At 42.3% G+C, this 288,358-nt stretch overlaps 1 protein-coding gene across 2 annotated transcripts; it reads left to right on the forward strand.

Annotated features, from left to right (window-relative positions):
- Positions 1-29,743: 29,743 nt before the first annotated feature.
- LOC126189533 (ribosomal protein S6 kinase beta-1) lies at positions 29,744-216,808 on the forward strand. Of its 2 annotated transcripts, XR_007538040.1 has the most exons (13): positions 29,744-30,008; positions 30,140-30,180; positions 83,103-83,361; positions 107,252-107,385; positions 130,760-130,822; positions 138,324-138,452; positions 140,529-140,619; positions 141,009-141,125; positions 157,061-157,192; positions 174,254-174,361; positions 198,185-198,408; positions 207,013-207,125; positions 216,740-216,808. XR_007538040.1 is itself a non-coding variant. In XM_049930950.1 (12 exons), exons 1-12 carry the CDS (start codon positions 29,934-29,936, stop codon positions 207,016-207,018), a joined length of 1,377 nt encoding a protein of 458 aa, XP_049786907.1. In that variant the 5' UTR covers positions 29,744-29,933; the 3' UTR covers positions 207,019-212,203. The 2 variants fall into 2 exon arrangements, 1 of the variants encoding a protein (XP_049786907.1); XM_049930950.1 differs by lacking the exon at positions 216,740-216,808 and having other exon boundaries at positions 198,185-198,406; positions 207,013-212,203.
- The last annotated feature ends 71,550 nt before the right edge of the window (positions 216,809-288,358 follow it).

A 288,358-nucleotide genomic window follows, 5' to 3' on the forward strand; every position in this document is an offset into this window, starting at 1 on the left:
AAAATACAGGCCTAAAAATAATAATGCTACATAAAATAATTGTGTATTACTGTGTGCTGTACATCATTTGATGTAGATTTGCAGTTACAGTTGGTGGCTGGAGACATGAAGGTCACCAGGTTCTTTTTCCGACATCACTGTGACCGGAAAAAGATCCTGCAAGAAAGGACCAATGACGACTGAAGAGAATCATTCAACGTGGCAGAAATGGAACCCCCTCCGCAAATAGTTGCTGACTTCAAAAGGCCATCAATAAATGCAAACGTGGTGAACCATTCAATGAACCATCAACAATATGGGGCTTTCAGAGCTGAAGGCCCACTGGTGTACCCTCGATGACAGCACGACACGAAGCTTTAAGCCGTGCTTGGACCCCGTCAACACAGGCACTGGACTGTTTGATGGACTGGAAACTTGTTGTCTAGTCAGATGTATCTCATTTCAAAATATATTGAGCGGATGAGCGTATATGGGTAAGGAGACAACCTCATGAATCCATGGACCCCGCATGTCAGCAGGGGACTGTTCAAGCCGGAGGAGCTATGCAATGGTGTGGGGCATGTGCAGTTGGGTGATATGGGGCCTATGATACGTCTAGATATGACTGACAGGTGACACATATGTAAGCATCCTGTCTGATCACCTGCATCCATTCATGTCCATTATGCATTCTGATGGACCTGGGCAATTCCAGCAGGACAATGTGACACACCACATGTCCAGAATTGCTACAGAGTAGCTCCAGGAACACTGAGTTTTAACACTTCTGCTGCCCACTCAACTCCACAGACAGGAACATTATTGAACACATCAGGATGCCTTGCAACGTGCTGTTCAGAAAAGAACTCCAGCCCCTTGTATGCTTACAGATTTATGGACAGCCCCTGCAGCATTCATGGTGTCAATTCCCTTTAGCACTTCCTTGAGACATTAGTACAGTCCATGCCACGTCGTACTGTGGCGCGTGGCTCTTCATTGTGTGTGTGTGTGTGTGTGTGTGTGTGTGTGTGTGGTGTGTGTGTGTGTGTGTGTGTCTATATAATAGAGGGAAACATTCTACGTGGGAAAAATATAACTAAAAACAAAGATGATGTAACTTACCCAACGAAAGTGTTGGTATGTTGATAGAGACACTAACAAACACAACACACACACACAAAAATTCAAGCTTTCGCAACCAACGGTTGCTTCATCAAGAAAGAGGGAAGGAGAGGGAAAAGACGAAAGGATGTGGGTTTTAAGGGAGATGGTAAGGAGTCATTCCAATCACGGGAGCAAAAAGACTTACCTTAGGGGGAAAAAAGGGACAGGTATACACTCGCGAGCGTGCCCCCCCCCCCCCCCCCCCCCCCCCCCCCCCACCCCCCCCCCCCCCCCCACCCACACATCCATCCGCACATATACTGGGCTTGTGATTGGAATGACTCCTTACCCTCTCCCTTAAAACCCACATCCTTTCGTCTTTCCCTCTCCTTCTCTCTTTCCTGATGAAGCAACCGTTGGTTGCGAAAGCTTGAATTTTGTGTGTGTGTTTGTTAGTGTCTCTATCAACATACCAATGCTTTCATTTGGTAAGTTACATCATCTTTGTTTTAGAGTCTGCAGAGCAGTATGGCATGGCTGTAGTTTTCCTCTCATTGCCAAGTTCCGTGATCATGGGACTTGGTAACTAGAGAAATCTATGTACACTAATCAGCCACAACATTGTGACCACTGACCTATTATTGATATAAACCCATCCATGTTATAGCATTGTCACTTGGTGAGGAATGACTGCCAATCAGACACACACTTGGAGCATGTAGTTACAGATTGTGGTGGCCCGGAGGCTTGGACGAGTATTTCAGAATCTGCACGACTTGTCAGGTGTCCAAGGAGTGCAGTGGTGGTTGTCTTCAAGACATGGTGAAACCAAAGGAAAACCTTGTCCCCCCCCCCCCCCCCCCTCCCATTACAGATGTCTGATGTCGTAGGCTGGGCAGACAGGTAGGACAGGACAGTCTAAAGATGGGTCACCACAGCTAATGGCCTGTGTATGTGCCAATGTTAACACCACAGCATTGGTAGGTACGACTGAAATAGGATGTGACCACTGGTGCTGGATACTGGTGCAGTGGCAGAGCACTGACTGGTCTGATGAATCCCGATACCTTCTTCATCATGCCGAAGGGAGGGCAGGGTGCAAATCCATCTTCCATGGGAGGCAGATCCTTGACACTTGTACTGCAGGAGAGAGACAAGCTGGCAAGAAAATTCACATGGGTACCAATGGGTCCAGTGGAGCTCGTGCAAGGCACTATGATGGCCAAGGAGTGTCACACACTGGTTCAGACTACATGCATCACTTCGTGACGATCATGTTTCCAGATGGCAGTGACATTTTTCACCAAGATGATGCACCATGTCACAAGGACAGGAGTGTGATGGAGTGGTTCGAGGAACACAGTCGCGGGTTCCATAGATCAGAAACCGGTTCAACACATCTGGGATGTGACTGATTGAAGAATCAGAGCTCATTGCCTCCATCCCCAGAATTTACAGGAATTAGGCGACTTGTGTGTGCAAATGTGGTGCCAGTTCTCTCCAGCAACCTACCAAGGCCTCATTGCTTCCATGCCACAATGCGTCGTCGCTGTTATTCATGCCAAAGGTGGACATACCGTCTATTACATTGGTGGTCATAATGTTCTGCCTGATCAGTGTATAACACAGAACCAAATTTGACTGAGAACCATAAGGACGGTCCATTTTTGTTATTAGTTGGTTGTATGAAGTTACTGTTGATCGGAAGTTAAACTGAATTTATTGGAATAATAAATCCAGTTTGTGAGCCTACCAGTGCCTGTTAGTATATAATAGCAGCCACTTCACAGTGTAAGTATGGTGGTAGGTGGGTTCCCTCCAAAACGACTAATATCACTCAAAGAGGAGGAATCCTCGCATTTGGCGACTGTGGATTTGTGAACCTAAGAACGTTAAAGAAGATGAAATGTGACAGAGATAAAGTACACACACATGTATGACGTTTCACAGAAGTAAGACGGCGAAATAACCATGCATGCAAACAATATCTGTTGACAAGTATGTGGGGAGAGGGGGGGGGGGGGGGGGGGGGGGGGGGGGAACTGGGTAAAAATACATGCTACTAATCTGCAAAGTTCAATTAGATTGCACTGAAATGTTAAAAATGGACACTGATAGAGTGATACAGTTTGTGCCAAAGGAATATCAATATTTACCAGTGAAAACTATATTTTTTCATCATTCAAGAACAATTTAATGGTAGTAACAAGAATCAATGTGTTGCCTCACGTAGAAATAACTGGGAACAAGTTTCATTCGTACACAATACCATACGTTGTAGTTGGTTTACATCTCTGGATTGCTGAATACGAGTCAAGCAATACCTCCGTACATTTCCAGCATGCCAATTTAGAGCTATGAAGAGTCATTGGATACACATACATCAGTTGTCCACTTCAGCATGCAGCATCACAGCCACACAGTAGCAGAAGTGGGCAAACATTCCAGCCCTCCAAATTGATACCTACGAGCAAGCCCAACATGTTGTTTAAGGGTGTACATAAGCATCTACCTTTTCAGCTATAAATATCCAGTGCATCAGAAACAAGCTATGTTTATTTGTTTGCATACTGATACATATATCGCATAGAACGAATTTAGTGTAAACTAGCAATCAGTGCATACCACCTCAGTTCTCCGAAGGTCCTTTAAAGTCAAGGACCATACCAAATTCATTCAATAGTATAGCAATAACTTTGTGTCGATGTACCAAATAGTTAAGACGTGAATTCAACAACCATGGCTCTCACAGGGAGATCATCAACAGCCAAAGTGTTGTTACATACATTTGCACAACAGATCAATGTAAAATTTTTCACAGAGGTAATGGCATGGCCATCAAATAACAGATCAGATGAATAACAATTTTACCCAATTACATTCAAGGTTGAACAAAATGGATACCAGATGCAACATGTGGAATTAAATATCAATAATCTTATGACACAGGTCAATGGTAGAATGGAAATTAGAATCTATCTAGGGTTCAAACTCAAACAAGCAGAAGAAATAAGACGTACAGTAGGAGATATTACATGACAAGGAAAACAGTCCGTTACAACACAGAACCTCTTTTAATACAACCCCAAACATGATAATTAAACAGCTTCAAACAGTAGAAACCAGGTTACTATGGACTAAAACAAACATGCAAAACTTGACAAACATATTGAAACAATATCATTCTTAATTAACGAAACTGACATTTGTTACACTGGACTACTGTAATGAGCACAGAGAAAGTAATTACATTCACAGGCAAATAATACCACACACACACACACACACACACGCAAGCGCATGCACACAACCAGAGTCTCTGGCTACTGGGGCTAGAATGTGCGCAGCAGCACATCATAGGAGAGAGAATTGGATGGTGGTGGTAAGGAGGAGGCTGGGATGGGGATGGATAGGCACGGTAGAGGTGAGGGACAGTAAAGTGCTGCTTGTGGGAGGTGTACAGGGACGAGGTGGAGAGAGGGCAGGTGAGGTATACGCAGTTGGGGAGGGTGAGGGGAGGGGTAGGGTGGAGCGAGGTATGGGAAAATGTGAGAAATAAAAAGACAGGATGTGTTGGAACAGAGGTCTGTATAGTATTGGAATGGAACAGTGAAGGGTCTAGATGGGTAAGGACACTGACTAACGAAGGTTGAGGCCAGGTGGGTAACAGGGAGGTCCAGTTGTTTCTTGGCCACAGTTTGTCTGTGGCCATTCATGCAAACAGACAGGTTGTTGGTTGTCATGCCCATGAAGAATGCAGCACAGTGGCTGCAGCTTAGCTGGTAGTTCACGTGTCTGGTTTCACAGGTAGCCCTGCCTTTGATGGGATAGGTGATGCTTGTGACCAGATTGGAGTGGGTGGTGGTGGGAGGATGTATGTGACATGTCTTGCATCTAGGGATAAGAGCTGTGAGGCAAGGGGTTGGGAGCAGGGCTTGTGTAGGATTGACAAGAATATAGTGTAGATTCGGTGAGTGGTGGAATACCCCTTGTGGGAGGGGGTGGAAGGATAATAGGTAAGACATTCCTCATTTCAGGATGTGATGAGAGATAGTTGAAACCCTGATGGAGAATGTGATTGAGTTCTCCAGTCCTGGGTGGTACTGAGTCACAAGGGGAATGCTCCTCTGTGGCCGCATGGTGGAAGTTTGGGAGGTGATGGATGACTGGAAAGGTAAGGCAAGGGAGATCTGTTTTGTACAGGGCTGGAAGGGTAATTACGGACTGTGAAGGCTACAGTTAAATCTTCAGCCCCATCCCAGAATCTCTCCCCGGAGTCCATCTCTCCCCTCACCACCACACTCTGCACTCCTATCTTCTACGTGCTTCCCTAAGTTCCATAAACACAATCACCCAGGACACACCATTGTGGCCGCTTACTGTGCCCCTATTGAGAGAACCTCTGCTTTCACACACCAAAACATTCAGCATATTATCCACAACCTACCCTCCTACATAAAAGATAACTATTTCCTCCACCGACTCTCAACAGTTCCTGTTCCTTTACCACATGGTGCCCTGTTCGTCACTATTGATGGCACTTCCCTTTATATTAACATCGCTAAAGCCCAGTCCCTTAACAATGTTGAACACTACCATCCACCATGCCAAACAGATTCCAAACTGACAACCTCCTTCCTAGTCACCATGACCAATTATATTCTCACTCACAATTACATTTCCTTTGAAGGCATTACCTATAAACAAATTGGAAGTACAGCTATAGGCACCCACATGGCATCATTCTATGCCAACCAATTCATGGGCCATCCAGAGGAATCCTCTCTAATCACCAGAATCCCAAACACCTCACCTGGTTCCGATTCAGTGATGACGTCCTTATGGAATGGATTGAGTGTGAGGACACCCTGTCAACATTCCCCCAGAATCTCTAACACTTCCTGCCCCCATCAGAATCTCGTAACACTTCCTGCCCCATCAGAATCTCTTAACACTTCCTGCCCCATCAGAATCTCTTAACACTTCCTGCCCCATCAGAATCTCTTAACACTTCCTGCCCCATCAGAATCTCGTAACACTTCCTGCCCCATCAGAATCTCGTAACACTTCCTGCCCCATCAGAATCTCGTAACACTTCCTGCCCCATCAGAATCTCGTAACACTTCCTGCCCCATCAGAATCTCGTAACACTTCCTGCCCCATCAGAATCTCGTAACACTTCCTGCCCCATCAGAATCTCGTAACACTTCCTGCCCCATCAGAATCTCGTAACACTTCCTGCCCCATCAGAATCTCGTAACACTTCCTGCCCCATCAGAATCTCGTAACACTTCCTGCCCCATCAGAATCTCGTAACACTTCCTGCCCCATCAGAATCTCGTAACACTTCCTGCCCCATCAGAATCTCGTAACACTTCCTGCCCCATCAGAATCTCGTAACACTTCCTGCCCCATCAGAATCTCGTAACACTTCCTGCCCCATCAGAATCTCGTAACACTTCCTGCCCCATCAGAATCTCGTAACACTTCCTGCCCCATCAGAATCTCTTAACACTTCCTGCCCCATCAGAATCTCTTAACACTTCCTGCCCCATCAGAATCTCTTAACACTTCCTGCCCCATCAGAATCTCTTAACACTTCCTGCCCCATCAGAATCTCTTAACACTTCCTGCCCCATCAGAATCTCGTAACACTTCCTGCCCCATCAGAATTTCGTAACACTTCCTGCCCCATCAGAATCTCTTAACACTTTCTGTCCCATCAAAATCTCTTAACACTTTCTGCCCCATTGACTTCACCAGGTCTTACTCAACCCAACAAGCCACCTTCCTCGACATTGACCTCCCCTTCAAAGATGGCTACATCAATACTTCTGTCCACAGAAAACCTACCAAACACAGTCAATACCTCTACTTCGACAGCTGCCAGCAGTTTCATACCAAGGAGTGCCTACCATACAAACTAGCCACTCATGGCCATTGCATCTGTAGTGACGACTGGTCCCTCTTGAAATATACCAGGGGTCTCACTGAAGCCTTCACAGTCTGCAATTATCCTCCCAACCTTGTACAAAAACAGATCTCACTTGCCTCATCTCTTCCGTCACCCAACACCTCCCAAACTCCCACAATCCGGCCACAAAGGAGCATTTCCCTCATGATTCAGTACCACCCAGGACTAGAGCAACATTTTCCACCAGTGTTTCAATTATCTCTCATCATGCTTTGAAATGATGAATGTCCTATCTACTATCCTTCCCGCCCCTCCCACAGTGTTATTCTGCCACTCACCGAACCTATGCAATATTCTTGTCCATCCTTATACAACTGCTGCTCCCAACCCCTTGCCACACGGCTCATATCCCTGTGACAGACCTAGATGCAAGATCTGTGCCGTACATCCTACCACCTACTCCTAATCCAGTCATAGGCATCACCTATTTCATCAAAGGCAGGGCTAACTGTGAAACCAGTCATTTGAACTACAAGCTAAGCTGCAACCAATGTGCTGCATTTGACATGGGCATGACAACCAACAAGCTGTCTATCCACATGAATGCCCATTTACAAAGTGTGGCGAAGATACAGCTGGACCATATTGTTGCTGAGCCCACTGCCAAACATGACATCCTTTAGACCGCTACCAGCTTTTCTGAATTGTGTACTTGGGAACTCTCCCTGCAATGTATCCTCACGTTCCCCAAACTCTCCTGGCCTCAACCTTCGTTAGTCATTGTCCTTACCTATCTACCTCCTTCCCTGTTGCTATTCCAGCACTACATAGCCCTCTATTCCACCAACACACTCAGTCTTTTTATTTCTCTCCTTTTCCACAACCCCCCCCCCCACCCTTGCCCATCACTTAACCTCCTGAAAGCACCTAACTACCCTACCCTCTCTCCACCTCGTCTTTATGCACTCTCACAAGTAGCACTTTACCATCCTCCTCCCCTACCCTGCTATCCCTCTCCTCCCTGGCCTCCTCCTTAGTTCCCTCAACCAGTTGCCTCTCCCATCATGCGCTGTGCATTGCTGCTCGCAGTATGGCCTCAGCAGCCAGAGACTGTGGTCATGTGTATGATAGAGAGAGAGAGAGAGAGAGAGAGAGAGAGAGAGAGAGAGAGAGAGAGAGAGAAAGAGTGTGTGTGTGTGTGTGTGTGGGGGGGGGGGGGGAGGGGGGGTCCATTTTTGACAAAGGCCTTGTTGGCCGAAAGCTCATTTTGTGACAGTATTTTTGTTGTGCCTATCTGCGACTCAGCAAAAAAAAAAAAAAAAGGCTCTGAGCACTATGGGACTTAACATCTAAGGTCATCAGTTCCCTAGAACTTCGAACCACTTAAACCTAACTAACCTAAGGACACCAAACACATCCATGCCCTAGGCAGGATTCGAACCTGCGACCGTAGCAGTCATGCGGTTCCAGACTGAAGTGCCTAGAACCGCTCGGCCACACAGACTGGCTGCGACAGCATCTCTGCTATATGGTGAACAGCAACTATCCTTTTCATAATATTGATACACATTCTTTGTTATTTCTCAAGGCACTTCAAGGCATGTTACCCAGAACATGGTAGGACCACAAGAAGATTAAATTCGTAGTGAAGCATTTATGAGGAATCACAGTATAATGGGGTATGCTGAGGGTAGATGATTTCAAGCCTTTTTTTTGTGTTAAAGCAAATTCAAACCTAAATACTGGATTGAAGAAGCACAAAACAAATTTTAAATGTAATTATTGAGGTCAAAATTGTATAATAGCAACATATGGAAGGGATACAGAGATTTTGTTGGATGTAAACTAAGTGAAGTCAAAATACCTCAATGATCCTAATTGTGAGGAGCCCTTATTAGAAGTTATTATAAGCTAGCTACTGTGTAGGGTACAAGATAAGTTATTAGCAAAAGACTGGACAACAGTTAAGAGCCTTTTAGAAATTTGGAACAGCTGCATACAACAGAAACACAATCAGGAACAGTAGCCAAGTCCAAGCTAATAAGTCAATTAATGGGACAAAGAGAACAGAGAAACAAATCTAACAGCAAAATTAACAACAGACTGAGATGTATGTGGAGAGATGGTAATTAAAGTACTCCTGAAAGAGATCAGGACACTAGTATTTCATAACAACATGCAGAGGGAAAACTGAAAAATGTCAGAAGAGATGCTCAATGACCTGAAGCTTGGTTTTCAAGTTACATATGCTGTGTGTTCCACAGAGGTGGCGCTGGTCTCACTGGGGAGGGCTGTTTAAAAAATGGGCATATTAACAACAGCCTCATAATATATTTAGTCTCTTACGACACTTGTTACGAAGAATCTTGTCATTGAAACTTCCTGGCAGATTAAAACTGTGTGCCCGACCGAGACTCGAACTCGGGACCTTTGCCTTTCGCGGGCAAGTGCTCTACCATCTGAGCTACCGAAGCACGACTCACGCCCGGTACTCACAGCTTTACTTCTGCCAGTACCTCGTCTCCTACCTTCCAAACTTTACAGAAGCTCTCCTGTGAAACTTGCAGGACTAGCACTCCTGAAAGAAAGGATATTGCGGAGACATGGCTTAGCCACAGCCTGGGGGATGTTTCCAGAATGAGATTTTCACTCTGCAGCGGAGTGTGCGCTGATATGATTCTGGAAATCTTGTCATTATTTGACAACAATAGCAGCATTCATATACACAATACTAACAACAAAAATAGTCACCACTATTTAGAGCTTAACCTTACGACAAAAAGAAGTTGGTAAACAATGAAGGTTTTACACAAACTAAAATCATTTCTATGTGACAACACTTTCTAACATTTTCTGCTTCACAGAGGAATTTCTGAGAAAATAGGCTGTCATGTGGTTGAGTCAAATTAATAATATTTTGTTGTACATTAAAATTAAATAGCATGTAGTTATGTTTTAGCAGAGAAAATATACTTTACTTGAGAAGGTACTGGCATGTTTCACATCATGGCAAGTTGCTGTGAATACGATCCAAAGAACATCCAACTACCATAGACGTAATTTGCCACAATTAACAGAGTTTCTGTGTACAGTTATTCCGGCTTTTTACACAAATGTACAAGATACAGAGCATGAAACTATGTTTTTAACTAAATGTGACATTAAAGCAATTGTTTAAGATCGACTTCCCAGAACAGGACTGCCTCAGGTTGTATATTCCAGCCTGAACATGGATACTAAATTAAATCTGATAAAGCCATGCAGTAACTGACAGGAAGTTCTGTCTTGATATAAAACACATTCAATTAAAATGTCAGAAATTAGAATGCCACGAACAGCACATACTGATGGGCTCTTAGAAGGTTGGTCAGCTGCATGTCTCAGACTGTTTTCATGATATACATTATGATGTGGAACATGTCTTGGCGACTTTTTGATGTGTATGGAAAAGTTACCTGCAGAAAGCACAGATAATTTGCAGATGAAAATCTGCACATGGATGTCAGAACAAGCACCCATACAGGAGATTTCCTGGCTCATGCTGACAATGTCTGGCAGATACTTACAAGGAATAGTATGTCAGATTTGCCAAGTAGTGCTGCCAGCCAAGCTGGGAGAAAGTACGGTGTTCCAAAAGTTACGCTAGGAATTTATACGTTTGTAATTAACTTCTCACTGAGAATTCCTGTATGGCACAGGAGTCATTAAGGGGAAAGAACTTTAATTTGCATTTGAAAAACAATGTTGTTGTCTGAAGTGCAGACTTCCATTGCTGATGCCGACACTCAAGGTGGTAACTGTTTCTTTGAGGTTTTGTTCATGACCCAAGGCAATTTTTTTCCCCTACATTTTGTCTATTGGTGCTAGAGACATTCTCAAGGCTATAGGAATATCTAGTTGACCCACTGCTGTTCACACTTTAAAAAGACAAATGTAATCAAAAATTTTACTCACTCAGCTCGCCAAAACAGCTAAAGTGTTATTGGTAACAACATAACAGTCATCGAAATGTAATGTTATCAATCAAAAAATTACTGAAAATTACGTAGTTACTGCTGCCCCAACACTAGTTCGATATAAAAGTTCCTGCTATTTATTTCATACAATACCATGGCTGATAATGTGCCTAATTTTAAGATGTTTCTCACCCTCTTCATCAATGTAATTAATGATACTGTGACTGTCATGGGACCCTAGGCCTCTACACTACTATATGTGCATGTAGTTTGCCTAATTACAATTCCACATTATTGCATAGTATGGAGATATTTGTTGTAACAAATCTTTCTCCTTTAGTGTTGACACTCAAGCATATTTAAGAATACTAATATCAAACAAACTTACATAATAAGCCACACAAAGAATCCTACAAACTCAAGCAGTTTATATTACAGTTTTTAAGGTCCTACACAATAATGGATACTGAATATATTGTTTGGGCTTTCTGAACACTTCTGTAGTTTCTAGTGGATGATGGGCCACTATCATGTCCTTATCAATGCTGCCTTTATTGTCCGCTTCTTGTGCTCTATGTCAAAATTTACTCCTTGCGATGGTATCTATTTTCCTCTTTTTAGAATATGGCCTTTCACACACTGTCATACACAGCTATAAAAGACTGCACATGGTGCTATTTATTTTTTATTCATTTATTCATTTATTTCATGTTCTGTAGGTCCAGGTAGTGACCAAATTGCAAGGATAAGGAATGTGTCAAATTGTACCTGGGCAATTCCATGTCAAATCAACAAGTGCTACAACCTGACCCTCTCAGATTTTTTTGAAATTAAGTATGCATATATTACTCATAAATCATGACACAAACAAATTTTTTCACATTTTTCTGATGAAAAGTTACCGAGTAATGGACCTTCAAAAATTGAAAAGATGACAAATTTTTGACGCGTGGAACAATGTTGTTTTCTTTACAACTCTTGTTCTAATTAAGCTAGAACAATCAAATTTACTTCATTGGAAAGCTCTTTTAAAGAGCTTTTATATGATACCAAACATTAGTTTAATATATATACACAAATTGTTAAATTAAATAACATTGTTGAATTTATTGAATTTTGAAAAACTGTATTTTTAAAATTCTCAAAAAAAAATATATTTGAAAGATACACTTTACATCAACATATTCTGAAAGTTTCAACTTGGGATGAGCATGGGATCATTATAAAAAACAATTTTACGTTAAGGGTGGTGCTTTAAAAATTCGTAAAAACTAATTTATTTTAGATATTAGGCCTGCTTCTCACCAGCTGTATGTTGTTGTAAAATGTGGAAATTAAAAATAACTTATAATTGACAAAAGAACATTTGTTTTATGCTTCTGTAATTAATAAATACAAAATGAAAACTTAAAATAAATAAATAAACACAGAAAGATGAATACCTGAGATCAGACCTAAATTCAGTTAGTAGTTACTATTATTTACAAATAGGCATCCTATTAGTGCACTTCTTCATGCTTCGAACTAATCAGTCTGTTGCACATCAACATTTCTGCACTGGATAACACATATGTTCGCCCTGTAGCAGTTTGAGGGTTCACAATTGCCACTAATTCACTACTGCTTATGGAAAGAATGTCTGGATGACTTGGAAATGTAAAAGATGGTGACGGTCCATGTGGATGTAAGAAACTAACTGTGATTTCATCCTTCTCCTGATTTTTTCAAGTACACAGGTTAACCACCAGTGTCCATTATAATCACAAGCAACATATCCTTTTATGTCTTTGAACGGTATTGAATCACTGTCAGAAACTGTCACCAGTTCAATTTTACTATCATAAGAGTTTGAATACACTTTTGTTATTATTTTGTCCTTGCTAAAAGGAATAAAAGTGTGAAGTTTTTGTGTCCCTACAATTTTGCATTATTTCTCAAATCTCTCCATAAGTTTCATTTCTTCATTTTTGTGATCTTCTTTAGTAGCATACTTGAAGTTCATTCCTTCTATGTTATCCTTGGCAAACATATAAAGTTGTTTTGGTGTCATTATTTGATCACTGTATGACCGTTGCAGACTTGCTCAAGCTGCAAGTCGTTTAACTGTTCCACCAACACCATCACTAGCTCCCTTCCCATGCGACGTGGCTGAAAAATGCCATTCAGCTTCAGTTTGGAAATCTTCTTCATGATGGCACAGGTTGATAAAGTTCTTCCTATTTTTATAATGAGCTGCTGCTCCAGCAGAGAAATAATATATTTTTATTGGTTTTCTACCGAATTTAACAGTCAGGAAGTCCATCAAGTACGATTGGAATAAATGCACAGCAAGAGTGTCATGTGTTAGGCATTCTGATATGATTACAAGACTTGTGTGCTCGAGTTTGTTCCCACACTTGTAATAAGCAACAATGGGATGAATCGTTGCTTGCATGTTTGTCCAGTGATAGCCTTGAACTTCATCCTGGATGACAAAGAAGTAATTCTCAGAAAAGTCACAGATCGCTAAGACCTCGCCTTCTTTAAGTTCATTTCTCAGTCTCTGTTGGAAGGTTGATTGTTGACTAGCAACAAATTAATGTCATGTAAGCGATTTTAATTTATCAAAAAAACAATAAATAAAGTTGTCAGATGATTTTATGATTGCTTCTAGAGATGTGTGATCAACGGAAACCCATAGCTGATAAGTTATATTATCAATATCATTAGTATTCAACCAATCTTGTAAATGTGTCTTAAATGTTTCTGGGCCAGGGCAGAATTTACATTCACCAAAATGACAAGCAGGTAATGACGAATTACATACAACTCTTGCAATGCAGTGTTTGTAAATTTTTATTGGATTATCTTCATCCTTCCTCAGCTGAGGAATGTTACATCCAGTCAGCATGAGTTTGAAGTTTTGATGGGTAGTACACACACAGACACTATGTGTACCACTACTTTCAGCTAAAACACCATTTTTGGGATGTAGGTCTGCAAACTTTGAAAATCCAATGTGGAGCTCTGGATGGTTGTCTTTAAAGTTCGCGTAAATTTCTTTCAAATTACTTAAAACTAGCTGTTTTTGTTCTTTGCAGTTTTTCTACGTTATCTCTCACAAGCACAAAATCTTTTTTCCCAGGCATTGCCCTGCTTATCTCAACAGAACAATAAAAGTTTCTAACAAAATCAGCAGTTGTTTGATCCAGAGTCTTGCCAGGTTTTGGGTTTGGTGAAGACAAAATTCCCTTGGCCTTCACCAAATCTTTTACTCTTTGAGCCACATAATTTGTTACATTAAATTCATCTCGAAGCTTCTTAACACTCCAGCTTTTAGGTAAAATGGTAAGAATGTCCATCTGTTTACTTTGAGATGTACATGTACGAAATTTATCTTTTAGCTGACTGATCATCTCAGATTCTGCATGATCATGTACCTCTTCTCTTTCGGAAGGAAACAATAATACCTTCGTTTGAATTGTTGAAATTAATTTAATTAGTTTTTCCTTAGGATATTTTGCGTCACACAGTCGTTTCTTCTTAATTGGCGATTCACCAACGGACTGCAAAGAAGCATTCAGCCTTTCTAAGGCGTCACTTGCTGCAATGTCTTGTACGTCACTATCACATAAAACCTTTTCAGTTTCTTGTTTCACCACAGAATACAGTACGTAGCACAAATTTCTACTCGTGCAATTTTTTTGTCACACACTTTTTGATTTAAAGTTAAGAAAGGTTTTCTTGCTATCATCCAGGCCGTAAGTTTTTCTTGTGGTTATTGTGGCCCTCTTCATTAAATGGATTACAGCACAAAGCTGAAATTTTAGGCATTTTATATTTCTCAAGTGAACAAACTAATTTTAAAAAATGTTTTTGAAGTTGAATCCCCAGATTTCTATATTCAGTACTACACAATATTACTCCTCTATTCTTTCACTTCCTGTAAAACAATATTTCATTATGTTAATAGTATGCAAACATTAACTGGCTGTAGGCATACAAACTTACAGACTCTTGTGAGGTTTGTACAAAAGTACCTTTAAGCTAGATTCAAAACACATTTCAGAGTTAATCACATAATTTCACTACAGCTATCTCACAACAAAAGAATGTGTGGGTCACTTTCAACAATAGGTGAAAATTGCTGACAATATTAACCAGAGATAAAATACTGAATAGATTGCAGATAGCAACACCAAAGAATCATTTTATATATAATCTTTAAAATGAGAGATAGCTTCATTTTTTCTTTTTTTTCCCCCATGATTTTACAGCTATTAATAAATAGTTAGCATTAAAGTTTAATAAGCAGTTATTCGTTTCAAATGTACAATTTGTGGACCATGTAACAAAGTCTAACACTGTAATATTTTCATGTGTAGCAAACATAAAATTGCTTTTGATAGTGATCCCATGCTCATCCCAAGTTGAAACTTTCAGAATATGTAGATGTAAAGTGTACCTTTCACATATATTTTTTTGAGAATTTTAAAAATACAGTTTTTCAAAATTTGATAATTTCAACAATGTTGTTTTTATAAACAATGTGTGTGTGTGTGTGTGTGTGTGTGTGTGTGTGTGTGTGTGTGTGTGTGTGTGTGTGTGTGTGTGTGTGTTTGGTATCATATAAAAGCTCTTTAAAAGAGCTTCCCAATGAAGTACATTTTATTGTTCTAGCTTAATTAGAACACAAGTTATGAAGGAAACAACATTGTTCCGCGAGTCAAAAATTTGTCATTTTTTCAATTTTTGAAAGTCCATTACTCGGTAACTTTTTATCAGAAAAATGTGAAAAAATTAATTTGTGGTACTATTTATGAATACTATAGGCATACTTAATTTCATTTAAATCCAAGAGGGTAAGGTTGAAAACGTGGTTTCATTTGTTGATTTGACGTGGAATGACCCACCTAGTTTAGATGTAACTTAAGTAATTACAATACAAGATACAATGTAAATGAAATATCAAGTTAAGAACATATAATCAATTAATAGAAAGTTGTGTTATGCTGAGGAACAATCAGAAATACACGCAGTAAGCAAAGTTAAGCTAAGAATTACAACCAACAAATAAATACATGAATACAAAAAACAAAATTTTTGATTGTCTCTGATAGTGCTCAAAATAAGTATTCGTAAAACATGAATTTTAACATTGTGTAGCCCTGTCAGCAACTGTAATAACTGAACATGTCACACTGTGATAACTGAACATGTCACACGTCAGCCTTGCAAATGGAAACCAAGCTTTACCCAGGTTTCAGCCAAAATAATTCGGCCTTCTTCAGAAGCAAATGACACAAAAATACTGCATGCCAAAGTTTCGCCATGTCATGTATAAAACTGTAGCATCATAGTAGCTAGTCATAAACTACATTACTTGGGCTGAAGAGAACAGCAGGCCCCACTGTGCGGACGAGGTCCGTTGGTCGCGAGAGCTGTCACTCACTTCTGAAGAAGGCCAAATTATTTTGGCTGAAACCTAGGTAAAGCTTGGCTTCTATTTGCAACCGAGGCTGACATGTTACATGTTCTGTTATTTAGAACTTTTTAGTACAAAAGTGTTGCATATTTGCCTCTATTTCAAAATTAAATGTTTTGGTGTCATAAGTGAACTTGTGTAACTTGTCAGCTTGCGACATTTTATGTGAATTGGTGTAACTGGTCAGCATGTGACAACATTTAAGCACAAATTAAATAATTACACTCCTGGAAATGGAAAAAAGAACACATTGACACCGGTGTGTCAGACCCACCATACTTGCTCCGGACACTGCGAGAGGGCTGTACAAGCAATGATCACACGCACGGCACAGCGGACACACCAGGAACCGCGGTGTTGGCTGTCGAATGGCGCTAGGTGCGCAGCATTTGTGCACCGCCGCCGTCAGTGTCAGCCAGTTTACCGTGGCATACGGAGCTCCATCGCAGTCTTTAACACTGGTAGCATGCCGCAACAGCGTGGACGTGAACCGTATGTCCGGTTGACGGACTCTGAGCGAGGGCGTATAGTGGGCATGCGGGAGGCCGGGTGGACGTACCGCCGAATTGCTCAACACGTGGGGCGTGAGGTCTCCACAGTACATCGATGTTGTCACCAGTGGTCAGTGGAAGGTGCACGTGCCCATTGACCTGGGACCGGACCGCAGCGACGCACGAATGCACGCCAAGATCGTAGGATCCTACGCAGTGCCGTAGGGGACCGCACCGCCACTTCCCAGCAAATTAGGGACACTGTTGCTCCTGGGGTATCGGCGAGGACCATTCGCAACCGTCTCCATGAAGCTGGGCTACGGTCCCGCACACCGTTAGGCCGTCTTCCGCTCACGCCCCAACATCGTGCAGCCCACCTCTAGTGGTGTCGTGACAGGCGTGAATGGAGGGACGAATGGAGACGTGTCGTCTTCAGCGATGAGAGTCGCTTCTGCCTTGGTGCCAATGATGGTCGTATGCGTGTTTGGCGCCGTGCAGGTGAGCGCCACAATCAGGACTGCATACGACCGAGGCACACAGGGCCAACACCCGGCATCATGGTGTGGGGAGCGATCTCCTACACTGGCCGTACACCACTGGTGATCGTCGAGGGGACACTGAATAGTGCACGGTACATCCAAACCGTCATCGAACCCATCGTTATACCATTCCTAGACCGACAAGGGAACTTGCTGTTCCAACAGGACAATGCACGTCCGCATGTATCCCGTGCCAACCAACGTGCTCTAGAAGGTGTAAGTCAACTACCCTGGCCAGCAAGATCTCCGGATCTGTCCCCCATTGAGCATGTTTGGGACTGGATGAAGCATCGTCTCACGCGGTCTGCATGTCCAGCACGAACGCTGGTCCAACTGAGGCGCCAGGTGGAAATGGCATGGCAAGCCGTTCCACAGGACTACATCCAGCATCTCTACGATCGTCTCCATGGGAGAATAGCAGCCTGCATTGCTGCGAAAGGTGGATATACACTGTACTAGTGCCGACATTGTGCATGCTCTGTTGCCTGTGTCTATGTGCCTGTGGTTCCGTCAGTGTGATCATGTGATGTATCTGACCCCAGGAATGTGTCAATAAAGTTTCCCCTTCCTGGGACAATGAATTCACGGTGTTCTTATTTCAATTTCCAGGAGTGTAATAATATTTAAATAGACTCTGCTCATGCCATTAAGGTACACCACACAAATGATTCATGCAACATATCAATAATAACCAAAACCCATTGTGGAAGTACAGCTGGTCACCTACAAGTTGACAATTTTACTGGTGGTGCCAGAAGCAGAGAAATTCAGCACTAGCTGAAAGATATTCATTTGCTCTTAGTGCTGCCAACTTTAAACTAGTATTAGATGCAAAGTATTACTGTACTCAGCCTTCCCCCTCACCAATCCTCTCCCATCAACAGTTCTAATGCACATGCAAGGCATGCCTCCTGCCTTTCCCAACAGCCATGGTATGAATCACCAACTTATCATGGACAAGATTTAGTGTTCTAGAAATAACTATACAATGTAACAGTGGCACATATGAATTCCTAAAGGATTCAAAGTGTGAAATTCTTCAACAAGCTGATCTTGTGTACAATAAACTGGATTATATTGTATCCAAAAACAAATTACTGCATAAGTGTAGTAAGCCGTCCCACAAAAGCTCCTGATGTCTAATCCGTCCTGCATTACTTGCATGTTATGTAAGTACTATTGGCCTGTTTTACCTACAGGGGCTGATGAGCATGGCTGGAACAAGTCAAGATGAACAGAGGAGGGGATAGACAGAGTGAGGGGACAGGAGGAAATGGACAGAGAGGGGATAGGAGGAAATGGACAGAGAGGGGAGAGGAGGGGGAGGTGCATGAGGCATATGTAAGTTGTAGAACAGTAGAGGGCAGATGGAAAAGGAAGAAGAGGAAATGGAGATAGAGGGTGTGGACAAGGATATGGTTAGAGGGAGGAATACAGTTAAGAGACAGAGTGTCGAAGAAATTGGTAGAGAGACGGTATGGAGGAGATGAAGAGACAGAGAGTGGAGTGGAGGGTATAAACATATAGAGGTGGGAGGACAAGGTGGACAGGGAAAGGGAGGAAGCTGTGGACACAGATAAGGAGGCGAGGAGGTGTGTTCAATGTATGTGTCAAATGCATAAGTGGACAAAACACCAGGAAAAATGATAGTTATAGAACACATACAGTTCTACTGTGTTCAACCAGAAAATACAGAAGAGTATCAGTAACTGAAGTTACATCTACATCTACATCTACATCTATACTCCGCGAGCCACCTTACGGTGTGTGGCGGAGGGTACTTATTGTACCACTATCTGATCCCCCCTTCCCTGTTCCATTCACGAATTGTGCGTGGGAAGAACGACTGCTTGTAAGTCTCCGTATTTGCTCTAATTTCTCGGATCTTTTCGTTGTGATCATTACGCGAGATATATGTGGGCGGTAGTAATATGTTGCCCATCTCTTCCCGGAATGTGCTCTCTCGTAATTTCGATAATAAACCTCTCCGTATTGCGTAACGCCTTTCTTGAAGTGTCCGCCACTGGAGCTTGTTCAGCATCTCCGTAACGCTCTCGCGCTGACTAAATGTCCCCATGACGAATCGCGCTGCTTTTCGCTGGATCATGTCTATCTCTTCTATTAATCCAACCTGGTAAGGGTCCCATACTGATGAGCAATACTCAAGAATCGGACGAACAAGCGTTTTGTAAGCTACTTCTTTCGTCGATGAGTCACATTTTCTTAGAATTCTTCCTATGAATCTCAACCTGGCGCCTGCTTTTCCCACTATTTGTTTTATGTGATCATTCCACTTCAGATCGCTCCGGATAGTAACTCCTAAGTATTTTACGGTCGTTACCGCTTCCAATGATTTACCACCTATGGCATAATCGTACTGGAATGGATTTCTGCCCCTATGTATGCGCATTATATTACATTTATCTACGTTTAGGGAAAGCTGCCAGCTGTCGCACCATGCATTAATCCTCTGCAGGTCTTCCTGGAGTACGTACGAGTCTTCTGATGTTGCTACTTTCTTGTAGACAACCGTGTCATCTGCAAATAGCCTCACGGAGCTACCGATGTTGTCAACTAAGTCATTTATGTATATTGTAAACAATAAAGGTCCTATCACGCTTCCTTGCGGTACTCCCGAAATTACCTCTACATCTGCAGATTTTGAACCGTTAAGAATGACATGTTGTGTTCTTTCTTCTAGGAAATCCTGAATCCAATCACAAACCTGGTCCGATATTCCGTAAGCTCGTATTTTTTTCATTAAACGTAAGTGTGGAACCGTATCAAATGCCTTCCTGAAGTCCAGGAATACGGCATCAATCTGCTCGCCAGTGTCTACGGCACTGTGAATTTCTTGGGCAAATAGGGCGAGCTGAGTTTCACATGATCTCTGTTTGCGGAATCCATGTTGGTTATGATGAAGGAGATTTGTATTATCTAAGAACGTCATAATACGAGAACACAAAACATGTTCCATTATTCTACAACAGATTGACGTAAGCGAAATAGGCCTATAATTATTCGCATCTGATTTATGACCCTTCTTGAAAATGGGAACGACCTGCGCTTTCTTCCAGTCGCTAGGTACTTTACGTTCTTCCAGCGATCTACGATAAATTGCTGATAGAAAGGGGGCAAGTTCTTTAGCATAATCACTGTAGAATCTTAAGGGTATCTCGTCTGGTCCGGATGCTTTTCCGCTACTAAGTGATAGCAGTTGTTTTTCAATTCCGATATCGTTTATTTCAATATTTTCCATTTTGGCGTCCGTGCGACGGCTGAAGTCAGGGACCGTGTTACGATTTTCCGCAGTGAAACAGTTTCGGAACACTGAATTCAGTATTTCTGCCTTTCTTCGGTCGTCCTCTGTTTCGGTGCCATCGTGGTCAACGAGTGACTGAATAGGGGATTTAGATCCGCTTACCGATTTTACATATGACCAAAACTTTTTAGGGTTCTTGTTTAGATTGTTTGCCAATGTTTTATGTTCGAATTCGTTGAATGCTTCTCTCATTGCTCTCTTTACGCTCTTTTTCGCTTCGTTCAGCTTTTCCTTATCAGCTATGATTCGACTACTCTTAAACCTATGATGAAGCTTTCTTTGTTTCCGTAGTACCTTTCGTACATGATTGTTATACCACGGTGGATCTTTCCCCTCGCTTTGGACCTTAGTCGGTACGAACTTATCTAAGGCGTACTGGACGATGTTTCTGAATTTTTTCCATTTTTGTTCCACATCCTCTTCCTCAGAAATGAACGTTTGATGGTGGTCACTGAGATATTCTGCGATTTGTGCCCTATCACTCTTGTTAACCAAATATATTTTCCTTCCTTTCTTGGCATTTCTTATTACACTTGTAGTCATTGATGCAACCACTGACTTATGATCACTGATACCCTCTTCTACATTCACGGAGTCGAAAAGTTCCGGTCTATTTGTTGCTATGAGGTCTAAAACGTTAGCTTCACGAGTTGGTTCTCTAACTATCTGCTCGAAGTAATTCTCGGACAAGGCAGTCAGGATAATGTCACAAGAGTCTCTGTCCCTGGCTCCAGTTCTGATTGTGTGACTATCCCATTCTATACCTGGTAGATTGAAGTCTCCCCCTATTACAATAGTATGATCACGAAACTTCTTCACGACGTTCTGCAGGTTCTCTCTGAGGCGCTCAACTACTACGGTTGCTGATGCAGGTGGTCTATAGAAGCATCCGACTATCATATCTGACCCACCTTTGATACTTAGCTTAACCCAGATTATTTCACATTCGCATTCGCTAATAACTTCACTGGATATTATTGAATTCTTTACTGCTATAAATACTCCTCCACCATTGGCGTTTATCCTATCCTTGCGGTATATATTCCATTCTGTGTCTAGGATTTCGTTACTGTTCACTTCCGGTTTTAACCAACTTTCCGTTCCTAATACTATATGCGCACTATTTCCTTCAATAAGAGATACTAATTCAGGAACCTTGCCCTGGATACTCCTGCAGTTTACCAATATTACGTTAACTTTTCCTGTTTTTGGTCTCTGAGGACGGACGTTCTTTATCAACGATGATAATGTCCTCTCTGGTAAGCCGTCAGGTATTTTATCGTTTCGCCCAAGGGGGGGTCCCTCTAACCTAAAAAACCCCCGTGTGCACGCCACACGTACTCTGCTACCCTAGTAGCTGCTTCCGGTGTGTAGTGCACGCCTGACCTGTCTAGGGGGGCCCTACAGTTCTCCACCCAATAACGGAGGTCGATGAATTTGCAACCATTATAGTCGCAGAGTCGTCTGAGCCTCTGGTTTAGACCCTCCACACGGCTCCAAACCAGAGGACCGCGATCGACTCTGGGCACTATGCTGCAGATATTAAGCTCAGCTTGCACTCCGCGTGCGATGCTGGTTGTCTTCACCAAATCAGCCAGCCGCCGGAAGGAACCAAGGATGGCCTCGGAACCCAAGCGGCAGGCGTCATTCGTTCCAACATGTGCTACTATCTGCAGCCGGTCACACCCAGTGCGTTCAATAGCTGCCGGAAGGGCCTCCTCCACATTACGGACGAGACCCCCCGGCAAGCACACCGAGTGCACACTGGCATTCTTCCCCGACCTACCCGCTATTTTCCTGAGGGGCTCCATAACCCGCCTAACGTTGGAGCTCCCTATAACTAATAGGCCCGCCCTCTGTGACTGTCGGGACCTTGCCGGAGAATCGGCCACTGGCCCAACAGGCGAGGCATCCTGTGGTGGCTCGGAAACGATGTCATCACCACTAGGAAGCACCCCGTACCTGTTGGAAAGGGGTAAGGCAGCTGCCACGCGGCCAGATCCCACCTTCGCCTTTCGGCCAGGCACGCGAGAGCCCACCACTGTCCGCCATTCACCCTGGAGTGATGGCTGACCGGTAAGATGCTCACTGCCGGAAGACGCAGCGACATCAGGGGTTCCATGTGATTCCAAGGCCACCGAAGTAGGCATAGGTCTCACCACAGTTGCCCCAACGCCACTACGAGCCGACGCCTGCGCCTCGAGCTCGATGAGCCTAACAGACAAAGCCTCCACCTGCCCCCGAAGAGTGGCCAATTCTCCTTGCGTCCGCTCACAACAACCACAGTCCCTACACATGACTATGTTTACCCTACCCTATACGGTGACAAATTCCCAAGATAATCTTCTGATGAGCTACTCTGATAATCAAGAAACACTCACTGAAATACGAGACGCGAAAACTACGCTAGGTTTTCCCAGAAAAACTATTTAAAAGCTAAGCGCAGCAAATAAGTACAAAAACGCTTTATACAAACAGTACTGGGCTGCTGCTGGTGCTCTCGCTCTCGCTGTCACAAGACAACTGCTGATTCAAGTGACTAGTGGCTAACGGCCGCGAAACAAACAAATGACGGTTTTAGGGCGCTTTCTGTTCTAAACGATCAAGAAAACACTAAGAAATCTAACACGAAAACTACGTAAAGTTTTATCAAGAACTGTTAGTTACTATGCAGAGCAGATAAACACAAATAGAATCCCTTCCTTAGTGGAAGGTCGTAAACAAAATGCAAAATAAACGCTTTATACAAACAGTACTGGGCTGCTGCTGGTGCTCTCGCTCTCGCCTTATGCCTTATGATGTAGTTCTTATAGCTAGTTCTCTTAATATTATGTGGTTATGAATTTAAAGGGGCTACACATCAATCTACATTCATAGCCCACAAGCCACCGTATGGTTCATGGCGGAAATACAATATATCACTGCTAGTAATTTCCTTTCCTGTTACATTCACAAATAAATCAAGGGAAAAACGTCAGTCTAAGCCCTAACTTTCTGCATCATATCTTTGTGGCCCTTATGCAGAATGCACATTAGCAGTAGTAGAATAATTTTGCAGTTTGCCTCTCATGCTGGTGGCATAGTCCATATCAATTCAGGCAGGCTAGGAAAAAATCTTACCTTCATAGTCTCAGATGTTATTGAATTTGACATACATTAAAATGAAGGACTAAGTAAGGAACACGTATTTTTTTGTTTTCTCCAAAAATATTTCTGCTCCGAGATACAGCCCTCGAAAGATGACACTCTGCATACCATTTTGAAGAATATAATTTTGGAAACATTTTTAAAATGCTGTATCGCTGGATCAGTTCTAGATTTTTGTTGGTTTTTTTATACTTGAAAAATAATTGCTTTATTATTACAAAGAACTCCTCCCTTTGGAATTATCTACCAAAGTTCTTTTATTATAGTGTACGAACTTTTTTATAATTTATGGAAATTATTTTTCAAAAATTCCAATCCCCAAAATTTTTATTCTTTTTCTGTTGATTAGTACCATAGTTCTACATTTCCTGAAAAGGAGAGCTTCCAATTTTAGGCTAAACAGGTTTTATAAACAACTGAAATTTTTGCCATACATAAAACCTGTTTTATTACAACATTATTACATAACAGGGTCATAAAAATCAAAACCTAGCCTAATTTACCACAACTTTAGTTTTGAAAGATGAGTAAGAAACTCATTTTTCAAGCATTTTACACTGCCCCAAAAGGGTCATTCCATGTCAAGTGGCCTAAGGGTCCCCACTTGACCATCTCCAATTCCTATGAAATTTTTATAGGATGTACGTATAGACCTTACATCAAGCACTGCCAAATTACAGCTTCATAAGTAGTATGGTGGGGCCATTAGCCACCTTTTTGTAAAGGCTCATTTTTTGACACTGCGACTGAAATGAATAAATGATCAACTTTGTTTTACCATTGTTCAGGATCTAAGAGACCTGTTGTGCTGAAACTTTGTGATCCTGTTCAACTTTTTGGCTACAACAGCTTAGTTGTAGTACAAAAGGTCAAACTATGGTAAATTCATCATAGTGTGCTATGAAAGCGGGTCATAAATCTTGTCATACCAAATTTTGACTATACTTTATGCCTTGTACCTACTGAAAGAATAACTTTCTGAAGCTGATACTTTAGTTATCTGCAACCTGTCACCATGTCAAAAAGCTCTGCACATGGCACCCAGATTGCTCAAATAATAACTGAGTTATCGAAGTTCAAAGTGTGCTCAAAATTTAATTAGTCACTTTTGGCTCACTTCCAAAAGGTCACATCGCAAAAGGGATCACTCAAATTTGATTTTTCTCAGCACCATTGAAAAGAGCTCACCTTGTTTGATCAGAAAAAGTTTTTTATTTTGGAGACTTTGCATTTACGAACATATAAACTTACATTTTCATTACATTACATTTCTTGACATTGCAACTTAAATGTATAAATGATCAACTTTGATTTACCATTACTCAGGACCTAAGAGACCTGTCATGTGCTCCAGTAAGTTCTTCAAAGTTACGACGCAAAGTTCAAAATTCGCACAGTTCACACACAGACAGACATCTCTATGTGGGTGTGGAATTGCCCACTTAGGTCATAGTGCATAAAATTTTGATCTTCCAATATGTGAAGTTGTGTAGTTGCTCTTAAAAACTGCAAAAGTTTCTTTAATACTACGCATCCCGTACCTCTTCACTTTCACTTTCACATGGTGGGGCCATTAGCTACCTTTCTGTAAAGGCTCATTTTTTGACACTGCGACTGAAATGAATAAATGATCAACTTTGTTTTACCATTGTTCAGGATCTAAGAGACCTGTCGTGCTGAAACTTTGTGATCCTGTTCAACTTTTTGGCTACAACAGCTTAGTTGTAGTACAAAAGGTCAAACTATGGTGAATTTATCATAGTGTGCTATGAAAGTGGCTCATAAATCTTGTCATACCAAATTTTGACTATACTGTTAAAGTTATAGTGTCTTTTTTGTTGGCGAGAAAAGTCCCATTTACCTTCCAGATAAAATGACTCCACTAGAACTTTAGCTGCTTCTACAGGATGAGCACAACAGGGATCTGGTCTTCCAAAGACTCCTTTAACAGACTTCACATTTCTTGATTTGTCTACCATGTACTTTGATACTGATGGAACGTGGTTTGAAATTGTTTTCTTTGAAAATGTCTCTGGGTGTATTCATCCATAGCTTTGGTAATTTCTCTACGCTTTCTTGATGCACAGAGCTTATGACTCCGCTTAAAGGTCTAACACCTACCTCTGTAGCTGACCCTGATCCAGGGTATTTATTTCCTCTATTGATGCAAAATTGCATCATCTGTATCATGGGAGGCTTCACCTTGTTCAGATTCTATCACTGTTGTTATTCAGCCAAAACATTTAAAACACAAAAAGTCGTCACTGGAAACATCTTCACTTTGAAACAGAGTCTTCAAATGAGAACACTTATTCCCAACCTGAACAATGTCTGTTGTTTGTCTTATATATCCCTCTTTTATGGATATGCAAATAGTCTGCACACTTCACTCTTGTGTGGCCCCAGTCAGAAGACATTTCAAACAGTCCTTTTTACAAAACACACTGCAACTGTGTCAACTGGTAAACTCATCATGAAAACACAGAACTCACTGGATGGTCTCAGATTTCTTATAAGTCGCCTCAGTAAACAAATTAACACTGAACAACTATAATACATAAATCTGCAATGAACAACAATGGCAAAGAAACTGACAAACTACAACAAAGTGTAAGAAATATCTGCAACAATGTTAGAGAAAAGAAACAACTGCAACAAAGAAAGTGATAAGAAACAACAGCAACAAAGAAAGTGATAAGAAACAACTGCAACAAAGAAAGTGATAAGAAACAACTGCAACAAAGAAAGTGATAAGAAACAACTGCAACAAAGAAAGTGATAAGAAACAACTGCAACAAAGAAAGTGATAAGAAACAACTGCAACAAAGAAAGTGATAAGAGGCAACTGCAACAAAGACAATAGATATAAACACTGAAACAAAGAAATTAGTAAGAAACAACTTCAGTGAAGAGAGACATTACTCTTGAAAGTTAAAAAATGATTTTTTAAAATACAGTCTGTCCAACTAAAGTGGAAGCTCTCCTTTGTAGAGAATATAGTACTACATGGCACTAATCAACAGAAAAAAATCTAAGTTTTCTGGACTGGCATTTTTGAAAAGAAAATTATCTGTAAATTATAAAAAAAATTTTAAAGGTGACAGTAAAACAACTTTAATAGATATGGCCAAGCCAAGGGCACTATTGTAATCATAAAGCAATTACCTCTTTTTTTTTTTTTTTTTAAAAAAACCCTCTCTTAACAAAATATCTAGAACTGTTACAGAGATACAGCATTTTAAAATTTTTTCCGAAATTCACTTCTTCAAAATGGCATTCACAGTGTCATCTTTGGAAGCCTGTATCTCGAGGCAGGGATTTCTCTTGGGGGAAAAAAAAAAAAAAGATCATCGTCTCCTTTCCAGGGATTCCCATTTGACGTCATGAGGTGTCCCCGTAATACTTGTGCACTGATCGAACTTACCGGTAACAGTTGAACAGGATTCAAGAATGGGTTGCACTAGCATCCTACACACCGCCTGCTTTATGGATGAGCTACACTTTCCCAAAATTCTCCCAATAAAATGAATTTGAGCATTTGCCTTCTTTCTAGCAACCTGATGTGCTCATTCCATCTTTGTTATCCATCCTTCACTGATCTGGAATTCAATTAAAATGTTGTTTAACAAGAAAAGGAGAATGGTTAGCTACAGGATCTTCGACATTGTCAACAGTGTTGAAATCTGCAAGAGAGCAACTTTGGTCAGAAGTGAGATAAAACCCAGGCAGCTGGTCAGCTAGAGGAAATGGATGCCAGTGCACAAGTGGAAACATCTAGAGGCTTCCTGCCGGAGATATCTGTGGTGCAAGTGCATTGTCTGCCTCCACTCTCACTGAAGGATATACCAAGTGATACCATTAAATTCAGTATGACTAAAAAAAAAAAAAATGATTTGGATGGACCAGAGGGCTTATTAACTTTAACGGTTAGGTAAATACTATACGTACACAAAAACATACAATTTTGTGGCAGTGTAGGGGGAGAAAGCAGTTGGAGACCTCTCAGGGCACATGTCACAATGAGATACACTCCCTCCAAGTACCTAACCCAACAATGAACGCCAAGGCGTACAAAATTTTGTAATATAATCTGCTTCCCCTCACAAAAAGTATGATTTCTTTACCTGTTATCCCATTATCTGCAAGTATCTGGGGTAAAGAGGTAGGCAGGTTCATGGCTTGTCTTAGATTAGCCAGCAGGGCACACACTGTGAGAATAGTGTTATTTTGAAATGACTACCACAACTGCATTTGGGGGGGTTTCTTGGTGCAAAAGGAACTTTTAGGAAAGGCTGTTAGGACTGATGCATATCCATCTGTTCCCTATTTGTGAACAGTCTCCTCTGAATTGGATCTGTAAATTTTTCCATGTTTTAGTTTAAAAAAAAAGTCATGTTTTAAGTTTTTTAAGTATCTGAAGTTCTCTCTCAGACATGATACTTTTACTGCAGCACCTTCTGCTGATATAGTGTTCTTGTAGCATATTAATAGTGTTAATACACAAGAAAAATTGTCTCATTATGAAAGAAATGAGAATTGAAAGACCTAGTACAGTATCAATATACTGCTACTTCTAGTATATGTATAAAATTTTGTCCTAGAGAAAAAGAGGGAAGATGACCAGATACAAAGCTGCTCGCTGTGGATATCTGTCAGTTTAAGAAGACAGGTTTAGTTCCCATTTTGCTAGTGTTCGTAGTGTCTTCTTGATTTGTCACTGTATTCATACGCAAATTATTATATCTGTGATTTTTCATCAAATATGGTTGTCAGCAAATTTCAATATATTTTTCGTGCATGTTGGGACACTACGCCTGTATTTTTCAGTGACAAACTAAAATTGCCTTTCTTCGTCTTGGTGGCACTTTTCATGCCGGGGTGCGATATACTGGCCACCACAAACACATATACCCACAACGAAAAGTTAAAGTGAAAAGGCAGTTTCAGATAAGCAGTACCCGAAAGTGAAAAGGCAGTTTCAGATAACAAGTACTATTCTAGTACGGGGCTTTTTTTTTTTTTTTTTTTTTTTGTTACAGTTGGTTTATCTTGTTCAAATCGTAGGCTACAGTAAATGAATTTTCGTTTATAACGCAAAATCTAAGTACTGTAAATTATACGTTAATCAGGAGGATCCAAATTTTACTGTAGAACAGACCCATGTCAATTTAACCATGCATATGTGGAAGTTAATGTTTATCAAACAGTACTAACCATTCGAAGCACTTCTTTAAATTGAGGTGAACCATTCTTGAATCGGTAAGCTGCATCCCTGCCCCTGGCTTTGAATTCGCAGTAGCTACTAGGGCTCTTCAAGAAGCTTGTCATTTTCGATACGTTAGAAATCAGTGACACAACACAGATTTTGATTTACTAAACTCTCACATACTACGCGCCTCCAAAATCACAACATATCCAATGTTTGTATTCAAAAATATCACACTCGACGTCAATAAACATCTTTGGCTTCGTCCCCTCTTTCTATTCGAAACATATGTGGTTAAATCATAAATTAAATCAATATACATCTTCCGATAGAGAAAAAAAACACAATATTTTATACCTTTATATTTAAGACATGCAATTTTCATGGTATGTCCTGCTACATTTCTATACTTCCACAGTTTACCTCTCTTCCGTACGACGTATTTGGTCTTTTCACTGTTAATACCGAATTATATATATTGTAATGTAGATGTTACACCAAAATAAAAAAGCACACAGTGTGTTGGAAGTAATATTCATGTCGGCCAGAAAAAAACTGATAGATATGCCAAGTCAGGGTACGAAGTTTTCAATTTATCGATATTTGTAGTTCTAACACAGACATATGGTCCAAAGGAGTGCAGCCGCTTGTGTTCATCCTCAAGTCTCACGTTTTCAGGTGCACACAGTTTTTGGTATACAATTCACTTGCGACACTGTGTTGACGCTGGTTCTGTACCGTATACTGAAACATATTGAGTTTGATGCTTTCGCCGAATTGTCAAGAAGTATCAATGTAACTTTTAGAAACGATGGCTGGAGTGTTTGATATAGAGCTACATGAAGAAGATGTTGAACAAGACTCTGAAGATGATATAACGATAGAGGTAAACTTATTCTTGCGTATGATTCGCGTGCTGTAAAGGTGTTTCGTAGGGACAAATAGTATTTTATAGTCAGGTTTCGTACCAAGGTTAAACCTCTGCATTGTGTAAGTGACGGAATTTTTTATTTTCAGGGCCCATATGATCCACATCTGAATATAAATGACATCACAGAGTAAGTACTATATCATCGTACCGGCAGAAATGTTTTGCACGTTAACTGTTTTTTAAAAGAAATGCAGAAACACTGTCAGCACCTACCTTCTTGGACAGCTGTGTCAAAGAGAATATTATGATTTATTTGTATACTGTATGTCATTGCATTGGTAGATTATTCCGTGTGCTAGTTAATTACTGAGTGGTTAGTTCTTTGTTTCCTTGCGTGGAGATAACGTAGTGTTTGAGTGGACTTGATAGCTCTCCTCCTGACAGTTTGTTAGCTCGAAACAATAGAAGTTAATGGATTTGACTGTTGACAATGCCAAAGAACTAATACTGCCAAATGTAGCATATGAGCTGTAAATCTTTCGCTGACAGGAACACAATTTTCATGTGATGTGTGAGAAAATAATTTGTCTTTGGAAACAGATAAAACTAAGTATAGTTTTGGGAGCTGCAGGCAAGTGTGTTGTGAATGTTTGGTGTTTGTTATGTTGGCTGTCATGAAACCTATTTTGTGACACTGACTGGCAGCTTAAATGAATAGGCATCCTTAGTACAGCATTAAATATTGCAAGTATCCATAGATCGTCAGCGGGCACTTGTGTAAAGTAGTTACATTTTTTTTTGCACTCCAATATCAAAGTCACAGTGGAGATCTTACCACCTCAGCAGTGACTATCCATGTCTTGCTCACTTGCATACTCACCATACAGCAATTTCTTAATGATCTGATTTATCAGATTCTGTTTTCATGCAAGAAAAGCAGTTATTAATCCAAATTCACTTTGACAATTCTGGGTGCAGATTTGTAAATGTAAATAAGGCACTTACTCAGTTGGCGGCGAAACAAAATTTTGTGAGCTACCTCTACCTCCAGTAAACTCTACATTTCCAAGGAGACTGGCTGCATGGTGCTCTTTCCATTTCACCAAAAGGAATCCATTGTCCTGTGTTGCTCTGCATTGGTCATACCAGCTTGAGACGTCCTGATTGTGCAAGCAAAATTGACACTCGGTGGGAGTGGCTGTAAATGGGAAATGCTGTTGCAGTTGCTCCCAACAGCCACTGCACCGGATGTCAACATTATTTGCGCGTACAATAGTTTTACCTTGTTTATTGAACCACCCCCATATTTTGATTGCAGAACCTTACAGACAGTAGTTCACATCCTGGTGGAACACCCTAGCCTTCTGGCTCTCCATGGTTCTAGGGTCTTAGGTTTCAATATTGGCAGATGATGTATGGACAGGTAAACTGGTTCTTAGTCTCCTCCAAGAATGTTGTTTTCATTTCCAGATGTAATATATTTTAAACTCTCTTTGGGGTTGGATGGTTAGTGTTGAGTTGTCTCCCACTGCATGCTGGGCCTGGGCCCCCTTTGACCCTATCTCCTCTGCCAGCCACCTGCTCCAGTGAAGACCAGACCTTAAGGTTTCCTTAACCTTGGTACTATCTGTTTGCAAAAGAATAGATGAACAGATTTTTATACTTTCACTGAAGAGTTTTTAATACTTCAACCTTTAACAGCTCATGGTGGGGACAGCTGACAAAGGGACACGTCCACCATATGCTGAACCCTGGGAAACACTACTGCATCCGCCCACGTATTGCCTGATCGTTTCTCTCACCTTATTTTACTATTGTCACTCCTACGAATGTCAAGTGTTTTAAACATTCTCATTTTTACTCTTATCAATTTCGCAGCTAGAAGGCATTATTTATTCCGTTATTGTCGTAACCTTTAATTAGGTTGGTGCAGATCATTTTTGGGTGAAGTGTTTATCATCACAGATGAGCCATGGAAGTAGTCATCTGCTCTCTGACCTGCGAACTGCCTTGACCCAGAACTGTTACTCTCTTTAAATTACTCGTTTCGCCTCCCTAGTTCCAGACTTAATCTGAAATCCTCCCTTTGCTGATTGTGTTGTCAGTTGTTCTGCAGTTGCATCTAGCGAATCAGAGAAAAAACTGCAAAGTCATCTGTAAAAGCCAGCTTCTTACCCTATTTTGAGAAGAGTTATTTAGTCAATTGAATCATAAGCCTGTTTCAAATTTATGGAGGTCACTACAAATATCTTACCAGGTACGAGGTGGAAGGGGAAATCACATGGATGGAAAAGTTTAAATATCTAGGAAAGTGGATAAATACCCCTGAGAAAGACCCCTTTGCATCACAGATAAAATGAATGGAAATTGCATATCAATTGACCAAAATTGCCTAAAAGGAGAAATAAAATCTGTTAATGCCAGATACATTACTGCCCAACAATAGAACAGGCGACCAGTATGTTGCAGAATGCTTTTTTCTGTGGCCTTGCTGACTGTTAGAGGGCTATAGGATTGAGTAGTAGGATCTTCCATTACATTCTCAAAAAGAAAACCAAGAAAGCATGGTCCTCCAATGCAGAAAAAGCTCTACATGAAGTGAGGGTAATGCTGGGTGCATCCATAAATGCATTCTGCACAAGAAGAAACCATTAGTTACAGGATGATTGTCTCAGCAGATAGTGTAGGATAGATGGAGCGAATGTAACATTACCAAATCTGGATACTGGAGACAAAGCAGCTCTCCTTGGCCACTGTTTAAGTGTGGGTTCAGGACAACCTTCTCTTTTTATTGTTGGCTGTGCAACAAGCTCTCCTACAAAGCCACCATTGAACTTGCCTCTTTTTTTTTTTTTTTTTTTTTTTTTTTTTTTTTTTTTTTTTTTTTTTTTTTTTTTTTTTTTAAATATGAATGTCGTACAATACTATTTGATGGCATGATATACTCAAACAGCTGCATCAGTGGAGATTCTATAGTCAGTGGCCTATAATTATGATCCGTCCCATCACGTCAGTTTTTATGTACTGAGATGGTGAAGTTCTGTTTGAAATATTTCATTGGAAATATGGTGTCCCTTGAATTATTTTAAGTGTAACTCTCTTTACCATTGCCATCAGTAGTACAATGTCCTTAGTAGAGTCCAGTCTAATTTTCTTTAATGTGTTAGTATGGCCGACTGATAAAGGTGTTTTTTTTTTTTTTTTTTTACATATTAGCAGCCAGCCATACATCCCTGTGTCAACATTTCAGCCCTCTTCTTATGTTTTTTGAGGTTTAGTATTCTTACAACATGACCAGACTTACAGTAGGGCCTATTGATAGATAGTGTGTATGTTGGGATGGGTGAAAGAGATTTTAAGATTTTTTTTATACTTCTTAGTACATTTCTCTAACTGTTCAGGAAAGTGTTGTGGACCCCTGCGGGTTCGGGAATTAGAATAGGCCTGTGGTATTTCTGTCTGTCGTAAGAGGCAACTAAAAGGAGTCTCAAACGTTTCAGCCTATATGTGATGGGCCTATCTTGGGTTTGACCTCCATATTTCCAAATTCTTCCGAAGAGTGAGCAATTTGGGGAAGGGCACCTAACATGGTGCGTTATGTCCATCATGCATTGAGATCTGTAGCCAGCTTTCTCATCCTTGCATTACTGTCCCGGTCGTTCTCCATCTCTTGGGCGAGGATGCATTCCTGAGTGCGATTTCCACCATGCACTGTGCAGTGTTGCTTTTTGCGGAGACGACGGCCATGGAATTCCTTGCACCTAATATCCAGCACAGTAGCCAGTCCGTTGTGATGGGGCCGCCATGTACCCTGTTGGTTATAGCCCCCTGACAACACAGGGATCGCACTGCTGATGCCTGCGGGGTGAACACCCCACGTATGCCGAGGAGTAGATGCCTATCTCCCTGGGGCATCGGGACTCCCAGCAATGGCCATCCTGCCAGGTGGCCTTTGCTGAGGCTGGGTGGCGCCCGAGGCTGGGTGGCGCCCGTGGGGAGGGCCCTTGGTCGAAGTGGGTGGCATCAGGGCAGATAACACGCAATGAAGCATGGTTCATCATCTCTTGCTGGTGGCCAGCCGCTAGCAGTCTCTAAGTGTTCTCGGGTTCAATTCAACAATCAGAAATACGATCCTAAATTGTTCCCCTCCCTGGCCACACCGTGGCTCAGAATGGCAGTGACACTTATTTGCCCCGGTTCCTAGTTTGTGTGAGAGCTGATGGGGAGTCTTTCATGTCAACAAAGCCTCAGTTCTTCGTAGAGCATTTAGAGGACAGGTTTGAGGAGGTGAAGGGCGTGTCCAAACTGCACTCTGGGTCAGTATTGATAAAAACAGCATCCTCTGCCCAGTCACAAAGGTTACTTGCTTGTGACAAGTTAGGGGATGTTTCAGTTACCATCACACCCCATAAGAGTTTAAATATGGTCAGGGGTATTATTTTCCATAGGGACCTACTTTTGCAGTCTGGTGAAGAGCTGCGCACCAATTTAGAGTGTTGAGGTGTTCATTTTGTCTGGTGTGTTCATCAGGGTCCAAAGGATAATCAGATTGTTACCGGTGCCTTCATCTTGGCCTTCAAGGGTGATATATTACTGGAGAAGGTCAGGGTGATGGTCTGCCGCTGCGATGTCAAGCCCTATATAGCTCCCCCAATGCGGTGCTTGTAAGTGCTGGAAGTTCAGCCATATGTCTTCCCGCTGTACTTCCAGCCTCACATGTCGAGATTGCGGACGCCCATGACATCCCAATACTCCATGTGCCCCGCCTCCCATCTGTGTCAACTGCAGAAAGAAACATTCACCTTGCACGCCAGACTGCAGGATCTTGCAGAAAGAGTGGAAAATCATGGAATACAAGACCCTGGACCGAGTGACCTATACTGAGGCTAAGAGGAAATATGAATGACTCCTTCCTGTGCACATGACTTCCTCATATGCTGCCGCTACGACAACCGTGAAAGCTTCAGCAAATTCCAGTCACCTCTCAGAAGCAAGCCATACAACTCCACATGCCCCCTTGCCCATGGGGGTCACTAACCGTCCTGTTGCTCCTGCACCACAAGCCACAGGAGCAACCCCTCCCTCCCTCCCCCCCCCCCCCCCACTCCCATCGGGCACGTCCGTCCCCACTTCTAAGCCGGAGAAGCGTCCAACTTCTTTGTCTCCTCTCACTCACAAGGGGTCCGTTGGGTCCCTCCCTTCCAAGGTTTCCACAAGTGGGAAGGATGACGCTCGGCAGTGGCATAAGTGCCCACAAGCAGCTGGTCGTAGGGCTTCGCGATCCTCCTCCATTCCGGAGACTGAATTGGTGAAGCCTTCCCAGCCAGTGAAACCCATGGAGCAACAAGAAAAGTCCAAGAAGACCTTTAAGACGAAGGAACTTGCGGTGGCACCCACCCCACCGCAACCTACAAGCTCTGTGCTGAGGACCTAGATCTGGCTGGACTCTGACACAATGGATGTCACATGCACAGGTACTCAATCGGTGGCAGCAGGTGACCTAGCGGCATAATCTGCCTCCTCAGTCCTTTCACGCCTGTCTCAGCCATGGACATTGTCATCCTCCAGTGGAACTGCAGCGGTTTTTTCCACCATCTTGCTGAGCTCTGACAACTTCTCAGCCTTCACCCTTTCCTCTGCATTGCTCTTCAGGAAACTTGGTTTCTGGCGATGCGAACCTCTGCCCTCCGTGGCTACCGGGGTTATTATAAGAACCGGGCAGCTTATGAGAGATTATCTGTTGGCGTCTGCATCTACGTCCTTCACTCCCTTTACAGCGAGTCTGTCCCTCTACAAACACCTTTAGAGGCTGTTGCTGTTTTGGTGTGGATGCCTCAGGTTGTTACTTCCTGCAGTCTCTATCTTCCACTGGATGGTGATATCCTGGCTGCGCTGATAGCCCAATTGCCGCCACCTTTTCTGTTACTGGGAGACTTCAGTGCCCATAACCCTCTGTGAGGTGGATCAGTGGCAACAGGCCGAGGCAGCAGTGTTGAGCAAGTATTGGCACAGCTCGACCTTTGTCTTTTAAATAATGGTGCCTTCACACATTTCAGTGTGGCGCATGGCACGTATTCAGCCATTGACCTTTCGAGCTGCAGCCCTAGCCTATTACCAACTGTCCAATGGAGTGTGCATGACGACTTCTGCGGTAGTGACCACTTTTGGATATTTCTGTCACTGCCACAGCGTCACTCTTCTGGGTGCGCCTGCAGATGGGCTATGAATAAGGCAGCCTGGGACTTGTTCACCTCCATTGCCACTATTGAGCCTCGTTCCAATGACGCCATTGATGTGGTGGTTCACTTGGTCACCACCAGCATCGTTACTGCCGCAGAATCTGCCATTCCCTGTTCTTGTGGGTCCCCTCAGCAGAGGACTGTGCCTTGGTGATCGCCAGAGATCGCTGAGGTGATTAAAGATTGCAGGTGGGCACTCCAGGGTTACAAGTGGCATCCCTCATTGGAACATCTCATCGCCTTTAAACGGCTCAGTGTGCAAGCCCGCCGCCTCATTCGCCAACGCAAGCAGGAGTGCTGGGAAAAGAATGTCTCCACCATTGGCCTCTATACCTCTCCATCGCAGGTTTGGGCCAAGATTAAGCGACTGTATGGCTATCAGACCCCTGTCAGCGTACCTGCCCTTTCACTGAATGGGGCAATCTGTACTGACTCAGACAAAATTGCAAACCGCTTAGCGGAGCACTTTACTCAGAATTCCGCTTCAGCGAATTACCAACTGGCCTTTCGCTCCCTGAAAGAGCGGTTGGAATGTCGGAGCCTTTCATATCACACGTGCCACCCTGAATCGTACAATGGGAATTCCAAAGTGCCCAAGCTGATTGCCCTGATACAGCTCCCAGCCAGATCACATCCACTGTCAGATGCTCAAACACCTCTCGGTGGACTGCCAGCGACGCCTCCTAGATCTTTTCAACCTTATCTGGTTTGAGGGTGAGTTCCCGTCGCAATGGTGGGAAAGTGTCGTAATCCCCATGTTGAGACCTGGCAAGAACCCATTCGAGGTGGACAGCTACTGCCCCATTAGCGTCACTAATGTTCTTTGCAAGCTACTCGAACGCGTGGTGAGCCGGAGGTTGAGTTGGCTACTTGAGTCTCGGGGCCTTATGGCTCCGTCTCAGGGTGGGTTCCGTAAGGGCCGCTCTGCCGCCAATAATCTGGTGTGCCTGGAGTCTGCCATCCGTATGGCCTTTGTCCGCCGTCAGCATCTGGTCACTGCCTTTTTTGACATGCGGAAGGCGTACGATACGACATGGTGACATCACATCCTCTCTACGCTTCATGGTTGGGATCTTCGGGGTCTGCTCCCAATTTTCATACAAAATTTTCCCAATTTTCGTACAAAATTTTCTGTCGCTTCATTCCTTCCATGTGCAAGTTGCGGCCTCCCATAGTTCCTCCCGAGTTCAGGAGAATGGGGTACCGCAAGGATCTGTCTTGAGTGTCTGCCTCTTTTTGATTGCAATTAATGGGCTTGCTGCGGCGGTGGGAACATTGGTCTCATCCTCCTTGTATGCTGACGACTTCTGCCTATACCAGGTGTACCGGTATGAAATGAGCATTTATTTGTGAAAACGAAACACTAATTTTGAATTGAAAAGTAAAAACATTTTATTAAAAGTACTGACCATTGCTTTCTATACATTTTGACCACCTTTCTGGCAATTTGTGGACACCACGCCGATAGAAATGTTCGTCTTTTGAAGCAAACCACACACACCCAATTTTTGACTTCTTTGTAGTAATTGAAGTGTTCCTCAGCCAATGCGTGTACCATTGATGAAAACAAATGGTAATCGGAAGGGGCCAAGTCTGGTGAATACGGCGGGTGGGCTAGCAGCTCCCAGCCAAGTGTTTTAATTGTATCCTGAACCAGTTTTGCTTTGTGTGCAGGTGCATTGTCGTGTAAAAAAAATTACTTTGCCATGTCTTCTGGCAAATTCTGGTCTTTTTTCGATCAATGCATAGTTGAAATTGATCATTTGTTGTCCGTAGCGGTTAGTATTCAGTTTCATCGGGTTTTAGAAGCTCATGATACACTGTACCTTTCTGATCCCACGAAACACAGAGCATTTTCTTCTTGCTGAATCGATCTGGTTATGCAGTCGATGTTGATGGTTGTCCCGGATTAACAAATGATTTTTCCTGTTTAGGATTCTTAAAATAAATCCCTTTTTAATCGCCAGTAACAATTCAATGCAAAATTGATTTTATTTCATGTCTTTGAAGCAAAATTTGACAAATGGTTTTTCGGTTTTCCATCTGCCTTTCATTCAGTTCATGTGGCACCCATTTTCCACACTTTTGGATCTTTCCCATAGCTTTCAAACTGTCAGAAATTGTTTGTTGTGCAACATTTAGCATTGCTGCCATTTGTTTCTGACTCAAAGTATCATCTTCTTCCAATATTGCTTGCAATTTGGCGTCTTCGAACCTTTTTTCATTCCTTAGATCAAAATCATTATTTCTGAACTTTTGAAACCATCTTTTGCATGTTGCTTCCGATAGAGCATGATCACCATATGCCTCGACAAGCATTCGATCCGACTGCAGCACTTTTTTTCAAATGAAAACAAAAAATTAATGCTTTCCGCAAATCTTCACTTTCTGGTACAAAATTCGACATTGTTAACACGATGAAAACATATGATATTGTTTGTTCCATGACTTGATGTATATTAAATATCTTTGACAGATGTCATACCAACCAAACAAAAAAAATTAAGGCTGGTTCACAACAAATATACCCTATCGACACATCTGTATCTTAACGCTCATTTCATACCAGTACACCTGGTACTATAGCTCCACTGGCATTGCAGCTGCTGAACGGCAGCTGCAGGGCGCTATCCAAAAGGCGCGGTCTTGGGCTGTAGCGCATGGCTTCCAGTTTTCGGCTGCCAAGACCTGCGTTACGCATTTCTGCCGGCGACGCACTGTTCACCCTTGGCCATGGCTTTATCTTGACGGCAAACCTCTTGCTGTGTTGGAGACACATCGGTTTTTGGAATTGGTTTTTGACATCCGGTTGACTTGGCTGCCTCATATTCGGCAGCTTAAACAAATGTGCTGGCATCATCTTAACGCTCTTCGCTGCTTGAATCACACCAGCTGGGGTGCCGATCGGTCTACCCTTCTACGGCTGTACCAGGCGTTAATTCAGTCCCATCTAGATTATAGGAGCCTGGCTTATGATTCGGCATCCCCTTCTGCATTGTGGTTGCTGGACCCCATCCTTCACAGCGGGATCCGCTCGTCTCTGGCGCTTTCCAGACAAGCCCTGTCAACAGCACCTTTGTGGAGGCAAGTGTCCCTCCATTGCAGTTCCGGCACCAGTAATTACTGGCCACTTTTGCTACACACGTTTGTAGCTTGCCTGGGCATCCCAATTACCGTCTCCTGTTCCCTCAGTCGGTCGTCCATCTTCCGGAACGGTGGCCCTGGTCAGGGTGTACATTCGCGGTTCACGTCAGAGCTCTTCTCGCTGGGCTTGAGGTTTTCCGTTTTCCGCCTCTTTTCCGGGCTCCTTCGCATATATCCCCGTGGTGTGTGCCCCGCTCGTGCCTTCGGCTCGATTTGGCACAGGGCCCAAAGGACTCAGTCCCTCCTGAGACCCTCCGCCGCCACTTTCTTTCAATCCTTGCCACGTTTCAAGGCTCTGACGTTGTCTATACTGACAGTTCAATGGTTGCTGGTCGTGTCGGTTATGCTCTTACTCTAGGGAATAATTATGAACAACACTCATTGCCAGTTGGCTCCAGTGTTTTCACTGCTCAGCTAGTCGCCATCTCTCGTCCCCTAGAATATATCTGCTCCTGCTCAGGTGAGTCCTTCATTATCTATAATAACTCCCTGAATGGTTTACAAGCTATCGACCAGTGTTTCCCTCGCTCTCGTCTGGTGATGGCTATCCAGGAATCCCTCCATACTCTTGCCCGTTGCGGCCGCTCTGTGGTCTTTGTGTGGACCTTGGGTCATGTTGGCATTCCAGGTAATGAACGTGTTGACATGCTGGCCAAACAGGCTGTCGGTGCACCAGCCTTGGAGATTAACCTTTTGGATAGTGACCTCAGGTCAGTTTTGCGGCAGGAGGTACTTCGCACCTGGGGTGTAGAATGGCATGCCTTGCCTTCACCCAACAAACTTTGGGGCCATCAAGGCGGCTACCGGTTGGTGGCACTCCTCCTTGTGGGTCTTTTGCAAGGACTCTGTTGTCCTCTGCCGGCTGCACATTGGCCACACCTGGATAACGCACAGCTATTTATTGTGCTGTGAGGAATCACCTTTGTCGCTGTGGGTCAGCTTTGACTGTGGTCCACATCTTGTTGGACTGCCCGCTTTTAACTCTGCTCAGGCAGACGTTTGCACTGCCTGATACGCTTCTTGCTCTTTTATGAGATGACGTTGCGATGGCAGATTTAGTTTTGAGATTTATTCGTGCAGGGGGATTTTATCGCTTGATCTAAGTGTTTGTCCTTTTTTTTTATGTTGGGTCTGGCCTTTGACCTACGATTTTAGCCTGGGGTTTTTAGTGCGTTTCTTGTTGGTTGGCTTTTCCTTTCTTTTTGTTTCTATGGTTGGCCAACCACTGTCACACTCGGTGTGATTTTAATTCCTTTTGTCTGGGCTCGCTCTGTGTCTTTTTTGTCCTGTGTCGTCTCGTCATCTCCATTGTCTGTTTTTATTTCTTGTGGGGGTTTCAAGTTCATGGAAAAAGGAACTGATGGCCCTACTAGTCTGGTCCCTTCAATCCCACTAACCAACCAAAGTGTTGTGGGAATCATGTCTTTCAAAATTCCAACCCCCCCCCCCCCCCCCCCCACACACACACACACACACACACACACAATATGTGTACACTTCATTAAAAACCCCCTGCGGGTCCGGGGATTAGAATAGGCCCGAGGTATTCCTGCCTGTCGTAAGAGGCGACTAAAAGGAGTCCATCCCCCTCACGGGGGTAGTTAGCACCTGCGTCCGGAGACGGACGGTTCCACGACCTATAATTGTGGTCTTTCTGGTTTTTCACTTCTCGTTTCTTCCTTCCTTTTGTTGGTTCCTTTCTTTGCTCTTCTCCACCTCACTGTCTTCCTTACTCTTTCCCTTGACTTCTCCTTGCCTTCTCATTGCCTTCTTCTCCTTGCCTTCTCATTGCCTTCTTCTCCTTGCCTTCTCTGGTCTCCGCCTCGGCGTTTGAGACAGTCTGTCCTCTTTCTCCCTCTCTCTCTTCTTTTTCCTCTTCTTCCTTCCTCCCTGTGCATGCCTGAAGGCCGACCCACGCGTTCGCACGCGTAGCCGGTGACGGGGTAACGCGTAATTCCCCGCCCTGGGTAGACATGTAAGGCACGCGCGTACCCCCTGGTAAAGGCCAGGCCCGGGGAGGGGTGATTGCCTGAGCTGATACCTTCTGACCATGCTGATTGGTCCCTCCGTCTGTTTCTCGGGAGGTGTGACCTGAGGTGTAAACATTCACCTAAGGCGGGAGTGCCCTCTGAGATGGTCCCCACAAGGAAGGAGCGCGCCATCGGAGACGCTGGCAATCGTGGGGGATTCCTCCGCAATGGATTCCACTCCATCTCTCTCGACTTCTGCCCAAAAACGGAAACGTGACCAGCCACCAGTGACAAAAGTACTACCGCCTGCCCCACAGTTCCTCGTCGTTTCTCGATCTGAGGACGGAAAGGATTTTTCCTCTGTCAACCTTTTCGTTATCCAGAAGGGCGTAGATGCCATAGCCGGATCTGTCAAATCTTGTACCAGGTTGCGTAACGGTACCTTATTACTAGAAACTGAGAGTGCCTTTAAGGCACAAAAACTGCTTCGGGCCACACTCCTGTATACGTTCCCTGTCCGGGTGGAGGCCCACCGAACTTTGAATTCGTCTTGTGGTGTAGTCTATACTAGCTCCCTCGACGGATTGACTGACGAGGAGATTCAATCTTTCCTCGCTGAGCAGGGCGTGGCGGCTGTCCATAGGGTCATGAAAAAGGTCAACAATGACCTTGTACCGACCCGGACACTTTTCTTGACCTTCGATAGTGTTAAGCTGCCATCGCGCATCAAGGTGGGCTACGAGGTTATTTCTGTTCGCCCCTATGTCCCGACACCTACGCGCTGCTACCAGTGTCAGTGTTTCAATCACACTCGACAGTCTTGTTCCAATGCGGCTAAATGTGTCACTTGTGGCAGGGATGCCCATGAGCGTGACTGTCCACCTCCGTCTCCTCGTTGTGTGAACTGTCAGGGTGACCATGCCGCATCCTCCCGCGACTGTCCTGTCTATAAGGAAGAACGCTGTATCCAAGAAATTCGGGTCAAAGAGAAAGTGTCCACCTCGGCTGCTCGCAAGCTATTGGCTAGTAGGAAGCCCGCGCTGCTCCCAGCGGGAAAATACAGTACTGTCCTCGCCTCTCCTCGGACTACCAGGGAGGTAGCAACCCAGACATGCGATCTGACCTTCAGCACCACAGTCGTCCGTTCGGCCAGTGCCAAGATCGCGTGGTCACGTCTCCTCTTCCTCCCATCACCCCACAGACACCAGCCCCTTCATCAGCTTCTGCTAAGACGAAGACCCCGAAGTCAGATGCACGGGCCTTCAAGAAGGAACCATCCCGTGCAGACTTCCTACGTACCTCGACCTCCCAGCCTTCGACCGGTACTTCCACCAAACGTCCTTCCAAAAAGGCTCATAGGAAGCACAGTTCTCCTTCTCCGCCACGGCGCATTTCTTCTCCTGCGCCACCCAGCGGTTGCCGCCCCAGGCCGTCATCCGTTTCGCCTGGCCGCACCGCTGGTAGCCGTACATCTGGCCGTTCACCGGCGGAGGAAGCTCCCCCTCCCGGCCATCCTCCCGAGATGGCCGATGAACCTATAGACCCAATGGACGATGACTGTCCGTCTACTGATAGCGGCGGCAGTGCTCGCTCGAAGCCAGGCCCTCAGCGGCCTTCGAGGTGACCCCTTCTTTCATCTTCCTTTTCTTACGATGGCACTTATTCACTGGAATATTCGCGGCATTCGCTCCAACCGAGAGGACTTGAAGTTGCTGCTCCGCTTGCACCGTCCGCTCGTCGTAGCCCTCCAGGAAACGAAGCTACGCCCATGCGATCAAATTGCCTTGGCACACTACACCTCTGTGCGTTTTGACCTACCCCCTGTGGTAGGTATCCCAGCTCATGGAGGGGTTATGTTGCTGGTCCGGGATGAAATTTACTACGATCCCATCACGTTGCACACCGGCCTGCAGGCAGTTGCCATCCGCATTACTCTCCCCACTTTTACGTTTTCCTTTTGTACCGTTTACACTCCATCGTCATCTGCCGTTACCAGGGCAGACATGATGCAACTTATTGCTCAGCTACCTGCACCATTTTTGTTAACTGGAGACTTCAATGCCCACCATCCCCTTTGGGGCTCTCCAGCATCCTGCCCGAGGGGCTCCTTGTTAGCAGACCTTTTCAACCAGCTCAATCTTGTCTGCCTCAATACTGGCGCCCCTACTTTTCTTTCGGACACATCTCACACCTATTCCCATTTAGACCTCTCTATATGTACTCCCCAACTTACACGCCGGTTTGAGTGGTATGCACTTTCTGATACATATTCGAGCGACCACTTCCCGTGTGTTATCCATCTCCTGCAGCATACCCCCTCTCCGTGCTCCTCTAGTTGGACCATCTCCAAGGCAGACTGAGGGCTCTTCTCTTCGAGGGCGACCTTTCAGGATCAAACCTTCACGAGCTGCGATCGCCAGGTCGCACACCTCACGGAAGTCATTCTCGCTGCTGCTGAATATTCCATCCCTCACCCTACTTCTTCTCCACGTCGCGTACCGGTCCCTTGGTGGACCGCAGCATGTAGAGACGCTTTATGTGCTCGTTGACGTGCTTTACGCACATTTAAACGCCACCCTACAGTGGCGAATTGTATCAATTATAAATGATTACGTGCTCAGTGTCATCGTATTATCCAAGAAAGCCAGCTGGGCTGCTTTCACAAGCACCTTCAGCAGTTTTACTCCTTCTGTTGTCTGGGGTAGCCTGCGCCGGCTATCTGGCACTAAGGTCCACTCACCAGTTTCTGGCTTGAAGGTCGCGAATGACGTCCTTGTGGCCCCTGAGGATGTCTCCAATGCCTTTGGCCGCTTTTTCGCAGAGGTTTCGAGCTCCGCTCATTACCACCCTGCCTTCCTCCCCCGCAAACAGGCAGAGGAGGCTAGGCCACCTAACTTCCGCTCCTCGAATTGTGAAAGTTATAATGCCCCATTCACCATGCGGGAACTCGAAAACGCACTTGGCCGATCAGGGTCCTCCGCTCCAGGGCCTGATTCTATTCATATTCAGATGCTGAAGAACCTTTCTCCTGCGGGTAAAGGTTTTCTTCTTCGTACATACAATCGCATCTGGATTGAGGGACATGTTCCCGCATGCTGGCGCGAGTCTATTGTTGTCCCGATTCCTAAGCCGGGGAAGGACAAGCACTTGCCTTCCAGTTATCGACCTATCTCGCTTACCAGATGTGTCTGTAAAGTGATGGAGCGAATGGTTAACTCTCGATTGGTTTGGCTGCTCGAGTCTCGACGCCTACTTACCAATGTACAATGTGGATTTCGTAGGCGCCGCTCTGCTGTTGACCATCTGGTTACCTTGTCGACCTTCATTATGAATAACTTCTTGCGGAAGCGCCCGACCGCGGCTGTGTTCTTTGATTTGGAGAAGGCTTACGACACCTGTTGGAGGGCGGGCATTCTCCGCACTGTGCATACATGGGGCCTTCGCGGTCGCCTCCCTCTTTTTATTCGTTCCTTTTTAATGGATCGACAGTTCAGGGTACGTGTGGGTTCTGTCCTGTCCGACACCTTTCGCCAGGAGAATGGGGTGCCACAGGGCTCAGTTTTGAGCGTCGCTCTCTTCGCCATCGCGATCAATCCAATCATGGATTGCCTCCCAGCTGATGTATCAGGCTGCCTTTTCGTGGACGATTTTACCATCTATTGCAGCGCGCAGTGTACACGTGTCCTGGAGCGCTGTCTTCAGTGTTCTCTTGACCGTCTTTACTCCTGGAGTGTCGCCAATGGCTTCCATTTTTCTGCCGAGAAGACGGTCTGTATTAACTTCTGGCGCTACAAAGAGTTTCTCCCACCGTCCTTACGACTCGGTCCCGTTGCTCTCCCAATCGTGGAGACAACCAAATTTTTAGGCCTTACATTTGACAGGAAACTTAGCTGGTCTCCACATGTGTCATAATTGGCCGCCCGTTGTACCCGTTCTTTAACTGTCCTCCGTGTTCTCAGTGGTATGTCGTGGGGAGCGGATCGAACCGTCCTACTTCTTCTATATCGGTCGAACGTCCGCTCCAAGCTGGATTATGGGAGCTTCGTATACTCCTTTGCACGGCCATCCATCTTACGCCACCTCAACTCCATACAACATTGGGGTTTACGACTTGCGATCGGAGCATTTTATACTAGTCCCGTAGAGAGTCTTCATGCTGACGCTGGTGAATTGCCACTCACCTACTGGCGCGATATACTGCTTTGTCGGTATGCCTGTCGGCTACTGTCAATGCCCGACCATCCGTCTTATTGTTCCTTTTTTGACGACTCTCTCGACCATCAATACGGGTTGTATGTCTGTGCCCTGCTACCCCTGGAGTTCGCTTTTGTCGCCTCCTTCAACGCCTTAATTTTTCACTCCCTGCAACCTTTCGAGTGGGCGAGAGCCACACGCCACCTTGGCTCCAGGCTCAGGGTCCGCGTTCACCTTGACCTCAGCTCGCTTCCAAAAGAGGTTACCCCCGGTTCGGTCTACCACTCCCGTTTTTTGGAACTTCGTTCGAAGTTCATCAACATGACTTTCATTTATACCGATGGCTCTAAGACCACTGACGGGGTCGGGTGTTCCTTTATTGTCGGGGCACAAAGTTTCAAATACCGGCTCCATGGCCATTGTTCGGTCTTCACAGCTGAGCTCTTTGCCCTCTACCAGGCTGTTCTTTACATCTGCCGCCACCGACATTCTGCTTATGTCATCTGCTCCGACTCCCTGAGCGCCATCCAGAGCCTCAGTGATCCGTACCCGGTTCACCCTTTCGTACACCGGATCCAATGCTCTCTTCAGCAGCTGGTGGACGTCGGTTCTCCGGTTAGCTTTATGTGGGTTCCTGGCCATGTCGGTATCCCTGGGATCGAAGCTGCAGATGCCGCGGCCAAGGCTGCGGTCCTCCAGCCTCGGACAGCTTCTTGTTGTGTCCCTTCGTCCGATTTTAGCAGGGTCATTTGTCGGTGCATTTTATCGCTGTGGCATGCCGATTGGGCTGCACTTACAGACAACAAGCTTCGGGCCTTAAAACCTCTTCCCTTGGCTTGGACGTCCTCCTCACGCCCTTCTCGGCGGGAGGAGGTAGTTTTGGCCCGGTTAAGAATTGGCCACTGCCGATTCAGCCATCGCCATCTGCTGACGGCTGCGCTGGTGCCGTTCTGCCCATGTGGGCACTTGCTGACGGTTCGACACATTTTAATGTCCTGTCCAGATTGTAACACACTGCGTCTAGATCTTAACCTGCCAAGTACTTTCGATGCCATTTTAGCGGATGACACACAAGCAGCTGCTCGTGTTCTTCGTTTTATCAATTTGACAAACCTCTCTAAGGACATTTGATGATGCTGTTTTTTAATCCTATGCCTGTCAGTCTGTCTTTTATCGTGTTTTCCCTTTTAGTTGTTGTTGTCAACTTGTGCCTCGCGGTGCATTCTTAGAGTAGTCAGGGCGCTAATGACCGTTGAAGTTGTGCGCCCCAAAAAAAAAAAAAAAAAAAAAAAAAACCCCAACTTCATTAAAAAGAACAGAAAAATATCCCAGCAGATCAGGTGGGATTGGTGGTTGTTGAGGTATAACTGTTATTAATGGGTATAACAACTGGCACCTGCTACACTTAGATTGTTATATGCTTGCTGGGGTACATAGGTTTGAATGCACTTTTTTTCCGTGATGCTACTGGGAATACAAAAATGCCGCTATATATCTGGCTGTAAAAGAACACTGTGGCCAATTTGAAAGAGTGTCACTAATTTAAGTGCGGAATGTCTTTTTTTTCTTCTTCTTCTCGTTGTTGTTGTTGGTCCCCCTCTTCCTCCCCCCCTCTTTCCCTCCCCATCCCACACTTCCACTTTTTTTAATATGTTGAGAATTAAGTTATTGTGAAACCTTGCGAATAAAAATCTTTTAGTTGAGATAACTGTCTGAATATGCTTGCACTCTTACAAAAGAAAAGGAGAAGAAGAGGGGAGAAACATGCTAGGGTAATATCCCATTGAAGCACAGTTGCACAATATTCAGTGTATGTGTAGTAACTCACCATAATTTTATTGACATTTCAACAGAAGAACTGGAAGAGGAGTGGAAGTGAGTGTAACATGTGTAGTCTTACCAAATGGAGAAATAAATTTGGAAAAAACAGCTTTCATTCTTGTCCCTGACAGTCCATCTCTGCACAAGTACATTAAAGCTGGATTTTTCTCTGTGAAGCTATGACCCAACATTTTGAATCTCATATTTTGCCACAATTTTTAAAGTTTTGACACACAACAGTTGGTTTTGAAGGTACACACACCTGTGAAAGATGTTGGTCAGCTGTACATAGTCAGACTGGCATGCACCTTCCTTCAGTTTTTGCATCACTTGCTCTGGCAACTACTCACTATGGAACAAGGCTCCTCTATATTCACGAAGGGGAGAGAAATTCAGGAAGTTTAGATCACCAAACAGATAATGTACATAAAATCAAGGAAGGTATTTAAAACAGTGTTATAGGGTCATTCCTATTTTAAAAAAATAAATACATGGAAGAACTTAATTGACAACTTATGCAGCAGTATTTGAGTAATTTTTTCACACAATCATCACCAAAATTGACAGTTGCCACAAGATCAGTTCATTTGTATTCTCATGTCTGCTGGGAATGGAACTAACACATTCACCATTATTGTAAAAATGCTGATCATATGACACACAATTCATGAAGTGGTGGGAAAAAAAGGAAATCACAGGGAGCAACACCAGGATTGTACAGTGGATTATCAAACTGCTCCCAGTCCAACTCCTTCAGAATAGTAGTTGTGCACTGAGCTGTATGTGAGCAAACTTTGTTGTGGACCAGCACAACAGCTGTACTAGGCATTGCGTGACTATTATTTGGAAATTCCTGCTGCAATCCTTGCAGTGTTTAAGTTCGTGGCCTGTGGATGGACATCACCCTTTGCAGCAACAGTCTGTTTGAACTTCATCTTGACCAGAGATTCATTGTGACACTAGCATATTGACTACTGTGTGGTGTATGGGATAAAGTGAGAAGTTGGTATCTCATCACCTGGTATGATCCTGTTAAGGTAGTCATTACTGCCACTGTGGCACCACTGCTGAAATATCAGTGCTACTTCTCTGAGATTCCTTTTGTGTTCGGGTGTCAAGTTTTTTAGTACCTACCTGTTACACAATTTCTTAAGCAGAAGGTGCTTCATGACAGTTTGATGCAACAAGGATCAAGGTCTCGGTGGAAAATCACTACTGAGATCCATAATCGTGGAGACATGGTTTTCTATGATGTGGCGCCACACTAGTTCCACAAACCATACCCCTCAGAGCACTTAACTCTTTCATGAGTGTTTTGTGAGCAGGGAACACCAAGCTATTGCAGCACCTCCTTCCTTACCTGTGCTGCAATCTCTCATCTGACTATCCTTCTTTCCCTTACTCTCTTTTTGATCCTCTCCCCCCTATAGGGCTAACACCTCTTATTGTGAGTATGCACTTGGCTGAAACTCAATCTTGATCTTTGCAGCATTACTTACCTTTCCTTGCTGCAAGTCTGTTCTTAGGTGTTTTTTTTTTTTTTTTCTCCCCCTCTGCCTTTCTATTGGATGGTGTTTTTGGTGCTGATCATCGCTGGATTTGGTTTCTGATTTTTGACACTTAGTTTTTGCTTTTCTGAAACTCTATACAACCTTTCATCCTTAACTATATAGGCCCTGTTATTGGTTTTGACCTGCCATTCCTCTTTCAAATTTTGCAGAAGGACGGATCATCTGAGGACCATCACCTGAGGTGTACATACTACTTTTTGTGCCTCACTGTCATTGCACCATCCATTTATGCAAGTTCTGGATAACCCACCCACTCAACACGATAACAGCCCAACATGGTAGCCAACCATGGACCTTGCCGTTGGTGGGGAGGCTTGCATGCCTCAGCGATACAGATAGCCGTACCGTAGGTGCAACCACAACGGAGGGGTATCTATTGAGAGGCCAGACAAACATGTGGTTCCTGAAGAGGGGCAGCAGCCTTTTCAGTAGTTGCAGGGGTAACAGTCTGGATGATTGACTGATCTGGCCTTGTAACACTAACCAAAACGGCTTTGCTGTGCTGGTACTGCGAACGGCTGAAAGCAAGGGGAAACTACGGCCGTAATTTTTCCCGAGGCCATGCAGCTTTACTGTATGGTTAAATGATAATGGTGTCCTCTTGGGTAAAACATTCCGGAGGTAAAATAATCCCCCATTTGGATCTCCGGGCGGGGACTACTCAAGAGGATGTCGTTATCAGGAGAAAGAAAACTGGCATTCTACGGATCGAAACGTGGAATGTCAGATCCCTTAATCGGGCAGGTAGGTTAGAAAATTTAAAACTGGAAATGGATAGGCTAAAGTTAGATATAGTGGGAATTAGTGAAGTTCGGTGGCAGGAGGAACCTGATTTCTGGTCAGGTGAATACAGGGTTATAAACACAAAATCAAATAGAGGTAATGGAGGAGTATGTTTAATAATGAATAGGAAAATAAGAATGCAGGTAAGCTACTACAAACAGCATAGTGAACGCATTATTGTGGACGAAGCCCACGCCTACCACAGTAGTAAAAGTTTATATGCCTACTAGCTCTGCAGATGATGATGAAGAAATTGAAGAAATGTATGATGAAATAAAAGAAATTATTCAGATAGTGAATGGAGATGAAAATTTAATAGTCATGGGTGACTGGAATTCGTTAGTACGAAAAGGGAGAAAAGGAAACGTAGTAGGTGAATATGGATTGGGGGTAAGAAACTAAAGAGGAAGCTGCCTGGTAGAATTTTGCACAGAGCACAACTTAATCATAGCTAACACTTGGTTCAAGAATCATAAAAGAAGATTGTATACATGGAAGAAGCCTGGAGATACTAGAAGGTTTCAGATAGATTACATAATGATAAGACAGAGATTTAGGAACCAGGTTTTAAATTGTAAGACATTTCCAGGGGCAGATGTGGACTCTGACCACAATCTATTGGTTATGAACTGTAGATTAAAACTGAAGAAACTGCAAAAAGTTGGGAATTTGAGGAGATGGGACCTGGATAAACTGACTAAACCAGAGGTTGTACAGAGTTTCAGGGAGAGCATAAGAGAACAATTGACAAGAAATACAGTAGAAGAAGAATGGGTTGCTCTGAGGGATGAAATAGTGAAGGCAGCAGAGGATCAAGTAGATAAAAAGACGAGGGCTAGTAGAAATCCTTGGGTAACAGAAGAAATATTGAATTTAATTGATGAAAGGAGAAAATATAAAAATGCAGTAAATGAAGCAGGCAAAAAGGAATACAAACGTCTCAAAAATGAGATGGACAGGAAGTGCAAAATGGCTAAGCAGGGATGGCTAGAGGACAAATTTAAGGATGTAGAGGCTTATCTCATTAGGGGTAAGACAGATACTGCCTACAGGAAAATTAAAGAGACCTTTGGAGAAAAGAGATCCAATTGTATGAATACCAAGAGCTCAGATGGAAACCCAGTTCTAAGCAAAGAAGGGAAAGCAGAGAGGTGGAAGGAGTACATAGAGGGTCTATACAAGGGCGATGTACTTGAGGACAATATTATGGAAATGGAAGAGGATGTAGATGAAGATGAAATGGGCGATATGATTCTGCGTGAAGAGTTTGACAGAGCACTGAAAGACCTGACTTGAGAAAAAGCTCCGGGAGTAGACAACGTTCCATTAGAACTACTGACGGCCTTGAGAGAGCCAGTCCTGACAAAACTCTAACATCTGGTGAGCAAGATGTATGAGACAGGCGAAATACCCTCAGACTTCAAGAAGAATATAATAATTCCAATCCCAAAGAAAGCAGGTGTTGACAGATGTGCAAATTACTGAAATACCATTTTAATGAGTCACAGCTGCAAAATACTAACGCGAATTCTTTACAGACAAATGGAAAAACTGGTAGCAGCCGACCTCGGGGAAGATCAGTTTGGATTCTGTAGAAATGTTGGAACACGTGAGACAATACTGACCCCATGACTTATCTTAGAAGTAAGATTAAGGAAAGGCAAACCTACATTTCTAGCATTTGTAGACTTAGAGAAAGCTTTTGACAATGTTGAATGGAATACTCTCTTTCAAATTCTGAAGGTGGCAGGGGTAAAATACAGGGAGCGAAAGGCTATTTACAATTTGTACAGAAACCAGATGGCAGTTATATGAGTCGAGGGGCATGAGAGGGAAGCAGGGTTGGGAAGGGAGTGAGACAGGGTTGTAGCCTCTCCCTGATGGTATTCAATCTCTATATTGAGCAAGCAGTGAAGGAAACAAAAGAAAAATTCAGAGTAGGTATTAAAATCCATGGAGAAGAAATAAAAACTTTGAGGTTCGCTGATGACATTGTAATTCTGTCAGAGACTGCAAAGGACTTGGAAGAGCAGTTGAACGGAATGGACAGTGTCTTGAAAGGAGGATATAAGATGAACATCAACAAAAGCAAAACGAGGATAATGGAATGTAGTCAAATTAAGTCGGCTGATGCTGAGGGGAATTAGATTAGGAAATGAAACACTTAAAGTAATAAAGGAGTTTTGCTATTTGGGGAGCAAAATAACTGATGATGGTCGAAGTAGAGAGGATATCAAATGTAGACTGGCAATGGCAAGGAAAGTATTTCTGAAGGACAGAAACTTGTTAACATTGAGTATAGGTTTAAGCGTCAGGACGTCGTTCTGAAAATATTTTTATGGAGTGTAGCCATGTATGAAAGTGAAACATGGACGATAAACAGTTTGGACAAGAAGAGAATAGAAGCTTTCAAAATGTGGTGCTACAGAAGATTGCTGGAGATTAGATGGGTAGATCACATAACTAATGAAGTATTGAATAGGATTGGGGAGAAGAGAAGTTTGTGGCACAACTTGACCAGAAGAAGGGATCGGTTGGTAGGACATGTTCTGAGGCATCAAGGGATCATCAATTTAGTATTGGAGGACAGCGTGGAGGGTAAAAATCGTAGAGGGAGACAAAGAGATGAATACACTAAGCAGATTCAGAAGGATGTAGGTTGCCGTAGGTACTGGAAGATGAAGCAGCTTGCACAGGATAGAGTAGCATGGAGGGCTGCATCAAACTAGTCTCAGGACTGAAGACCACAACAACAACAACAACAACAACATGGTAGCCAACCATTGTGGTGTGTGTGTGTGTGGGGGGGGGGGGGGGGTAACCAAGTACCGGACTACGCAGGGATTGCACTGTTGGTGTTGGTGCCTAAGACTATGTCTCTCCCATGGTTGGGGCATGAGGAGACTCTGGGCAATGGTTAACTGACAAGGTTTCCATGGCTGTGGCTAGGTGGTGCCAGTGGGGAGAGGCCCTGTTTGGTGTGGGTGGCACCAAGGTGAATGAGCCAGAATTGAAGCAGCTCGAAACTTTCACCCACTGGTGGCTGCACTGCCCCAGCAATCTCTTCAGAAGGAAAGGAATGCTGTAGTGTGGAGAGATACAACCCCAGGAAGTTTCCTTCCCTGACTACACTGGGGTAGGAATATGGGGCTAAGAGACAAGAGGAGAATACTCTCCACAGTACTTATATTGCTCAAGGATTGGCGGTGATTTCTGTATGGCCACAAAGCCATTACTCTCTGTTGAACACCTTGAGGGTGGTTTTGGGGAATTAGCAGTGATTTTGAAAATGAAAAATGTCGCATTTCTGATTAAAATTATATCCTCTGCTCAGCCACTGGATGCTTGCCTGTGAAAAGCTGGATGACATTCCCATACCAGTCGATTCTCCCGATACTTATTGAAGTTTGTACAGAAATCAGGAATTCGTGCGCTATCTGTATATCGATAGTTATTTGTTGTCTTTCGATGTTTTCATTCTTGTTTCAGTAGCAATTATATATAATTGTGACATCATAGAGTAGTCAAATTGATTTTTTTAAAACCGAATCTCCTAACTTTTGGTTTTTGCTGATGGGCAGGTACGCATTTATGTAGCCATTACCCCTCCCCAAAACAGCCTTAATATGGTACACGGTATCATCTTAGCGCTGCAACTCCCTTTTATGTACTGATGGTGAGTTATGTGCCAATTTGGAGTGGCGGAGCATGCATTTTGTTTGTTGTGCCCAACTGAGACCAGAGGACAGTAGGTTGATACTGGAACTTTGAAGTTGACTCATCTGAAAAGGTCAAGATGATTGTGAATAAATGCGATGTGAAACCTTATGCTCCCTCTCCTGTTGTGGTACTTCAGATGCTTGGGATTGGGGCACATGTCTTTGTGTTGTAACAGGTGTTCTCTATTTGTAGGAATTGTGGATTCAGTTGCGTACTACTACTCCTTGTGCCTTTCCCCCTGTTGTGTCAGCTGCGGGGAGCACCATTGCCCCTATTAACCAGACTGCCCAATTTCCCAAAGAAAGAAGAAAATTCAAGATTGACACTCTTGATCGATTCGCATATCAGGAGGCCAAGACGAAATATGATTGTTTGCATCCTGTAATTAAGACAATAAAATTTGCTATGACTCCAATGTTGGCATCCTCTCTAGTGACAGTAACCTAGGCCTTCTGCATCAGGCCCTTCAGGCTGCTAGACTACAGTAGCTCTGCTGGTGGTTAGGGCCAATCCCTTAAACAAATTTGACTGTTGAGTCACTACCCACCAAGTACGTTGATTGCCAACCCCCACCTGGAAAAGTAACATCTTCCCCTATCATACCTCAGCAGAAAAGGGTTCCTTGGAACGCTCCACTCCCAGGATTCTTCCGATCTGTAACTAAATACTAACTAGTTGCTGGTGGAACCACAGGTGGGTGCTGATCATAGTGCTTTGCATTACTCATCTGTCTCTGAAGCTAGGGCAGACAAGCTCTTGCAGACACTGGATCCATCCAAGAAGAAGAGGGACAAAAAGAAGACTTCCAGGACATTGTTCTGATGGGCCTCACATCACTGGAGACCACGTTTCAACACTGTAACCGAGGTGAAGTTCCCCATAGTCCTTGTGGCACCAGATTCCCTCTCCCTGCCCACCACACAACCTGCTTCAAAACCAATGTGTATTGATGCCAACCAGTGACAGCAGGCAAACCTAGAGCATGACCTGTCTCCTTTGTCCCTTCACACCCCCACGATACCAACAGTGCGAACCTCCAGTGAAACTGTAGTGGTTTTTTCCACTGCCTGGCTGAGCTACAACATCTCTTAAGGGTTTCTCCTGCCTTGCTCGCAGAGTCGACCTTTGTATCTTGAATACTGGTGTTCCCATTCACTTCAGTGTCACAGGTAGATCTTATTTATCTATTGATTTTTCCATCACAGCCCTGGTCTTCTCCCCTCCATCCATTGGAGAGTCAACCTGTGTGACTACTCATTTTCCAGTCATCCTGTCCCTCTTTCAGCATCAGTCATCTGAATGTCCACCCAGATGGGCTCTCAATAATGGCAACCGGAACACCATTATCTCTGCCGTCACTTACCACCCTGCCACACTGGGTTTTTGATGCCACTGTCCAGAGCACTTCCACAGCCATACTATTGGCAGCAGACCTGGTAATTCTCTATTTCTTGGGACTTTCCAGCCCCCCTGTCAGAAGACATACCTTGATGGACTTCAGAAATTGCTGTGGCCATTAGAGATCACAGACGGGCTCTCCAACACAATAAGCTTTGTGCTGGATCTGCTACTGAATAAGATGAGAGAACCAAAATGCTGGGAATGGTATGTTACTACCACTGGACTGTGCACCCCTGCTTCGCAGGTTTGGGGACAGGTTCAGTGTCTCTATGGACACACGTCCCCCCACAGGTATAACTAGAGTCTCACTGTGTGGTGTTGTCTGCTAACTCAGATGCTGTTGCTGAACATTTTGCACTGCATTATGCTCAAGTCGCTGTATCTGAGAATTATCAGCCTGCGTTTTGTGTCCTTAAAGAACGGGTGGACCAATTTCACATACCTTTCACAACTACTGACCTGGAGCCATATAATGCTCTATTCAGTGAGTGGGAATACCACAGTGCCCTTTCCCCTTGCCGTTTGTCCTGAAACTGCTCCAGGACAGACTGCATCAACAGCCAAATCCTTGAACACCGATGGGTGGATAGCTGTCATGGCCATACCATTTTCAACCATTTCTGTAGCAGAACTGAGTTGCCATCTCAGTGGTGAGAAAACGTAATCATTTTAGTGTTGGAACTGGCCTAAATGCCCCCTTAAGTGAACAGCTATCTCTGCAAGTAGCTCGAATGTATGGTGAGCCAGCGGCAGCATTGGTACCTTAAGTCTTCGTGTGTTTTGTCTTTGTCTGAGGGTGGTTTTTCCCAAGCCCATTCTACTGTTGACAGTTTGGTCTGCCTGGAGTCAGCCTTTCGTTCAGCTTTTGTTAATGGCCACACCTTATCGCTGCCCTGCAGGACCGGAGATTAGAATAGGCCCGAGGTATTCCTGCCTGTCGTAAGAGGCAACCAAAAAGAGTCTCACTTTCAGCCCTATAAGTTTAGGTCCCATTTTATGGTTTGACCTGCCACTTTCCAAATTCTACAGAAGTACATACAGGTCATATGGGGAAGGACGCCTTATGTGGTGCACGAGTTATCCATTGTGCCCTTAGATTCAATCTCCTGAACCTCTTCTCGTCATGGCTTTGCATCACCACCTGCAATTCAACTATTTGTGTGAGGACACTTGCCGGTGTATGTCCTCTACTTCCATTGTCTTCTCTCCTCTTTCGCCACCATGACAATATTGGATTCCTCCTACGCACAATATCCAGCATGGTAGCCAAGCCTGTTGTGGTGGGGCTGTCGTGTACCCATTTTGAGGTAGCACCCTGATAACACAGGGATTGCACTGCTGATGCCTGAGCTGTAAACTCCCCACGTATGCCCAGGAGTAGATGCCCCTCTTTGTGGAATCCCGGCACGGCCATCATGCCAGGTGGCATTTGCTGTGGCTGGGTGGCACCTGTGGAGAGAGCCCCTGATCTGAGAGGGTGGCATCATGGTGGATGACTTGCAGTGAGGTGGACAAAGTCATCTCTTGCTGGGGACCGAATGGTGCCACCAGTTTCTAAGAAGGGATAGATTGAATACAATGCTGACAGGTACGACCCTAAATTGTTTCCCTCCATTGCTACACCATGGGAGGAATGTAGGGTTACAGAAAGAAAGGAGCCATATTGGCTTCGGTTTTTAGTCTGTAGCAAAATGGATGGGGACTCCTTTCAACCTACAAAGCCTCAGTTTTTTGTTGAACGTCTTGAGGATAAGTTTGGGAAAGTGGCAGCGCAGTCTTGATTCAGACAGCATCCCCAGCGCAATCCCAGGCGCTACTCGCCTGTGACAAGCTAGGTGATATTCCTCTTCCTGTCACTCCCTGTAAAAGTCTCAACATGATCCAGGGGATTATTTTCCATCATGACCTGCTCTTGCAGTCTTGATGACGAGCTCAGTGACAATTTAGAATGGTGGGGTGTTCATTTCATCTGACGCATTTACAGGGGACCCAAAGACAACAGGGTTGCTACTGGTGCCTTCATCTTGGCCTTTGAGGGTGATTCATTGCCTGGGGAGGTCAAGGTGGTGGTTTAACGCTGTGACGTTAAACCATATGTCCCTACTCTATGGCCGGCCGGTGTGGCCGTGCGGTTAAAGGCGCTTCAGTCTGGAACCGTGTGACCGCTACGGTCGCAGGTTCAAATCCTGCCTCAGGCATGGATGTGTGTGATGTTCTTAGGTTAGTTAGGTTTAATTAGTTCTAAGTTCTAGGCGACTGATGACCTCAGAAGTTAAGTCACATAGTGCTCAGAGCCATTTGAGCCTACTCTATGTGCTGCTTTAAGTGCTGGAAATTCAGGCTCATTTCTTCCCGCTGCACTTCCAGGGCCACATGTTGAAGCTGCGGACGTCCACTGCACCCAGATACTCCATGTGCACCTCCTCCCACTTGTATCAACTGTGGAGAGCACCACTCACCCTGCTCACCATACTGCACAGTACTCCAAAAGGAGCAGAAAATCGTGGAGTACAAGACCCTGGACTGGTTGACATACCAAGAGGCTAAGTGTAAATTTGAAAGATTACACCCCACTCAGTTGACGTCCACATATGCTGCAGCTACTTAATCATAGCTGTTCCAAGTGCCCGTAGTTCCACACTCTGTGCCACAAACAATGGGCCCTCCGGGCCACCAGAATACATCCACCTCCTTGGTGGTAGGGGGCTAATCTTATTCCATTTATACTTCGGGAGCAATACCCCATCAAAAGTAGGGACCATCGGTCCCCCCCCCCCTCCCCCCTGCCCCCCCCCCCCCCACACACACACACACACACACACACACACACACACACACACACAGCCAGAGAAGCAACAGCCTCCTCGAGCTCCTTGTGCAGAAGGGGTCCCTTGGGACTCTCTCTTCCAAGGTCTCCGCTAGTGCCACAGTGGACACTCACCAGTGGCTAAAGGAGTCAAAAGCTGTTGGACGAATAGCTTCACGGTCCTCCTCCATGCCTGAAGCTACTTCGGAGAAGTCCTCGCAGAAAGCCCCTAAAGATAAGCGAGAGGGCAACCAAATGGAGGAGGAGGAGAAGAAGAAGACTGCTAAGAAACAGGACCCTCTGGTGGCCCCAACACCACCACTCCCTATCGGTTCTGCATCTGAGGATGAGGTGGAGATTTTTAGCGTCCCCCGAGGACCTGGTTCTCACTCGTGCCTCACTGCAATGGGAATTGATACCAATACCCAATTGCTAGCAGTAGGTGGCCCTGAGGTGTAAACTGCCTCCTTGCTTGCTTCATGCCTTCCCAGCCTCAGAAAAACGTCATCCTCCAGTGGAATTGCTGCGGTTTATACCACCATCTGGCTGAGCTATGGCAACTCTTAAGCTGTACATGTGCTTCCTGCGTTGCTCTCCAAGAAACCTGGTTGCCGGCAATGCGGACCCCTGCTCTCCGCGGCTATAGGGGATATTACAAGAACCATAGCGAATAAATAGATTGTCAGGTGTAGTTTTCATCTATGTCCTGCCCCTTCAAACTCCTCTTGAAGCTGTGACTGTCAGGATAAGGACGACACTGGAAATCACTGTCAGCAATGTGTATCTTTTTCCAGATGGTGCAGTACCCCTGAATGTACTGGCTCCAGTGATTCAACAACTCCCTAAACCTTTCCTACTTTCAGGAGATTTTAACGCCCATAACACCTTGGGGGGTGCACCATGATTACTGGCTGAGGTAGAGGTGTCGAAAATTTACTGTTTCAACTCAACCTCTGCCTTTTAAATGCTGGGCCCCCCACACATCTCAGTGTGGCTCATGTTACTGACTCAGCCATTGGTTTATCTCTTTGCACCCCAGGACTTCTCCCATCTGTCCATTGGAGAGCTCGCAATGACTTGTGTGGTAGTGACTAGTTCCCCATCTTCCTGTCACTCCCCCAGCATCATACCTACGGATGCCTACCCAGATGGGCTTGAAACAAAGCAGATTGGGAAGCTTTCACCTCTGCTGTCACTGCTGAATCTCCCACACACGGCGACATCAATGTCGCAGTTGAGAGTCACCAGAATAATCATTTCTGCAGCGAAAATACAATCCTTTGTTCCTTAAGGTGCCCCCAGCGAAAGACAGTACATTGGTGGTCGCCAGAAATTGCTGAGGCCGTTAAAGACCTTAGGCAGGCCCTACAGCGATGTAAGTGGCACCCTTCCATTGAGCAACTAATAGCTTTTAAACGGCTCTGTCCTGGCATTTACCAGCTTATAAAAAGATGGAAACAGGAGTGTTGGGAGAGGTATGTCTTGACCATTGGCTGCCATATGTCACCTTCCCAAGTCTGGATGAAGATCAGGCATGTTTTTGGGTACCAGACTCCAAGTTTCCCTGGCATTAACATAAAGGGCATGTTATCTACCGACTCCAACGCCATTGCCTAGCACTTTACTGAGCACTATACTCAAGTCTCTGCGTTGGAGAATTACCCCCCAGTCTTTCACACCCTCAAACGGTGGATGGAAGGGAGGTCCTCTCATTCACAACACACCACACTTAACCATGAACGCCCCATTTACAGAATGGGAGCTCCTTAACACCCTCGCACATTGCTCCCACACAGCTCCTGGGTGAGATCGGATCCACAGTCAGATGATCAAACATCTCTCGTCCAACTACAAGCGACGTCTCCTCGTCATGTTCAACTGGATCTACTCTCTACTCTGCCCCCTGCCCCTCGCCACAGCCGCACCATAGGATGTACCATCTGACAGTTGGCAGTTGATAAAGTTCGACAAGTCTGATGAACTGCCCTAGTGCCTTGCATGGGTGAGCCAGGTGGCATTGCCTTCTGCTGAGCCACCATGTGTTGGCACCATGGATGGTTGTACTGCAACAGAATTGTGGTGCTGCTTGTCGTGGCTCGCATTGAGCTCAGGAGATGAGATTTAGTCACTGCTTCGTCATCCCTTCTTGCTGCTTTTTTCAGAGTCTCATGTCACTCTCCTTCCACACCTGTTTCCGTTCAGTAGGCAAGTTGGTGGTCCTGCCCTGAATGTCTTCTGGTGCACATTCAATGGGATAGTCTGCACATAGACGCCATGTGTGGGATATGCTGCAAGGTGGGCCATTTGGCTATGGTTTGTGACAGTTGGTGAGCCGTGGAACAGTTGTCAGAGGCACTGGTTTTTTACCTTGTCTCAGAGGCTGTCTGACACTCGACAAGCTTTGTCCCATTGTATTTTCCTTACATTGGTTGTGGATCAAACTGATAATTCTCAATTTCTGCAAATTATTAGAATGTGGAACAGCAGCTTACGTTGTTAGTGTTTAATTCACTGTTTGCCACAGAATATTTTTGAGTTAGACTCCTTTTCTTATTTTTGTTTTCAGGTAGTTGACAAAGTACATTTAGGGTCTTGTGTGGTCCCCTTTCAATACAGTGATTCTTTACTACTGTTGTACGACAAGTTTTTTGAACACATCTTGGGTCAGACAGATAATTCCGGGGTACATACCTCCTTTAAGCCGCCAGAAACACCTAAATTTTGTTGCCTTGCCCCATGCACTTCACTGTGTGTGACAATGTTGTATTGTTGGCAGGACCTTGGTATCATTTCTCCTACTTTGAGCCAGTGTGCCACCTCCTTGGTGATGATTCAGAAGTCAGACAACAGCTTGCACCGTAGCAACAGTTTTAAATAGACGGACAGTGCCCTACCTGTCGTGGACCTGTATCCAATTCTGCATCCAGATGGTCTGTTGGCAAAGTTGCAGGGGGCCAGTATTTTCCATGCATTAACGTGTATGACATGTACCAGCAGTTGTGGTGGAGTGCTGCTTCTCAGAATTTCTTAGTGCTAGACATCTGCTTTAGACTCTTATCAATTTAATCACTTGCCCTTTGGAATTAAAACAGTGCCAGGAATTCATCAGTGATATTTGATATTTGAAGCAGTTGATTCAAGACATGCCCTCTTGATTAGCTGTGACATCTGGTTCATGGAATACAAGAAATAGCATTTTTCAAAATCTGTGGTCAGTTTTCCCAGCCTTCTTGTGAAAAGCCTTTGTTGTAAACGGAAAAATCTTATCCCCCTCTCCCTAGACTCCCCAAAAGGTGCATTTTTTAATCCCACATGCTTAACGAAGATCTCCTCATCCCTTCAGACAAGCGCATCAAAGCCATCATGAGCCTGCCAGAACCCAAGAACTTAAAGGTGGTTCAGTCCTTTTGGATGAAATTTCTTAGTATGCTGCTTTGATTCCTCAGGCTGTGTACGTCTTCATCTTCTTAATTGGCTTTGCTGAAAGTGCACCAAACATATGTCATCTGTGTATTATCATTGCAGACCCTCAAGCAGTGTTCGTGCTCTGCACCTTGTTTGATTTCCTGGGTAAATTGTTAACCTGGCTGCCAGTGGTTCCTAGTATGGCATTAGTGGACCAAATCCATAATTTGATTGCCAAGAGGCTGTAGTTTCCAAGATGGGACAATACCTTGCAGCAGATGGTGCTGTATTTTCCTTTGACAGTGTGGGAGGTCATGGCTGCCAACCCCCTTTTCTGGAAAATTGTTTCAGCAGTAGACACAAGATGATATGAGCATGCTCCTTCGGTGCCAGATACATTGTGGTGTATATCTTTTCTGTAGCAAGATCATTTCAACATTGTCCGGGGTATCCTCATCCTGACCACAGTGGAGCAGAGGTGTTGAATGGTCATCCCTCCTAAGTTACGTTCTCACATACTCCAGTTGCTGATTGTGTTGCACTATGATATGTCCCATATGAAGGCTTTGGTACATCATCACATCTACTCTCTCCCATGCAGCTCGCCACTGTTTGATGATGTGTTTGTGCTTGGCTACCACATGGCCCAGCCTTTGCAGCATCTTTTCCTTTCTGTGCTGCATGTCTGTCTTCCTCCTATCCTTTTCCTGTCCCTTGAGAGGACATGTCTAGAATGTTTTTGGGAAGGTGTTTTGCATTTTCAATAATTGATATCAGAACAATATCTCCACAGTTTTTTTGTTCCTTTTTTCTTTCTTTGTTTCCCTTCTCCAGTCCTTCCTCAGCTTTGGCATTTGAGATCCCTCTTTTTCTTCTTCCTCCCTATGCACTCCGAAGGCCAGCCCACCCATCTGACACATAACAGGTGACTGGGTACTGCGTAATTCCTGACCCTGGTCAACAGTTAGGGTTTGCACATACCCCCAGCACAGGCTAGGCCCAGGGAGGGATGATTGCCTGAACTGCTACCTTCCCAAATTGCCGATTGGTTCCTCTGTCAGGTGTTCGGGAGGTGTGAACAATCACCTAAAGGGGTTAGCCCCCCTCTAAAGGTGCCTCCAGTTGGAAGGAGTGTGCCATTGGAGACACTGGTGATCGAGGGGGATTTTCTCGCAATGAGTCAATTATCATCTTCGCAGTCAGCGTCTACCAAACATAAAGAGAGTTTCATGTACTGAAGATGGTCAATCCTTTGCAACAGTAAAACCATTTCTTATTCAGGAAGGTGTTGTTGCACTTGCCGGCCCTGTGAAATATTGCTCTAATTTACACAATGACACTTTGCTTTTGGAGACTACTTCTGATTGTCAAGCACAACAACTACTTGCCACTTTGCTCCTCCATGGCTATACTGTTCGTGTTGACGCCCATAGAACTCTGAATTCTTCCCAAGGTGATATTTAACACTACACTGCTCGGTGGTCTGAGTGAGGCAGAAATCCAAACGTACCTATCTGATCAGGTGTCACTGCACCAGGTGATGAAAAAGGTAGCTGCATCTTTAGTGCCCACATGCACTCCTTTTTTCCACTTTTGATAGTCGTGCTTCCATCCAACATCAAAGCATGTTATTAAGTTAACACATCCAACCGTACATTCTGAATCCAATGTGCTGCTACCAGTGTCATCGTTTCAACCACACTTGAATGTCCTGTCAACCCCTGGCCAAATGTATATCATGTGATAGCAATGCTCACAAGGGAGATTATCTGCCTCCTTAACTCTGTTGTATCGACAGCAATGGTGACCATGCTGCCTCCCCTCGTAATTGTCCTGCGTATCTCAATGAGCGGTCTGTCCAGGAGGTCCAGGTAACGAAAAAGTGCCTTATGAAGGACATGGCCATGCAGACATGTTACCTCAAATACAGCACTGCGGGTGTGAAATCGCCCAGCGTCATGGAAGCATCACAGTCTTCTCCTGCAGCTGTGCAACAAGCCACCAAACTTTCACCTCAAGGGGCAAAGTCACCTGCAGGCCAGAAAGGACAGAAGGAATACTCCCACGTAGAGTTTTTGGGTCTTTTCAGCCAATAGACATCGGAGTCTTTCTCTGCCAATGGGAAAGGCTCCAAGAAATCAAAGGCAAACGGTTTTCTCCTTCTCTGGCTTAAAGCTCCTCTTGAACGGTGTCACCACGTGGTACCCCACCTTGCACCCTCCATGTCGGCGGAGTGCACCGCCAAGCATTTTTCTGACCTGGTCTTGGCAGACAGGCAGAGGGAGAATGCTGATGCCTCTGTGTGTCTCGTGGAGCAGGATCCTCCAGCTTCTGCGCCCTATAGCAGTGAGTCTTCAAAGGCTAGCATTCAGCAGCCACCAAGGTGACGTACCTTCATTTTTTTCTCTCCTGCGCTTTCCTTGTAATGACACTCCTCCAATGAAACATTCATGGCCCTTAGTCCAGCAAAGAGGACTTAAGACTGCTCTTAGAATGATTGCGTCAGCTTGTATTCTGCCTCCAGGAACAACAAATTGTCCTCAAGACTGCTTTGAGCTCTCACCTTTCTTCCCAGTTCGCTTTGACCTTCCTCCTGAGGATGGCATTCCTTCTCTTGGGGAATCATACTGCTCATTGAGGATGATGATCATAGTCAATTCATCTCCCGATGTCACCAGGGCAGTCTTCCTCCAGCTTATAGGGGAACTCCATCACCCCTTTGTGCTGCTCAGTGACTTAAATGCGCACCATCCCCTTAGGGGTTCCCCAGAATTTGTCTGAGAGGTGCCCTCTTGGCTAACCTTGTCAATCTACTTAATCTCCTCTGCCTTAACACTGGAGCATCCATGTTCCTTTCAGACTCCACTCACATCTATTCCCATTTGGATCTGTCCTGCATTGCCCAGCTTGCCCATTGTCTCTTGAGTGGTCCATTCTCTCTGACACAAACTCGAGCGATCATTTCCCGTGTGCTATCCATTTGCTGAATCTCACCCCATTTACATGTACACCCAAATGGCAGCTTACTAAGGCTGACGGGAGGCTTTACTCCTCCCTGGTGACCTTCACCAAACAACGTTTCCCCAGTTGTGATGACCAGGTAGAATACTTTACAAAAGTTATCCTTACCACTGTAGAATATTCCATTCCTCACACTTCTTTATCACCCCATGTCCCAGTCCCTTGGTGGACTGACACATACTGTGACTCAGTTCACATACAGAGGTATGCTCTCTGTGTTTTTAACAGTTTTCCTACGATGGCAAACTGCATTCATTATAAACAGTTGTGTGCACAGTGTTGTTGCGTGGCAAAAAAGCTAGCTGGTTTTCCTTCACTAGTTCTCAGCTCGTTAGTTCATACATTCCTTCTGATGATGGCTGTGTTGTTGTCTGTCAGCAGGTGGTGTCACTTTAGAATCACCACTGGTCCTCCCTTGACAGGAAAAAGCTCCAGGATATTAAGCTCTCCCAGTGGCTTTGATGACCTCCTCTCGGTCCTCTTGGCGTGAGATCATTTTAGCTCAGTTGCGCATTGGGCACTGTCTTTTTAGCCACTGCCATTTGCTAAGTACTAGTCACTACCACTTTGTGCACATTGCCCTCAGCCTTTGATGGTTTGCCTTTTCCTGATGGAATGCCCTTTTTTTAACCACTTGTGTTCTTGTTTGTGTTTGCCGTCTGAGTTATCGACCGATTTAGCAAACAATGCGCGGGCTGTTGATTGCATATTATTTTTTATCCATCATAGTAATGTGGCAAAGGACATTTAATCTTCAGGACCTCCATTTCTCTATGATGTATTTTAGAGACCTTTCTCCACATCCCTGTTTTTAGCTGTCTCCTTCCGTCAATTGGGCTTAATGTGTAGTCATTTTTAACTGCTTTTGTGTTTTCAGGTTCTACAGTTCTAACATGGGCTTACAAGACTCTAGTTGTTTTTGCATCCTAAAACAAAACATAACCCACATTTACGAAAAATTGTTTCAGCAGTAGTGACAAGATGGTCTAAGCATACTCCTTCAGTACCAGATGCACTGTGGTGTATGTCTGTTCTGCTACAAGATCAGTTCAACATTGTCAGTGGTGTCCTCATCCTGGCCACAGTGGAGCAGAGCTGTTGAATGGTCATCCCTTCTATGTTGCGTCCTCGCATACACCAGTTGCTGAATGTGTTGCAGTAGGATATGTCCCATATGAGGGCTTGGTGCATCATCACATCTACTCTCTCCCAAGTGGCTTGCCACTCTTTGGGAGGTTTGTGCTTGGCTCTCACAAAGCCCAGCCTTTGCACCATCTTTTCCCTTGTGTACTGTATGTCTGTCCTCTTGACATTCTTCTTCCCCTCCCTTGAGGAACATGGCTGAGATGTTTTTGGAAAAGTGTTCTACATTTTCAGTAACAGATATCGGAGCACACTCTTCACTGTTTTTTGTTCCTTTTTTCATTCTTCATTCCAGACCCAGGGAGGGGTTATTGCCTGAGCTGCTACCTATCCAAATTGCCAATTGGTTCCTTTGTCAGGTGTTCAGGATGTGTAAACAATCACCTAAATTGGGTGCGCCCTATCTCCAGGCAGCCCCCAGTTGGAAAGAAGTTCGCCATCGGAGACGCTGGAAGTCATGGGTAGTTTCTCGCAATGGGCTGGTAATCCTCTTCTCAGTCAGTGTCTGCTAAATGTAAGTGGAATGAGGATAACGATTCAAAGACCCTACCAGCTCCACCAGGATTTCTTGCGGTTTCAAGTACTGAAGACAGTCAGCCTTTTACTACAGTATATCTGTTCATTATTTGGAATGGTGTTGATGCAATTTCTGGCCCTGTGGAATCCTGCTCTTGTTTACACAATGGCAATTTGTTTTTGAAGACTACTTCTGATTCTCAAGCACAACAACTTCTTGCAGCTTCACATCTCTACAGTTGTCATGTTCGTGTCAAGGCCCATTGAATGCTGAATTCTTTCCGTGGTGTTATTTACACTAGGCTAGGCTGCTCGATGGTGACAGAGGCAGAAATCCGAATGTATGTCTCTGATCAGGGTGTCATTGCAGTCCATCGGGTGATGAAAAAGGTAAATGCATCCTTAGTGCCCACACGCTCTCTTTTTCTCAATTTTAATAGAGTGATGCTTCTGTCAAAGATCAAAGCAGATTATGAACTTACCGCAGTGTGAACATATGTTCTGAACCCAATATGCTGCTACCAGTGTCATCGTTACAACCACACTCAGATGTCCTATCGACACATGGCCAAATGGCAGGTATGCTCACAAGGGCGATTGCCTGCTATTTCTCCCTGCTGTACCAACCGCAGTAGCAACCATGCCACCTCCTCCTGATATAGTCTGCTGTATCTCGATGAGCAGGGTGTCCAGGAGATCTGGGTGAAGGAAAAAATGCCTTACCCGGTCATTTGCAAGTTGTCAGCTAGTTGGAAACCCTCCGTTCTACCATCCGGCACTAACACTGCTATTCTTGCTACGTTTTGCTCGATGAAGGACGTGGGCACACAGACATGTGACCTCAAACTGAGATCCGCGGTTTTGAAATCGCCCAATGTCATGGTAGCATCTGTGTCTCCTCCTCCCGCTGTCCCTCTCAGGGGGCTCAGCACTTAGTTGCTGGGTACGGGCTTGGTGACCCCAGGGCCCCTGAGCTGGGGACTGGGAAACGCCACCAGTCCTCAATACCGTAAGCTCAGAGCGTGCTTCAACAACCACCATAAGGCACGACGGTGGAACGTTGTATGGTACAGAGCCCGGGGATCTTGGCTTAACTGCCTGGGTCGCGAGGATTGTATAAACCTCTACAAAAAAATCCCTCAATCTCAAGGTGTGCTGCACTTCGAGGAGAAGCATGGCTGTTGAGGTAGAACAGTTGCTAGCAGGCATCCTCTGGGGAACCTGCTGCCCCCCCCGGTTGTATTAGGCTTACCCAGGCAAGCGGGGCTCTGTCTGGGTGGACATTCCTTTCCCTAGCTGCTCGTGGGACCACCATGAAAAGAAATACGAATAGTGCCAAGCACGAGTCTCTAAGAAAGGAAAGTTCAATTCTTTAGAATATGACCCCCAATCGTTCCCTTCCCTGCCCACACCAGGGGAGGAACGGTGGTCTAAATTACCTGGTGAGACGTATTCTCCTAGATTTCTGATTTGCAGACGAACAGATGGGGACTCATTTGACCACAAAGCCTCAGTTTTTTGTGGAAAATTTAGAGGACAAGTTTGGAGAAGTTGAGGGCATGTCTAAAATGAGGTCTGGAGCAGTCCTCCTACAGATAGCATCCCCAGCACAGTCACGGGCATTGCTTTTCTTGCGACAAGCTCTGTGATGTTGCAGTCTCCATTACACCTCATAAGAGCCTCAATATGGTTCAGGTATTTATTTTTCATTGTGACCTGTTGTTACAGTCTGACGACGAGTTCCGTGCAAATCTGGAACGCCGCGGTGTCCACTTTGTACGACGTGTCTTCAGGGGACCTAAAGACAGTAGGGTCACCACCAGCGCCTTCATCTTGGCTTTTGAGGGTGACACCCTGCCTGAGAAGGTCAAGGTGATGATATATTGATGTGATGTTAAGCCTTACGTCCCTCCTCCCATGCGCTGCTTTAAGTGCTGGAGGTTTGGGCATATGTCATCGAGATGTGACGCCAACCCTACCTGTTGGGATTGTTGACATGCCTCCCACCCCAAAGTCCCGTGTTCGCCGCCCCCTGTTTGTGTCAACTGCGGACAGAAACATTCACCTTGCTCGTCAGACTGCACAGTTTATCAAAAAGAACGGAAGATTCTGGAGTAGAAGACCTTGGACAGGCTTGCTTACACAGAGGCTAAATGCAAGCATGACCGACTTCACCCTGTGCACATTTCATCGATGTATGCTGCAGCACCTTCGATGTCGCCATCCCTGGCGATGAGCCCCCAAGCTCAGCCCCTTTTTGTGGGCCCTCCAGCCCGGCCGTCTATTCCTGCCCTCCTGGTAGTTGGGGGAACACCCTCTTCCGTTGCTCCCCTGTTTTCAACACCGGGAGTAACAACCCCTCCTTCTCTGGGGACTTCAGTCCCCACCTCTGAGCTGGAGAAATGCCCGCCTCCGCTGGCTCCCCTCGTGCGGAAGGGATCGCTTGGTGCCCTCCCTTCCACAGTTACTGCCCCTCCAGATGTTAGCCAATAGCTGAAAAAGCCACCACCTGAGGGCCGTAGGGCTTTCAGGTCTTCCTCGGTCCATGAGACTGGGTCGGAAAAGCCCACCCAGCCTGATAAACTGAAGGACAAACACGACCCTTCCAAAAAGAAGAAAAAGCAAAAGAAGGACACAGAGACAGAAAAGGAGTTCACCACTGCATGTGAAGATGATGTGGAGCATATAGCGTGTACTCAGGAGCTAGATGTTGCTCGACCCGCAGCTCCTATGGAAGTTGATCAGGCTACTTCACAGTCGGTGGCGGCGAGCACTTCTAAGGCATGACGTATCCCCCCAGGTTCTTTCATGTCTTCACAGTCTGATACCATTATCCTTCAATGGAATTGTCATGGTTTTTTCCACCACCTCGCTAAGTTGAGACAGTTTTTGTGTCGCTTCCCTGCCACTTGTCTGGCCCTACAGGAAACCTGGTTTCCTGTTCGGCGGACCCTCTCCCTCTGTGGCTACCGGGTTTACTACAAGAACCGCATAGAATACGACAGGGTGTCTGTGTTTATGTTCTTGCCACTGTTCCTAGTGCCCCAGTGCCACTTCACACTACTCTCGAGGCTGTGGCTGTTAGAATCCGGGCAGGAATGGAGCTTATCATCTGTTCCCTCTACCTTCCCCCGGATGAGGTTGTCCCTCTTGCTGACCTAGCTTCCTTGTTCGCCCAGCTCCCCCTGCCATTCTTCCTTTTGGGGGACTTTAATGCCCACCACCCTTTAAGGGGTGGGGCCCAGATCTCGAGCCAGTGTAGGAACATTGAGGCTCTCTTGGCACAGCAGGACATTTGCTTCCTTAACACTGGTGCTCCCACATATTTTAGCTTGACTTATGGCACATACTCGGCCATTGACCTCTGTCTTCTTCCATACCTCACTTGGAGGGTCCACGACGACCTCTGTGGTAGCGACCACTTCCCTATCCTGGTTTCTCTTCTTCAATCCCAACCCCCTGATTAGCTGCCATGATGGTCTCTTTGTGGAGCTGATTGGGCACCCTACACCTCAGCTACTATGGCCATTGCTCCGCTTCCTGGTGACATTGATTTGGCAGTGGACGAGGTCACTATGACCATTGTTTCTGCTGCCGAGGCAACTATGACCATTGTTTCTGCTGCCGAGGCAACTGTCCCCTGTTCTTAAAGTACCCTAAGATGCAACTCAGTCCCTTGGTGGACACCAGAGATTGCAGAAGCTATCCGGGACCACCAGCGAGCCCTGCAATGACACCGGTGTTATCCTTCCCTAGAGAATGTGGTTGCCTTTAAATGGCTGCGGGCCCGGGTTCAGCGGTTAATCTGGGCTTAGCAAACAGGACTGCTGGGAACAATATGTTGCCACCATAGGTTCTCGCACCTCCCCATCTCAGGTGTGGTCGCGGGTTCGGCGCATTTTTTTGGCTTTCGCTCTCATGCGTCTGTCCCTTGCCTTTCTCTTCGGGGTACACTTTGTACAGACCCAATCGCCATCACCGAACATCTGGCAGAGTACTTCGCTCATAGTTCCGTAACAGCAGGCTACAGCACAGAATTCCGCGCCATTAAAGAACATTTCGCATGCACCTTTGGGAACGATACAACACCCCGTTCAGTGAATGGGAGTTCCAAAGTGCCTTTACAGCTTGCCCCGATACCTCTCCAGGCCCAGATCGAATTCACAACCAGTTTCTTTGCCTTCTCTCCGTGCACTGTCAGGGTGAATTACTCACCTGTTTAACCGCATCTGGACGGAGGCCGTTTTCACAACTCGTTGGCAGGATAGTGTTACCATCCCGGTGCTGAAACCTGGTGCAGATCCGCTGGTGGTTGATAGCTATTGCCCTATCAGCCTTACCAATGTTATGTGTAAACTCCTGGAACGGATGGTGAGTCGGCGGTTCGTGTGGACCCTTGAAGCTCGGGGCCTCCTGGCCCAGCAACAGGGGGGCTTCCGTCAGGGCCGCTCAGCGATCGACAATTTAGTCTCGCTATAGTCGGCTATTCGTACAGCTTTCACTCGGTGAGAACATCTAGTTGCTGTTTTCTTTGATCTTCGGAAGGCATACGGTACCACCTGGCGCCATCATATCCATGCTACACTGCACGAATTGGGCTTACGGGGTCCACTTCAGATTTTTCTACGGAATTTTCTCTCCAATCGCTCCTTTCGGGTTAGAGTTGGCACTTATTTTAGCTCTGCTCATATTCAGGAGAACGGTGTCCCACATGGCTCGGTTCTCAGTGTTCCCCTCTTTTTGGTGGCGATCAATGGTCTTGCGGCTGCGGTGGGCTCATCGGGCTGTTCCTCTCTATATGCCGATGACTTTTGCCTTTATTACAGTTCCCCAAGCATCAGTGTCGCTGAACGGCGGCTGCAGGGAGCTATCCGTAAGGCACATTTTTGGGCATCCAACCATGGTTTTCAGTTCTCAGCCTCTAAGACCCGAGTGATGCATTTCTGTCGTTGTCGAACGGTCCACCTCCATCCAGAGCTCTACCTTGCCAATGAACTCCTTCATATTGAGGAGATGCATCTCTTTCTTGGCATGCTGTTTGATGCTCAGCTCACTTGGACACCTCATCTTCGCGAGCTTAAACATCCTTTGCTGGCGGCACCTCAACATCCTTTGCTGCCTCAGCCACACCATTTGGGGGGCTACACGAACAACCCTCCTACAGCTCTAAGGCCTTAGTCCAGTCCTGTCTCGACTACGGGAGTGTGGTGTACGACTCAGCAGCACCTTCAACGTTGCAGATCCTCAACCCGATTCTCCATTGTAGCGTCAGACGGGCGACAGGTGCCTTTCGCACTAGTCTGGTGACTAGCCTTCTTGTAGAAGCTGGAATCCCTTCCCTACGATTCCGCCAACAACAGTTGCTTGTGTCATACATCGCCCGCGTCCATGCTTCACCCGACCACCCAAACCGCAGGATCCTTTTTCCATCTTCTGCACTCCCCTCCCCACGACGGCGGCCTAGGTCGGGTCTCCCGATCGCAGTCCGCATTCATTCCCTTCTCTTCTCACTCGAGTCCTTTCCCCTTCCTCCATCCTTCTGGCCCTCTTCTTCTACCCCTCCTTGGTCCCTCCCTCCCTCGCTTGCGGGTTTGCTTGGATTTGTCCTCGGACTCCAAGTACTCCGTTCCACCTGCCAACCTTCAACAATTCATGGCTCTTCTTGCCTCATTTCGTGATGCAGATGTAGTCTACACTGATGGTTCTGTGGTCAAAGGACGCACTGGGTTTTCTTTCATCCACGGCGACTACGTTGAGCAGCGTTCCTTGCCTTGTGGGAGCAGTGTCTTCACTGTGGAGCTGGTTACTCTTTATCGTGCACTCGCTCACCTTTCCTCCTGCCCTGGGGAGTCATTTGTCATCTGCAGTGACTCCCTGTGTGGATTGCAAGCACTCGACCAGTGTTTTTCTCGGGACCCTTTGGTGCACGGTATTCAAGATGCTGTTTTTGCTTTTGCCGAGTGTGGTTGTTCAGAGACGTTTTCGCAGATCCCGAGCTTGGTCTCCTGGAAAGAGACCTCCGGTCAGCCCTACATCGCAAGGTCCGTGATGTCTGGAGCTCTGAATGGTCTGTCTTGAACACGCCAAATAAGCTCCGCATGGTAAAGTTGTCCACGGCCGTATGGAACTCATCCTTGAGGAGCACACGTAGGGATCAGTTGTTCTCTGCCGTCTCCGGATTGGACATACGCAGTTGACCCACAGCTATCTCCTTCGCTGTGAGAACCCGCCCAAGTGTCGCTGTGATGCAGGGCTGACAGTGGTCCATCTTCTGACGGACTGCCCCCTTTTAGCCCCCATGCGGCAGCCCTTTAATTTACCAGCTGCACTTCCTTTAATTCCTGGTGACAATGCCTGTATAGTTGACTCAGTTTTACGTTTTATCCGTGCAGCTGGGTTTTATCAAACACTCTAGGTGGGCACTTTCGCATGATTTCTCAGGCTACACCCACTCCAGCGACTTTTAATTGTGACGTGGATACCAAAATAGTGTCATTTATGATAACAAGTTGTGTTGGTACCTCTATCAACGCTTTCCAGCTGGAGGTTTTTTGTTTGTAGTTTAGTGGTTGACCTTTTACCTGATCCATCAACCACTGTAGTCCGTTTTACTCTAGTCAACTATTTGTTCTGCTCCTTTTAAGCGTCCTCTATTTTGTGTTATTGTAGTGTTCATTTTAGCTCTGTACCCCTTGGTGTTCCCTCCCTCTGGGTGCAGAGGTTACGCTTTTACTGTAGAGGCCTTTTACAAGTATGTCTGTCTGGAACAGGGGACTGATGATATTGACGTTTAGCCCCCATCAAACCCCAAAACCAACCAACCTCCCGCTGTCCAACAAACCACCAGTCTTTCACCTCATGTGGCGAAGTCACCTGCTACACAATCAGCAGGCCGAAAGACAGAAGGAGTACTCCTGCAAAGACTACCTATATACCCCCAGCCCACAAACATCTGAGTCTTCCTCTGACAACCAGAAAGGCCCCAAGAAGTCAAACAAAGGCAAATGGTTTTCTCATTAGCCGGCTTCGATATCCTCTTCAATGGTGTCACCATGTGATATCCTCACCTGGCCGTCTCCGTGTCGTCAGAGTACACCGCAAACCGTTTTTCTACCGTGGGCTCCACAGACTGGCAGAGGGAGAATGCTGACGCCTCTGTAGATCCTGTGGAGCAGGATCCTCCAGCCTCTGCACCCCACAGCAGCGAGCTTTCGAGGGATGGCATTCAGCAGCCACTGAGGTGACACACTTTCATTTTTTCCCTCCTGCCCTTTCCTCGTTATGACTCTCCTCCAATGGAACATTCGCAGCATTCAGCCTAGAAAAGAGGATTTATGGCTGCTCTTCGAATGACAACCTTAGCTTGTGCTCTGCCTCCAGGAAACCAAATTGTGTCCTCATGACTGCTTTGAGCTCTCACCTTGCTTCCCAGTTCGCTGTGGCCTTCCCACTGAGGACGGCGTTCCATCTGTTGGGGGCATTGCGCTGCTCATCGGGGATGATGTTTATAGTCAACTCATCTCCGTAACTACATGGCTTGAAGCTGCTGCAGTCCGCATTTATCTTCCTCACTTGACCTTTTCCCTTTGTATCATTTGCATCCCTCGGTCATTCGATGTCACAAGGGCAGCCTTCCTCCAGCTTATAGGGCGACTCCTTCACCCCTTTTTGCTGCTCAGTGACTTTAATGCACACCATACCCTTTGGGGTTCTCCCAGAACTTGTCAGAGAGGTTCCCTCTTGGTTCACCTTGTCAATCAACTTAATCTCCCCTGCCTTAGCACTGGAGCACCCACATTCCTTTCAGGCTCCACTCACACCTATTCCCATTTGGATCTCTCCTTCTGCACTGCTCAGCTTGCCAATCATCTCAAGTGATACATCTGTCCAACACATAGCCGAGTGACCATTTCCTGTGTGCTATCCGATTGCTGACTCCTACCCAACCTATGGTCATACCCAGATGGCAGCATTCTAAGGCCAACTGGAAGCTTTACACCTCCCTGGCGAACTTCAGCGAACAACATTTCCCCAGTTGCAATGACCAAGTAGAATATCTACAAACATTATCTCTACCACTGCAGAACGTTTTATTCCTCACACTTCCTCTTTACCGCACCATGTCCTGTTCCCTCGGTGAGATGTGCTGCAATGCAATTTGCACTTGGAGATGTGCTCTCCTTATTTTTAACCATCATCCTACTACAGTGGCAAACTGAATGCGGTATAAACTCTTGCATGCACAGTGTTGCCACATTCTTTGGAATAACAAAAATGATAGCTGGATTTCATTTACTGTTTCTTTTTAACATTTCCCCCTTCTGTTGTGTGGGCCAATCTCCGGCAGCTCTCTGGGACCAAGGTCTGTTCCCTAATTTCTGGGCCTGACTTCCTTTGTTTTCGGATTGCATTTCCTTAGGATTCTTCCAATGAATCTGTCTGTCATGTGCTTTACCGATGATCAACTTTATATGATCATTCCATTTTAAATCACTCCTAATGCCTACTCCAGTTGCTGACCTGCTATATTGTAGCTAAATGATAAGGGATCTTTCTTTCTATGACCTCTGGACCGCCTTTTTTCCCACCGTCCCCGGGCTACGTTGCCATTTGGGATCCGTGTGCAACGTGTGCTAGAGTCGCTCGGTGTGGAGTCTGTACAACCCCAAATCTAGGGTTTTAACCGCCTGCCATCCTGGTTACTGAAGAGGCCCAGAGTGATTTTAGGTTTATTGCAGTACAAGAGGGATTGCACTCCTGCCACCATTTTTAATGCAGCATTTTCTGCTATTTTATCTGAGCACCACGACTATGTAGCTGTTTTTACGGATGGGTCGAAACAAGGGGATTCCGTCGGTTGCTCAGTTGTTTTTCCGGATCGTGTCCTCAAGGTCCGACTGCCTCAGACTTTTACTGTCTTTGATGCAAAATTGTCTGCGATCTTGCGGGCGCTGGAGCAGATGAGACATTCTTCCTCTCTTAAATTTCTTGTCTGTTCCGATTCACTCAGTGCCCTTCAATCATTGCACCATTTGTATCTGGCAGATAAAGTAGTCCAGACCATCCAGGATGCACTCCTCCGACTACAGCGACTGGGGAAGGTTGTCGCTTTCTGCTGGGTTCCGGGGCATGTCAGCATTGCTGGGAATGAAAGGGCAGATCTCGCAGCCAAGGAGGCGTGTCTCGATCCACACGTATCTCAGTGTGCTATCCCCTTGCACGCACTCACCTCGCTGTTGAGCTCACGAGTCGTGTGTCGGTGGGAGGATGAGTGGCTGGAAGTGACTGACAATAAGCTCTGTCTAGTCAAGCCAACAACGCGTGTGTGGTGTACTTCCTTTCAGCCCCATCGACGGGACGAGGTTCTCCTCACTCGGCTTCGAATAGGCCACAGCCCTATGACGCATGGCTTCCTGCTCCGGCGAGAAGACCCTCCAGTGTGTGGTGCTTGCGGCGTCCAGGTCACTGTGTGCCACGTTTTATTGGATTGCATTTTATTTTCTGACCAGCGGGCCGTGGCTGACTTGCCAGCGGACCTGCCAACTCTTTTAGGCAACACTCGGACGAATGTGGTTCAAGTATTAAAGTTCTGTGCCATGTCAAATGTTTTTACAAAGATTTTAGGGAGAGGATTTTAATTTGCTCACTGTGTGACAAGCTCGCCCATATTTTATGTAAGTAGCCAGCCAGTGACAGTTTCAGTGGCATTCTTGTTGCTATGTTTTCCCTTTCCTTCGGGGACCCCTACACACACACACACACACACACACACACACACACACACACACATTTTCTTTCTATGTATTCTCAGCACATTGCACTTGTCTACATTGAGATTCAGTTGCCATTCCCTGCACCATGCATCAATTCGTTGCAGATCCTCCTGCATTTCAGTACAGTTTTCCATTGTTACAACCTCTCAATATATTACAGCATCATCCTCAAAAAGCCTCAGTGAACTTCTAATATTGTCCACAAGGTCATTTATATATATTGTGAATAGCAACGGTCCTACAACACTCCCCTGCGGACACCTGAAATCACTCTTACTTCAGAAGACGTCTCTCCATTTACGTTTGATACTGCTCCCACTCAGTAGCCTTGGCGAAATGTCAGCTCCATGCCATCCAATGGGAATCTGGGTGGACACTTTCCCATGGTTTCCAATTTCCTTGTGCAAAACAAGGGTTGTCTTTATCCAACAGTTTACTAGGGTACCCAGCACTTGGAAGGTATTGCACAGTCCCATATTTTGGGCTTCGTTTTTGATAAAAGCTGATTTGGCTGCCTCATATTTGTCATGTAATGATTAGTTACATGTAGAAGCTTAACACCCTCTGCTTCTTTGCCCATACTCTCTTCGGGTGGAGATCATGCAACTATTGTGTTTACGAAGCCCTGGTCTCATTTTGACCGGCTAGGGTTGCCATGTTTGTGGCTCAGTGGCACCTTTGGTGTCAAAATTGTTAGACCCAATCTGTCATAGTAGAATTTGTTCTGGTCACCGGTGCCTTCTAGACTAGTCCCTTAGACAGTCTGCTTACTGAAGAGAGATGTTACCTAATCAATTCAGGTGGCACCAACTCTTGATCTCCTGTGCAGTTGCCATTCAGCAATTCCCTGACCACCCGACCTATTCCATTCTGTTGGCTTGTGAGTGGTGTCAGTAGCCTTTAGATACCTGCTCTCGGGTGTGATTACTGGTTGGAATACACCTCATAGTGATTTCCTCCGTACAATGTACCCCCCACGTTTTCTCATGCACTAGCCCTGGTTGTTGCCGAAGCCACGAATTAGGACCAATGTAGTTCAGGATCATAAACTTTGTTGCCCCCATGACATTTCAGCAACTGTTATGTTCAGTTCTTTGGGAATTTTAGGGTGGCACCATTTTTTACAGTTGCACTAAAACTGTGGAGAACACAGGATATATTTTTTCATTCTCTGCTGGTCTAGAACACCTTTTGTTGCCAGGAAACATAATGTCTTTTACAGTGAAGCTGATAGCCATTGAGAATCCTCCACTTTATTAAATAGGCCATGTTGTAATATGTAGTGACTCAACAAGCAATCTTCAGGCCACTGATTGAAGATACTCTTGTCACCCTGTTGTCTATGCTGCTCATGACCTTCTTGCTGACCGTAGTCATACAGACTGTTCAGTTGTCTTTCTCTGGGTTCCAAGTCATACAGGTATTCTGGGAAATGAACTGGTTGACCATTTGGCTAGAGGAGCAATTACTCACACCCCATTCACTTTTCTGTGCCTGCTACAGTTTCATTCGTGAAAATAAGACCTCTGCTCACTCATAGATGGAATGAATCTAATTGGCTTCTGCCCCATATTTTAACTCCACACTATCAAGGAGACTACTGCAGCATGGTGCTCTTCCTTCTGGCCCTCCTGCAAGGAATCCATCGTCCTATGTCACCTCCATGTTAGTTGTACCATGCTAATCTGTTGTTTTCCGTTACATAGTGAGCCACATCCACATTTTAGTTGCGGAGCCTTACAAACCGTAAGTCATATCCTCGTGGAATGTCTCATCTTCTGGCCCTCTATTTGAAGCATGGCCTTCTGAATTCTTTGCCTGAAATATTGGCTGTCAGTGCACAAATGGTTGAGCTGGTTCTTCATTGAAGTGGTTTTTATTTTCAGATGTAAGGTTTCAAGCTACTTGTGGGGCAGGGCTCTGGTGATTGGGAATGTGGCATCTTCCACTGTACATTTGATCTGGGCACCCTCCACCCCATCTCCTGGAGCAGCTCACTCTTTTCACGCTTCCCTTACTCGGTTTTAATTGCTTTTAAATGTGGTTTGTTTCCTTTTCTGTTGCACCCTATTTTCTATTTTAAGGGATGGTAGTGAGTGCTCATTAATTCCTTGACTATACTGGATTAGGGGTGAGACGACTTTGGGTGGGATGACTCGTGTTGCATGCAAAGCCCCACAGATGGCAGCATGCTGCTTTGTCTGTTTCTCTCCTGTTATTATTATTATTATTATTATTTTATTATTCATGGTCCAGCTGATGTCCATTATGTTTTCGGGGCTCTTACTTGTACTGTTCTGAATCTGCCAAGTAGAAGACTTTCTTTGCTCTGTAACTGTTTTCACCCATCTTTGGGCTGGTTGGGGACCAATGACCTCAGCAGTTTGGTCCCATAGGAGCTTACCACAAATTTCCAATAATCTGTCAACATTGCTGTGTTCCATTTGGTGTGGTAATGATTTTCTGTATGAGAAATGCTCAGTTGGAAGAGTTGACCATGTTCATCGCTGATGCCACCTAGGTTATCTGGGAATATGTCAAAATAATCATTTGAGAAATGTAGTTTAAGTGATTGGTTTCATCTCAAAACATGGTGCAATCTCAATAGTGATAGTAAAATGATAATAGTTCTCTGTCCTGTGGTTCCCCAAAAAGATTTTGCAGACACTTGGGACAGACAGCCATGCCATTAATTAAACTTCAGCTACCAAATCAACAGAGCATTCATAAGGCATTAATTCCCTGATTCACAGTTGTACAAATATTCCTTCCTTTGTTTTCGATTTTTTGCAACTTCTGTCAAAAATTTATGTGGAATTGTTTTGATGCTTTAACAAAAAGACCCAGTTTAATTTATAGCGTAGGTAAACAGTCCCCCATAATAGTTCTTTACTTTGTCTGTCCCATTTGTAAAGAAAAGAGCAACAATGATTTCTGTGCACAGGCTTGTCTCACACACACAATGTTTATATTTATCATCAGTTTAAAGTTTTCATGTCTCCTTCAGATTAACAGCATTAGCAACTGAAACAGAAGTAAATTTGTTCCCATTGTAGAGGAATACTGCTTTCAGACTGACTTCTCTGGAATCTATGAACAAACGGCATTCATTTACACTCACAGACTTGGTATCATTACAAAAAAATCATATCCTCTTCGTTGGGGAACTATTCAGTGTAAAAACATGGTGATCTCAATACACACTAACTCACTACCATATTGCAAAGAGGAAAATTCTGTCCTTTTAATCATGAAACTAAAAGATCATCAAGATGGTTCAACAGATTTAAATCCAAAAAAAGATCTTTGAGGTCCCCTTCAAACAAAAATGTGACTCATTTGTTTCATAACAGCCTCAGAAATATTGTGAGCATGCATATCTCCCGTTGTCTCTCCTGAGTATCTGCTACTTTATTTATCTTCACGCAGTGTCACATTTTTCAGGAGGTACTGGTATGGGCAAACACCTTACAGCAGACAATAAATTCAGATATTGCACATGTTTCCTCGTTTTCAAGGTGATTCCATCTAATTTTGCTAGACAGAAGTCTGTAGTATGGTTCATAGGTTCCCTCCTGACCATGGGGACAACAAAGGTCATGTGACATAATCTTCTTTTAAACCAGCTGGTTAGAAGTGTAGTATGTAACAAACGGCATAGGTGGGAAGGGGTAGTTTCGTTCCTGGTAGCCAATCTTAAACCTGGAATAAAGGTCTCAGTTTCTGTTTTAACTGTTAACCTAACACAGGTATGAAACATTTATTATTTTAAACAATGGAAAATCCAGGATGGATTGTGACAGAATTATGAGAAGGAAAGTTGCTACTCCCCATATAGCAGAGATGCTGAGTCACAGATAGGCACAACAAAGACGCTCACAATTAAAGCTTTCGGCCATTGGCCTTCATCAATGATAGACAGGTGCGTGCACACATGTGCACACTCACAACTGCAGTCTCAGGCAACTGAAACCACATTTATCCTTTTGAATTATCAGGAAATAAAAGCCAAAACCCTCATCAATTTTGAGCAGCAAGCAATTGCACCCAACAATTACCACAGCTCTCAGCTTAGAGACAGATGATTCCTCATATTCAAGCACAACTCGCCGACACTGCTGCCAAGCCACCTTAATTTTCTAGAAGTAGGTTCCTGAACTGAGGGTCATCTGTAGTAAAATTGTGTGTGTTTCGATTATTTTCAAACAACTAAATCCATGGAAAGTTAAGTTATTCTTCAGAAAAATAACCAATATGGTGGGCTTTCAAGAATTTGATAGAAGGTAACTTGGCAAGATAACAGAGCCCATTAGCCCAAAACTAAATTCATTTTAAGTTTAGCCCCAGGACTTAGCAAAGAACACTATTTACATTCTTTGTAATGACCAAGGACAATGGCATTGGTGGAGAGTTTTAAGTGCTAACAGACAAGCAACACTGCTTGAAATAAGCACAGAAGTCAGTGAGGTACGTACGATGAATGTATCCATTAGGACAGTGTGGCAAAATTCGGCGTCAATGGGCTATGGCAGAAGATGAATGACATAAGTGCCTTTGATTACAACATGACCTCACTTGCAGCATCTCTCCTGGGCTCGTGACCATAGCTGTTGGCCCCTGTATGACTGGAAAACCGTGGCCTGATCAGATGAGTCCTGATTTCTGTTGATAATATCTGATGTTAAGGTTAATGTGTGACACAGACCCCTCGAAGCCATGGATCCAAGTTCTTAACAGGGCACTGTACAGGCTGCTGGTGGCTCAGTAATGATGTTTGTCTGTGTTTGCATGGAATGGACTGGGTCCTTGGGTCCACCTGAACCGACCATTGATTGTAAATCGTTATGTTCAGCTACTTTGAGACCATTTGCAGCCATTCATGGACCTCATGTTCCTGAATAAACAGTGTCATGTCATGGGTCACAATAGTTTGCAATTAGTTTGGAGACAATTAGAGTGAATTGATTTGACTACCCAGATCGCCCGACAAGAATCCCATTGAATAATTATGGGAAATAATTGAGAGGTCAGTTCGTGCATAGGATCCTGCACTGGCAACACTTTTGCAACACCCATTTGGATGAACACTTGGTAACAATGTGGTTTTTAAATTAAAACACAAAAAGTGGTTATGTTTGGACTTTATTTCTGTTGTTCTAATGTGGTACATTTACTTTTTTGACTTTATCATAAATTATGGGAACACATGCTGTTACTGCATGAACAACCATAATAACCTCTTTAATGTAATAAATGCTCAAAGTGATGTCCTCCAGCTTCAATGCATTTGGCAATATGTGTAACGAAATTCCTTTCAACAGTGAGTAGATAGTCTTCAGCATTTGTCGCATGTACACTGACAATCCGCTGATGCATGTTTTCAGGCGTTGTCGGTGGATCACGATAACAAATATCTTTCAATTTTCCCCAAAGAAAGAAGTCCGGAGATGTAAGGTCCGGTGAACGTGCAGGCCATAGGATGGTGCATCTACGACCAATTCACTTGTCATTAAATATTTTATTAATACTGCTTCAACTGCACGCATGCTATGTGCCAGCCATCCATCATGTTGAAAGTACATCACCATTCTGTCATGAAGTGAAACATCTTGTTGTAGAATTGGTAAAATATAAATTAAGAAATTGGCATACATTGCACCGTTTAGATTGCCATTGTTAAAATAAGGTTCAATTACATATCCTCCCATTTCCACAGCGTACACTAACCCACCAGGGTCACTAATGTTCCACTTGTTGCAGCCATCGTAAATTTTCTGTTTGCCTAATATTGCATATTATGCCAGTTTATGTTGCCTCTATTTGTGAATGATGCTTTGTCACTAAATAGAACTCTTGAAGAAGAAAAACCTATTATCGTCTCGTAATTTATTTTGTGCCCGGTGGCAAAAATTTATGACATTCAAAATCATCGCCATGCAATTCCTGGTGCATAGGAATATGGTAAGGGTGAGATGTATGATGTAGAATTGTCAAAACTGATGTTTTTGAAATTCCCGATCCCACTCAATTTGTCTGCTACTGATGTGCAGATTAGCCTCAACTGCAGCTAAAACACTTACTTGGGCATATTCATTTGTTGCAGTTCTTGGTTGCGTGTCTTCCGCATAATTATTATGACTGGAAAAGCATATTGTCATACCTCATTTAAGTAATGCATTGCACACAGTGCTATTGGGTACATTGCTACATTTGTGAGAATATTACAGTGCCGTCCATCACAAAGTGAAACAAATGTTCCAAATCAAACATTCCTCTTTATTTACGTACTATATGAATGTAATAAAAGTGGGGGGTACCTATTTAAAAATGCAGTTTGTCAATTTGACGTATGGCAGCACCATCCGTAACGCCGTCTTTTTTCCCCCCATTTTGTTGTATGACACTAATTTTGTGAGATACACAGGGTGTAAATAGTCAGGGAACACTTGCAATTATTTATTGCACAAGATCCAAACATTGTACACATATCATACATACATATGTCATTTTGAAGAGAAACCCTGAAAGTTTTTTTGTCATATATACTGCCACAGCATAGTTTGGTAATTTGCCGATAGTCAGTACTAGACGCAAACACAGAGTTCAGGTGTGGAGTGAGCTTTCTGTGAGTTGGAGTTCAACAAAAACAAGTGTGCTCCAGCTATTCAATGGATGTTTAGAACAAAGTACGGTAAGAAGCCACCAACAAGGAAGGCCATTTACCACTGGCACAACAAATTCATTAAGAGGGGTTGCTTGTGCCCTGCAAAGAGAAGAGGACATCCCAGTGTGAGTGAAGTGTATGTGGAGTGCAGATGAGACATTCATAAGGAGCTGACTATTGGCAAATTACCTAACTACGCTGTGGCAGTATACATGAAAAAAAACTTTCAGGGTTTCTCTTTAAAATGACATGTGTATGATGCTGTACAATGTGTAGTTCTTGTACAATAAATAATTGAAAGTGTTCCCAGACTTTATGTGCACCCTGTATATACACACTTAGTCCCAGAAAAATATCTGTTTCGTTTATAGTAACAGCACCATTACATATTTACAATGAAGGGTAGTCAAATGGTTTCAGTTATCATCACAAGAAAATTATTTATGTAACAAATTGGTTTGTTTGTAGACCTGGTTCACACTGAAATCCCTGCACCACAGTACCATAGCACACTGCAAGAGAACCCAAAACAAATGTCGTGGCCCATTAATAGAGCAGGGATGGGCTGCAACATTTGTTTTGACTTCTCTTGCAGCATGCTACGGTACTGCTGTACAGGGATTTCAGTGTGAACCAGGTCTGCAAATGTGCCTGCACAAAAAAAAAAAAAAAAAAAAAAAAAAAAAAAAAAAAAAAAAAAAAAAAAAAAAAAAAAAAATTTAATTGCTTATTTGAATTTATAACTAAAGCTTTGTGAGTACCTCTTGTATATAGCTTTCTAATAAAGTGGAAGCTGCATTCCTGCAAGCACTCTTACTGCAATATGTTATTTATAGTTAATTATTTCATATGTAATGTATTGCAGTAATTAATTAAAATTATAAAAACTAATAAATCATGCTATCTAGCTTATGTAATTTTCTTTTTTTTTACTATAGGTCTGAAGGTGTAGAGACTGTGCAGCTTTCAGAACAGAATGTTAATCCTGGTAGTGAGAAGACTGGTCCACAAGACTTTGAGCTTCGAAAAGTGCTTGGTAAAGGTGGTTATGGTAAAGTGTTTCAGGTTCGGAAGGTGACAGGCAAAGATGCTGGTACCATATTTGCCATGAAAGTGTTGCGGAAAGCTTCTATTGTCCGAAACCAAAAAGACACTGCACATACAAAGGCTGAGAGAAATATACTGGAAGCTGTGAAGGTACCAGTGAAAATAAAATTGAATATAAAAGATTCATTCCTTCAATCAGAGTGGTAGAATGTGTGTTTGCTTTTCGAAAACTGTTCCAAAATAAAGTTGAAGAAAGTTGTTCTAATCATTAAATTTAGTGGTAGCTTCTGTTTAAATACAATAAAAAGAAAATAATGTGAAAAAAGATTATTTAGTACGGTCATGAGTTGATTTTTGCAGTGAAAAAGAATGTGGTTAACTTTAGAGTGAGGCAGATTTGTCATGTGGTTTGGTAAGTACAGACAAGCAAATGTAGACAAGATTTTTATCATAGCTACGTTAAAATAAGGGGATCAATTTGTGTTTGGAAGTAGGGCAGGCAGAGAAAAAAGGAGGGGCATAGGAGAAACAGTGGCGGATACAGAAAAACTTAAAGGAGGGGGCACTAAAGATATCTTGAGCTACCTTTACTTTTACCGTAATAAAAAATTATCAAGTCACATGCAAAGCTTAAGAAAGTTTTATTTAAACTGATTATTCACATATAGAAGACAATGCCATCTTATGATATAAAAAAGTTAAAATTGTGATCCTCTTCCTTAAATGATAAATTCTATGTGCCTATTCTTCCTGACAAATTGGTTAATTAAATCTTCTATAGGACAATCAATGTCAGGGTGAGTGTTCAACAGAGCTAACCCATTATGTCGAGCCTCCTTCATTGTCGACCTAAGCCTTGTCTTTGTACGCCGCATTGTTGAAAAACTTCTTTCTACTGTAGTAATAGGTGCATGCAGACAAGCGAATATTTCGTACAACATGTGCAAAGTAGGAGAGTTAGAGCTAGGACAAACAGAAATGCTTGCATAACAGAATCATGATCATTAAGGGTGTTTATGCTTGTTTGCTTGTGTTGAAGAATCTCTCCTATTAGTCTCTTTTTAATCACAAAGAGTGATTCTTCATCAGAGAACAGTAGTTCAGTTAAGCACTGATTCAGTTTATGTACCAGATCATGGTCATGTTTCAGTAGTTGTGAGGGCAAAAGTATGTTGAATTTGAAATGATAAATACTGTATTTTCTTCAGCAAAACGTTCTCTCATGTCAGTCATAACGTGGTCCAGTGTTTGAATAAAAACAGTTCTTTTCCAATATGTAATAGCAACATCATGATGATTGCAGTTTTCCCTGTGTATTTGTCTGCCGGTAAGACGAGGAACACTTATCTAGACGTCTGACTCTTCCATAAATGCCTTCATCTCTTCAACAACACGAACAAAGAGCTATCAGCATTAGCTCTCATGCTGTCGTACACCTTGAGTGTCGAATTTAATTTCGCTTTTGCCATTGCGATGTCCAAGTTAGGGTCTTGTAAGATTTTGCAGACTGGATATATTATGCTCATAATATCACTCAGTGTAAACAGAGCGATGATAAACTCGCAATAATGGCATCATTTCACTCAACCTACCTTGTTTGACAATGTGGCGGAAGCGAATGTTTTAGGTGACTCTTGATTGTTACGAACTGCTTGCTAGACGCTGTAAAGAACGGCACTACTACTTCAATAGTACCAAGTGAGTTTCTTGCACTTGTAACTTTGGGCTGCGAGAGACGGCAAGGTTGAGCTGATGATTTCGACACAGTGCTACTTATGCATTGATAGCTTTCTTTTTTATTGTAGCCACAGCTCCTGTCAATACTGACATATTAACTGACTATTAACATCACAGCCTATACACACACAGTTCTCCAGTGACGGAGAAAGGCTTTCCATTCTCCTTAGAATCATAGTACCTAATACTTTACCAGAAATGCTATGCTCTTCATCTTGACTCTCTCGAGGTTCATCGTCAATGTTTCTACTACAGCCATTGTCTTAATGGTTGTCAGTGAAACCCAAAAATCTGTCGTGTAATTTGCTGTCACCATCAACATCTCTTACAGCTAAACTCGTTTGGCACTATGTCTGTAGTCTCCTTGAAGATTATGCTGTAATAATGAGAATCTTTAATTTCCTCCAATATTCTTGATAACATCACTGTTTCATAGCATGAAATAATTCCGTTACACATTGTTTTACTTATATATGTGGCATTCGCTTTAGTGGTCTCAAGGTGATGTTTTAGTTGCAAGTCTCCAGTGTCAATTCTAAATCTTAGAAGAGCTCTAAAGCTTCCCTCATTACTCACTATACTTTCATGATCATTTTCATGTTGACTAATAGACTCTCGTCATCTCTATGCCCCCACAGAGAAGTATTTTACTTTCCATGAAATATGATAGTATTTATTATAGGTCTCTGTTTTCCCAAATGCTTTCCATTCTCTGTCTTTCAGTTGATTTATGTCCTAAATTTCGCTGTTATCTCGTGTCACCAAAAATAATTTTGCATCTGTTGATGCTTCAACGAGGTACTTGAGCTGAGAGTGGGCCTCAAGATCACCATATTTACCAGTAAGTTTGGCGAACTTTTGTTGGTGGACCAGTCACTAGTTTCTTGGCAGTAATGGATTTCTTTGCTCGAACCATTTTATTATTCACAAAAATAGAACAGTTCATGCAATGAAGTCCCAATTACCTTGTGAGAACGCCAGCCATGGATACTGTTCAAAGTGATTATCGTGCACTCGTCTGCATTCAACCTGTGCCTTCTTGTTGTGCTCGGAAGTAGGAAAGATATAACCTTTTTCAGGTTTCCTTGGAGCTGTGAGAAGCTTGTGTTTTATATCCTCACTAATATTTCCTGATATCCAAATAATTGCCAATATCTGTGGGATTAAAGGAATCAGTTGATGAACTTTGTTATGGAAATTTCGACGAAGTGCTGGGCTCTGCCTATACATTTGGTGGTGTTTTTGCGGGTGAATGGTGTCCAGAATCCTCAGATGTTTCTACTTTTCTTTTTCTTATTACGCATAATGATTCATTTTACTATATTGTTATGGCATAGGTAAATTAGATTCAAATTATTCTCAAATAAACACTTTATTCACACTGAAAAAATGCAACACTAGTACACTTAGCACTAAAACACACACAGTCACAATCCACATATTTCTAACATCACTAAGCACAACATTGACTGAAGTCCATGGTAATAGCCAATAATTGCAGTTGTTCACTTTTTATCACTTCAAAGTTATCTCGACAATTTTAGCTTTCAAACTGACTACCTGGCAGCGACTCTGCTTTCGTTATATATGTGGCTCAGTTGTTTCGAGAACATTGGCTACCAGAATGTTCACTTCGAGACTTTTATGGAGTGTGAACAAATACCTACTGTGAAAGCGACAAGCCAAAGTGTACCTTATGATGTATAATATAAGGGTGAGTTTTCAATGAGGACGTCATCTGGCAATATGTGTGTGAAACTTTTATTGTCGATTCTGTTCCTTTCTAGTGCATTCGAAGGAGAGCCTATATAGTAACAATGCATTTTTAGGAATCTTCTCAATGGTCACTACTACTGGAGATAGACGCATTAATAATGTCCCACACCTAACTTGTATTACAAGTTACTTTATTAGTAAAAATATTGTTAAGAGTCTTGTAACAATATTTTTACTGAGAAATTACTATAAACTACTATTACTAATACTTCACAATAAACTGATCACGCTCACTCTTGACTTATCTTCACACTTGCTACAACTAGGATTTTTTACTTATTCAGTCTTCAGTCTTAATATTTCTGCTTCTGAATGTAAACTAGATTCCTATTTGGTGACTAGTCCGTATTTATAACGCTATGTATTGAAGGTTTTCTGTACAAGAAAACAGTAGAATATTCGCGACTTCTCTTGAACAAATGCCAGACAGATTAATGTATAGCGATCACTAGAGTGGCTGTGACTTTTCTCGTAGGTATGTGTTAGCTATCTATGTGCCAGACAGAAATGTATAAAATATGATGATGCGGACACACGTGCTGCATAGGAAAGTACGACTACTTGATAACTCGATTAAGTCGAGTCGACTGATGAAAGAAACGAACGAATAGCGTGCGGGCTGGCTGGCGGGGGTGGCAAGGGGGGCAATGCGGGAAGCCCCGCAAGGGTGGGCACGCAATCCGCTTGCACCCCCCCTCCCCCCCCCCTCTCCTGTCCCCCCACCTGTCCCCTCCCATGTGCATCTGCCCCTGAGGAGAACTCAAACATTTCCAGCAGGGTTGCTATGATGTGGCTGTCTCTGATGATTGGGTAGGATGAACCTTTGCTAGATCTGGAGTAGAATGTATTGGGTGGGTGAATTAGGCAGGTCTGGCACATGAATCTTCCACAGTGGTATAACACCTGTGGCAAGGGATTGGGATGAGAATGGCTTAGTGATGGACCAGGATGTTGTGTAGGTTGGGTGAATGATGGGGTACCACTTCAGGAGGCATGAGAACGATCTTGAATAGGGTGACCCTCATTTACGGGCCTTTTGATAAATAATCAAAGTGCTGCTGAAGGATATTGTTCTGTTACTCCAACTGATTATCCTTTTGGGCTCAATCTCTGCTAACCCACTGATCCCATACCTCAATCCATGTATCCATGTCATCTTCATAAGCTGCTCCTTACCCATGTGCTACATACCTTGCTTATGCACCTGCCACCTCTGTCTTCAGACATTCCTAGCCTGCACTCCTGCCTCCCTGTGAGCCACTAGCTACCCATCCCCAACCCCTCCTCCTGCTTCCCACCTCTCTCTCCCTGTATCCACTCTACACCACCTCACCTGACACAACCTCCACCCCAGTCCACTTGCTACCCCCCTTCCTCCACCCCTTCCCAACCCCCTTTCCCCATCCACTGGGGCTCACAGTTTCTTCAAGAGTTTGTGTATGGTGCACAAGAGGCACTGAGCTATTGTGCAGCATTCGTCTTTCCTGGACTGCATTTCCTTCCCTGTGCCCCTCCATCCCTGTCCTTACTCCTTCAGTGTTCTGACTTATGTCAACCTGGCCATCCACTTTGTTTCTTGTTTTCCTTCTGGTTTTCATTCCACTGCCTTATTCTTTCCATCCTTTTTTTATTTCTGATCCCTCTTTGGGGTGTGACCTGTAGTGTGGGACATTTGTGAAAGAACTTCCTCCTTATCATTTACTGCATGAATTCCCCCCCCCCTCCCCCCATCTTCCTTCCCCTCACCCTTCTCCACTGTAGCCCCACCCTGCTAGGTCACCAGCACATGTAGCCAATCCATGTGGTGGGGCTGTTACGTACCCATTTGGCTGAGCCCCCTGACAACACAGGTATCACACTTGTGATACCCGAGATGTTGACTACCTGTGTATGCCTGACAATGGTTGTTTGTCATTTTGGAGCATTTGAACTCCTGGCAGTGGCTATTGTGTCAGATGGCACTTGATGTGGCTGGGTGGCCCCCTTGGGGAGAACCGCTGATTGGAGTGGGTGCTAATCAGGATGGTTGCTTTGTGTATGAAACACATTGAGCTCCAAAAAACTGACCATTCGTCCATGGCTGTCTCCTTAGTTGGTAGTGGATCATTGAATACGGCTTCTTATGATTCTGTGGCTTCACTTCCTTGGCTACACCGTGGTAGTAGGACCAGGCTCTCCAGTTTTGGGTGAAACACTTTCCCCAATTGCTGGTCTGCCCTCAGACAGATGGATCATGTTCACTGCCTCAAAGCCATTATTTTCTGTAGAAAATATTGAACTCGTGTTTGGCAAAGTGGAGTCTCTCAATAAGATGTGATTGGGCTCCCTGTTTATCAAAACTACTACTGCCACCCAATCCACAGCCCTTCGTGTTTGTGCTCATGTTCGCAATGTCCTGGTGCCCATTACTCTTCACTAGTCTTCAAATATGGTTCAGGAAGTCAGTTTCACAGGGACCCCATCCTTCAAAATGATGAGGAACTCTGGGTCAGTCTGGAATGAAGGGGTGTTTAATTTTGTTTTGTCTTGTGCAGAAAGGTCGTAAGGACGATCACACCAATATTGGCACCTTTTTTCTGGTATGTGGGGGAGATATTCTCCCATAGAAGGTCAAGGTTATGTATTATCGATGTGACATGAAGCCTCATGTCCTGCCACTCTGAGGTGCTTTTGGTCTTGTGTTTTGGGCATGTGTCTTCCCTCTGTTCAGTGGACCCTCTGTGTGGACACCCACTCCATGAGGAGAGCCTGTCTGTTCTGCAGCCCGTGTGTGTTAATTGTCACAACCATCACTCTCCCCACTCACCATATTGCCCAGTTTATCAGAAGTAAAAGAAGGTTCTGGAGCACAAGTCCCTTGATCATTTATCCTACCTGAGGCCCATCAGAAATATGACTGACTTCACCTTGTGTCTACCTTTAGTTCACTAGCTGCTCATGGGATCGCAATGGACCCTCCGACTTCTAAATTTCCCCCTACCAGTGGATTGGGTGGGCCACTGGTAGGAAAACACACCCCATCGAAAAAGCGACTTCGTGCTGTGAGTCCTCCAGCGCCTGGTGTTATTAGAGATTTATCAGACTGTCGTAACAGAGCACATGCTGATAACCAGAATGTGGTTTTGATTGTCAGACAGAAGGAGGGGAGCTTTGAGAGGGTTTCTCCCTTTTACATCCACAAGGGTCTTGAGGGAATTGCAGGAACACTGAAATCTGTAAAGCGACTGCGCCTTGGGACTCTGTCAGTTGAGACTTCTAGTTCCTGTCAAGTCACTTCTCTTCGGAAAGCAACCTGTCTCGGAGAGTACACAATAGAGACCGAGCTCCACTCCACTTTAAACTATAGTAAGGGTGTTGTGACGACATGTAGGGACTTGGTGGATATCCCCAAAGACGAGTTGAAATCTGAGTGGGTTGATGAAGGTATTGTTGATGTGCAGGATATTATGAAACGAGTTGATGGGGACCTAGTCAAATCCGACTCGTTTATTCTCACATTCAATTGCCTGAGACTTCCAGAGCATGTTAAAGCGGGTTTCTTACGTTTGCCAGTACGGCCAATTTTCCCAATCCAACGCGCTGTTTTAAGTGTCAGTGCTTTGGGCACACTACGTTGGGGTGCAATGGGACAGCCACTTGTGGTAAATGTAGTCAGCCTGCCCATCAAGGAGCCGATTGTTCATCGCCTGTGAAGTGCGTGAATTGCTCTGGGAGTCACCCTGTCTGGAGCCGGGTCTGCCCCATCTATCTCGAGGAACGGAAGATACAGGAGATCAAAACATCTAAGCGCATCCCCTATGGTGAGGCCAAGAAGCTCTTTAAGGCCATGCAGCCGCCTGTGTTTACATCATTTTTCGCGTCCGCTATGCAGAAACCGGTACAGTTGGCCACTGTTGCTACACAAACGGAGTTTGCTAGTGTCAGCACTAATACCTGCATTTGCCAGTGCACTTGTGCTGCTGCGGTTGTTTTGCAACCTGCAGCTCTCCCAACAACGTCGAACAAGACAGTGGTTGCTTACATTGGGGTACTTCCTGCCCCTCGCCATATGGCACCTTCTGCCCAGGCGAGTAAAGCTCCAACTGTTGACAAGGTTCTGCATTCTAAGCCCCCCAAGACAAAGACGCCGAAGGGGGAAGGTTTTGCCACCTGAGCAGACTAGTCAGGGTTGGTCCGATGAAGAGGCCATCGTACTGTCTGACATCTCCTTTGGGTCGCCATCGGAGCTGATGGACATTGATGTCGACCGGGGGCAATCTTCTCGCCCCAGGAATAAATCTCCGGCCAGTACGGGCTCTCCTCCAAAGCACAGAGGCAGGGTGAAAGTTCAGCCACCCTGATCAGTGGCTCCCATATTACAGTGGAACCTGAATGGGTTCAGGACGCATGTGGCCGAATTACAACTCCTTGTATGAGAGCGCCCCTTGTGCTTATGTCTCCAAGAGACACATTTTCGGGCCACTGGTGCTCCTTCTTAACAGGGCTATACTGTGTATCGAAAAGATGATCTGATGGGGGAAAGGGCAAAGAGTGGTGTTGCGGTTTTTGTCCGTGAGATGCACCACTCATCTGAGCTCCCTCTTGTTACGGACTTGCAAGCAGTTGCAGTTGACCTTCTTGTGGGGCGGAAGCTCACAATCTGTTCCGTTTACTTACCGCCTCAGGATGCAATAGACTCTGAGGCTCTCACAGACCTTATTAGCCAATTCCCCTGCCCATTTGCACCAGGGGTCGCGTTCTGGAAAGCCTCATGACGTCCGAAGAACTGTGCATCCTCAACTCTTCTGCTCCCACTCATTTCTGTACTGCTTCTGGGTCATTGTCAGCTATTGGCCTTTCCTTTTGCTCTCCAGCACTCGAAGATTCTGCACTGTGGGAGGTTGCTGCTGACCTCCATTCTAGTGACCGCTTCCCCCTTTGGATCCACCTCCTGGATGAGGCTGTGGCATTACCAGTGCCGCCCAGGTTGCACCTCTGCAGAGCTGACTGGACACTTTTCAGCCAGCTAGCTGTTTAGGAACACCGTGCCAGCGTCCACGAATGGGTCGACCATGTTACAGCCGTGATCTCCCATGCTGCTGAATTGTCGATCCCACGGTCCTCAGGTCATCCCAAGAGTCGTCCTGTCCCTTGGTGGACCACTGAGTGCCGCTCAGCCATCCAAGCCCGCAGTACAGCTCTGCGCCGCTCCAAGTGCCGTCCCTCAGCTGACAATCTTGTGGCCTTTCGGGTGGCAAGGGCCAAGGCACAGTGAGTGATTAAAGAGATCAAACGACAGTCATGGCAATCTTTCTTGAACTCCCATCTCCCGCTCCATTAGTTCTACAAAAGTATGGGAAGCCATCCAGAGGGTCTCTGGGAAATGCAGTCAACTACCTGCCACGGCATTGCTGCATCAGGGATGTCTCCTCACGGCGCCGAGAGACATTGCCCAGACACTGGCCATGCATTTTGCAGAATCTACTGCCACTATTAACTGTGATCCAGATTTCTGCCGCTACCACACTGCCATCGAGAGGGATCACTTGGACTTCCGGTCTCCAAATTCTGAACCCTACAACTGCCCCTTCACAATGTGGAAACTGGATTCGGCGCTATCTGTGGCTAGAGATACTGCGCCCGGTCATGATCAAATCCGGTACAGCATGCTGCAGCACTTGTTGCTGCCATCCAAGGAAGTTCTCCTGGATTGTTTTAATATGATATGGTTATCCGGCACGTTCCCTGACTCGTGGAGAGAGGTGATTTTGATTCCCCTCCTCAAATTGGGGAAGGACCGAGTGCATCGCAGTAGTTATCGGAGTATTGCTTTGACGAGCTGTGTCGGGAAGATGTTGGAACGCATGGTCGACCGTCGCCTGGTTTGGCTGCTAGAGACCAGGCAGCTCCTTAGCCACTCTCAGTGTGGCTTTCGGAGATGTTCAACTATAGACAACTTGACCCTGCTTGAGATGGCCATCCAGCAGGCCTTCCTACGTAACCAGCATTGTCTAGGTATATTCTTTGACATTAATAAGGCATATGACACTACTTGGCGCCGCCTTATCCTCAATCAACTCCATCAGTGTGGCTTTCGTGGCCATCTCCCCATCTTCATTCGATCCTTTCTTTCCCACCGCCTCTTTCAATATTGGGTTGGTAATGTGCTATCTGATTTGTACGTGCAAGAGAATGGTGTTCCTCAGGGAAGTGTTTTAAGTGTCACCCTCTTTGCCGTCGCCATTAACAGTATCACGTCCACTATTTGGAGTCCTGCCCAGTGCTCCTTGTTTGTGGACGATTTTGCTGTTTTCTGTTCTTCCTCTGGTCTTGGCACTGCTAGTCGCCAGTTGCAGCGTACGATAAAGCGATTAGAGGCATGGACTGCGAAGACGGGTTTTACCTTTTCTGCAGACAAATGTGTGTGTGTGTTCATTTTAATCGTTCTCGGTGTCTTTTTACCTCCCCTGAATTGCATCTGAGGGACACCATTCTTCCTTTTAGAGATACTGTGAGGTTCCTGAGCCTCACTTTTGATTCCAAGTTGTGGTTGCCGCACCTTAAGGACCTCAAGGTGCGGGCACTGAATATTTTGAAGTGTCCGAGCCATCGGTCCTGGGGAGCAGATCGGGTGCGTCTGCTGCAGTTTTATAGGGCTTTTGTCCGGTCGCGTCTTGACTATGGATGCACCGTGTATGGGTCAGCGAGGCCTTCGTATCTGAAGATTCTTGACATAGTACACCATGAGGGTATCAGGCTGGCCACTGGTGCCTTCCGTACCAGTCCCATCCCCGGCCTGTGTGCTGAGGCAGGGGAACTGCCGCTTGCCATCCAGCGGAAACTCCTCATGCTGCAACGAGTGTGTCAATTCCTTGCCTGTCCTACCTCCCCTGCGTACCCTACCATTGCACGACCGCCTATGGAACGTCTCTTTTTTCCAGTCGTCCCAGGGCAACGAGGCCATTTGGGATTCATGCCAAGCATTTGCTTGAGTCCCTTAGTGTGGAGTGTGTGGCACCCCAACTCCAGGGTTTTACCCACCTGCCTCCCTGGTTGCTCCAGAGGCCCAGCGTCCTTTTAGACTTGTCAGAGTACCGGAGGAGCTGCACTCATGCATTTGTTTTTACCTCCTTATTTTACGATATTTTAAACCAGCATCCCGACCATGTACCAGTATTTACGGATGGCTCTAAACAGGGGGACTCTGTTGGTTGTGCTGTTGTTTTCCCTGATCGAGTCGTCAAGTTAAGGCTTCCTGCGGCGTTTACCATCTTCGATGCCGAATTGTTTGCGATCTTGCGGGCATTGGAGCAGATGAGATGTGTTCCCAGTCTTAAGTTTCTCATCTGTTCTGACTCCCTGAGTGCCCTTCAGACCATGCAACACTTGTACTCAGTGGATACGGTCGTCCAGAACATCCATGATGCCCTACTCCACTGCAACAGCAGGGGAAGGAGGTTTCTTTCTGCTGGGTGCTGGGGCACGTGGGTATTAGGGGAAACGAACTGGTGGATGTGGCTGCCAAAGATGCATGTTCCCTCCCTCACATTGTTGGATGTGCCGTCCCCCTCCATGCTGTTACCTCCCTTTTGCGTTTTCAAGTTATGCGTCAATGGGAAGAGGAGTGGCTGGCAGTCAGCAAAAATAAGCTGCGTCTGGTCAATGCCACCACGCAGCCATGGCGTACGTCCTACCAGTCATGCAGGCGGGATGAGGTTCTCCTCACTCGCCTCCGCATCGGCCACAGTCCCTTAACGCATGGTTTTTTACTCCGGCGGGAGGACCCCCCAATCTGCAGCGCTTGTGGCGTCCAGATTACTGTCCGCCACATTTTACTTGACTGTCTTTTATTCTCTGACCAGAGGGCGGTGGTTTCCTTGCCAGCAGATTTGCCCTCTATTTTGCAAGACGACGCAACGACTGTGGTTAAGGTCTTAGGGTTTTGTGTCCTTTCCAATTTGTTGCCTCGGATTTTTGGGAGAGGATTTTAATGTGCTGCTGGGTGACTGGCTCACCCAGGTTTTAGGTAAGAGATCCGCCAGTCACGATTAACTACTTGTTTCACTTCGATTTCTGTTCTCTTTTCCTTGTGTTTCCTTTCCTTTTTTTTTAGTGTGTTTCTTCTCCTCTTGTTTTGACTCTGTATGTGAGGATTTGGAACTGCATCAGGCCTGGGTCTTTTAGCCGTTCTCCTTGTTCACTGTCCGTCTTCGTCCCTTCAACGCACGTTTTCTTGTTTATATGTGTTTGGGCACTGATGACCATGCTGTTCAGTGCCCGAAAACCTCAAAACACACACACACACACACACACACACACACACACACGCACACAATGGCTCCCATCCTGCAGTGGAACGTGCAGGGGTTCACGACGCATGTGGAAGAACTCCGTCTCTTATCTCAGGGTAGACCACTTTGTCTCGTTTCCATCAGTCATACATACAAGAGCTACGAGGCTATGTACTCCAAAAAAAGGACGACTTAAGTGGAGAGAGAGCTAGAGGAGGTGTAGATATTTTCATCAATATCGACTACCATTCCTCGCATCTCTCGTGACGACTTTACAAGCAGTTGCTGTTTCAGTGCACATGCGTCACCTGTTGACAATATGTTCCCTTTACTTGCCTCCACATAATGCACTTGATGAAGAGGCCCTAACTGACCTTATTACACAGCTTCCACGTCCCTTCATCATGTGTGGTGATTTTAAAACACACAATGCGCTTTGGGGTTCTGCAACTGTCTGCCTCAGGGGTAGAGCAATTTGAGATGCTTCTCGTGTCGTCATGCACATACTTGCTACATGCGGGACATAGCACTCACTTCTGCACGACAGCAACTGGATTATTTTCTGGCATTGATCTCTCGCTTTGCTGTCCAGTGCTTGCTGACATTGCTCAATGGGAAGCGGTCAGTTACTTGCATGGAAGTGATCACGATCTGATCTGGATTCATCTGCCAGATGGGGTGGAAACCGAAAGAAACCGCTGCAATGGGTGCTCGGTAGAGCCGACTGGACACATTATAGCCAGTCGGCCCAGTTCGAACATTGTGTGAATGTCAAGGCATGGGTGGCTCATCACCAGAATGATCCATCACACTACTGTAGCATCCATTCCAAAGTCCACGGGGCAAAAGAAGAGGCAAGCTGTCCCTTTGTGGAATGCTGAATGTCACTCGGAAATCAGGACCAGGCATGCAGCTCTGCGTACATTCAAGTGTCGGCCAACTGCAGAGAACCTTGCAGCCTTCGGGTGGTGAGGGCAAATTGTTGCCGAATTATTAGAGATAGCAAGAAGAGGTCATGGCAAATTGCTCCATCAAAAAGTCTGTTGTGTGGGATACCATCAGGAGAATTTCTGGGAGAAGAGGCACATGCCCCATGGCTGCTGTAATGGGTAATGGCACTCTCCAAACCAACCTGCGAAGCGCTGCCCATATTATGGTGGCATATTTTGCCAAAATTACTGCAAAAGCCAGGCAGGGTACAGGTTTCCAGCACCATAGGGCAGTTGCTGAGACGTGTAGTTTGGACGTCCGGTCCACCTCTGATGAAGATTGTGACTGCCCATTTTCTGTGTGGGAGCTGGATTCTGCACTGTCTGCAGCTTGTGACACATCCCCTGGGGAAAGACCGTACATGCCCAAGTAGTTAACATACTGTTGCCCTCACTAGCTGCATGGGGAAGACTTTTGAGCAGATGGCCAACTGCCACCTTGTCTGGATATTACAATCCAGGCAACTCCTTAGTTGCTTTCAGTGTGGATTCAGGAAGTTTCGCTCCACCTTTGATAACCGTGCCCCCCTGGAGGTGACTATACAACTGGCTATCCTACGCCGGCATCACCTTCTAGGTATATTTTTTGACGTCAAGAAGGCCTACTATACTACTTGGAGCCATCTTATCCCGGAGCAGCTTCACAAATGGGGTTGTCATGGTTGTCTTTCCATTTTTAGTCAGTCCTTCCTCTCGCCACAATATTTTAGATACCGAGTCGGTGATGCTCTGTCTGATCACTTTGAGCAGGAGAACAGTGTCCCTCAAGGTAGCTTTTTAGTGTGACTGTCTTTGCCAAAGCTATTAATAGCAGTACATCCGTAGTGAAAAGTCCTCTCCAATGTTCCTTGCTCTTCTTCGAGCCTCGCAACGATATGTCAGTTGCAACTAACTCTGCGACGTTTGGATGAATGGGTGCAGAAGAGTAGTTTTAAGTTTTCCACCGAGAAGTCTGTGTGTGTTCTTTTTAACCATTCCCATTCCATTCTCATCTTTCCTGAGTTGAGAATGAGGGACACTGTCCTTACTTTAAAGACACAGTGAGTTTTCTGGGCCTCATATTCGACTCTAAGCTTACGTGGTTACCATATCTTAAGGACCTGAAAAAATGGTCACTTAAAGCTTTAAGTATTTTAAAGTGTCTTGGCCACAGCCACTGGGAGCAGACAGGACTTATCTGCTCCATTTTTACAGGGTATTAGTGCGATCCCGGCTCGATTATGGTTGCACGGTTTATGGGTCTGCAAGACCCTCTTATATAAAGATGTTGGACATGATGCACCATGAAGGGATTTGGTTGGCCACTAGAGCATTCAGAACAAGCCCCATACCAAGCCTCTGTGCAGAGGCTGGTGAACTGCCACTTCATGTCAGGTGATGGCTACTTGTGGTGCACCAGGCGTAGGAAACATTGTCCACACCATAGACATCCACCTACTACACCTACTATACCATTGCTCGGCCTCCACTGGAAAGGCGTTTTCATAACCAGCAACAGGCAATGAGGCCCTATGGGATTCGTGCACGGGATTACCTTCCAGAAATGGATGTGGACAGTTTTCATGTTGTACATCGTGGTGGAAGCAAGATTTCCACCTTGGCTTCTCCGGAGGCCCAGTCTAAAATAGACTTGATGAATTTTAAGAAAGATCATACATCAGATTTTACATTTAAAAATCTGTTTTTTAACATTTTACATATGCATCACGGTTTCACAATAGTGTATACTGATGGCTCCAAGCAAGGGAATTCCCTTGGCTGCTCTGTCGTGTTCCCCGACCATGTCACCAGGATTTGCCTTACTGATGAGTATACCATTTTCTCAGCGGAGCTCCATCCGATCTTGAAGGCACTGGAGCAGATGTGCCGTATTTGGGGCAATTGGTTTCTCATTTGCTCTGATTCCCTTACAATCGTTACAGAACCTGTACCCAACTGAGGAGTTGGTCCGGCTGATAAATGACCAGCTGTACTTGCTCCAACAGCAGGGTAAGCAGTTGTCATACTGCTGAGTGCCAGGTCATGTAGGGATATGGGGGAAATAAACTGACCAATCAGGCTGCCAAGGAGGCCTGCAGAGGACAGGATGTGGCACAGTGTCCTATTCCCTTGCATGCTGTCGTTTAGACACCACACAGGAACTGCATGCAGTTGTCGAATGAGGAATGGCTGGTTGTGATGCACAATAAGCTGTGATCGGTGAAGTCAACCCAGCTGTGGCGTTCCTCCTGCCAGTTGCTCAGGCAGGATGAGGTGACTCTCGTGCGTTTCAGAATTGGCACTGCCCTCTCACACATACCTTTTTACTACAGCGAGAGGATCCCTCATTTTGTGATGCTTGTGGTGTGCACATTGCTGTCCGCCATATTTTAATGAGTGCATTTTATATTAAGGAAGTACTATATGGAATGTGGGGGAAGGGGGGGAGGCATCCCAGGGAATAGTCTCAATGCGGAGCAACAAACACGCAGGAATAATGGAGAAACTGAAAAGACTGCCACTTTTACTGTCGCGTTCAATTCTCCGACACTGCCTGAACATCTTATAGCGAGCTTCCTTCGACTTAATGTTTGATCTTAATTCCAAACCATATCCAGTGCTATAAATGCCAGCATTTCGGCCATATAACCCTGTGTTGTGGAGGTGAAGCGATCTGCGGGAAAGCTGCTCATGACGCTGGGACTGACTGTCTGTCTCCAGTGATCTGCATCAACTGATTTGGGAGCCACCCAGTCTGGAGCCGAGACTGCCCAGTTTTTGCTGAAGGACACAAAATACAAGAGATAAGTGACAAAGTGGATCCCCTATGCCGAAGCCGAACAAGAATATAAGGGCACGAAACCCCTTGTCTTTGCCACCTCATATTCCTCCATGGTGCAGAAACCTATTCCCAGGGCGTACGCTTCAACATAGATGACGCCTAGTGTGCCTGTATTCACGAATAGCACCCGTGCTTTCACATGCACATGTCAAGGGAAAAAGAGTAAGGACAAATCAATCCAGGCAGCTGCACCAGAAGGTACAAGAAAAGCAAAGTGCTCGTCCTCGAAGGGACGGTGCAGGGAAAGGCTCACGACGTTCGGGTCAAAAGCTGTCCAGAGTGCTGTCAGATGTCATTTTTTCCTATGTAACTGATGAGGAGGATTTTATGTCTTGGATCCAGGCAGCCCCTCCACTGCCCCTCACTCTTAAAGTGCTTCACCTCCACAGTGCAAACATAGGGGTAAATTAAAACCATACGAATGACATGGCTTCCATACTACAGTAGAATGTGAATGGGTTCAGGACTCATGCGGAGGAACTGAAACTCCTAGCACTGGCATGTCCCTTGTGCTTTTATTTACAAGAAACACGTTTTAAAGATACAGATGTCCCTGTGCTGCAGGATATATGCTATACCGCGAGGATGACCTATCGGGGGAAAGGACCAAGGGAGGTTTGCAATGTTTTGACACAAATGCGCACTACTCCTCTGCCCTCCCCTTGGCTACTGACCTGCAAGCAGTTGCAGTTGAAATTCATGTGTGTCGAAGGATCACTGTTTGCTCACTGTATTTACCTCCGCAAGATACACTAGACTCTGAGGCTCTCACGGATCTCATCGCACAACTCCTGCGACAATTCCTCCTCGTGTAGACTTCAATGGGCTTGATCAATACTTGCCCTCGGGGTTGGGTTTATGAGGGTGTCTCACGAGCTGTGCATTCTGAACATGGGTACTCACACACATTTCTGTACTGCTATTGAGTCATTCTCAGCCATCGACCTTTCTTTCTGTTCTCCCGTTTTTGCCGACTTTTCAGTGGGAGGTCATTGACAACCATACCAGTGACCACTTCCCAATCCACCTTCACCTACTAAATGGCTCACCACCTGAAGTTAAGCCCCCAAAATGGATTGTCAGCAGGGCTAACTGGACGCGTTTCAGCCAGGTGGCTGTGTTCGAACATTGCAACAGCGTCCAAGGGTGGGCGGACCACATCACACAAGTGATCCATTGTGCCTTTGATCTCTCCACCCCACATTCCTCAGGTCGTCTTAGGAGGTGACCAGTACCTTGGTGGACAGATGAGTGCTATTCCGTGATCCGGGAAAGACGTGCGGCTCTTAGATATTTTAAATGCCAGGGAACAGCAGACAATCTTAGGGTCTTTCCAGTCGCGACAGCAAAGGCTAAACATGTCATTAGGGAGAGTATGAAAAGGTCATGGCAAGCGTTCCTGGACTCCATCAATTGTTCCACTTCTTCTATAAAAGTATGGGAAGTCATTTGAAGGATTTCTGGTAAGCACAGCTATTTACCGATAGCTGCAATGCTGAAACGGATGCCTCCAAACAACACCCGAAACATTGCTTAGTGAGGCCCTCTTATTCGCGGATCATTGATGCTGCCCATCATGAGGGTAGCTGCCCACAGGTGCTTATTGGACCAGCATCTGTGTGGAGGCGGGGGAACCACCACTTACAATCTACCGCCAGCTCCTCGCTCAAACTTCACCCGCACACCATACTGTTGCCCATCCACCTCTGGAATGCCTATTTTTCAACTGTCCATGAGGCATGATGCTATTTGGAATCTACATGCAGTGTGTGCTGTAGTCACTTGATGTGGAGCCAGTACGATCCCATATCAATGGTTTTAACCACCTGCTGCCCTGGTTACTGGAGAGGCCAGATTGATTTTAGATTTGGTGCAGTACAGGAGAGATAGCACTCCTGCTTCAATTTTTAATGCGATATTCACTGATATTTTATCTGAGTACCTTGACCATGTAGCTGGTTTTACGGATGGGTCTAAGCAGGGGGACACTGTTGGTTGCTCTGTCGTCAACGTCAGACTGTCTCCAGAATTTACCATCTTTGAAGCAGAATTATATGTGATCTTTTGAGCACTGGAGCAGATGAGGTGTTCTCCTGGTGTCAGATTTCTTGCCTGCTCAGATTCTCTGAGTGCCCTATACTCTCTCCAACGTTTGTACCCAGCAGATACACTAACCCAGAATATCCAGGATGACCTCCTACACCTACAATGACTGGGAAGGAGATTTCTTTCTGCTGGGCACCTGGGCACATTGGAATTGCAGGGAATGAAAGGACGGATCAAGCAGCCAAGGAGGCGTGTCGTGATCCTCTGGTATTTCGGTGTGCTACCCCCCTTGCATACTATCACCTAACTTTTGAGGTACAAAGTCGTGTGTAGACGGGAAGACAAGTGGCTGGCTGTGACCGATAAAAAGCTCCATGTCATCAAGCCCACAACTCAGCCGTGGAATACTTCCTTCCAGCCATGTCGGTGAGACGAGGTCCTTTTTACTCTTCTTCGAATAGGCCACACTCCTATGATAATGGATTCTTACTCTGGCGAGAGAACCCTCCAATGTGTGGTGGTTGTGGCGTGCAGATAACGGTGCACCACATTTTATTGGACTGCATTTTATTTGCCGACCAGCGGGCTGAGGCAGATCTGCCGTCTATTTTATGTAATGATCAAACGAATGTGGTTAAGGTTTTAAAGTTTTGTGAATTGACCTAAATTTTTAACAAGATTTTAGGGAGATGTTCTTAATGTATCCAAGGGTGGTTGGCTCACTCTATTTTTTTGTAAGTGGTCAGCCAGTCACATTTCCCTGTGCTTTTCTTTTAGTTCTTATGCGTTTTGTTTTCTCTGTGTTTTAATTCCTTGATTAACTCTCTTCTCTCCTAATTTGTTTTAGTGCATGTGAGAGTGCATCTGATACAGAGTGATTGTGTGGTCATTTCGAGTGCGAGCTTGTACAAACACTTTTAGTTCATCTCCATATTCGTTTGTTTTCATAAGTGTAAGGGCGCTGATGACCTCGTCATTGGATGCCCATTAGATACACACAAACACACACAGTTCACACTAAGTAGCAGTTTTTCTTCTATTTCCCCTCCTTGAAAATGGAAAACATATATTATCTTTCTTCATTCGGATGGAATTTTAATTCATTGATAACAGTTGCCAGCCGAGCGGTTCTAGGCGCTTCAGTCCGGAACCACGCGGCTGCTACGGTCGCAGGTTCGAATCCTGCCTCGGGCATGGCTGTGTGTGATGTCCTTAGGTTAGTTAGGTTTAAGTAGTTCTAAGTCTTAGGGGACTGATGACCTCAGATGTTAAGTCCCATAGTGATTAGAGCCATTTGAACCATCTGATAACAGTTGTTCGGGAGGTGAATTTTTCTTTTTTTCAAAATTGTGTCCTCCAGCTTTTAGTAACTCCACAGGAATATTTCCAGGACCAGGTGATTGCACATTCTTCATTGTAGCTAATGCGCTGTTCACTTTCTCTAGCACAATGGTCATATTTCAAAAGTTGCTTAGTATATTGTCCTGTCTGCCCAAATAAAAATGACAATGGTCCACTGATGTAAATTTATCTGGTTAATAAAACTTACCAAATAAACTACATTTAAATATTTTCATGGCAATACATGTTAGAATTTTTTTTATTTTAAAAGATCAATGAAGGCGTACAGTACAGAACAATATTATTGAAACTAGCCGCATATTTGGACTCTTTATATTGGTATAATTTTATTGACTTCTGTCTTGCTGTATGCAGACATTTGAAGATTCTACATGTGCCCATGTATGATCAAATCTGTTGCAAGTGAGTGGTTGCTTATCCTCCTTTTTATTTATAATAAACTTGAGATTGCTCGTGTCATTTTTGAAGTAAATCATTAGATTATGGTAGCAATGAACATAAATCTAAAAATTTGAAAAACTTCAGTCTTTCATGTAATGTATCATGTATGAAATGTATGATGCTTTGTTCTATTTAACATGTTGGTGTCAGTGAAATCAAAATAACAAAATGGTTACAAAAAATTGATATATTTACCGCCAAGCTAACTTTCACATTCTACAGACACATGGTTTTGTGAGATGCTGTGGTACTCTTATGATAATGTAAGAAAAATTGAACAGAAACACTCATGGCAGCTGCATTATTGGACAGAAACACTCATGGCAACTGCATTAAAATTATGGGTGTATGAAATTAAAATGCAAAATAGCAAATGACAGTCCATAAAGCTGACTTTTTCATCACTTGATGATATAACTGTCGTAGCTTTGTGTTGGTTTGCAGATCTGGTAAACTAGAAAGTGCTAACTGAAAAGAGGGGGACTTTTTTTACTATTTTACTGACTCAGAAACATGCTAACTCAAAGATTTACTCACAGTGGAAAAAGGAATTGTTCTCCCTGGTAAATCAAGTAATACTGCTTAATTTTCAGCGATTTGAAGGACTTCATCATTAGTTGAGTCTTAAAACCAAAAATATTTTTTGTAGGTCCAAATTAGAAGTTACTTCTGTTTTGTGTGTACTATGAAAGAAGTTTCATGGAGACTAAAATCTTTGATGTTAATGGTTTTCAAATAAGCAACAAACATAACTACTATTTCAGACTGTGACATACCCCTGCATCATGTTTCATGTTCAGAAATTAATATAGATCAAATAATTCCAAGGATATCTTTAGTTATTTTGGTGTGACATAGACAAACATGTGCATTAATTGTTGTCTGTGGACATACCAAAGTCATACCTGACCTGTAGTCAAGATCATGGAGAGATGTCACATGAAGTACACAATCATAAGTGCCGCATATTCAGCTTTGTGCAGCAGCCACATTTAGTATACCCTTTCTATTAATGTTACAGAAAATAGAACAAATATAAAGGGTTTTGGGCACATTTTGTAGCTTGTTTCAACAGAGATAGCTATAACTCACTAGTCAAAACTAAGAACTGATCTGATGTACTGTGCAATTCTTCCCTCACCCCATCCACCAAGTCATAGATCTTCCTAATCGCTGGCAGCAGTATGGCGGAAACAGTGATCAGTAACAGTCAGTTACCATTTATTTGTGTGATTTTAAAATGTTTGTCAAAATTAAGGATGGCGTAAAGTGTGAAGTTTCTATCATAATGAAGATTATGAATGCAGAGAGTCTGCCCTGACAGATAATTGAAGTTTATGAGAGTATGATGACCGAAGCTTCAGTTTGAAAATAGTGCATCACATTTAACTGTGGATGGATGAGTAATCATGATGAAAAATGATCAGGACAACATCCAGTTGTGGCTGACACACTCAAGTTAAGGACTAAGTAAAAGATTCATTAGGATAGACGGTTCGCTATTGATGGCCTGAATTTGGTAATGTGTAAGTTAGGAAGTGCTGCTAGGCATCTAGCTAGCATAAAAAGTTAAAAAGAATGGGGTAAAATTGGTAAACAGTTCCTCATAAGCAACATATTTCTGTAAATGAAGGGTTTGGGATTGGAAAAAAACATTGAGAATGTTACCTGACAGCATACATAGTACCTTACAATGAAGTATGGAGGATGTGGTGTTATGCAGGTGTTTTTCATGGTTTGGGTGTGGTCCCTTGTTGCACTTAAGAAAAATTGTTGCACTTCAGAAAAAAAAGTTAAATGCAGAAGTATGTGAACAAATTTTACGCCATTTTCTAATGTCTGTAGGGGAGGAACAGTTCGCAGACAATGGTTAGCTGTATCCGCATGATAGTGTAGCCTATCATAAAGCAGCATCTGTGAGGCAATTGTTTATGGACAGTAACAGTCCTGAAATGAATAAGACTGCCCCAAGTCCCAACCTGAAATTAGTGGAACACCTTTGGGATGACTTAAGATGTCGACTTCACTCCAGACCCCAGTGTCCATCATCAGTACCTTCTGCAGTTTTGGCTTGAAGAAGAATAAATTTTTCAGCACACAAAGTGAGATTATATTTTAATCAAGTTGGTGTACTGGAGTTTGATACTATGAAATCAGTCGTAAGGAAAAATTGTCGGGCTGGTGAAAAGGAATGAATGTTAAAACTACTTGGTAGCATCTTCCACACAACACTGTTTAATTATTGCAAATGCATGTTTTAAGAATAATGAAAGAAGGTTTTATGTATGGAAAAGTCCAGAAGACACAAGGATTATATAATGATAAGACAGAGATTTTGAAACTAGATTTTAAACCACAAAAACATTCACAGGGGCAGATGTGCACTCTGTAATTGACTGGTTTGTTACAGATTAAAAGTGAAGAAGTTGCAGAAATATGGGAACTTAGTGAGATGGGATTTGGATAAATTGAAATAACCATAGGTTGAATTTTGCAAAGGGACCTTTAGGCGGCGGTAGCAGCAGCAACAGCTAGCGCGCCTCTCCAGAACAGTGGCAGTGTGTCAGTAACTGTCTGTTGAGGGCTGTCAGTAGCTGTCTGTTGAGCGCAGCAGCATTATCCCTTGGTGAAGACAATCGAATGTGGCCTGGTTTTCTGGGCCTGTCAGTGTTCTTCGTTGTCCCGCATTGTGCCAGCTTTTTGTTTCAGGTTTTCAATTCTTTATTTCCTGCTGTGTCAGTGGGCTGAAAGTTGTTCTGCAAATGATTTATATGTTCTCAGTCCACTGTGTGTGGTTGGCAGAATTTTACTACGCTCCCTTCACAGTGAGGTCATACTGCTGATTGGCTATTTGAACATCTTGCTCAGTGCGTGCCAGTGGGCTCAGTTGTGTGGCATGATATTTTGCAGTATTGACCCTTGTGTGTTCGTCACTCTAATTAAAACACTGCACTCAGGCCTCTTTTGGCTTCACATAGTACTGGCTGGGAAAAACATTTTGCATTCACACATCAAGAGGTGGGGGGGACGTAAAAATTATTGGAGACCATGGCTTGAATACAGTAAAGTGTATCTAGGTTGCAGAGCTGAAAAGGCTTGCACAGAAAAGACTAACGTTGAAAAGTGGAACATATTCTAGCAACATTTGCTAGTTGATGATTTTGATTTTGTGCGGAGTCACAGTCATAGGAACCTTTTTGAAAGAGATAAGCACCATTTGGCTGTACAACAGGTTTTATTCCACAATCTAGATTTCGGCCTGAGACCATTTTCAAGTGTTAAAAGTATCAAAAATCATTAGACTTCAGTAGAACACAAGTCATCATCAAAATGTGTATCTTTGGTTATATAAACCAAATTTAGTAAAAATATATCCAAGAACATTGGTGTAATAGGCTAATTTACCATGGTTGTGGAATAAATAAGTGTCCAAATCACAGGTTTAAACTTCATAATACTGTGTCTTACAAATAACTTGATCATGGATGAGTTCATCTTGGCTACACTTATACCAGATTTTCTGGTTGACTAAAATGAATGAACTTGACTTGATCATGTTATGAGTAAGGGTTTTCTTCTGACCTATAATGAAATGAGAAAACCTGAGAGATCACCTTTGTTGATATTTATCCTGTCATTAAATTTGAGGCCTGCTTCATTAGTCCACAGTACAACAGTTGAAGCCCAGACTTTGAGTCGGAAACCAGGCACAGAAGGTGGTTTTTGTTTGTAATTAACCTGTCCTTAATTCATAATAAATTTAAATGTGGTATGTTCATTAAAAAAAGTGCCACGTAGATTTCTTAAAGTGGCACTTCAGGTCTCCCTGGAATCCCATGCTACTGTTACTTCAAAAAGATCAGCATCAAAGTGTATTGCAGCAAGAATGTCTGCACTTCCATTGTCTTCAATTTTGAGACTTCTTTTGAACAGTACTAACTTTTCCCCATGTTCCAACTGAAAATTCTGAAGTTGAGTTAGTTTCCTCAGTTTTCCAGCAGTTTCCAGGCAATTTGAGTTCCACCTATTCTTTTTGTCCTTATTGGTTTTCCCAAATTGCGTTTAACTGGAAAAAGATCAATGGCACCAATTCCAAGAAAAAGTGCCAATACCATAGATCTGAAGCATGCTATACATAATGATTCTGAATTAATCCAGTGTGTCAGATCAGTTGGAAGTGAGAGTTGACAAGAAATTATAAATGGAGATAAAGAGTTTAAAACAACACAAACTGTTAGACGAGAGGGAGAGGAGAGGCAGAATTGATAGTACTAAGCTTAGACTGCATGTTTGATCGTAACAATTTACTATGGGCTTTAAGTCCATACACTGCTAGACACTGAAAACTCTTCACTGCCTCATATAAAATATGTTCCATTTTTTTAGTGAAGTGCTTATCCACTCCACCTTGTGTGAAGTGGCTTCACTTCCTTGCACATTTCACTGTAATGTAGAACATACACAGTTTGTCACCGTGAATCTGTTATTACTTTTTAGCTGAAAATATTAAATAATGAAGTGTTGTACTTATTCTTCCCAGTCAGACAGCAATGTTATCACAAGGTGAAATAAATTATTATTTTTGTGTGCTTGTATAGCATCCATTCATTGTGGAGCTGATGTATGCATTCCAAACTGGAGGCAAACTGTATCTCATACTGGAATACCTTAGTGGTGGGGAACTCTTCATGCACTTGGAGCGTGAGGGTATATTTCTAGAAGATACTGCCTGGTATGTACTAGCATGTATTTTGCTACACTTTTATAATAATTTGGAAATATATATTCTTTTATGTTTACAGTTATATTGTGATACTATTACTTTGTGTTTTTTCTCATATTTTCAATTACACCCTAAGAATAATGTTATTGCATTATTATTATTATTATTATTATTATCATCCATTAAAAGTGATGAAAATTGCATACAAGAGTAAATAAAATATGCAAGAATTGTACAGAAGAGAAGTTAATATCCATTGGAAGGACAAAGTGAAATATTCATGCTAAGTGAAATATGTATATGCCCTGGCAAACAACATTTTAACTCCCATTATTTCCAGTGCATATACATGTTCTCAGTTTCATTAACTGTAAATCTGTTTTTATAACCATTTTAGAATGGTGCAAGGAAATAATTTCCATTGTTCTAGGTGTTTGTGCCTGTATAAAATGTTTGTCTTAAAACTGCTTATACGAATATTCCTCACCTCAAATGGTAACACAAAAACAAGTATTTAGCCACTTCTTAACAGCTTGAAAATTGAGCTAGTTAACTTCAGAAATGGAAAAATATGGAGGGAGAACACATTGGTAATGGAAAATTATATAGAGGTGCTAGTCAGCCACCAGTGACAGAAGTTAGCAGATAGTTGTTGTTAATCACAGTGTAGCTGACAATTAAAATTCTGAGAGCATACATTCTGATAAGAGTCGGCCAGTATATTGCTTCTTCTTGGGTGTATCCCACAAAAAATTTGTGATTCTTACAGCTCACACTAAGGCCTATGAACAATTGCTGATTAGTCCTCCAGGTTGTATGGGTATGGTTTCTGATGTTTCGTGCAAAAGGTCGCTCGACATTTTCAGAGATGCTCTGGGTGACACTGAGTTTTGCCAACAGATGAGTTGGATGTCTGAGGCTGACATAAATACTGTGTAAAATGGGCATCTTCAAGTTTACATATGATCAGCATATATATATAATCCTTGTAAGAAGATAAAACTCAACTTTTAATTGTCGCCTGTCAAGGATTAAAAACTTGTATATTGATTTTGAAGATCCTCTATCCTTAACTGTTTCATGGCTTCTTATTTTCTGTTAAGGTCGTCTCCATGCTTGCATATTTTGGTGGCATTTGATATAGCCTTGATAATATATCGCCATTGTAGATAAAAGCTTGGTTTCGGAAAACTTCACATCAGGATTTCCTGACTGAAGCACATGATTTGTTCCAGCTGAGTTTTTTTCTGTAGTCGGCAAAGACTTTGATATTCTGTCTGTCATGTATTTGTGATTCTTGTGGTAGTTCAGATGTAAACCTTTCCAATAGTACACAGAAGCCTGTTTATCCCATATGCCAACAGAAAAGGATGTTCATCCTATACAGATTGGAGTGCTTCACACTACCAATGCAGAGCTTGGCAATAATCAACACAGAGTTTGGCAGAAAGTAACACTGGATTTGCTCAGGAAACTAGATCCAGTCTCACAAGGAACCCCTTCAGTGTGAGGTCGCAAAAGGCCATATATATTTATAGCATTCGACACCCGACATATTGTCTGTCGTGCAACCACAATATTGGCTGCTAATGTTAGCAGGGGACGGGAGGAGCGTGCCATCAGATATACTGGCAATCATAAGGATTATTTGTGATGAGTTCTACATCTCAAAAACGTAAATGGGTCGAGATGAAAGAATTGATGCCTCTTAGAGCTGCATCCGGATACCTCGTGGTGTCGCTCAAGGAAGACGGTGACAATTTAATGACAGTTAATACATTTGTTATTCACAAAGGTGTACATTCCATGGCCAGTCCTGTGAAGTCCTGCTCTTGGTTGTGTAATGGTACCTCGCTTTTGAAGATGGATAGTGCTTTTTAAGCATAGAAACTTCATAATGTAACACTTCTCCATAGCTACCCTGTTAAAGTAGAGGCCCACCGCACTCTGAACTCCCCCCCACCGTGGTGTCGTATACACTAGGCTGTTTGATGGTCTGACTGAGACTGAAATAACAGCGTATCTCACTGACCAGGGAGTGACTGCAGTTCTCCACATCATGAAAAGGGTTGATAAAGAATTAGTCCCAGAAGCACTCTACTCCTCACATTTGACCATGTGGTACTTTCATCAAAAATTAAGGCTGGCTACAAAGCTATTACTGTCACACCATATATCCCAAATCCCACATGTTATAAATGTCAGCACTACAACCACACCATGAATCTTGTGAAAAAGCAGCCAAATACATCACCTGCGGCAGGGATTCTCATGAGGGTGTGTGTCCAAGTCCTTCCCCCCTCTCTATCAACTACAAGGATGGTCGTGCTGCTTCATCCAGTGACTGTCTAATCTACCTCAGTGAGAGAGCTGTTCAGGAGATCTGGGTGAAAGAAAAGGTTCCTACTCACATTGCTTGGATAATATTTGCTAGCTGTAAACCTTGTACACCACCCTCTGACAGTTATAGTACAGCTCTCACTACACCCTGACCTATGAAGGACATGATTACGCAGACTTGCGACTTCCAATTTAGCGCCACAGTTGTGAAATTGTCGAGCTCCAAGGTCACCTCCTCATCTTCACCTGCTACATTTGCACAATACACCAACAAACTTTTGTCTGCATCAGTGAAATTGCATGCCTCGCAAACAGAAGCATGGAAAGCCAAAAAAGAGTACACCCACAATGACTTCCTGCGCACTTCTGGCCAGCCGTTGTCTCAGTCTGCACTTGACAAATGTCAAGGTTCCGAGCAGTCAAAGGAAGGCAAATGGTCTTCCCCTTCTCCACCTCGATGTTAGTCTTCAACAATGTCACTACATGATACCTTCACCCAACCAACCTTCATTTCCCCACGACACATCTCCAACAACCACTCTGTTCCCCAACTCAAAGCGAATATAGACACCTCTGCCGAACTAATGGACCCGAACCATCCAACCTCAGAACCTGGTCATTGTGTATGTTCGAATTCTGGCAATCGGCAGCCACCACTGTAACTGCCACCACATTTGACACATCTCCTGTCTATCTTCAAATATGGTTATTCTCCAATGGAGCATTCACAGCATGAAATCAAATAGGATTAAATTACAGCTTCTCTGTCGCTCATACTGTCCAGTTCATTTCTGCCTCCAGGAAACAAAATTACGCTCTTACAATCACTTTCACTTCCCACACTTAATTTCAGTCCATTTTGACATTCCCGTGAGGCAGGGACTGTGGTTCATGAGGTAGTTGTGTTGCACATTCAAGATGATGTCTGTAGTCACAACATTTCCTTGCACATCCAGCTTCAAGTTGTTGCTATCCATCTTTCCCTTCCTGGTTTCATCTTCTCTGTTCACAACATCTACTCACTCTCGTCTTCAGCTGTCACCGGGGAAGGCATTTTGTAACTTACTGCTTAGCTTTTCATACCTTTTTGCTGCTCGGCGACTTCAGTGCACCCCATTGCCTTTGGGGCTCTAGACGCCCCTGTCAGAGAGCCTCTCTCCTAGTAAGTATCTACAACCTGCTCAATCTAATCTGACAAACTGTGTGTTGGCTTCTGTCTCGGGTTCTTCGGCCAACATTTGTCTGATGATTTTTCTGCTGTTTCGCCAGCATGAGTGACTGCCATTGTCAAGATTTGATTCTCCAGCAATTTGATTCCATGCACTCCTTTTCCCACTTGGACCTTGTGATCTGTACTGCTCAGCTTGCTCATCATAACGAGTGGTCCATTCTCTCTGACACACTCTAAAGTGACCACTACTTCTGTGTCTTTCATTTGCTAATTCTTATCCCATCTGTGCGTCCAGCCAACTGGCACCTTTCTGAAGATGACTGCCAGCTTTACTCCTAACTGGCCACTTTCAATGAACACCATCTCCCCTGCATTGATGACCAGGTAGAAACATTACAAATGCTGTCCTTACTGCCACGGAATGTTCCATACCTCACACCTCTTCCTCACCACGACGTGCCCCCACCTCCTGGTGGACTGAGGCGTGCCATGACATAATCTGTGCGTGAAGACAAGCTCTCCGCATTTTTAAACGCCATCCATTATGGTGAACCGTATCTATTATAAATAGCTATGTGTGCAGTGTTGCCACATTTTCAGGGCTAGCAAAAAGGATAGTTAGCTTCCTTTTCAAAGCTCTTTCAACAGTTTTACCCCCTCTTCTGTTGTTTGCGGTAATCTCTGTTGGCTTTTAGGAAACAGTTTATTCCCCAGTTCCTGGTCTGTCATGGTAGACCCTCTAGATATCTCGAACATCTTGGGCAGATATTTTGCAGACATTTAGAGTTCCATCCACTACTATCATTCCTTGTTCCCTCTGAAACAGGTGCTGGAGACAAGTATGATATCCGTCTTCTCTGAATTATGACTGTTACAATATTGTTTTAACTATGAGGCAGCTTAAACATGCATTATCTTTGTCACGGTCATCTACTGCAGGACAGTACAGTGTTAACATTCTGAAGTCGCGACACCTATCTCCTGAGGGTCTACACTTTCTCTCCCGTACATATAGCCGCATTTGGACAGATGGCACATTCCCCATTTGCTGGCATGAGGCTATTGTGACTCACATACTTGAGCCTGGGAAGGACAAACACCTTCCTTCCACCTACCATCCAATTTCCTTCACCAATAGTGTCCACAAGATGATGGAACAAGTGATTAATGGTTGGCTGGTGTGGTGGTTCGAATATCTGAATCTCCTCACTAACTCCCAATGTGGATTCCATAGGCGACCCTCTGCAATTGATCATCTCGTAACCTTGTCAACCCATATTATGAAAAATTTTTTGCAGAAGTGCCAAACGGTGGCTATGTTTTTTGATTTGGAGAAGGCATATGACACCTGCTGGAGGATGGGTATCCTCCACATTATGGATGAGTGGGGGTTTCGGTTTCCCCTACCCCTTTTTATCCAGCAATTTTTAAAGGACCCTGTTTTTCAAGGTATGTGTGGGCTCGGCTCTGTCGGACACTTTCATTCAAGAGCACGGAGTGCCTCAGGGTTCTGTGCTCAACATTTGTCTTGTTTCCCAAAACCTGGATTATCTCTCGCCAGATATCTCAGGCTCTTCTTTCATTGATGACTTTGCAATCTATTGCTCCTCTCAGCAAACCTGTTTACCTGAGCAGCACCTTCAGAGATGTCTTGATCATCTTTACTTGTGGAGTGTCAACAAATGCTTCTGCTTTTACACTGACAAGACTGTCTGTCTGAACTTCTGGCAGTGCCAGGACTTTCTTCCCCAGTTCCTATGTCTCGGCCAATTCCTTCTTCTGTTCGTTGAAGCAACGAAATTCTTGGGACTCATGTTTGATAGGAAACTTTGTTGGTCTTCCCACATCTCTTCCATGACAGCTCGTTGTACTTGTTCCCTCAGTGTATTGTGTGTTTCATGCAGTACCGTGTGGGGAACAGATCGGACCATCCTCTGCCGTTTATACTGGTCCCTTCTCCATTTGAAACTGGATTATGGCTGTATTGTATATTCATACCCACATCCGCCTATCTTATGTTGTCTTAACACCATCCACCATCGTGAGATACGTTTAGCCACTGGTCCCTTCTGTACCAGTCCCATTGAGTCTTTGTGCTTAGGCTGCTGACTTATGGTTGACCTTATGTGACCTGTCTTCTATGCCTGTTCACCCATCCTATGCTCCCTCTTTTGATGATTCTCTTGACAGGCATTATGGGTTGCGCCCATCTTCTCTGTTGCCTCTGAGAATTCACTTCCATTTGCTGCTTGGACAGCTTTGCTTTATGCTCCCTGCCACATTCCCCATGGGTGCATTCTCTTCACCACACTGGCTTCATGCCGAGGTACATGTTCATTCAGACTCCATTCACTTCCTAAGGGCACAACTACTGGCCTGATGTATGACAGTGAGTTTATTGCACGTTTCGCATGACTTGGGGCAGTGTCTTCTCGTACACCGACAGTTCCAAGACCAACCAAGGTGTCGGGTGCGCCTTTGTATGAGGACCTTGTTTTTTCAACCTCCGATAGGCTATACATAAAAGACATGTTCATAAAAAAACAATTATTTTACTACCAAAAGTTTTGTACACTTACGGTTACTTTTCAACATAATCACGAAAATGGTTGAGACATTTATTGTACCTGTAGACAAACTTTGCAATACCCTCTTTAAAAAAAAAAATAAAAAAAAAAAATAAATGTTGCCAATGAGGGAGGTGGCGCAGTGGTTAAGGCACTGGACTTACATTTGGGAGGACCATGGTTTAATCCTGTGTCCGGCCTTCCCGATGTAGGTTTTCCGTGATTTCCCTAAATCACATCAGACAAATGCCAGGATGGTTCCTTTGAAAGGGCGTGGCCAAATTCTTTCCGCGTCCTTCCCTACTCCAATGAGACCGATGACCTCGCTGTCTGGTGTCCTCTCCCAAAACAACCCAACCCCAAAAAAAGGTTGCTGCCAATGATATCGAATGAGCATTGACGTTGTTTTGAAGATCTTTGTTGGTTTGAAAGTGCTTCCCTCCTAGCCACGTCTTCAGTTCAGGGAAAGGTGAGTCACTGGGTGCTGGGTCAGGACTGTATAGCGGACGATTGAAAATGTCCCGTTGAAATTGTTCAAGAAGCTGTTGGGTTGTGCCAGCACAGTTCCTGAAGTCAGCATTCCTCTTTGTTTGTTTTGAATGGCTCTCCACAAATGTCGTAAAGTTTCACACTAAGCAGCTGCATTGATAGTGGTTCCAGGCTGCATAAACTCTACAAGCAACATACCTTTTTGGTCCCAAAACATGGTCACCATAACCTTTCTGTTGTTGAATGTTTGTTTGAATCTCTTTGGTTTGTTTGGTGAATTTGAATTCATCCATTGTTGTGATTGTGGTTTTGTTTCTGGTGTGTCATATTGGATCCAAGTTTCATCTCCATTAACAATTGATTTCCAAAAGTTCTCCACATCATAATGATAATGGTCAAGGAAATTCAAAGCTGACACCATTCGGTGACTTCTATGGGCGTCCATCGACATTTTGGAACCCAACAACCAGAAAGTTTTTTGTAGCCTAAATGTTCAGTAACGATAGAGTGTATGACAGATATTGAAACTTCCAGTATTTCCATATACAAAGCAGTTATGGTGAACCTATGATTTTCTCTAACCATTCTGTCAACTCGTTCTTCAAGGTCAGCTGTAACAACAGACTTGTGTCCTTGGCCCACTTCATGCTCATCATTTCGGCCATCTTAACTTTCAGCACCATTCACGCCCACCACCATAAGTCATGAAGTTATCACTGTACACTCAGCTCATTCTCCAATGAATTAAACATATAACATGTCAGCCTCAGTTGCAAATAGAAACCAATCTTTACCTAGGTTTCAGCAAAAATAATTTGACCTTCTTCAGAAGCTATTGACACTAAATTATTGCATGCCAAAGTTTGGCTGTGTCAAGTATAAAACTATAGTTGCGCCGGAACTAATCGCAGCGAGCAGCTATGTACCGAGCACTGCTGATAGTCATTCGCATGCACACATGGAAATATAGATGCTTAACAGTAGTTACCTTTACATTAGGAATTGGATTAATATAAGCATTAAAACTGTTGATAGTGTAATATGTAACCGAACTTACTTCTGAGGAGAACGAGAACCCTTTAAACAGATTCGGAGCCCGTAAGAAAGACTAGCTGTTACTCGGTAAAATTATTTCTCAATTTTGAATACATTACTATTCAACTAAAGAAAGTAGAGTCTGGCGTCGGGGACTGCAAAGGCAACATAACATCAGGGCTGGTGAAGCAATGGTTGAAAACCTACGAAAAAGTTCTTATTTCTCAATTGTAACTGGTCATTAAGTAGGTTTTCTTTATCAAGCAACAGGTGTTTAAAGATATGCAACTCCTCAAGGATGTCAGGCCTAGTGCCATTAACCTTGCAATTTAATAGCTCTGTGTTATTTGGTGGATTGGGATCATGGGCCAATTGACCAAGGTGCTCTGCAAAAGTCGAGCCACATGTGCCATCACCCTTTTCGTGGATATATTTTCTTCATATCTAGCGGAGAGGGCTCTCCCTGTCTGGCTGATGTAATACCTCAGGTAACTGCTACAGGTGATTTTGTACACCCCAGAATGAGATAATTTGTCATTGGTATTCTTTAACGAGTGGACCCCCCTTTTTTTTATGCTGTTATTTGTAGAATATGCCATTTTAAAGCTGTGGCTCTTTAAGAGTTACCCTATTTTATAAGATGCTTAGGAAGGGAATAGAAATGAAGCTAGTGGAGTTATCCTCTGGTGCGTGCGATACCTAGTGCAGATGAGGTCGTAATTTTTCTACCTGTTTTCTTGTTAAAGAGCTGTCTCTCAATTTCTGGTTTATATCCATTATTATAGGCGATAACTTCTAGGGTTTGTAACTCATTCTCCATTGCATCTGCTGAAAGAGGAATGGCTAGTGCTTGGTGTATGCAAGAATGGAAAAAGGTCTTATTGTGGGCTTGGGGATGTGTAGAGTTGGCTGGGATGATGTTATTGGAAAAGGTATTTTTCCTAAAAATGTTAAACCTGATACGGTTGTTTTGAGAAATTTTCCATACGGACATTCTTATCTTCAGATGCTCGTCTTTTAAAGTCGCTTCATTGGGTTTTTGCCTCAGGTTTTTATTTAGTGTTTAGTTTTCTTACATTATGATATGGGGCTTATGGCCTTAGTAGTTTTGCACTCTAAAACACTGACCAACAAAATAATTTGCTTTTGCTTGATTCCTAGTCTGAGTATAAAAATCGTACTTCTTTAGAGCAAACTGTCCCTTCTGAAAAGTGTGTGACATTTCAGTTCATACCACTTGGAACCACTGGATAAATTCATCCTCTGAATGTTTGTTTTTTCCTTGTCTACAAAATGTATTATCAGACTATCTGCTGCTATGCCATAAGGATAACTAGTTTCGTGATGAGCTGAACCTGTATGTGCCAAAGCAAACTGAAAGATATTGTTATTCAGGCAGCTAGAACGTAAGAGATCAGTAATGCTTCCACAGTGCGCAGCCCGAAGGCACCCCAAAAGCAGAGTGCCCCTCAACGCCAACTTTCTTCAAAGAAAAGTGACTGTCACCACCAACTTTCCCCCCATTAGTGCTGGGAAATGGAGTAGGGAAAGGACCCAACATTCGGGTCGAAAACTCACCTGGGCTCCATCAGATGTCATTCTGGCACATCTGACTGATGATATCATAGACTTTAATGCCTCATCACCAGACCCAGTCAGCCCCACCACTCTGCCTCACTCTAAAAGTGCCTCACCACCCTGGCGCAAAGACAGAGGTAATTAAAGACCACATTGATGAAGTGGCTCCTACACTCCAATGGAATATAAATGAGCACAGGATTCATCATGAAGAACTGAGACTCTTGAACAGGACAGACCCTTTTGCCTCTGCCTTCAAGAGATTCATTTTAAAGAGAGTGATATACCTTGACTTGGAGACTATCACCTTTATAGAGAAGGTGACGTTACTGGTAACAGGGTAAAAGGTGGGGCTGCAGTGTTCGTAAAGGATAGTTTTCGCTCCTCACCTATTCCAACAACACAACAACAAGCGGTTGCTGTTTGGATAGTGGCCCATGTTGAAATCACAGTGTGCTTTGTGTACTTACCACCCCCATGAGCTTCTTAACAGTGGGGTCCTCATTCATCTTCTTGATGAACTACCCCACTCCTTTCTCCTTTTGGGGGACTTCAGTGCACACAGTGCACTGTGGAGTTCTAACACCACGTGTCCCAAGGGTCAGATACTTGAGGATATGCTACACACATCAGATCTTATACTGCTGAACATGGGTCAAGCCACACATTTTAGTACTGTTACAGGTTCGTGTACACTCCTTCTGCTCGCCTGCTCTTGCAGACATTGCTCATTAGGCAGTGGACGATGACCTTCATGGTAGTGACCATTTCCCAATATGGAGCCATCTGCCTGATGAAGAAGATTCCAAAAGAAAGTCACTGAGATGGTTATTCAAAAAGGCTAACTGGCTGCTTTACAGGCAGTTAGCTGTTTTCGAGCAATGTGACGGTGTCTAGGACTGGGTGGATCATATTGCAGCTGTGTTTCACTATGCTGCTGATGCGTCCATCCCAAACTCTGTGGAAATGCCTGGGAAGCAATCTGTCACCTGGTGGAATGATGAGTGTCATTTTGCAATCAGGCACAGGAGGCCAGCTATGCACAGATTCAATCGATGCCCTGCAGATGAGAATCTTACAAACTTTTGAATGGCACATGCAAAGGCGAGGAGAATAATTCGAGAGAGTAAGCAAAGGCCTTGGCAAGAGTTCCTGGACTCCATCAATAGGTCCACACCTCAAAGTAAAGTATGAGAAGCCATCAGGAGGCTCTTGAGGCACAACTCTCGACCGCAAAGAGCAGCTATACAAATACAGGGGTCTCTTGTAACGATGACAGGGGATATGACTCACACAATGGCTGAATTATATAAATCCGTTACGGCCAATTCTAGCCGGTATTCCAACTTCCGTCGCTATCGGGAGGCACAGGAAAAGGCAATAATTGATTTCTGTTCCATCAACATGGAAGAATACAACCAGCCTTTTGGGAGCTGGATTCTGCATTGTCAGTTGCCCGAAACCAGGTCCCTACTCAGTCACTCCCTGTGTATGTTCAGGAGGTATCATTCCATGCTCAATAACCTGACCTTGCTTGAAGCTGCAATTCAACAAGCTTCCCTTCATAAGCAACACCTTACCGGTGTTTTCTTCGATTTGGGAAAGGCCTACAATACTACCTGGAGGCATAATATTTTGTTGCACCTCCACCAGTGAGGATTCCGTGGACGTCTACCAACCTTCATATGATCCTTTCTCTTGGACAGATATTTTAGATACGTGGTTGGGAATGTCCTGTATGACCATTTTAAGCAAGAGAATGGTGCCCCTCAAGGGAGTGTTTCTTCTGTGCATCCTCCAGCCTCGCCACGGGTACTCGGCAATTGCAGCTGATGATCAGCCCGTTGGAGGAATGGTCTAGCACCACAGGTTTAAAAATTCTCATTAGAGAAAACAGTTTGTATTGATTTTAATCATTCCTGCTGTCTGTTTGACTTACCCGTTTCAAAACAGGGGGACACCATTCTCACTTTTAAGGAAAAGGTTAAGTATCTGGATCTTGTCTTTGATGAGAAGTTAACATGGTTGCCACACCTTAAAGAACTGAAACTCAGATGTCTAAAAGCCTTAAACATCCTGAAATGAGTCAGTCATAGGTCTTGGGGAGCTGACAGTGCACGTCTGCTCCAACTTAATAAGGCCATTGTGCGACCCCGGCTTGAATAAGGATGCCAGATTTGTAGGTCAGCAAGGCCTTCATACTTTAAAATGCTGGATGCAGTTCACCACAAGGGTATTAGGCTGTCAACAGGGGTGTATTGCACGAGCCCTGTTGTTAGTTTGTGTGCAGAGGCTGGTGATCCTCTGCTGTCTATTCGACACCATCTTCTCATGGTACACAAAGCATATAGGACATTGTCCATTCCTACATCACCAGCATCCAGTTAAGTTGTTCAGCCGCCATTAGAACGGCTGTTCGATCAGTGGCCACAAGCAACATGGCCATTTGGGATGCATGCAAAGGAGAGTTTATTAGGCAGAACTGTTTGCTATCCTGAGAGCAGAAGAACAGATGAGACGGCGTTCTGACAAAAAAAAAAAAATTATCATCTACTCTGATTCTCAAAGTGCCCTTCTCGCTGTTGGACAGATATATCCAGAAGATTGGATGGTGCAAGAGGTATGGGTCACTCTCCTCCTCTTGCAAAGGCAAAACAAAGGAAATAATTTTTTGCTGGGTTCTAGGGCACCTAAGCATCCAGGGAAATGAACTCGCTGATGCTGTTGCCAAGGAGGCTTGCTCCCTTCCTCCTCCTGCTCGCTGTTCAGTCCCTCTGTGAGCTGTCACTTCATTTGTGACCAGGTAGACCATATGTTGGTGGGCGTCTCAGTGGCTGGAAGTGAGGAATAATATACTGCCTTCCATTAAGGCTTCAGTGTGACCATGGATTACCTCCTTCCGCTTGCGACGGTTTGAAGGAGTAGCCCTTCTTGGTTCAGAGTGGGACTTTGTCCATTGAGGCATGGCTTCCTCTTATGTCGGGAGGAGCCCCTAGTATGTCAGTATGACAAATTTTAACAGAATGTGTTTTACATGGCAATCTGAGGATTGAACTGGGTCCCCCATAGGATTTTCCCTCTGTTTTCACTTATAACGAGGCAAATGTTGTTCGTGTCTTAAGATTTTCTGTGGTGTCCAGAATTCTTCTCAAAATACTGGGTGTGAGATCTTAATGTGTCACATGGCTGCAAGGGAGGGAAAGAAAACCAATGTGCACTCCATGTGCATACCGGGGGAAGTCATTCCAGATGTGGAAAGGGTCCTTCCGGATGCCATGAAGGGTACAGGGTGCACCCATCTACAGGTGGTCACTCATGTCAGCACCGATGATGTTCGTCGCTATGGATCGGAGGAAATCCTCTCTAGCTTCCGGCGGCTATCTGATTTGGTGAAGACTGCCAGTCTCACTAGCGGGATGAAAGCAGCGCTCACCATTCGTAGCATCGTCGACAGGACTGACTGCGGACCCTTGGTATAGAGCCAAGCAGAGGATCTGAATCAGAGGCTGAGAGGGTTCTGCGACTGTGTGGGCTGCAGATTCCTTGACTTACACCATAGGTTGGTGGGGTTTCGGGTTCCGCTGGATAGGTCAGGAGTCCACTACACACAGCAGGCAGCTGCACGGGCAGCAGGGGTTGTGTGACGTGAAAAGGGCGGTTTTTTAGGTTAGATGGTCTCGGGCAAGTACAGAAAGACAACATCCTCAAAGGGTTGCAGGCAAAGTCAGGACATGCGGGGACCAAGCAGCAATCGGTATTGTAATTGTAAACTGTCGAAGCTGTGTTGGTAAAGTACCAGAATTTCAAGCGCTGATAGAAAGCACCGAAACTGAAATCATTATAGGTACGGAAATCTGGCTGAAGCTAGAGATAAATTCTGCCGAAATTTTTACAAAGGCACAGATGTTGTTTAGAAAGGATAGATTGCATGCAACCGGTGGTGGCCTGTTTGTCGCTGTTAGTAGTAGTTCATCTTGTACTGAAATAGAAGTGGATAGTTCCTGTGAATTATTATGGGTGGAGGTTATACTAGACAACCGAGCTAGGTTAATAATAGGCTCCTTTTACCGACCTCCCGACTCAGCAGCATTAGTGGCAGAACAACTGAGAGAAAATCTGGAATACATTTCACATAAATTTTCTCAGCATGTTATAGTCTTAGGTGGAGATTTAAAATTACCAGATATAGGCTGGGTCACTCAGATGTTTAGGACGAGTGGTAGGGACAGAGCATCGAGTGACTTTATACTGAGTGCACTATCCGAAAATTACCTCGAGCAATTAAACAGAGAACCGACTCGTGGAGATAACATCTTGGACCTACTGATAAACAAACAGACCCGAACTTTTCGACTCTGTATGTGCAGAACAGGGAATCAGTGATCATAAGGCCATTGCAGCATCCTTGAATTTGGAAGTAAATAGGAATATTCAGTGTTCAATGAATTCGAAAGTAAAATTCTATGTACCGACTTGACAGAAAATCCTAGGAAGTTCTGCTCTTCCGTTAAATCAGTAAGTGGATCGAAGCAGCATATCCAGACACTCTGGGATGATAATGGCATTGAAACAGAAGATTACACGCGTAAAGCTGAAACACTAAACACCTTTTTTCTAAAGCTGTTTCACAGAGGAAGACCACACGGCAGCTCCTTCTCTAAATCCTCGCACAAATGAGAAATTGCTGACATCGAAATAAGTGTCCAAGGAATAGAAAAGCAACTGAAATCACTCAACAGAGAAAAGTCCACTGGACCTGACAGGATACCAATTCGATTCTACACAGAGTACGTGAAAGAATTTGCCGCCCTTCTAACAGCTGTGTAATGCAAGTCTCTAGAGGAACGGAAGTTTCCAAATGATTGGAAAAGAGCACAGGTAGTCCCAGTTTTCAAGAAGGGTCGTCGAGCAGATGTGCAAAACTATAGGCCTATATCTCTGACATCGATCTGTTGTAGAATTTTAGAACATGTTTTTTTGCTCGCGTATCATCTCATTTCTGGAACCCGGAATCTACTCTGTAGGAATCAACATGGATTCCGGAAACAGCGATCGTGTGAGACCCAACTCGCTTTATTTGTTCATGAGACCCAGAAAATATTAGATACAGGCTCCCAGGTAGATGCCATTTTCCTTGACTTCCGGAAGGCGTTCGATACAATTCCGCACTGTCGCCTGATAAACAAAGTAAGAGCCTACGGAATATCAGACCAGCTGTGTGGCTGGATTGAAGAGTTTTTAGCAAACAGAACACAGCATGTTGTTCTCAATGGAGAGACGTCTACAGAGACCAAGCAGATAGTGTCGGAAGTTCCATGCAGCTTTTCGCGGATGACGCTGTAGTATACAGAGAAGCTGCAGCATTAGAAAATTGCAGCGAAATGCAGGAAGATCTGCAGCGGATAGGCACTTGGCGCAGGGAGTGGCAACTGACCCTTAACATAGACAAATGTAATGTTGTTGTTGTTGTTGTTGTTGTTGTCTTCAGTCCTGAGACTGGTTTGATGCAGCTCTCCATGCTACTCTATCCTGTGCAAGCTTCATCATCTCCCAGTACCTACTGCAGCCTACATCCTTCTGAATATGCTTAGTGTATTCATCTCTTGGTCTCCCTCTACGATTTTTACCCTCCACACTGCCCTCCAGTACCAAATTGGTGATCCCTTGATGCCACAGAACATGTCCTACCAACCAATCCCTTCTTCTAGTCACGTTGTGCCACTAAGTCCTCCCCAATTCTGTTCAATACCTCCTCATTAGTTATGTGATCTACCCATCTAATCTTCAGCATTCTTCTGTAGCACCACATTTCGAAAGCTTCTATTCTCTTTTTGTCCAAACTGTTTATCGTCCATGTTTCACTTCCATACATGGCTACACTCCATACAAATACTTTCAGAAACGACTTCCTGACACTTAAACCTATACTCGATGTTAACAAATTTCTCTTCTTCAGAAACACTTTCCTTGCCATTGCCAGTCTACATTTTATATCCTCCCTACTTCGACCATCATCAGTTATTTTGCTCCCAAAATAGCAAAACTGCTTTACTACTTTAAGTGTGTCATTTCCTAATCTAATTCCCTCAGCATCACCCGACTTAATTCGACTACATTCCATTATCCTCGTTTTACTTTTGTTGATGTTCATCTTATATCCTCCTTTCAAGACACTGTCCATTCCGTTCAACTGCTCTTCCAAGTCCTTTGCTGTCTCTCACAGAATTACAATGTCATCGGCAAACCTCAAAGTTTTTATTTCTTCTCCATGGATTTTAATACCTACTCCGAACTTTTCTTTTGTTTCCTTTACTGCTTGCTCAATACACAGATTGAATAGCATCGGGGAGAGGCTACAACCCTGTCTCACTCCCTTCCCAACCACTGCTTCCCTTTCATGCCCCTTGACTCTTATAACTGCCATCTGGTTTCTGTACAAATTGTAAATAGCCTTTCGCTCCCTGTATTTTACCCGTGCCACCTTCAGAATTTGAAAGAGAGTATTCCAGTCAACATTGTCAAAAGCTTTCTTTAAGTCTACAAATGCTAGAAAAGTAGGTTTGCCTTTTCTTAATCTTTCTTCTAAGATAAGTCGTAAGGTCAGTATTGCCTCACGTGTTCCAATATTTCTATGGAATCCAAACTGATCTACCCCGAGGTCGGCTGCTACCAGTTTTTCCATTTGTCTGTAAAGAATTCGCGTTTGTATTTTGCAGCTGTGACTTATTAAACTGATAGTTCATTAATTTCACATCTGTCAACACTTGCTGTCTTTGAGATTGGAATTATTATATTCTTCTTGAAGTCTGAGGGAATTTCGCCAGTCTCATACGTCTTGCTCACCACATGGTAGAGTTTTGTCAGGACTGGCTCTCTCAAGGCCGTCAGTAGTTCTAATGGAATGTTGTCTACTCCCGGGGCCTTGTTTCAACTCGGGTCTTTCAGTGCTCTGTCAAACTCTTCACGCAGTATCGTATCTCCCATTTCATCTTCATCTACATCCTCTTCTATTTCCATAATATTGTCTTCAAGAACATCACTCCTGTATAGACCCTCTATATATTCCTTCCACCTTTCTGCTTTCCCTTCTTTGCTTAGAACCGGGTTTACATCTGAGCTCTTTATATTCATGCAAGCCGTTCTCTTTTCTCCAAAGGTCTCTTTAATTTTCCTGTAGGCAGTATCTATCTTACCCCTCGTGAGATAAGCCTCTACATCCGTACATTTGTCCTCTAACCATCCCTGATTAGCCATTTTGCACTTCCTGTCAATCTCATTTTTGAGAAGTTTGTATTCCTTTTCGCCTGCTTCACTTACTGCATTTTTATATTTTCTTATTTCATCAATTAAATTCAGTATTTCTTCTGTTACCCAAGGATTTCTACTAGCCCTCATCTTTTTACCTACTTGACCCTCTGCTGCCTTCACTACTTCATCCCGCAGAGCAACCCATTCTTATTCTACTGTATTTCTTTCCCCCATTTTTGTCAATTGTTCTCTTATGCTCTCCCTGAAACTCTGTACAACCTCTGGTTTAGTCAGTTTATCCAGGTCCCATCTCCTCAAATTCCCACCTTTTTGCAGTTTCTTCAGTTTTAATCTACAGTTCATAACCAATAGATTGTGGTCAGAGTCCACATCTGCCCCTGGAAATGTCTTACAATTTAAAACCTGGTTCCTAAATCTCTGTCTTATCATTATGTAATCTATCTGAAACCTTCTAGTATCTCCAGGCTTCTTCCATGTATACAATCTTCTTTTATGATTCTTGAACCAAGTGTTAGCTATGATTAAGTTGTGCTCTGTGCAAAATTCTACCAGGCAGCTTCCTCTTTAGTTTCTTACCCCCAATCCATATTCACCTACTACGTTTCCTTTTCTCCCTTTTCCTACTAACGAATTCCAGTCACCCATGACTATTAAATTTTCATCTCCATTCACTATCTGAATAATTTCTTTTATTTCATCATACATTTCTTCAATTTCTTCATCATCTGCAGAGTTATTTGGCATATAAACTTGTACTACTGTAGTAGGCATGGTCTTCATGTCTATCTTGGCCACAGTAATGCGTTCACTATAATGTTTGTAGTAGCTTACCCGCACTCCTATTTTTTTTATTCATTATTAAACCTACTCCTGCATTACCCCTATTTGGTTTTGTATTTATAACCCTGTATTCACCTGACCAAAAGCTTTGTTCCTCGTGCCACCGAACTTCACTAATTCCCACTATATCTAACTTTAACCTGTCCATTTCCCTTTTTAAATTTTCGAACCTACCTGCCTGATTAAGGGATCTGACATTCCACGCTCCTATCCGTAGAACGCCATTTTTCTTTCTCTTGATAATTACGTCCTCTTGAGTAGTCCCCGCCCGGAGATCCAAATGGGGGACTATTTTACCTCTGGAATATTTTACCCAAGAGGACGCCATCATCATTTAATCATACAGTAAAGCTGCATGCCCTCGGGAAAAATTACGGCTGTAGTTTCCCCTTGCTTTCAGCAGTTCGCAGTACCACAACAGCAAGGCCGTTTTGGTTAGTGTTACAGTGCCAGATCAGTCAATCATCCAGACTGTTGCCCCTGCAACTACTGAAAAGGCTGCTGCCCCTCTTCAGGAATCACATGTTTGTCTGGCCTCTCAACAGATACCTCTCCGTTGTGGTTGCACCTACGGTACGGCTATCTGTATCGTTGAGGCAAGCAAGCCTCCACACCTACGGCAAGGTCCATGGTTCATGGGGGGTGGGGATGTAATGTATTGCGAATATATAGAAAGAAGGATCCTTTATTGTATGATTATATGGTAGTGGAACAAACACTGGTAGCAGTTACTTCTGTAAAATACCTGGGAGTATGTGGACGGAACAATTTGAAGTGGAATCATCATTAAAATTAATTGTTAGTAAGGCGGGTGCCAGGTTGAGATTTATTGGGAGAGTCCTTAGAAAATGTAGTCCATCAACAAAGGAGGTGGCTTACAAAACACTCGTTCGACCTATACTTGAGTATTGCTCATGAGTGTGGGATCCGTACCAGGTCGGGTTGACAGAGGAGATAGAGAAGATCCAAAGAAGAGCGGCGTGTTTAGTCACAGGGTTATTTGGTAAGCATGATAGTGTTACGGAGATGTTTAGCAAACTCAAGTGGCAGACCATCATCATCATCATCATCATCATCATCATCATCGTCATCGTCATCATCATCATCGGTGGCTTTCCTTGACCTTGAATGTCAGTGATGTCAATTTTGTTAAGTGTAACACACACATTCCATCTCTGAACGTCCTGGACACTCATTTTCTGTCACCCTCCTGATGCACATGTGGAGTAATTAGCAGCCAGTATTTTTCCTGACATAATTACTAACACAGTACTGACAAATGAGCCTTACTAAATAGGGAACTTGAAACCTTGCAGTCAAGGAGTTCCTTGGCCGAAATAAATTTTTACATCGTGGCTATGTGCAGTTACATAGGTGTTTCTTTGGTTTGAAAAGGATTGCGTGTAAGGAAGGAGAGGCACACAGCAGTCAGTCACAATCCCATCAGTTTTTATTATGCTTGCAAATCTAGATTTTGGCTACAAATAGCCATCCTCAGTGCTAAAATAAAAAAGATCATCCTGTAGTTTTTTTCTTATATGTTAGCACTGAGGATGGCTATTTATAGCTGAAATCTAGATTTGCAAGCATAATAAAAACTAACAGGATTGCGAGTGGACTGCTGTGTGCCTCTCCTTCCATCCAATTTACGGTTGCTGTGCACAGCAGTTCCTGATGGAATCAAAACTGATTGCATGAAAGTCAAAGATTAATTCTGACAGGCAATGAAAAATACATATATTTATTTTTCTGTTATGTAGGTCTTCATCCTTATGGAAAAATTCGAACAGTTAGCTCTTAAAAAAAGTGTATAAGGAACCTTGTCAATGGTACCGATTTGTTTCTCTAACTCAGCGCTATATTTTATCAGATTTGTTGTTACTGTTTGTCAGGGACTGAAAAGTTTCTTGGACCACACATACAACCTGGAAGACTTGCCAACAATTGTTGGTAGCCCTCAGTGTAAGATACAAAATTGTCAAATTTTTGTGAGGTATACGTAAGAAGCAGCAATACACTGCTTAATTCCTTTAGGAATGTATGCTGTCAGAATTTCAATAGTAAACTACACTGTGATTAACACCACCTCTCTGCTAACAAATGGCATCCAGGTGATCCCGCATGCAAATATTTTTGGCTGTATCAGCAAGACTTTTAATGACAATACACTTCTGTTGTGGGTGATTGTTGGAGTTCTCACGCATATATTTGTCTGTATATGTGACTTTCTGAAAGACTTTGTTCCAGCCTTCCATCAGTCTGCCTTGTAATGAAAACATCGAAGAAGGATATTGCACTGTCATTTTCTACTTCCATAGTAAACTGGAGTTTAAAAATAAATAAATAAAATTTCGCATTATTTTCACGTTACCATTTTCGTGAAATTTTCCTGTCCTTATAAATAATACTGACATACTTGCTGTATGACTTTTGTAAATAAATTTTGGAAAACTTAAAATAAACCTTTTTTGTACACAGCTTTTAGTGGAAAGCTGCCCCCCCCCCCCCCCCCCCCCCCCCCCCCCACACACACACACACACACACAAAATTATGAATTTATTCAAGCAAACCATTGATAACTCTTGACCTATTCCATTCTAGCAATGACATTTCTTGTTCACGTTTAATGTAAAATGTAGACAACAGGCAACACATTTACGCCCCTAATCTAATTAAAATGACGTTATTTGGCTTACAAAATTTCTCCTTTCCAGTGGAAAAATACTTTCTATTACTCATATTTACAGCATTTGTAGTTTCATATGTAATGTATGTACAGTATTCTTTAAGTATTTAAGTTATAGAACATTAATTTTTAATAGTTTACATTTCACTAACATGTCATCTCTTAGTTTATGTTGGTACTCACTTCTCTCACTTTCCAGCCAGTTCAAATTCTTGCTGATTCAAGCACCACTAGAGCCCTGTAGTTTAGAGTTAACTTGGTCAGCAGGGTATGTAGCATTCAAGAAAATAAGTTGTACACACACAAGTTTCTAGTCTCACCATGTTCATTACATAGAACAAAAGGAATGTTAATGAAACATAAAATATGTAAAGCACTTTTTTGTCTAACATGTCTTAATAGCTTCTTAGAACAGATTGTCTTCAGCAGTGTCTGGGATGCTGTAAGGAAATGCAAAATACATGAGAAAAATGCTGATCTCACACAATATCCAGCTTCCTTGGTGTTAGCAAGTGCTGAATGGTGAATTACACATGCATAGGTGTACAACCACATACCTTAATAGCTTTTGAGCCACTGATCACTCTCTAATTAAATAGAGAGACTAATCCTTGGGCAACGCGCTAGTTACATCTGAATGTGTACTTTGAACTAGGGCTGTTGATAAGATATCAATATTTATAGGCAATATTTTTTCCCCTGATATATCGATATCAAAATGGCAGTATCGAGTGTCAGTATTTTTATTTTATATTATGTTTTTTTTCACTATTTTTGGTCTATGTTTGAATTTGTTCTTTTGAAATTGTAGAACAACATATTACTTTCTCTGTGTGAAGAAATATTTCTACTCTCTAAACTTTCAAGACACCCAATCTTTTTCTTTGTCTATGGGAAGCAAGTATATGTGGCACAAAAGTAGTAGTTCGATTGCACTGTTTGGGGTGACCGTGTGAATGCAATAACAAAATTTCCGATGTGAAGAAATGGCACACTAGTTTCATTAAAAAGCAATTTTTAACACAAGTAGTATGCTATTTCTTCACATTGGCCTTCTTCAAAAACACTTGCTGGAAATGAGGAACAAAAATCTAAATGACAAGTTTAGTGTTTGCAGTTGGATGGAGGTGTGTGAGGGGGAAACGCTGACATAGCCAGCGCTTGGCACCACCAACAGAAACTGCAAGAGTTAGCTACACCACACAGTTTTGGCTGTACAACTGTTAGGTCACTGACTTGGGGGGGGGGGGGGGGGGTGAGGAAAGGAAGAACAAAGAGAAATCAACATAAAGTACCCTAGACAAATCTGATATGTGACAAAACCGAGTGATGGACCCATCGGCCACCTATTAATGTACCACTTTATGCAGTTATCAGTGTTAGCAAAGTGGTTATTGCCAAGCATGAATGTGCATCATTTTCCTTTCCCTTCAATTCTTGCTGTAAGAGGGATAGGCGGGCTGCTAGTTTGTTGGTGTAAAAATATCTAATAATAAATCAATACTTAAATACTCAGCTCTAAAACTGGAATAGAAGGGAGAACTGACAGAGGTACTTAGGGTACCCTCCGCCACACACCATCAGGTGACTTTGGATGTAGATGTAGATATCTACAACATGTAACCGATATTTTTATGGGCCAATATGTCTATAGTTTTTCTGTTGGTAAATCAATACTTTTTCTTGATATATTGAGAGTGGATATTGATATTTTTTTTAAATATCAATTTATCAGATTTCCAAAATTTTTAACAATGCCAACAGCTCTACTTCGAACAGCAACCATTTAGAGATTAAAACAATGGAAACAACAGCTTGGAATGTTGTATGACTGGAATTTTATAAAACCTTGCACCTGCAGTCAGCATGACACTTGAGCTCAGGATAGGCAGGACATATGGCATTGTGTGTTTTATTGTGGAAAGGTCATTTGTGACACTTTCTGGCAGATTAAAAATGTATGCTAAACTGAAACTTTAACCAGAGAACCTTACCTTTTTGCTGAGCTATCAAAGCATGACTCACACTCACAACTTTACTTCTGCCAGTTCCTTTTCTCTTACCTTTGAAACTTTTTCAGTCTATGATTAGTGAGGGTCATGAGTCTTGCTGGGGTCATGCAACATGGGAAACTATTTGATTTGCCATAGTGACAAGAACACACTTTTCTTACCACAGCAGCCACTTCTAATTAAATTGCTCACAAGCTTACAATTACCTTTATCTGTAAAATTATCAGTAATGCTTGATGAGGCATTGTTATACATTTATTTTGCAAAGAGCAAATTTTATCATATAAATACAGCTTAATCTATACATGAACAATATTAAGAAAAGGACAGATTGCTGGCTCACCATGAAGATGATGCATTGAGCTGCAGACAGGCTCAACAAAAAGACCATTACATATTGCACTGGTCTCACCTAGTCCTGCACTCAGTTTTCATCTGCAAGGAACTGTCAGATCAACACGCACTCCATTGTAGAGTTTAAAATTCATTCTGGAGATTATTAATGTGTGATCCATTGACACTGCATCCCACAGGTTATGCAAGCACTGAGTTATTCATATGCCACAGTGTCAGTCCCATAAGTACCTTCATTTGTTAAAGACAGTCACCGCCTGAGTGAACTGTCAAGAGCAATAATGTATTAATAACAGGTTGCAGTCATTTATTGTGGGTCATAGGAGTGAACTGAGAGAACATAGTGCATCAGATTGCATACAAACTTAATTTTGGTCAAGCATTGCATGTTGGAGAGATTAGCATTAGGTTTGATAATCTAAGCACGGGAAGATAAGTCACAAGAATCATCAGGTCAGTTCAAAACGGGCACTCGTCATGCAGGTGGTGAAGGCCTTTGATATATTTTTCTGTGTCTCTGGAAATTTATTCCTTTTCAACTCCTGAATTGTAAATTTGGACAAATGATGGGCAATGTTGCTCCCCCCCCCCCCTCCCTGGCTGCCTCCAGGTCAACTGATCTGTCCTATTAAGCGCATTCAGGACACCATTGAGGGATATGCACCTTGGGCTCAGCTTTCACTATTCTCCATAAGTGATGGATAATAGTTGAGTAGTTATGAACCATTATGGCTACACAGTGGTGTCACTGTTTTGTGCACGTGATCACTCGCACGTGTGTTATGTGTTTGTGTGCGCGTGTTGTGTTATGTGTTTGTGTGCGTGTGTTGGAGGGAGGGGGGGGGGGGGGGTTCCATGCCATAATGTGCTGTCACTGTCATCAGAGTGAAAAGGAGTGTTGCTACATATTATTAGGTATGTGTTTCTAATTAGGTTGCTCGCGAGCCTATTTGTGAGAACTAATCTCACCCTTTCACCTGAGAAATACATACTTGATGAGAAATAATGATGCTTAATGAAGATTTTTTCCTCTTTTTCCAGTTTTTATCTGTCTGAAATAATTCTGGCATTAGAACACTTGCATATACAAGGAATCATTTATAGGTGAGTATTTTCAGAAAATGAAATAATTCTGAAATCTTTCTAATTTGTTTCTTCCTAGTGACAGTATTTAACATTGAGCAATGTTGGCACAGAAACTAATATTCTGAGTTTGGGCTCTGAGCTGCTAGGTCATTTATATTTCACTGTGGGAAGGTATGTGTACAAATATATTGATGCATGCAAGTGAATAGAAGCTAACTGAAATGAACCTATTTGACTGAGTGAAACCACAGGTTAGTTTGACAGTCACTCACTAATTTGGATTATTTTCTGTTGATAAGGGGCACATGAACTGTCATGCCCCACCCCCGTCCCCTTTTTAAAATTTTTTTAAATGTCAGTCAACTTTACACACAAGCTTTACCACTTAAGACATGTTTCCATAAAAAATCTGTTACATTTGAAATTGACCCTTGCAACATAGTATGAAACAGTAATGATCACATGGAAACTTACTGGTTGCATCTCATTGGAGGCGCTTATACACATCTGTTTGAATTTCTGATCTGACACCTTGATTAGTTTTGTGTAAAAATGGGGAGACGGTTTATGTAGTCCACATCTGCCAATCCTCTTATACAGATACTGATGCCACTATGCTGAGTGAATTGTAGAAAAAGTTTAAGAATTGCCATTCTACATAAACATACATTGAACAGTGTTATTTTCGACTGTCTGTTAACATTTGCACTTTGCAAGAAGAAGATAGATTGAGAAAAGAAAGACACCATGCTCTGCCACAACATGCCCTTTCTGTGCCTTTTCAACCTTTTTAATTTTTGTTTTTCTCTTTGTTTCCAGGTATGCTTAATTGATAAAACTTGATTCACAAACTTTAAAATAGCACACTGCTTCATTCAACAAGAAAATTTGTCGTCCTTTTCTAGCATTTCATAACAACAGCCCAAAAAATTTTTAGAGATGTCCATCCTGTGTAAAGTCTTCTGAAAACCATTTCTGGGTGTACTTCTTTTTCTTGAGAGGTCTGTCTTCAGAATTGCCCAAAATCCAGCCTCAGCTCCTGATGCAGACAATTGAAGTAAGGCCGTTGCATGAGGAACATTGACCATTGATAGCTTACAGTGAAGATTCGCTGAAGATTTCCTGCTGTAGGCAATTGACTTAAGGCCTCTGCATGAGGAACATTGACCATTGATAGCTTACAGTGAAGATTTTTTATTTCTGTACTATATGTGGCATGTATGCCTTCTTTGCTTCCCTAGTGATAGTGTACTTGCCCAGTAGACTAAACCTCACACCATAAACTTGTTTTTCCATACACACTTAGATTGATAGCACATTACACTTGACATAAAAAAAGACCCTTTGTACAAAGTTTGTGATATTGTGTAACTCATTAGTTTAAGTAAAATCAGTCAAAATTTAAACCATAGTGAAGTAGATTGTTACTGGAACTGTACTGTAAGTGAAGGCTCAGTGCTTTAAGAAAGCTGTTTTGCAACTTTTTGGCAATTTGCTGTCAGAAGGCTAACACTTAATTCATGTGAGTATGCTTATTAGTTGACTTATGTTTTCCATTGCCTTGTAAAATGAATCCTTTCATTTACAGTGGAGTGCTTAATTTCTGTAAACCTGTGGGCTTTCGAAGACAGCTCCAGACTAGGACAGTAGCTTTGTTCATATCATTGTAATGAATGAAATTCGCTTCTTTACATTCAGAATAATACTCTGTATATCTTCGCAAGCATTCTCTCTTTCATCTTCATGTAATTCTTGTTTGTGAATTAGTATCACAGATTAGCTGTCAAAATGCCTGTATTGTGTGAATGCAGAAAACTATAAGAAACATTGTGAAAGACATCAAAACACTGTCTTACTAAAAGGAAAAAAATCTATTCAGTCTGAAATGAAACATGACACTTTTCATGTACACCAACATTATACCTATCACACATTTTTTTTTCCTCACAGTGTGCACATCTCTTGTGTGTTTTACTTGGCCCAATAAAATGATTTCTGGGATCTAGTCATACGTGTGCGCTCACCTACCCTCCCTTCAGTTTGCTTCCTTGTGGTCCTCTTGTGTTTCGGTTTTACATTTTCTTTGAAAAGTACATCATCACTGTCCTCCTTTGGATGTCAAAAAGTGAGAGCTTTTCATTTGGGTTAACAGTTTGGTATACACACCATGTGTTCACCATGCACGAGTGATGGCTGCCATCAACACTTTTTTGATCGTGTACTCATCTTATAAAGTGATATGTTTGTGCAGTAGATCAACTCCACCATTTTGGGCATTGTGTTAATTAATGAGATGTGGCATTGTAACACATATTTCCTTTTCTTTGCCCATGAGCACCTTTAGCACAACTCAAACGAATAATAAGAGCTGTGATTTGTGGCTACACGTACTGGTTTGTTGTCCCTTCATTTCACTACCAGACCTTCATTCTCTTTATCATAGACTCCTCATTTATTTATTTTTTCCAAATCAACCAAGAGGCATGCATTAATTCGCATCTCCCTTATTTTTGCAATAGCTTTTATTTTCTGTTTCCTCAATGTGATGAGTGTGTCAGCACTCGTGGAAAAGTTGTCAAATAACAGCTTGTCATTTAGATACTCTCGTTCTGGAATCGTGCAGGTTATCTCATTTATTACCATTGCTTCTAAAGGCTCCTTTTTGTTGTCTGTCTTACCACAGTATGTTGAAATATTATAAAAAATGCCATTGGAACTCAAAAGAGACCAAATTTTGTATCTAAATTTGATAGTCTTCCCCTGTGTTGATAGCCTTCCCTTGTGAAATATCTTAACTGAATGTTTGCTATAATAATGTATCATTATTTTATCAATTGTTCTGAATGAAATACACCAAATTTACCAAATCTGTTCTTCATTTTTCAAAGTACAACCTCAGTTTGCATGTATTGTTACTTCTGTCCAATTTGGAGTTGTCATTCAGATGACTGAATTTCTTTATTTCCTGAAATGTATTTCTTGGCATGGAGTTGAAGAATAAAGGGACACCAACATCTGGACCCTGTTTTCCCCAGTCATACTGTCATAGAGAAGCTTATGATTCCCACCCTGAAGTAGTATGCCACTAAAGATTGAAGTTCTTCTTTGGTTACAAAAAAATATATGTTGTTTTCTTGGTAAGCATAAATTTTGCTTCGTTCAGTAATAGTATTCACTAGTTCCTCAGAAAAAATTCCTCAAACACCTGGAGCATTTCTTATTTGCTATATATTCTGCAACATAATTTTCATTGCTCTTATGTGGTTCATTAGTATTTGTTCATATTATACCACTTACATTTGTGTGACTCCAGGGTGTAATGCTTTTCTTTGCTTAACTGTCTGGAGGTAAATCAGTAACATTAGTTTCATCCCTGTTGGTTGTAAGTTTTGAAGTACCTACTGCATCTTGTACAATATAACAGCGCATTTTCTGAAATGCCTTCATCTGTTATTTCATCTGCATTGGGTGGAATAATCACCAATTCTGTGTCATGAGCTTCATCTTCACTCACTTCATAGCTCTTCAGTTCTGCTGGAACTTCAACTATTAGTCCACATGACATTGTTTTTATCCTATTGTAAAATGTGAAACGAAATATTTCACTCTGCTACCCAACCCTGCAGAAAATCTAATAAAATTTGTATAAAAAAAGAGCTCAGCAGTCTAAATATTAATTTTTGTGTAATTCCAACATTGTAATAGTATCAGGATGAGTAACTCAATATATTTGTAGTTTATTAATTAAGATTTCTGTCAGAGTCACAAATAATATTTTTAATCATGACTATAGTCAAGTTGCTGCTGTAAGAACATCCTTGCAGTTGCAATGCTACTTGATTTTGTAATCATCTTGACATCATTGCTTCAGTGTTACCAGAGCTCTGTAGGCAGGTATTATTTTCATTGGCAGCAGTTTGTGCTTTATCATTGAAAGCTGGCAACAGAGACGCCAGCTCTCAGGGATCAACTTATGCTGACTCGACTATAGTTTCGAACTTTTAGTTCGTTCTCATACCATTACTTATACTAGAAGATACAATGTTGTATTTCACATTTTGTTGATAACATTCTTCTAATATAGGTAATTGCTTAGGAATGAGTGAAAAGTTTAAAACTAATCATTAATAAAAATATTATTTACATCTCTGACAAAAACCATAATTACCAGCCATAATTAAGAAATTACAAATAGAAATTTTTGTATATAATACATGTATATGGTAATATTGCACATCCACAAAGGAGTGGTAATGTAACCTGCCATCTGAAATATACTGATTGCTGTATATTTCGTATATGTAAAACACGCACTTGCAGACAAAGTAAATCACAATTCATTGTTGTACAGAGACTACCAGCAAGCATATGGTGCAGCCAAGTGTGAAAATAGAAAATAGACAAAATAATTATTTTTTAAAAAAATAAGCTAATTAGAGAAAATGATATCTTTTCAATTGGCAGTCATTATAGCAATCAGTTCAACCTCTACATACAACATTCAAAGCTAAGAGTTTTGTTACATAGAAATAAATAAAATATTTGTGTCCCTAAAAAGAGGCAATGGTAAATGATGTTTTATCAGAGGAATTGATTCGCAAAGGATAATCTGTTCATCTTACGTCTACAAAGGCATATTTATTTTCTGTTTTAACAAGTATTTATTGCTAACACACCACAGTACACAGCAGAGTCACGTACAGAGCCTGTTGGAGATACTGAGCAGAGACCAGGGACAACACTTGCTTGTACGTTAGGCAATTTGTCCATAAGCAGAGCCAAAAAGCCAATCCAGGGCAGAGTCCAATGTGCTGCAATCACTCGTTAGAGTGAAGGTTAATTTGGATGCAGAATTGTAGGTCACAGCAGTGTCGAGGACGGTGTACAGAACTTGAGGCAAATTGAGCATGGCAAGTATCAGACATGAAGTGCCTGTAGCCGGCTAGCTTTATATGCGGTCCTTGAGCAGCAGAACTGCCCAGGTCACAAGGTGCCAGGAGTGACGCTTGGAGATCCCATAAACATTGGTGGTGGGCTTTTGGCTGTGTTCAGATAGTGCACCAGGTTGGAGATGCCCTCTGTGGTATTGTCAAGAACTGCTGCAATAAGAATCATATTTGTCTGCTGGCTTTATACCAGCCACAGTGGTGCCACCTCTGTTCTTGTGTTTTCTTAGGCTCTGGCTCCATGTTTGTTAGTGTTTTCAGCCAGGATACAAGATGAACTAATAAATTTTCATTTGTAAGACATCTGTAACTGTTCTGCAACATGTTAATGGTAAACAAATCCACCACAACTGTAAAATACGTTCCACAATGGAAGTTGCTATATATATCGTCAGGTGTATCTGAAATCTGAAGTAAAACAGCCATTATTACCTACTCAATTAAGCAATTGCAATAATATTTTTAAAAAAATATGTTTTGCTTTATTGTACTTATTCTATTATTAGTCATGTTTCTTTTCCTTATTTGTTAAGGTGAACATCTTCCATAATGGGCTGCAATTACTTTATTACCTATATTGCTTCTGCATTTTTTGCAGCATTCGTTCATGATTGTATCTTAGTTCCTCTCCATACCATGTTATGCACTCTCTTCACTTGTTTACCACGAACAGAACCTACGGCTTTACTGCTCAGTCTGCTTGCTATAGCCACTCGGGTCTCACTGGTGTCCTGTATCAGCAGTTGGTAAGTGTTGGCCTCAAATGTAGACATGTTCTCATGGTTCGTCCTATCAGGTTGTAAGCTGACTTGCACTTGCCACATGGTCGTTCTTTAGTTTAACTTTAATTTTTTTTTTTTAAATGTCTTCATTGATTAATGGAGTAGGTTACAACTGTTGTTTTACTTCATATTTGAGATACACCTGATGATGGCGCTAAAGCCCCAAAACTGTGGTAGTGTATAGTGACTTCTGTCATGCAAGACTTTGGTCAATAAAATATTTTACACCTGTGGCGGATTTATTTATCATGAACAAGATGAATTAAGTCAAACATGGGTAGAAACTTACACCACATCTGACATTTGTTGGGGCACAGAAGACAAAGTAACCAGGGCTTCCGCTGCCCATACTAAAGCTGGATCACAAACAGAATGTCCAGCAGCAGGACAGAAGACCACACTTCAAAACCAGCCTTTTTAGTGTCTGCACTGATGGAGGGCCTTGGAGAACCCGTAGAAGCTGAACACTTACATGCATGCTCCCCATCATGAGCATATTATCAAAGCATGTAGGAACGAACTTGTTACAAAACTCAGTACCTCCCAGTGCCTGCAGTGTGACTGAAGTGTGTCTGGGTCTGTTTCTTGCAACTGAGAGCAGGCTACTGGAAACCACAAGATCCAGGAGATGATCCCACCAGAGGAGTCGAAACATCAATTGTTTGAAGAACTGTGGCATGACGAACTGTGGCATGACCTAACAACCCAGAAGATTTTAACTTCAGTGGCAATGGCTATGAAAGCCTGCAGACCTATATATTGTTTCTTCTTTCTGAAACAATCCCAGGCTTTACTTTCCTTGTGCACAATCGAAGTGGTATTGTTAGATCCATTAAATACATCAACATACATAATAATGTTGTTCATCTAAAATCAGTAGATATAGGTACTTCTGTGACAAGGATAATAGCTTAATTTGGAGATGGAGGGAAAATTTTCGATCGGCAAAAAAAAAGGGGGGGGGGGGTAATAGTTGATGTTGCAGCCATAGGTTTCAGCAGTTTAGATTAACTGCAATGCAACTGTACTCTCTAAATCTCTCACACTAACTATAAATTGTGCAGCTTTGAGCACAGTAGTGGTATTCACAATTCTAAGAGAACAAATAGTTTATACTGTATCTGCTGATTTACACTTCAGTGAAGTAAACTGTTTCATAGCTTGTGCACTGAAGTAAAATGATTGGCTCACAGTACTCACATCCAGGTTATAGTCTCTCCCCAGACTGCTACGTCTGTACTGTTACAGAACTTCTTAAAATGAGGTGAACAGCATATGAGAGACATTAATAGGAAAAACACCAAGCCATGTCCATTTGATCATAATATTTGGTTAGGATGTAATATACTTAAAAACTAAGTGACTAATTACTATGGAGCAGAACACCACATGAAACAACTTGTGTTTATTGCAGTGGGTAACAAGTATAAACTGATGATCAGATTTTGTAGGCACTTCGTATGTAGCATGTATTTTGTGTGCAAAATAAAGTAAAAATAAAAATAATGTATTTCCAACCCAAGAACAGTAACATAATTTAAGAGCAACTGCAACAAATGGAGTAAAGGTGTTTTAAGTTCTGACTGCTCCAGTCACTCCTATTACAGCAGCCAGTGTTGGCCCCTTTGTCTTGCTGCAAATGTTTAATCTTTTAGTTTAATACCTTCAGCTGTCTCTGCTTGATTTATTAAATATTTTTATCTAAATTCTGTGAACAGTGAAGTAATACTTGCTCATCTAGTGGATGTGCATCTTTAAATTATCGCCTTTCATAGACTTCGTCTTTTTCAGGGATCTGAAGCCAGAAAATATTCTGTTAGATGCACAGGGACACGTAAAACTGACAGACTTTGGTCTGTGTAAGGAACATATCCAAGAAGGCATAGTGACACACACATTTTGTGGCACAATTGAGTATATGTAAGTTACTTCTAGTTTCACAGCTTAACATTATTTATTATCCTTTATGCAGAATTGTAAACTATCTTCATTGTGAGTGTTGGGTATATTTTTATTGTTTTTTGTTCCTCTCTTCCCCATATTTATTAGACGTCACACAACCCCTCAAGTCCCACCTAGTAATCTGTCGTTCTGAAACCTCAGACTTATTACAAAGACATTGCAATGATATGATAGTATCAGAATTCCACATGTCTGGCTCTCTGTGATCTCTGACAAATGCAGTAGGTATGTTTTCTAGGACAATATTCACAATGTAATTATCAGCAATTAAGTGACAAGGTATTCTAAACGTCATAACTTCCACCAGAACAATACAGCATAACTACTCATAATGTGTGTCACATGTAGCTATCCAAAACTGAGCATGTTTAAAGTCTGTCCATGCTATTCACTGTGAGGGTTGCACAAAATAGAGTTCTGATGTATCTGCCATATGCGTATATTGTATGTTGATGTTCTCAGTGGGTGTGTGGCCTTGAAAGCACAGGACACCTTAGCCCCTCTGCATGGTGTGCATAAAAAAGTGCTGTTACATGTGCTGATCAGTTGTTTGACAGAATTGGAGGCTAAGTATCTTGCAAAGCATTTAAAAATCCTACATCTTGGCCATCACATGCCTTTAAACTATTTAATGATCTTTGAACACTAGCAGGGAGCACAGTGAATGAAAGTATCCTATGTAATACATGGCTATCACAGATTCTAACACACTTCCTGAAAATTCTGTGTGTGTGCACCAGAGGCCTTAGTTCTGTGGTGTAAAGTGCAGAACAGACCATGGAAACACTGCTCCGAAAAAGCCAGAAAACTCTCTGAAACATTCAATTCAAATGGTAAAATAACCCAACCAAATCACAGCACTACACAGTAATGACTCTTCACAAAAGCCACATCCAAGCACCTCAATAGCACCATATCAGAAATAAGTCAATGGTTGCCAGTTACGAAAAGGATTGGTTGATACTAAAAACAAAGTACAGCAACAGATAAATTGTCCCACATAAAGACCATACAGAAAGAAGCAGCAGTCAGTGAGTTGAAGTGCTTCCTCATGACCTCCCATCAAACTTACAGCTTTCATCTCTCTCACTATCAAACACAAATGTGGAGCTGTATTGGGATTTTCTCCACTCCACGTGTGTGACTGTAATGTCAGTTTTTAGCCAGCCTTCCATCTTATCACTTCAGTCGTATGCATCGTTGAGATAGAGCTACTATAGTGAAACTTCATGGCAGATTAAAACTGTTTGTCGGACTGAGACTCAAAATAGGGACCTTTCGCCTTTTGTTGGCAAGAGCTCTGCCTTGGTCCAACAAACAATTTCAACCTGTCAGGAAGTTTCATATCAGCACACACTCTGTTGCAGAGTAAAAATTTCATTCTGTCTGCTATAGTTCTTGCAAATTAGTATTTGTCTATCCAGATGCAAGATACTTGGTCAGCAGTACAACACTTGCCAAATGTAGTTTTCTAGCACCACTGGGGTACCTTTGCCACAACCAGTCTGTGATTCAGTCCCATTCATATTGATACTGTTGGACCTGTACTGCCCTCAGAAATGTGTATTCTCTCTCACTTTGTCCTTTTCCTTTTTCTCTCTCTCTCCCCCCCCCCCCCCCCCCCCCCTCTCTCCACCATACCATTCCCCATTCTCACCAAAAATAGATATGTTGCAGTCGTGATAAAGATTGTTCAGAAAAATAAAGAGAGATTTTATGAGGGGAGTGGAGGCCATGAGCTAGAAACTAAATGTCTTAAATAGTTGCTTTTTGATATGTACAGCTGCATATCAGTGAGTCAGTGACATGTCTCAGTTAGCCAAATGCCTTCATCTATTTATTTTATTGTGAGTTCACTTGGCTTTTTTACACACAGGCTACTTGCAGTAGGTAGTGTTTCAGCATAAGTAAATGTTAATATCAAGCAGTTTCCTCTTTTTCAAGCCAACTACTGTACACATGTTACAGCATATGTTTTAAGCATATGAATTCCAATTGACATTAAATTTTATTTATTTCAATGTTTCTATTTAGGGCTCCAGAAATCCTAACACGAAGTGGACATGGAAAGGCAGTAGACTGGTGGTCACTGGGTGCATTGATGTATGATATGTTGACAGGAGCGGTATGTTTTTATAAATAAAATATTTAATGTATGTTTACCTATTAGTAACTCTGTGAAACACTTATTATATGTGAATGATACACAAGAGCATGTATCGACAACAGCAACAAAGACACGCTTAAGTAGTGAAGGGGCAGAAGCAGTCAGTCAATTCCAATGAGACAAGATTATATACTATATACTGGTGACAATTCCAGAAGTGTTGTAACAGTATGTACATATAAAAGCAGGAAACAACTAAATAAGGAACTGCATAATTTTAGTAGTGTTGTAGTAATAGTAAACATCATCATTCTTTAATATTTTTAATTTAATCTTTGTATTATTATTATTATTATTATTATTATTATTATTTATTATTATTGTTGTTGTTGTTGTTGTTGTTTCAGCCACCCTTTACAGCTGAGAACCGCAAGAAAACAATAGAAAAAATCTTGAGGGGGAAACTAGTTTTACCACAGTACCTTACACCTGATGCTCGGGATCTGATACGCAAGCTCCTCAAGGTGAGAGGCTGTGTGGAAAAATAACCATCCTCATAATGTTGCCCTTAATATATAGTAGCATTAAAGGAATGTACATAGCCAATAACTTGTAGAGTGTCTTTTAAACATTTTTTTATTCAGAAATATAATTATTATAAAGGCAAAATAGGAGTGCTTATAAAAATACCAAGTAAAAGTAGCCCACACTATAGAGGATTTTAGGACCTCAGGCTTTGAAAACATAAGGATCTTTCAGAGGTCATAGAGCAGGAAAATATATTATATATTTCTGTTTAACCTTTTAGTGCTGCATGGGGTGCTGTGGATACTCCACAGATTAAAAACCACTCTTATTATTAGTTTAAAAATTCATAATTGTCAAAAACCCCTGTTAGATTTCTCTATAAGGGCTGTATAAATAATGAAATTACTAAGCCCAGTTGTGTTACTGTGACTGTTGCCTATGTTAAATGTCAACATGCAATAACCACTCACAGAAGGCAGATTGCAGGACAACCTGTGGAGTATATATAAAGTGTGTCTGTGAGACACACAATATAATGCAGTCGTCGTAAGGTGGAAATGGAGTGATATAGCTGACCTCCAAAAGGGCATGATCATTGGCTTTCAGGCCAAGGGTGGAAGCATTTCCAAAATGGCTAAGTTTGTAAACTGTTCATGTGCAGCTGTGGATAAAATAAACTCGTATACCATGCATGGCAAAATGACACTATCCAAAACTTTGCATCTAAGCAACTATGGAGCACCACAGGCCATAGATGACAGGAGTGAATGACTGTTCAGTGAAAATTGCTGCATGTGGGCCTCCACAGCAGGTACAAGGTAGATATACCCATGCTGAAGGCTGTTCGTTGGCAACAAAGGCTGAAATTTGCATGCCAGTGCTGCAACTGGACATCCACTGAGTGGCCTTTTCGGATGAAACACATTTTATGTTTCAATCATCAGAATGGTCCATGTTGAAGGAGGGAGAGTTGTGGTGTGGGGAAAATTTTCATGGTATTCCCTGGGCAATAGTGTCATTTTGGAAAACAAAATGGCTCAACACAGAGTGCATCTATCCTTGCGGCCATGGACACACCAACATTTGGTTTGTTCGTGCTCGGCATGGTGGCATCTACCAGTAGGACAACAGAATATGTCGCACATCTCACAGCATACGCGCATGGTTTGAAGAGCACCAGGATGACCTCCGGGGTCCCACAGCTCTTCTGTGGCTGGTGTGTGTAGAAGATGGGGCCCCAAGCTATTGCAGCCTTTCTTCTTAACGGGCTGCATTCCCTTCCCCCACTCCACTCCTTCCCATCATAGCTGCTTTCCCTCGTGCTCCCTCCTTCTGCCTCCCTCAGTGTTTCCCTTTGTGACGTCCCAGTTATGCCCTCTGTTCCACAATTCCCTTTAGCGTCATGTTTCCTCTCTCTCTCTCTCTCTCTCTCTCTCTCTCTCTCTCTCTTTCTGGCTCTCTTTTTGGTCCCCTTGGGCTTCAACTTCCCTTTCTAAATTGTTTTTGCAGTGGAAGCCATTGAGGCCCTGACAGACATAGGGATCACACTTGTGGTACCTGAGCTGCCACCCTCTCGTGTATGCATAGGAGTGGTTGCTCGTCTTTTTTGGGGTATTGGAACTCCCGGCAAGGGGTGCTGTGCCAGGTGGCCCTTGCCACAGCTGGGTGGAGCCCACTTGCTGAGGCACTGATTGGAGTGGGTGGTACCAGGGCAGATGATCTGCACATAACCTTGCTGACTACCCTTCCGTAACTGTCTCTTCAGATGGGAATGGTTCTCTCTCTGCTCCTACCTTCCTCAGCATTCTCCTCCAGGCTACCTCATGGAAGGAGGGCCTGGCCTGCTGGCTTGGAGTGAAACCTTTCCCTGTTACTTGGTTTATTCCAGGCCCAATGGGGAGACTTTCATTGCTACCGAACCCTCTCTTTTTTTAATTTTATTTATTTATTTATTAATTTTTTAATTTAGTACATATTGAAGATAAGTTCGGTGACATTGACTCATTAAGAAGTGAAATGGTTCCCTACTGATTAAAACTACTTCTGCCAGTCGGTCAACTTCCTTTGGGCTTAAGAGTTCTTAGCTGATGTGCCGGCGAGCATCACTCCTTACCGGTCCTGAAGTATGAGACAGGACATTATCTTCCGCAGGGACCTCCTCCTTCAGTCTGATGACTAAATCAGGAGTAATCCGACATGGCTCGTTCTCTTTTGGATCCTGATATCGATGTGGCTTGCTTTCTTCCTGACCACACCTCCTCTCGTCCTCCGCAGGAGCAGGAGGAGGAGGAGGAGGAGGAAGAGGAAGAGGTCTACAAGAAGAAGAAGAAGAAGATGTGTAAGCCTTGGGCTGCTAACCCCACCCCCCTTCCTTGGTCATCCCAGGGGGTGTCACCCCTCCCTCTCAATCAGAGTCGAATCTTACATTCATGGATGTCACTCCATCCTTTACCAGTGACTGGCTCTGACTCAGCACAATGACCAATTCTGGCCCATTAGGTGACCATCCATCCTCTTGTGCTACTCTCCTCCAATGGAACTATAATGATTATTATTGTCAACTTCCAGAACTGTAGTCCCTTCTTTCTCTCTACTCTGTAGCTTGTGTTGCTTTTCAGGAATCTCGTTTTATGGATACTCATTTGCTGACCCTTCGTGGTCCCCCAAGCCATCAACTAGAACCAGGTTGGCACTTTGTGAGCCTCTTGTCGGTGCCTGTACATTGGTCTGCACAACCATTCTTAGTTTCTGTTTCCCTCTTCATACTGTGCTGGAAGCGGTGGCATTTTTTTGAACCCATTTAGACCCTACAGTTAAGATATGCAATAATCATCTCCCGCCCCAGACCTCTCCTAGGCTTCCTGCTCTTATTGCTGTGCTTAGACAGCTACCTGTCCCCTCCCGTCTCGTTGGGGCTTTTAGTGCCTGTACACTGTGTGGGGTGGTACAGCAACCATCGATGGGCAAGGTTATTGAAGACCTGCTGGCGGGGCTTGATCTGACTCCTCAGCACTGGAACCCCCACACACTTTAGTGTGGTATGTGGCACTTTCTTGCTGACTGATCTTTCCATCTGCAGCCCTGTATTCTTCCCCTCTGTCCAGTGGGGAGGTCACGACAATTTGTATGTCAATAACCATTTTCAGATCATCTTATTTTCTCTCCAACATCTCTCTCCTGGATGCACTCCCAGGTGAGCCTTTACTAATGTACTTTGTTGGGAATGATATGTTGCTGCCATAGGACACCATACTACCTCTTCAGAGCAATGGGCAAAGATCAGGTGCATTTTTGGCCGCCATCATCCTACAGGTGTCCTGGAGAATTTCCCTGAATGATGTTATCCTCACCAGCCCAGAGTCTGTCACTAAGGATTTTGTTCAGTATTTCAGCCAGGCTTCAGTGTCCATCCACTATCTGTCCACATTCTGTCTTCTATATTTTGTTCTCCAGCACCTGAAGCCTAATAACACCCCATTTAGCGAGTGGTAATTCACCAGGGCCCTTGCTCGCCGCCCCAAAATAGCTCCTGGACTGGACGAGGTGCACAACTAAGTGCTTCAACACTTATCCGTGGCTAGTCAACATCATATACTTTCTCTTTTTAACTGTTTGGAGCTAGAGGAAATCGCCTTCCAAATGATGAGAAAGTGTCTTTATTGCAGTTTTGAAATAGAGTAACAACCTCTTCAGGTGGACAGGTATCGTCCAATCAGTTTACTTAATGCCCTCTGCAAGTTACTTGAATGTGTGGTATATTGAAGGCTGTGTTGGATCCTTGAATCCCAAGAACTTTTGTCTTCGGCTCAGGGTGGTTTTCACCCAGGCTACTGTACTGCAGATAATTTAGTCCACTTGCAGTGTGGTATCCGAACATTTTATGCTCAGTGTCGACACCTAGCTACAGTCTTCTTCCATATGCATAAACTTGTGTTACCACATGGTGCCATGATATCCTTGCCACCTTACATGAATGGGGCCTCCATGGCACGCTCCTGATTTTTATCTGGAACTTTGTTTCCTATCACAGTTTTCAGATACAGGTTGGCACATCCCATAGCATCTCTGCAGGAGAATGGGGTTCTTCAGAGTTCTGTTTGCAGTGTCTCTCTCTTTTTAGTGGCTGTCAATGGTCTTGTGGCAGCTGCAGGGCCTACAGTGTCCCCGTCTTTGTGCATTTATTTTTGTTCGTGCATGATGGGAATTTCTGAATGCACACTGCAGGGAGCAATACACCGAATGCAATCTTGGGCTGTCACTCGTATCTTCCATTTTTTGGCTGCCAAGACCTGTGTTATGCATTTGTCATTCCCCATCCAACTCTGAATGTTGATGGCCAGTCCATCAATGTGGTGAACTCTTACCATTCTTTGGGATTGGTCTGTGATTCCTGGTTGACATGGTTTCTCCATCTGTGTTGACTAAATCAGACATGTTGGTTGCTCTTCAATGCTCTTTGCTCTTACACCTCAGCAACACCAACTGGGGTGCGGACCAATATGCTCTGATACAGCTGTACATAGTGTTGATCCAGTCCCATGGGAGTCTCACAAATGGCTTGGCATCACCTTCGATGTTGCACATGCTGGACCCAATACACCACTGTGGAGTACAAATGACAATTTGTGCCTTTCGTATTAGCCCCATGATCAGCCTTCTAGTGGGGGCAGGGGTTCCACCATTTTGCGTTCTGCACCAACAGCAACAGTTGATCTCTTTGTGCTATGCATCTGCTGCTCTCAAGAGCACCTAAACTACAATCTCCTCTTTCCAGATACAAAGCTCTGCCACCTGCAACAGTGGTGCAGGTCTGGGTTATGATGGCCATCTGCATCTGGTCTCTCTTTCTGAACTCCAGCTTTCTTCTTGCCACATCTTCTCTGGGCCCATTCACGTGCACTTCGGTGGTGCATCCCTCGTTCACAGTTCTGAAAGACTCAACTTATCCTGAGGCCCTCTGCTGTTAATTCCTCTGCAATTTCAGTACATTTTGAGCTTCTGAAGTAGTCTACACTGATGGCTCGATGATTGCCAATCACACTGGCTCTGCTTATGTTCATGCAGGATGTAATGAAATCCACTCCATGACATAGTGACCATCTCTTGTGGTCTTCAGCATTTCCATTCCTGCACAGAGTCATTCCTCCTCTGTAGTGATTCTTTGAGCAGTTTACAAGCTCTTGAACACTGTTACCCTCACCATCCCTAGGTTCTGACTATCCAGATTTCCTATTTTGCCCTCGAACAGTGCTGATGCTCGGTAGTCTGTGTGAACTGTCTGGAGCTAGGGTCATGTCACATCCTGGGGAATGAACTCACTGACAGGATGGCCAAATTGGCTACCGGCAAGCGGCCTTTTAAGATCGGTATTCCAGAATGAGACCTACAGCCAGCATTACACTGTCTAGTTTTAAGCATTTGGAAAATGGAATGGCAAACACTGACTTTGCTGAACAATGTATGAGCAATATGAGAGTCCACAGATTTGCGGAGGTCCTGTATCCAAGCCTTTTTAAAGGACTCCATCGTTGTTTGCTGGCTCTGCGTGGGCATGTGTACATGTTGTTGTTGTTGTTGTTGTTGTTGTTGTTGTTGTCTTCAGACCTGAGACTGGTTTGATGCAGCTCTCCATGCTACTCTATCCTGTGCAAGCTGCTACATCTCCCAGTACCTACTGCAACCTACATCCTTCTGAATATGCTTAGTGTATTCATCTCTTGGTCTCCCTCTGTGATTTTTACCCTCCACGCTACCCTCCAATACTAAAATTTGATTCCTTGATGCCTCAGAACATGTCCTACCAACCGATCCCTTCTTCTGGTCAAGTTGTGCCACAAACTTCTCTTCTCCCCAATCCTATTCAATACTTCCTCATTAGTTATGTGATCTACCCATCTAATCTTCAGCATTCTTCTGTAGCACCACATTTCAAAAGCTTCTATTCTCTTCTTGTCCAAACTATTTATCGTCCATGTTTCACTTCCATACATGGCTAAACTCCATACAAATATTTTCAGAAAAGACTTCCTGACACTTAAATCTATACTCGAAGTTAGCAAATTTCTCTTCTTCAGAAACACTTTACTTGCCATTGCCAGTCTACATTTTATATCCTCTCTACTTCGACCATCATCAGTTATTTTGCTCCCCAAATAGCAAAACTCCTTTACTACTTTAAGTGTCTCATTTCCTAATTCCCCTCAGCATCACCCAACTTAATTCCATTATCCTCATTTTGCTTTTGTTGATGTTCATCTTATACCCTCCTCTCAAGACACTGTCCATTCCGTTCAACTGCTCTTCCAAGTCCTTTGCTGTCTCTGACCGAATTACAATGTTATCGGCGAACCTCAAAGTTTTTATTTCTTCTCCATGGATTTTAATACCTACTCCGAACTTTTCTTTTGTTTCCTTTACTGCTTGCTCAATACACAGATTGAATAGCATCGGGGAGAGGATACAACCCTGTCTCACTCCCTTCCCAACCACAGCTTCCCTTTCATCCCAGTTGACTCTTATAACTGCCATCTGGTTTCTGTACAAATTGTAAATAGCCTTTCGCTCCCTGTGTTTTACCCTTGCCACCTTCAGAATTTGAAAGAGAGTAAGCCAGTCAACATTGTCAAAAGCTTTCTTTAAGTCTACAAATGCTAGAAAAGTAGCTTTGCCTTTTCTTAATCTTTCTTCTAAGATAAGTCGTAAGGTCAGTATTGCCTCACGTGTTCCAATATTTCTATGGAATCCAAACTGATCTACCCCGAGGTCGGCTGCTACCAGTTTTTCCATTTGTCTGTAAAGAATTCGCGTTAGTATTTTGCAGCTGTGACTTATTAAAATGATAGTTCAGTAATTTCACATCTGTCAACACCTGCTTTCTTTGGGATTGGAATTATTATATCCTTCTTGAAGTCTGAGGGAATCCCGCCTGTCTCATACATCTTGCTCACCAGATGGTAGAGTTTTGTCAGGACTGGATCTCTCAAGGCCGTCAGTAGTTCTAATGGAATGTTGTCTACTCCCAGGGCCTTGTTTCGACTTAGGTCTTTCAGTGCTCTGTCAAAGTCTTCATGCAGTATCATATCTCCCGTTTCATCTTCATCTACATCCTCTTCCACTTCCATAATATTGTCCTCAAGTACATCGTCCTTGTATAGACCCTCTATATACTCCTTCCGCCTTTCTGCTTTCCCTTCTTTGCTTAGAACTGGTTTTTCATCTGAGCTCTTGATATTCATACAAGTGGTTCTCTTTTCTCCAAAGGTCTTTTCCTGTAGGCAGTATCTATCTTACCCCTAGTGAGGTAAGCGTCTACATCATTAAATTTGTCCTCTAGCCATCCCGGCTTAGCTATTCGGCACTTCCTGTCGATTTCATTTTTGAGACGTCTGTATTCCTTTTTGCCTGCTTCATTTACTGCATTTTTATATTTTCTCCTTTCATCAATTAAGTTAAATATTTCTTCTGTTATGCAAGGAGTTCTACTAGCCCTCGTCTTTTTACCTACTTGATCCTCTGCTGCCTTCACTACTTCATCCCGCAGAGCCACCCATTCCTCTTCTACTGTACTTCTTTCCCTCATTCCTGTCAATTGTTCCCTTATGCTCTACCCGAAACTGTGTTCAACCTCTGGTTCTTTAAGTTTATCCAGGTCCCATCTCCTTAAATTCCCACCTTTTGCAGTTTCTTCAGTTTTAATCTACAGTTCATAACCAATAGATTGTGGTCAGAGTCCACATCTGCCCCTGGAAATGACTTACAATTTAAAACCTGGTTCCTAAATCTTTGTCTTACCATTATATAATCTATATGATACCTTCTAGTATCTCCAGGCTTCTTCCATGTGTACAACCTTCTTTCATGATTCTTGAACCAAGTGTTAGCTATGATTAAGTGATGCTCTGTGCAAAATTCTACCAGGTGGCTTGCTCTTTCATTTCTTAGCCCCAGTCCATATTCACCTACTACGTTTCCTTCTCTTCCTTTTCCTACTCTTGAATTCCCGTCACCCATGACTATTAAATTTTCGTCTCCCTTCACTACCTGAATAATTTCTTTTATCTCATCATACATTTCTTCAATTTCTTCATCATCTGCAGAGCTAGTTGGCATATAAACTTGTACTGCTGTAGTAGGCGTGGTCTTCATGTCTATCTTGGCCACAGTAATGCGTTCACTGTAATGTTTGTAGTAGCTTACCCACACTCCAATTTTTTTTATTCATTATTAAACCTACTCCTCCATCCCCCTATTTGATTTTGTGTTTATAATCCTGTATTGACCTGACCAGAAATCTTGTTCCTCGTGCCACCGAACTTCACTAATTCCCACTATATCTAACTTTAACCTATCCTTTTCCGTTTTTAAATTTTCTAATCTACCTACCCGGTTAATGGATCTGACATTCCACACTCCGATCCGTAGAACGCCAGGTTTTTTTTTTTTGTTTCTCCTGATAACGACGTCCTCCTGAGTAGTCCCCACCCGGAGATCCGAATGGGGGACTATTTTACCTCTGGAATATACACCCAAGAGGGCGCAATCATCATTTATCCATACATAAAGCTGCATGCCCTCAGCCGTTCGCAGTACCAGCACAGCAAGGCCGTTTTGGTTAATGTTGCAAGGCCAGGTCAATCAATCACCCAGACTGTTGCCTCTTCAACTACTGAAAAGGCTGCTGCCCCTCCTCAGGAACCACACGTTTGTCTGGCCTCCGTTGTGGTTGCACCTACGGTACAGCCATCTGTATCACTGAGGCACGCAAGCCTCCCCGCCAACGGCAAGGTCCATGGTTCATGGGGAAGTAAGAGATACATATCATATATCAATTGAACATGGAAAGAAAGAAACATTAGTTTTTTATTACTATGTATAATGTTACTGTTTAAATTACTATTACCAATGTGTATAAATGAGTGTAAAAGTTTGAGACTTCAATACAATAATGTGAAAAATAGATTTTTTTCATTATAACAGTATTCAGACTCTTAAACATTGGATTGTTTCCATCACCCTGCACCAGTACTGACAATGAAATGCAGTGCTACAGTCGTTAAAGGTTAAGGGACAACAGAGGACCTATAATGAAGATAATTCAATTTAACAATTTAGATAAAAATTGCTTACTTGAATACAGTTTTTGTGTAAGACTTGTCATTTTATTTACAACATATCCTGCCCCTCACTGGCATCCTTTCCTGTTCTGTGCTCTAGGACCAGAAGCCAGAAACTTCCGAAAGTGTTAACTGTACTTGTTTCAACAGTTTGGGAATAATCTCGGAGACCACAGACTAAGGAAAGGCACATTTCTAGTTCACTCTAATGCACACTGCGATCTTGTTCCAGATACACATTCATATACTTGTATTTGTGCTCTGTGATTACTGTCTATATAAAATGCGAGAAAGGAAAGTGGAACAGCTTCAAAAAAGAAAACCAAGACCAGTTCCACCTATACATCAGATGCACTGAGATTGCTGCCCTGAGAAAAATTATACCACATTTCTGTAAAGGCATTCCCTGACTCCAGAACAACCAAAAGAGGTGTTGTCTTAGCTGCAATGTTTATTTTAACAGTTAATTTTCCTTATCTGTTGTTGTTATGTAGGTGACTGTTGTCCACCAGTTGATGCTGTTGAGGCTAAATTTCGTTGCCTCTAAAACTGACAGAATTACCAATGCCACCACATTCATTGGAACAAAAGGTTAGAGAATCTTACTCCTGTACTATAGTGCAGACTGTTCCAGCTTGAGTGTCAGTGTATGCCATGCTGCCTGTTGGCACTGGCATGCAGAGGTGGGGAAACAATGTAAGCATGGGCAGTCAGGCAGCCAGACCATAGCCTACACAATACTCCCTAGGCTAAGTGACCCCATCCATGGGAGGCTAACAGTCTTGTGCATGCCAAGAGGCAGGCATTAGTACCACCTGGCAGGCAGCATGTACAGTTGTGCCTGCCCACAGTCATTTGAGGTTGTGTATGCCCAGTGAGACAATATTAAAAAACTTGCCATAGTGCTATGAGACAGTGATACAAATGAATCGACCAAAGCTGCTACCTGCCCAGAACTGATGCCAGATGCCTGATGCCAGAACTAAATGCAATTTTTCAGCCGTGATGTTCCCCTGCTCAAAGTCTTTGACACAGGTGTCATGCGAAGGGTACACTTGCGAGTCAACTTGCACAAAGGTCACCTTTGTGAACGTAGTTGCAAAAGATTTGTGACAATGTTATACATCCTTTTGGTGTTTGCTAGACAGTTTAGTTGTATGAGCCTTTTATCCTTATGGACTGTGGCAAACAGTAGATGACTTATCTTGATCGTCTTTGAATACCAGTTGTATTTTCTACATTGTGAAGTTACACATTGGCATTTGCTATCTTGCACTGTGACTGGCCAGCTTTTGTTATTGTGGGTGCTTCTGGTTGCTGGTAAATTGTATTAATGAGTAATCATCTTGTGGTGCAGTTCTTCTTGTTACGAAAATGGGATGAGAAATTCCGCCTTATGCAAGACACCTTTTTTCCTGTTTTGTTTCACCCATACATGTTCAGCAGTTTTGTGCTATTATCAGTGGGTTTTATTTTTATTTTTAACTGTAAAAGTGATGTTACATATTAACATTTGTATTGTTTATAGCGTTATGTCAGAGTTCTATTTATAGCTTAATTGGTGAAAAGTGGATGTATACATTATTTAACATACCTTACATGATGCTGTTGTCCATTTATTTTGGTAGCTATTCTGCTACACAGTATACAACTTGTCATCTGCAAAGTAAAAACATATTTTATTTTTCTGTTTGATAAACATTTACGAATGGAAATGAGTCAGTATCTCGTTTTTTGTGTGTAAGTTACAGTTTTGAAGTTGTGGTGCATTCTCCTATGTTGTTGGTGAAGTAAATAGGCTTACTTCATGACCTGTGGTGCTTGGTACTACACTTTTTCAATTTCTCAGAACATGGGCAGAGTTTTCGCTGCCACTACGTGTTGTTGTGGCTGTGTGGTATTCATTTGTTTTGTAGTGGCGTGTTTTGGCTGGGTGAGGCATGTAAGTTTGAATTCTATTTGGCGTCAGTGGTGTGTGTGTGTGTGTGTGTGTGTGTGTGTGTGTGTGTGTGTGTGTGAGAGAGAGAGAGAGAGAGAGATTTTTTTTCCATGAGAAGTTTTGGTGTAGGTGTTGTTTGTATAGTTCTTCTATTGTGTTAAAGAGTGTTTTGTTGCACAGTGATATGTATTCATTGAGTTCTTTCCTTGGGCTATTGATTTTTGGTAGGGTAGAGGTGGCAGGGGAAATCACATGTGACACTTTATATGTAAAGCCTGCACATTGCTTATTCAGTTCCAGTGACTACTTACAAACTTCTATCTATTCAGTTACCATGCACTATATCTATAGATAATGCCAGCATTTTCCTTTTGCAGAAAAGATTTTGGCGTTTATGGAACAGATTTGGTATGCTAACAAGATCAGTTTCCTTTAATTTTTCAAGTAATATTTCCTCATCTGCATATATTCAAGAATAATGGAAGAATGTGGCATGTTGCATTTCATTACCATTAGTGCCGTACTGCGTACTGGACCTTACCTCTGACTGTTCATTGGGTTGCTTATTTGCAGATGTGAACTAATTTCATGCAACAATATGGAGTGCACATTTGACACACCTGCCCCCTAGTGCACCGTCTTCTGAAATCCCATGAGCACTTACTCATAACTCCGTCTCCCCCCCCCTCCCCCCGCCCCCTTTCCTCTCAGACCGCCCAAGCCTAGCCACAATGTGTGCATGCGCGCGCCCACACACACACACACACACACACACACACACACACACAGCATTACGAAGTAATGTCTTTTGAGGAATTTGCACTGATTTTAATAAATTGGCATTGTATTAGAGATGGTGAAGGCTAGAGTCACCATTTGGTCATACTGATTTACATTTTTCCATTGTTGCTACTATAAGGCCGTGAGTAGGGACCTGAAAAATTGCTGTTGGGGATAGATGCAAATATAGATGTCATTTCTGATTTAAAATGTGAAAATGCAAATTTTGTTGTGAATTGTATTCAGGTGAACTCTCGAATCACAAGTGGTTCAAAATAGCATTGTTTTCTGCATATAAACATAAAAAATGTAAACAATTACTGGTTACTGGTATTGTACTAATTCTAGTGAATTCCACTTTGGAAAGTTGTGTATAAGAACATTGTTGCTAAATAAGGAGCATACCTATACAAGAATGCAATGACGTATCAGTGCACTTGTTAAATTATGCTCTAGTGCCATGTCAAACTATGGGTGTTTGAATGGTGTGCCACATATGGCTTGGGACCTAGCATTTCAGAACAAAACACATGCATTTGTCTTTGAGCTAAAGCTGGTGTTACTTGAAACTGCGCACACGCATTGGGAGGCAGGGAAGATGGCGAACACCATGTCATTGACTGTCGCTTGGTCACCGGATCATATCTGTAGCACCAGGTCTCACCTCTTGTAATGGCAGTTTCAAAATGCTACGGATTCTTGTCAGGTATTTGGATGAAATCTCCAGATTTTCCATCTGAATTTGCATCTGCTCATCTCTCATACAAACAGGGCATAAATCTCGTGCCTTTTCAAGTATTTGTGAACAATAATGCTTACACTATCTTTGCTTATCTTCAACTCTTCTGTTAGCATTCTTAAATCATCCACAAGTGTACATAACATTCGTTTGATGTTAGTCTGGGTTGTGCTTGTTGATGGTTGGCCAGAATGCAGCTCATCCTCGACACCTTCCTTTCTGTCTCTAAAGTGTTTAAAAAACACACACACACACACACACACACAATTTTACTCACTGCTTCAGCACCATAAATATGCACTAACATTCCATGAGTCTCTGTCCTGTGCAAATTTTTCTGCTGCAGCCTGCAGTTAAATTCCCTTTACTGGTTGGATGGATGTTTTATTGAGCATTTGAACAGTTCTTTTCTTGAAGTGATTTGGAAAGAGTCAGTTTACAGCGTACCTATACGTGATTGGTGTTAACATTATCAAAGACTTTTTTGTCCTCATTCAACTACATTTAAAATGAAGTCTTTGTTACATTGGCTACCAGTTTTTAAGTAGAAATTTGTCTATGAGCTAACAGGAGTTTTCCAGGAAAAAGGATTATAGGTTAGATTTAAAACTTGCTTTGTGAAGTGAACTCCTTAGTGAATCCATATCGTCTTTAATACTGGGTATATAAAAAGAAAGGTTATTTTTTTCCTCTGGTGTTGCACGTATGGGTGACTTCAGTGCTCTTCCCATATTGGAACTGTTCATATGAAATTCAGGCTGGCCGCGGTGGTCTAGCGGTTCTGGCGCTGCAGTCCGGAACCGCAGGACTGCTACGGTCGCAGGTTCGAATCCTGCCTCGGGCATGGGTGTATGTGATGTCCTTAGGTTAGTTAGGTTTAAGTAGTTCTAAGTTCTAGGGGACTAATGACCTAAGATGTTGAGTCCCATAGTGCTCAGAGCCATTTGAACCATTTTTTTGAAATTCAGTAAGCCAGCTACATAGGCTTTAACTTGAAATTTCCTGGCAGATTAAAACTGTGTGATGGACAGGGACTTGAACCTGTGACCTTGCTTTTTACGAGCAAGTGCTCTGCCCAATGAACTATCAAAGCATGAATCCTGCCCTGCTGTCAAAGCTTTTCTCCTGCCAGTACCTCAACTCAGGATTCAATATGATCGTGGACGTGTGATCAACAGTTATACATATCTACATCTACATCTACATCTACATCCATACTCCACAAGTCACCTGACGGTGTGTGGCGGAGGGTACCTTGAGTACCTTCAGCGGTTCTCCCTTCTATTCCAGTCTCGTATTGTTCGTGGAAAGAAGGATTGTCGGTATGCCTCTGTGTGGGCTCTAATCTCTCTGATTTTATCCTCATGGTCTCTTCGCGAGATATATGTAGGAGGGAGCAATATACTGCTTGACTCTTCGGTGAAGGTATGTTCCCGAAACTTTGACAAAAGCCCGTACCGAGCTACTGAGCATCTCTCCTGCAGAGTCTTCCACTGGAGTTTATCTATCATCTCCGTAACGCTTTCGCGATTACTAAATGATCCTGTAACGAAGCGCGCTGCTTTCCGTTGGATTTTCTCTATGTCCTGTATCAACCCTATCTGGTACGGATCCCACACTGCTGAGCAGTATTCAAGCAGTGGGCGAACAAGCGTACTGTACCCTACTTCCTTTGTTTTCGGATTGCATTTCCTTAGGATTCTTCCAGTGAATCTCAGTCTGGCATCTGCTTTACCGACGATCAACATTATATGATCATTCCATTTTAAATCACTCCTAATGCGTACTCCCAGATAATTTATGGTATTAACTGCTTCCAGTTGCTGACCTGCTATTTTGTAGCTAAATGATAAAGGATCTATCTTTCTGTGTATTTGGAGCACATTACACTTGTCTGCATTGAGATTCAATTGCCATTCCCTGCACCATGCGTCAATTCGCTGCAGATCCTCCTGCATTTCAGTACAATTTTCCATTGTTACAACCTCTCGATACACCACAGCATCATCTGCAAAAAGCCTCAGTGAACTTCCGATGTCATCCACCAGGTCATTTATGTATATTGTGAATAGCAACGGTCCTATGACACTTCCCTGCGGCACACCTGAAATCACTCTTACTTCGGAAGACTTCTCTCCATTGAGAATAACATGCTGCGTCCTGTTATCTAGGAACTCCTCAATCCAATCACACAATTGGTCTGATAGTCCATATGCTCTTACTTCGTTCTTTAAACGACTGTGGGGAACTGTATGGAACGCCTTGCGGAAGTCAAGAAACATGGCATCTACCTGTGAACCCGTGTCTATGGCCCTCTGAGTCTCGTGGTCAAATAGCGCGAGCTGGGTTTCACATGACCGTCTTTTTCGAAACCCATGCTGATTCCTACAGAGTAGATTTCTAGTCTCCAGAAAAGTCATACAGCTACAGGTGAAGCCAATAGGATGGGAGAGGCTATGTTCAACATTTTATGATAAGAGAGCTTAGCACAACTAATGTCCAGTACAGTAAGGCAGCATGTGTGTCTGCAGTAGTAATAAAAAAACGTTCCAATTATCAATTCTGAATTAGTACAGTTCAGAATTAATGAGGGTTCACTGTAGTGTGTAGTCAGATCTGAAATATAATAATAAAAATTAACAACGAAGTCATGGTACCAGTTGATTAGGGATCTTTATTTGGCTTCTTGAAGATGGTGATTGAATGGACAAGGAAAAAGTAAATAGAATAAAAGTTACTTGGAGTGCTTAAACTAAATATTTTTCAAAACTGTGCTTAAAGTGTGTTTGAATGGAATGTAAACTTTGCTTCTCAGTGTGTAATTCCATTTTTTACTTACGGTATACACACATCAGTTTTAAATGTGAGACTGTTCAGAAACTAAGGTTTTGTTGGGGAGTGTTCAAGAGATATATGTTGTAAATTTTTAAGAGGGGGTGGAAAAAAGAAACACGCAACAGATTTTAGTGGTATTCTGATTATGACTTTAATGAAAATGAATAGTACGTGGGTGGGACATGTACCTGGGTGGATGGACAGCTGATTTGTTAGGAAGTTCCACACTGTTTAACAAAATAAAATAATTCCAAGACTTCATCATGATGCAATATTTGCAGAAAAGATCAGAAAATGTGCAAGAAGAAGTGTGTGTGTGTGTGTGTGTGTGTGTGTGTGTGTGTGTGTGTGTGTGTGTGTCATAAGACAGTAATAGATGTTAATTAGCTGATGATTATGATTACATGCATATGCTCAAATGAATAAAAGTTCCTGGTTAAGCTTTTGCATAAAAAATTAGAAACTCTGTTATTTGCTTCCTCTATCTTGTTCACATTCATTATGTAACTTGTTGTCTTTAAACAGAGGCAAGTGAACCAGCGACTGGGTTCAGGTCCAGGAGATGGTGAAGCCATAAAAATGCACCCCTTTTTCCGGCATATCAATTGGATTGATGTGCTTGCACGGAAATTGGAACCACCATTCAAGCCTTCTTTGGTTTGTATCACTGCGCTAGTGCTTTTAACATTATACCCTTATAGCTTGTACATGTTACGCAATATACCGGGTGGTTATAATTAAAGTGCAGATACTCGCAAAGGTCCAATGTGGGCTGTAATTATGATATGACAACAAAACTTAGTATATAGTCTAATGCGTTAATTGATTTCACATTAACACTGGATAAAATTAGTTCCAGTTTTGGACACAAGGTGCAAATCTGACACTGAATGTATGAAATATATACAAAAATATTTACGTATCTAATGGCTTAGGAAAGGAAGTGGACAGAAAGTCAGACAAGTGAAAAAGATACAATGTTGATTTTATTATTAACTGCCGCTCGCACCATCTGTTCAATATGAGTATTGGAAATATCGTCAAGGTGTTGTACAGTGCCAGATTTGCACCTATTAGCCAAAATTGGAACTAACGACCCGGTACATTAGACATAAGCATTGAAGCATGGTTCCAGTATACAGGCAGTTAGCATGAACAGCATGACTCAAAGTAAACAAAAAAATAACCTGGAACATCTTGTCACAGCAATGGGCTGGTTTAAAAGTAGTAAAATTTCTTCCTTTTGTGTAGTTTGCATGTCGATCCTTATGTAGCCAAGTTTTGTAAAGAATATGTCAGACCACAAATGTACCGTGAGGTGAGCAGTTAGAGAGGAAAGAAAGTAAAGATTATTGAACCTGTGCAAGGAATTGGAAAATGCTTGTTTATAGGTAGTTCCGAAATAGAGCCTACAATTTCGGCTTGACTGTAGCTCCACCCCTCCACACCCCCATCCCTCCACACACACACACACACACACACACACACACACACACACACACACTGAAATAAAACTTTCTATTTATATTACTTGAAAGAATGTTAAATCTTGTTAAATAGAGAGAATATTTTATAAATGAAATGACTTCTATTGACAGTAAATACTAACTTTTATAAGTTCAGTTAGCAACATGAGATTTACCTTTTGTAGTTCCTGTAGTGAAGTTCTGCAAGAAGTCATTCAGCAGTAAATACATCATTTTTTGGTTTGTATGATGGCTAGCTTTTAAAGAGCAGGGTAAAACTTTGCAAAGAAAAGTATTTTTTTCTTATTAGTGTCCAAAAGTGGTGTCAACTAATGATGAAATATAGAATATTTGAGACTCTGGAAATCTAACTTCTAAATAATTTTGTGAAACTTTTTATATTACAGTAATTCAGGTTATTATTTAGAAAAATTATTTCATACATTTACAAGTTTTGTGGCAGTCATCTGCAAAGAAAACGCAAATGAATTGGCCAGCTTACGGCGAAAATTAGATATCGTTAATAAAGTTTAATATTTCCTGTTTACAAATTGGAATGCTCATCAGCAGAGCAAATCATTGTGGGAAATTATCCAAAGACAGTTTTCAACCCTCTCTGGCCATTATCAGTATCATCATATGTCTTTTGGGCTGAAAAATACACCAGTTACTTTCTAGCCATTGCCAACAGCCTTGCAGCAGTGGGCAGTGGTAACACCAGTTTCCATCAGATCACCAAAGTTGAGCACTGTCGGGCTTAGCTAGCATTTGGGTGGATGACCATCTGGTCTGCCGAGCACTGTTGACAAGCGAGGTGCACTCAGCCCTAAGGAGGCAAACTGAGGAGCTACTTGTTTGAGAAGTAGCAGCTCAAGTCTTTTAAACTGACATATGGCTGGGAGAACGGTGTGCTGACCACATCTCCCTCCATATCCGCGTCCAGTGACACCTGTGGGCTGAAAATGACATGGCAGCTGGTTGTTACCATTGGGCCTTCATGAAGTGTTCGTGCGAAGTTTAGTTTAGCTTTTTACTAAATGGTATATTGCAAGGATTAAAACCAAAGCAATGCTTGATATAATTGTGTTCTCCTGAGATACGCAGGAGAGTATAGTGCATTAGTGCATAGTATTAGATGGACTGTGTGCAGCACAGTTAACTTGTAAAATGAAATGGCACTTTTCCATGCTACAAGAAGTTCATTGCATGTGCTGTGTTACAGACTGAAATGGGACTCTCACTGATTCGTGACTTGTTGATGTAATCAAAAATTTTCCAACACACACTGCAATATAGGAATTGCAATTGTATTTAGGCCATGCCAATTTTTATTGCAAATAAATTCCCAAATTTGCTGGAATTTCAAGACCTCTCCCATAGCTGTTAAGGAAATGGATAAAGTTACATTGGTCACCAGATTGTGAAGCAACATTTCTAAAACTAAAAGGCGTTTTAACATCTAGGCCAGTTCCTGCCTGTCCAGATTACCAGACACAGTTGATACTCCAGCAGTTTTTCCTTTGATTGCATTTTGAGTCAGGAAATAGATAGGCGGGAATACCATGTAGTGTACGAATCTGACAGCTTAATATGGCAGAAAGGAATTAGTCAACAACTGAGAAAGAAATGCCGGCATTTAATATTCAGTATAATATATTCCCAGTACTGTTTATGTGGACATGCACAATTGAAATTCAACGTGTTTTTTGCCGAAATGTGCATGTACCTGTGGTAGCATTCTTAGATGTAAAGAAGAATATCCTAACTCACTGGCAAAGAATAAAATGAAAAAGCCACTTAAACATGCTGTCTCCATTCAACCCTACAGGGAATTGGTAATTTTTTTAAATGTATAAGTTTGTTGTATTTCACAGTTAAATGTCTTTTCAATGTAAATAATTAAGAGACAGGTTGGGTAAACAAATGTAGTGATGTATCGTTATTGCGGTGTTTTAAGTTAAAGTGAGAACTTCAGTGAAATAAAAGATGTAAGCAATAATGAAAGACATCAGTGGTGATCTTCTACATATATACCAGTGTATAAAGACATAAAAATTCTGCAAAGAACAGTTTACAAACAAATTCAAATATAAAGAAGGAAATTGTATTTTAAAATGTTTTCCATCTTGAATATAACTTCTTCCTTGACATCTTTATACAAAAGAAAAATAAGTTCACTTAAATTAAGGGATAAGATCTTTTCATAACACTTATTGTCAGGTTTGTACAGTCATGCACTGTGACTTCATAATGTTAAGGCATCCACCTTATTTGAAAGCCACATATTACCCCACGTGCAGCTGTTCCATCAAAGCATTTTCATGGAGCTGTCTCAGCAACAGTGGTCCAATTTGCATCTGTTGAAAGCATATTCAGGAGAAAGGTGTTAAGAGTAATGACTAGAAATTAGTGGTGCGAAGTGTTCCAAGAAACATTCATACGATCTGCATTCGTGCAAAGAAACAAAGAACATATAAATGCCCTGTATTTCATAGCATATCCCTGTGAATAGTGCAAAACATGTTTTTCATTTAATAGAGCTCTGCACTCAGAAACGTAGAATTTCAACTCACAGTGAACAAATTCAAACACATACTCCAACTTTGTGGAGCATTGTCAAAGCAGTAGCTACTTTTGGTGTCACAGAGCACATGGTATTTGTAGCAAGAAAACTTAAAGACAGTAGTGGTGCAATTGCTTCTCCAGAACATAAAGTGGTCAAAAGATGTTGATGTGAAACGAGACATAGTGAAGTTTCAAAAAATGACAATTTTTCGAGACTTTTTGCAGGAAGGAGAGAATATGTATTATAAGGATAACACACAGAAAATACTTATTTTAGTTAATTGGAAAGAGAAATACTTATTTTAGTTAATTGGAAAGAGAAATACTTATTTTAGTTAATTGGAAAGAGAAATACACGGCATTAATATGTTCTTTGTTTCTTCACAGGGCATCAAATCATATGAAGGTTTCTTGGAACAGAGGAAGAAAATTGCACCATACATTCCTACTAACTGTTATTCACACCTTTCTAATATAGATATTTCTAACAAATGACACCAGGGGCGTACGGTTCTTTCATTAGTTCGTGCTGAGCTGTTCCAGTCTATTCTTCCTTCCCTGGCTGCATTTCCTTCGCTCTGCCCTTCCTCCTTATTCTCACTCCTTCCTCGTTGCCCCCTTCTTCCCATCTCTCTGTTTCCCGATTTATATCGACCTGGCTATCCTCCTGGTTCCATGTATTGCTTGCAATTTTGTTCCTTCTACCTGTTCTTTCATCCGTTTTGGCAGTTAGGTCCCCGTTTGAGGTTTGACCTCCACCTCTAAATTTTCTGTTTTTAGTGTGAAACCATTTGGGAAAGAACTACATCCCAAGTGTCTATAATGTGAATTCCTCTCCCCCCCCCCCCCTTTCTTTGCCCACTTCCTCGTCCGCTGTAGCCCCCCTCCACCCCTCTAGGTCACCACCAAGTGTAGCCAGTTTGTGTGGTGGGGCTGTTATGTACCCATCTGGATGAGCCCCCTGACAACACAGGGATCACGCTACTGATACCTGAGCTGTTCCCTCCTCATGTATGCCAGGGAGTAGTTGCTTGTCTTCCATTGGAACTCCCGGCAATGGCTGCTGTGCCAGACGGCCCTTGCTGTGACGGGGTGGTGCCCATTGGGAGGGTGCCTGACCGGAGTGGATAGTATCAAGGCAGATGCTTGGCGCGTGAAGTGTATCAAGCTGCAAAAATCTGGCCATTCTCAAATGGCCATCCCTTCGAATGGTGAAGGATCACTGAATGCTGCTTCATATGAACTGGCAGCCTTCCCTTGCCTGGCTAGACCATGGGAGGAAGATCAGACTTGCCGTCTTGGGATGACACACTTTCCCCACTATGTTGTCTGCACTGGGATGGATGAAGACACATTCACCGCCACAAAGCCATTGTTTTTTGTGGAGAATATCGAAGACAAATTTGGTGAAGTCTAGTCTCGTGCAGTATGAAGCGGTCAGCCTCCCTGTTGATCAAAGCTTCCTCTGGTGCCCAGTCTGCATTTCTTTGTACTTGACATCATCTTGGCAATGTCCCAGTGTCTATTACCCATCATCAATCTCTGAATATGATCAAGAGAATGATTTTTCATAGGGACCTCATCGTGCAAACTGACGAGGAACTCTGGGCTCATCTGGAGCAATGTGGTGTTAATTATGTTCGACCTGTGCAGGAGGGTCGCAAAGACAATCGCACCAATACTAGCGTGTCCATTCTGGCTTTTGAGGGGCATACCCTCCATGAGAAGGTCAAGGTTAAGTGCTACAGCTGTGACATGAAGCCGTATGTCCCACCACCCATGAGATGCTTTCAGTGCTTGCATTTTTGGGCATATGTCTTCCCGCTGTAGGGCGGAACCTCTGTGCAGTGACTGTGGACACCTATTCAATGAGGAAAGCCCCTGTGTTCTACCATCGGAGTCGGGCGCTGATAACCTCGCTGTTGTGTGCCCTAAAACACCAATCAACCATCGGAGTGAGTCAATTGTCATGACTGCCACTCTCCTCACTTCCCAGATTGCCCTGCTTAAAAAAGACTAGTTCCACTAGTACAAGTCTGGATTGCAAGTCTTAAGCTGAGGCTCTCCAGAAACGAGACAGACTCCAATCAGTGTCACTTTCTTCAGTGTTTGCCTCTATTACATCCTTTCCCCTCCTACCTCTTCCTTACCCCAGCCCTGCCCCCTTCTCCCCTGCAGTTCCAACGACCGCCCTTCTGGGAGCCTCTCCCCTCTCTGGCTGAAGAAGTGCCCCCCTTCTTCGGTACCTGCCAGTGATGGGGCTCGACCCCTGGGACTTTCGCCTAGCGTGTCTCAGGCCAAAGGCCTCCTACTATAACTTGGACATCTGTGCGCCCCAAGGTCGCCTGCTATTGCTTGGTCCTGGATCTCGCAGACACCTGTACTCCCTCTGTGCCCCGCCCTCCACCTCTGAAAGAGGAAGAGGATGAAGAAGAAGAAGAAGAAGAAGAAGAAGAAGAAGAAGAAGAAGAAACTTAAGTCCCAAGACTAGGCACCCTGGTGCCCCCAGATGGGCCATCTCCTCCCTCACAACCTGGGTCTGACATCTTATTTATGGATGTCACCCCATTCTTGTCAGTGATGACCACTGACCGAGTGACATGACCTCCTCTTGGCTTTTTTATGCCTAACTTGGACTTTCGCCACACAGTCATCCAGTGGAATTGCAACCTGTACTATTGTCACCTACCAGAAATACATCATCTCATTTCCTCCTATTCTGCATTCTGGCTTGCTCTTCAAGAAATGCACTTCCATGATGACCACTCTCCAACATTTCGTGGTTATCATGCATTTTGTCGGAACTGTACTGGCCTCGGGGTAGTATCTGGTGGGGTCTGCACTTTGGTTCTCTCTGATGTCATTAGTGACTGGATCTCCCTTTGTGCCAACCTGGAAGGATTAGTAGTTAGAGTGCAAACAACTCTGGTAATCACTGTTTGCAATGTCTGCCTCCCTCCAGGTAGGCCACTGTCTTAAGTTGAATTGTCTACCTTCATACAGCAACTCCCACCCCCATTTCTCCTCCTTGGGGACTTCAGTGCCCACCACCAACTGTGGGGGAGTGCCAATTCAATGGGTAGTGGTCTCCTAATTGATCAACTTATTTCAGACTTCGATTTGTGTCTCCTCAGTGATGGTTTCCCTACCCACTTCAGTACCGTTCGTGGCACCTTTAGCACCTTTACTGCTATCGATCTCATGATCTCCTCCCTTGCTCTCATGACTTCCCTACATTGGTCATCCCATGGTGATCTTCATGACAGTGACCACTTCCCAGTGATTCTATTGTTCCCCTGCTGCCGCCAACCAGACAGGCCCTCACATTGGTTATTCTGCAGGGCAGTTGACTTTTATATACATATACTGTGCACTTCGACACCTCCCTCTCGAATTGTATTGATGCAGTCATGCAAGGTATCTCTGCCATTATTCTTCATGGTGCTGGCACTGCTGCCCCCTATCCATAGGTCCCCCTTGTCGTCAACTGGTACCGTGGTGGATGTAGCAGTCGCTGTACAGGACCGCTGATGAGTGCTGCAGCGATTTAAACACCACCTTTCACAGATCAATCTCCTCACTTTTAAGCGTCTCTGAGCTAAGGCTCACAAGTTTTTATCACACCAGCTCTTCCGGACTCGAGTTGACACTTCACTCACTACTTAATAAAAGTGGAGTAAAAAGGAGCACTATGTTTCTTCCCTGGGGTCATATGCCTCTTCATTGCAGGTTTGGTCCAAGCTTTTGGGCCACCAATGAGAGTCAACTGTACAGTGTCTTAACATCCAAGTTGCTCTGTGCGCTGATCCATTGGTCCTCGCAGAACACCTTGCGACACACTTTGCAACGACATCAGCGTCTTCTTCCTATCCTGGTACCTTTCTCCAGCAGAAACGCCAAGTTGAACAGACCCTCCTCTATTTCAACCTGCACCATGCTGAACGCAACAATGAACCCTTTCATGAATGGGAATTCATGCAGGCTCTTACCTCCTCACATGACACAGCCAGAGGTAAAGACTCAACCCACAATCAGATGATCCAATGCTTGGACATTCCCCAGAGGCAACAGCTCCTCAGGGTCTTCAACCACATTTGGCTCATGGGTGCTTTTCTGTCACTATGGTGAGACAGTGTAGTTACCCCTGCCCTTAAGCCCAGTAAGAGCCCAATGCCTCTTGATAGGTACCACCCCATTATTCTGACAAATTTACTTTGTAAACTGCTCAAGAGGATGGTTAGCTTCAGATTATGTTTAGTACTCAATTGTCGGGGCCCTTTGTCTCCATATCAGTGTGGTTTCCAGGAAGGACCATCTCCAGCCGACCATTTACTTAGGTTGGAAACAGCTTTTACTAATGACTGGCACCTTGTCACGGTCTTCTTGGACTTACATAAGGCATACGAGATGACTTGGTGCCATCACATTTTAGTTATCTTCCATGATGGGGGCTTCCATGGCCCCCTTCCGAGTTTTGTCCACAAGATTTTCTCACATCGGCTCTTCCGGGTTTGAGTTGGCACTTCACTCACTGCACCTCAGTTTCAGGAGAACAGTATCCCACAGTGTTCTGTGCTAAGTGCCACACTCTTCCTCATAACCGTCAATGGGCTTGTAACCTCTGTTGGCCCTGTGGTTACCCCTGCATTGTATGTCATCAATTTTTGCACCTGGTGCAACTCCCACTCGGTAGCATCTACTGAGCGCCAGCTTCAAGGTGTCATCTGACGAGCCTCCGCATGAGCTGTCTCCCATGGCTTCCAGTTATCTCCCTCCAAAACACAGGTTATGCATTTTTATCATCAACCCACTGTACACCCCATTCCAGAACTTGATTTAGGCGAGCAGCTCTTCGATGTTGTGGCACAGTCCTGTTTCTTGGACCTTATTTTTTATAAAAAGCTGACGCAGCTGCCCCATATTCACCATCTAAAGACTACATGCATGCCGAAGCTTAATGCTCTCCGCCTCCTGCCTGCACGTGGAATGACATCCGGTTCATTACTGCTCACAGTAATAAACTCAGCACAATCAAAGAGTCTACTGCAGTTTGGCGCTCTTCCTTCTGCTCATGGCAGAAGGAGTCCACTCCTTAACACTGTCCATACCTTTGTCATACCAGGCTCACCCATTGTTTCCTCCTGCGTAATGAACCACCCCCACAATGTGGTTGTGGAGCCAGACTGACGGTATCCCACATATTGGTGGAATGTCCCCTTTGTCAGGCTTTTTATGCTAAGTATAGTCTTCCAGATTCCTTAATTTTAATATTAGCCGATGATTCATGGATGGTTGAACTGGTCCTCAGTTTTCTCCATAAAAGTGGTTTTTATTTCCAGATGTAAGGTTTTGCTTCACTCCTGGAGCAGGGGCAGGGTGTTTGGGGCCTCTCTTCACGTCTTTTCAGTCTGTGATCCCATGACTACTTCCTCTGTGAAAGACTGCTCTTTTTTTTCCAGTTTTCAGATTTGGTCTCACCTTTAATGTCTTTTACTGTGTGTGTTTTAACTTCATTATTTTATAATTTGACTCCCCTGATTGTCCGCTTTTAGTGAGCCCTCTCTCTTCTGTGAGTAACGTAGGAATTGCAGGACTGATGACCTAGGCTGTTTTGATTGATTGATTGATTAAATGAGATGGTTTATGGGACCAATCAGTCAATCCAACAGATGCAAATAGGACCACTGTTGCTGTGGCAGCTCATGAAAATGCTTTGTTCAGATAGCTGAAAGTGGGGCAGTATGTGGCTTGCAAGAACTGTTAAAACTGGTAAATAAGATGGGAGTTATCACGTAAAGATACTGAGATTGTCTCCTGGTGAATCACAATTCCTTCTGTGACCCTTTATCTTATATGTGAAGTGGATGTCCCAACATACAAAGGAAAGACTGAATTATAAGTATGAATTATAATTATGTTATTTTGGTGAAAGAGGCTCACAAGTAAACATAAAGGAAATATTTGGAATCAGAGTTTTGGATGAAACAATATTGCAATATTATTAATGGCAGTTGAACTTCAGTGCTTAGACTGGCAGGAAAAACATCGATATACATAGTGCAATAAGTTAATTATTTTGTGAACAGTGCATGCTTAACTGACAAGGAAGTAGTTGTTAACTTTCAGTAGACAAATGTGTATTTGTACAAGTGTTTGTCATAGACTTTTAGCTTTACTCAATTTAACTTAACTCATTTTATTTATTCAGGAGGAAGGGTAACATCAGACAGTTCCATTGACGGGAATCTGCAACAGAATGTCTGAAAGAAGTCAGATCAGGCAAGACAAAAGTTTTTTCCAAAAAAAATGGTTCAAATGGCTCTGAGCACTATGGGACTTAACTACTGTGGTCATCAGTCCCCTAGAACTTAGAACTACTTAAACCTAACTAACATAAGGACATCACACACATCCATGCCCGAGGCAGGATTCGAACCTGCGACCGCAAAGTCGCGCGGTTCCGGACTGCGCGCCAAGAACCGCTAGACCACCGCGGCCGGCAAAGTTTTTTCCAGTGATTGGGTCTTCACTGGTTATTTCCATAGCAAACCAGACAGTCGGTAACTGTACTTGTTACAAGCAAGGTCACCAAAGTGGCATACAGTGAACAGAACTAACAGTATGTGGTCAGACGATGATCATCGGTGTACCCAATGTTACACGTCCTGACTGCTCTTCCGATTACCACTTTACAGGAACCACCACCTTGAATACATAACCCCCAACTTTGATTTGTGTACCCAAACTACAATTGATATTTTATGCACCAGAAACCTAACATTCCTAAATAATACATTAGATTCGACTCTGTCTGCCTCCTTAGATTAAATGTTAGCCATACAGCATTGCTACATCACTGAAACACCTGTTAAATCACATAAGAAAGTATTGCAGTGAACATCAGCAGTGCTAGTAGCTATAGGATCCCAACCATTGCGTGTTTGCAGTAATAGGAATAATATACCACCAATTCAAGTGGAAAGTAGCCCAAATCCCATCCCTACCAACCTTCAACATACTGGTCAAACTAATCACAATGGTACCACCCAGAAACAATGTGATGACAGACAAAGAGCACCGTGAACAAAGACCTCTGTGTAGACTTGAGTGCTCGTGGCGTTGGACAGGTTGTTGTTGTTGTTGTTGTTGTTGTTGTTGTTGTCTTCAGTCGTGAGACTGGTTTGATGCAGCTCTCCATGCTACTCTATCCTGTGCAAGCTTCATCATCTCCCAGTACCTACTGCAGCCTACATCCTTCTGAATCTGCTTAGTGTATTCATCTCTTGGTCTCCCTCTACGATTTTTACCCTCCACGCTGTCCTCCAATACTAAATTGGTGATCCCTTGATGCCTCAGAACATGTCCTACCAACCGATCCCTTCTTCTTGTCAAGTTGTGCCACAAATTCCTCTTCTCCCCAATTCTATTCAATACCTGCTCAGAAGTTGTGTGATGTACCCATCTAATCTTCAGCATTCTTTTGTAGCACTACATTTCGAAAGCTTCTATTCTCTTCTTGTCCGAACTATTTATCGTCCATGTTGCACTTCCATACATGGCTACACTCCATACAAATACCTTCAGAAACGACTTCCTGACACTTAAATCTATACTCAATGTTAACAAATTTCTCTTCTTGAGAAACGCTTTCCTTGCCATTGCCAGTCTACATTTTATATCCTCTCTACTTCGACCATCATCAGTTACTTTGCTCCCCAAATAGCAAAACTCCTTTACTACTTTAAGTGTCTCATTTCCTAATCTAATTCCCTCAGCATCACCCAACTTAATTCGACTACATTCCATTAGCCTTGTTTTGCTTTTGTTGATGTTCATCTTATACCCTCCTTTAAAGACACTGTCCAGTCCATTCAACTGCTCTTCCAAGTCCTTTGCTGTCTCTGACAGAATTACAATGTCATTGGCGAACCTCAAAGTTTTTATTTCTTCTCCATGGATTTTAATACCTACTCCGAACTTTTCTTTTGTTTCCATTACTGCTTGCTCAATATACAGATTGAATAGAATCGGGAAGAGGCTACAACCCTGTCTCACTCCCTTCCCAACCACTGCTTCCCTTTAATGTCCCTCAACTCTTATAACTGCCATCTGGTTTCTGTACAAATTGTAAATAGCCTTTCGCTCCCTGTATTTTACCCTTGCCACCTTCAGAATTTGAAAGAGAGTATTCCAGTAAACATTGTCAAAAGCTTTCTTTAAGTCTACAAATGCTAGAAAAGTAGGTTTGCCTTTCCTTAATCTTACTTCTAAGATAAGTCATGGGGTCAGTATTGCCTCACGTGTTCCAACATTTCTACAGAATCCAAACTGATCTTTCCCGAGGTCGGCTGCTACCAGTTTTTCCATTTGTCTGTAAAGAATTCGCGTTAGTATTTTGCAGCTGTGACTCATTAAACTGGTAGTTCGGTAATTTGCACATCTGTCGACACCTGCTTTCTTTGGGATTGGAATTATTATATTCTTCTTGAAGTCTGAGGGAATTTCGCCTGTCTCATACATCTTGCTCACCAGATGGTAGAGTTTTGTCAGGAATGGCTCCCCCAAGGCCGTCACTAGTTCTGATGGAATGTTGTCTATTCCCGGGGCCTCGTTTCGACTCAGGTCTTTCAGTGCTCTGTCAAACTCTTCACACAGTATCATATCTCCCATTTCATCTTCATGTACTTCCTCTTCCATTTCCATAATATTGTCCCCAAGAACATCTCCCCAGTATAGACCCTCTGTACACTCCTCCCACCTTTCTGCTTTCCCTTCTTTGCTTAGAACTGGGTTTCCATCTGAGCTCTTGATATTCATGCAAGTGGTTCTCTTTTCTCCAAAGGTCTCTTTTAATTTTCCTGTAGGCAGTATCTATCTTACCCTCGTGAGATAAGCCTCTGCATCCTTATATTTGTCCTCTAGCCATCCCTGCTTAGCCATTTTGCACCTCCTGTCGATCTCATTTTTGAGACATTTGTATTCCTTTTTGCCTGCTTCACTTACTGCATTTTTGTATTTTCTCCTATCATCAATTAAATTCAGCTCCTCTTGTTACCCAAGGATTTCTACTAGCCCTCGTCTTTTTACCTACTTGATCCTCTGCTGCCTTCACTACTTCATCCCTCAAAGCTACCAATTCTTCTTCTACTGTATTTCTTTCCTCCATTCCTGTCAATTGTTTCCTTATGCTCTCCCTGAAACTCTGTACAACCACTGGTTCTTTCAGTTTATCCAGGCCCCATCTCCTTAAATTCCCACCTTTTTGCAGTTTCTTCAGTTTTAATCTACAGTTCATAACCAATAGATTGTGGTCAGAGTCCACATCTGCCCCTGGAAATGTCTTACAATTTAAAACCTGGTTCCCAGAAACAACGTGACAAGGGACAAAGAGCACCATGAACAAAGACCTCTGTGTAGACTTGAGTGCTTGTGACGTTGGACATATAAAGTAAATGATGTGAAAGACAAAGTGAGATGCGAATGGAGGTGGACCAGAGGAGTGTAAATAAACTAGTATCTATATATTGGTAAAATTCGAGGGTGAATTTTCTTCATGGAAGGGAGGAACATGAAGGGAAGAAGTTAAATGGGACTTAGAACCAGCAGAGGAGTGCCAGGACAGAATCCAGTCATTGCCAGAGTTTGTCAGAGGTAGCCAGTGGACTGTTAGGTGGTCAGTGGACTGTGTGATCAGACTTCACAACCTCCTCTGTATTGATAGACTACACATGACATCACCAAGCAAGCCTTTGGGGATAGAGAGGGGGGGGAGGGGTCATTTCCACTTTTGCAGCCCGATTATGACAACTGGGTCATTGGCCTTGGCCCATACCTTTCTGCACAACCCACTTATGTCAAAGCTACCTTGACATCAGCATGAAGGAACTAGTATCTAAGCATACTTGAAACAGCTCGGCATTGCCGAACAGCTGAGCAATAATGTGATGTCAGAACTGCGCTTCTCTGCACACGTCAATGGTCTGATGTTTCTATCAGCTCTGTGACATGAACGAATTTAACATCTGATCATGCCTCGAAAGTCAACTTGTTGTGGACTCTTTGTTGCAGACTTTTTCACACTGCCACACAAAGAATCGTTACATCTATGTTTTGTCCAAGGAAAGCAGAAATCTGAAAGCTGAGTGATGTGCTGTGCTGCTGAAGAAAATGTCTTCATGTAAATAAAGCTAAGCTGCAATTCTTGCTCAAATAGTTTTTCAGAAAGTGTTTTACATTTTGCATAAAAAAATAAAAGCCACAGTTTTTGGATTGGCGTATTTTTTTTTATTTTTTTTTTATTCTTTTCATTATGCAGTTGTTCTCAAACAGTTGCAAGTTAGCTGGAAAGAATGGACATGCCAAAACTTTTCTATCAAATATCGCTAACACTTTGAACAGCTGCTATTATAGTTGAACCGTAAATAATCAGTACAAACAACTCCAGTATCTCACAAAGATATTGGCAATTGGTGATTCAAAACTGTAATATTTGTGTGTGCAAATTGTTGCTTGTAATTTCCAGATTACTGGTTTCAGGCAATGTCACCTGTCTTCAGATCATATGTTGTAGTTACCAAGTAACCTGCCTTAAAGGAACTGTCAGTGTATTGTCATATACAGTATACGACAGTGAACTGGTAGTTCCTGTATGACAAGTTACTCTGTAATGATAACGTATGATATGAAGACGAGCAACGTTTCCTGAAACTGGTGATGTGTAATAAGTCAGCAATCTGCAGACTGTAAAAATGACACATTTGCATAAGCAAGATCACAGATAAATCCCCTGTGATGAATATGTCTAGTTTCGGTAAAGGTACATGTTGAGGATATACAAAGTAGATCAAAGATAGTCATCAATGTTTGCATATTGCTCCTAGCTGTATCGGTTTCACAGCCAACATCACTTGCAGCCAATTACCAGTCACTATTCTGTTTTTGTTTTTATATGGTAACTATTGTCCATAGGATCCCACAGTTCCCGCATTTCTGTATAAAGCTCACTAAGTTGTTCAGCTCCTTTGCGATGCCACTCCATATTTAACACAATGTGAACCCAGGCAATCATCCGTGAACAGAACGCTGTTTATGAAACATGGGCAATGTTGTGACTTGTCACGTTGCACTGTGAATTAGCAGTGCGTTGCAATATTCACTTGTTGCTGGCTCACGTCTGCAAAGGCAACATTCCACATCATTGAGCCTGAGAATTAGTTATAGGTGGGTTCTAAATGCTTGTGAAATGTTGTCCTGCAAGCTCCAGATTCAAGATGCAGTGCCATGAATTTGAAACAATGTCACAGACTCATTTGAATTGGAGTCCAGATAGTGAGTCACTGCTTGTAAATATGTATATACTTCAAGCTACTGAATGTGTAAATTATAATTTGAGATGAAACATGAATGCCAAAATATAAATTGCATTAATTAAGTTGCAAAAAGGCTTAACCCCAAACTCATTAATATTATAAACATCAGTTACATTAGTTTTTGAATGGTAACATTACATTTTTACGATACTTTTTTGCAAAAAACACGTTATGATGTGCATCTTGTTCTGAAGTATCTGTATTTTAGACAATTTTTCCTTCTTTCAGAAGCCATGCCAAGAAAGAAAAAAGAGCTTACAAAGAAGTTCTTCTGTAACAGAGTTTTACCATGGTAATTGATAAATCTAGCAAAAAGCTCCAGTGTGTCCCATGAAGTAAAGTGCTAACAGCAGAGTGTGTGAAACCCAGCAAATCAAAAGACCTCTTCAAAAGAAATCGTGCAGAGTTCACTGAAAGGCACTGCATTCTTCAGATGAAATGAAGCTGAATTGAAAAGTTCACACATAGATTTATCAGCCTTTTTCCAGTCACTAGAAATCACACTTTAAAGCTTCATACTAAATCCTCTTCAAATCACTGAAACCAAGGAACTTCATACAATACTAGAGGATCTCATCAAGCATTGCTTACTAGATGTGATGAAGCTAGTTTTAGGAAAAAGTAGATGCCTCTTTCTAACAACACAATCAGAAGTCAAATCAAGGCCAGGTGTTTGGATATTTTTGACACAGTGTTCGACAATATAAGACCAGTTCATTTCTTTTCGCTGAATTGACGGACACTACATCTTGTTCCAAGCTGCTTGCCCATCTTCTATACATAAGATGATGATCTGAAAAAAGTAGACTTGTTCTCAGAATCACTGAACACTACTACAAGCAGCTAATAAATTTCCTGACTCAGGTATTGAAGATTGTAAAACAATTTCCAAGGTATCGTGACAAACACAGCTCAAAGAGGTTACAACCAAATTCGATGTGCTCATTGTTCCACACAGTAGTACAATTGCTGTCATATGGCAAGGTGTTGCATGGACTGCTCGAGCTTAGATAAGAAATTGTTTTGTTTCTGCATAGTGTGAAGATGGAAAAAGAGAGAGACTTGTATGCCAAAATAATGGGCAATGTATATTTATTTCCCAAGTGGCATATTTTGTGGATTTCTCTGTAGAAATGAATATGTTGCAAGGAAATACAGTGACTATTTTGACAGCACAATATAAAGTTAGCAGTTTCCTTTGCAGATGGAGCTTTACAAACACAGTGCCGAAGTTCGAGACAATTCGATGTTCTCAGAATTGATTGTGATGCTGGACACGAACACTGAAAAATACTTCTTCCCATGTGAAATAAGTTGTCACTGATAATCATTAGTAAATTCCACCGGTAAATTTTCATGAAGTGGAGAATCGACAATTAAATGCCCATGCTTAAAAACATTTGCAGTGATTGAAGGAATATTTTGAGATGGCAAAATTCAAGCCAACACAGAATCACTTGCACTATGTGAAGACAACACATGAGCAGATTTCTCTTAAGCAGAACTAACAAGGTTTCAGAGAAAGATTGGTGAAGACTATCCATTATTATCAGGAAACCCTTAAGAAAACCGATTCCATTTACTATGACCTATAGGTGTTAAGTGGTTTTGCAGTTACAGTGGCAATGAAAACAAAAGCAAGGAACTGATTGAAATTTTGAACACAATTTATGAGGCATTAACTGAGACCAAACCAAATAAGATTGCTATAAATAAGCAATACCAACCATCTCACTGACCTTCATTATTTCTTGATGCAATACACCACCTACAAAAACATGTTTTATTGTACAACATTAATGAAATATATTGCCCAAAATATGAATTCAAACTTTTTTTTCAAATCTAAATGTTAGTTAGTTACCAAACTTTGTTTGGGATATTGGATTCTATATGCTGTCTCTCAGGGGTAATACTCTCAGAAAGGTTGGAACCACTGTACCAGTGACAAATTATCTTTTCTAACTCATTGTGTTTCAGCTGCAATTTTTCCAATTCCTGGTAGAGATCTTTTTTCACTCTCTCTGCTAATATTCTCACTTAATTTACTACTCTTCTTTTGTACATCTTTGTTTCTGCTATGCTATAATCTCAAATTTTTTCAAGCAGATCATAAGACCAACCAATTCAGCTAAACTCTTTAACCTAGTTTTGAACTGAATTTTTCTTTGCAGAGCTCTAATATTAATATTATTGTATCACAATGAGCCTCTAACCTAAATTATGACATAATACTGTAGTGATCCACTTGAGACATATCTTTTAACCTTGAAAGAATTGATGCTGTTTTAATTGAAATTATTGTAAATTTTTTACAGAGTAGTGAAGATGATGTATCCCAATTCGATACAAAATTTACGAAGCAGACACCAATTGACTCACCAGACGAATCCACTCTGAGTGAGAGTGCTAACCTTGTATTCCAGGTAACACCATTTAACATCTTTTTGTGGTTTGATGTGTGTATTCTTTCTGAAAGTTAGCATGCGTGCGTGCGTGCATACATGTGTGTGGGAAAAATAGTAATTTTAGTTTTATGAACAAATCATAGCCCAGATCACACACATTTTATTATAGTAAACAGTTTCGGCTGGATTAGGCAGAGAAGAGGGTTAACTGTCACTTCCTTTTGATGCTGCAGATTTTCAAAACACACACAAACTCAGCCATATTAGTGATTTCTCTCAGCCGTATTTATGATTTCTCAGTTTTTAACAACACATGCCTGCTTAGCCTAGTGGTGGCTACCATCCTGCTCTTATTTTAGAATTTGAAGGTGCCCTAATTTGACCATAACACGCATTCACAATGAGAAATGAGCTGTCATTTTCTTCATTAAATTATAAAACAAGTCTACTGCTTTGTCCAGGGAACTCAGTGCCACCTTTCTGTTAATTTTAGTTATAAAATGTAATAAAATATGGAAAAACTCTAAAAATAAATGCCTTTTCACAAGAGTATGTGCCAACTATCCATAAGTGGAATTTATTTAGTTGAAAAAGCTGGCCGCGAGGGTTAATGTACTGAGACATTTCAAAATTCATTAGTATTAATTTGCTGTGATGAACACAGTTCAGCACTTGTAGACATTATTATGAATTCCTCCTATTTTGTACTACAACGCTAAAGCCATTGGAACACAGATCGTGCATTCGAATGTCAATGTTGAACATGCTGAGTTTCTGACATCATAGCGTCGAAAAAGCACATTGAGGAGTCTTACCGAACATGCAGAGCATTGCTACCTGCATCACATACAAGCCATCTTTTTTTCCATACAGAGTCTGGAGACACCCTATTGGATTTCAGTTGAAGCCCATACTGGGTGGGTTTAGGTCACGACTTACATGCTCTGAATATGTTTCAAAGCACCAGAAAATTGATCTTTTGAAAATCTATCATTTATTAGTACAATTTGTTATGTAAAATACAATTTTCAGGACTGGTGCTGCCATCTGTTGAAAATCTTACTTCTGGACTGATGGTCACCATCACCATAGTAGTAGTTCCCATCCACACGTACACACCGGTCCCAGCACTTCTGCCACTGGGCAGATGTTTTATGGAAGTCCTGTTCTTTTGAGGGTGTTTATCACTGCCAGCGATGCTTCTTGAATCCTCTCTAGAGTGTTGAACCGACAGCTTTGCAACTTGAGTTTCAGTTTTGGGAATAGCGCGAAGTCACAAGGTGCCAAATCTGGCGAGTACGGTGGGTGGGGTACAACTGTCTTGTTGTTTCTTGCCAAAAAAGTCCTGGTGAGCAAGGATGTGTGACAGGGTGCATTGTGGTGATGCAGCAGCCAGTTCCCTCGATGCCAAAGTTCAGGCCGTTGTCGGTGCACGTTTTTAAGGAGCCATCGCAAAATGTCACAGTAGTATGCAGAATTCGCTGTTTGGTTGGGTGGGACGAATTCTTTGTGCACAATTCCCTTGATATAAAGAAAATGATGATCATGCTCTTCACTCTGGTCTTCTCCTGTCTCGCTATTTTGGGTCTTGGAGAGCCCAGGCTCTTCCACTGAAATGATTTTTGCTTTGTCTCTGGCTCATAACCATAAATCCAGCTGTCTTCACAGGTGATAACCTGTGACAAGAAGGTTGGATCATCAGATGTGGTCTGACAAAGGTCCATGCACACTTCAACATGCTGTACCTTCTGATCAGCAGTCAAGATCCTTGCCAGAAATTTTGTGGTGACACAATGCATGCCCAGTTAATCAGTCAACATTTGTTGACATGACCCATAACCAATACTCACTTCATCCACAAGTTCTTGAAGGGTTCGACGTCTATCCGCACAAACCAATTGTTGAAGTTTGGCAACAGTGTTTGGCATTGTGTGGCTAATGGGCCTTCCAGTGTGAACATCATCTTCGACGTCTGTATGGACAGCCCTGAACTGAGCATGCTACTCAAACTCTTGTGTATGACTCGTGCTCTGTCCCCCAAACACTTGTTGAATCATTGCAAGGGTCTCCATAGCACTTTTCCTAAGATTCGCACAGAATTTGATCACATGCGCTGTTCCGTTCACGGATCCATCTAAAAATCGCCACACCCCAAACACAGAGTATTACGGAAATCACTGTGGACACGTAACATTTCCTCCCAGCTGAATGCCTTTCCGCACACTGACTCATCAGATATGCAGCTCTCGCCACCTAGCGGTGCAAAGATCAACTACTCCTACTTTCCAGATTGCAGCACCAGTGCCAAAAATTTTGGATTCCACCTCGTAAATGAAGGAAGTATAAAAGATGAGGCTGCATCTTATGGAAATTGAGTGTAGCATAATGAATACACAGACAGTGATGCGTTACGTGTTGCAGGCTTGTTTTTCACAATGTCCTCTCTCTCTCTCTCTCTCTCTCTCTCTCTCTCTCTCTCTCTCTCTCTCTCTAGCTTGCACTGCTTACAGTGAGATATTTTGCACTTTCTCATTTAGTCTTGTATTTCACATGCACTAAAGATTCTGCTACTGAATAGAAACAGCTATTTAATGAGGATGACCTGAGGGTTGTACTAAACAGTGAGATGAAGTAATTTTTATCTTATATGAAAGACTGTTGCAAATTTGTGTAGCACCACTTCTAAGAGATTTCATAAACTGGTGTCCTTACTGACTCTTTATAGAACCTTCCTTTTTGCCTTAAAACATGTTCATTTGTAACCTTTACAAGTGCCCGATCAGGAGCAAATCGTATAATTTCATCTGTGTGCTTTAATAGTTTAGTTTCTTGAGTTTTTGCGTGTTAATTTAATATCTAATAGATGCAGTTCTCCCGTTTTCATTTGTATTGAATGACATATTAAAAGTTCCTAATCTGGGGCAGATTTATTTAGTCTCACCAGTAGTTCAGTTTTGGAATCTCTGCCTATTAATGTACTTTATTGTACACAGCTCTTGTGTTTTTGTTAGGGTCTGCAGTAGAGTTCCGCAGCACTGTCAATAGTCCGTTTATTTTAGTAATGTAGTTTTCCATGGTCTTCAGTATGGATAGGGACTGGGACTGTTGTGTGTGGATGCAAGCCAAGTTGGTGACACATTGCTCTCAGCTCCAGGCTGTGATTGCTTCGGTTACACAGCTGAGCTTGAAGCTTCAGCGGATGGGCATCATGGTTGTGGGTCAGCCATGGGGATCCAACAGACATCTGAGTCCTCCAATAGGTTCTCACTGGTGGCCAGCCCAGCTACTGCTTATACTGAGGTCAACCCCTCACTTGTGGTCGAGTTGGGGTTTGCCTCGGGGCATGGCAAGCAGCAAAAGACTTCCTAGGGGGCTGCATGTAAGGCCTCCCCAATTTGTCTGACAAACAGGTTCTATGTGCTGTCTGTGGCTGACACTGTTGCTCAGCCAGATGCAGTCATCTGTTCTGTTTCAGAGGAAACCTCTCTGGCTGCAAGATCCAGGCAATCGCACACAAGGTGGGATTATTGGTAGTTGGGAGCACCAATGTTTGGCGCATTATGGGTCCTCTTACAGACACGGCTGCCAAAGGAGAAAGAAGAATGCCAAGGTGCACTCTGTGGCTCACATTGATACCAATGACGTGTGTTACTTAAGATCGGAAGAGATTCTCTCTCGATTTAACTGGCTAACAAGTTGTAAAAGCTGCCAGTTTTGCTTGTGAGATGAAAGCATAATTCACTATTTGCAGCATAATCGACAGGACTGCTTGTGGACGTCTGGTACAGAGCCGAGTGGAGGGTCTGAATCAGAAGCTCAGACAGTTCTGCAACCCTGTAGGCTGCAGATTCCTCAAGTTGCACCTTAGGATGGTTGGGTTTCGGGTTCTGCTGAATCGTTCAGGAGTCCACTACATGCAGGTGTGGGCTACATGGGTAGCAGGGGCTGTGTGTCATGGATTGGGCAGTTTTTCATGTTAGAGGGTCATGGAAAAACACTAAAAGGGCTTCAGTCTCGGAGGGTGCAGGCCGAACACAGGAAGAATGTAGATACAGCAACCAATAGGTATAACAGTTGTAAATTGTCGTAGCTGTTGGGGAAAGTACCAGAGCTCCAAGCACTAATAGAAAGCACTGATGATGCTCAAATCATTATAGGCACTGAAAGCTGGCTTAAGCCAGAGATCAGTTCAGCCAAAATTTTTGCAAAGAATCTAATGGTGCTCTGAAAGGATAGGCTAGTCGCGAAATTGAAGTAGGTAGTTCCTGTGAGTTAGTGTGGACAGAGGTCATTCTTGGCAATCGGGATAAAATAATAATTGAATCCTTTCACCGACTTCCCAATTCAGATGATACAATTGCTGAAAGGTTCAAACAAAGGTTCAGTTTCATTTCAAACATATACCTGACTCATACAGTTGTAGTTGGTAGGGACTTTAATTTACCCTCAATATGTTGGCGAAAATATACGTTTAAATCTGGAGGTACGCATAAAACATCATCCAAAATTGTGATAAATGCATTCGCTGAAAATTATTTCAAGCAGTTAGTTCGTGAGCCCATGCAAATAGTAAAGGATTGTGAAAACACACTTGACCTCATAGCAATAAATAATCCTGAGCTAATAACACCCATCAAAACAGATACAGGGATCAGTGAACACAGGATTGTCATAGCGAGATTGAATATTGTAACCCCAAATCCTCCAAAAATAAACAAAAAGTATACCTATTTAAAAAAGCAGATAAAAATTCACTTGACATCTTCCTGAGAGACAATCTCCACTCTTTCAAATTAACAATGTAAGTGTAGACAAGATGTGACTTGAATTCAAAGAAATAGTATCGGCAGCAGTTGAGAGATTTATACCCAATAAATTAACAAATGATGGATCTGATCCTCCTCGGTACACAAAATGGATCAGACCACAGTTGCAGAAGCAACAAAAGAAAAAAAACTGCCAAATTTAAACATAAGCAAACCCTCCAAGATTGGCAGTCTTTTATAGAAGCTCAAAATTTAGTGCAGATTTAAATGCTAGATGCGTATAATAGTTACCACAAGGAAACTTTGTCTCGAGGCCTGGCAGAAAATCCAGAGAGATTCTGGTCGTACATGAAGTATGTTAGTGGCAAAACACAATCAATGCCTTCTTTGCGCAATAGCAGTGGAAATACTTTCGCCAACAGTGCTGCTAAAACAGAGTTACTAAACACAGCCTTCTGAAATTCTTTCACCGCAGAAGATGAAGTAAATACTCCAGAATTCGAATCAAAAACTGCTGCAAACATGAGTAATGTAGAAATAGATATCCTCGGAGTAATGAAGTGACTTAAATCATTTAACAAAAGAAAGTCTTATGTTCCAGACTGTATGCCAGTTAGGTTCCTTTCAGAGTATGCTGTTAAAGTAGTTCCATACTTAACAATCGTACACAACCATTTGCTTGTCGAAAGATCCATACTCAAAGACGAATGTTGCACAGTTCGCACCACTATTCAAGAAAGATAGTAGTAGTAGTCCACTAAACTACAGGCCCATATCATTAATAGTGATAAGCAGCAGGATTTTGGAGCATATATTGTAATCGAACATTATGAATTACCTTGAGGAGAATGGCCTATTGACACACACATCAACACAAATTAGGAAACATCTTTCTTGTGAAACACAAACTAGCGCATTACTCACACGAAGTGTTGAATGCTGTTGACAAGGGATTTCAAGTTGATTCCATATTTCTAGATTTCCAAGTCTTTTGACACTGGGCCATACAAGTGGCTTGTAGTGAAATTGCGTGCTTGTGGAATATCGTCTCAGTTACGTGACTGGATTTGCAGTTTCCTGTCAGAGAGGTCACAGTTTGTAGTAGCTGACAGAAAGTCATAGAGTAAAACAGGACTGATTTCTGGCGTTCCACAAGGTAGTGATATAGGCTCTTTGCTGTTACTTATTTATACTCTGCCTGAACAGGCCTTGGAAGGCTCAACAGTACCGACTGACTGCTGTGTCATCCTCAGCCCACAGGCGTCACTGGATGCAGATATGCTGGGGCATGCAGTCAGCACACCGCTCTCCCGGCCTTAACTCAGTTTGAGACTGAAGCCACTACTTTTCAATTACGTAGCTCCTCAGTTTGCCTCACTGAGTGCATCCAGCTTGCCAACAGCACTTGGCGGATCGGATGGTCACCCATCCAAATGCTAGCCCATACTGACAGGACTCAACTTTGGTTGTCTGTCAGGGGAATTGGTGTCACCACTGCGGCAAGGCTGTTGGCATTCTTTATCTATATAAACAATTTAGAAGACAATTTGAATGACTGTCTTAGGTTGTTTGCAGATGGTGCTGTCGCTTACCAACTAGTGAAGCCATCTTTGCAAAACGATTTAGAAGAGACGTCTGTATGGTGCAAAAACTGGCAATTGACCCTAAATAACAAAATGTGTGAGGTCATCCACGTGAGTGCAATCCATTAAACTTTGGTTACACAATCAATTAGATGCATCTAAAGGCTGTAAATTCAACTAAATAACTAGGAATTACAATTACAAACAACTTAAATTGGAAGGGGAAGGCCAACCAAAGACTGCGATTTATTGGCAGGACACTTAGAAAATGTAACAGATCTGAGTACATCGAGAAAGTTCAAAGAAGGGCAGCACATTTTGTATTGTCGCAAAATAGGGGCGGGAGAGTGTCATTGAAATGATACAGGATTTAGGGTGGACATAATTAAAACAAAGGCGTTTTTAGTTGCAGCAGAATCTTCTCACGAAAGTGACTTACCTAGGAAGAAATGATCAATATTATAAAATAAGGGAAATTAGAGCTCGCACAGAAAGATATTGGTGTTTGTTTTTCCCATGCACTTTACGAGATTGGAAAAAGAGAGAATTATTGTGAATGTAGTTTGATGAACCCTCCGCCAGGGATTTAAATGTGGTTTGCAGAGTATCCATGTAGTTGTAGATGTAGATTGAAGGTACTGTTTATGTATACTACTGACAGAACCTAGCATATGGACGAGGGAGGAAATGTATGTTTTAATAGAGCTGACATAGGAATTTTACATCTTTCCATTTTGTAAACAAACTGTGTGATTTGCAAGCCAAATACTGCTGCTGGTGCATGCTGCCATCACATATACCATGGTGAGACATGTTTACCATATCCACAAGTGTTCAACAGCATGTTGAACTTGGCAAGCTCAACATCGACATTCAAATGTGTGGTCTGTGCACAGGCGGGTTACTGGTTGATTTTTGTACCAAATTAGCCTTTGCTAAAAAGAGTTGTGAGAACATTTTACTGTAACCTGGTCTTACACATATTGCTACGCAATTTTAACTTTTGTTCTTGTTTACTTTGACTTAATTTAGTTATTTGGATTCTTCAAACCTATATAACAATAAATTCGCCCCCCCCCCTTCTCCTGAATATAAAACATAAACACTATTTTCAAGTTTTTTGCCCCCAACTTAAATTTTTTATTTATTTAATTGTTAGTTTTTAAATGAGAAGTAGGTGATTAGATTCCAGTCATTATCCCTCAAAAAATGAAATTTTAACTTCCACCTCAAAAAACAGAAAAGAAACAAAAAATAAATGACGTTTAATTAAAATAACTTGATATGCTGTCTGGGGACATTCGTCAAGACAAATTAACAATGCATCAAAGTATATGTTGTATCAGATACAACTAAAAAGAAGATATTGTGGAAACGTACGTGTGTGTGTGTGTGTGTGTGTGTGTGTGTGTGTGTGTGTAGGGGAGGGGGGGGGGAACACTGAAGAAATAATGAAAAATGGAAAACATGGAAATGCTGTCAAAAGAATGAACACTCTAAGCTATTAAACTACAAAGAAAAGAAACAAATACTGAAAAATCCATAGCGGAGTAACAACAATATTATGAAAAGGACAGATTGCTATCTGCCATATATAGTACTGACAGGAATAATGTGGGACACTAGATTGATGGGAACAATGACTAGAGTCATATATGGTAAGAAGCAGTCTATTCTTTTCATAAAGAAAAGAAACAATAAGACTAATAAGGAATGTTGAAAGATATTTTGAAACAATGCAGTACTGGAATTATTGGATAATTACATAAAAAATATACAAATTTCTGCTCAAGAACAACTTAAAAGACTGAGTATTGGTTTTAGAGATGTAAATGGTATAATTGGCTTTAACAGTACAGGAAACTGTAAAATATTTGCAAAACACTTCAAGCATCTTCTGAAGTGTCCAGATCCTAACCATAAATTACAGTACCTATAGATTCACAGAAACCCAAAAGCTGGTTCACTATGTGCAGTTGGCGCAGTTAGGAAAGTAACAAAATCTTTTAGAAAATTACGAAGTCAGTAGCGAAGACTGCACAACACCTCAGCTTCTACAGTTGTCTGAAGTAAAATCATTTATCTATAAATAATCATGGAAGAAATTTTAAAAACAGAAAATATTAAAGGAGAGAACAGGGGCTTAATATTCTATTTCACAAGAAGGGTATAAGCAAGATGTTGACACTTACAGAAGTGTGGTTTGTTTGCCAATTGCTTATAAACTATTCTCAATATTATTACTGAATATGAGATACAATCTACACTAGAGTGGGCTCTTTATCCATTGACTCCAAACATATTTTCAATCTAATGCCCAAATTCATTACAGAGTAATGAACTTCAGAGACATATTTGTAACATCTGATTTTTGAAAATCCTTTTGATCCTGCTTATAGACAAACTGTAGATATTTGAAAATGGAGATGAATTTAGATTGGGAAACTTAATTTGTGAAGTCCTTACAGACACACTCAAATGTAAAATTTATGGGTAAGTTACTCCAATCTCCTTTTTAATTTCTTGTTAAGGAAAATACAAATTTGTAATAAAAAATGTAATTCTACATCTACATCTACATTTATACTCCGCAAGCCACCCAACGGTGTGTGGCGGAGGGCACTTTACGTGCCACTTTCATTACCTCCCTTTCCTGTTCCAGTCGTGTATGGTTCGCGGGAAGAACGACTGTCTGAAAGCCTCCGTGCGCGCTCTAATCTCTCTAATTTTACATTCGTGATCTCCTCGGGAGGTATAAGTAGGGGGAAGCAATATATTAGATACCTCATCCAGAAACGCACCCTCTCGAAACCTGGCGAGCAAGGTACACCGCGATGCAGAGCGCCTCTCTTGCAGAGTCTGCCACTTGAGTTTGTTAAACATCTCCGTAATGCTATCACGGTTACCAAATAACCCTGTGACGAAACGCGCCACTCTCCTTTGGATCTTCTCTATCTCCTCCGTCAACCCCATCTGGTACGGATCCCACACTGATGAGCAATACTCAAGTATAGGTCGAACGAGTGTTTTGTAAGCCACCTCCTTTGTTGATGGACTACATTTTCTAAGGACCCTTCCAATGAATCTCAACCTGGTACCCGCCTTACCAACAATTAATTTTATATGATCATTCCACTTCAAATCGTTCCGCATGCATACTCCCAGATATTTTACAGAAGTAACTGCTACCAGTGTTTGTTCCGCTATCATATAATCATACAATAAAGGATCCTTCTTTCTATGTATTCGCAATAGATTACATTTGTCTATGTTAAGGGTCAGTTGCCACTCCCTGCACCAAGTGCCTATCCGCTGCAGATCTTCCTGCATTTCGCTACAATTTTCTAATGCTGCAACTTCTCTGTATACTACAGCATCATCCGCGAAAAGCCGCATGGAACTTCCGACACTATCTACTAGGTCATTTATATATATTGTGAAAAGCAATGGTCCCATAACACTGCCCTGTGGCACACCAGAGGTTACTTTAACGTCTGTAGACATCTCTCCATTGATAACAACATGCTGTGTTCTGTTTGCTAAAAACTCTTCAATCCAGCCACACAGCTGGTCTGATATTCCGTAGGCTCTTACTTTGTTTATCAGGCGACAGTGCGGAACTGTATCGAACGCCTTCTGGAAGTCAAGAAAAATAGCATCTACCTGGGAGCTTGTATCTAATATTTTCTGGGTCTCATGAACAAATAAAGCGAGTTGGGTCTCACACGATCGCTGTTTCCGGAATCCATGTTGATTCCTACATAGTAGATTCTGGGTTTCCAAAAACGACATGATACTCGAGCAAGAAACATGTTCTAAAATTCTACAACAGATTGACGTCAGAGATATAGGTCTATAGTTTTTCCCATCTGCTCGACGACCCTTCTTGAAGACTGGGACTACCTGTGCTCTTTTCCAATCATTTGGAACCTTCCGTTCCTCTAGAGACTTGCGGTACACGGCTGTTAGAAGGGGGGCAAGTTCTTTCGCGTACTCTGTGTAGAATCGAATTGGTATCCCGTCAGGTCCAGTGGACTTTCCTCTGTTGAGTGATTCCAGTTGAGAAGGAACTGCAGTGCGGTCTTCCTCTGTGAAACAGCTTTGGAAAAAGGTGTTTAGTATTTCAGCTTTACACGTGTCATCCTCTGTTTCAATGCCTTCATCATCCCGGAGTGTCTGGATATGCTGTTTCGAGCCACTTACTGATTTAACGTAAGACCAGAACTTCCTAGGATTGTCTGTCAAGTCGGTACATAGAATTTTACTTTTGAATTCACTGAACGCTTCACGCATAACCCTCCTTACGCTAACTTTGACATCGTTTAGCTTCTGTTTGTCTGAGGTTATGGCTGCATTTAAACTTGGAGTGAAGCTCTCTTTGCTTTCGCAGTAGTTTCCTAACTTTGTTGTTGTACCACGGTGGGTTTTTCCCGTCCCTCACAGTTTTACTCGGCACGTACCTGTCTAAAACGCATTTTACGATTGCCTTGAACTTTTTCCATAAACACTCAACATTGTCAGAATCGGAACAGAAATTTTCGTTTTGATCTGTTAGGTAGTCTGAAATCTGCGTTCTATTACTCTTGGTAAACAGATAAACCTTACTCCCTTTTTTTATATTCCTATTAACTTCCATATTCAGGGATGCTGCAATGGCCTTATGATCACTGATGCCCTGTTCTGCACATACAGAGTCGATAAGTTCGGGTCTGTTTGTTATCAGTAGGTCCAAGATGTTATCTCCACGAGTCGGTTCTCTGTTTAATTGCTCGAGGTAATTTTCGGATAGTGCACTCAGTATAATGTCACTCGATGCTCTGTCCCTACCACCCATCCTAAACATCTGAGTGTCCCAGCCTATATCTGGTAAATTGAAATCTCCACCTAAGACTATAACATGCTGAGAAAATTTATGTGAAATGTATTCCAAATTTTCTCCCAGTTGTTCTGCCACTAATGCTGCTGAGTCGGGAGGTCAGTAAAAGGAACCAATTATTAACCTAGCTGGGTTGTTGAGTGTAACCTCCACCCATAATAATTCACAGGAACTATCCACTTCTACTTCACTACAGGATAAACTACTACTAACAGCGATGAACACTCCACCACCGGTTGCATGCAATCTATCCTTTCTAAACACCATCTGTACCTTTGTAAAAATTTTGGCAGAATTTATCTCTGGCTTCAGCCAGCTTTCTGTACCTATAACGATTTCAGCTTCGGTGCTTTCTATCAGTGCTTGAAGTTCCGGTACTTTACCAACGCAGCTTCGACAGTTTACAATTACTATACCGACTGCTGCTTGGTCCCCGCAATTAATACAAAGTAGTTGCACAAACTCTGGCGAGGTGGAATAAAAGCAGTTTCAATAAACTGCCTAGCATTTGCGAGCAAAGTATGCAAGGCTTAAGGTTTTTTCCTCCCCCCCCCCCCCCCCCTCCCCTCCCCCCCTACATCTGACATCATTCTCACTGCAAATACGGACTTCTGTAGGCACTTACACAGTTATGTGGTATACCCCTCCCAAGTTAATTTGTTATCAAGTTGTAATACCAGAAATTTAACACTCAACCTCTCCGATCTGCATGTCTTCATATTTTATACACCTGCTGGAAGGAAATCTCTTACAGGTTCTGAACTGCATATAGTGGGTCTTTCCAGAGTTTAATGACAGTGCATTAGCTTTAAATCATTTACTAATGTCATTGACAATTTGATTAGCAGCTATTTCTAAATCTTTACATAACTTATATCTAAAAACAAATACGATGTGACTTACTAAACAAAAGCGCTGGCAGGTCGATAGACAAACAAACAAACACAAACATACACACAAAATTCACCCATGGCTGTTCCCTTTAATTGTTGGTATGTCTGGCCTTCAAAAGTTAAGATGTTACGTGGGTCAGGATGAAGCTGGCCATGCCACCCTCCACCTCAAAAAACTATCCAATGTCCTGGTTTCCCATCTCCGGAAAGGCAAACTCATTCACCCTTCACAACCTTTCCAGCAAACCTTGACCTCCTCTCATTGCACACAAACCCAGTCTCTCCCATCTACTCAATCTCCCACTTCCAGCTCCATTCCCTCCAAAACCTCAAAATTCCAATCAACACAATCTGGAACCATAACACCCTAATTCAGTAGTTAACCTTTCCTCCAAACCTCTCTCCCAATCCGAAACCTCTGCCCTATCCAAAGGCCTCACCTTCAGCCCCACTCCCAGATTCAACCAAACAGCCCTCGTCAAAGATTTACTGTCCTACACTCGTACTCTCTGCTGGAAATATCACTTTGCCACGAAGAGAAATGATTCTAATCCTACTCGTAATGATCCAACTCCCCAAGACACTATCCAAATTCCCCCCAGGGGGTCCCCAACTCTTTTGTGGATACGTGCGTAGCGAGCACGGGACCCCGAGCTAATGTGGCCTTCCTTCCTTTCCGGGCTGCATACCTTCCCATTCCGCATCCTTCCCCATCCCTATCTTCGCCCCTCCTCCCCTCACCTATGGCTCTTTCCTTCCCTTTCTCCCCATCTGGGAGTATGGTTTGTGCCTACGTCCGGAGACGGACGCTCGTAAATGTACTGCATTCTTCGCCTTTCTTGCTTTTATGTCTTCTTCCTTCCTTTGTCCTTCCCTTTTTCCTTACCTCTTCTCTTTCCCTTTTCTCCGCTGCGGCGTTTGAGACCTCTCTTCTTTCCTTTCCCTTTCTCTTTCTTCCTCCCTGTGCGTGTCTGAAGGCCGACCCACGCCCTTGGTGCGTAGCCGGTGACGGGGTAACGCGTAATTCCCCGCCCTGGGTAGACAGGTAGGACACGTACGTACCCCCTGGTAACGGCCAGGCCCAGGGAGGGGTGATTACCCGAGCTGATACCTTCCGAAAATGCCGATTGGTCCCTCCGTCCGTTTGTCGGGAGGTGTGACCTGAGGTGTGAACAATCACCTAAGGCGGGAGTGCCCTCAGAGAGGGCCCCCACAAGGGAGGAGCGCGCCATCGGAGACGCCGGTAATCATGGGGGATTCTTCCGCAATGGTTTCCTCACCTTCCATTATGTCTGCTCACAAACGTAAGTATACTGAGTCTCAGCCACAGACGATTCTTCCATCGTTGCCACAGTTCCTTGTTGTTTCTCGGACTGATGAAGGTCACGACTTCTCCACGGTCAACCCTTTCATTATTCAGAAAGGTGTCGACGCAATTGCAGGTCCTGTAAAGTCTTGTTCCAGATTACGTAATGGCACCCTGTTGTTAGAAACACACAGTGCCCTCCAGGCACAAAAATTGCTGCGTACTTCTCTGCTCCACACCTTTCCTGTCCAGGTGGAACCGCACCGAACCTTAAATTCCTCGCGTGGAGTCGTTTATACACGCTCCCTCGATGGATTGTCTGACGAAGAAATTCAGCACTATCTGTCTGACCAGGGCGTAACGGCAGTTCATAGAGTAATGAAACGGGTTGACACGAACATCATTCCAACCCGCACTGTCTTCTTGACATTTGACACAGTTCAACTCCCATCGAAAATCAAAGCTGGCTATGAGATAATTTCCGTTCGCCCTTACGTCCCAAACCCTACGCGTTGCTATCGATGTCAGCGGTTCAATCACACCAGCCAGTCCTGTTCCAATCCAGCCAAATGTGTTACGTGTGGCAAGGATGCCCATGAGGGTGCTTGTCCACCTCCATCCCCTCGCTGCATCAACTGTATGGGTGACCACGCTGCTTCCTCTCGAGATTGCCCCGTTTTTAAGGACGAAAAGCTCATCCAGGAAATAAGAGTGAAGGAAAAGGTGTCGACCTTTGCTACTCGAAAATTATTTGCCAGTCGCAAGCCCACCGTGCCTCAGACAGGAAAATATAGCACTGTCCTTGCTTCTCCTCGGCCAACAAAGGAGGCGGCCACGCAGACTTGCGACCTCACCTTTAGTGCCACGGTCGTCAGATCGGCCAGCGCAAAGATCGCTCGTTCAACCTCACCACTTTCGCCTGCCCACTCTATGGCTCACCCTTCGTCGGGTTCTGCTAAATCTCGAGCCCAAAAGTCGGACGCCAAGTCTTCGAAAAAAGAGCGTACTCGTGAAGAGTTTTTACGTACCGCAACTTCCCAACCATCGGTTCCTCCATCTAAATATCATTCTTCCAAGAAGGCTACAAAGAAACCCATTTCCTCTCCTTCTCCGCCAAGGCGTGTCCCATCTACAGCACCACCTGGCGGAAATCGCCCTCGGCCGTCTTCTGTGTCGCTGAGGCGCACTGCTGGTGGCCGGTCAACCGGCCGATCGCTGGTGGCAGGAGCTGCTCCTGACCAACCTATGGATCAGGATCTTCTGCCTTCGGCTGACTGCCATTCCATGCTGTCGGTCGCTAGCTCCGAGCAGTCTTTGACTTGACAGCAACTTTGGTCACAGTCCTCCATTTTCTGTTCACCCCATGTCCATTATCCACTGGAATATCCGCGGCATTCGAGCCAATAGGGATGAATTGTCGATCCTCTTAAGATCCTACTCGCCGGTCATCTTCTGTCTTCAGGAAACGAAGCTGCGTCCCCATGACCGCTTTGTTCTCCCTCATTTTCAGTCAGTCCGATATGATCTCCCCTCTGTTGAAGGCTCTCCAGCCCATGGAGGACTCATGATTCTTCTCCATGATACTCTCCATTATCACCTAATCCCCTTAAACACTTCCTTCCAAGCTGTCGCCGTCCGTCTTTCCCTTTCCGGATACACGCTCTCTCTTTGTACTGTATACGTTCCATCGTCCACACCAATGGCACGAGCTGATCTCCTTCATCTTCTTGGTCAGCTTCCACCCCCCTATTTGCTGGTTGGGGACTTCAATGCCCACCACCCGCTTTGGGGATCTCCACATCCTTGTCCACGTGGCTCCATATTGCTAGACGTCTTCCACCAAGCGGATCTAGTTTGCCTCAACACTGGGGTCCCCACATTTTTGTCTGCCTCCACGACAACCTTATCTCATTTGGACCTTGCGGTCGGTACTGTTCCGCTAGCTCGGCGCTTCGAATGGTTCGCCCTTGATGATTCACACTCGAGTGACCACTTTCCATGTGTCCTTAGACTGCAGCCTCAACTGCCATATATGCGCCCGCGACGCTGGAAGTTTGCCCAAGCCGATTGGACACTTTTTTCGTCTCTCGCGACATTCGATGACCGTCGCTTTCCCAGCGTCGACGATGAGGTCACACATATTACCGACGTTATCCTTACAGCTGCGGAACGTTCAATACCACGCACCTCCGAATTGCCCCGGCGCCCCCCAGTTCCTTGGTGGAACGAGGCATGCCGTGAGCGGCGACGTGCTCTTCGCATTTTCCGTCACCATCCTACTTTGGCCAACTGTATCCGCTATAAGCAGCTCCGTGCGCGATGCCGTCGCGTCATCCGCGATAGCAAGAAGGCAAGCTGGAAATTCTTTATTAGCTCATTTAACACCTTCACTCCCTCCTCGGAAGTTTGGAGTCGGCTTCGACGGTTCTCAGGCGCGCCTAGTTTCTCCCCGGTCTCTGGGCTCACTGTCGCGCATGATACCTTAGTGGACCCCGTCGCAATTTCTAACTCGTTGGGTCAGCACTTTGCTAAGATTTCGAGCTCTTCAAATTACCCGCCAGCGTTTCTCCCGAAGAAACGTGCAGCGGAAGTGCGACCTCTTGCTTTCTCCTCTCAAAATCACGAAAGCTACAATACTGTTTTCTCCATGCGGGAACTCCAACATGCCCTCTCATCTTCTCGCTCCTCCGCCCCGGGACCGGATGGTATCCATGTCTAAATGTTGCTGCATTTATCAACCCCTAGTCTGCGTTACCTCCTTCGCCTTTATAATCGAATTTGGACCGACAGTACCTTTCCCAAACGGTGGCGGGAAGCTATTGTCGTTCCTGTTGCGAAACCTGGAAAGGACAAACATCTCCCCTCTAGCTATCGCCCCATTTCTCTCACGAGTAGTGTCTGTAAGGTTTTGGAGCGTATGGTGAATTACCGTTTAGCTTGGTGGCTGGAATCCCGCAGTCTTTTAACACCAGCCCAATGCGGATTCCGGAAGCATCGTTCTGCAGTTGACCATCTTGTTGCTCTCTCCACTTATATCATGAACAATTTTCTCCGGAAACGCCAAACGGTAGCAATATTTTTCGATCTGGAGAGAGCATACGATACACTGTTCTCTTGGGGCTTTCGAGGCCGGCTGCCCCTTTTTCTTCGCGAATTTATGGCAGAGCGCACTTTTAGGGTGCGGGTGAACACTACTCTCTCCCGTACTTTCTCCCAAGAAAACGGGGTACCCCAGGGATCCGTGCTGAGTGTTGTACTGTTTGCCATCGCCATAAATCCAATTATGGATTGTCTCCTTCCTGATGTCTCGGGCTCCCTCTTTGTGGACGATTTTGCGATCTACTACAGCTCTCAACGGACCAGCCTTCTTGAACGACGTCTTCAAGGATGTCTCGATCGCCTCCACTCGTGGAGCATCGAAACCGGCTTCCGTTTCTCACCCAGTAAGACCGTTTGTGTCAATTTTTGGCGACGTAAGGAGTTTCTTCCGCCCTCCTTACATCTAGGTCCTGTCAACCTTCCGTTTTCAGACGTCGCTAAATTCTTGGGTCTTATGTTTGACAGAAAACTGTGCTGGTCCTCCCACGTCTCCTATCTTTCGGCTCGCTGTCTGCGATCGCTTAACACCCTCCGTGTCCTGAATGGTACCTCCTGGGGAGCGGACCGAGTGGTCCTTCTCCGCCTCTATCGCGCCGTAGTGCGCTCAAAATTGGATTACGGAAGCATAGTCTACTCCTCTGCTCGGCCGTCTATTCTTCGGCGTCTTGACTCTATCCACCACCGTGGATTACGTTTAGTGTCTGGAGCTTTTTACACTAGCCCTGTGGAAAGCCTTTATGCTGAGACTGCTGAACCTCCGCTGTCCAATCGGCGAGCAGTCCTCCTGAGTCGATATGCTAGCCATCTGTCTTCCATGCCTGCTAATCCAGCCCATGACCTTTTTTTCGACGCCTCCTTTGATGTAGGGTATGCAGGCCGCTCCTCCTCCCTACTACCCCCGGGAGTCCGCTTCCGTCAATTGCTCGATTCTCTTTCCTGCCGCTTTCCGAAAACCTTTTTGACAACTTGGGGTACAGCACCGCCTTGGCTCCGTCCCCGGATCTGCCTGCTCCGTGACCTTTGTCAATTTCCCAAGGATGGTACCCCTACACTTGTTTATCGTCGGGCATTTGCTGCTCTATGTGCACAAATGACGGACGCCACGTTTATTTACACCGACGGCTCGAAAACATCATTAGGTGTAGGGAGTGCCTATATTGTTGGCGACACCCCAAATCGCTTTCGACTTCCCGACCAGTGTTCGGTTTATACTGCGGAGCTTCACGCTGTTCTCCAGGCTGTCCACTACATCCGCCGCCATCAGCGGATACAGTACGTTATCTGCTCAGATTCTCTCAGCTCTCTCCTCAGTCTCCAAGCTCTTTACCCTGTGCACCCTCTGGTCCACCGGATTCAGGACTGTCTGCGCTTGCTCCACCTGGGGGGCGTCTCGGTGGCGTTCCTCTGGCTCCCGGGACACGCTGGTATCTGTGGGAATGAGGCGGCCGATATGGCGGCCAAAGCTGCAGTCTCTCTTCCTCGGCCAGCTATTCAGTCGCTTCCCTTCACCGATCTACGGAGCGGTTTATGCCGCCAAGTTGCTCATTTATGGCATGCGCATTATTCAACACTTCCCCGTAATAAATTGCGGGAAGTGAAAGCCCTTCCTTGCGCTTGGACTTCTTCCTCCCGAACGCGTCGTCGGGAGGAGGTAATTTTAGCTCGACTCCGGATAGGGCACTGTCTTTTTAGCCATAGACATCTTTTAAGCGGTGATCCTCCTCCACTCTGTCTCCACTGCTCTCAGCCGTGGACGGTCAGACACCTTTTAATTGAATGCCCCTATTTTAATCCGTTACGCTCCCGTCTACAGCTATCGCCTGATCTATCGTCGATTTTAGCAGATACACGCGCTCAGCCAACCGCGTTCTCCAGTTTATTAGTGACAGTGAAATGACGTCAGTCAATTGAAGTTTTTTTTTTTTTGGGGACAACCACCCCCTGTCTGTACTGGATTTTTAAGCATTCCTTCTACTTTTAGTTTCTCCAATTTTATGAGTTTGTTTCCATTGCTGCTGGTTTTCAATTTCGGTTTTTTACTGTCTTAAGTCACGGGCTGGGCGCTAATGACCATAGCAGTTTTGCGCCCTAAAACCACAACCAAAAAAAAAATTGAACCCTGCCTGGAACAGTTCCATCCTCCGTCACAGCGGGACCCACCTCCTCTTCCTCAAAATCACCCTCTCCAAACCTTCCAGGAATTTCTGACTTCCAGCCTTGCCTCTCAATCCTTCTTAAAAAACTTGAATCCTACTCCCAACATCACCACTGCTGAAGCCCAAGCTATCCGTGATGTGAAGGCTGACGGATCCATCATCATTCTTCCGGCGGACAAGGGTTCCACGACCGTGGTTCTTGATCGTCAGGAGTATGTGGCTGAGGGACTGTGTCAGCTTTCAGACAACACCACATACAAAGTTTGCCAAGGTAATCCCATTCCTGATGTCCAGGCGGAGCTTCAAGGAATCCTCAGAACCTTAGGCCCCCTACAAAACCTTTCACCTGACTCCATCAACCTCCTGACCCCACCAACACCCCGCACCCCTACCTTCTACCTTCTTCCTAAAATTCACAAACCCAATCATCCTGGCCGCCCCATTGTAGCTGGTTACCAAGCCCCCACAGAACGTATCTCTGCCTATGTAGATCAACACCTTCAACCCATTACATACAGTCTCCCATCCTTCATCAAAGACACCAACCACTTTCTCGAACGCCTGACATCCTTACCCATTCTGTTACCCACGGAAACCATCCTTGTTACCATTGATGCCACTTCCTTATACACAAATATTCCGCACGTCCAGGGCCTCGCTGCGATGGAGCACTTCCTTTCATGCCGATCACCTGCCACCCTACCTAAAACCTCTTTCCTCATTACCTTAGCCAGCTTCATCCTGACCCACAACTTCTTCACTTTTGAAGGCCAGACATACTAACAATTAAAGGGAACAGCCATGGGTGCCAGGATGGCCCCCTCGTACGCCAACCTATTCATGGGTCACTTAGAGGAAGCCTTCTTGGTTACCCAGGCCTGCCAGCCCAAAGTTTGGTACAGATTTATTGATGACATTTTCATGATCTGGACTCACAGTGAAGAACAACTCCAGAATTTCCTCTCCAACTTTAACTCCTTTGGTTCCATCAGATTCACCTGGTCGTACTCCAAAACCCATGCCACTTTCCTTGACGTTGACCTCCACCTGTCCAATGGCCAGCTTCACACGTCCGTCCACATCAAACCCACCAACAAGCAACAGTATCTCCATTACGACAGCTGCCACCCATTCCACATCAAACAGTCCCTTCCCTACAGCCTAGGTCTTTGTGGCAAACGAATCTGTTCCAGTCCGGAATCCCTGAACCATTACACCAACAACCTGAAAACAGCTTTCGCATCCCGTAACTACTCTCCCGACCTGGTACAGAAGCAAATAACCAGAGCCACTTCCTCATCCCCTCAAACCTAGAACCTCCCACAGAAGAACCACAAAAGTGCCCCACTTGTGACAGGATACTTTCCGGGACTGGATCAGACTCTGAATGTGGCTCTCCAGCAGGGATACGACTTCCTCAAATCCTGCCTTGAAATGAGATCCATCCTTCATGAAATCCTCCCCACTCCACCAAGAGTGTCTTTCCGCCGTCCACCTAACCTTCGTAACCTCTTAGTTCATCCCTATGAAATCCCCAAACCACCTTCCCTATCCTCTAGCTCCTACCCTTGTAACTGCCCCCGGTGTAAAAACTGTCCCATGCACCCTCCCACCACCACCTACTCCAGTACTGTAACCCGGAAGGTGTACACCATCAAAGGCAGAGCCACGTGTGAAAGCACCCACGTGATTTACCGACTGACCTGCCTACACTGTGAAGCTTTCTATGTGGGAATGACCAGCAACGAACTGTCCATTCGCATGAATGGACACAGGCAGACAGTGTTTGTTGGTAATGAGGATCACCCTGTGGCTAAACATGCCTTGGTGCACGGCCAGCACATCTTGGCACAGTGTTACACCGTCCGAGTTATCTGGATACTTCCCACTAACACCAACCTGTCAGAACTCCGGAGATGGGAACTTGCCCTTCAGTATATCCTCTCTTCTGGTTATCCGCCAGGCCTCAACCTCCGCTAATTTCAAGTTGCCGCCACTCGTACCTCACCTGTCTTTCAACAACTTCTTTGCCTCTGTACTTCCGCCTCGACTGACATCTCTGCCCAAACTCTTTGCCTTTACAAATGTCTGCTTGTGTCTGTGTATGTGCAGATGGGTGTGTGTGTGTGTGTGTGTGTGTGTGTGTGTGTGTGTGTGTGTGTGTGTGTGTGTGTGTGCGCGCGCGCGAATCTGTTCCAGTCCGCGCGCGAGAGTGTATACCTGTCCTTTTTCCCTCCTAAGGGAAGTCTTTCCGCTCCTGGGATTGGAATGACTCCTTACCCTCTCCCTTAAAACCCACATCCTTTCATCTTTCCCTCTCCTTCCCTCTTTCCTGATGAAGCAACCGTCGGTTGTGAAAGCTTGAATTTTGTGTGTATGTTTGTGTTTGTGTGTCTATCGACCTGCCAGCACTTTTGTTTGGTAAGTCACATTATATTTGTTTTTAGATATATTTTTCCCACGTGGAATGTTTTGCTCTATTATATTCATATCTTTACATAACTTACTACGTATTGAAATGTTTGTATCACGTGCAAACAAAACAAACTTAGCATCTGACAGTGTAACAGACGAGAGGTCATTAATGTACATAAGAAAAAGCAGTGGACCCAAGACGGAACCTTGAGGAACACCACATGTAATTAATTCCCAATCAGATGGGATTGACTACTTGCTGCATAGGTATTTCACAATTTTCTGTTAGTTGGATAGGATTAAAATCATTTCGCAGCATTGCTGGTGACACCATAATATTCTGATTTACATAAGAGAAATTCTGTGGTTCACCCAGTCAAAGGCTTTTGACAGGTCACAGAAAATATCTGTAGCCTCTAATGTATTATCTAATGAATTAAGTACATTATCTCTGTAAGTGTAAATAGCTTCCTTAATAAACTCAAACTGTCCCTCGGACAATATATTATTTGTAGTCGGATGCTCAAGGAGACGCTTGAACACAACTTTTTCAAATATTTTTCAGAATGCTGGCAAAAGTGAAATTAGTCTATAGTTTGATGGTATCTCCTTATCCCCATTCTTGTAAAGATATTTTAGCCAGTCTAGAAATGTTCCACTGTTAAGAGATTGATTACATAAATAACTTAAGATCAACTCGCATGAGCACTCTTTGATTATCTTCGTTGAGAAGTAAAAGAGGATTGCAAAAAGTTGTCATTAAGTTTCAAGAATAAATGATTTTCCAGCAAAAAATGTACAGATACTCCAATATTTGGAAGCAACAATTAAAGATAACGATGATAAAATGCATACATATTATAAAAGTGTATGTGTGCGTGTGCACATACACACAAACATGCATGTGTTTTCTTTATCTCCTAAACCACTGGACCAATTTCAAACAGATGTGGTACGTATAACCCTTACTGTCGAGTAACAATTGCTGTGGGGTTTAAGAACCACGTAGTTCAGAAGCTATGATGACATAAACAGTGAAATGTGTGAAAGACCACCACTTTGTGCGTAACATTTTAATTTATTATTTCTGTACTACTAACTCTATTCACTACAAATATTGCAGACGGTATCCATATATGCCACTGAATATACCTACAAAGTTATATCAATGTATGACAGAGAAATATCAGGAGATGTGACGTCATAAACACTGAGATGCATGAAAAACTGTTGCATTGTGCATGATGTTTATATTTATTACGTCTTTACTGCGAAATCTGATCCCAATTACTACTAAATCTATTCCCAGTGCAATTTACAGTTCAGTATCCAAGTGTGCCACTGGATGTACCTACAAAACTATGTCATTTTATTCTTTACTGTCACGACACTCCTACACTTGAGTCAACTTAAAGAAATCCTTGACACCTGGCAGCACTTTTGTCAGCTTTCAACTGTGAAGCACATATGGCTTTAGGTGGAGCAATAGCCATCTAAAGAATTATGAAGAGGCGTTGTCACAGAGACGTTCACAAAATATGAGTTGTAGACACACAAAGCAGTGGTGTCTAGTGTGTGGACACTGTACACTACGCAAACACAGTTCATTTTTTGTTTTTGTTTCTAATAGAAAATTGGCAGAATTGTCAGCTTGCTGTGTTATAAATGGAGGCAATCTAAAAACCTTTGAAGGTTGTGAAACTGGAACACACATTTCAGCGAATGCTTAACTTGAAATAATAGTTGAAAAATTGATTATTAGAAAGAACAATTATAAATAAAATGTTAGACATTGTAAAAACTTTTCAAATATTTTGAAATTACAGGTTAACAATAAAATTTATCAGAAACTGTGTGGAAGAGGAGATTCCAGTTATTCACAATGAATGATAACAGACTAAGCAACATGATCTTAAAGTTTATTTTCAAGAGGAAAAGAAACAATATAGGAGAAGAAGCAATTAAAAGATATGTTTTAAAAATGGGTTTCCATGGGGGGGTAGTAAATGAAATTGGCACATAGTAGTGTGTAATAAAAAGGGGAATTGGACTTGGCCCCTAGAAGGCCCTAACGCACAAAAAAAGGAGAAATAAATTAAAAAAGGTTCATTACATGCTCTTTCTTGTTAATTTTCTGTCATTGGAAAAACTAAATTTTCTATGTGCCTAACCATATTGGAATCTAAAGATTCTGTATTCACTACATTTAGCTACTTTTATTGGAAACAGAACCCCTTTGTTTTTATCACTCTTAGTTGTCATAGACATAGTTTCCAGACTATATTCATAGGATCAAGATATTTACAAATGTAGCCTTTGCAGCAAACAGTTTTTAGCTATAATGCTTTCTGTAACTGAAAGTAACGGTATACTGTTCCAGATTGTTAATTCATAGGTCAATTCTCTAGAAATTAATCTTTATTGTGTGAAGCATATTGTGAAAACTGAGTAAATAAACAGTGAAAATATTTATTACTTGTCTACACTTAACTAAAATACTCGGAAATTATTGTTGGACAACATCACCCTGTTCATCTGTCCATCTCCCTCTGTTCCTCTCCGTATACCCCCCCCCCCCCCACACACACACACACACACACACACACACACACACACACAGCTTCATGCCAATCCTAGGTATTCCCGAAATTTCTTGTCTCCTTTGTCTCCTTTTGATTTCCCAGTAAATTATCATGAGTGTTAATGTTGTAGACACAATTTGTAATTTATAATTTTGTTGTGAACAGGGATTCACTTATGTGGCACCTTCAGTACTAGAAGAGATGTACAAGCCACCACGCATTGTGAAAGCCAGATCACCCAGGAAGTCCGCATTTCCTGCTCCATCACTTAGACAGCCTTTCAGCCCCAGGCACAATCATCATTTAGCTCCAAATTTTGGCTTCCACCAAAGACCAGCAACAAATGACTACCCCATGGGAACTCCCAGCCAAGATGAGATGATGGAGGTGCAAGTTTATTATTATGTTATTATTATTATTATTATATATTATTATTATTATTATTACTACTACTATTATTATAATTACTATTATTATAACAAGTTACATTTAAAAAAAATGCCCTTTGGATTTGATTGTGGCACACTGCTGATCAAGATCTCTTCCTCGTATTAACTCCTTTCAGTCTTTGGCCTTCTTAACCACTTCTGATTTGAAACTTATCAGGCATTGTCTCCTTCAATGTCTACTTTGTGTTTTTCCTTTTAAATGATTGAAGACAAATATCTGCTACTATTTGCTTCCACAGTAGAGTAAGGGTGGGTAATATTAAGAGTGCTATGGCAATTCACTGATAAACATAGAGGAAAGATCATATAGGTCAAAAGGAGTATACTGAAGGCCTCTATAAGGGGGAGGACTTGTCCAGTGACATGATAGCAGAAGAAATTGAAGTTCATGTGGATGACATAGGGGATACAGTATTAGTGAGAATGTAACAAGGCTGTGGAAGACTTGATATTAAATAAAGAAAAGAGGATTCCACCTGAATTTCTAAAATGATTGGAGAAAGTGATAATGAAATGACTATTCACGTTGCTGCGTAGAATCTGAGAGACTGGCAACTTGCCCGTCAGACTTTCGGAAAAATTTCATCCAGATAGCAAGGGCTGGTGAGTGTGTGAAGTATCACACAATTAGCGTAACAGCTCATGCATACAAGCTATTGACAAGGATAATATATGGAAGAATGGAAAAGAAAATTGAGAATCTGTTAGATGACTATCAGTTTTGCTTTAGGAAAGGTGCAAGAGGCAATCCTGATGTTGCGCTTGATAATGGAAAAAGGACTGAAGGAAGATAGACTGGTTCATTGAATACGTTGACCTAGAAAAGCGTTCAACAATGTAAAATGGTGCAAGATGTTCACAATTCTGGAAGGAAAAAAAACATAGGAGTAAGCGACAGGTTCAAAATGGTTCAAATGGCTCTGAGCACTATGGGACTTAACATCTGTGGTCATCAGTCCCCTAGAACGTAGAACTACTTAAACCTAACTAACCTAAGGACATCACACACATCCATGCCCGAGGCAGGATTCGAACCTGGGACCGTAGCGGTCACGCGGTTCCACACTGAAGCGCCTAGAACCACACGGCCACACCGGCTGGCGTAAGCGACAGGGAAAGATAGGGGTAATATATAGTATGTACCAGAAACAAGAGGGAGCAATAAGATTGGATGACCAAGAACGAAGTGCTTGAATTGAAAAAGGGTATGAGACAGGGATGCACTCTCTCACCCCTACTGTTCAATCAGTACATCAAAGTAGCAATGATGGAAATAAAGAAAGGTTCAAAAGTGGGATCAAAATTCAAGGTGAAAGGATATCAATGATAAGATCCACTGATGACATTGCTATCTTCACTGAAAGTGAAGAGTTATTAAGAGATCTGTTGAGTGGAATGAACAGTCTAATGAGTACAGAATATCAATTAAGAGTAGACCAGGAAAAGACAAAAGCAATGAGAAATAGCAGAAATGAGAGTAGCAACTAACATTAACATCAGAATAGGTGATTAGGAAGTAGGAGAAGTTAGGAATTCTGTTACCTTTGAAGCAAAATAACCCATGATGGATGAAGCAAGGAAGGCTTTAAAAGCAGACTAGTACAGTGAGAAAGACATTCCTGGTCCAGAGAAGTGTATTGGAATCAAACTTAGGCCTTGATTTGTGGAAGAATTTCCTGAAAATGTACATATGCAGCGCAACATTGTATGGTAGGAAATCATGGACAATGAAAAAGGGAACAGAAGAGAATTGAACCATTTGAGATATGGAGCTACAGAAGAACGTTGAAAATTAGGTGGTCTGATAAGATAAGGAAGGAGGTGGTTCTCCACAGAATTGACAAAGAAACTAACAAGAAGAAGTGACAAGATGATAGGACATGGGTTAAACCATCAGGGAATAACTTCCATGCTACTAGTGGAGCTGTATATGGTAACTATAGAGGAAGACAGAGTGGAGAGTGAGGGTGGAAACTGCTCTTGTGGGGAATGTAACAGCATCTATGCAGTGTTCTCAGTCAGGGTGTATACGCCACTAGAAATCTGGGAAAATCCTTGGAATTTTTTTATCTGGAAGAAAACTGGGAAAACCTGAGAAATTTTCAGCATTCTGGAAAGTTTTCATTCTTTCAGTTTTCAGTTAAATTTTTGTAATTTTGGCTAGTAGGAACTGATAATCCAGCAAAAATTTTTACTTCAGTCTGCTACTGCAGAGTAATATGCAGCAATAAAATATAAATGAGAGAAAGACTTCAAAATAAAACTTAAATTGCAAAGAAAATGCTCCATTGGCAACAAAACAGTGTGTGCAAATGCACGTCTGCTGAGAGCAAAATGTGTCAAACGACGAAGACTAACCAATACTTCATACCAACAAAGTCCTTTTGATCACAGCATTTGACTCTCATTGAAAACTTTAAACACTTGGAGGAGCAGCCACTTAGCAAAATTTCGGACCCATAAGACCACACATTTATGCCACTCTTTAAAATTGTATTGGCAGATTTGAGGTTAATGTATGTTAAAGGATAACACATGAAAAAAAATATTGATATTATATGTCGAAGTTTAGCTTGTAGCTGCACTCTGTGTGTGTTAATGTAAGCCATTAATCTTCCCTATTTGTGCGTTCGCACTGCTTAACAGTGATGTTGCTATATGCTGACTACATTATGCTCTGAATATCAGCTGTCATTGGTTGGGGCCATCACGTGACATGAGCTGTGATTGGCTGACAAAAACACAAGGTTATACCATATCCACATTTATAGAGCCAGAGCTCATGCGTTAATACACTCAAGATGGAATGAAATATGTTTGTAGGTATGACTGTCTAATTTTTTTGAATGACATTCATGTGCAATCCTACATGGAACAAAATAAAAGAACCTTATTAACTGTTAGATTGTCATTGGATTGTCATGGTATTCCCGCAGATGGTGCTCAAACAAAAATTAAAATATTTAATGCTTTTCTTTGTCAAGCAACAAATTTTGGGAATACCCACTGGTGGGTGCATTCCATTGGATGGCAAAGGAGAGGATTGCCACATGCACACATTTTGATTTGGTTGATTGAAAAAGTCACATCACATCAAACTGACAGTCATCTTGGCAGATGTCGACACTGATCCAGGCTTATTTGCCGTTGTCACCAAAAACATTATTCAAGGTCCATATGGCTTACTCAACAATAATTCACCATGCATGTTTGATAGGGAATGGACAAAATAATAACACAGAGACTGACTTGCCAAGCCTATTATTTGTAATGACAGATATCCACTCTATCATCGACAATCATCTGAAGATGGCATCAAATCCATCAATTTGGAAGCTCAAAACAGTGGCATTGAAGCTAATTGTTGGGCTGTGCTCTCGAAAGCATACAAGGCACAGTTGAGCATTGCAAATTGATCAAGTAAATTTGCAAACAAAGGAAGTGGTATGTCAGTTTATGGAGTGAGAATGCAACAGCATCTGTCAGTGAAATTTAGTATATCACCTGGAATGCTACATCAGTAGCAACAAAGCAGTATGGCAAATTTTTATTTTTATTTATTTATTTATTTATTTTCAGTCCATCAGTGACATCCTTCAGTTGTTCATTTATTAGCACACCTTGGAAACGGATAGCACATGCACTTCGCATCAGAAAATGAAAGTGCAAGAGCATTGTCACCACTGCCAAAAATGTTTACTGCATTTTATTTTATTTATTTATTTATTTTTTTCATTGTGCGGGTATGATATGTTTGCTTATGCTACTTTACTGTGAAGTGCTAACATATCACATTGAATACATCAGCAAACAAGTTTCATTGTATCTTTGCCAATGTTCAGATCTTCTGCACATTATTCAACAAATTAGTAAAGAATTCTCTTACTTGAGATTATTGTTAATCAAAGTATTTTGACCGACATCCTTCCAAGAACTGAGAACAGTAAATGATCAAGTATGCTCTAATTATTGTGAAGCTGGCCACAGGTTGAATCTTCTGGAGAACTATGCACATGAGGCATTTCACTGACTGATTGCGTACTGCCCAACCATAGAAAATACGCACATTATTTTCGATCATTTTGACAGCGTGTTTCCCATCCAAGCCAAAAGATCTGCAGAAAAAAAATTCAGAGACTACATGACTAAAGATATCCTATGTCGTTCACATCCTACAAATAAAATCCAGACATTCAGTGTCCATTAAACCTGTAATAATGCATTGGTTTTGATTGAAGACATATGTTTGGCAATCACTAACAAATCAAAGGTATGGTTGGCAAGGGCTAGCCAAACATATCTGCAGTTTTTTCAGTCATAATTTGCAACAAGAAATATACTTTGATATTGATGAATTGGGTAAAAATCTTCCTAAATTGATACCAGAACAGTGCATAGTAAGACAATTATGCATGAAGTTAAAAGCCAAAACATGGGATTGTATTTTCTAGATGCACCCACAGGCACAGGCAAAAGTTTTCTCATTTCCCCTATTTTGGGAACCATACAATCACAAAAAATACTTCACTGGCCATTGCATCATCTCGTATTGCAGCACCTCTTTTTGATTGTGACCAAACAGCACATTCAGCTCTGAAATTGCTGTTGAATCTGCAAATCGCTGGAACACGTACCTGCAATATCAACAAAAATTATGGAATAATAAAGTACTCCAATCATGTTAAGTCATTATATGGAATGAATGTACTATGGTGTACAAAAAAGCGTTAGCACTTCACATACACTCAGTGATTTGAGAGGAAATAAACAACTCTACAGTGGTGCACTCATTTTTATTATCAGACGCTTTATGACAAACTGAACCACTTACTGAATTCAGCAGCTACTGATGAAGATGATGCATGTCACAAGTCATGTTTTATGGTGTCATGTAAAAAAAATTAGCTGCAAAGATTGATATGCATGAACAACTACAGTGTGATGGATCTGCTGAAAATTTCATAAAACAGTTGTTGGATTAAATATTGCAACCTCACCATCTTTATCCTCTCTGAAATATTCTCAATTTTATCACTGTTGCATGAACAGGCAGGGGGGGGGGGGGGGGAGTTTGGGGGATGGTGGAAACCTGGAAAGGGTTGGGTGGAAAGGTGGGGAGGGAGGCTGGAAAGGTGATGAGGGAGGGTGGAAAGGTGGGGGGGGGGGGGAGGGTGGGGAGGGAGGATGGAAAAGGTGGGGAGCCCGGTAACTTTGCAAAGTCATGTTTGGATTTATGTTTCGGAGAAGAATGACAGGCATGCCAATTTTCGATGTTAAAACATGCAGTAACGTGCCAGGCAAATCTAGTGAATTCAAGAATTCAGCTGCATAAGATAACTTCATCTTAATGCATTATGTTAATGATATGTTGTTGCTTCAACTGGTATTTAGTTTTCAATTCTGAAATTGATAGCATTGACTTCGTTGTTTTTGGCTGCTAATATAGCATGTGCACAGAGCCACCGATGAAAACTTTGTGGATCAATTTGCCTACTATGGCTATGATTTTACAAAAGTTTATTAGTAATTTGATGCTCTGGGTGGATTGCCCTCCCCACTTTTCCACCCACCTTTCCACCCAACCCTTTCCAGCTTTCCACCCTCCCCCAAATTCCCCCTTCCCCCCCCCCCCCCTCCCTCCTGCCTGTTCATCTGTCTGATCACATATTACTGATTCAATAATTCTGTTCAGATATGAATGCAACAGTGATAAAATTGAGAATATTTCAGAGAGGGTGAAGATAGTGAGGTTGCGATATTTGCTGAGAGACATTCAGAAATATGTGTACTTCGATAGAGGAATTTTATGTTACTCTACTCAAAGGAAAGTGAGAAGAGGATGCACTAGCTTGCATCGCCATGAACTTAAATGAAATTTTACTGAGCATTTGAAAACATGAATAGACTGGGTGAAAGGAATGGCAGTCAAACTTGGTCACATTGTAAACTCAAAATATGGGCATGGGTGCCACAGCTTCTGGAACCAATTTGGTAGCTTTAAGTTACTTTGAAGCTCTACTTTGTCGGAACATATTAAAAGCTGTAATTGTAGTTTGAGGTAAGTATATTCTTGTCATTACCACTCCAGATAATAATTGTTCAATTCAGGAAGACCAGATAGCGAGTCATCACAGGTAGTGTTCATCGTTCTACCACTGTAAAAGTTTTTACATCTGCAGAAACACGCTGTTTCTGGAAGATACTTCATCCCTGAATACAGATTTAATTTCAGAATTTCTGTGTCGGTCGTAGTTCCCATGTAATACTGGTTTCAGTAACTGCTTATGTCACCTGATGTATTATGGCATTATATGTTTCTTGCAAAAGGAGAACAAAAAAATTTTGTCAGTAGTTATTCAAAGAAATGAGCAACATAAGAGTAAAGAAAAGTGAATAAACATACCTGATAATGTTTTCCCCTGATTGCCTATGATATTTTGCCTCAGGAACATCTCTTCATAAGGACCAACAGTAGTTAGTCAGACATTTTGCAGTTCTCCTGATCCTTTGATAATGTTCTTGCATTTGAGAAATGTCCTAGTGGAACCATTCATCATGTTTGTCACTAGCACCAAGGTTATCCAGAAGTAGTTCAAATGATCATTCAAGCAATGTATCTTAATTGACATGTTACAGCCCATATAGTGATATGATCTCATTAGTTCTTGTACAATATTGTGATAGTTTCCTGCCTTATGGTTGCCTGAAAAGTTCTTACAAATATTTATGAAAGACAGCCATGTTGTTTTTTCAAGTTGACTCAAAAAAAGTCGGGGAAATTTTCATCAGCCATTAATTCCCTTATTTGCATCCTTACAAATATTCGCTCCGTAATTTTTGCTTCACTGATCTTTGGGAACTTATTTCTCAAATACATGAACCCATGGGATGTTTTGTCCATGGCTTTCACGAAGTTTTTTGTAGGACACAATTTAATATGCAGTAGAGGTAGATAAATATTTTTTGGGTTAACATGAGGAGTCTTCACCATATTCTTCTCTCCATGTAGCAGTTTTTTTTCCAAGCAGGTCATTTTTTTTATCAGAATGGTGGTTTTTTCCATCTCTGCTGTCCCACTTGCGTATAAAGCAGCAGTGATTTGTATACCTGAGCTGCAAACAGAGTAGAATTGAAATAACTGTGAGATCTACACATATACACTATTTATATTTCTCATATTGGATATATGTGAATAGCAGTTCAGAGTCCTCATGTGTTTCCTTCATATTAAATGCTTGAGCTATCGGAAGAGAAGGAAATTCCTCCCTTTGTGGAGAAGTACTGCTTTCAGACAAAGTTTGCTACAATCTATGAACAAATGCCACTCACTCACATGGAAACCGTGGACAAAAGTGTCCATAGTGTATTCAATGTCATTAAAACAAACCATGTCACCTTCTTTGGAGAAATGTTAAGGAAAAGGAAGATGGCAGGCACAATAACCATTCAATTTCATACCAGGAAGAAGAAGATTCCTTTCTTTTAATCATAAAGCTAGAAGGTTAGCCTGTTTCTTTGACAAATTTAAATCATGAATAAGATCGTTGAGGCCGCCCTGAGAAAAAATGGCTCATTTGATTCACAGGGGGTCATTAAATGTTGAGTCAGTGTATCTCCTTCTCTGTCTTCAGTATTCCTCTTCATTCACTGTCACATTGTCAGGAGGCACTGGTTCCGGCATTTCTTCGTGGTGATATGTAGGTCTTAAAGCAGGTAGTAAATTAGGACACTGCACACTTTTCCTTATTTTAGAGGCGATTCCAGCTATTTCTGTTACACAAACTTAAGTCTGTTAAGTGACCCATTGATTTCCTCCAAATCATGGGGACACCAAAGGATATCCATCATTATCCTGTTAAATAGCCTGTTAAAGAGTGCAACACATGTCAAACAGCATTTGTAGGGGACCCATTTTTGTCTTGTTTGCCAACCTTGCACCCAAAATAAAGTTCATAACTTTTTTTACAAGAGGATTAAGTTTTTGTTTTTGTGATTCCAGAGTTAAGTCACTACAGATATAACAAATAGAATTTGGGTTATTTACACAGGTATGAGGCATTTCTTCTAAAATCACTCAAAACACAAACATACAGGAATGCACTTCACAGGGTCAGAGCTTTTCCACTACTGAGAGTGATGCAGCAGAGCAACATGACGTGATACAATGTGAGGATGACCCATCGGTCTCCATTGTATCCTGAGATCATGTATGGAATTCCTTGTATGTATTTTGCGTGTCTGCTAACAGTTACATATGCAAAAAATAAATAAAAGCAAATTAAGTAATTCCAAAGTAACCAAAATGCAGAATTTTTAAGTTTTTGTTGTAGATAGAGGGTACTGTACATGAAATCTGAGCCCAATAGGCAAAAACAAATTTAATTTTCAAATTCAACAGCTAAGAACGCCATTCACATTCTTTGTAACAAAAAATGCAATTGACCAGTGGTATTTAGATATTTGTCATGGATATTCTGCATTTGTGTTTCATTTGCTTTAGTTTTTAATATTATTTTCCACTTACACATTTATTTGTTTTTCCAGGCCTAGGCTGTTTTGACGCACTTCATTTGATCCTGAGTTGTGTTCATTCAGTGCTTATCATTCTGGTCAACCACTTTCGATCATTGGAGCATGAACTACCTGTCTACACAGAGGTTGGTAACAATCGCATAGTTGCACTATCTTCTCTGGTGCTCCTTCTGCTCTCTCTGAATGTTTGAATTCAGAATTTCAGCCATGTAATGATATGCTTGGAATTAAGACCCTCTTTAGTTAATAGAAGCATGGAAATTTGTGTCACGATGGCTATGTAAATTATTGTCACAGAGAATGGACGCTGTCTCGTACATTATTTTTTACAATGCTTGCACAGAAGATTTTTGTAAATAAAAAAAAAAAACTTTATCTTATCTGTAAATGTAACCATTCTGAGGGGCAGTAGGATGTGGTTAACATGTGAGATTCTGCAACTCTTCCCCAGCTCTGTCAGTAACATTCAGGAATGTATATGTCGACATACATTGTCAGAGCATGTATACCAGTGCCACAGCCTACTCAAGCTAAGCTCAGGGATGTATATCTTTTGGTAACCTCTATATGCAGTTCCAGTATCAAAGGAAAAATTTACCACATTTTTTCCTGAAAAGCTGCAGTTATGTGACTTGCGCTGAATAGCACAATTGGATATGAGCCAGCACCATTCATTTTTACATTTGTACATTTCCAGCATTGCATAATATCTGCATTTCTAAAAGGTTACTGTTTCTAATACGTAAGTGAAATTATAAAATTGTGCATCCTGTCCAAGGATATTCTGTTGATGTAGGGAATGTAATTGTGTAACTGAACTGTAGATGTATGTTTTGAATTTTGTTTACCTCATTTATTTACAGAATCATCGTTTAGAATTTTATTGGAATTTTGAAGTGAATTCTATATATATATAATTTGTTTTTATTTTTAGTGTTTATATTTATGACAATAATGTTAAAACATGAAAATGCCATATAAAGAAAACAAAGTGAAAAGTTAAATCCTGTTGCTGAATTACTGTAAATAATTTTTTTACAAACTGGTAATACCTCTTGAAGCAATAAAGTTGTGTTCACCAAAAGGCAATCATTTTGTATACATGGTATTGAGGGACAGAGAGAAATCTAATTTATAACTGCAAAATTTTAGGAATGTTCACACCTTTTTTTCTCTTCAGTGTAATAGCATTTAGAATTCAGGGATTTTTTTCCTTTTGCTCATTTTTATGTTATAATGCAACTGATAACTGATGGAGTTTCATCACAATCTTCCATATGTTGTGAACCCATAAATACAACAGCATTATGTCAGAGAGCAGTCACTTTTAGAACTGCCAATTTAACTTTTTTAAAGCTATTTGAAGTGTGTAACTTGTTAAAGAAATGTGAAGAAGCTTCTTTGATAGTTTGTTTCTTATGTTCCGTCTTCCGTGGAAATCTGACAAGTTAGGTTTCTTAGAACTTCTGTGGCATATACAGCATTTGTCTACATAATGGCTATAATTAACTGCACTTGATTTCACTGAACTCAAACTTAACAGAAATACAAAGATGACATACACTCTCATCCTTAAATATTTTGGCATTTAACTTGTGTTATTTCACTCTTTACACTATTTAACTTGTATTATTAAACTCTTTACACTATTTGCATTTAAAATGCTGTGTGTATTTTTCTTTGTGTGCTGTAGCACAGTCAGAGGAAATTGCCTGTTGAGGTACTCCTACAGTTATTTATGTGGATTGTGTAGTTTCCCAATGGCTGTAAAATCTAAGTTTTATTTGTTACAACCTTCTTTGTAAATTATTCTTTCACCAGTCACTCCCACACGTTCTATTCCTCCTGGTCTGTGTACATGCATTTGGTCCATTATATAGTGCAGAGGCTTTCTTTTAGAAGTCAGGAATGCAAATACTGTAGCAATTTTCCTTAGTTATAAATATTTACAGCATTTTCCTTTAATGTCAACCAAAAATAAAGCTTATGGAAAAAAAAGATTTGGTAAAATAACATTCAGTAAAGGATGTAGACACTCGAGCACAACCAGTCAGGACACTATTACACCTTAAAAGCAGCAAGAAATAATCAGCTGTGAAAATCTGTGTGTTGTTCTGGGCACATCTTGATTTTGAAACATAATTTGCTGTGTGCTCATGAAGTTGATGACTGCTTGAGGGTTTTGTCTTCATTCAGTTACTTAGTATTTTTAACATATATTCCATTTTGTTGTGGTAAATATTGATACTTCGTACATGTAATATGAGTCAATATAAGTACATTAAAAAGTGGAACTCGTGTTGTGACTTACTGAAATGAAGTGTACTGGACAAAGCAGTAAACTTGAGAAGTGGAGTTTAAAGAGATCAGCCTCCTCTTATTCCCCAGTCCAACTTTAAAGTGTGTTTTCACTGTATTGTAATTCTCATTTTTCCCAGCCCGTAAGAGGGTTCTGTCCTTTGCTTATACTGAAAAGTATTTTGTTTGACTTTATTATATAAGAACCTTTGGTTTAAATTAGCTGTTAAAATATCTTCCAAATATTCTACTCATAAATCCAATAAATTAAAAGGTTCTTAGTATAATGGAAGAAGATTACTTTGGGTGTTTGTCATCTAAACTTAATATTGTAAGATGTGAATGAGGTTGGATCACAACCCATCTGGTAGAAAAACAGCTGAATAAGAGGGCAAACAAATACCAAGGACAGAATATTGCTTAACTGATAATATTCCTTCCTTTTTGTATGCCTGCATGCTGTTCAATGCCCCTTCTATTCTGAGAGTGGTGATTTTTCCTTGTTTGTGTATTATATTCCATTCTTGATTCTCTGCCAATGTGTACAGTGTTTAATAGTTTTGTTTGTAGACTGTGCCCCTATTGAGCATGTACACACATACCACCTAAATGTGTAAGCCACGTTCCTAATTTGTGTTTCGTGTGCCTCAGACTGTGATATAAACTTCCTTCTGATCAGAATAATTAGTAATTTGTATTTGCTGTCCAGTGCATATTGTGTGATATGAACTCTGCCAGTGATTTAGTTTTCCTGAGAGTTCGTTGTGATTCCTGTTCCTTTGGAAAGCTGCCATTTGTCTTATTTTAAATAAAATCAGAATTTTTCATTGCTTGTGCCTGTTCCACAGTAAAGACAGATTTAGTGTCTATAAACAATGACATCACTTTGCTAAATTCTTCTTCTCTTCTGTTTTTGTCAGTAAGGCAAGATCCTATTTCTCGTCATGATACAAAGTAAGTTATTCAAAATTAAAACTATCCACCACCCCCAATCCAGCATTGACTGCATGTTTCAGAGATAAAATATAAAATATTATAAAAACTAAGCCACAGTTATAAATATTTGTAGGATTTTAATTATTCCGTGTCAGTCTGGTTCTGTTGTACAACTTACTTTGTGTTTCTTATTAACAGGCATTCTGGTAATAGTAAAAAACAACCACACACATGTTCCACTTATCTAAACCATTGATTGCAATAATACTCTCTCATTAATTATATAGTATGCTGCAATTACCACTTAATTTTACTGTACCTTCTTCTCTAACAAATCTTCTGTTCCTTTCTTGATGTATTTAAACAGTTTATTATGTAGTTTATTGCAGTTCTCAATTGACAACAAAATTTAAGTTTATTTGGTACTACTTTATTTGTAAATTTTTCTGTCACTGATTTCTTTTTGTCTCCTATTCCTTCTGTTCTGTGTACATACTTAGTCTGTCACAAACTAGATAGCCTCTCGTTGTTCTTGTCAGTGTAAAACCAAGTTAATTTGTGATGTACTGTCACAGAATTAGCTATTGTGAACCAATGCCACACTCCTACTACAAAGTATTTATTTATAGCAGCACATTTCCTGTACCTGAATTCTTATGTGCCCGCCAACCCCCGAGACCTAAGATGCCACTAGTCAAAAGCTGCCTTTCCTTCTCCCTGTCCAGTGTTTGTTAAGGATGTGGATAGTTACAAGCAGTTGCAATTTACAATTTGAAAGCAGTTTGTGAATCAAGTAATTACTGTACATTTTGAATTCCACCACTGGCCACCAAATTTATCAAACAGCTGCTAATAATACTCGTGTAAAATATTCTCGGTTTAAATTGTAATAAGTTTTCATGAACACTGAAATATGACAGCAGTAAATGCAGTCACATTTTAGATTTGTCCAGTACATACCTTATTGATGTAAATCATATCGCTATTTGACGGTTTTGTGATGATGTAGACTGTTGGTGTAATTTGATTTGCTGTTGAATCCAGATACTATTCCTTTAAGCAAACACTGTAATGAGTGCCTGTAGTGCTTGTCCTAACATTTGCTTTAAGATGCTGTAGTTGACATATTAGTTCCATGTTGATGTGGTGAATATAAATATTCTAGTTGTCTTTGCTTTATTTCCAACTGTTCAAAAATGAAACATCTTTGTAATTGGACCTCCACGTTAGCTGCCAAATGATGTCATTTGTGTAAATGTTATACATATTATTCCTTTTTAATGGTTAACAAGAAAGCCTGTTATGGAATTGTTACTGCTAATGAGTTGACTTTGGCACAGTTTCAAAAGAAAACACTTCTGTTTGTGTTTTCATAATGTCTAATTTATAAACAGTGAGCATTTGTCAGCTATTTCTCAGTTAATAATTATTGCAGGTATGTGATTTAGCAAGGCCGCAATAAAGAAACTGTTGGTTTGGAAGGAGTTGAAGTTTGTGATGTCTGAAGATGGGTGTAATCCCGAAACGCGTAACATGCGTAGTAACAATTTATAATGAAACGTCAAATGAATATTGATAGTTAAATGCTTGACTGGAAAGTGGCAATGGAGCAACATGTAGACATTAAAAGGAGAATAATAAGAGACCATTAAAGTCCCACAAGACCACAAATAAAGAGAGGTAAATAGAATCGAACAACTATGACTGAGAAACAGTGGACATAGATAGGCTTGTCTATACTGTTGTCACACTATTTTTCTGCTGTATAATATGGTCTGAAGATAGCACAAAACTCTTGGTGCTTGTTTCATACTTCGGGCGATTTTCAGGGCACAAGCATTTTGGACTTTAGATGATACCACATACCTGGACACACACTCAATGCATCTTCTATGGTGTTTATTTCTTTTCAGTTTAAAACTGTCATCAGCCCCCCCCCCCCCCCATATCTCACTCTCTCTCTCTCTCTCTCTCTCTCTCTCTCCCTCTCCCTCTCCCTCTCCCTCCCTTCCCCCCCCCCCTCTGTCTGTCTGTGTCTGTGTGTGTGTGTGTGTGTGTGTGTGTGTGTGTGTGTGTGTGTGTGTGTGTTGGGGGGGGGGGGGCAAGTTTTCAGCCTTATACTGGAATATTATAAAGAATACACTGCCAAAGTAGTAGTTCATGTAGTACTATGCTGTCAGATATACTAAAGCTTATAGTCTAACAGTTTCTTCTGTCCGTTATGTATTTCAGAGTATCCAATATGAGAACATATGTTAAAACTGTTCAGCAAAAATTATTAGTAACGCAATATTTTACTTGTGGGTTCTGGCAGCTTGCATTTTTCACATAGTAAAGTAAGACACACACTTCAGTTGCAATATCAGTGATTGCTGATTTTTGTCTTTTTTCCATCAGTGATCACGCTACTAATTGTGGTTGGTACTCCATTCCCCATCCAGAGTGAGACATTAATGTATGGTTATTTTAATTTATGTACTCAACTGAAGTATTTTGATGTGGGGCCTCGGTGTCTCAGTGGTAATGAAAGAAACAGTGATCCCGTATTTTCGTTTATGATTTATATTTTCAAAAAAGAGCTTGGATTGTATTTGTGATTACAAATGAAATTTTTGGTAAATTATTCCAAATTACAAGCCCTTTATCATTACATGCAAATTAATGTCTCGTGTGATAGTTGAATTGATCCTCTTAGATACAGTGTGGAAGTTTTTGCACAAAGCAGTTAGACATTTTGTACATAGCCTTAACATACAGCGAATTCCCACTGGTTCCCTGAAAACCTATTGTGGGTCACAAACCTCCCAATGATAGTGAAATCTTGACAGTAGTAGGTTCGAGTCACTAAATATAAATAACTTGTTCATTATATAACACCTTCATTTACCACGTCATCTGATATTTGTAACAATTTATTTCCCTGGTAATCATAAAGGAATTTGGATAACGGTATCTTTTGGTTTTTGAATGAATAAATTATTTCCACTCTTACACAGTTCGTCTAGGTGCAAATCCTTTTTGTGCAACTGAATGGTATTGACTTGGGTGTTAAAATAATTATAGGTTATGTAACAACATTAGGATTCCTGTTTTCAGAGGGATATCATTTTTGTGTATTTCATAAAATAAAGTACTTTAAAAACATCAGAAATCTGAAGACCATGGGTCCTGTACTGTGCTTGTACAAAATGGACTATGATCAGGAGATGCAATTCAGTTATTACACTAGTGATAACTTAGTTTGAAGTAAATTGAATGATTTTCCCATACAGTTTGGATGGGGTTAGTCTGGACAGAATTGCCTTTTTCCTTCCTGCCCCCCCCCCCCCCCCCCCAAATTATTCTAAATTCTTAAATTTCTTTTACAATTTGGGAATGAAACATAAATCATTTGACGCTAAAAATGTAACCAAAGCCATCTTCTCCTACCTACTTCCTCATTACCCATCAACCCCCCCCCCCCCCCCCTCTCTCTCTCTCTCTCTCTCTCTCTCTCTCTCTCTCTCTCTCTCTCTCTCTCTCTTTTGCTGGAGCATTACAGATCACATCTTTAAATGCCAATGTATGTCTAGAGACCCCAAATATCCAAATATGAGATTGTGATGGAACGTTCATGAGTATTGTATTCTAGTCACATATTATCTCACATACTGTATTAACCGTAATATTTTTGGAAAACAGTACTGTGTTAGGTGTAGTATGGTAAATGAGTGGTGAAGGTAATATTTTTTCTAGCTTAATCTTCCATTTTTCTAATTGGAAATCTGTCTTCCAATATGTTTTTAGATTTTTAGCAGAGTGATTTGATTATTGGTTGTACATGGCAGAGAAGCTACAGAATTGGCTTCACTCTTCCATTTAAGGAACAATCCACTGTTAATTTGTTAAATAATTGTTTTGTCAGTGTTTGACAGTTTAAATATGTAAATGAATATTAACCACAGTGCTTTTAGAAAATTCACATTGTCTGGTAGTTTCTTAGTCCATGCATATGTTATAATTTCTTAGATTTCTTTTACAATTTGGGAATGAAACATAAATCATTTGATGCTAAAAACGTAACCAAAGCCATCTTCAACCAACCCATTATGGCCTTCTAATGTATAGCCAACATATATTCAAATTTCTGTAATATTTGATGCATGTATTTTGCATCCTATTATTTCCATTACATGTTGAACAGTAACTGAGAGGTGTAACTTTTGTTTCCATGTTTCAAATGTTATGTCCCCATGAGTTCCAGAATATACACCAAAATTGTGCCTTTTTGATGGTAAATAAGATGGTTATCTAAATATTATTATATTTAGATGTTATTGCATATAGGTACTCTTGTGGTTCATCAGAAGAGCTCTCTCTCCAGAGTTTGTCCACTCATTATTTGTTTTGTAAGACTTGTTTAAAGGAATTTGTTTTAACAGTATTAAATATAGACATAAGAACATCCAGTTTTAAGATAATACAAACAGGCAAAAGGGAATAGCAGTTGTGAGCTCTTCCGATAAATGCAATGGTACGATTGAGTTACAAAAATACTGCTATGGTGGTCGTATCTTACATTAAGTACTAAATCATTATCAGTTTTATAATTTGTAAACTATGTGAGATCTGTAAATGATTTCTCCATTTCTTTGCCTTTTGTAATAACCTCATTTGGATAATGTGCTTTTTGTTAATTCAGGAGTAATTTATTACAAGGAAGACTGTGAAAATTTTGAGAATTGTATTATAATCCCATTGTACCTTTCTTCATTTCTGCAGCTGAATGTTTTATTTGACTGCCACTTTAAAGTACTCCTCACTAAATTTCCATCATTATGACACTTATAAACATCTTTTATTTACATGGGTTGTATTATTGTAAGCTCTTGATATTTATAGTTGTGTGTAATGAATTTTTATGCCTTGCTGCCTTGTAAGCAATAAAAATAATGCACAGGCTAGGTTTTTTTTTGCAAGAGTCCAGTGCGCTCTCTCTCTCTCTCTCTCTCTCTCTCTCTCTATATATATATATATATATATATATATATATATATATTGTCTCACCCACTGAAACTCCTTTCATATTAGTTAGTTTTAAAAACTGGCTTATTTTTCAGTGTCTTAATTTAACATCCTAGATTTTTGCATTTGATTTAGTCGATTCAGCCTTATGTATGTTCATTGTAGTTCCTACATTTTAGGTGCTGTTTTGTTAACAGAAGTGTCCTCAGTTTTTATTGTGTCAGTACTTTTCGGTTAAGAAAGAAGCTAAATAGCTCCAACAAATGCTGCTCTGAAATAATGTACTGTGATGAGGCTGATTAAAAATGATTGTATTACGAAGGAATGCACAATTTTATTAACAGTGAAAATAGTTTGCTGCAAGTTCCACACAGTTTGCAGAAACATTAAAATGCAGTCGTCCAGTAGATATTTCCTTAGTTGTCTTTTTCTTGGAAGAATTGCTATTAACTTGTTCCACAGTGTTTTACAAACTTATGAATCTCTGTGGGTAAAAGTTAATTAAATTTTTGTTTATGTTTAAATGGAGACAGTATGAGACAGTGTATTGCATTTCAGTTGCTTTATTATTATTATTATTGATGAAGATGATGATGATTATTTGAAAGTACTAACGAAGATCACATTTGCTAGTCAGGTTATTTGCTTACATCCGTTACTACAATACATGTAGTAAAACACGAATAAGAATCACATTGAAGAGCTATTGGAGATTATTTGATGCTGTTGATTTGAGTGCCTTTCTTCAGTCAAAATAAAAGATTGTTATTACATGGAGGAGGAGGAGGAGGAGGATGATACTTATCTTTCACTTGAATATTAACTTATTAGAGAAATTTCTTGACTTTCACTCCTATAATTGAGTTTCTGTATTCCTTTTTTGTGTTTGTTTTCCTGCTGTGTATTTTACATCTTGTGTTCAAATAATTATTCTTTTTATAAAGATGTCAGTGATACGGGGATTTGTCCAAACATGTTATTGTTTTTGAAGTTTCTGTGGTGTTAAAATTTTTAGTCCAATTCTATGAAATGGCATTATAAGTATATAGATCTTAAAAGGGAAATTAATCTTAGTCAGTTTCATTCTGACACAAGAGTGAAACATTAAATTTTAATTTATATACTGCATATTTCACAAAAAAACTTTAAATTTTTGTGTTCTCTTTATACTCTTTAATTTTAAATGTCTTTTCAACAAGCATGTTGTGTTCATTATCTCAGAGCTAAAGGAAAAAATGCAGGCAAAAGTGTGAACTATGAAGCCTGTGTGCTTATAACAGTTTGATAGTTAGTTTTAATACGTTATTTGTACAAATGTAATGAGTTATAAATGTTAAAATACTAATGATAATTGATACGTAGCATGTTTGCTATTATTGTGTCAGACCAGTCAATGAAACTTTGTGATTCAGATTGCATTTGTATCTTTCAACAACAAATAATTGGGCAGAGTGAAAAAAAATCAATAAATTCCTAAAATGAGTTTTTTTGCTCTTACTAGAAGAGGTGCTTGGAAAGGACTCCTTGACCTCCTTCACCCCCCATCACCACTTGCCAATCAAAGAAAACAAGGACTGCTCTTCATACCATCAGAAATGAACTTCCATTAAAAATGCATAAATGGAAATTACTACAAAAAATCTATAGCAGTTTGTGAAATGTGGACTGAGAAACACAACTCACCTGCAGATATAGTTAACTGCTAAGAAAAATGAATACATGGAAAAAGTAGACGTTTGAGTGCCCAGCTGATTTGTGCACCCTTTGTGCAGATTTTCTGTTCTACAATGCTTTTAACTGCTCATTGTACACCAAATCCACATTCCCTGCAGATAGTATGATTGATTTTTGTGTTCCAATCTTGGACCCTGCACATTGCTGTAGTACTTCAAAATTTCATATCATTTCGCAATTCACACTGAGCCAATTACAAAATTAGAATGCATGGTTCAAACTGTGTGTGTGTGGGGGGGGGGGGGGGGGGGGGGGCATTAAGTCAGTGCACTTGAATCGCAGGCGACACTGCCTTCGTGTCCTAAAATGCAGTACACATGTTTTGTTACCCGTTACAATTTGCCTTAAAAACCCATCACCTTCCTCATTGTATGACTTCTTTGGAAAGTCAAAGAACTGGCTAAATGTTTGCTTTTATGCAACTTGGTCAGCATTTTTTGTACCCAGCTTGAGCATAACATTGACAATTTAAACATTCTGTAATGATTGCATAAACCACATTTCTTGACGCTTGAGGAAACTCATCGCATGATGTCAAAATCGTGAAGTGTCTGTTCTCTCTCGCTTTTTCATCAACTTTCTGCACTGAATTGTCAGTAATGACTTGAGTGTCACCCACTTTGTTCATCATCATGCACATTTGTATGGTCATCTTTAAAGGTTCTCGCCCATTTCCATAGCCTCCCACTGCTCATAATGTTTCCTTCATACACTTTTCTGATCTAACTATGAATTTCATTCATTTTCATGCCTTTAGCATTAAGAAAACGAATCTCAGCGTGTATTTCCCAATCTCCAGCATCTCCATCGGAGGTGGCATGTGGCTTGCCATCGAAGTGCTGTACACAGCACATGTTAGCCAAACACTGACTGCGGCACCTCAACTTTCAATATGGTACCTCAACTTTCAATATGGTACCTCAACTTTCAATATGGTACCTCAACTTTCAATATGGTACCTCAACTTTCAATATGGTACCTCAACTTTCAATATGGTACCTCAACTTTCAATATGGTACCTCAACTTTCAATATGGTAACTCTTTAAAAACACCCCCATTAGTTAATTACCTGGAGTACCACATTCTATCTTTTATTCTGTGTTCATCAGTTGCTCAACTTATCCATTATGTGGTGTGTGGTGAACTTCACTCATTTAATTGCTACACTAAGACTATAAATGGAGCAAGAAGTGTACCAAGGATACTTTGTTCCATGTCATATCGTCATTGCTAGAGTAGAGAGAGAGACAGCATTTTCACCTTGAGATTAGGAAGTACACACTGAATCCTAACTTGTGCATAAAGTTAAAAGATGTCAGCATCACAGTGTTGCATAAAGATATCTTATTAGCACTACATTGTAGCTATCAGGAAGCCCTGGCAGCTTTGCCTCGTTTGTACTTTCATTGCTCTCTACTCCAGCAACAATATTGTTGTTGTTCATGATTTCCCCTTTGACTGCCATGACAGTTATGACTAGTGACGCACTACAGGAGATAAATGTCAAGCACAGTGAGCGGATCAGCAGTTTGTTTATTGTTGCAGAAGCCTCCATCCATGGATATTGAATAAAATTTTATTTTGCTTCCTGGACCTGGTACTTGACTTGGGAATTAGCACTTTGTTATTGTGTTGCTGTTTAAGATGATTTTGTCTTTTATCCAGCATTATGTTTGAGCTCACTTCTCTTGCAGCTGCAACATTTGTTCACTATTCTGTTCTTGACTATGACCTTAGCGTTGTCTTGGTTAATAAACATTATGTAGTTCACAGTAGTGACATCGCTAGTGTGTGTTGGACTCTGGCACAAAAGTAGCAGCCCATACATCTGATAAAATAACAGCTGTCTCCACACTCTCATATAAAAAGTTTAGGCAATTGAAAGGTAAACTTAATTTTTTGAATAAAAAATGGAGTATGTGAAGTGGAAAAATTAGGTTTCACCAGCGACAACTGCTGAGAGTACAGATAGTGACTTCATTATACTGGCGAACACAAACTTAAGATCTGGGACCCGTGAGAGGGGTGCAAAGTAAAAATATTTCATAGATAATATAGTCTCTTACATCTTCTTTTCTTAATACAGTCCACTTTCCAGTGGATTGATCCAAAAAAGTGTAAAATGCAGGAATGTGTAAAATGAAGGAAAGCATAAGAAAGACTACAAGCGAAAATGAATAAATTATTCTTACTGGCATATTCTTCGTATTGTTCAAAGACACAAAGTTAAAACAATTTAAATTTTGGTTATTTAAAAAAATATGGAAATAATTAATTGTTTTTATTTCTTTCTAACAGAAATTAGTGCTATGTGTCTCTCCACGGTACACAAAGCATCAAACGCACTATCATCACTAATGTACTGCCTCAAAATGTGTGTAGCTTCCATAGCTTATCTACTGCCTGGCACAACTGAATAATCGTCGTCATCATCCTGGACTCACATTCGGAAGGATGATGGTTCAAACCTAAGTCTGGCTGTTCTGATTTAGGTTTTCAGTGATTTCCTTGAATCACATCAGGCAAATGCTGGGATGGTTCTTTTGAAAGGGCATAGCCAACAGTTGGATCTCATTCATACAATTAGGAGGCAGGAACACTAACTTAATATTTTTGAGCTGCAGATTTCAGGGTGTGATGGACATCTGCCAACTAGCAGCATTATTTTCCTACTTCTTACCCCCATCCAGTGCATGCAATGTGGCTGTGAAGATGAAAATTGTCATCCACGCAATGCTGTTGGAATTGCAATTAGTGGGCAGAGTTCTAATGTTTATTAAACATCTTGGCTTTTTGAATTTACCAGTTACCAAAGGGGGTAATTTTTCAGACCCATCAGATTTGACCATAAGTAAAATAATTATCCCCTACTTACTCAGTTTCCCACCATGGCATTTCTCACCTTTAAAACATAAGGTTTTAGTTTGTAATATGTTATAAACAAGATCAGTTTCATCAACATTAAAAATGTTTTGGATTGTAATCTTTAAAGATATTTTGCAATTTTTCTTTTCCATTGGTCCTCAGCTCCACTATCAACACTTACACTTTAATCAAACAGCTGGTTGTAAACAGTGTTGTTGTGAGTTTTAAATAGAGTGATCCAACCATTTGGCAATGTGAATTTGGCAATCCCCACTTTGCAGCAAACTGAAGTGCCTTATCTCTCAGATGTTGACATCAAGTGGAATTCCCAATGCTCTCATGCTAACAAACCACTCTGCAACAAGTTTAGCCAAGTGATCATATGCTGATGGCCACATGTATTTACACTTTTTTTTTTTCCATAGAGCCAGACTGTCTTGCATTGGCTTCGATGTTGGGGCGATTTCTCACAAACGTGTTCAGGGTGGAAACTCGGAGCCCAAGATCCTTCACTAATTGAACTCGTGATCCAGCATGTGAATTTACACGGTGTAGAATTGTCATTTTTTCTGCCACAGAAATACATTTCCTATCTCTCCTAATCATTTCACTCATAGGCACTGATTGAAGTTACTACAGAACACAACTTTTACACTAGTATTTGTTTGGTTATTATTACCAGTACAGTTCTGTTTTTTCAGGATCATTGTTAGAGTTAAATCTCCCTTGTTGTATTCAAAGCAGCAGTCACTATGTGGAAAAGTTTAATGTAATGTCACAATTTGTTACAGCATTCTTAATTAAATATGCGGTAATCGTTTTTATTGTTTAGCGACAGAAAGACTTCTTACGTAGTTCTCTTTATGACTTATTGGCACTATTCGGAACATCTCCTGTAGACTGTTTTTGATGTTATCACAATCTTTAATATTGATTTTCAGACCGATTTCTGCAAAAAGTGCATCGTGTTCCTGCTCCAAGTCAGCCTTGGAACAAAGCAAAAAAAGTAAAGTATACACAGTTATTGATCATGTAATGTATCGTTAGCACAATAAGCAAGGTTTTCATTGTCAGCATGTTGGGTCGAGGCCACCTGTATTATAGGTTTGCGGTATTAGTATTTGTATTTGGAAGGTTGGAAGAGTATGCTGAGTCACTGCCTTAATGATGATCACAACAGCATTAATTTAATGTAACAGTCATTTATATAAATAAACAACATTTTGGAGACAGACATATCTCTAATGGGCTCTCACGAATCATCGTTACTTCCACATGAAATATGCTAATCTGTACTAGATGCACAGTCTTAGGTTGCTCCAACATGATATCAGACCTAAACATTCCTTCTGAAGATGCTCTGTAGCATGACAATTTTCGGTCTCCTCCTCACCCAGGAGTGAACACCTTGTCGGCATCAAGCTGTAGATTTCCTGTCTTTTGTTCTCTGTTTATAAAGGGTGCTAAGTTGAGTGTTTTAACCAACATTGCATTAAAAGTTTTATTTTGCATAATTTTGTAATGATTATTAATAATAAGTCTTGCATCAGAACACAAGTATATTTTTAATATCATTTCACAAAAGATTTTTGCTTCCATGTTTTATTTACGCCATTGAACATGACCAGAACGAAGAAGAAAATGCATGTTTATGTGTATTAGCAATCAGCTACTACCTTCGTGGTAATCGCAAAGACAGTGGCTAAGTGCTGAAACACACAAATGCGGTGTGTTCATTCCAATCATGTCCAGTGGTGTAAAAAAAACATGAAATGTTCTAATGTGAGACTTACTATTGATATTCATTATAAAATTATGGTAAATAAAACTTGTAACACGACGTTGGTTAAAACACTAAAGTTGGCAGTATTTGTAAACAGCGAACAATAGGCGCGAAATCTGCACTTTGTTGCCGACAAAGAGATCACTCGTCTTGGGGACGTCCTGGGTGAGAAAGAGGGTGGAAATTGTCGTCATGTTATGGAGTGTCTCGAGAAGGAATGTTCGTGACTGCCATCAGTTTGTACCTACATAAGACTGCGGGCCTGATACGGATTAGTGTATTTCAAGCGGAAGTAATGCCAATTCGTGGAAGCTCATTGTAGAGACAGCCATCTTCAAAAGTGTTTATTTGTATAAATGACTGTTACATTAAATTAGAATTGTTGTGATACAACATTGTGAGCAGAATGAAGGTTGTTACTAGAGTTACTATTGTCAGATCATGATTATCATTCAGGCAGTGACTCGGCATACTTTCCCAACCCTCCAAACACTGCGAACCTATAATACAGGTAGACATGATCAATAACTCTGTGTATAGGCTGCATTTCCTGCTCTGTTCAAAGGCTCACTTTGAGCAGAAATACAATGCACTTTTTGCAGAAATTTGTATAATCATCAGCTTAACACTGATTTTCAAAGACAACTTAAAATTTAGGAAATGTTGTAACAAGGAACCATTAATGACAGGAATGTGTTCTATTGAGAGAATAGAATCCGGGAAAGTTTTTAAACAGCTTGATTACACAAGTTGATCAGATAGTCATCAGTACCAGGTTAATTTTGGCAAAGTCTCTTCCTTTAAGACTCTCAGCTGGAATCCTTATAATTTCCACCTCTCCACCATAAGTGGTTACTTTTTCTACCATGTCCACAGTTTCATTTCTAGCAACAATACTGCAAGTGTTCATCCAGCAAATGGTAACGCTGTAATTCCTAGTTGTAGGCTTGAATATGAGGTTCATGGGTTGTACCATTGGAAGACTGTAGTGGTCACAATGGTCCTGAGTTGTTAGCACTTCCTATATTCTATTCACAATTGATAATACTCACTACAGTTGTACAGGTGTTGTGGATGTTATCAATCATGACTAATATATAACAGCTGTGTGTGTCCTATTGCAAGAAACCTTTATGAATTCTGTAAATGGAACTGTTACTTTGAGTATGCCGAAAATATTTTGTGTATACTTAAGTTTTGTGCACAGAAGCATCTGTTCTTTCATATTTGTCCTCTTTTCTTTCGTTTTCAGTGGACACACATATTTATTTGCTATTAATTACAAAATATTACTTTTGGCCAGCACAAACTAAACTTGACAATTGACTTTAGCTTCTTACTGAAACAAAATATTGGTCCATTTCTTCAGTATGTTGATTACTGCATACATAGTAAGGCAAGTTTCACTGGCAGCTTCGTGACAGTCAACATGTTGAAGACATACCCAATATAAAAAGACATTAAAATGTAAAGATATACATTGACTAATATAAAAACATTAGTCTACAATAATTTGTTTTTTATAGAAATTAATTTTATAAAAGTAATATTTTTTCAGAACATTAATATTCTACAGTGTGATAAAAAGCAATGTTAAATTTTATTATCTCTATGCTTATGATGTGACAGAAATATATACTTAAGCACTATTTACACAACATTACTTGAAAAGCAACCTACAATGATGTAACAGGAACCCATGTCATGAAAATGATAAAATGAATTGGCTGATATCACATCGCAAAAAAGAGACTGGCACCCAGTGGAACCAAACACCATACCTCTAAAAACATTACACTTTCCTGACCACTTACACACTGCGCCATATTATCTTCAACATCCAGGTATTAGCAAAGCTGCAACAGTAGTTTTGATATGTCATTGCACAATGCTTGTGGCTCTGTGCACAACCGAATGAACAGTACTTATATGTACTCTTACTGGACTTGGTAAGAATGTCTTCCACGAGTAATGAGTGTGTTGGGTAGGGACGCTACGAATGTAGTGTGTGGACATATAAGGTGAGAATGTGGGTCTTGTGGGAGACGTGTGCGAGATAGTCCCTCCAGTCGCACTATCCTCTGTGCCCTCGGTGGCTCAGATGGATAGAGCATCTGCCATGTTTGCAGGAGATCCTGTGTTCGAGTCCCGGTCACACACATTTTCACCTGTCCCCATTGATATATGTCACTGCCCGTCACCAGCTGTAGGTATTAATAAATACGAGTAATTCTAATTTCGCATGAACAGTATGTTGGTCCTCCAGGACCTATGTTGTGCAATGGCATTGAGATCCTGCATGACATTTATTATGTGCCTCCTTAATCCAGTGATACCGTATTTGCATGGCAGTGGTGGGATCTTCATGAACACATGCAGCAATATCATGAAACTGCAAACTGCAGTGTCAAATGTACACTGTCAAATTTGGGACACATGCTAGTCGGCATACCAGTATCTTCTCACAATCAACCAACATTCAGATTTTATTTATGGATGACAGACTCATTGTGAAATCATTCCTTATGTACAGGATGTAGATGGTGTTACTCCCGTCTATTGTGTGCAGCCACACTGAAATGTTAATCGTTTACATATCTGAGAATGTAGTACGTGTCATCCCAATTTCATATTTAATGCACGTCAGCAATTTCCGTGACTAACAGTTAACCACACTTTGGCCCACCAATTTATGCTACATCCATCTGCACTTTGTCTCTGACCCTACATCTGCCAGGCAACATGGAATGCCATGATTGCAGACTCATTGTTCGCACATCAACACAGTTGACCATAGCTTCATGAACCAAGACCAGGTGGGGATTTGGAACTATACCTGAATGAAACTGCTGCCTATCACAGACAGTGCTTCACTCTATTACAATACCCCATACCTTGCAGACAGACAGACAGACTGAAATTTGTTCCTGTCCACTAATCATCACATTTGCTTGTGATAGTTGGTTATTTAGCCCAGTTTTTGCAAAAGCCTATGCACCAGATTGTCAGTTTTCTTGAATTCTTTGTGATGCAACACGTGTCTAACAAACTCCTTCCATCCTTCTTAAGTACAACATGTACGTCCAAAACCATCCCTATGCCAGCCTGTCCTAAGAAGCTCTTGTGTGTCTTTATCACATCCAGTGTTGGCAAGGAGTGTGTAGTGTCTTAGTTTTCAGAAGGCTGCTTATGAACAGTAGGTTTTATTTAGTTACCTGTAAAGAAGACTGTCTCCCACGTGCAAAGTGAAGAATAAATATTCTTTCTCATCATAGATCCATTGTTTATTTTAGTTATCCTATCATAGCTCAGGTGGGAAGAAAGAGGATTTCTTTTCCTAGAAAATTTTAGATCGCAAAAACACTTTGTTTGCAAAAAGATTCACATTTTTCCAAAGAGTTTTGTTTTACAAGCTTTTGTTTTGAACACAATTATTTTGTGAAAAGAGTGTCACCGTCCTACCAGATTTTTTTACAGAGAAGAATTTCAAGTTTATTAAAAGATTTTTAATTTAAAGAATTCCAAATAATTTATTTGCCAAGAATAATTTAAATCTAAATGAATCAGAATCTTTTAATCCTAACAACCATTTTAGCGATGCATGATTGTTTAGATGTCTAGATGCATAAGCCACTGGATGTTCTTTATCAGCTGTGTTTTGACTCGCGATACAACTAACCATACTATTGCTATTAACATGAAAGGATGAACTCCCTCTTGAAATCAAGAAATATCATAACTTGATCTGATAGCAACACCTTTTTTCATTTTTTTTTTCCCCCAAATGCATATGGAAACTCCGTTAACCACTCAAATTTTACACCTTTCCTTAAGAAGCAGTTCAACAATTCTGTAATTTCAGCAAAGTTCCTGAGACTGGTTATCACGCCTTCTCTACCAATTACATGTCAGAGGTAGTTAATTTTCGTCTGTCTGAAATGGCATTTATCCATGCTGAGCATCAGATGTCTTGTTCATAGTTAGCTGTCTCACATTTTCTTCCATATCTTTCAAGAATACTTTGATGTCATCTAAGTACACCATACATTACTTAGGCTTTAATCCATGAAGTATTCTAGCCGGTAATCTCTTAAATGTAGCTGGTGTTCTTGAGTCGAAATGGCATTCTACAATACTATTAATGATCCCATGGTGTTGTGAAGGTAACTTTTGGCCTATTTCTGGGAGTACTCCCCCCCCCCCCCCACCTCCTGGAACTGTGAAGACACTTGCACCCCATGGACAGTCACTATCTTCTATTGTTCCTTCTGCCAGTGTCAATCAGAGAATTCATCCATTAATGACTGTGTAAGTGCCTTGATATGTGGCATAGCATCTTACGGACTGGAGTATCGTTACCCATGGGTATATGATGATGTGTAACAGGTGTCGCTGGTAATGGACATTTGTATTAAACAAACCCATGAGTTGAAGCAGTAAAGCTTCCAATGGTTGTTGATCTCTCCCTTGTAAGTGATTCACTTTTTTTTGCGTATTATAGATGCACTTTTGGCTTTGACAACACATGACTTATCAATATCTTCCTCATCCAGAACATCTACCATGACAATAATTAATCAGACTAACCTCATCCATGCCAAAATTATCTAGGCCAACAGGAATCTTAAACTCACCCTTGGTATTACTAGTAAGTGCTATGCTTCAGCACACAAAACAAAGCATTTTATCCAATTCTTAAATCCTTTCTAGTGAATCTACTACACAAAATACCTCTTGTGGACAAGTGGTGAGTACAGAAATCCAACTAACTTCCATGTACCTGATGGTGCATTGTCATAGGAACCAATCCTTACCCTAAGTGTTTTTTTGCAGTTCATTTGGCAAATCATAGGAACCAATTATCACCGTAAGTGTTTTTTGGACTTCAGTTGCCAACATCTTCATGATTTATACACCTTGTGACGTCGCTTCTCTTGCAGCATTACATCTCTGTATATATCTGTGCTGTACCATGTTCTAATGTGAAAGCTTTTCAACAGGCAACACATTCCCATTTGCATTTGACAGATGCTTTATCTAGTACTGTTTTCCTTGCTTCTTAATCCTGCATTCTTGTGCCTTACAACCAACTCAATCACTCTCGTAGCACTCCAGCTGATGACATTGCTTTTGCAGATGGCCTTCAGATCCACATCTGTAACACGTTACTTGGGAGGCAAAGACACATCAGTCATTACACCCTTTTGTGGCAATATTGATTTGTTCTAACAGTGTGGCAGTCTTAACAGCTGCTGTCATATCAGATGAATTCTCCACCCAGACTCAGCATGACAGGTCAGTGACAATACCACATAAGGAGACATCCAGAGTCCTGTTCTCAGCTTCGCACAAGGTGACTGCATCAACCTCTACAATCCATGTCGGATCTTTTGGATCCTATTGAAGAAGGATTCCACTGATTCATCACACTTCTGCGCCAAACCACTTAGTTTCTTCATCAAAAATCTCGTGCTATTATGTTTCTGGTAGCGGTGGCATGGGCAACAGGTAGCTACTGAGATGTTTGTGACACATCAAGGATGTTTTAGCCTCGCCTTCTAACCAGAAGTTAGTAATCATCTGTCAAATTGCTCAATTTAATTGTAGGTCTTACTTTGTTAAAACAGAGTTCTGTTATTTTTCTAGAAAAAGGCTAATGAATCCACAGAAGGATGTGGTAACCTAAATATTGATTTTACTTGCCCTGATCCTGACTGTTGTATGGTTTGTAGTTCTTCTACTTGCCTATGTAATTATTTATTGTATTGTTTCTGTTGAGCACTTACTCACAGTAACTTTATTTCCTTGTTCCAATAAAGTGGTGACAGACTCACCCATAGTAGCTGCACATGTGTCTGGCATTTTATGTATTCTGCAGTTGTCCTTACAATAATAGAGACACTGGGAAAAACTACACATAATACACACAAAACAGGAACAAAATTGGTGTTTACACTGGATCATGGCCCAACATGACTCAAAAGAGTCCCATTCCAAACTGCCCGATTGTCTACAAATGTCACATATGAATTAGTGCATGGCACCTCATGTTCTGATAAATCACAAACTTGTACCTCACTAGCACTAAATAAGTTACCTCGCAGTTTCTCCTAAATTGTGGCAAGTCTGCAGGCTCCTGCAGCTTATCAAATGACACTCTTAAGAGTGCTGTTGATATCTCTATGACTCTACTTGGTCACACAAAAGTGAATGCTAAGAGAAGAGCAACAGAAAAATGTTCACTCAATGCACTGCTTTTTGTCAGTATGCAAGTGCGGACAGGTAACGATGATAGGTACTGCAGATGTGTTTCTACTGTCATTGAGATCCTGAGGAGACAGCTAGTTGTGACACCAATATATAACGGTTAGTGGGCTGTGGCTCTTGCAGATGTAGGATGATGAAACATGGAGCATGATGGTGAGAGTCTGTCAGCTGCCCTGGATGCTAATGAGACAGCATTAGCAAATTATGGGGGTGGTTTGATAAATCTAGTGAAAAAGCAAGGGAAAAATGTTTGTTTCATAAACAGCTCACCGTGCTTCTCGACATAGTCTCCTTTGATGGATATACACTAAGTCCAGCAGTCTTCTAGCTTTTTCATCCCATTTAGATTATGTCAAACTCTGCAGACTGCTATTAACTGCAACTATCACTTCCTCATTTGATGAGGAGGATCCCACCAAGCCAAAGTTGCAAGTTAGTGAACAGAAAGAAGTTACCTCGGGCTAAGTCTGGTGAAGAGAGTGGATCAGAAACTAACTCAAAGCCCAATTCATGCCCTTTTGCCATTGTTATTGCTAATGTATGAGATGGTGCATTATCCTGGGGAAAGAGCACTTTGTTGCATACCAACCGTGGTCTCTTTCAGCCAACACAAGTTTCAAATGATCCAACACTGGAGTATAAGAGGGTCCAGTTATGGTTCCTCCTTTTTGCAAGTAGTCTATGAGGACTATTCCTTGAGATTCCCACAAAACCAGTGGCCATCACTTTACCAAATGCCAAAATGATCTTTGCCTTATTTGGTGCACTTTCACCAGCCTCTGTCCATTGTTCTGACTCTGGTGCATAATGATGGATCTAGGGTTCATCAGCACTCACAACTCAACACAAAATGTCTTGTGGATTGCAATTAAACATCGCCAGACATGTGTTGTAATGTTGTGCCAGATGTGCTTTTGGTCAGTTGCGAACAATTGCGGCATCCACTGTGCAAGCACTTCATAGCCAATTCTCCATGCAGAATATTATGCACTCGCTCAGTTGGGATGCCCACAGTCACAAAAATCTCAAGAATTTTCATTTGGCAGTCTTGCATTACTACATCATGGATTTTGCCAATGGTTTCGTTTGTGGTGACCTTAACTGGATGTCTAGAGCATGCTTCATCTTCAGTGCTTGTCCAGCTACATTTAAATTCAATAATCCAAAAGTTAATTGTATTTACTGACGGTGCAGAGTCCACGGGAACTTCATCCTGTCCCATTTTGATTTTTGGGGCAGTCCAGTTCTTCAAATGAGAATGTTAAATAACAGCACCAAACTCGGGTTTTCTCAATTTTCAATCACAGTCGGCGCACTGACCAATTCTGACAGTTGTCAACAATGAACTGTATGCTCTGTATATTGAAATTCTTTATATAATTCCATGAGAAATCGAGCTTACCAACTGTAAAGGACCTCAGATATGTTCCGTTCTTTCATGGAGACTTACCAGACTTATCAAACCACCCTCACATATATTTATTAGCTTTGATTTTACAAATGAATCATTTTCTCTGTGGCTGCAGTGAGGATGGCAATGAATGCAGTATGCAGGACTGGAATGCACTGACACATCCAACCCAGCAGTGTCTCAGAGCCATCAGCTAACACAGCCTTCTTGCTATGCATGGTAGCCAGCCGGGCTAGTGGCAGTTGCTGTCATCTGATGGTGATGCCAAACAGCTCAACTACACTTGGTACTAGTGCACAATTGTGGTCATCAGAGCTTCCAGCAGCTCTGCATGGGACAGTAGTGGTGGTGCAGAGTTATGTCATGGGCTTTCCAACAAAGGAAGGCCATCGATGCCAGTAGCCACTCATTGATGCAAGTTGGGCAGGCAGCAGTAGCTAGCACACCTCCACAGGCATAGGTCACTTTAACTATCCCTGTGGAGGTGTGCTAGCTACTGCTGCCTGCCCAACTTGCATCCAAGAGTGGCTACTGGCATCAATGGCCTTCCTCTGTTGGAGAGGCCATGATATAACTCTGCACCATCACCACAGCTTTATACATATCTACAGTCCTCTGCCACTAGAAGGCTCCGAATTGTAGCGTGTAACATGGCAGTTTGTAATGTAAGTATGTCTGTGCGTGAGAAACAACGTGCTGCAATGAAGTTTTGAATTCGAAGAGTTTGCCCACACAGGGAGTACCCTCTTCATCTGCATGACAATGCCACACCACATATGAGTGCTGCGATATCTGCAACAATCAGGCACCTTGGGTTCCCTGTCATGGATCGTCCTCCATAAAGTCCCGACTTGGGTCCATTCGATTTCCATCTGTTGGCAAAATGTAAAGAATATATTATACAGTGACGGCTACTTATTCCTCACTCTCACTTGGCCCGGAAATTTCGCTGTGGGAAATTTCCGAAAAATATTTTTTGTTATACACGGTGTTCGGATTCCCGTTAGAAACTTCTAGGATTTGAAGAGGGGAGTGAATAAGAACCCATGTCCGGAAACGTACCGTTTCTTTTCCACGACGGTTTCAGTTCAGATGTTTAACTCAACCATTTCTGCTTGAGGAACTGAATTAGGTGTGACGGAGTACGCTTATCAAGTAACAATTCAAAAGGAAGCCTAACGCAAGATCCATTATCATTTAAGCACATTTGTTTGTATTGACGTTTGAATATTACGTGTGTACATTATTCCGAAATTAAAAAGAACCCAGAACGGCAATGATGCGTTACAACAGTTGCTCGATGTGGCGACCGCCAACGTTGTTACAGATGTACCTACGGACCATGTTCTGATACATTGTCCATCCTACCTGGTCTCTCCAGTTTCTAGTGCAGCCGCCAGAATTTGTGCCAGCAGTTCTTCCTCTGTCTCTACAGGAATCTCGTAAATTACACTTTGCCTACGACGGTAAGTGACATCAGGTAAATGTGTAACATTGTACATGTCATCCTGTCTACCGTACTGCATACCAGGACAAGAAATTCCGGGAATTTCCTCTTTCCCGCAGCAAACGTGGACGCGTTACACATCTGAAATGAAACTGTCCAGAAGATAAACGATAGTTAGCTACTTACCAGGAAAGTACTTGGGCTCTAACAAACACAAATACACCAAAATCGTGTGAGAAATAATGTAAAGGTTCTTATTGCGCTAGTGATACTCCCGCATCTGCAAAACTCTGCAGTCGTCCGTTAAAGGCCTCTGCGTATGCCATGCCGCATTGCACACTGACCTGCCGGTACGCCAGTCGGGACCCGTAGGGACGGTGCAGTGTGCCTCTGAAGTTGAGTTTTGTGACATTATTTGTGTATTGAAGCGTCAGATGGCTCGGCGATTGGTAATCAATCCTGCTAATGTATGCTAATGGTTGAGATGAAGTTACGAAGAACCCTTCTTCGTGAAGGGTATTGGTGTAGAAGAAGAATCATTCGCATGTTTTCTGGTATCTATTATAGTGCAGAAATAAACGGTAGTGCTACGGCAAGTGCGGGAAGCAGTGACAGTGAATACCAACCGTCTCCCAAGAAGAAGGTTAAAGTTGCAAGTATCATCACGGCGTTTGATGACAACACACTGGAGAACATGTTCGATGATTATTACGTAAGAGGTTTCGACGCATACTACAAGCTTCTGAAAAGATACCCTAAACTGAAGTCTAAAAGCAATATTAAAAACATACTGGATTACGTGGCAAAGAAAAGAGAAGGAAATACAGCTTTCAAAGGAAATCATACACTGCTGTTCAAGCCCCCCCCCCCCCATGAACCATGGACCTTGCCGTTGGTGGGGAGGCTTGCGTGCCTCAGCGATACAGACAGCCGTACCGCAGGTATAACCACAGCGGAGGGGTATCTGCTGAGAGGCCAGACAAACGTGTGGTTCCTGAAGAGAGGCAGCAGCCTTTTCAGTAGTTGCAAGGGCAACAGTCTGGATGATTGACTGATCTGGCCTTGTAACCAGCGCCGGCTTTAGGGTGGGGCGACTCGGGCGGTCGCCCAGGGCACCGAGGCCCAAGGGGCGCCACGTACTAAACGCATGTAAAAAAAAAAAATTACAATTTACAATCACCCATTTCGCGAAACTAAAATATTATTCAGTCTCATTCAACATACGTCGCTAATCTCACGAATGCGCGATGAATTCGGGGTAGCAGAAGAGAAATCATGCTGAATGCAATCTTCGTATTGTCTGCAACCATCCATGTTTGACGCGGGCTAGCACGGGCTCTACCAAAGCGCCCCTCTTATTTGTTTCAAGAACTGCAACAAGGAAGAGCCCATGCAGCCGCACCATCTCTCGTTTACAACAGAAACTACCGGTTGCTCCAAATAAAAGATAATACAGACTGTGAAATATACATTACATTATGATTTAATTAATACGAATGTATTTATATCGAATATTTGTGACTTAATGACTCATGTACATTAATTAATAGATCATGCAATGCGTGCACTGCATTCATAGAGAATTCTCCCCTAACTTACTGAAATAATACAGCGCCACACAATGTTTGTTAGACTGCATATGTTGGCAGCGCTACGATTTGCACCCGCATGTCAGTAAGAGTCGGAGGCAGCGGTCATGTTTTCGTGGCTGAATAATTGTGAGTGAAACGAGTGTCGCGACTGTGTCAACATTTTAATTTTCTGGTAGGTGCGAAAAACATTTTTATCTTTCAGTTCAGGTTTTTTTCTAGTTACGTCTACTGATAGGTGAATTTCTTTATTTGTTATAGATCGAATATTGTGGTCGCGAAATAGAGCAGTGTCCAAGCAATAATTTGTCAAATTATTAAATCATGCCAGAAGAGAAGGAAATGATTAAAAAAAAGCTTTCTGGTTCAGAAAATCGGAAAAGAAAAGCTGAAAAAGAAAAAGTTCTTGAAGAAACTAAAAAGCACATGAATATTTATAAGTACCTTAAAGGAAATTCTAAGGCAAATACTTCAGATAATGAATCAAAAGTCCATGTATCAGCAAATATTTCTTCAGACTGTGAACAATTATACACAAAAATATACAATCACCTATTGAAGGTGATCAAATTGACCAGCGCAGTACATCTTTGCATGAATCCTCTGATATTTCTCCAAGTCAAAATCAACACATGACATCTGTGGTCGATGAAAGTATCAATGTTCTTGCAATAAAAGAATACAATGTTTCTGATGTAGGTACGTGGCCAAAAGTACTTAATGCTAGAGATATAGATCGCATTATAATATGTGGACCCTCACAAGTATGTCTAAATAACTTTCCAAAAGATGAAAATGGGCGTCATTTCTCTTCAACTCATTACACAAGAAAACTATCAAACGAAGAAACTATCAGACGACGGTGGCTAGTTTATTCTGTATCAAACGACAGTGTCTTTTGCTTTTGTTGTCGACTGTTTGATTTAAAGTCAACTACTAATTTGACTACCACTGTGGGTTTCAGAAATTGGAAACATTTAAGTGAAGCTCTGAAACTGCATGAAAATAGTCCTAACCACAAAAAAGCATTTACTCAATGGATTGAAGCTGAAATCAGGTTTAAAGCTGGATTAACTATTGACAAGGAAGAACAAAAGCTAATTTCTAAAGAAAGTTTACGATGGAGCAATGTGCTTCAAAGATTGATGCACATTACTTTGTATTTGGCTGAAAATAATATGGCATTCAGAGGGTTATCAGATAAATTATTTACCCCAAATAATAGAAAATTCTTAGGTCTTGTACAGTTATTGGCAAAGTTTGATCCAATCATGGAAGAGCACGTCAGAGTGGCATTGAATGGTGATTTGGCTGACCATTATTGCGGCAAAAATATACAAAATGAATTAATAGAACTCATGGCATCACACGTTATGTCTACAATCGTATCCCGCATAAAGGGTTCAAAGTATTATGCAATCATAGCTGACTGTACTCCAGATATAAGCCACAAAGAACAACTTTCGATAACTTTAAGATGCGCCGACATAACAGAGGATGGCGTAAGTGTAAAAGAACATTTCATCTCATTTCTGCAAATAGATGATACAACCGGTGACGGCCTCACGGAAAGCATTTTAAAAACATTGAGTGATCTTGACCTTAACATTAATGACTGCAGAGGACAGGGCTACGATAACGGCGCGAACATGAAGGGGAAAAATAAAGGCGTCCAGAACAGAATTAAGAAGTTAAATCCACTAGCTTTTTTTGTGCCATGTGGATGCCATAGTTATAATTTGGTATTGTGTGATGCGGCAAAATCATCAGTAAAATCCGTGACACTGTTCGGATTGTTACAAAAAATGTTTAATCTATTTGCTGGATCGGTAAATAGATGGAAAATTTTGACCGACTATTTGAAGATATACACCCTGAAAAATGTGACACACGCTGGGAAGCTCGAATTGATAGCGTCAAAGCGGTTCGTTATCAATTATGCGAAATGTATGACGCTTTGGTTTCCTTGGCCGATGCTACTGAACAAAGCGATGCTGCGGTGTCACACGAAGCGACAACACTAGGAGGACAATTAAGACTTCAGCTTCATTGTTTCTCTCGTGACATGGTATGATGTTCTGTTTCAAATTAACGTTGTGAGTAAAGCAAGTCAGTCACTCACAATCAACTTTGTCGAGTTTATGGGAATCCTTGACAAATGTTGCTCTTATTTGGAAACATATAGACAAACAGGTTTCGAACAAGCTATTGTAACAGCAACTGAACTGGCTTCGGATCTTGATACGCAGCCATTATTTAAACCACAAATGTGATTAAGACGTATTAAACGCAGGCCGGGTGAAGAGGCTGTTGATGATCAAATAACTGACCCAAAAAGGAGTTTACGAGTTTTTCAATGCACTGTTGGACACCGTGCACATATCCATGAAAGAAAGATTTGAACAGATGCAAGAATTTTCTGCGACGTGGAGTTTCTTGTTTGACATTAAAAAAAATCAAAATAAAGAAGAACTAATACAATGCTGTTCTAAGTTACAAGAAAAGTTAACTGTCAACATGAAGTCAGATATTGATGGAAATTTGCTGTGCGACGAAATTTTAGGCCTGCAACACTATCTCGAAGACAGTCAGGCAACGCCTATTGAAACCTTAAACTTCATAAAAAAGCATAATCTTCAAGAGTTATATCCCAACATCTGGATAACGTTACGTATTTTGCTAACAATACCAGTGACTGTCGCAAGCGGCGAACGCAGTTTTTCCAAACTGAAGTTGATAAAAGCGTACTTGCGGTCTACAATGTCTCAAACAAGACTAACCAGTTTGGCCTCACTGTCCATTGAAAATAAAGTTGCAGAAAACCTGGACATTGCTAATCTGATCAGAGACTTTGCCGACAGAAAAGCGAGAAAAGTAAAATTTTAGTCGTTTATAATTGTTTTTCATTAGGCGTAATATGTTTTGTGTTCAGATGACTGACAGAAAATATAGGTTTATGGCTTACAGTTATATTAAATTCAATAAAAATATGGTACCCAATTCAAAATTAGTGTTTTTTCGTTATACATATTACCTCCTATATATAAAAATCAATTGCTGTGTGTTAGTCTCACCAAAACAAAGAAATGGCTTGACCAATTTGAATAATTTTTGTTTTGTTTTGTTAGCTTTAGTACAGGGGTGCTTCAGAAAAGAAAAGAAATATTTGTGATATACGAGCCTGTTTCAACCACATTTTACGCATCTTTTCTTTGTTTGGAACACCCAAAACAATTTTCTGGAGTTGTTGTAGATGTACAGTGCAGTACTACGCAATATTTTTAGACAATTTCCCAAAACGTGAATGCCCAAACAATATATCACTGCTATACTGACTGTTACGGCAGCGACAGCAGCATGCTAGTCTGACGTCACAGGCTACACAAGACTCACATGGAGCGTCTTAGCGGGCTTTCAGATTATTTGGATTTCATTTCCATTTAAAAAAATAAAATACTCAAATTTACGATGGAAAAAACCATGTTATGATCATAAGATGACGCCATTAACCACTTAAGACGATTTCTAGAAAACAGTCAAATACCATGTTGCAAAGCACTGCCAGGTTCGCTATTTATACAATAAAGGGCGCCAACTGGACGACTCGCCTGGGTCACCCGGATGGCTAAGGCCGGCCCTGCTTGTAACAACCAAAACGGCCTTGCTGGTCTGGTACTGCGAACGGCTGAAAGCAAGGGGAAACTACGGCCGTAATTTGTCCCGAGGGCACGCAGCTTTACTGTATGATTAAATGATGATGGCGTCCTTTTGGGTAAAATATTCCGGAGGTAAAATAGTCCCCCATTCGGATCTCCGGGCGGGGACTACTCAAGAGGATGTCATTATCAGGAGAAAGAAAACTGGCGTTCTACGGGTCAGAGCGTGGAATGTCAGATCCCTTAATCGGGCAGGTAGGTTAGAAAATTTAAAAAGGGAAATGGATAGGTTAAATTTAGATATAGTGGGAATTAGTGAAGTTCGGTGGCAGGAGGAACAAGACTTCTGGTCAGGTGACTACAGGGTTATAAACACGAAGTCAAATAGGGGTAATGCAGGAGTAGCTTTAATAATGAATAGGAAAATAAGAATGCAGGTAAGCTACTACAAACAGCATAGTGAACGCATTATTGTGGCCAAGATAGATACGAAGCCCACACCTACTACAGTAGTACAAGTTTATATGCCAACTAGCTCTGCAGATGACGAAGAAATTGAAGAAATGTATGATGAAATAAAATAATTTATTCAGATAGTGAATGGAGACGAAAATTTAATAGTAATGGGTGACTGGAATTCGAGTGTAGGGAAAGGGAGAGAAGGAAACGTAGTAGGTGAATATGGATTGGGGCTAAGAAATGAAAGAGGAAGCCGCCTGATAGAATTTTGCACAGGGCACAACTTAATCATAGCTAACACTTGGTTTAAGAATTATGATAGAAGGTTGTATACATGGAAGAACCCTCGAGATAGTAAAAGGTATCAGATAGATTATATAATGATAAGCCAGAGATTTAGGAGCCAGCTTTTAAATTGTAAGACATTTCCAGGGGCAGATGTGGACTCTGACCACAATCTATTGGTTATGACCTGTAGATTAAAACTTAAGAAATTGCAAAAAGGTGGGAATTTAAGGAGATGGGACCTGGATAAACTGAAGGAACCAGAGGTTATACAGAGTTTCAGGGAGAGCATAAGGGAACAATTGACAGGAATGGGGGAAAGAAATACAGTAGAAGAAGAATGGGCAGCTTTTAGGGATGAAGTAGTGAAGGCAGCAGAGGATCAAGTAGGTAAAAAGACGTGGGCTAGTAGAAATCCTTGGGTAACAGAAGAAATATTGAATTTAATTGATGAAAAGAGAAAATATAAAAATGCAGTAAATGAATCAGCCAAAAAGGAATACAAACGTCTCAAAAATGAGATCGACAGGAAGTGAAAACTGGCTAAGCAGGGATGGCTAGAGGACAAATGTAAGGATGTAGAGGCTTATCTCACTAGGGGTAAGATAGATACTGCCTACAGGAAAATTAAAGAGACCTTTGGAGATAAGAAAACTACTTGTATGAACATCAAAAGCTCAGATGGAAACCCAGTTCTAAGCAAAGAAGGGAAAGCACAAAGGTGGAAGGAGTATATAGAAGGTCTATACAAGGGCGATGTACTTGAGGACAATATTATGGAAATGGAAGAGGATGTAGATGAAGATGAAATGGGAGATACGATACTGCGTGAAGAGTTTGACAGAGCACTGAAAGACCTGAGTCGAAACAAGGCCCCCAGAGTAGACAACATTCCATTGGAACTACTGACGGCCTTGGGAGAGCCAGTCCTGACAAAACTCTACCATCTGGCGAGCAAGATGTATGAAACAGGCGAAATACCCTCAGACTTCAAGAAGAATATAATAGTTCCAGTCCCAAAGAAAGCAGGTGTTGACAGATGTGAAAATCACCGAACAATCAGTTTAATAAGCCACAGCTGCAAAATACTAACACGAATTCTTTACAGACGAATGGAAAAACTAGTAGAAGCCGACCTCGGGGAAGATCAGTTTGGATTCCGTAGGTGGCAGAGGTAAAATACAGGGAGCGAAAGACTATTTACAATTTGTACAGAAACCAGATGGCAATTATAAGAATCGAGGGACATGAAAGGGAAGCAGTGGTTGGGAAGGGAGTAAGACAGGGTTGTAGCCTCTCCCCGATGTTATTCAATCAGTATATTGAGCAAGCAGTAAAGGAAACAAAAGAAAAGTTCGGAGTAGGCATTAAAATCCATGGAGAAGAAATAAAAACTTTGAGGTTCGCCGATGACATTGTAATTCTATCAGAGACAGCAAAGGACTTGGAAGAGCATTTGAACGGAATGGATGATGTCTTGAAGGGAGGATATAAGATGAACATCAACAAAAGCAAAACGAGGATAATGGAATGTAGTCGAATTAAGTCGGGTGATGTTGAGGGTATTAGATTAGGAAATGAGAAACTTAAAGTAGTAAAGGAGTTTTGCTATTTGGGGAGCAAAATAACTGATGATGGACGAAGTAGAGAGGATATAAAATGTAGACTGGCAATGGCAAGGAAAGCGTTTCTGAAGAAGAGAAATTTGTTAACATCGAGTATAGATTTAAGTGTCAGGAAGTCGTTTCTGAAAGTATTTGTATGGAGTGTAGCCATGTATGGAAGTGAAACATGGACGATAAATAGTTTGGACAAGAAGAGAATAGAAGCTTTCGAAATGTGGTGCTACAGAAGAATGCTGAAGATTACATGGGTAGATCACATAACTAATGAGGATTGGGAGCCGGCCGCGGTGGTCTAGCGGTTCTGGCGCTGCAGTCCGGAACCGCGGGACTGCTACGGTCGCAGGTTCGAATCCTGCCTCGGGCATGGGTGTGTGTGATGTCCTTAGGTTAGTTAGGTTTAAGTAGTTCTAAGTTCTAGGGGACTTATGACCTAAGATGTTGAGTCCCATAGTGCTCAGAGCCATTTGAACCATTTTTTGAGGATTGGGAAGAAGAGAAGTTTGTGGCACAACTTGACCAGAAGAAGGGATCGGTTGGTAGGACATATTCTGAGGCATCAAGGGATCACCAATTTAGTACTGGAGGGCAGCGTGGAGGGTAAAAATCGTAGAGGGAGACCAAGAGATGAATACACTAAGCAGATTCAGAAGGATGTAGGTTGCAGTAGGTACTGGGAGATGAAGAAGCTTGCACAGGATACAGTAGCATGGAGAGCTGCATCAAACCAGTCTCAGGACTGAAGACCACAACAACAACAACTGTTCAAGTCCATCAAGGAGCGTGTAATGGCGAAATTCGATGAAGCGCGAGAATGCTGTTCCGCCTTTAATTATTGGCATTTACAACATTGGGCATTGGACGTAGCCAGAAATCTCGGGTGTACAAACTTTACAGCTTCACTAGGATTTATTACTAATTTGAAAAAGGAGTTTAAGATAAGATCATGCCGTATCACAATGCTCCAAGCACGAAAAGATACGGATGACGAAGAAGAGCTGATTGAAAGAGCTCAAACGTTTGTTGCTGACGTCAATGAGCATATCACGAGAGAAAACATCGATATTAGTTCTGTATGGAACTGTGATCAGAGTCAGTTCAACTATGAACTTTCTTGTGACACAACACTGAAATGGGAGAGAAACACTGTCGCGTTGTTGCAGTCAGTTAACTGTGCAACATATAGTTACACGATCGATGTCGCTATATCAATGGACGGACGATTGGCAGACAAACTCTATATTTGCTTCCAAGAATCCAGTGGAAAGTTTGGACCCCGCGTGTCAAGGGAAATGAAACGCGGTGCCCTCCAAATGTCGTCGTCGATGAAAGTGTGAGTGGGAAGACGACGAAACAACATCTGAAGACGTTTTTTCTGTCAGTTTTGAATCCACATTTGTGGAGAAAGTCATTAGTACTTTGTGACTCCTGGTCTGGACATAAGGATGAACGAGTACTACTGGAAGCATCTGGCGGAAAACATGTAGATTTAAAAATCGTTCCGCCTAAAACTACAAAATATGCACAACCTCTGGATGTGTATTTCTTCAGGCAATATAAAATATATGCCAAGAGAATAACAGACTTCATTAAACTACGTTCCAGTAATATGCAGCCTAAATTGCACGACAGATTCTTTATCATGAATATGCAGCCTGTCATTTACAATCAGTTATCTGCGGGAGTATACAGACCAATGCTTCGTTACCCGTAGCAGAACGCTGCCTACGATATTGGTGAACCAGTGAACAACTTCAAAAGTGTCATTGACGTGGCATTCAACACTGATATAGAATGTGCAAATACACCTTGCGATCAACTTGCATTTCTTCACTGTGCGTTTTGCAGTCATTCGTATTGCTCGAAGCATTTTATTGACATTCCGCATTAACATTTACAGTTAAGATTGCTGCATTGCGTATGACGTCTACAATTACGTCTACAGTGATATCTAGAGCATGACTGCAGAGTTTTGCAGAAAAACGACACCCACCAGCACATTCCGACGTACATAATGGTCCTGTAACCAAACGTTCATACAGATCTGTTTGTTCGAGCCCAAGTACTTTCCTGTTTAGTTAGGGTTCCATTGATCAATCTCACGGTAATCGTTATGATGTGGAACGTATTTACGGACATTTATTCCTACGCAAAATATTATATACTCACACCCCTCTACAGGTCCTAGAAGTCTGTAACGGGAATTATGAAGCGTCCTGTATTTTGCAAAAGAATGTATGTCATTCAGGTGTCTGATATTTTCAAACAAAATTTTTATAAAAATCAACACATTAAGTATCCTGACAATAAGCCCTTGTTACAATTATTTCCTCAACAGTTTCCGCATTAAATCATGTGTGGTAGGGAACACTGTTTTTGCAGCAGCATAAATGCCTGGTAAAGCTAGCATAACGCAGTAAATAGCTGCAAATTCTTGCAATAGGTATCTTGAGATGCAAGGAAGTTGAAAATGACATACCTCATTCAGTTTGATTTTATCAAAGAGGGTATTTACTGTGTTCTTTGGGTATGACCACTTTTTTTGTCCGTTTGGTTATACTACATGTTACTTAAAACAACCTTATTTCTAAAGATATGGGGCGATTAATAAAAAATGGGACAGTAATATACCATATGTATATATACCGTTATAACTTGTCTGGACAACGGGACACTTAAACAAAACAAGGGACAATCCCATAACATATCGTGCTTATAGTCACCCTAATAAGTCAGGGGCGATTCTAGAAGTCGGTCAAGGGAGTGGAGGTGGGGCTAATAGGGGGGGGGGGGGTTGGAATATCGCTCAACAAAAGAAGAGTTTGGGGTCCTCCACCGACAAATTGGTAAAATTTGATTGTGCTTAAAGTAGTCTTTGGTAACTGTTTTGGAGTTTAGGTTAAAAAATGTGTATTAATAAATAATAAGACGCCCATTTTGAGTTAAATTATATTTGTTGGTTTAAATAGTAAGCTATTTGCCACTTTATTCTTTTGTTAAAATGTGTCTGAAATACATTGCAACCTATGTTGCTACGTAATTATAAAAAATGATTGAATCTGTTGGTGTAATATATATTCAGCCCCCATAGCCCCCCCGCCCCCTCCTCCCACCCCCCCTTGCCACCGCCCCTGCCTGTAGTACGTCGTTTGAAGTGAGATTTATTCGAATCCAGGATGGTATTAACTGATGAAGCTGTACTTGCGGAATGCTGCACTTAATGTAAAAGTCACGCCAACTTCAAATGTACTATCACTGTAAAAACGACACCATCGTACTCTGACTGCTTTTGTACTAGAAGCTCGCCAAGACCTTGGCAACGCGATCGCGCCTACAGTCCAAGTACAAGAATCGTTCAATAAGTAACGCCCCACATTTTTTTTCTCAGAGCATATTTAGAGTCAGAAAATGATGTCAATATATATCATGTCTTGTCCATGTCCTATTTTTCTACGTAGTCGAGTATCACGTTCTATGGCCGTACGCCAGCGCTGTGGAAGAGCATGTATTTCTGCTGGTAAAAGCTCTTGTCCAGTAGGCGGAGCCATGTTTTCACTGCATGACAGACACGATCCGTGACAGAAAGGCCTCTCCGTCGGTCTCTAAACTCTCCAACAATTCAGATGAAATCGTCTTTCTTTGAATTTTGTGGTCTGCTGTGAGCGAGCATTCGTGGAACCCATCGTCTAAGGCGCTACAGTCATAGACTGTGCAGCTGGTCGCGGCGGAGGTTCGAGTCCTCCCTCGGGCATGGGTGTGTGTGTTTGTCCTTAGGCTACTTTAGATTAAGTAGTGTGTAAGCTTATGGACTGATGACCGTAGCAGTTCCCATAGCATTTCACACACACATTTTTGAACCCATCGTCAGCACCTCTTTGGATATCCAAGAGTCTCGATCATTGCAGACGCAGTTACAATGCTGAACGACAACCGTAGATCCAGTTGTCGAGTTGTGATGTTCCTGTCGGCACGAATAATGGCATCCGTATTATTCAGCATGTCTGGAGCAGTGGCTGTGACAGGACGTCCCGAATGTGGCTTATCATGGTGCTCTGTTTCTATATTTACTGAGGTTGTAACTTTCTTTACCCGTCGCCCAACTGTACTCCTACCAAATGCAGCATCGCCATACACTGCACACAAATGTTCATAGACGTTCAATAACAGCACGCTGCTTGTAATGTGAGTCGTATGTAGACGTCATTTTGACTCTCTACAACGGTTCTTCCTTCTGCCAGAACGGTTCGAAACTTCATAGGCGCACAGGAGAAATCAAATGTGAAGCACCAACCAGGATGTTTGTCTATGTACAGTATTTTAATGGCATTTTGTAAAAAAAAAGTGGAGCATTACTTAGTGACGATCCTCGTATTTCAATAACCATGGTTACTTTGACTGTAGTTTTAGTTATTCTTAACCTGCTAGATTTTATTTAGACACGTATAGCGCTCTGTTTACGAGTAAAAATTCAGTCAGCTAGTGACAAATTATTTTTTTTTAAATGCAAATCCTCCGTGATATACTACTTGATTAGGTACTTTTGTCCAAAAAATGACGTAACAACTTAGCAATGTCGTAATTTGTTTAAACACCTTTTCTTCATCTCTACATAAAACCTATTATGTAAAAATAATACTGGATATTATACACAACACCGATATTATGACTAAGCCAAAAAATAACTATTAAACATTTTCCCTTTCGAATGTAATATTGGTTGCAATTAAATGGCGTTCCGCCGCATATTTTTTTACCGACGCAGTATTACTATATCGCTGGCTAGTCACTTCTTTAAACTTACCGAAACACGAATTATCTATACTATTATACAGACGAGTTGTCACGTAAAGTTTTTACCAAAAACAGCATCATGTAAAAATTTAGAGTAAATCGGTCATACATATAAACGGGAAACGTTAGCAAAAATCTGACTTATTTACGTAAAATCTTTACATGATACAGATGGACATGGGCTACATATTTTTTTTAAATTTATGTGGTACATAAATATGTATATCTATTTTATAGTATGGTATTAAATAAAGACAAGTCGTTACTTTACCAAAAATCTCGAAAATGATTTACTTAAAATTTCTACATGATGCTCTAATAAACATTCGGGTGGACACAGGCTACATATTTTTTAGTATGTATGGCAGTTTATATATGTAATACGTAAAGGGGACACGTTGTTACCAAAAAATCTCGAAAAGTCCTTGACCGATTTCCTTCCAGTTTTACACCCTACTCTAATACATATTCAGACAGACATAGGCTATGCTAAAATAAATAGATAAATAAAATAACAGTTTGCAGGTTTTCTCTTAAAATCGACTGCGAAAAGCATGTTTCGGTTTCATTTTCTTTGTTGCAGTCAGTTTTAAGTAGGCCAGGAGGGCATTTAAACCATCAGAAAAAAATTTGCGCCTATATGTACATTCTTCCTCCTTGAACACAATATTACACAAAAATGTATACACAACAATGTCCTGTTTTGTTTCCTGTCTCGCTGTTAGTTTTAACAGAAAACAGGAACGTTGTAATTGTGGCTGTCTTTTTAATCCTACCAATTCACAGATTAAAACAATGTGAAATATTGTAATTGAAACTACTATCCTTACAGATCCAACAGCTAAAGATATCTCTCCCATATCCTGTGTATCAATGATCCCAATCGATTTCATTATAAGCGATTTTAATTCCCAATATAGGTATAATTTGCAAGAACAGTAAACAAGACTCAAGGTCACAGATAGTATGGGAAGGGATAGGACAGAGAAGGGGGAGGAATTGGACATAGAGAGGTGGAAGAATGACATGCACGCAGGGTGGGAGGGAGGAACAGGCTGACCAGACGCCCCGGTCTTGCAGGAACACTCCCGATTTTCATGTAAATGTCCCGGTGTCTCGAGAAAATCATTCGAGGCACTAATCTTCCCAGTTTTTAATCGAGAAATAAAATGCATACAATAATACACTCCTGGAAATGGAAAAAAGAACACATTGACACCGGTGTGTCAGACCCACCATACTTGCTCCGGACACTGCGAGAGGGCTGTACAAGCAATGATCACACGCACGGCACAGCGGACACATCAGGAACCGCCGTGTTGGCCGTCGAATGGCGCTAGCTGCGCAGCATTTGTGCACCGCCGCCGTCAGTGTCAGCCAGTTTGCCGTGGCATACGGAGCTCCATCACAGTCTTTAACACTGGTAGCATGCCGCGACAGCGTGGACGTGAACCGTATGTGCAGTTGACGGACTTTGAGCGAGGGCGTATAGTGGGCATGCGGGAGGCCGGGTGGACGTACCGCCGAATTGCTCAACACGTGGGGCGTGAGGTCTCCACAGTACATCGATGTTGTCGCCAGTGGTCGGCGGAAGGTGCACGTGCCCGTCGACCTGGGACCGGACCGCAGCGACGCACGGATGCACGCCAAGACCGTAGGATCCTACGCAGTGCCGTAGGGGACCGCACCGCCACTTCCCAGCAAATTAGGGACACTGTTGCTCCTGGGGTATCGGCGAGGACCATTCGCAACCGTCTCCATGAAGCTGGGCTACGGTCCCGCACACCGTTAGACCGTCTTCCGCTCACGCCCCAACATCGTGCAGCCCGCCTCCAGTGGTGTCGCGACAGGCGTGAATGGAGGGACGAATGGAGACGTGTCGTCTTCAGCGATGAGAGTCGCTTCTGCCTTGGTGCCAATGATGGTCGTATGCATGTTTGGCGCCGTGCAGGTGAGCGCCACAATCAGGACTGCATACGACCGAGGCACACAGGGCCAACACCCGGCATCATGGTGTGGGGAGCGATCTCCTACACTGGCCGTACACCACTGGTGATCGTCGAGGGGACACTGAATAGTGCACGGTACATCCAAACCGTCATCGAACCCATCGTTCTACCATTCCTAGACCGACAAGGGAACTTGCTGTTCCAACAGGACAATGCACGTCCGCATGTATCCCGTGCCACCCAACGTGCTCTAGAAGGTGTAAGTCAACTACCCTGGCCAGCAAGATCTCCGGATCTGTCCCCCATTGAGCATGTTTGGGACTGGATGAAGCGTCGTCTCACGCGGTCTGCACGTCCAGCACGAACGCTGGTCCAACTGAGGCGCCAGGTGGAAATGGCATGGCAAGCCGTTCCACAGGACTACATCCAGCATCTCTACGATCGTCTCCATGGGAGAATAGCAGCCTGCATTGCTGCGAAAGGTGGATATACACTGTACTAGTGCCGACATTGTGCATGCTCTGTTGCCTGTGTCTATGTGCCTGTGGTTCTGTCAGTGTGATCATGTGATGTATCTGACCCCAGGAATGTGTCAATAAAGTTTCCCCTTCCTGGGACAATGAATTCACGGTGTTCTTATTTTAATTTCCAGGAGTGTAGTTCTTATTTACTTAATTATTTGTGACAAACAAATTTCCTAGAGTAGGAAGTTATAGGAATGTATTTTCACAATATGAATTGTATTTGGTTTAACCCGTCTTATGCCTAAAGAAAGAGGAAGGGATATGTTGAAAACAAAAGCCTCTAACTTGCCGGCCTTCCAAAAGGAAGTATAAAGAAGCATCACTTAAACCATTTCTCCTTGTTCGGCACGTATGCCTGCTTGCCTAGCAGTCAGCAGTTAAACGAAAGGGCGGCGCATTGTTGGCAGGTTTCACTCACTCAAGTGACAAAGCTTCGAACCTACCGGTGTTTGGAACAACTGACGCCAATTCTCACTTAAAAATGAAAGTCGTGGATTCATCAACTGTGCGGGGAAAATTACTGTCTACTATAGTTAGCAGTCAGTGAATGTGAATATTAAACTCAGAAAATGTGGTGTCTGATGAAAATGCCCAAGCGGAATTGTTCATTTAATGATACGTCAAACAAAGAATTTCCATTTCTTACAGAAGGATATATAAACGATGAAGTTGAGTGTACGGTATGCACATCGGTGTTTTCAATAGATCATGGTGGGAGAAGCGACATAAAAGATCATCTCCAAAAGAAAAAGCACAAGGAAGCGTCATCGACATCTACAAGTAGCAAGAAGACGAATTCGTTTCTAAGAATGCGATATTTAAAACTGGCTGCTGAAGAAGGTACGTTGACTTATCATGCAGTCAATCACAATCATGGCTTTCGATATAGCTTTCGATCAAATCACTGTATGGTACTTGTTCTTTGATCTGTAAGCTTTTCAGCAGCTATAAATGTTGTGCTAGAACTAAAAGTGAAGCAATTGTTGTTAATGTGTTTGCCTCCCATGTAATCTTATGGTAATAGCTAACGAATTACAAAAAGCATATTATGTTTCTATAATGTCTGAAGCATTAAATCACAAAAAAATGAAAATTAGTGGTTCGATACTGCATTCCTGGTTTCGGCATAAAAATAAAATGTTGGGTATTAAGGATGTTCTAAACGAAATAGCTGATACACAAATTCAGTTTATTGAAAAAGTTTTGACAAAATGTGGTTTAATGGGGAAGGTAATTGCATTTTCTGCAAATACCAATTTTGGGTAAGCCATCTGTAATGTAACACAGAATGTTTACCAGAAACTTCAAGCAAAATTAAGTAAATCACTGGTAGGTGGTTGTGGTGCTCACATTTTGCACAGTAGTGTTCAGTCAGCAGCAGATGGTCTGCAAATTGATGTGAGGTGAATACAAGTCTGTTAAGAAACAGCAAAACACGTCGGCTGTATCTTCTTCCTGCCTTGCACATGGTCCTGGATGTTTCTGAAAGACTTAAGTCATGCCTTTTGTCCCTTGACAACTGCTCTCAAATATCGCTCTATTCCTTCTCTAATAGCTCTTTGCCATTATGGTTGAGATTTTTGGGAGATCACTTAGAAGTTTTAGTTGCTACCATTAATCAAATTGAGAATCAAAATATCTCAGTTATTAAAATTTCTGATTTTATTGACAATCTTATATAAAAGTTTATTTCTAGAAAGGTCAACAGACTTGTAGCAACAGCAGTTAAAAATCTTGTAAATCTTGAAACATCTTGTAGAAGAAGGAATTTTTACAGAAAAAGAGGACTTCAGATCATTTGAAACATTTTCGATGACTATGTGAATTACATAAAAAGTGGGCTTCAGGTCAGTATTCAGAAATACAATATCTATCTTGGATTCATTGCGACGACCTACCTCACTGGACTAAGGTTCAGGATTCTCTTAGATTTTTGTCTCAATATGGTGTTCCTCTGTCTGCTTACAATGATAATTCAGTATTCGATGAGTCTGAACATGTTAAGAACATAATGGAATAGCATATCAAATACTGGATATTGAAGACTGTGCTTCATGAAGAAAGATGCACTGCCATATTAAAAAAAAACGTGAAATTTCTACTGTTTGTGTGGAAAATGTAGAGAAAATTGTTAATTTTGCTTTATTTCTGCCAGGTGCAAATGCTGCAGTAGAAAGGGGCTTCAGTTTGGTTAATATGTATTGCCATGATGAAAAAGGTCATGATAATTTTTATACAATGGTAACAATTGTCATTGTGAAAAGTTATTTCAGTCTATCTTGCACAGAATTGTATGATTATCTTATAACAAGGAACTGCTAGAATCAGTTCACTCTTCTAATAAATATAGCAAAGATAAATGTTAGGCTGAAATCTGTAATTTGTATCTGATTAGTGTTACATAGTTTTTAGGATTAACAAATTGTACCCATTTAAAATGGTAAGTGACAAACATTGCAGAAAATATATCCAGACTACTATACTAAAAAAATGTATATCAGTCTTTTTTATTTTCGAAGAAAAGAATTTTGTTTATGTATATTATGCTTAAATTCTTCTTTCCAACTCACAAAATGAAGATACGTTCTTGATATGGCTTTTTCAGCTGCAACATCATCATAGGCCTATTATCGGTTTCAAAATATTATGATAACTGACAAGAAATGTAAGTGTTACTGTAGTACTGAATTTAACTTCGAAGTATTAGAAAAAGTGTCCCAGTTTTTTGTCTTTGACATCTGGTCAGCCAAGGGAGCAGGAGCTGGGGAGCGAGAGTTGGGAGGAGGAGATGGATAGGGAGAGGGAAAGCAGAGGGGAGGAGGAAGAGAGGGAGGAGGAGATGAACAGAGAGAGGGGGAAGAAGGTGATTAGGTCGTATATCCAATTCCCATACACACATAGCAGTTGCAAAGCATTGCATGTTTGCAGATATACTTACAAAATCCAGTTTCTTTACAGCAATGCTCTTTAAATAAGTGATCCTGTTATTTTTTATTACAACATTTATACGACGATTCACTGTTAATTATTCTTGTGTAGAGAGGATACATCTTTCCTCTACCGTCAGCATTGTATGCAACTACAAGTCAGCAGTATAACACTTGACGTCCTGACAGTCAATAATATCTTTCTTTACTACCAAAGAAAATGTTTCGTAATTTTCAGCATCATCAACACCTTGAGCAGTTTCCAGCCTCAGGCTGTGTCTTTGTGGAACATAAACCTCGCCATCTAGCTCTGCCTTCCCATCAACTGTCTATACTCATTTGGGTCCAGTCTGTTTCTCTTTTTTCAACACACTCCTCGACACTTACCAGCCATCTGTCCTTTGGTCTTCCAGCTGGTCGTTTCCTTCGCATCTCCATTTCCTGTATTTTGTAGGTAATCATGTTGTTTTCTATTATCTTTAAGTGTCTGTACCATCTTAGCATTACTGTTCTACAAAGATTCCTCTTTCACTATTTCTCTTAGTCCTTTATGCCTCAAAATATCTCTCATTGTTAATTTTGTCCTAGTTCTGAGGAACTATTTTTACATCCCATAATCTGCTTACATCTATTATTTACTTTATTCATGTTTCAGATGCGTAGGATAATATTGGGATGTAATAACTTCTATATATTATTTCTTTGCTTTTTTGTCGGACGTCTTTGTTCCAAACCAGCCTCCTAACACTTCATAGGAATGCTTCTGGGTCTCTGCCACATAAAATGATCTCTTTCTCATTTCTTCTATTTTCCTCTATCACACTTCCCAGGCACTTGACGCTTTCCACCTTCTTCAATGGCTTATTCTTCTTTGTAATTGTAACCAATGTTTCACATCTATTTACATTAAATTTCGTTTTATACTGTCTGACAGTTTCTTCGCAAGCTTCTAGCTGTTCCTGTATCTCCTCCTCCCTGTTTCCTCAGATCATCAAGTCATTCGCAAACACCACTGCTTTTATCTTGTCTTTTCCAGTTTTTTTTTCTGCCACGTCAATCATTGTCTCATCCAAGCACACAGTGAAGAGAAGAGGTGACAATGCATTGACTTGTTGCACACCACTTGTTTTCTGGAATGAATCCATCCTTTCATTTACCACTTTCACCCAACTCTGACATCCAAAATACGTCTCCTCCACTCTGCTTGTTGTCTCCTTTTCCACTTCCTTCTTTTCTAGTCTTCCCAGACCTTTCTTCTACAAACGCTATCAAATGCCTTTTCAGTATCAAGGAAGCCCATCACAAGGTCTTCGCCAAATTTATTGTGGTGCTCCTGGAGCTGCGTCACTGCAAATGTGTAGTTAACAGTTGATGTCCCCAGTCTGAAGCCATGCTGATCCTCTCTCAGTTTGTTCTCAATCCTTATTCGGATTCTACTCTCCAGGATCCTGTCATATACCTTGGCACATTATGGTATCAGTGTGATTCCCCTGTAGTTTCTATAATCCTTCTTACTGCCTTTCTTGAAAATAGGGACAATTAGTGCCATCTTCCAATCTTCTGAAGTCTTCTTCTCCTTCCATACCACCCTTATCACACTATACAGCCTCTATTTCCTAACCTTCCATGCAGCCTTCATCATTTCGACACTTACTTCATCCACACCTGGTTCCTTTCCTCCTTTCATATTGCCTAGTGCAATTTCCATTTATTCCCATGTCAGGTCCTCCCCCCCTCCCAGAGTTTACTTCTACCTCATTTAGGCTGTTATCCTCATCTCCAAGTCTGTTTGGATTTAGCAAGGCTCAGTGTCTCTTTATTATTAACCTCTTCTCTTTACAATGTTTTTCATCATTGTTGCATCTTCTCTCAAACGTCTCTTTTTACTTTACACTTTTTTACTTTCTCTGCTACTTCACCATCATCTCTGTCCATTCTTCCATCCACTTTCTTCTCTCCTCAACCATTGTCTTATTTGTCTCTTACTTCTGTCTCTTATGCTCCTCTCTTGCTAATTCCGTCCTTTCCTGGGACCACTGTACAAAGGCATCGTTATTCCTTCCCACCATCTTCTTGACTGTTTCATTTCATCAAGGTGTCTCCTTCCACCGTTTTCTGCCACTTCTCCTTCTACATACAGCTATCGCAGTTATACCACAGCACTTTTAATTATCCCCATTCCTCTTATCCTGTTTCTGGATCGTCCTTTGGTAACCTTTCCCTTATAATCTTCTGGTATTCTTCCATTACTTTCTTTTCCTTTACTTTCCGTACTCTAATTTTCCTTTCCTGGTTCTCTGCCTTCTTCTGTTCCTTCACGTTTCTCATGCTCATCACCAGTAGCTGGTGCTCACTGTCCAATACCTCAGGTGGTAGAACCTTTATATCCGTTATAGCCCTCTTCGTTTCCCAATCATAGAGCATGTAATCTACCAAAGATTTCTGCGCTAGGTTCCTGCTGTACCACATTACTGTGTGGTCCTCTATCTCCTGAGACCAGGAGTTACCTGTGACTGAACCATTTCTCTTGCAGAGTTTCAGCAGTCTGTTTCCTTCTTTATTTCTACCTCCCCATCTTTCTGCCATCAGAACATTTTCGTAACATTGTATTATTTCCTACACGTGCATTCAGGTCTCCACGATTAACTGCCCATTCAGCAGCTTTTGTAATTCTTCCCAAAAGTCCTCATCTCATGAGATGTACAAGCTCTCTTGAAGGACATACATCTGAACCACCTACATAGTTTTTCCTTTGTCATTATTCTGATCTTCATTATTGTGTCGTGTATCCTCTGTACCTCTTCTTTTAGACCATCCCTCACAACCATTCCCACTCCTTTTTTCTTCCTTTTTCATTTCCACTCCAATACAGTCTGTAACGTTTCCTCAGTTCCTCACTGCATTATTATTCTTTCCATCTTGTCTCTACTATGCATAACTTATCCAGTTTATCCACTTTCTCTTGTACCTTTCCTTTCCAATGTTCGACGTTGCAACTCATAGTCCGTTTACCTTGCCGGATCGTTGTCTTTAATACCCATACTTTCAGAGGGTAGTTCCCTTGTTGAAAGCAGGTTGTTGATCCCCTGTCGGATAGCTAGGTCTATCACAACTTCACCAGAGCCTCGTTAGCGCGGTATTAGCCGAGCAGTCTAAAGGTGCCGCTGATCCCAGTGGAGGTTCGAGTCCTCCCTCAGGCATGGGTGTGTGTGTTTGTCCTTAGGATAATTTAGTGTGTAAGCTTAGGGACTGATGACCTTAGCAGTTAAGTCCCATAAGATTTCACACACATTTTTTTTTCGAAGTTCGTATAGGGCCTTCACAGGTACCGTTTGGTCCCAGGGCGATCGAAGTCCCATCTGTACTTCACCCCTATAGACCATCCCCTACTTTGCGCTGTTGCCCGCCCCCGCACCCCCCCCCCCTCCCCCCAACTTCGAAGAGGAGTTTGTGTTCCGAGAGACTTTTCGTAATATTAACTATTCGAAAGATGATTCCCGTATCAGTTAACTCAAAATATTTGGGAACTTTTCTTCAGAAAATAATTAATACTCTCTTGAGAACTTACATTAGTATTTTTGAATGAATAATAAACTTGAAATATCTTTGCCTTCTAACACCCCTAACCATGTAGTAAATCTCTGTGGATTACTTTACGTAATTCTTTTTCTTAAAATTGTTCATTTTTATTTAAGCATTGTTTCTTTCTTTCTCTCTCTCTCTCTCTCTCTCTCTCTTTCGCCAATCAGTAGGTGGGTTTCCATTTACTGAAGAGTCTGGACACTTTCTTTTTCACTTTGAACAACATACTTTATTTCTTTATTCTTTCCAGATACAGTTTGTTACACTGATAGCCTTAATGCGCAATTATTTACTGCCAGGTCACTTAGAATTATTCTGAAGTACAACACAGTAGGCCTATATAGTTCTAGAAAGGTCCATAGCCTAGGCTGACACAAAATTGTAGTGACCTCCAGCCAAGAGTTGCAGTTCAGCTCATAAATGGAGGGCCATGAACAGACCAAGGGCGGGGATGAACTAAAAGACCTTTGACAAAATTGCATGAGCAGTTTTGTTCTCTGACACTCACTGGAATGAACAAAGCGTTTGGTCAGAAGCAAGGCGAGCAGCACAATTAGTTTTGATGCAGTGCAAAATCACCATCCAGTTCCATCACGTCCCTAATGGTTGTTTGAATTTTCCTCGGGCATTGACAATGAGTGCATTTTGTGACCTGCCTCACCTCCATCCTCAGGGATACTATTACCTGTCACGTCTGATGACTCATACACTCCTGGAAATTGAAATAAGAACACCGTGAATTCATTGTCCCAGGAAGGGGAAACTTTACTGACACATTCCTGGGGTCAGATACATCACATGATCACACTGACAGAACCACAGGCACATAGACACAGGCAACAGAGCATGCACAATGTCGGCACTAGTACAGTGTATATCCACCTTTCGCAGCAATGCAGGCTGCTATTCTCCCATGGAGACGATCGTAGAGATGCTGGATGTAGTCCTGTGGAACGGCTTGCCATGCCATTTCCACCTGGCGCCTCAGTTGGACCAGCGTTCGTGCTGGACGTGCAGACCGCGTGAGACGACGCTTCATCCAGTCCCAAACATGCTCAATGGGGGACAGATCCGGAGATCTTGCTGGCCAGGGTAGTTGACTTACACCTTCCAGAGCACGTTGGGTGGCACGGGATACATGCGGACGTGCATTGTCCTGTTGGAACAGCAAGTTCCCTTGCCGGTCTGGGAATGGTAGAACGATGGGTTCGATGACGGTTTGGATGTACCGTGCACTATTCAGTGTCCCCTCGACGATCACCAGTGGTGTACGGCCAGTGTAGGAGATCGCTCCCCACACCATGATGCCGGGTGTTGGCCCTGTGTGCCACGGTCGTATGCAGTCCTGATTGTGGCGCTCACCTGCACGGCGCCAAACACGCATACGACCATCATTGGCACCAAGGCAGAAGCGACTCTCATTGCTGAAGACGACACGTCTCCATTCGTCCCTCCATTCACGCCTGTCGCGACACCACTGGAGGCGGGCTGCACGATGTTGGGGCGTGAGCGGAAGACGGCCTAACGGTGTGCGGGACCGTAGCCCAGCTTCATGGAGACGGTTGCGAATGGTCCTCGCCGATACCCCAGGAGCAACAGTGTCCCTAATTTGCTGGGAAGTGGCGGTGCGGTCCCCTACGGCACTGCGTAGGATCCTACGGTCTTGGCGTGCATCCGTGCGTCGCTGCGGTCCGGTCCCAGGTCGACGGGCACGTGCACCTTCCGCCGACCACTGGCGACAACATCGATGTACTGTGGAGACCTCACGCCCCACGTGTTGAGCAATTCGGCGGTACGTCCACCCGGCCTCCCGCATGCCCACTATATGCCCTCGCTCAAAGTCCGTCAACTGCACATACGGTTCACGTCCACGCTGTCGCGGCATGCTACCAGTGTTAAAGACTGCGATGGAGCTCCGTATGCCACGGCAAACTGGCTGACACTGACGGCGGCGGTGCACAAATGCTGCGCAGCTAGCGCCATTCGACGGCCAACACCGCGGTTCCTGGTGTGTCCGCTGTGCCGTGCGTGTGATCATTGCTTGTACAGCCCTCTCGCAGTGTCCGGAGCAAGTATGGTGGGTCTGACACACCGGTGTCAATGTGTTCTTTTTTCCATTTCCAGGAGTGTATTTCCGTTTCCTTTATTCACCAGCTCGGACTTTGTACGTATGAAATGTGGCATTACCTTGATGCAGGTTCATTATCAGTTTCAAATGGAACTTCAAGTTTGTTTCTAAGGAGGTTTAAAGCATTATCAGAGCTCTCCACAGACCACTGAGTTCCTTGTCAAGAGCCTCTAGACCTGATTCCGACACAACACCAGCGAAGTGAGGAGATAACTAGCACATCAGTACCTTTAGAAAATATTTTCAAATAGCGAACCTAGCAATGTTCTGCAATTTCTAAATATCTATGGGATTTGGTTATATGTCCAATCTCTTCCTCTCCCCCGCACACTCCTCTCTGTCGAGCGCCTCCTCCCTGTCTTTTGTCCATCTCCTCCTTCCCCCTCTTATGTCCATTTTATCTCGGCCCCATCCTTATATATGTCCACCTACTTCTCAGCATCTACCTGACCTTGAGCCTTGTTCATTGTTACCGCAAATTCAGAAAGCTGATAAGCTATAAATACAACTTTTACATTGTCTATGAAAACCATCAGGCAGGAAGAAATCAAAAGAGTTCATCATTTCTATTTAACTCATTGCGAGAAAGAAAAGAAAACCGCACACATTCACAACAGGACAAAAGACAACATTTTCGTTCTCACAGTTGGTTTTAATATAAAATCTGTGCATTGTTTTCTAAAAGTTGCAGCGTGACCCAGAAGTCTGTTAACATCTGGAAATTCAATACTTCACCAAAAACAGTGCACAAAATGACCAACAGATGGCGCTTCATGTTATACAAAAGCAACAGTTAGCACAACAAATTATTTTTAGCAAAGACGATCTTCTTTATAACAAATTCTCAATACATCGGCCGTCATTCATCAACAATATAGCATCAGCAATGAAGCATACGAGTGTGGGATTTGTGTCTGTGTGAAAACGCCATGATCAGCCTCATTTGAAGTCTTCTGTCGGGAGGGTGAACTTGCAGTTGGAGTGGCTGCTTAGGACGGATATGGAGTCCCATATTGGTTGATTCCTGTGAATGCTATCGATAGGTGGGACTACACTAGGCATGGCCTTCACCTCAATAGGAAAGCGAAGGGAAAACTGTCTGGGTTGATTGCAGAAAACTTAAGGGGGGACACTGTCAAAAGTGGTAAAATACCAGTGGTCACAGGTGTAAGAGGGATGCCTTTTTTAGGATAGGGAAGGGGGAAAGAAAACGAGTTTTAAGAGAGATTGGCAGACACTCAGTTTGAGAAAACAGATGAACAGGAGTCAGATTTTAGCATACAGCCTCCACTTAAACAATGTTTAACAGAAAGTAATCAGAAACTACCAGTTCATCTTCGCCAAAGCGTTTATAATCCCATTATATGCTGTATCAGTTATCTCTATTACACCAGAACATTCCGGGACTCAGAAATAAAGTTGATGAACTACTCATTTTTATTGATGAAATGAATTCATCTAACCAAATTGACATAATCTGCCTCTCTGAACATCAAGTGACCACTAATATTGATATGTTAGACATTTCAGGATTTAAGCTAGCTTCCTACTTCTGCAGAGTAGATAGGGATGGAGGAGGAGTTGCCACATTAAAAACTGCTAAAGTTCAAGAACATTGACATTAACAAATTCTGTTTACAGCAGCATCTAGAAGCATGTGCGACAGAAGTAGAGTTCCATAACAGATCCTATATAATAGTAACTATTTACTGACCACCTGCAGAAAATTATAATCTATTCGTAAATCATCTAGAAGCTCTTTTGGGTTATTTAACAGGAAGAAACAAAGAAATTTTGATAGCAGGTGACTTTAATACAGATTTTCTAATGCAATCTTCCAATAAACATTTACTGCAGTTAGTAATGTTGTCTTTCAATCTAACTCACACTGTAAACTTTCCAACTAGGATCACTAAATCCTCAAGGACAGCCATTAATAACATTTTATAGACAAATCAAAGAAACAAAATCATATCATAAAACCTATAATAAATGTACTATCAGATCATGACATGCAGCTCCTTGTTTTATATGTAAATTCTAAGCAGATTATCAAGACTGGTAAATCTGAGTACAGGAGACTAGTCAATCAACCAAAAAATTGAGTGTTGTAGAAAACAGCTCAAAGATACGAACTGGAAAGATGTTACAGTGCTCATGACATGAATGAAAAATATAACACATTCTTGAAAAATGTCAGTACCATGTTTGAAAACTGTTTTCCTCTAAAAGTTACTCAAATTAAACAGAAGACTATAATAAAACCATTGATTACACAAGGAATAAAGATTTCCTGTAAGACAAAAAGGAAAACGTATCTGTTGACCAAGAATAGCTCCAATGCTGACGATTTAGCGAAATACAAGGAATACTGTACAATATTAAAAAAAGTAATTCAGACATCTAAACAAATGCACTACGAGAAGAAGATAGCAATGTCAGGGAACAAAATAAAAACAATATGAGATATAGTGAAAGAGGAGACTGGAACAGGAGCAAATAGCATTAAGGGTAGATGACACATTAGTAACCAATGGGCATAGTGTGGCAAATCTATTTAACAAGTTCTTTATATCCGTTACTGATAGAATGGGATTGTCAGGATCAGTAAATAATGCCCTTGAATATCTGAAACTAGCCTTTACAAATAGCTTCAGGTACATGAATACGTCACTCACTTCACCATAAGAAATAACTTCCATAATAAAATCTTTAAAAACAAAGCATTCTAGTGGTTATGATGAAATATCAACAAAGTTAATTAAGGCATGTTCTTGTGAGTTTATTACAATTCTAAGTTACTTGTGTAACCAGTCAATTATAACTGGGACATTTCCTGACTGGCTGAAGTATGCAGATGTTAAGCCTCTACTCGAAAAAGGGGATAAAGAGATACAATCTAACTACAGACCGATTTCACTTTTGCCAGCATTCTCAAAAATTTTAGAAAAAGTAATGTACAGGCAGCTTCTCAACCATCTGACCACAAATAACATATTATCAAGAAGACAGTTTGGATTTCTGAAGGGTTCTGATATCGAGAAGGCTATTTATACCTACAGTGAAAATGTACTTAATTCATTAAATAACAAATTACAAGCAGCAGGTATTTTCTGTGATTTGTCAAAGGTATTTGATTGTGTGAACCACAACATCCTTTTAAGTAAATTATAATACTATGGTGTCACGGGCAGTGCTGCAAAATGGTTCAAGTCATACCTCGCTAACAGTAAACATAGGGTGTCAGTGCAAGGGACTAGTGAATTAAGTTATCATCAGAATGGGAAGAAATTACATGTGGTGTCCCACAAGGATCCATCTTAGGGCCATTGCTTTTTCTTGTGTACATTAATGATCTCTCATCAGTTACACTGCCAGAAGCAGAGTCCGTTTTGTTTGCAGATGACACAAGTATTGCAATAAATAGTATGTCAAATGTAGTTCTAGAAAGATCTGCTAATGATATTTTCATGGATATTAATAAATGCTTTAAAGCCATCTCACTGACATTAAACTTCGAGAAGACTCATTATATGCAATTCAGAACCTGTAAGAGGTTCCCACCCAGCATATGTATAAAGTATGAAGAAGAGCAGATAGAAGAGGTTGACAGTCTTAAATTCCTGGGATTTAACTTTATAATAAATTCAGTTGGGGGGAGCACACTACAGAACTGCAGAAATGCCTTAACAAATCTGTATTTGCATTTCGAGTGTTAGCTGACATAGGCAACATAAAAATGAAAAAGCTTGCATACTTTGCCTACTTTCATTCCATAATGTCATATGGTATAATATTTTGGGGTAACCCTGCAAGTCAAACAAAAGTTTTCAGAGTCCAAAAGTGTGTAATACGTATTATTTGTGTAGTAAATTCACGGACGTCCTGTAGAAACCTCTTCAAAGAACTAGGTATACTAACTACTGCCTCTCAGTATATTTACTCCTAAATGAAATTTGTCGTAAATAATATATCTCTTTTTCCAACAAACAGCTCAGCTCATACATACAATACCAGGAACAAAAATGATCTGCACAAGGACTTATAAGCAGTTACTCAGGAACACTCATCTTCAATAATTTGCCAGAAAGCACAAAAAAATTAGTTACAAATAAAGATCAGTTTAAAAGGAGCCTGAAAGACTTACTAGTGGCCAACTCCTTCTACTCCATTGACGAATACTATTAGTATTGTTATTTCAGCTTAAAAAAAAATTAACATGTTTCACATCCACGAGGATCTCCTCAGCACGGATCTATGGAACGAAAAACTAATCTAATCTAATCTAATCCAGGGACAATGTTGTCAGCGGTACAGTACAGCATATCAGCAGGTATGGCGAGAAATGGCCGTCGTACATTGTCTTTTAGTTTTCCCAAAAAGGTCGGACGACCTCGGTAGACTTGCGGCTTCAGGTGACCCCACAACCAATAATCACACGGACCGACGTCAACGGAACCGGGACGCCTAGCATGACGGAAATGGTGGCTCAGCATGCGATGCTCACCAGACGATGTGCGCAAGAGATCTTTCTTACGTGTGGCAATACGTTATGGAGCGCCATGCTGCAAAAAGTCGTTCCTTCTAGCAGGTTTTTATCAGCGAGGCTAGGAATGATGCGATTCTGTAACATGTCGACCTACCTCGCAACTGTCACGTTGACAGTTTGAAAAGCAGCACCCCGGATTTCCTGGAAAAAAAACGGTCCGGTCACGACTGATGTGGTAAACCCACACCTCATCGTGACTTTCTCGTTATGCAATGGTGTATCCATGACTGTTCTATGATTTTAGGTAGCCTAAATTGTGCAGTTATTGCTGTTGACAGATCCTCGAAGTATGAAATGGTCTTCGTCGGTCCACAACACATTAGACAACTAATCATCATTTTCCCCATTTTTTAAAGTGCCCATACCGCAAATGTTCGGTGTATCACGAAATCGTTGGCTAATAGATCATGACGACGCCGGATTGTGTGCGGATAGCATTGGAGAGTGCGTCGTAAGTGGTCTTCAAACAGTTGTACGACGTGCGATTTCACGAGCGCTGCCTTCACCATGCGGAGATGTACCCGCTAAAGTCACCATTTCTTCCTGAACTGTCCGAGCAGCAGTAGTAGTTGTGTCTGGTCGCCCACATCGGGGCCGATCGCCTAAACAACCCGTAGCTTCGAACTTTGTCATCATTTTCTTTACAACTACACTTGTCACAGGACCTTCACCAAGTCGAATACTCTTCTTAGGGGGACAGAATCGTAAAACTGTGTAGCGGATTCTCCATTACGACAGAGCCTTTCCTGGTAAGGTTAACATGCCGCGATTGGTGGCGCATCCGACTGCCTGTCTCGCTACAGCTCATTCTCAAGCGGTTGCACTCACGTGTTGCTGTCCAACGCCATCTCTTGACCAGTTTTTGCACATGTATTTGGTTTTAATAAAATTACATGTCGTGACAGGCATGCGTGTCAATTTTTACCTCTCTACGTACATTATTCAGTGAATTAATGCATTTTCCATTGTTGACAGGCTTTTGGATCACCTACCTATAGCTTGTGTGCATGTCAGTGTATCTGTAAGAAACAGGTAAATACGTACATAAAGATACGCGGTATTCAAATGTAACGTTGAGTCAAAATTTCAAAACAAGAGATGAAGAACTTTTGGACATTTAAGATTATGAACAAACGAGCTTTTACATTTTATTTCCATAGATAGTTTGGATGTTGGAGGTACATTATCGAGGATAGAAGCAGACCTGAGCATTTTCAAATCATCGCAAATGTTTTTCGGAATATTTCTCACAACACGCTCACTTGCTGTTATTACCAGCCGCTCGACAGCAGTCGAAACATCATTCAGCTGTCCACGAAGGACAGCAGCTTAGAAACATTAATAATAGAGCTTCATTCTAGCGTTATTTACGATAAGGTGTTTGAGTAATCACGAAATCTATAATACTTTTGCTTATTTAAGAACTACAGAAATACTTCCGTGCAAAATTTAATCAATGTCTGAAGCTGGAATGATTTCTTAAATTCGTTATTTGTTGTCTGAAACAGCTAAAATGTATGAACAGACTATGAAATGAACTGTTGAACCTTAATGGCACAGGTTATGCCAAACAAATATAAAAGGCACTAATTTTCAACAAGGATGCTACAGCAGTTAAGGTCACGTTGAGAAAAATTTGGGACTCGTGGAATAGGGATTTGTTTAACTTCGTAAAAATGGGATCTGTTTATACAGGAGCTGATTGCAACATTCCAATTAAATGTGAGAAGATTGCCACTCAGCAAAAGAGCCAATTCATTTATTTGCGTGATCAATAGTAGTACGGTTGCAGGAACATCGTTATGATGGCACGTGGTTACTTTTATGGATAAAGAACTACTCAGTGCTAGCGTTGGTGGAAGGTTTGAACTGTGTACCGTAACACAAAACGCCTCTCGAATTAGTTTAACTGGAAATTATGTTTAACTGCTTCATATCAGTGCTGTACAGTTTTAAAACTATGGTTACAAATAAAATTTATCCTGTAATGCGCAGCCTTAATTATTTATTTTTATACTCGACTGTGGAATTAATCACCGCACATTTCCAAGAGCGCTGATAAAAATTTAAAAGACTAAAAAATGAAGGAACTACGATAGAATAATGTATACAAAAATGTGACAGGACTGTTCCACCAAGTGCGGTCGAAAAGGAGCGCGTGTGGCCTCAGCAGGGTACTGCGGCGGTAAGGAGAGTTGACGTCACGCGCCGTAGTACTCTGTGGGCACAATAAACAAATGCGATTCCATCTGCTTAGTTCTCGTGGATGTAATGTTGTGAAAGCAACTACTCTGTACTGCAACACATTTTTTTTCTTAGCCAGTTTTGGTTCAATAAATGCGGAATTTGTTGTGGGGACCTGGTGGCATAATCCCGCTTCAGCCCCTATAGTTTCAGGAAGTGCCGACAGGTGGCGGCGCCACACGTAGCATTCAAAAAGGCGTTTGTAATGGACGTGCATTCCAAGCTGATAGCTGTCAGTGAAACCAGAGCATCGCAGATATTCATAGGCGCTTGCAGAACGTCTACGGAGACCTGGCGGTGAACAAAAACACGGTGAGTCATTGGGCGAGCAGATCGCGCAAACGTGTCCGATCTTCCGCGTGGCGGCCAGTCGCACACAGCTGTGGCTCCTGCCGTTCGATTCGATGAATCACAGACACATCGCTGCTCAACTGGACGACTCTGTTGGTAGCGCTGACACACTCGTCCACCAGCAATATGTGTTCCCTCCTCCTAATGGAAGACCATAAGGAGTAACGAAAGACCACCTGTGTGGAACTGCTTGCTAGTTACGAGCTCACCGTGCAAGTTTTTGGTCGAAAATCGTCACAAGCGATGAAGCATGGGTTCATCACTTTGAACCGGAAACAAAACGGGCATCCATGGAGTGGCGCCATGCCACCTCTACTCTGACGAAAAAGTTCAAAGTCACACCCTCACCCAGTAAAGCCATGGTGGCGGTCTTCTGGGACTCAGAATGTTATTCTGTTTTATGTCCTCCCATATGGTGCAACCACCAACTCTTTAGTATTTCGCTATGCTGAGGAAATTGAAGAAACGACTTTAGTGTGTTCGTCCCCATCAAAATGGAAACGAACGCAAGGCCTCACACAAGTCTACGCACCTGAGAGGAGCTCACAAAACTTATTGTACTGTTCTCTGTTCTTCCTCATCGACCCTACAGCCCGGATATTGCAACTTCTGACTTCCATCTGTTAGTATTGGAACAAGGCGGGCTTCATTCCAAAGTACCGTTGTCCAAGATGGTGGTGATGACGTCATCCAAAATGGCGGCGATGACGTCAACCAGGGATGGCGGATTTTGGCAGGAAGTTTGAATTTTGGCGGGAAAGTGCCACGCCCCCTCGCCCAGAAAAATGGCAAGAAGTTTACATTCCAATATGATAATGCATCACACCACGCTTATCTCTACTAAGCAAAGAAAATGGCGGGAAAAACGACTTGTCTTTATTGTTTAACCAATTTCAAGCAGCTGTGTTCTCCACTGGGTCTGGACACCAATTGGCGTAGTTCATATCAGTGCCACCAGAGTGCGCCACCGTGACATCAGGTTATGATGCAAATACCGGTATTCTAGATGGCTGTATACAGTGTGTTCACCGCGAGCTCCATAGCCCAACTGGCTCAGTTCATATTGTGGCCACCGGCCGGAGTGGCCGTGCGGTTCTAGGCGCTACAGTCTGGAACCAAGCGACCGCTACGGTCGCAGGTTCGAATCCTGCCTCGGGCATGGATGTGTGTGATGTCCTTAGGTTAGTTAGATTTAATTAGTTCTAAGTTCTAGGCGACTGATGACCTCAGTAGTTAAGTCGCATAGTGCTCAGAGCTATTTGAACCATATTGTGGCCACCCGAGGGCGCTACCGTGACGTCGGGTGATGACACAAGATGGTCTGCTCTCTCTCGTGCCGCGCCACCGGCCCGCGGGATCCGACGCTTACGTCACACACCCTCGGCCGCCACCTCCATACGGTGTTCATTCATGACCTAGCACCCCCCACCCCTAGAATGCTGCACTCCTAGTGGCTACTGCATTAGTCACGTGATCCGACTTCATAGAACCTAGGACTTGGAATCAATTTTCACCAATGCCACAACCACCTGGACTTGGAATCAAATAGTTAAATTCTTCACCACAATCCTCAACGCAGCACCACGCCCCCTTACCGACCCCTGTTGGCGGGCTAACGTGTACTAACGTGCACTAACGTGCCCAGCGCATGATGTCATCCAAGATGGTGGGGCGAAATGGCGGAAAAACATCTGAACACAAGTCCTTATTTTGCAGGCGGTGTCTGCAGTACGAGATTTGCTATCTAACTGACATAGTACACATTACTGGCATCAGATCGTACTGTCATCCCTCCTATGACCTAATCACAGATGGTCGTCTGTAGGGGCGGGAATTATGCTAAAATTACTCAGACTGCGCTAGGCTGCTGGGGATAGTAAGTAAGGAGTCCACTCTATTTACTTTCGAACATTTTATTTAGAGATCGAATATATTTATCACACTGAGGCAAAGCACTCTCCATCTTATGCTTGCGCTCAAAGTACACAGTCTCCAGACACCCAAACAACTCCTAATTTACGGTAATAATTTAATTACAGACATTCAGACTCCTCCTAAATAATGCCTCACACTGATGTGTAGACACGCTCAGTACTCGTAAACTGTCCAAATAGGGCATAACACGGCCTAAAGACCTGCTCGCCAGATCATGCAATCAATGCACGCAAGCATAGTCCGCCACCCCCTGTCCAGTACAGTACCCAGGAGGTAACAATAAGTGACCCATCCGTCAGATGTCAAACCACGCACAGGCCCCCACCCAGGTCCCGCAAGAGGCCACATCCCTTTCATACTTCATTTCTGAGAAACTGCTATCGCAATACGTGTTCACCTAGACGTCAATGATGACACGAATGGACGGGAGCAAAGACATATTTACAGAGCGCAAACGCTAGTCCGGCAGTTGCGGTCAACATGGCCATCAGTTGTCAAAACACCACGCTCCGTCACAGAGCGGTCGCCAGACGCAGGTGAAAGTCGGGTCTATACAGTCACCGTTACACGGACATCGCAGAATTCCAAGGCGCAGCCCCCATACGCGAGACACCTCCTAGCAGGAAAATCTTTACCGCCTATGACTCAATAGCACAGGGCGCATTGCTCCTAGCGCGACATGACACACGGGTTTAACCATACGCAACTACCCAAGGTGACTGACGCAACACAGCCAAGTGCATGCACATACTTACAAATGCATCTAACAACGTTCCCAGTGTGATTCTTACATCACATCTCTTTGTAAAAAAAGATAGCAGCCAAGTCAACCTCTCGAACTAGTTAACCCTCCCTTTCTTCATGCCTCAGTTCGTATGCACGGAAATTCTTACCCTAACAGAACCTGTTTACGAAAATAACATCAAATGCACTCTCCTCAGCGATCCTAACGTGTTACCCTTCCTGCTCTCAACATGCACACATGTTCCCAAGGCTATGTAGAGGCTCCTATATCCCAGTACAAACGATGGAGCATTATGATTAGCCCTTATATAGTTTACCCGACGAATTACTGATGCCGCTGGTATCGAAGGACCATCCACTTATTTTTTCGGGACCTTTCAGAGGTAAAATTATTTTCCACACATCGCTAAACTGCATTGACAGTTAAACCCGCAAAGTTGTCTACAGATAACAAAATACATACTATACTCAGAAAAATATTCAAAGGCAGGAAGATATTTACCAGTATAACTAGAATTAAATATTACAATTGCTGCTACCGTCTGACACCGATAGGGAAGTACCGTCAACCTTTTCTGTCATTCTGCAGACACGACATTCACCGGTAACAGACTATTTTACACTGATCACCATATTGCACCGACAACTAAACCTTGCAAAGTTGTCGACAGATCATCAAACACATATGAGACTCGCAAGGATATTGGACCGTGAAACCGATCTCCATCCTGGCAATATATCACCGAGTACCGTCTCGATCTAGTTAACATGCAATTCATATCCCCCACCATACAAAATCATCCCCATTCCATCAGCAAACCGAAGTCACTCTCAGAACTGATGTGCAAAGACAGGCTCCTTTCCCCATCGATACAAACCCCCTAATATTTCTAGTCCAGACCTGTCTGCCTTTCTAGACCCATCTCCAGACTCGTCGATTACAAAAACACACTTATTTTCACGATTATATTATTTCATTATCGCCATACTTTTCGATATCAAGAACAAAGCAATAGCCTCCCGATCGCTCACACAGTATAATTCCCAAGATATAGACTCGAAATTATTTTTCTACAAAGCTATGTGAAGCGTCCACAGTCCGGAACCGCGCGACTGCTACGGTCGCAGGTTCGAATCCTGCCTCGGGCATGGATGTGTGTGATGTCCTTAGGTTAGTTAGGTTTAAGTAGTTCTAAGTTCTAGGGGACTGATGACCACAGATGTTAAGTCCCATAGTGCTCAGAGCCATTTGAACCATTTGAAGCGTCCACTAGACTACTGAGTAACTAGAAACAAAAAGAGGAAACTGATATTTCCACTCTCGAATACCGAAGTCTATCATGTAACAGGTCCCAAATCATCCGTATAATTTACAAGCCAACTAAGGTCTTTCCCATGTCTAGAGAACAGGAAAACTTATATTCCACACACCACATTCGATCTTATCTCAACTAAATAAACGCGCTAAATGTTCAGAAACAGTCAACCAAACAGTTTACATGGGAGGGAATAATGGTCTAGAGCAAACGCACCTCCATACACAATGTTCTCAAATTTCCACTTGATCACGAAAGCCCCCAATCGTATGATCGCGATCTCAGTTAAACGTCATTCGACAATGAGCGAAGTATCGTAAATACACCCTACCGAAGGCGCTTGTTCTGGAAATTGAAATATCTGTACCTGCCTTATGACTGGACACACTGTTCCCTTTGCTATCACAGTACTCTAAGTCAAATCCATACCTTCCCTATAACAGTGCATAGTCATCTCCTCTCCACAAACCTACTTTATTTACCTAATTCTCAAATACGTACATATCACGCACCCACCGCCACTACTAAGTATAAAAGTTCGTCAATAAATCATTGCCTGTGATACGAAATAATACTGACCCAAAATCATGCATGTGCATGTCCCATAGGTTCTTCTTGCGAGTCCTTCCACAGTGTCATAGAAAGAGAGACGTAATCGACCAGATGTTAAAGAAAAAAAAAAACCATCCCAACAAATACTACATATTACTCTCACAAGCGCTCTTGGTTCTACAGGTCAGACAAGGAATATGTAAGCCCACGATGCAACCTCGGGATAAAGACAATGAACTTTGAAAGTGATTCGGCTAAGGAATGTGGCGTGTAAGCGATATTTGCGACTCCCTCACACCGACCCCAACTAGATAATTCTTTATTATTTGCAGCGCATTCTGTCTCGAGACCATATCAGAGGTTCCACGATATATCCGCAGAGTTATAGGCCATGACTCATTGAGAAGCAACACAAACAGTAGCAGTACATGATGTGCTGAATGAGGTCATAAAAAGAAAAATGTACACTAGCTTCTCAGATCTCTAGTGTTATGCTATATGTTACAAATTATGTCCATCATTTGGAAACAGATCTTTCCATTCAAGCACATACTTGCATAGGCTCACAACCACAAGTGAATCATATTTCAGGCACTCTCATATCTCTAAACGAATCACCTTTCCTCGAACCTATCTGCTACAGTAAAATTAAAACACGTTTTTAGTCACACCCTACGTATCTTGCAACTGCTCCCATTTCTACAGCTATATGCATGTGATCGTTCCAATTTAAGTCGGAACTGAGCAAAAATAGGAGAAAGACATCTAAACCACCTTCTGCAACCCATGTAGAAACAGAACTACCTTAGTTAGTGCAACAGGACCGTGTTTTGACCATTCGGCAGAAATGCGCGTAATGTGGCACGTCCCCAAACTACATACAAGTACTACAGATCCGCGCCCAATCATGTCAGTCAGCCCAACATGCTGTATTCCTTATTCTCTACACCCCAACAGAGAAAAATCACGAACTATAAAAGCTCATCCCATTTAGAAGTCAACTAGGCACCGATGCAGGTGCAATGACACACAGCTGCGCTGCGGTCCAGTGCAGAGACAGAGATTTCACAATACTCCCCAGAATAGCACAGCGTGCAGCCAGGCAAGCATTCCTAGCGGTATACACAGTCCCTCTGCGAATTTTCACCTCAAACTGCTCCTGCTACTGCCTTCTGTGTATTATGGCGGAAACCATAACACGCCACACATCTGCTGATTTTAAATAAAAGACACTTACAACGTAAGCAAACAGGAAGACTTTTACAGCGTTGGCATAGGTCTCCAAACTGTAGTCCAAAGGTGATTCACAAGCTCTACATTTAGACTCGTCTCTCACACTGGTGGAACAACTGACGACTATGCGTTCCCTTTCGACTCATTCCTCATATTGCATGCATGTACTGCGATCACTCTTTCGTTGCTAGCAACCCCCGGAAGTTGCTGTCCATCCACCAAAACTTTTTCCCCAACTCAAACAAGCCATATCAGTCAATCATTATCTGCTAACGAATGCAGGGATGGGATGAAAAAAACAACAGCCATGTACTCTAATAATAAACATCACACTTGATAGTGCAAAGAATTTTACACTAAGTTCAACACCGGCCCCTGATGTGACAGCATGTTTCCCCAATTTCAGTATCATAGCTAAACCATGCCTTTCCCACGTTGCGAGTATCATTCGAACATGGATAAATGACTGAGCAGTACGTCCATTCGGTCTTAATTCTCGAACACATAAATCAGCGCTCCACATATTTCTATTACCTCGAGCATAGTGTTTAATTTACGATCTATCTCTCTCTGCGTACGGGAGTCACAGAGCATTCTCGCTATCTTAGGGTAAATATAGAGAGTGAAAGACCCTCATCACACTGCCATTGACCGACCACCCCTGCAGCACAGTTAGCGAACTGATCTGCAACCGACCAGAAAAAGATCACTACACTATCGTCTCGTGAATGAATTGAGCTTTCCGAGTCCTTACCCATCCAAGTGCACGAGATTTCTCGAGATGCGACCATGTCGAGGAGCTTAGCACACCTTATCGATGTATAGTAACAGATTTCAAAGTGCTGTCATATAATAGCTGACAGTTAAGAAGAACAACAGACTACTCATTTTTATACGCCATGGAGCTCCGAACGGATGGAGTTCGACTCTAAAGTATTGTTCTAGAGTCTAGGATCGGCACATGGAAGGTATTCGTAAGACAGAGAACATAAACACACGCACTCCTGAGGATAGAACGTTCTGCACTTAAAACGGGCCTATAATGTTAGATTGTATGCATTTGCGACCTATCAGACGTATGGAATTGTAGCGTTGTTAATATTCCAATGTGAGAAATATATTTCAAGCGCATGACATACGTCCTTCTTCCCGATTTCTCTACCATAAATTATCTTATCGAACTCTAAAACGAAAAACAAACTACTTCCCTAAAACACTAGCTCTGCGTGATATGAGCACAATATAGGTTCCCTGATACGATAGTGTCCACTGTTCACATCCAATCACAATTCAGAAATTATACTATGCGTGCATCAGGCCTATATAAAATGATACCTAGTAGCGGGGTATGCATCCTACAAGCAAACAGATAAACGCTTAGCAGCAGCGCCCAACATGTGAAACTTACAAGTCATTCCGTCACTTAACTATGTAAACCGCTCATGTGTCGGGCAATTGTGTACATGGGGATTGCAGCGCCTCACAAGTTCCTATCGCAAACTTAGTTACGATGCAGAAGCCTCAATTTTACACCCAGGATGCGACAGGGAGGATCGCATAAATCAAAGTTCGTTTAGAGGAATGTGTCAAGTTTAATCACACATGAGATGGATGTCCTCTGACGACCGACAGGTTTATCGTTAACGATCGCAATTACACGGTGCTTTAAACCACATACAGAACACGTGGCTGTAAATTAGTAGAACGAAGGCTATGTTACAGGACTGATGCATCTGGACAGAACTCAGGAAAAAAAATTGACCTGCAGCAACGTCTCCTTCTCTAGAATGAATCAGTCAACCATTAAATTGTACCTCGATACAGCTCTATCTCAGTCGATCACCCCATCCACTCTCGGATATCCTTTAACGCAGATGCAAGTAATTTTAGATGTGAATCCTTCTCTGTACTCCTGAAAAGCATAAAGTACAGTTGTCAACTCGCGTGTATCACTGCTACCTCAATAGGCATACAGATAATACTGCCTCGACGGAAAAAAAAATTGACTACCTCCCTGATTCCATTCTTTTCGATGTCGACGTTTTCCTGGGTTCCTCATGTTGCCGCATACTTGCCCCCATGTAAAAATTGTACGGCGCGAACTGGAAGATACCCAAGTACTTCCTCAATTTCACAGCACTTCAGTGAATATTATGTCAATTTATACTTATTCCATCGTCATTTTTCGCATTTATATCGATTTTAGATCAGATCAGTCCATGCGATCACGCCATAATAACCTCGTTCTGTCTTCTAAATTTGCCTGTAAATGTAGCACAGCCACCAACATCTAGCCCAAATGCACTGATCGGGAGGCGTAATATAGCACTGTACTCGACTGTATCCAGTCACCTCCACATTCGGAGAGGGTTTAGGTCATAGGATGGATGACAGTACGATCTGATGCCAGTAATGTGTACTACGTCAGTTGGACAGTAATCTCTTGGTGAGATGCTGCCTGCAAAATAAAGACGTGTTCAGATCTGTTTTCCTGCCATTTCGCCTCACCATCTTGAATGACGTCATGCGCAATGCACGTTAGTACACGCTAATACACGTTAGCTCGCCAACAGTGGTCGGTAAGGGGGCGTGGTGCTGGGTTGAGGATCGTGGTGGAGAATTTAACTATTTGATTCCAAATCCAGGTGGGTGTGGCATTGGTGAAAATTGATTCCAAGTCCTAGGTTCTGTGAAGTCGAATCACGTGACTAATGCAGTAGCCAATAGGAGTGCAGCATTCTAGGGGCAGGGGGTGCTAGGTCATGAATGAACACCGCACTGATAGTGGGAAAATGTGGAACTTCTCATTAGATCATGGAATATTGAACTTGTAAATTGATTTATTGAATATGATTAAAATTGAAATGGAATTATTTAGGAAACTGATAGGTTAGATGAGCAATGTTGGTGTCACTTGTGTTCAGTCAAATTGGTTAGCATATTTACAGTAGACTATGTCTAGCACGTGTATGGAGGTGGCGGCCGAGGGTGTGTGACGGAAGCGGACGGACGCCCCGCAGGCCAGTGGCGTGGCACGAGAGGGGCGGATGAGCTTGTGCCAGCACCCAACGTCACGGTAGTGTCATCTGGTGGCCACAATATGAACTAAGCCAGTTGGTCTCTGGAGCCCATGGTGCACACACTGTATATGGCCATCTAGAATACCGGTACTTGCGTCATGCTCTGGCGCCACGGTGGCACCCTGTGCTGGCACAGATATGAACTAAGCCATTTTGGCTCCGGACCTCGTGGAACACACTGGGTGCCGCCATCTTGAATAACAGTACTTTCGTCATCACCTGATGTCAGAAGAGCGTCCTCTGGTGGCACCAATATGAACTAAGCCAGTTGGAGTCCAGACCCAGTGGAGAACACACCTGCTTGAAATTAGTTAAATGATAAAGACAAATCCTTTTTTCCCGCCATTTTCTTTGCTCAGTAGAGATAAGCGTGGTGTGATGCATTATCATATTGGAATTTGAACTTCATGCCATTTTTCTGGGCGAGGGGCCGTGGCATTTTCACACCAAAACTCAAACTTCCCGCCAAAAATCGCCATCTTGATTGACGTCATGGTCGCCATCTTGGATGACATCATCGCCGCCATCTTGGAAACGGTACTTTGGAATGAGGCCAGCCTTGTTCCTCCTGTTTGCCCAAAGAAGGATGAACTCTGCAGGAAGTAGTACGCGAATGATGGATGGGTTATTGATGCAGCACAACGTGGGCTCTGACATCAACATACTAGAGTGGTACTGTGTGGGCATACACTAAGGTGGCGTAAGGCCATCGCATTGAATGGAGATTATGCTGAAAAATTAATTTTTGTGGCCAAAAGAATGGGGAATAATTTGGTGTGTTGGGACCCTGAATAAAATCAGGTTGCTTATATATATATATATATATATATATATATATATATATATATATATATGTGTGTGTGTGTGTGTGTGTGTGTGTGTGTGTGTTGCATTGTTTGCTTAACACCCCTCGTACAACACCATTACAGTCGCCTTCACGTAGTAGATTATGGTCAAATAAAAGCGGGTGCTTGCAACGAACTGTTTTCCAATCAGAAGGGCAACTTAGAAGAAGATATTAGTTAAAAAGATCGTGACTGAGGAAATTTTGTTACTGTAAAAACTGTCTTCCACTACTATAATATGTTTATCTGTTTCAGTTGAATTCTGCTGAAGAAAACATAAATGAAGCTATAAGTCGTGCAAGTTACAAAGTGCTCCCATCATAGCATTGACTGGCAAATCATTCTCTTCGGGATCTCTCGTTGAATCATGTGTAGCAGCAGTAGCAGAATGCATAGTCCCAGGGGAATTAGCAGTTCTCTAAGGCGTTTGTCTCTCAAAGCAATTGGAGTTCCATCGAATCCTCGACATGGGAACTGATTTAGAGGCACTACTCAGGAATAAATCCCAGAATTCGCAGCTTTTTCTCCAGCACTGGCTGAGAGCACAGATAATACAGGGGGTACATAAAGTCCGGGAACACTTTCAATTATTTATTGCACAAGAAGTAAATATTGTACAGATGTGATACATACTGCATTTTGAAGAAAAACTCTGAAAGTTTTTTTACAAACATTCGATATGCGAACCATGAGTGACGTCAATACGGTAATCGAATGCTTGCCACACCTGGCCCAGCATGGCATCGTTAACTGTGGTGGTCTACTAAATCATGTGGTAGAGGCAGTACATACACCAGATCTTTGATGTGTCCCCACAGAAAAAAGTCACACGGAGTGAGATCTGGTGATCGAGGAGGCCATTTCATGAAACAGCTGTCTCCTTCTGTAGCACAACCTACCCATCGATGTGGCAGATCCGTATTCAGGTAACCACGAATTATACGATGAAAAGGGGGTGGAGCCCCATCCTGCTAAAAGATGAATGGAGAATCCGATTGCATTTGAGGCATCAGCCATTACTGCAACATGTCCAAGTAGGAAAATCCAGTGACGGTGTACTTGCTGAAGAAGAATGTCCCGTACAGTTTTCGACTTGACAAAACACAAACAACATTTGTTGTTGTTGTTGTGGTCTTCAGTCCTGAGATGGGTTTGATGCAGCTCTCCATGCTACTCTATCCTGTGCAAGCTTCTTCATCTCCCAGTACCTACTGCAACCTGCATCCTTCTGAATCTGCTTAGTGTATTCATCTCTTGGTCTCCCTCTACGATTTTTACCCTCCACGCTGCCCTCCAATACTAAGTTGGTGATCCCTTGATGCCTCAGAACATGTTCTACCAACCGGTCCCTTCTTCTTGTCAAGTTGTGCCACAAATTCCTCTTCTCCCCAATCCTATTTAATACCTGCTCAGTAGTTGTGTGATCTACCCATCTAATCTTCAGCATTCCTTTGTAGCACTACATTTCGAAAGCTTCTATTCTCATCTTGTCTAAACTATTTATCGTCCATGTATCACTTCCATACATGGCTACACTCTATACAAATACTTTCAGAAACGACTTCCTGACACTTAAATCTATACTTGATGTTAACAAATTTCTCTTCTTCAGAAACGCTTTCCTTGCCATTGCCGATCTAAATTTTATATCCTCCCTAATTCGACCATCGTCGGTTATTTTGCTCACCAAATAGCAAAATTCATTTACTACATTAAGTATCTCATTTTCTAATCCAATTCTCTCAGCATCACCCAATTTAATTCGACTACATTCCATTATCCTCGTTTTGCTTTTGTTGATGTTCATCTTATATCCTCCTTTCAAGACACTGTCCATTCCATTCAACTCCTCTTCCAAGTCCTTTGTGTCTCTGGCAGAATTACAATGTCTTCGGCGAACCTCAAAGTTTTTATTTCATCTCCATGGATTTTAATACCTACTCCGAATTTTTCTTTTGTTTCCTTTACTGTTTGCTCAATATACATATTGAATAACATCGGGGAGAGGCTACAACCCTGTCTCACTCCCTTCCCAACCACTGCTTCCCTTTCATAGCCCTCGACTCTTATAACTGCCATCTGGTCTCTGTACAAATTGTAAATAACCTTTCGCTCCCTGTATTTTATCCCTGCCACCTTCAGAATTTGAAGGAGAGTATTCCAGTTAACATTGTCAAAAGCTTTCTCTAAGTCTACAAATGCTAGGTTTGCCTTTCCTTAATCTATTTTCTAAGAAAGTCGTAGGGTCAGTATTGCCTTACGTGTTACAACATTTCTATGGAATCGAAACTAATCTTCCCCAAGGTCGGCTTCTACCAGTTTTTCCAATCGTCTGTAGGGAATTCGAGTTAGTATTTTGCAGCCGTGACTGATTAAACTGATAGTTCGGTAATTTTCACATCTGTCAACACCTGCTTTCTTAATTCTTCTTGATGTCTGAGGGTATTTCGCCTGTCTCATACATCTTGATCATCAGATGGTAGAGTTTTGTCAGGACTGGCTCTCCCAAGGCCGTCAGTAGTTCTAATGGAATGTTGTCTACTCCAGGGCCTTGTTTCGACTCAGGTCTTTCAGTGCTCTGTCAAACTCTTCACGCAGTATCATATCTCCCATTTCCTCTTCATCTAAATCCTCTTCCATTTATATAATATTGTCCTCAAGAACATCGCCCTTGTATAGACCCTCTATATACTCCTTCCACCTTTCTGCTTTCCCTTCTTTGCTTTGAACTGGGTTTCCATCTGAGCTCTTGATATTCATACAAGTGGTTCTCTTTTCTCCAAAGGTCTCTCTAATTTTCCTGTAGGCAGTATCTATCTTACCCCTAGTGAGATAAGCCTCTACATCCTTACATTTGTCCTCTAGCCATCCCTGCTCAGCCTTTTTGCACTTCCGGTCGATCTCATTTTTGAGACGTTTGTATTTCTTTTTGCCTGCTTCATTTACTGCATATTTATATTTTCACCTTTTATCAATTAAATTCAATATTTCTTCTGTTACCCAAGGATTTGTACTAGTCCTCGTCTTTTTACCTACTTGATCCTCTGCTGCCTTCACTACTTCATCCCTCAAAGCTACCCATTCTTCTTCTACTGTATTTCTTTCCCCCATTCCTGTCAATTGTTCCCTTATGCTCTCCCTGAAACTCTCCACAACCTCTTGTTTAGTCAGTTTATCCAGGTCCCATCTCCTTAGATTTGCACGTTTTTGCAGTTTCTTCAGTTTTAATCTACAGTTCATAACCAATAGGTTGTGGTCAGAGTCCACATCTGTCCCTGGAAATGTCTTACAATTTGAAATCTGCTTCCTAAATCCCTGCCTTACCATTATATAATCTATGTGATACCTTTTAGTATCTCCAGGCTTCTTCCATGTATACAACCTTCTTTCATGGTTCTTGAACCAAGTGTTAACTATGATTAAGTTATGCTGTGTGCAAAATTCTACCAGGCGGCTTCCTCTTTCATTTCTTAGCCCCAATCCGTATTCACCTACTACGTTTCCTTCTCTTCCTTTTCCTACTACCGAATTCCAGTCACCCACGACTATTAAATTTTCGTCTCCCTTCACTATCTGAATAATTTCTTTTATCTCCTCATACATTTCATCAATTTCTTCGTCATCTGTAGAGCTAGTTGGCATAGAAACTTGTACTACTGTGGTAGGCGTCTGCTCCGTATCTATCTTGGCTGCAATAATGCATTCACTATGCTGTTTGTAGTAGTCTACCCACAGTCCTATTTTTTTAATTCATTATTAAACCTACTCCTCCATTACTCCTATTTGATTTTGTATTTATAACCCTGTATTCACCTGACCAGAAGTCTTGTTCCTGCTGCCACCGAACTTCACTAAATTCCCACTATATCTAACTTTAACCTATCCATTTCCCTTTTTAAATTTTCTATCCTACCTGCCCGATTAAGGGATCTGACATTCCACGCTCTGATCCGTAGAACGCCAGTTTTCTTTCTCCTGATAATGATGTCTTCCTGAGTAGTCCCCGCCTGGAGATCCAACTGGGGGACTATTCTACCTTCGGAATATTTTACCCAAGAGGGTGCCATCATCATTTAACCATACAGTTCAGCTGCATGCCCTCGGGAACAATTACGGCTGTAGTTTCCCCTTTGGGGAATCACGTTCAAATTCAGTGCATTCGTGTGGATGCTTTGTACCCCAGATTCGACAATTATGCCTGTTCTCTTTCCCGTTAGTGCGAAAAGTGGCTTTGTCGCAAAAAATTAAGCGATCAACAATGCCGTTCCCATTCTCATTCAACTGCTGCAACTGCGAACAAAACTCAAAACGCTTGTCTTTGTCGTCTTCATTGAGCTTCTGCACTAGCTCCAGTTTTAATGGTTTCAGACAGCATCTGTCGCAGGACTTTCCACACTGTCATTAGAGCTATTTCGAGTTCACGGGATGCTTGACGCACCGATTTCTTTAGACTTCTTATGAATGTCTCTCGTACACGCTCCATATGACATTGGGACGTCCGCTTCTCTTTTCCGGGCACAGGCAACCCGTCGTAACGGATTTGTTGTGCTAGTGGTAAATGGCTTTCCTTGTTGGTGGCTTCTTGCCGTACTTGGTTCCAAACATCCGTTGAACAGCTGTAGCACACTTTTTTTCTGTCGAACTCCAACACACAGAAAGCTCGCTCCTCACCTGAACTCGGCATGTTTGCGACTAGCGCTGACTATCGGCAAATTACCAAACTACGCTGTGGCGGTATACATGGAAAAAAACTTTAAGGGTTACTCTTCAAAATGACATATGTATGATATCTGTACAATGCTTGGTTCTTGTGCAATAAATAATTGGAAGTGTTCCCGAACTTTATATAAATGATTGTACTCAGTTTCTAGGCAGGATGCAGATCCTCTATCCAATACTGAACAGTGCAAGTTCCCTTGACCCGAGCACAGGAGTAGCCGTATATCGAAGTCTAATTAGACCGATACTGGAGTATGCGTGCCCCGTATGGGGTTACGCTGCTAGATCGACGGTAGAACGGCTACAAAAGATCCAGAACAGAGCACTCAGAAGAGCGCTACACACACCGCCGCGCTTCCCGACGGAAGACCTCCACATAGCGGCAGACATCGAAAAATTAAACACGCGATTCCGAACCCTGGCAGAGCAGTTCTACGCCAACGCGGAAAGATCGCCAAACGATCTGATAAACTCACTCGGTCGGTACAACAACGTACCAAACCGGTACAAAAGACCAAAAGCAATACTCCTAGCATAATTAAAAAAATAAAAATAAAAAAAATAAACCCGTTACTAATAAAGTGACAGAAAAGAACCCACAATACTCTAAAGAAAAGAACAAACAAAAGACAAGCACATCCAACAAACTCCCCAAAAACAAAAATTGAAGGAAATGTCCGAATGGGACAAAAACCTTCTCAGAAAACAACCTCTAAAGACAGAGGAAGAAATTAGAGTGAGACCTGCTACGAGTATTCTTGTATGTGCGTGGTGCGGACATGCAACTGCAGATTACAGAGGAGCTACTAGGTATGGTACCACTGCATTACAGGACAACAGGGAGTCTGTGGACAGCCTGAACTTTCCATGAAAAAACCTTCATTCTGTGGCCTCAGACGATGCGCCAAATGTGGTTGGGCGTCAGCAAGGCTTTGTCTCGGTTACAAAATAAACTTAAGAGTGCCTTTGGAAAGGATATCTGTGATACAGGCTACACTGTTCCATTCAACAAAGCATTGTGCGTTGAAGCTATGAAACTTCGTCAAGTACGTAATTGATATTCTGAGGAAGAGTGGAAATTTTGTAGGAAGGCATGGAGTCAACCATCGCCACTTGAAGAGTTTTCTTCATGGTACTGAAGTTGAATATGGGGATATATGTTACAATTGCACTGTTCAGTGAATCAGCAGAAGTTCCTAGATTTACTACTGCTACTACTACTAGTATTATTATTATTATTATTATTATTATTATTCTTTTTCAATTCGTGAGTAAATTGCTTCGGTGTTAGACATGAAAAGTGAAGAAATTCCTTATCGTAGAGAACCAAAATGGTTATCAGACTGTGCTTTTCTGGCTGATAAAACTATGCATACCGTACACGAAATGTTTCACTGTAGGGGAAGGATTTGTTGATAGCACGTTGTAATATTTCTCCTTTTTGTCTTGTGTGCGTTATTTACTATCCTGATATGTAAAACCAGATGTAATACTTGCGTGTATTTTGTATTCTCTGAATTGGTTTACAAAACATACTGTCATGCAAAGCTGTTAATAATAAGCAATATAACAAACAGAAATACAGTTACCTATCTGGACAGCAAAACCACAAAAACAAGTGTAATAACCGTGTGTGTTAACCTAAGGATTAAGCCCCAGACTTTAACTCGTTTCTTCAAATAAGTCATTAGTTCAGAGGTATGGCAAATAACAGTAGTTAGACTACTATTTTGCATCGATAACAATATATGTGGTTGGTGGTACACTATTATTCGCCAGTCTAATTAGGCACACGTGATGGAGCTGAGTAGGACAGCAGAAAATATTGCAACTCCCTACTTACCTAACAGACTTCACTTTAGATTTAGATAAAAGATGGTTCAGCAATACAAGAAAAATTTTGGCAGCTCGAAACAAAACTACAGTACCCAACTGCTTAAACAAACAGACTGATACCATGAAAGCAAAAGTAAATTTGGACAGGGGTGGTTTCTACATCAACATATTTGGTACTCAACATTTCATTGATTCACTATAAACTGCTTAACGTTACTATTTATCACCATTAATCATCAACTTAGTATTTCCTTTCATTAATACGTAATGTGAAAGCAGCAAACAATTTATCTAATGTGGTCTCTGAATCTGGCATAACCTTACGTAATCATTTCAACACAGAAAATAATAGTAATGTCAATTATGAAATTCTCAGTTATTCTTTCCATCAATTATTTCACTGATTACTCACTGATTTGCCACCAATATATTGAAGATTTCACAGTCTTGGCTGAATACAGGTCACTTGGAATTTTCATGTACCACGTTAGGATCCTGCTTGGTTTATGAGCGGGATAAATTACCAGGTGGACACAATTGTTAATTTGGATGATGGTTATCATTCTTAAAGCACATTTCAACTTCCTGGCACACACTATAATACATAGCTAAAATGTCGTACCCTGTAATCTGTGATCAGCGACGGTGGCAACAACTGCATTAATATCAGAACGGCCAAGAGCAGTTATCCATGTCGAACTTATTTCCTCTTCATAGCGATGATCCATCTTATAATCAATAACCCGTTTTTTCCCCATACCAGGCCGTGATAAACTGCAGTTTCCAACCGAGGCAAGATGCAACAATACAGCGCAATCCACACTATGCTGGCGCTGCACGTGCTGCCTTTAAGATCACTGGCCACCGACTGACTTTGTTCGCGCCCGCCTAAGCGCGCCAAACGTTTCCGCTCCCACCTTTTCCTACGCTTACACAGCTTTCCGTTCCTGACAGAACTACTCCATCTTTTATACTACATATATCTCATACAGACCGAAGTGAGTGCCAGTTAGTCTTGTGCATAATAGTTCGCGACTGGGAACGTTCAGTTTAGTTCGCGGTTCCGTCGCGAACTAGGTCGCTCTTTTAGTTCGTTAGCTCCCATCTCGATTTCCAGAAAGACAGCTCGCTCGCTTTGCTACCGCTACTGCACGCGCTCTTTTATTCGTTATGCTAGTCTTTTAAATAATGACCAGTGTTGCCAATGCCTGTATTGTTACAGTTTTATGTCGAGTAATTAGACTTCGAAAGGGCAAATAAACTAGTTATTTACACAAATGGGTAAAATGGGGAAGTCAACTACTTTACTTTACATGCAGTGCACTCGTAGTATTTTAATTTTAAAATATATTTATTTATTAGTTCATTATAGGAATATTACTTACAGAATATGCTAAATGTGTTTTTTGTGAATAAAAATACACTTTCATAAACAATCGACTTTTTTAAAGTTTTGAAAATAACCAACAAAAAATATTTCTGTTTTAGGTACAGGTTAAGTACTATATGGCACAAACAATAATAGAAGAACAGAAGAAACACCAACACTTATAATTTGTTACCAGACAATTAGACATAGAAAAAATAACTATGACCCCTGAGTGAGATCGTATTCTAAAGCATACTTTTTGTGCTTTACATTATCGTTCTTTAAATAATGAGTCTTCTAATTTTAAAGTGAAATATTACAAAAATTTACATATTATAATGTAAAAACATTAATTTGGAAACTTTGTTCGTTGATAACAGTGTTCTTCGTTCATTAAGGATTTGTCCCGTCGTCGAAAAAACGCGTTCGCAAGGCACTGATGTCGCTACTATGCAAAATCTCTTTAACACGTATGCATATACATGAGGTTATAAATAACGACGCTTGTGCCACCACTCAAGCGGATCTTTTTTTCGATCTAAATACTCTTCATTGAGGTATTTATCGAGTTTGCGAATACCAGCAGCAAGTTGTTTATCTGGCCTAGTGATTTTCTTATTTCCTGCTCATACTCGTCCCATGTAGAATCTTTTTTATTTTCATTACTGCTGCTACTAGAACAAGGAGCTGCCTGATCAGTAGGATCAGCCACTAAAATATCTCGACTCTCCCTCTGAAGTAACTGCACTCTGCCAACTTTATTTTTGAGGCGTTGTATTGCAACTTCACAAGCTTTTTGATTTCTAAATCCTCTCTGTCTAAATCGGGGGTCCAGAATAGTGCACTCGGCGTATAGAATGTTAGTCTCTAAATCTTTAAACGGTCTTCCATGTCTTTCTTGAGCACTGATTGCACAGCGACAATTTTTTTATTGTTAAAAGCATACTTCTGTAGGACACTGTTGAGCAGGTTACAAAACACAATAACTTTTGACAAAGTCACGTTTCTTTCGGAACTTATTTCTACCGTAATTTCATAGAATGGACTAAGTAAGGACAAAACTCCTTCTATTATTTGCCAGTCACTGTCTTTTATTGTTAGGTCAGAGCGCAGAAGTGCTAACGTAGCAATCACGGCATCCTTTACCTTTATTATTCGCTGAAGCATGTCAAAAGTAGAATTCCAGCGGGTCTGGACGTCCTGTTTGAGCTTGAGGACAGGCAGATTCATTTGCTGTTGTGTAGCAATCAGTTTTTTTTGACCGTGTATACTACGATTGAAAAACTCGACAATATTTTTAACTTGCGCCAAATCGTCAGATATTTCTTTAGTAGCTTCTTGTGCAACAAGATTTAAAGAGTGGGCGAAACTTGAGACTGATCGCCACTCAACAAGTCTGACAGCAGATAAGATATTTGCAGCATTATCGCTAACAATAGCAGCAACTTTGTGGGAAATATGCCAGTCTGTCATAACGTCTTTCATGAAATTGCACGAGTTTTGGCTGGTATGCCGCTCTTTATAATTAATACAACCAAGTAATGCCGACTGAAGTTTAGTCTCTTCATCTATAAAGTGGGCTACAATGGCTATATAGCTTTCATTATTCCTCGACATCTAACCATAAGTACTGAGAGATAACGCAGATACAGCTTGCACCTTCTTTTGTACTTCATCCATTATGTCATTGTGAATCCTTGATATTAAATTTTACGATAACGTTTTTCTTGATGGAAGTTTGTAGTTTAGGCAATGAGAAACTAGTTCTATCAGTTTTCGAAAATCTTTTTCTTCCACAATTCATAGAGTGTGATGCCCTTTACCTACCATCTTGACATCTTGTCTATTTCTTCAACCTTTCGGACTGACGGTGGTCTTCGAATATATTGGTTCATTGATTGTTGGAAGGCTGATACCGAAATAACATTCTGCAATAAGGATGTAGTTTGATTTGCTTGCAGTGAGTTTAAACTAGACATCATCGGTGGTTGTCTTTCCATCGTTATTGGGATTAAAGCGTGTTTTGTTTCCATATGCCGGGTTAAATTACCGTTTGAGCCTCCTGCAATACTTATTAATGTTGAACAGTGGTTACATTTTGCTTTTCTTTTATCTGTGTCTTCAGTGAAATGTGTCCACAAAGAACTATGTTTCCTTTTTGATGACCTCGTAATAAACAGCCTAAAACAAAACATAGTAACCTTATAATCAACCGATACGCATTACCGTACTCCACATCATCGCATTGTAGAAGTCCATTGTTATTTGATGATAGTCATTTTACATTACACCTTTTAGGTACTGTATTTACCTAACACTGTGTACGATTTTACTTCTTGACACTATGGTTATATGTCAGACACTGCAGTGCAGAATACCGTAAAACAGAAAATTCGCAGCACTAAACTATGTAACTGCAGCTGGCAAACGCTCAGCACGATATGACGCTCATTGGCGGGGAGAAAGCACGTGATTTTTTAAAGCCTACTGCGGGCTCTCGCTCCGTCTCGCTGTTGTCCGTCGGTCTTCGGAAAAGAGCGAACGAACTAAGTAGCGAGGTTATCCGTGAACTAGTTCGCGTAGTTCGCCTGTGGGAGTGCTGTTCCGAACTACACTCCTGGAACTGGAAAAAAGAACACATTGACACCGGTGTGTCAGACCCACCATACTTGCTCCGGACACTGCGAGAGGGCTGTACAAGCAATGATCACACGCACGGCACAGCGGACACACCAGGAACCGCGGTGTTGGCCGTCGAATGGCGCTATCTGCGCAGCATTTGTGCACCGCCGCCGTCAGTGTCAGCCAGTTTGCCGTGGCATACGGAGCTCCATCGCAGTCTTTAACACTGGTAGCATGCCGCGACAGCGTGGACGTGAACCGTATGTGCAGTTGACGGACTTTGAGCGAGGGCGTATAGTGGGCATGCGGGAGGCCGGGTGGACGTACCGCCGAATTGCTCAACACGTGGGGCGTGAGGTCTCCACAGTACATCGATGTTGTCGCCAGTGGTCGGCGGAAGGTGCACGTGCCCGTCGACCTGGGACCGGACCGCAGCGACGCACGGATGCACGCCAAGACCGTAGGATCCTACGCAGTGCCGTAGGGGACCGCACCGCCACTTCCCAGCAAATTAGGGACACTGTTGCTCCTGGGGTATCGGCGAGGACCATTCGCAACCGTCTCCATGAAGCTGGGCTACGGTCCCGCACACCGTTAGGCCGTCTTCCGCTCACGCCCCAACATCGTGCAGCCCGCCTCCAGTGGTGTCGCGACAGGCGTGAATGGAGGGACGAATGGAGACGTGTCGTCTTCAGCGATGGGAGTCGCTTCTGCCTTGGTGCCAATGATGGTCGTATGCGTGTTTGGCGCCGTGCAGGTGAGCGCCACAATCAGGACTGCATACGACCGAGGCACACAGGGCCAACACCCGGCATCATGGTGTGGGGAGCGATCTCCTACACTGGCCGTACACCACTGGTGATCGTCGAGGGGACACTGAATAGTGCACGGTACATCCAAACCGTCATCGAACCCATCGTTCTACCATTCCTAGACCGGCAAGGGAACTTGCTGTTCCAACAGGACAATGCACGTCCGCATGTATCCCGTGCCACCCAACGTGCTCTAGAAGGTGCAAGTCAACTACCCTGGCCAGCAAGATCTCCGGATCTGTCCCCCATTGAGCATGTTTGGGACTGGATGAAGCGTCGTCTCACGCGGTCTGCACGTCCAGCACGAACGCTGGTCCAACTGAGGCGCCAGGTGGAAATGGCATGGCAAGCCGTTCCACAGGACTACATCCAGCATCTCTACGATCGTCTCCATGGGAGAATAGCAGCCTGCATTGCTGCGAAAGGTGGATATACACTGTACTAGTGCCGACATTGTGCATGCTCTGTTGCCTGTGTCTATGTGCCTGTGGTTCTGCCAGTGTGATCATGTGATGTATCTAACCCCAGGAATGTGTCAATAAAGTTTCCCCTTCCTGGGACAATGAATTCATGGTGTTCTTATTTCAATTTCCAGGAGTGTAGTTCGTTCGCGAACTACACAAGACTAGTGCCAGTAACTATTACATAGCCCGCCCGGTTGGCCGTGCGGTCTAACGCCCGGCTTTCCGGGCGGGAAGGAGCGCCTGGTCCCCGGCACGAATCCGCCCGGCGGATTTGTGTCGAGGTCCGGTGAACCGGCCAGTCTGTGGATGGTTTTAAGCGGTTTTCCATCTGCCTCGGCGAATGCGGGCTGGTTCCCCTTATTCCGCCTCAGTTACACTGTGTCGGCGATTGCTGCGCAAACAAGTTCTCCACGTACGCGTACACCACCATTACTCTACCACGCAAACATAGGGGTTACACTCGTCTGGTGTGAGACGTTCCCTGGGGGGTCCACTGGGGGGCCGAACCGCACAATAACCCTGGATTCGGTGTGGGGCGGCGCAGGGATGAAGTGGACTGCGGTAGTCGTCGTGGGGTTGTGGACCACTGCGGCTGCGGCGGGGACGGAGCCTCTCCGTCATTTCTAGGTTCCCGGTTAACATACAATACAATACAACTATTGAATACATAGTTACATTATAACACCTTTTTACATTTAATAATTATAACAAATAGATATCTTTACAATATTTAAAAATAAATATTACACCCTTTTTTTAATATGTACATTCACTTTAATCTTATCAAAGAGTTTCAGTATCGATTTCGCTTCAAACAAGATGTCACTACTTCTGCTTTAATAGTTTCAATAAAATATTTACAAAAAATTTTTAAAAAATATGAACAATAATGTCACAACGTGCGTGCCAAATTCAGGGCGTTCAGTGATGAGTTCCGTTTATTTGAGAGGTAAATGGGGAACGGAAATGTGACGTTGTTACTCGCTTTGATTCCATAAAACTGTCTGCTGACATCTCTCTTGTAAACTATCAGCAGATAATTAATCAGCTAATAAAGAGTTTCGCATGGCAGTTCCAAAAACTAGACTTTTTATGAGAAGGAACTGCAGTTGTTCAGCACTCATTTCTCAGTTTTATCTGATGATGTGTCACTACAATGCAATTAGAACTAACTGACTTGTAAAATTCAACATTTTTAAAGGACAGGTACTACAATTGTATGAATTTGCTTCAGTGGTATCAAAACGTAAAGACAGAAACATTCCCCAGACTACACAGGAATGCAGCTGGGATTATGTTCATATTCGGGTCGACATATTGTTGTGAACAGCTGTTATCTTCAATGAAGTGGATAAAATACAAAGAAACGTCATTGCTTCATGACCCTGCAATGAACAGTGATGCTCATCGTTGAGGAAACAAGATACTACCTGATATAGGTACACTTGTCTCGCAAAAAAATCAGTAAAAGAAGCAATAAATAAACAGTAAATCTATTACTAGTTGTGCAAAGGTTACTCGTTAATTTCTTCTGGTTGCCACTTTCACACAACCGATTCATCCATCACCGGCTTTACACTTTTACAGTCTTCAATTTTTATTCTGCTAATTTCATGTGGATTAAATTAGAACTACAGCGTTTTCACGAACTGCCATACCCGAGATGGGATTGGAGTGCAGCTGTAAGTCCTCATGACGTCACGCCCCGGCTGGTCACTTGACGTGCCCACAAGGTCGCCGCAGTCGTGTGCCCAGTCACAGCACACAACCGAAAGACAGTGTCCCGCACGCATGTGAGCGGTCCCCGATAACGGCCGAGAACAGCTTGCTGTACAGAGCAAAAGAAGTGTGTCACAAGGAAAACCTTGCAACTTAGATTTTTAAACCTGAGGTTTATCAAAGTATATCTCTTTCGTCCCAACTGGAATCATACTGTAAAAAGAGCCTGCAGAATACTGAACAAATTTCTATATAATGGTTAAGGAAACATTTTGAAAAGTAAAGCTGTCCCTGTGTTGTGATATCCAGATCATGCGATTCTCGTACCAACCTCATAAAATTCTCGTATTTTATTAAAAATTCTCGTACGTTTTGAACAGTATTGTATTTGTGGTATATTATAGACAACACATACTGCCTTAAAAAATAAATCTGATTTGCAAGAGAACTAGTATAAACATATTGTATCAACAATTTGTACCTGTGACTCGAATTCGAAGTCCCCTTCCTCTTCTTCGTTTTTCGTTTTGTACAGAGTAGCCGAAGTCGTTTTCTGGATCATTTCACGTGCTGGTTGAAAAGTTACGCGTGTGCCATTGTTTTCTGGACCCTCTTTAATACAGTCTGAGGCAAGAGGTGCTACAGTCAATGTATTGGTTTACAGTCGGCTTCTGATCTTGGTTTTCATAAGATCTGCCTGAAATTTAACATTACAGTGGCAGTTGTTTGTATTTAATAGTTACACTAGGGATTTCGGAGTATTGTAGCGTACTTACTATTAATTGTTTTTCACTTATATGAGAGTATCGTTTGAAATGACATTTTAGCGCTTTGAGATTCAGGCAGCCGCTCTATTTCTGAAACTGAGGCAGGATCGGCACCTCGGCACTCGGTCTCTCTGCCTGAAACTGTCGATTGACAAAGACCGCGTTGTCCTTAATCATGAATCCGTAACAACTTATGCACGTTTCATTAAATGTTTCAGGTGACTTAATTATTTCCCCAACAAATGAGTATAATCACTATAAAGTATATTTGGTAAAAAGTTGGGCGAAAGTCTTGTAATTTTGTGTACGATATCCTCTTTTGCTTCGTAACACGTATAAACGTTGAAATTCTCGTACGCGTACGAGAATTCTCGTACATATCACAACCCTGCCCTGTCCTCAGCCCAGTGGTTGGTTTAACCAAGGAGGTTGGACTCTATGGAGATCCCTAATGCTGTAAACGTGAGACTTATACACTCCGCCGTATGTCTGAGACCAAAACATTATCGGTAGTGAGTGTGTGTGTGTGTGTGTGTGTGTGTGTGTGTGTGTGTGTGTGTGTTGTAGTATTATTCATCAACATACAAAACTAAATATGTGTAAAAATGGATACTCTTCTTATCTATGGATATACAAACAGAAGTGGAAAGTCTATTGTTACTTTTTACAGTTAACAGCGTTAGCTAGAATTATACTTTTAGCTGAAGTTAGGACTACTCGTTTTGACATTTTCGCTCACAGACTTTTATTTTTACAGTATAGAAGTTTCATGAAGGATAGCGCGAGAAAAAATTTATGTGTCAAGGCACTGCGACAAAATATAGCACACCTGCCAAATACAGAACAATATGTTCAGAACGTTTCCACAAAGCTTAGTTTGACCGACTCTAGCACCATGCGTTCATTCGAAGGCATTGCATTTTTTCATTGTTTCGCTCATACATTGTAGTGTTTACGATCGTGGTAAACAGTACTGTGTCCCACAGAGCGACGCCAGGCAAGTATAAATGTGTGTCATAATTTTGTATTATAAATTTTAAATGAATTGTATTAAAATTGCTGTGTTTGTTGTTTGTTTCATGTTCTACGGCCGAGTCCAGGCAAGATGTTCTTGTGTTGTGCAGACGATGCTGCAGCGCCGTGTTGGTATACTGGACGCTACAGGTGTCCAACCGACGGCCGGGCACTGGGCAGCAGCCGACCTGGAAGACATGGTCAAGACCTGTATATTGATTATTAAAATGACTTGCTAATAAAACGATATGATGAATTTGTACTCGCTATCGTATCTGATACCAAGCTGTGAACATTAATATTTGCGTTCAGTCAGATATGTGTGTAATTGCGATTCTTGTTATTCAAGAAACAATATGAAGAAGTATTGAGATAGCTCAGAAGCAAGTGATAATTTAATACGGAGCTATGTAATAATTTGGGACGATTTATTATCCACTTTTAATGGAATTTCTTGGAATTTCTTAGAGTTCAGATGAAGTCTAAGAAAATCTTAAATGAATGATGGGACGTTAAAAGTTTTTATGCATTTCGTGTGATCGCAAGTGACAGTAATATCTCTAATAGTGAATACTGGGTAAACTTCGATGAATAATTGGCATGTCAGTATTGAACCGCTTATTGCACTTTTAGTGAAGCATTAGAAAATGTCTAATCTATTAAGACTCATTCGTTATTACATGGCCAACAACGAGATTTATTATAAAAATCTTCAAATTCAGTGTCTGTGAATTTCAGGCCAAAGGATCCACAATTGAACTATTAACGACATGTGTCTTGGATGAGGGTTTACAGAACCTAATTGTGAACGCTACGCCGGCCGGTGTGGCCGTGCGGTTCTAGGCGCTTCAGTCTGGAACCGCGTGACCTCTACGGTCGCAGGTTCGAATCCTGCCTCGGGCATGGATGTATGTGATGTCCTTAGGTTAGTTAGGTTTAAGTAGTTCTAAGTTCTAGGGGACTGATGACCACAGATGTTAAGTCCCATAGTGCTCAGAGCCATTTGAGTCATTTTTTGTGAACGCTACATGATTACACTACTGGACATTAAAATTGCTACACCAAGAAGAAATGCAGATGATAAACGGGTATTCATTGGACAAATATATTATACTAGAAATGACATGTGATAACATTTTCACGCAATTTGGGTGCATAGATCCTGAGAAATCAGTACCCAGAACAACCACCTCTGGACGTAATAACAGCATTGATACGCCTGGGCATTGAGTCAAACAGAGCTTGGATGGCGTGTACAGGTACAGCTGCCCATGCAGCTTCAACACGATACCACACTTCATCAAGAGTAGTGACTGGCATATTGTGACGAGCCAGTTGCTCGGCCACCATTGACCAGACGTTTTCAATTGGTGAGAGATCTGGAGAATGTGCCGGCCAGGGCAGCAGTCGAACATTTTCTGTATCCAGAAAGGCCCATACAGGACCTGAAACATGCGGTCGTGCATTATCCTGCTGAAATGTAGGGTTTCGCAGGGATCGAATGAAGGCTAGAGCCACGGGTCGTAACACATCTGAAATGTAACGTCCACTGTTCAAAGTGCCGTCAGTGCGAACAAGAGGTGACCGAGACGTGTAACCAACGGCACCCCATACGATCACGCCGGGTGATGCGCCAGTTTGGCGATGACGAATACATGCTTCTAATGTGCGTTCACCGCGATGTCGCCAAATACGGATGCGACCATAATGATGCTGTAAACAGAACCTGGATTCATCCGAAAAAAATGACGTTTTGCCATTCGTGCACCCAGGTTCGTCGCTGAGTACACCATCGCAGGCGCTCCTGCCTGTGATGCAGCGTCAAGGGTAACCGCAGCCATGGTCTCCGAGCTGATAGTCCATGCTGCTGCAAATGTCGTCGAACTGTTCGTGCAGATCGTTGTTGTCTTGCAAACGTCCCCATTTGTT

Source organism: Schistocerca cancellata, chromosome 1, assembly GCF_023864275.1.
Source record: "Schistocerca cancellata isolate TAMUIC-IGC-003103 chromosome 1, iqSchCanc2.1, whole genome shotgun sequence".
Taxonomy (NCBI): domain Eukaryota; kingdom Metazoa; phylum Arthropoda; class Insecta; order Orthoptera; family Acrididae; genus Schistocerca; species Schistocerca cancellata.

Bases quoted from the DNA above. Each gene is read 5' to 3' on its own strand.
- LOC126189533 (XM_049930950.1), top strand. From the start codon at position 29,934: ATGGCTGGAGTGTTTGATATAGAGCTACATGAAGAAGATGTTGAACAA. The intron at 83,362-107,251 runs GTACCAGTGAAA...GTGCTTGTATAG, and splicing joins ATATACTGGAAGCTGTGAAG to CATCCATTCATTGTGGAGCT. The intron at 141,126-157,060 runs GTGAGAGGCTGT...GTCTTTAAACAG, and splicing joins TGATACGCAAGCTCCTCAAG to AGGCAAGTGAACCAGCGACT.